The sequence below is a fragment of the Staurois parvus genome, unplaced genomic scaffold, assembly GCF_062004578.1.
Source record: "Staurois parvus isolate SC_StPar_1 unplaced genomic scaffold, SC_StPar_1.0 ptg000155l, whole genome shotgun sequence".
In the NCBI taxonomy this organism is placed as follows: Eukaryota; Metazoa; Chordata; class Amphibia; order Anura; family Ranidae; genus Staurois; species Staurois parvus.
Genome location: NW_028317951.1, coordinates 18,096,704 through 18,385,061, shown reverse-complemented (window position 1 = coordinate 18,385,061; position 288,358 = coordinate 18,096,704).

The window sequence follows — 288,358 nt, the reverse complement described above, 5'->3', positions numbered from 1 at the left end:
TAAGCATCAAGGAAGGCTCTACACGGTCAAAAACCTAGAAGCAGGCATCGAACTCCTGAAAACATGGAACATCCTACTAGTGGACTCCCACCAATCCACATCAACCCGACTGCAACAAATGGATGCAGAATGGTCCTGAACCAAAAATCTCTAACACCATTTACTACCCAACACACTGGGTATCACTTCAAAACCACTAAAGGCTGACAGACGGCCCCTAACCGAACATTTCTAAACTTCAAGTCTTTCGCCAACATGACTCCTTTCTTGAGTCATGTATGTTTCTGTTCCCCCATTATACAGTAGCAACATCTGCTACATATGTTACTTGTATTTTTCACAAGTCTTTTTTAACCTCCTACTCACCTCATACCACCAGTCGCTCACATCTACCCCCTTTCCCTCAAATACCTCTATTACAAGTGGTAATAACCTCCTCAAACCAGCGAACATATCAAGATCACTACTTCTTCTCTATGGAAGCTTTACAACCATGACAAAGAAATATCCATCTTTTACCACAACTTACAAATCATCTCTCCTACTCCATGCAACCCGTATATACCCAGCAATATGATTAGCATATCATCTTTGAACGCCCGAGGCCTTAACTCTCTTTACAAGAGATCTCTACTGCAAAAAGAAGCTCGCTCTTTGCAAACTGATGTTCTATTCCTCCAAGAATCCCACTTTGCCTCCTCCAAAGTTCCCAAATTTAACTTACACCACTTCTCATCGACATATATGGCAACCAACTCCAAGAAAAAGAACGGTGTCATCACCGCCATAAGAGACTCCCTCCAATTCCAATATACTGTATCTCAGAATTAGCAGATCCACAAGGCCGCTACCATATTTTGATATGCAAGATCAACGAAATCCCAAAAACACATTCCATTTGCATGTTAGTCCTTCATGGCCAAGGTCAAAAGAACTCTTATTGCCCAAAATCAGTTTTGAAACTTTGGCATTTGTTAGCAAAACTGTACATATCTTTGTAACAACCTAGTTTATCCAGGTGAATTATACCGTTTTATTTCCAGGACAGATTGGGATTTACATTGGTAGTAAATGTTAATTAATATCTTCTGATTTTGTTTAAATATCAAAGGAAAACCAACCCAAAATAGTAAAAGATATAATTTAAAATAAAAGATATACAATTTTAGCTGTTTAATTAAATGAAAAAAAAAAACAACAACAAAATAAATGTTCCTACTTTAGACAGTCAATGATACCACATACGTGTGTGCTGTTTTTACTTGGTACCTGTAGTAGGGTGAAGAAACAGTGACACTAAATATAATTTTTTTTTCCTACCTAAAACACACCGAACCCTACATGCTAGATCAAGCACTGATCTATTTTATCTTTATTTATTATTTTTATTATTATTATTATTTAAAACAGACTTTTCTTTCTATTTATACAGACTTCTCTTCTAGTGAGGGGAAAACATACAATGTATCCTTTCCTCCTCAAAGAAAAAAAACAGTATAGTGATCACAGGATTAGGAGCCTGTCCTCCTGAGGACTGGTTCCTATATGTTAGTATACAACTGGGAGTTGTCGGTCTCAGTGATGTGTGATCAAGCTCCTTTCCAGCACAATCACAGTTAGGCATATATGCAGGGCCCAAGAATAAAGCCCATTTCATATACAGTATATGTGAGGCAGTCTTAAGAAGTTAAACATTTCTTCAGTCTCTGGGCAAACTCTGGTAGGTCACTCATTTCCTCCCCCAAGAGTCCAGATCCTTCGGAATTCTGTGGCTACATAGATACACCTTACTTTCCAACAGTCCGGGATTTGGTGGGGCAGTCCCACCTTTTAGTCAGGTGCCCAGGCAATGCTTTGTCTATGGCTGTGTCCTGAGATTCCAGCAGCAGAGACAGCTGCACTTTCACTCATCTTGCTGCAATTTAGTAAATGGACATTTGTGCACTGCCTGGCTTAGCTGACAATCAGATCTGCAGAGGGCCCCGCTAGGAGGGGTGCTTATAGCTCTCCCCTGTCCTCTTAGTATGTTATATTGTCCCTTGGGTATCTTCAATATCTTCTTGATCCACCAGCTGGAGTTGGTGGGCAGGGCCAGGGTGTGGCTGCCTCCTCCACTCGATCCATCTATGGGCAGGCTGGTTGCACTGAAGTTGATCTACCAATTAACTTCAGGACAACCAGCCTGTTGGCTTATTTGTAAGCACTTCAGCTGGCTATAGCCAGCAGTAGTGATCATTGTATTCTGATGACAGGGAAACCTCCTGCTGTCAGAATACAATAGGGCATTGGGAGGAATTTAGTCAGTGTTGATGGGGGAATTGATCAATTTTCTTTCCTTCAACCCATGGTTAAAGGAAAGGAAATTGCATTATGTATGGCCAGCCTAACCCTTTAAAGATATCATGGCTTGGGGGAAGACGTGTAGGCATGGGTGAAGACGTGCAGGCATGCTCCCAAGCCAGGCTGTGTGTGGCCATTGACACTCACAGTTTGGCTCAGCCCTGCTCTCTCCTGCAATTTCCTCTGGATTTGACTGACAGCAGCAGAAGCCAATGGTTCCCACTGCTATCAGCCAAGCCTGTAAGAGAGTGAGAGAAGAGAGAAGACCTGCAGATTGGCACAGCACTGGATTGATAAAGGACTCAGGTAAGTATTAAGAGAGGAAGGGGGAGAAACAGGCACTGAAAGATTTTTTATCATAATGCATAGAATTGAGATAGGACTCAGGTAGGAATAAGGGGGGGGGGGGTGACAGGGCAATACAATTACTGGGAATTTTTTACCTTAACAAGTCTTAAATAAGGTCTGTGCCATGTGAAAAACAAATAAGAACAAAAACAAAACACACACCAAAAACTGTACCCCAATCTGCAGCTGCAGTCACTAAAAGCACATGCAGTGCTCAAAATATATAAACATAAGATGTGACTGCGCTATAATGCTACTAAAATCCTACTGTATAGGCATGTGCAAATCCATAAATTCATAAAGATAAAAATAAAAAAAAATGACTGCAGATGAATTTATTTTGATCTTTATGAATTTATGGATTTGCACACGTCTATACAGCAGGATTTTAGTAGAGTTATAGCACAGTCACATCTTGTTTTTAGATTTTTACCTTGATACAGAGAATGCATTAGGTAAAAAATGTTGAACCTTTAGAACCATTTAATGCTCATTGGATAACCTATCTTTTTGATGTTTCAGTACAGTATTTAAAGATATAAAATCTAACTATTTTTGAGTCTTAATAAAAAATATCTAAAAGGCATATAAAATCTTCAACACTTTGCATGTGTATTCAAAATACATTTTTTAGTAATACATTTTTCTCCTTCTTGTATGGAAAACCTCTAATTATATACTGTATACAGCCACCTTCTGACATTATAGGCAACACATTGATGCATAGTCAGACTGCAATAAAGAAGGTAACAATATCCTGAATAATACACAGATATGAGGTCTAATGACTGGCCTGTAGAGGGTTGGATTTCATTAGGATTCAGTAGGATTCATTACAAAATGATTTGTAGGTTGCAGTTACAAGCAGCTCATGCTGCTTTTCTAGCAAATATGAGAGCTATCTATGGTAGTAATGGACTGTGCTGTATACTTTAGCAGAAAACAGAAGTATAGATGTTTCTTTTGTTTGCTAATTGAATACATTTAAGTGCAAACTTTATAGAAAAAGTGTGTCTATGCCTTATGAACAGAAGTCCCAAATACTAATATACCCAGATGCGTAAATGTAATATCAGAAGACAATTCACTTTTTTTAAATCTACAGTAGGGGTGAGGTTTGCATTTTCATCTATCATGGATTATCAGGAAACCCTGTGAATTCCAGTTCCACAGACCTGGTGAACTAATGTGGGAATTTGCTAAACTGAATTTTTTGTAACCATAAAGCACAGTCTGGACTTTGAGCTCAGGTCAGCTGGCTTAAAAAGATCAGTAAGGGGGATTTCGATATGTTAACCCCTCACTATAAAAGGGGAAGTCACAGCAATCATATTGACAATGTGCTTTAGATGTGATAGGGGAGAGCATATGAAATGACAGCGATAAACAGGGTGAGATTACTGTAGGGCTTGAAGGCACTGGCAGGTTACTAACTGTAAACCCTTACTGAATGTCCTGTAGGTAGCTAAATTATGTATATCTTGGAGCATTAGGGGTGAGAGTGGGTTAATTTTTTATTCTTTGTTATATATCAAAGCTGATGATGTCCTGCAGTCTCTTTACAGCCTGTCTCTGTCCAAAAAGACTACAGTGATAACAAGATGCATGAGTTTTTTTCACAAGGCATATTTTCTAATTGCTGCTGGCTGCAATGTTTTTTTAACAGGCTTTTTTGTTTTAAAGCAGACCTTCCATGAAAATGCATGGTCTACTTTATTACATGACCTCCAAAGTCAAATTACCTGCAAAGGTGATTTACAAATTAAGCTGTTGATAAAAAAAGAAAGACTACCTACCTCTGTCCCAGCTTCTGAAGCTTCCAGGAAGTATGCCTGATGAAGGGGTCAAGTGCTGCTCCAAAATGATGCACTTTTTTCACTGCAATGTGATAATTTTTTATTAAAACTTTCAGACAGTACTATATGATCCATGGTGTGCTGGTAAATATGTACTGTGACCTTTGACATTTCCAGTCCCCATCTGGTTGTGGCTGCAGCACTCGCTACCTGTGAGCCCATTCCAAGAATGTGTGCAAAAGGAAAATTTATGTAGTGCGACCCTGAAGGAGATGCTGGTGATGATGATCCTCTGTTCTGCTGTTCTGCCACGACTCTCTAAAATGCTCAGTCCCCACTGACACACTTGGTCATATACTAAAGCCATTTACACCTGTGGATTTAAAGTTAACATGCTACCACTCTCTAAGAATGCACATAAATAAGGCCACAAACAGTGTGGTAGTACATCAATTGAATGTATTAGGGCAATTTAATGTAGAAAGATTTAAATGAAGAAACAGATAATTACATCAAGATAAAGGAACTATGATAGGAAAATGAGCAATGAATCAACAACTTGCCCTTAGAGAAATTGTAGAAATATTTACTTGAATCCTAAGTGGGTAATTAAAGTCTCTAAATAATATCAACCAGTGCAGTGGAATAGAAAGGGTCCTGGTGTTCATCTTGTGTGTATAGCCTCAATAAAAAGTGGGAGTAAAGTTTCCTTGTGTGAGGTACCCCTAGAGGTGGTATAAAGTATCTGGCACCTAGTAATTAACATAGGTTAGTTTTTGATGGGGCACTTCTTTAGGTGGTGCACTGTCCCGTTACAATAGTTAGCAGCTGACAGGGTTTGAGGTGCTACTTGGAAATAGTCTGCATTTAAGCTAAAACAGTATGGTGGGTGTTTAGGACATGTAGTTCAGCTTGCCACTTCCTGGCAGACGGATAACCAGGTCCCAATGGTTGGGTGCAGGTCCGTCTCCTCTCCCTGATGTGGTGGAACAGGCACAGAAACAGGTCCTCTTAGCTCCTTTCTAATGGCTCCAGTCCCTTAGATGTAAGGCACGGACCTTGACAGCAGGTCTATCCTCATCACTCTCTTCCCTGGACTGCCCCAATTGCTCTCAGTTTGCCCTGGAAAGTAGCAAAACACATCTCCAGGAGCAGGAATCTTGGGGCCTGAAGACCAGTAGCCCTGTAGCCCTCATTGACAAGTGTGGTTTTGCTCCCCTTTAAGAACTACAGTTCCCATTATCCATGGTGCCTGCACATTGAATCCTTACTGATTCTCCCACTGCCCTTTGGTTAGATTCAATCTGACTGTAGGAGGGAGGGAGGGGCAAGCAGGAAAATAAGCAAAGCCTGCACCTAAATCTTTGATCCACTCTCAGAAAGGGATTGAAAGGAAAGAGTTGACAGCTGCACTCACAGCCCAATCAGTGACTGCTCACAGCGGGGGGAGGGGGGATTTTCCAGACATAAGACACATCCCTCTCTGCTTCTCTCCCTTTTCACAGCACAGCTGTTGAGTCAACAACACACAGAGCTCCTAGATGTGAGAGGGGGCATTGGGGTAAGAGAAGATCACAGAGCTGGATCATGCAGTTGCAGAATCCCTGTTCTGCAAGCGGTTCAGCAGTACACTGGCGGGGAGGGGGTTGATGAAGCAGGCAGGCACATAGTTGGTAGCACTCAGCCACATTTACGTGACCTCTGTTATGCACAGCCCAACCACCACATCAATACCAAGAAATACAGAAAAAATAAATCTAAAAAATTCTAAATGCATGGATGATAACAGCATGGATGTGCTTGAATTGGTGTCTGCATTTTGCTCATAAACATAGTATTGCTACTAAGTGATGGGAATATTTGCATAATCTGTGTAATTTTATAATGGGTAATAGCCTGCTAAAAATATAGCAAATAAAAAAATAAGAAAGCATATACAATTGCTACACAAGTCATGTTGTAATTTAATGTTATTAAAAATTACTTTTATTTCAGTTAGAATATATGTCATGATTGTGTGATTGGCTAACTGATTTTCCCAGAGGTCTGTACAAATATTAGGTATCCTCTGATATAGAAATTTTAGTTTGGTGAGATACTTCCTAAGCGTTAAATGCTTCCAAAGAAATGTAGACCCAGCAGTTTTTCTCATTAGAACACTGAAAGTGCACCAGCTGATTACAATGAATCAGTCCCTCCCATTCAGAATTACTTTAAAAAAGCGAATAGGAATCTGCTACAAACCTTTTTAAAATCCCAGAAAATGTACATTGATCACTGAGAGATTTTTTTCTTAACAAAGGTGGAGCCATTCTTTAAAGAGCCGCCTTGTGCAAGCACAGTGGGGAGCTAGTTGTGAGACCTTAGGAAGACACAACCAGCTCCCATATTCAGTATGTCAGCACCAGAAAGTCGAAGCCCAGTGAAGAAATGGCTTTGGGGAGGACAATGCTGGACTCTATGTTCTGGTAAGTGTCTGTTTCTTAAAAGCCAACAGTCCTTAAGAACGGTAACATTTCTTTTTAAAAGGTATATAAAAGAAGACAATGACACCTAGTTTGTATCCTCTGAAGGAGTTGGGATTTGTCACAGAGGTTTATTATGGACATTAATATGTGCGCATTTTTTTAGGATATTGTAAGTGCTAGAATGCATTGATTTTATGAATTGTTGGCAGTCTGTACTGTTATTTGCACTTGCCACCTTGCAGAGACTGAAATAGCGTAATGAGGGTTTGGAGTTAGAACTAATATTTGCAGTTACATAGTTAGTCTGGCTGAAAAAAGACAAAAGTCCATCCAGTTCAGCCATAGAAAAAAAAAAAAGTTATAATCCTATACCCACAGTTGATCCAGAGGAAGGCAAAAAGAACCCAGCAAAGCATGATCCAATTTGCACCTTCTGGGAAAACATTTCTTCAGTTGCCCCAGAATTCTAAATTGTTAATACACCACTAGCAATTGCTGTCAAACAACTAGCACAGGGCACCCAGAGAATGTGCCCCATATAACCTGATGGTTGCAGTAGGTACAGGCACTGAAATGTCTGCCAGTGACCAGTTTACAGCTCTTTTTGTCTCACTGATTATCAGTGCAATAGAGCTGAGGTGTAAGGACACTGCATGCTGGTATGTTGCAGCTGGTGTGGTCAGATACATGAAACTACACAAAGAGAGCTGGACTCAAAACTACATGAACAAAGCTTAATAAAGGCAATTTATTAAGCACAAAAAAATGGCAAGCGAAAAACAAGCTGGCTAGATTATATACAAGTGCAAGCTGCCTAACTAGCAAATTAACTAAGCACCGTATAAAGCAGCAGGAGGAATTGGGTAAAGCAATGTCCTGCAGAGTACCAAAAACTGTAAGATGGATCAAAAATTGGGCCAGTATTGGGATCAGGAACATGAGAGGCAGGCACAGGCAGCAGGATCATAAAAATGGGGGCGAGGTACAAGGAAAACAGGTGTGAACAACAAGATCAGAAAAATTGGTACAAGGAGTAAAAGAGAGTAGTACAGTGTAGGAGTAGGAGTAAAACAGAGTATATACTGTACACACAGATAAATAGCACTATGAGACTCTTTAGGTGGAGCTAAATACCCTCCTCAGGGAGAAACCTGTTAGTGTACACTAAAACTACACACTTCAGGTACAGGGTCCACAGTTCCACCAGCAGGTGCTCTAGTTTCTAACAATTCCCCTCCTTTAAGGAGCAGCCTCAGGTTGCAGCAACAAACTCCAGCTCACAAAGTTCATATTTCTTCCTGGCACTCCAGTATAGCAAAATCTATAAAATGGACAGTTCTTCAAATGTGATTCATAAAAGGTGAGTTAATAGTCCATGTCCTTATGACAGTAGACAAGACCATATTTTCATAATACCAGAAGTTGCTTGGAAATTCTGATCTTTGAACATTTTCACCAAGAGGGCTCCCTTCCTTTTGGGTCAATAACAGGTTAGGTGCCCACCACAGGCTTTGGTGATAAACAAATGACCTTACTCCTGGGGTCTGGCAACAAACAAGGTGTCCCACTGCTGGAGTCTGGCAACCTGAAAATGACCCATCACTGGGGTCTGGTGACAAACTAGGTGTCCCAACACTGGGTTTTGGTGACAAGCTAGGTGCCCCACCACTGGGGTTTAGAACCAAACAAACTGCCACACCATTGGGTCTGGCAACAAACTTTGCGCCATTGTGCCAAGATCTGTTCAATAAACTAGATGTCCTGCTGCCTGAGTCTGATGACAGGCTAGGTGTCCCATCAATGTAGACTAGCTACAGGGGTAGTGTAACTAATGTGAAATGAAACAGAAGGAAGTGGAATATGGCGCTGATATGTAGTTTGGAGTAGAGTGTACTGAATTGCAGCTGTGATCGTTATGGGTAATGGCAAATCTTGGAAAGGCTGATATCTGTTAGCGCACTTTGGCTACATTCACTGGAGTGTGCAAAATCATTATTCTCTGTGGGCAGCCCAAGGTGCCGAGGACTGTTACAATCCAGCAATGCCTCCGATACACAGTATTTTAGTAAACGAAATGCCATTCATTTAGAACTTATTTAGGACTTTTTGTTCTTCACAAATTGCTAATATGAACATTATATACTCCATTTTGTTGCATATTCCACTTATGTTCCGAACAAATTACAAGAACATTTTATTAGTGTTAAATGCTGCTATTTTTCCAGTTTCTTGATTTTCAATGAACAATATAAGTTTCTTTGTTTAAAGATCAACCACCCAGACTGGAAACGTCTCCATCCTAATCTTGGTCCACTTTACTGTTCGAACAACTTGTTACTCTGGCGGAAACTATAGCTGTTAAATTATCATATGAAAGCATATTTTCATTTTACTTGATTAAAACTTGCACTGTCCTCATATTTTCATTTACATATTCATATCTTTTCCCCAACATTTCACTGTAGGGAGTTATTCATTAGATTTTTTAATGTGTTTTCATTGATTAGGCAAAATTGTTAACACGAAGCTGTGCATTCATCCTTAAAATGTTAATTTCAGTATGGGGCTGTCACAGTGTTTGGAAGGAATTGTAATTTACATACTATACATAAAGCAATAAGCCCAACTTATTGCCAAGAAAATGGGTGTGAACCTACCTAAATATTATGGTTATGGGTGCTTTTGTTAGCCACAGTTCTTTTGAAAATGTACAAAAGGAAATAACAATTATTGAACATAGTTTATATTTAAAAACTGGGATTTGTTGATTGTACCTCAAATCACATTGTTTTGACAAGTAGTTCAATGCTGTAAATAAGGAGCAGCAGTTTCAAAAGGATTTAACCTGACTGCTTGTCAACTTATCTGCCGAGGCTCAAAAAAAAAGATTTCAATTAGGTTCCATGAAACTCAAAGCGGATGATGTGTGATTATGTAAATTAATCTGCCATGAGACAGATATTTCATTTAATATCCAACAAAATATTTTACAGGTTAACAGTTTGTTCAGTTGGCAGACACTTAAGATGGAATAAACTGCAATGGCATGTTAAGCATTGGGAAAAAATGGTAAAGGAATATTTTATAGACCGTGTGGTTATACTGTACTTATGTAAAAACTGGCTTCATCACATGTTTATGTGACTACTTGTTCCTGATGTAATGATCTAATAACTAACTTTCAGAATGTTTTTGGGAAAATGTAAAATCCAAGCAAAGCACATTTCAAAAGATTGCAGCTATACATAATGGGCATTTTTGTTTTTTTTTTAAATAAAGCAAAAAACAGTGCATCAACCTATAGTAGCCAATCTGTATTTGTTATTTAATGAAATTGCCATATCTTTGGTCCAATTTTTCTTTTTCACCAAGATAGCTTGATTAGACTTTTTCTGCACTTCATAAAAATTAAAGATGAAAATTATCAACCTATAGAGGACTGAATTCAAAGACACCCCGAAAATCAAAGTGAAAAAATGATGCACCAGGCTAGTCCATTTTGCTGAAATTTTATTGCAGCAGCACAAAATGGAACTCAGTAGTTTGTTTGGCCCTCCACGTGTTTGTATGCAGGCCTGACAATGTCGGGGGAGGCTCCTAATGAGACAACAGATGGTGTCCTGAGGTATTTCCTCCTAGATCAGGACCAGGGCATCACTGAGCTCCTGGACAGTCTGAGATGCAATCTGGTGGCGTTGGATGGACCGAAACATGATATCCCAGAGGTGTTCTATTGGATATATGTCAGGCAAGCGTGGGGGACATTCAATGGTATCAATTCCTTCATCGTCCAGGAACTACCTGCATACTCTAGCCACATGAGGCCGGGCATTGTCGTGCACCAGGAAGAATTCAGGACCCACTGCACCAGTGTAGGGTCTGACAATGGATCCAAGGATTTCATCCCAATACCTAATAGCAGTCAGGGTGCCATTGTCTAGCCTTTAGAGGTCTGTGCGTCCCTCCATGGATATGCCTCCCCAAGCCTTCACTGGCACACCAAAACGGTCATGCTGAATGATGTTACAGGCAGCATAACGTTCTCCATGGCTTCTCCAGACCCTTTCACATCTGTCACATGTGCTCAGGGTGAACCTGCTCCCATCTGTGAAAAGCACAGGGCTCCAGTGGCAGACCTGCCAATTCTGGTGTTCATTGGCAAATGCCATTCAAGCTCTGCTGTGTGGGGCAGTGAGCACAGGGCCCACTAGAGGATGTTGGGCCCTCAGGCCACCCTCATGAAGTCTGTTTCTGATTGTTTGGTCAGAGACTTTCACACCAGTGGCCTACTGGAGGTCATTTTGTATGGCTCTGGCAGTACTCATCCTGTTCCTCCTTGCACAAAGGAGTAGATACTGGTCCTGCTGACGGGTTAAGGACTTTCTACGGAACTGTCCAGCTCTCCTTGAGTAACTGTCTGTCTCCTGGAATCTCCTCCATACTCTTGAGACTGTGCTGGGAGACACAGCAAACCTTCTGGCAATGGCAAGTATTGATGTGCCATCCTGGAGGAGTTGGACTGCTTGTGAGACCTCTGTAGGGTTCAGGTATTGCCTCATGCTACCAGCAGTGACACTGACCCTAGCCAAATGCAAAACTAGTAAAACACAGTCAGAAAAGATAAGTATGGAAAGAAATATCAGTGGCTTCCACCTGTAAAACCATTCCTGTTTCGGGGTTCATCTCATTATTGCCCCCAATGCACCTGTTGTTAATTTCATTAACACCAAAGCAACTGAAACTTATTAACAACCCCCTCTGCTACTAAACTGACCAGATCAATTTCTTAGGAGTTTAATTGACTTGATGCTATACTCTGATTAAAAAGTGTTCCTTTAATTTTTTTTGAGCAGTGTACATGCTGAAGACATGATTCCATACTCACAGACAAAGCATGTATAAAAAGCTTTGCATAATAGAGATGGCCACAACAGCGGGCAGGGTGTTCCAACTGTCAGTGCGGTCAAGAGGCTGACGTGTTTTGGGGACAAGTCCCTTTCCTCAGAGCTACTGACTCAGTAGCCCTGAGGAAAGGGACTCGTTCCCGAAACGCGTCAACCTCCTGACCGCACTGACAGTTGGAACACCCTGCCCGCTGTTGTGGCCATCTCCATTATGCAAAAGCTTTTTATACATGCTTCGTCTGTGAGTATGTTTTTGTCTTTTATATCTTTGAATAAATCTTGGATAATGCACTAGGTGTGTCTACTCTTTTTCCAGTGGTTGATTCCCCCGTCTGAGAAGGGCTGCACCCCTGAAGCATTATATTTAGGCCACCTCTTTGGCCTCCCTTTGGCAATTCATTTCCTGGAGCGCTGGAGAGTACACACGATATCCAGACATGATTCCATGTCCCCAGTTATTTATCTTTCACTGATCCAACTAGCTCGAAATCATATTTGCTCCAAGGAGTTACTACGCTTTAGTATAGAGCTTACTATAAACTATATATGATTCTACTGCTTTACTAAGCTTAACTAGGCTGATTAAGGTAATGTGTAGACCATGTAAATAGTAATGAGTCTAACGTACCTGGGTTCAGTTTGGGGCAGCTTCGGTGAACATGCCTGAACATGAGTGTGGAGAAGCACAGTGGTGGTTGGCAGCAAAAACACATTCAATCTTGACTGGCACACATTTACATTATTGTATCATTTTGCTAGAATTTATTTCTTCTTTGAAAGTTTTCAGAGGACTTTGCTTTTCACAGTTGTTATATGATAATTTGGCTTGAATTCAGTTTTTTGATTGTTAATTAGAAATTTTGCACCCAATATTCCTATCATATGGCTGAAGGCAATGGTCTGTAAGTAATTTATTTTGTTTAGTGATACACACATTTATAAATGCATATTTCAGAAGACTGTTAACTGTGTTTAGGAACAGGAGCTGTTCAATGTCGTGTTTTTTTTCTTAAGTTTTATAATTAAACTTTGCATAACGTAATAAAGAGAAAGCAAATCTGAGGCAACACAGGCAAAAGCCCAGGTGGCAAAATAAATGACAAAACAGGACTAAGACAACAGACACATCAGTTTGAGAAAATAGGATCTTCTCTTTTCTGTGAAGTGTTTTAAATAAAATGAATATGACCTTCTACTTTCACGGAAGGTATTGACTTGACATTTAAGTCTTTAGCCACCAATAAACAGTTTGAAAATTAATCCTATAGTGCAGTGGTGTAAACATATTGCCAAGCTTTGTGCATAATTTTCCTCCTAAAACTAAAAATGGGTCCAGGTTTAGAATCTTCTGTATAGAAACACAGAAGTACTCCCCCTTTAAAAACCATAAGGTATGCAATATCTAGATTACTAGTTTGTAACAAAATAATTTCTGCAATAAAAAAAAAAGCATGTTTGCTTGCACATGATTGAATGAAGGAAGTCAGCAGAACTTGACCTCATTCACTAAGTTTTGGGGAAAATCCTCTTGCAAAAGACAACGTCCCTTGCAAACTGAACAATTTGCCTTTAGCAAATCAGCCTCACTGTCTTTCTGTCATTCTGCCCCCCCCCCCCTCCCACTCCCTTGCTTTTTTCAGTAATTCCTAAATGTCAAACTAAAAGGGGAGTTGTGGAGGCTGCTGCCAAAAAAAATTACTGACTGACTCCGTGCTTATAAACATTGTTCAGAGGTAAGATAGTGAGATGCAAATTAACATTGTTATTTTGTATCTACTCCATTTCATTCATCTGCAGATGAAGGGGGTGAACTTCAGTCTGAATATGATGTCAGTTAGAGCAACCTGGCAAAAAATAAATAAATAAATACATTTTGCCCCATTTAACTCCTTAACCGCCTCCTGCTCGCCATATAAGGAAATGAAGGGAGTGCGGTGGTTCTCTCATTCTGGGAGGATGTAATATGATGTCCTTCCACTCTAACTGTGTGTGCGCACCCCCGGGGGCCAGCAGCGCAGTGATCGGTGGTGCGCTGTCTCCCTGGGACACAGCGGATCACCGGCCAGCGGAATGAGCCAATGACTTCGGCTCTGTCATGTGATCAGCTGTGTCCAATCACAGTTGATCTCATGTATATAAGGAAATGTCGGTTATCAGCATTTCTTTCCTCACGAGCTGTCACGCTGACAGCTCGTGAGGAGAAGAGAGCCAGTAATTGGCTTTCCTCAGAGGGAACATCTACACTGATCATTGGGGCACTGATGATCAGTGCCCTGATGATCAGTGTAGCCCCATCAGTGCCACCTGTCAGTGTCCATTAATGCCAACTGTCATTGCCCATCAGTGCACATCAATGCCGCATATCAGTACCTACCAGTCCACATCAATGTCACATATCAGTGCCCATCTGAGCTACCTTTCAGTGCCAACTGTCAGTGCCAGTCAGTGCCAACTATCAGTGCCAGTCAGTGCCGCCTATGAGTTCTGCCAATCAGTGCCACCTATCAGTGCCAGTCAGTGCCACCTATCAGTGCCAGTCAGTGCCGCCTGTCAGTGTCCCTCAGTGTCACCTATCATTTTCTGTTAGTGCTGCCTATCAGTGCCCGTCAGTGCCACCAAACAGTTCCAGTCAGTGCCACCTAACAGTGACAGTCAGTGCTGCTCATCAGTGCCACCTATCAGTGCCATATATGAGTACTGCATTTCAGTGCCCATTAGTGATGTCTGTGAATGCCCACCAGTGATGCCTGTCAATGCCCATCAGTGCTACCTACCAGTGCCTCCTCATCAGTGCCGCCTATCAGTGCCCATCAGTGCAGCTTATCAGTGCCCATCACTGTAAACTCATTAGCGCACATCAGTGAAGGAGAAAAATTACTAATTTACAAAATTTTATAACAGAAACTAAGAAAAACTTTTTTTTTCAAAATTTCAAGTTGTTTTTGGTTTTTTTATCAAGAAATAGGAAACCCAGTAGTGATTAAATACCACCAAAAGAAAGCTCTATCTGTCTCAAAAAAATGATAAAAATGTCATATGGGTACAGTGTTGCATGACCGCGCAACTGTCATTCAAAGTGCGACAGCACTGAAAGCTGTAAATTGGCCTGGGCAGGAAGGGGGTGAAGGTGTCCAGTAGGCAAGTGGTTAATAACCCTTAGTTCACCATATCTGGGCAAAGTTAACTTCTTTGTCTCTCCCCTTTTCCTCATAACTAATATTTTCCCTTCTGATTTTTTTTTTCTGATTTTCTAACTATTAATATTTAAAAGTTTATTATTTTTGCACAGATAAACTTAAAATAAAAGTGCAAACCCCTGCTACTTAAATTTTAAAGCAGGGCTGTGATACATAAAACATTGTCCAATGTCAGAAACCACTATGAAAATAATAATACAAAAAGGTCCAGAAAGTCCAAATGCTGTGATAAGAGACAATGAAACATTCGCCAAATATTCTTGCAACCACCATATGTGAAGGGCCCTTATGACTAAGTCGATGACGAAACGCTTCAAGGTGGAGTGAGGTCAAGACGTTTTCCAGGAACCGGAAGTTACCTGGTGGCCATTTTGGATTAGGGAAAGATCGTGCAGGTGCACCTGGACGTTTTCCCTGGATGACCGTGAGATTCCTTTACTCCCTTAAATGCGATTTTAAAGGCTTTTACAATGTGAGCAGTTCTAAATAAAGTCCATGTTGTGAATTATATTGGCGGTATTACACTATGTCCTATATGTTTTTTTGGAGACACTGTGAGCAGAGTGTCTGAGGAGTCCAGAGAGTGTGGTGGCTACAGGATACAGCAGAGGAAAGATCCCTAAGCGGTCTAGCCTGTGGAGTTTCTGGATTGTTATAAAGCATACTATATTGGGATGGTTGGTAAGGGTACCCTTACTGCAAATAGAAGTGCACACTATTTGAATCTGTGTTTTTTTTGATGTGGCACTAAAAGAGTGTTATATACACTGATTTATTTTTTCACTGATCACGTTTGGTTCACGTTTTTCACTATTTTCACCCATATTCACTGTAGGAAGTATATGAACGTTTTTATATATATTTTTTTATAAAAGATAATGCACTATATGAATTTTCTTTTTTTTGAGGTGGACATTTTATGAATATTGTTGGAAGAATTGATTGGATATTTTAGTGGACTTGAAAAAGAATTGTAGTGGACTTTATATTTGTAGTGGATTGATATATTTTTGTAAAAAGTTGGGGAACAAGGTGATTGTAGGATTATTGTTTTTTTGGAGAATTTGTAAATACACTGTCACTTACTGTATATAATTTGGTACACTTTCAGGGGAAGGTGTTGATTGTGTTATAGGGTATTTATAGTATTACAGAGGTGGTTAATTTATGTAAAAAGGAAAACAGAACAGCTCCAATAGTGTGATAAAGTTAAAATAAAATGCCATTCACAAGCAAATAAAATATAAAGCTCATCTCATAACCGCATGCCATCAAACTAGTAATATCATCTGCTTCCAGTTCAGCACTTCCCATTCTGGCTCTGATGTTACACCCCATCGTGTTTAGTCCTTAGCACTTTGTCATGGGGATCTAGGGATTAATAGTGTTCACTGTGTTTATCAATAAACTTCTATATATATATATATATATATATATATATATATATATATATATATGAGTAAAAACATTCCAAGGGTTAACAGTAAGATCACTTTCAATGCAACATTCTCTTATATAGACTTCTGCTCTCACCACTCAGCAGTTCCAGGATAGCAGAGTGATGATGTAATTGACACATGGATCTTGCTTCTAACTCTTGTGAGTCCTTTTAATTCTATATATTTTTATTAATAAACACATTGAGCACTATTAGTCTTTTCTCTTTCATGTATGTTATACCATATTTGAGTATCATTCAAGAGCGCACAAGGAAGATCCAAGAGAGTGAGCCTGGGCATGTTGATCAGTCCCACTGGGAGGTTAAAAGCACTGTATGACCCCATATGTTATCAGAGGTCAGAAGTAGAGGTGAGCATATTGAAATGAGATGGAGTGCATGTTTTCACTTGCTGGCATACTGATTAAGAAGTTGTTTGTTTTTATGTCACTGGTGGTTTAATGCACTATGGAATGTTGTACTACACTTTTCTAATTTATGGGGCATTTTTGACTGATTAATGTATATCTGTTTCTGTCCCCTACACTCCACCAAAACCGCCCTACTCAAACTCACCAACGACCTGCTAACCGCCAAAGCCAATGGCCACTACTCAGTGCTACTACTCCTCGACCTCTCTGAGGCTTTCGACACGGTCGACCACTCCCTCCTCCTCAAAAAACTACACTCTTTTGGCCTCAGAGACTCCGCTCTCTCCTGGCTCTCTTCCTATCTATCACAACGCTCCTTCAGTGTTACTTTTAATGCTGCCACCTCCCCCTCACTCCCCCTCTCTGTTGGGGTCGCCCAAGGTTCTGTCCCCGGTCCTCTTCTCTTCTCCATCTACACCTCCTCCCTTGGCCAACTGATACACTCCCACGGCTTCAACTACCATCTTTATGCCAATGACACTCAAATCTCTCTACCCCTCGCCTCATCCCCTCAGTCTCCGCCCAAATCACTAGCCTTCTGAACGACATATCAGACTGGATGTCACTCCACTTCCTCAAATTAAACCTTGCCAAAACCGAGCTCTTAGTTCCCCTCCCCCAGACCTCTCCATCACGATTTACAACGCCACCATCAGCCCCACCCCGCAAGCCAGAGTAGGTGTCATTCTAGTCTCCAATCTGTCTTTCCAGCCCCAGATCCAATCGCTGACAAATTCATGCAGACTCCACCTCCACAACATCTCCAAAATACGCATGTTCCTAACCCCAGAAACTACAAAGAAACTCATTCACTCCCTTATCATATCACAAATTGACTACTGTAAATCCCTCCTCGCCGGCCTACCCCAACACAGGCTATCCCCGCTTCAGTCTATCCTGAATTCTGCGGCCAGACTCATCCACCTTACCAACCGCTCCGTATCCACCTCCCCCCTCTGCCAATCCCTCCACTGGCTTCCGATTGCCCAACGCATAACATTCAAAATACTAACATTGACGTACAAAGCTGTTCATAACACTGCCCCTAACTAGATCACCGACCTAATATCCATCTACCACCCAAAACGCACTCTCCACTGCTCACAAGACCTCCAACTCTCTAGTTCCCTGGTCTCCTCCTCCCGTGCCCGTCTCCAGGACTTCTCCAGGGCTTCCCCAATCCATCAGATTGTCACCTACCCTCCTCACTTTTAGGCGCACCCTGAAAACCTATCTCTTCAGAGAAGCCTACCCCGCCCTCACCTAAATGCCGATCTCCTCCGCTCTTCCCACCACTCCATCCCCCACAGCTATCTCCTCCTGTACCACTCTCCCCTCCCTCCTATTGGTGCTATATAAATACTGTATAATAATAATAATTAAGCATTGTTTGGTAGGGCTACACTATATTGATTGTATACATAGCTAGCAGTAGTAGTAGTAGTACTATAATAAGAGAAAAAATTATAATGAAAGGTGTAGATTTAAAAATATTGACAACCATTCAATGTAAAAAGGTCATCACTGCTTGCATGCAATTCTTCGGTATATTTAGCTTGCTTATTTTGCTTCTATTGCTCTTCCTGCATATGTCAGAGTTTTGTGAGTTCTGCTGTTTTTATTTGTTTGTTTTTAAATGAAGGATGGCCTCTAGAGAAATGTATCTATCTGAGTCAAGTTGTGTGACGAATCAAGCTGCAACTTCTGACAAAGCAAACACAAATACAGATGGCAATAGGAAAACGATGCCAGGAATACCCAGGGAAGAGTGAGGCAACAAAAAAGAAGTATAAAAATAATAACATAGCTGATTGCTATGGACAAACTGTGGAAACTTTGGAAGATGAAACTTAGCAAAGAACTAACTAACTTTGCAGGTAAAAAATTTTCAAAACTGGAAAGCATTTCACCAGCAATCAGCAGATTGCTGGTGCCATGCAGGACTCCTGAAGACTGTCAGTGTATCTGTGTGCCCTTACATCCCATATGGGCAAGCAGATACAGTCTGACAGAAAGGTTCAATGAACTACCACAGCACTCAACAGCACCGTGGTAGTTCATTGAGAACTACAGGCCGACAGCCACAAAGGCTGTTGGGACATGTAGTTCATCAATTCACTGAACTCTTAGAATGAATGACGTAGCACGGCCACACTGTTTTCACAAACTGACAATTAGTACAGGGAGCTTCTCTCCATATTGCTGTCACAGGGGGGGATCGAGCAGCTGCTTCAAACAGGAGGAACATGTTACATGTTTCCAAAGGTGAACTTATCCTTTAACCTCCCTGACGGTATTCCCGAGTGTAGCTCGGGGTTTACTTTCAGTACCAGGAGTGGTAACCATGTCGGCATCCATCTTCTGGGTTCCGTTCCCTGCGAGCGTCAGAACGTACGGGATGTACGGGGGGGTGGAACCGGCGGAAATTTCAAAAATTTAAAAATTTTACATTCACTCAGTACACTAAAATCTGATAGTATTACATTACTGTATCAAACCATTTCACATACATTTTGTCCCTAGTGCTTTGTCCAGTGCCCTGTCTGCATTTTTACTGTTCTTTCTGCCTGGAAACATCCATGGCATCCAAAAAGCGTCCCTTTAGTTCAAAAGCGGTTTCAACCAGCTAGAGAATAGCGATAGTAAATTTGAACCACTTGCAGAATTGAGTGATGATTCGTGGGGAAATTCGTCATCAGACACTGAAAACGATTCTGCGACTAAGCTCAGTGAAATGCGAACTTGGCGCTATATTTCAAATTTCAGTGTTTTTGGTTTGATTATATTATTGAATTAAATTTATTATCCTATTATTATTTTTATGATTATTTATTATATTATAATTTATGATTTCGTGTTTCAGATTTTATCATACCCGGGATGTTTACTAGACTCTTGTTTCGACAGATTTCAGTGAGTTATTCCTAAGAATTACAGACCTACAATAAAAAAACAACATATTTCCATTGAAAACAATGTACCACTTTGAGCACAGAAATACTGACATAATCAGGCCGCTAGGGAGGTTAATACTAAAGACAATGTAAATTCAAGTGATAGAATGAAAGGCAAGCAAGGCCATCCTGGAGATAGTTTAAAAAGCATCAGTGATACAGAAAAAGAGGTAGTATATGCTGATGAACAAGATAATGCCTGTGAGTTTACCCAGCACCTGTTGTCTCCTGACGTACAGTCATCATGTCGAGAATAAAAAAGACTTTTCCTTGAGTGCTGTTAATTCCAGTTTTCTATCTGCAACTGACAAATGTCTTCAAGCAGTTTTAGATGAAGGCAGCAATTGCTGCAGACAGGAAAACTGTGAGGTGGCAGTGTCATGCTTTTCAACAGTGGCTGAGCTATCAGATTTAACATTCACTTTTGGAAATGCAGAAATGATCTCTAGGAATATGCCCCCTACTCATCATCTCCTTTATTCCACACAGTAGCATGCCAGTGACTGATTCTTTGGTTTTGAATTGATGCAAGCTGGTAGAAACACTACCAGTTCATTAAATCTGTCAACTGGTTTGGTGACAGGGAGAGAGAGGGAGATGGCCTTATCAGTCTGTTGCTTCTTTGAAACTGTCCTATTAAAACAGTATTAAACCCCAAAACAAAAATGTAATATATTGATGCTTATCAATCATTATGTATGGTGGCTGCATCAGTTTTCTTTTCTTAGGCTTTTTCCCGTAGTGATCTGGCCAGTAACCCACTCCCACTCTGGATGCAGAAGCACAGGAGGCACCTTTGGACAGTGACATTGTCAGTCTGAGGGGAGGGAAGTGTTAGATGTATTAGCAGATTTAAATTCACTAACAAATTGAAACCAAACTCTAGCTCACAGTTTATAAGCATTTACAGCAAACATTTTTTTTTTCCTTTTAGGATAAAATGTTTACATAAATAAATGAAAGCTAGTCATTGTAGGCACCCTTGCTAGTGGTTTGCCTCATCTCTGTAAACTGAAACATTCTTCTAGAGAGCTTGTTCTTTTGAAAAACAACAAAATTACTGGTCAGATTAGAAAATAGAAAAAAATGAATTCCGTCATCACATCTAAAAATTGGTAAGCTGCAATATATTAAATGTTTGCTTTGGATTTAATACCATTTTAATGTTGAGACAGGGACAAGACCTAGTTGTATTACCTATCTATAGCAAACAAAAGTCAGGTCTTCAGGTTGGCTGTGATGTCTAGCAGGACTGTGCAAATCTCAGATGTTAATATAAACCCTTTGGCAACTAAAGCAGCTCTTAAAGTGTTTCTAAAGGCTCAAGGTTTTTTAACTTCATGCATTCTATGCATGAAGGTAAAAAACCTTCTCTGTGCAGCATCCCGCCCAATACTCACCTAAGCCTCCTTCTTAATCCAGCGATGTGCACTGGAGTCTCTGCTATCCCAGGACTCCCTCTCCTCATTGGCTGAGACAGAAGTAGGAGCTATTGGCTCCCAATACTGTCAATCACCACCAGTGAGCAAATGAGAAGAGAGAGGGGCCAAGCCGAGGGCCGAACCGAGGCTCTGTGTGTGAATGGACACATAGAGCAGCAGGTGCCCCCATAGCAAGCTGCTTGCTGTGGGGGCACCCGACAGGAGACAGGGGCCAGGAGCACCAGCAGGGGACCGAGAAGAGGAGGATCTAGGCTGCTCTATGCAAAATCACTGCACACAGCAGGTAAGTATAACATGTTTGTTATTTTTTCTTAAAAAAATATAAGCATTTAGAATCACTTTAAATATGTAGGCAGCTAAACTTATATATGTATTTCAGATTAATATTTAACTGTGTTCCTGGTATTCAGCAACATGTCAAATGGCTTGCTAACATACCAGAATGAACATTTTAAAGCACCTGCATTGCACCTTGAAATATATACAGTACTTAATGTACACTTTGTGTCTCACCTTGTGCAATAGACCATACCAATATTATGAGTTGAATGAATACAGTACGGTGCCCGCTCCCTAGCATAAAATAAATAAATCTTGGTTACCCAAAAACAACACATATACCTAATCTGAATAGATATATTAAAAAATAGTGACATTCAAAAAAACTCAGTGAAAATCAAAGAAATTTAGTGAAAATAAAAAAAAACAACATAGTATGTGTGTACTGTTGTCTACTATTAATATATATTAATGTAAATAGGTGTAGTTGCCCCTTTAAGAGAAAACCAGTACGCCTCCAAATGAATATATTCAATAACAAGTATGGTGCTTACAGTATACCATATATGCCCTTTACATGTGCAAACATATCCTTTAATAAAGTAGAAAAAGCTGATTAAATATATTGAAAAATATAGTAAAATACATTGTGCCAGAGTCCAACACCAGTCTGATAGGATTCCTCTTTTCTGTGCCACAATTGTTCATCAAGTGCTTCACGTCTTGTGCCACCCCAATGCACTCACCACAAAGCCATGACCTTCTTAATTAAAAGAGAGGGCAAAAAGTGCTTGGTATCCCAGATGCTCTGATACTTCTCACTCTCAGTTTTCTCCAATCAATAAATCTTCACAAAGCCCAATCACTTTCCATCAATATGAACCATGGGTCATAAAAGAAAGTTTCTCATGTTGTAGTATTTATTAAAAATCTCCAATAAAAACATAAATAAAAGTAATGCACTTACAGATAAAGGTGCCCAATACCTCAGTACCAATACATTAGGCGTGTATGCACCGCCGTTCCACTTCATGGAGCTCGGCGTGCGTTCCAATCAACAGAAACAGAAGTGACGTCAGTATTATACTGGATATGACAACCATGTAGACAGCCTCAGGCCTGGGGCCAGGGCGGGGATTGGAACGCACGTTGAGCTCCAGGGAGTGGAAAAAAAATGTAAAAACATAAAAGGATGCAGACAATTTACTTTTTTTTAGACCTAAATGGACTCAGAGGTAGTCTGCATGCCCATAGATTACCATGGAGCTTCATTCAGATCACATGAAAAACTGATCAGTGGAACTGATCAGACTGTCCCTGTAAAAGGGGACTTAGAGAAATACTAAGTTGCATGTGACAGAGATGCAGTAGATTTTCAATACATGGACCAGAAAGGTACAGTAACTATATTCACACTTCTGTTACAGGTGGGCTGACCCTGTGTTGATAGAGTCATTTTAAACTATACCTGTCATTTTGTAAAGACAGCTGGAAAAGGGACAATATTGTCTTGAACGTCATATATCAGTTCTCTCAGAGGTGTAGCTTGAAGCTTGTGGGCCCGATGCAAAAGTTAACCTGGGGCCCCCCACTAGCTTCCACCATACACCAAGATGCTCCCACCACGCCCCAAGATATAATAGCTGTATGGTGGCTGTCTCGGTCTTCTCTATCTATTGCTGTCGTCTGCATGTGCACACCAGGTGGGGGCAGGCAGGTCAGCTGTCGGGTGAAAGCAGTAGGTTTGTATGTAAAAGAGGAAACTCAGCAGGCTCTATGACTTCCAGATCCACATACAAGTCCACCGCTTTGACCCAGCAGCTCACAGTGTGGCCTGCCTGCCCCCCACCTTGTGTGCATGTGCAGGGATTAGCAGGAGCAGTAGGGGGGGTACTGTACTGGGCTGGGTGGTGGGCTGATCAGAGATCACACCTTTTTTTTAAACACCTTTCTTTTATATGTTATTAAACAGCACCCAGTTACCTCTCTCATGGCCAGGTTGCAGTGATATGGAGATGCAGGATATTAGGTAAATGTAACACCCCGTTCCTGGTAATGACACATGCTCTCCTGCCTCCTCTTGGTATTGACAGATGACCCCTCCTTCAAGAGCCCCCCACTTCATCTTATCATAGATAACCCCCTCCTCCTGTAAAGACAGGTGACTCCCCCTCCTGGTAATGACACATGTCCCCGCACCAGGTACTGACAGATAACCCCTTCCCCACACCAGCTAATGTCAGATGACCCCCCTTCCCCCAGCAGGTAATGGCAGATACCCCCTCCCCCACCAGGTAATGACAGATAACCCCCTTCCCCACCAGGTAATGACAGATGACCCACACCTTCAGGTGCCCTCCTCCTAGTAATGATACATCGCCCTCCAGGGAATTACTGAGTTCCACGCCCTACCATCCAGGTAATATCACATTATCCCCCACCCACTCTATGCTGACAATGGCAGATTCCTCATCCAGTTCACTCTGTGCTCATCCTGCTCAAACTGTCTCAGTAAAATATGCAACCTCTGGAGCCCGTGGTCCCTCGGAGGCTCCTCCAGAGCTGTTATGGGATTTTGTGAGAACTTTTGTGTGAGTGTCAGCAGGAGTTGTAGGGAGGGGTGGGGTGGTGTGAGTCTGTTCTCTGCACGGATCTGACCGATATTTTTTTAACTCCCCAATAATAGCAGTACCAGCTCCTGGACAGTGCTCTCCTCCTTCTCCCTCGCTCAGCCCAGGGACAGCTCAGTGTCCATCCCCACCTGGTTGTTAGCACTGACACTTTACCGTCCAGCAGGGATGGCCTCACCCCATCCTTCCTCCACCACTCTCTGGCTCAGGACTTGAAAATGGAGCCAAAAGTGCAGAGCTTCTGCTTTGCTCTGGATTCTGCTTTGCCCATCCTAGTGACAGGGAGACAACACGGGCCCCCCTAAAACATGAGCAGGGTCACAATTGTAACCCCTGAGACCCCTGATGCTACACCCATGAGTCCTCTTGTTGCTTGAATAAAGTATCAGCTTTTACAGTATCCAGCAGGAATGCAGATCAACTTTATCTTTGCTTGTATCATAGATAAGAACCATGATTTGAGTTACAGTATCATGTAGGTGAGTCTTTCCTGTTTAAGATCAGGAGGAGCCTGCACATACTTTTAATAATCTCCACAGGTGCCCTCAAAAATAATTACATTGCAATGCTCATTAGTGCATCAACTTACCCATTCTCTTGTCCAACCAAGCAGGAAATTTCATTGCTTGGTGGATCAGATTCAGAGGTTGGCATGAAAATTGCTTTGATGCAAGGAAGCCTTGTTACTATGAGCATGAGTGTTGTGTAGGGCTTCAGAGAGAAAATTTTTGCCTGTGATTTTGCCATGGCTTCCTTTTGTCTGGTTTCTGCCATTGTTGGCAAATGGTTCTGAGGAATCACCTGGCTGCTATATAAAGGATGCTAGATGGAAGTGGTTGTAAAGTGTGTGACCTATGGTGTGATGTAATACCTAGTTATCCATCTAAGGCTAAGCTCTGAGTGGTTGAATTTTAGAACCAGGTTTGAAAAGTTTACACTGTAAAGTGAATATGTTTCAAATGCAGTCTGGTCTTTTAGAGTAACGGTCAGAGATGCAGGGTGACCCTGTCTTACCTGTCCACCATGGTTTTCCCTATATAGGGTCCAGGCTTTACATGCCATGCTGGAAATGTGTCTGGAGGGGTCTTCCAGGTCTGGGTTCCATAGGGATGGACAATAGCCCAGATCTGTATGGCACCTGGCAGCTAATTACATGCATTGTACAAAGTGATGAGGTCTCAGTGCCTATAATAACACTGCAGGCCATCCCAACATCGTGGGCTCTGGTTACAGTTCTCAAGGTTTTACCCAAGATTGCACCAAACCAAATGCATGGTTTCTAATATTGTATTGGAAGACAGTTAATACTTGATTGAAGACTCAAAAAATAAAATATTAAATGAGTTAAGGTAAGAGTGATATCTTTGTAAGGAAGAAGAGGTACAATATCAAAAAACTGAGGACTCATGGTATAGAGTAGGGGTTAATGGAGATGCCAAGGTGGTGTGTGGAGTCTATAACCTAGGATCTACGAATATTCAGTCTGTTTCCTGTTCTATACAATCACAGAAAATAAACACATTTTCATTTTTTTTTATCTCTCTCAGCAAACGCTGTAGGGTTGTCTGCTTTTCAAAAAAGGGTAATCTTGGGGGTGTTTATATTGTCTTGAGCCTCAAGAAATATGAGTAAGGACATAAGGACTTATGACTTTCAATTATATATCATAGTTTGTATACTCTGTAACTTTAAACCAGACTTTTTTGTAGTTTTTGCATAGGTACATAGTTAGTCTTGTTGAAAAAAGACACGCTTGCTTTACATACTTCAAGCAGTTCCAATTGGATTACCTCTAACCTTCTTTCGCTCATGAAAGAAGTTATGCACAACATTTTTATGGTGTCATAAACTCCCAAGAATAAGCTATGAACAACAAGCCCTGCCCAAACAGAAGGGCGGAATTAGACTACCTGACATCTCACCTGGATATTCAAGGGGCAGACCACCGTATCATAACGGAGGTAACATGGGCCCCAGACCCCCACCACACTATAACAATGCCAACTTTTCTGGAGGAACATCATACCACCAGAATGAGTATAGTGAACAAAGAAATAATCAACCCACATCGAATAATTTTTTAGGGGGAAATCAGGCACGCAAAAGAAGTGCCGTGGAAGGGGGAAAAGGGGAGGCAAAAGGGTCAACAAACCCCAAAAAACGCAAGATGTAGGTATTTTTAATTTAAGCAACATATCCCTGTCTGACCAGGAATTGAAACTCTTAAATAAGGGCCTAAAATTTGCCCCAAGGAAATCCCTAAACAAATTCCAAACATATATTGATGTTAGGAAGTACATTAGACCATTGGCATTGAAAAAGTACTTACACAATAAGAAGACCCCACTGACTGCAAATAATATCAGTTGTGGCAATTCTAACTTAAGAAATGCATCATTATTTAACCCTCCTCCCCAAAACAATTCCTATATCAATGCTTTTAGGGATACAGTGTTCAAGGATCTTGAAAAAATGAAAATTAAACCAATAAATAAACAAGATCCCATTAAAAAGGCTGTTGAATCGCTATTGGAGAAAAAGGAGTTGGTAATACGTCCAGCGGACAAAGGGGGTGGAGTGGTAGTGCTAAACAAATCAGACTATACGAAGGAGGTATATAACATTTTGGGTGATAAAGAAACATATACATCTTTATCAAATAATCCACTCAGAGGATTTAAAAAAGAGCTTATATCCATTATTAATAAAGGATATACAGACGGGATTATAAGTAAGAAAGAAAAACTTTATCTCTGTCCGTCAGCACCTAGACTCCCAGTCATGTATATATTACCAAAAATTCATAAGGACCCCTGTAATCCCCCAGGTAGGCCTATAATTAGTGGCATTGGGTCTTTATGTTCACGAGTAGGCGAGTATATTGACCATTTTTTACAGCCTCTTGTTGTAAAGACCCCTGCCTACCTAAAGGACACAAAGCAAGTACTCCAGGACATTAGTAATATTACCACAAATGAGTGTACTTTTCTTGTCACAGCGGATGTGGCATCTCTGTACACGAATATAAAACATTCAGATGGGATGGAGGCTGTTGAATTTTTCTTAAATAATTTTAATCATACGTCAGATTCACAGAGGGATTTCATTTTAACTTTACTAGACTTCGCAATGACGAGGAATTATTTCTGGTTTGGCCATAAATTTTATCTGCAAACAAAGGGCGTAGCTATGGGGGCAAAATTTGCCCCCAGCCTGGCGAACCTCTTTATGGCCAGGTGGGAGGAGGATGTCATCTATGCGAGAGAGTGGCCGGAACTCTCTTTTTATCGTAGATATATAGATGACATCCTCCTCATTTGGAACGGTGAAGAACAAGCATTATTAAACTTTTTCACCACTTTGAATTTTAATTCTTCAAACATTACGCTCATGTTTGAATACGGTCATGTTAGTGTCAATTTCCTAGATTTGGTATTAATGAATCACAATGGTAAAATAGAGACGGAAACTTACTTTAAACCAACAGACAGAAATGGTTACATTTCAACAGACAGCTGCCACCACCCTGTTTGGTTACGCAATATTCCAAAGGGGCAGTTTTCCAGAATCAAACGCAACTGTACCAATGTAGATGCATACTATAAGCAAGCAGTAATCATCAAAGAGAAGTTTGTTGAAAAAGGGTATGATGAATCCACCCTGAACCATACCATTGACATCATAGGTAAATCTGACAGAGATTTGTTGTTGAATAACATTTCTACACAAAAACAAAAGCGGATATGCCCTTTCATTACTAACTATTCCACACAATACAAAAAGATAGCCAGTATTATTAATAATAACTGGAAGATTTTGATGACTGATCCAATTCTGAGTACTATATTACCAGAGAAACCGGAAATTATTTTCCAGAAAGCGACATCACTCAAGAATAAAATTGCCCCCAATATAGTAGATCCTCCTAAAAGCATATCTATGATCACTAACCTAAAAGGTTTTTACCCATGCAAAAAATGTGCCATCTGCCGATGTAGTAAATATACGAATAAAAGTAATCATTTTTTATCTACAACAAGAGGTAAACATCATATTATTGAGGATTTTATTACTATTTAGTACGAGCAGATTCGTAGTGTATTTGCTCCAATGCCCTTGCAACCTTCAATATGTTGGACGCACTACTAGACGCCTCAGGGACAGATTAAAGGAGCATGTCAATAACATAAAAAAGGGGTATAGGGAACATTCTTTGTCGCATCATTACAAGGTCCATCATAACAAAGATCCATTGTCTCTCAGATTTATGGGCATAGGCATTATCAATGCCCACTGGCGAGGAACAAATAAAAAACGAGCAGTGTCACAGCTCGAATCGAGATGGATCTACGAACTAGGCTCCCTACACCCCAGAGGATTGAACATAGACTTTGATCTAAATTGCTTTCTGGATAATAGCTAGGATGAATAGGGCACATAGTTAGTTTTTATTCTTCTTTTTTTTTTCCATATACATACAGTATGTATTAAGATTCATATATTTTAATCAGGACTAATGATTATCTAACTTATATGACACCACTGTATCTAATTAGTTACATTTGGTGTTAATATTGTGTATTCCTCGTCATTGCTTCTAATTGGCTCATTGTTCTACTATTTATTGTTTATCATATGATTTTTGTGGTTTTAATCTGGATTGTGTATTTGTATTTTTATCTGATGTATTTTTATTTGATGCATTTTAACCTGTTGTAATTTTATGTTGATGTTTTATCTCCTGACCTTGTATTTCAGTTTTATGCGCATAATTTTTATCTGACCATGTATCTGTATTATATTTATATTTATATGTATAACATTAATTGTGCTATTTCTATTTCTATTTTTATTTATGCCTATTATTTTTAAGGGGAAGAAATCAGATGTGGACTTATTTATAAATTTACATATTGATATATTTATCTAATTACACATAATATATATTGGTATTTATGTGTAAATAGGGTGGGCTTTGCACATTATTTGTGCCCATAGGGGATTATTAATAAATACCTTATGATCTACATGGTTCTATAAAGGCTCCCATCTCTAATGATAGATATTTTGTATGGAGTCTCTCTTCCCACTATAATGCATAGTTCGTGATAAAGAACTGTGTTTTCAGAGGTTTTTGTATTACTGCCGATAAAATGGCCGCACCGCATCAGGGAGACTGTTTTCCAACTAAGGGATCACATATAGGATCCACGGCAACATGGCGCCGACGATCCGCGCATGCGCCGTGGGTCGACAAGATGGCGCCGACGATCTGCGCATGTGCCGATAGCCAGCAAGATGGCGGGCGCTTCAAATCGTTTTTTTCACTGCAGAATATAAATAGCACTAACATAGGTGCCCAGGCTGTAAGCCCTTATCCCTATGACTATGTGCAACGCACGAAATGCATCAGAGGGGCAACAGCAACTGGACATCTAGCCACAGCATACCCTGAATACATGGTCAGTAACTTTTGGAACTTTTTGAAAATCTGTTTTTACCATTGCACCCATTATCCTTGAATAAAAAGGTACCTTAAGCAATATCACACTATGTGGTCTTTCATTGGGCACTCTGTGTGAGTGTCATCATTCACAGTGCCCATTTGGAGGATAGATGACCCTGATGGTGATACCTGGTAGCGGTTTCTGGTGACCTTTTCTGTGGAGCTGGGATGGTGATTCGTATGGTAACCTGACCCGAGATCTGATGACCTTTCTATAACCTGATGACGCAGGATTTATTATTGTACATTTTAAACGCACATCTGGTGAGTGCGTTTTTTATCCATTCGTTTGGCTTGCACCTGTTGTCACTCCCGGATCAGGACATCCACACACTTTGGAATTGTGATCTCTGTTTGATCCACACGATTATTTTGAACTAAATATATCACGATTAATCACCTTAAGGTGATACCACCTATCCACATTTATTTGAAATTGCATGGCAGTATGTTTACTAATATGTATTATCATTTAGCGCTGCACCAACTTATTTGAATACATACATACTACCTGACATCTGTAACTACTATTGGGCATGCCATTTGGTGAGAAAAGTAGGCTGGACAGTACCTCACCGAGAAAAGGATTGGATCCAGGTAGAAGCTTTATTGTCTGGGATACCCCTGCCTGCCATTCCATGGTTGCTGAGCCATCATACTCCCACTGTCCAACGGGAGCACCCACTTATTGGGCCTACACTTGCTTGCTTTCATGCAGCTTTTTACATTTTGAGGTCCTACCATTTCTTTAGGACTGGAACATTCTTTGAACATGAAAGCCTTGCTTTACAATGGCTCGATATCTGCCTAACACCTTGGATCTATCTGCAGCTCCATAATTTCATACGCAGCTCAGCACATATGACGGCGATGGCACGACCACTGACTCACTTCCCCGACTTCGGGGAAGGCATGCAAAGCCTGGACCATGGATTTAAAATTTCTTGATGACTGGAATAGCATCTCTTGCAATGTTCACAAAGGATCTGTAAATGTTTAGATCCAGGAAAACAACTACAAACTCTTCTCATGGTGGTACCTGGTGCCCGCTCTGATACAAAAGTTTAACCCAAACATACTCAACTCTTGCTGACACTGTCACCAAGCACCGGCACTCTATTACACATTTGGTAGGAATGCCCAATGCTTCAATCTGTCTTGTCCGAGATACTGTACACATGATTATCTTCCAAGTGACGAACTACACTCTAGACTATTGACTAGCGCAATACCTGCTCCATCATACATTGCTTCCATCTAAAGCATATTTAAAGTCTCTAGTGATGCAAATGGCAAACACGTTCAAGATGTGTATACTGGTTCATTAGGGCTCTACCCATGCTCCTTCCATCCAAGAATGGTTCGCTCATGGGAACAAATATGTGGAGATGGAGGAGCTTATCCGTATAGCAAAAGACTCTCCCTCCAACTACATGGGCTCCATTTCCGAGAAACAAAACTTACCGTGGGTTGATGGGAGACCTCTCCTCACCACCTTTGCCAGCTGGCACAAACAAAACCTGACTGACTTTCCCCCACCACATCCCATGCTGACTAACCAGCTCATATCCTATCCCTTATCACTCCGTCCACAGCCCATTCCTTGTTATTCATACTTACTGAAGAGCAACTTGCCCGACCCGAGCCATTCTCCGAAAGGAGAAGTCCATAACACGAGGAATTCCCAGAGGTCCTATATCCCTTTCCCTCCCCTTACGTCGTTCCCCTCCCCCCCTCCTTTTTTCCATCTTTTTCTTAACACCCTCCCTTATTTCTTATGAAATATCAGAATATGACTCATGGAACAGATCACACAATTAGGAGGATCCTATCGGTCATAGTGGCCTTTTTATAATTCACCTCTATACTGTCACTGAGCCCTCCGCCAACTGAACAGACACACCCTTCCCCATCAGGTACATGAGATTCTGCCATCCAAATTACACGTACCCACTCTATCTTACATGTCCATTAGACCGCCTGCCTACCATACTTGTATCATTCAAGATACATAAGCTCAACTTCATGTAATGCATTGTTTGTCTAACTGAACGTTTTGTAAGATAATTGTCTTTTATTGATATGGCTCTGTAGCATTGCATGCTATTATTAAGTTTATGATCTACCAGAAAACCGAGGTCCTTCTCCACCATTGATTCCCCCAGCTGTACTCCCCCTAATATGTAAGATGCATTCATATTTTTAGCCCCCAAGTGTATAACTTTATATTTATCAACATTAAACCTCATTTGCCACACAGTTACTCAAATAAATAGTGCATTGAGGTCTGCTTGTAAGTTGGAAACCCTATATCATTTACAGTATAAATATATTAAAAAGTATGGGTCCCAACACTGAACCTTGGGGTACACCACTAACAACCCCAGACCATTCAGAGTATGAATCATGAACCACTTCTCTGTAAATACGGTCTTTTAGCCAGTTTTCTATAATTTACAAATTGATTTTTCCAAGCCTATAGACTCTACCTTACACATAAGACATGTGTGGGGAGCGCTGTTGCAAAATCCAAATATAATACGTCCACAGCCACTCCTTTGTCTAAGGTTTTGCTAACCTCCTCTTAAAAAGAAATCTGATTTGTTTGACAACTTCTGTCTTGCATAAATCCATGCTGTCAGTTGCTTAAAATATTTTCTTCTAGCAAGAACTCATCTATCATCTTTTATTCAACTCTCCAGTATCTTCCTGACTATAGAAGTTAAACTAACAGCTATGTAGTTATTTGGTAAAGACTTTGATCCCTTTTTAAATATAGGCACCACATTGGCCTTACGCTAGTCCACCAAAGCTTCCAACTCACCTATTTTGCTTGGCAGACTTCTGGCATTGGTGAAAAAACATTTTAATTCATTTTGCTCTTGTGTTTTGCATATCTGTTTTTAGTAGTACAAATAGTACTATAATTTCCAATGTTTGTTTGTAACATGGGAACCTTCTTATCAGCTGCCATAGCCTTCCCCCTATCTATCCATATTCCACCATACATTATTGTCTGACCCTAATTGACCTGTCTTCACCATTGAATTCTATTTCATCCTCCCCTTTGATCCTAGTTTAAATACTCCTCCAACCTTCCCATAAGCCTATCGTCAAGCACAACAGACCCCCTTCTATTTAGGTGCAAACCATCTTTACCATATAGTTTGCATCCCAATGAAAAGTCAGCCCAGTGCTTTAGAAACCCAAATCCTTCCCTCTTACACCAAGTCTTTAGCCATGTATTCAGTTCTCTAATCTCCCCGTCTTAATTGTGATGCACATGGCACAGGCAATGTTTCAGAGATTATCACCTTGGAGGTCCTTCAGTTCAATTTGCAGACTAGTTCTTTAAATTGATTCTTAAGGAGCCTCCTACTTCCATGTATTCTGTCATTGGTTCCAACATGGACCAAGACAGATGGGTCATGCCAGACCCTAACAGTAATTAATCAACCTGGTCCACCACATGCCGAAGCCTGGCACCAGGGAGACGTCAAACCATTTAGTTGAGGCAATCCTGGCGACAAATTATTCTATCAGTCCTTCTGAGTATAGAATCACCTATTACCACCAACTGTTTAGGACTCCTTGCACTACCCTCACCACCCATACTAGATGGGCTGCTAGGGGTAGCAGTGACATCCAGGGCTGCCACCTCTGTGTTTGCCACCTCCACATCTTCATTCAACTTGGCAAATTTGTGCTCAAACACAGGACTGACTTTCCTTTTCTGTGAGCCCCTACCACTCTCCGTAGCTACAGTAACCCACCTTCCTACCTGATAATCCTGACTTACCCCTCCACATAAACCCCATTAACCACCTGCTCAGTGAGCAGAGGGCCTTTTCAAGGTCTGATACTTGCTCCTCCAGATCTCTAATGTGAGTTTCTAGAATGGCAACCTGCTCACATCTATCACAGTGCTATGCATCCTGGAGCTGGATCATAGACCTGGCACCAAATAAATGAAAAATAATACATTTTCATTTAAATTTATGAAGAAAGATTGTTTATTTGATATGTTTCAATAACAGAAAATAGAAAAATATTTTTTTTGCTAAATTGTCAGTGTTTTTTCATTTATATAGTTAGGCATTTTTAAAAAAAAAAACCAGGGGTAATTAAATACCACCTAAAGAAAATGCTATCTGTCTCAAAAAGTGATCCAAAATTTATTTGGCTATGGTGTTGCATGGCCAAGTAATTGTCAAAGTATCACAGTGCTGAAAACTACAAAATGCCCTGGCAAGTGATTAAGCATTTTGAGAGTGGAGAAGAAACCTTTACATTTGCTATAGAACTTAACAAATAAACAACAGCATGATAACAAATAAAATGTACCATGTTGGTAAATTATTTGCTAGCAACAATTGTTATTTACCTGCACTTGTTAATACTGTAAGAGAAAACTAATTGCACTTATGTATTTACAACATTTATATATACTGTTTTCAAATACACTTTGCCAGTGGTTCCTGGGAGTTATAACATATAAGCATGAAATAGGCTATTGCATGTCCTGTAATCTGAAAACAGTTGAAAAGCTTAGTTACTTAATTCACAGTCACATCTTGTAAGTGTTTGCAAGATACTTTCAAGCAATGTTCTTTAACATAGAAATACCATCAACAATGATGTAGACATGTATGTACTATTAAGTTGAAGATCAAGGCTTAAATTACAAGAGAAGTATGGCCAAAACTTGTTTGGTCGTACTTATCTTCTGGGGTCACAGGAGAGTATCAGATCGATGCTGCATCAGGTAGGTATGTTCAGGTGTGTTTATTTTTTTTTCAATCCAACATTTCTCCTTAAAGGTCAAGGTTTTTATAGACATGACTTATTATATTAATAATATATATTAACTATATAACTCTATATATTAACTATATAACTATATTAAGTGCATTGACTTATTATCTGGAAGGAATTATGGAATTATACAGTAACTGTTTTTAATGAGCTGTTTTGTTTATTAGAATACATTGAAAAAACGTACTAATATTAAATGTAGAAGGTTATGAGGTGGGTGTTTTTGGTGCTGGAGAACTTGATACAGGGGATCTGGAGATCAACGCAGTTTGTATTTCCACTATATAAATAGTGCTTATAAGCCATATGTAGGCCATATAGAGTCCAGGGGCCCTGGCTTATATTTTGCACTGGGGCACAGGAATTTCAAGTTACTATTGTTATTATTATTATACAGGATACAGGGCAGATAGTACAATTACAATACAATTCAATACAGTAGGAATCACAGGGCCCTGCTCGCTAGAGTTTACAAACTACAAAGGATACTACTAAATATGGGGTACGCATTTTGGCATGAAAGGGCATAAATGTGTGGGCCTCTGTATTTTGTGTATAATCAAACTTTTAGAATCAAACTTTTAGAATTAAAAATCAAAAAATATACTTACATCATAAATTATCTACATTTGACAGCATAGAACCTTGCTCTGATTTCAGAATGGCAAATGCTTTGATAATTTTTAACAGACCTATAGAATGTACAGTGTAAGTACTGGGCTTAGTTCTTTGTGCACTGAACAATATATTGCGTTTATTCTGCTATAATCTGGTTGTTAAGAAAAAAACTAGGAGGTGTTTTGAAGAGAAGTGCAGAGAAAGATCCTGACCTTTTGGCCCCCTCCAATGCAATAAATCACCCTGGCCAGTGTAGCATTAAATAAAAAAAGAACAATTTGCTCTTTATTTCTGTGGGGTTCTGCAACTGAATGTGAGAATATATAAAAATTATATCTAAAATGGTTAATTGCTATTTAATTCTTTTTGAAAGATTTGGATTAAAAAAGGCACATGTTATTCTACAGTTTTATTATAGCCCTTAAATATTTACTTCTTACTGCATATCCAATTGCATATTGACTCAAAGCAAAAATAGGGCAGGCATTGGGGCTGATTTAGTGAAACAAAATAAAAAAAAATAATGAGAGCAGGGATACATCATTCAGCTTATGTCATCTGCTATGATGTGCTAGGAGAAAATGCAACATAAGTATAGGTATTTATCAACCTCTAGTAAAAGCAGCAATATATTGATATTCTGTTGGAGGGGTCATGAGGAGCTTCTAGTAGCCCAGCCAATGACTGACTAATGGCTGAGGGCTATTGGGACTTGGGTCTGGTAGACCATGGCTGCATAGAAAGGAAGGCTCCTCCAGCATACTCTCACAGACTACAACTCTGAAGAGCCTTTAACCACCAACTAGACTGTGGCTAGGCTATTAAGTTGAAGAAAGCATTGGCGGGTTTCTTGGTTGAAGATAAGGGACAGTAACAGTTAGGGATGATCCAATCATTTGGACTAAACTTTGACTGTCTTCTTATATAGCTGTCATTTGACTAGATGTACTGTCTAGATCAGTCATGTATGGCTGGCCATAATTTTTTTTCTATGAGTTGGCTGATGGTGGGCATCATGATTAATGATGGGGGTTTTAGCCTCTGGTCCAAACAGTGCCTACACTGCAGCCCAAGCCCCCCCCCCTATATACTCATATTGGGCAAAATAGCAATTAGTGACTGATGACATCATACCCAATGTGGGCTCCTTACACTGTGCATGTACCAGCTTTCACCCAATCACAGCAAAGTGCCATGCATGTAGCACTTCCACTCTGAGGTGCCGACGAGCTCGGCCCCACCACATCCCAGAGATGCAGAGATCACATCCTATCACATCCCCCGGACTAAGCCACGTGTCCCTGTGGCACAACGCGTTGGGGAGGGGCTTTGATGTCACCACAGCAACCTGACGGCGAGTATAAGTCTATGTGAGCGAGTGTGAACAACCACGCAGGAGACCTGTCACAAACGCATTTAGCGGTCTCACTGATTTTAACTCAGCGCTTTTTATACTGAATACTTGTGAGTGCATAAGAAGTAGTTGTGAATAAAATTGTTCTTTTAAAAAACGATAAGGCACCATGTACCTTTTTCTTTCCCACTATATTAACAATGAATAATACAAGGAGATGGAGCACTTTTTATTGCCATGAGAAAAAGCTAACCCACCGACCCACAATCATCTATAATCAACCATCAGGAGTATCCAAGGGAGTCTCTAAAGATATCCATCAAGGATAAACATCACAAAGCTGTGTTAGCCCAGCAGTGGGCTTAATGGAAGGTGAGCTCATATAAGTATCTATATTCCAGCAAGAATCCATCTGCAATCTTGTTTGACTAATCAACTTTAATCGAATTTATATAGACTTTTAGACTTTTTTTGGACACTGTTCATTTCTTATTTAAATGATCAATATTATGATATTTTTTTCACGTTTTTTGTCTTTTTCACATTCTATTATTCATTTATTTTGAAGTTGTAATAAGTTGATTTGGAAGGTTCATTATTTCTGGAAGTATTCATATCTCACATTTAGGGCGCGGCAATAAGCAATCAATTTATTGTACTATACTACAAAACACATTTATATGAGGATGTGAATAGATGCCTGCTGACCTATATATTTATTTATTATACCTCAGTGGCTCGCAAGTAATTATAATATATATCATAAGTTGTCTATGGTAATCAGGGTAACAGTCAGAGGTTCTGTATGTCAATCTTGGTTGGCATGTGTGGTATTCCAAGATATACGTCAGTCCCAGCAGTATCTGGGCTGTATTATTCGGTCATCATTTTATAATAAAGTGTATTGCCTGTCAGTTGAAGAAAAACTTCTTGCTGTCTTGCTTTTCATTTCGCTTGCATGGAAAGTTTGGACTTTCAGCACAAGTAGCCTGAAACCATTGCTGAGCTCGTTCTCTTTTTGCTTGATGTATTGCTAAATCTATTTAAAGTTGAATTCTGGGTATGCTCTTTATTGCAAACTTACATTGATCCAGCTTGTACCAATGTAAAAATCAAATCTCAAACTTGAGAGACCACTATAGAAGGTGAAAATCACTGTAGCAGTTGACACTACTACAGTGATTGCTGCTATCTTCCCTTCTGCATAGTGACCATGGGGGTTCCTCCCTTGTCATCAATGTCATTTACAGAATGCCTTGCATTTTTCAAGTTTTTTTTTCAAGAATACAAGGTATTCTGTGATTGGACAAGGTGGCAATTGTGCCAACACTACTTCACTTCTCCACCTCGCCCAATCAGGCACAGGGCATGAAAGTACTAGGGTGACCACTACAGTGATTATCACCTTCCACAACTATCCCTCGGGTGTGAAATATGCATGCATACATTGGTCCAAGCTGGTCCAATATAAGCATATGATAAAGTATAGAGTACTTTAACCACTTCAAGTCTGGAAACTTTCACCCCCTTCCTGCCCAGGCCAATTTTCAGCTTTCAGCGCTATCACACTTTGAATGACAATTGCACAGTCATACAACACTCTACCCATATGAATTTTTTAGCATTTTTTAGAGAGATAAAACTTTATTTTGGTGGTATTTATTCACCACTGGGATTTAAATTTTTTGCTATAAATATATAATAAGTTCAAACATTTTGAAAAAAAAGTGTTTTTCTTATAAAATTTAGCAAATTTGCAAATAATCTTTCTTCATAGATCCTGGCCAAAATGTATTCATCTATCTTTTTAGTAAAAAAAAAAATAACCCAAATTAGTTTATAACCAAAAATTATAATTTTTCAAAAAATGTTTTGACATTTTTATTTTATTTTTTTATATTATTATTTATGGGTTTTTTTTTTAACATACTATCACCCTAGCAGTAGAGTGTCAGTACAGTGACACTGCACTACTTGTGGGAGGGTGATGAAGATTTTTTTTTTTTACACTGATTGCTTTTACACCCATAAAGGCTGTAAAAGCAATCATTTCTCCTTCTCTCTGGCTGCATTCTTGCAGCCATTGAGAAATACTGTGAGAGCTGTGATTGGTCACAGCTTGTCACATGGCACAAGGCTGTTGTGAGTAGCCTTGTACGATGTGACCTCTGTGATCATTCACAGATTTCACCAGTAGTAAGCAATTATGTCAGAAGTGACATCTTGTTTACTGCTGTGCATGTGATCACTGATTGGCCAATCACACAGAGGCCCCGTGCAGTGATCAGTGTTCAGCTCCCAGGGAGCGCGCACAGGCAGGGAAGCAGGGAGGGCGTTTATAAATGGCCACCAGCTCCTGCACTGCTCCCGTCTGGCTGTTTATATACATGGGCCAGATGGGAAGTGGTTAAAAAGTATCCAGTATGTAAACCCTTACTATGTAAAACAACCCATTCAGTTAAATAAAGAAATGCAAGACAATAAAATTGTTTATATATAGTATACACAATTATTTAAAAACATTTTTTCCTTTTTAATAAGTGATCACATGATCTCTGTTCTCAAATGCTTAAGGGTCTTATACAGGTGAGGGTGGAGACTCTAGGGGGCATGTCAGCAGGAGGCCAAGACACAGCAGTACATTGATCATCCCAATGATTAGCTGTGTGGGGAAGGTGTTTGCAGTGTGAGGGGAGGGGGGTTAGCATAAGTCTTTGACTCTAGTACAGGCAGGCTGTGCTCCCAAGTATAATTCAATGAAGAAAAATGACCACAGTGGGATGGGTGTGCTTCCATGCCTCCATACCAGTTTGAACATATATTTACAGCTTTAAATCTCCGGTACAGGCTTGAGAGAAATTGCTGTGAGAAGCTTCTTGAAGTAACTTTGATATATCATGCCTAAAGATGGTGTGTTTTGGGAATAGCCCATCTGCATTGAAAACTGATAATCAAGATGTTCCCAGATCACAGATTGCTAACAAAGGTCTGGTGCACAACAATTCCTGTAACATTTGAACCCGAAGAGATAGAACATGATCTCTGTAGACATCTCAAGGCATCTTTTTCAGCCTGTATGTAATACAACAGTCTTTGATTTAGTTGATATATGGGTGGTTTTAATATAAAGACCAATCTAAGTATGCAATAAAGATCACACCTGAACTTCACCTTTAAATGAATTTAGCAATACATCAAGCAAAATGAGAAAGTTTTCAGGTCCCTCAAGCTGAAAGTGCAAACTTTCCATCCAACCAAAATAAAAAGCAAGACTGCAAGCAGTTTTTTTGTTAGACTGACAGGCAACAAACTTCGTTATAAAATGTTGTAAGTAGCAGAATGAATGAAAAATCCTAGCAGGTCAGGAATAAAAGTAGTTTTAAAACCAAAACCAAAAATTGAGTATATTGCAGCCTTCCAATCATTATATATGTGGTGGTTGCCAGGGCTGCTGTTAGAAACCATGGGGCCCTATACAGCCAACCTGACAGGGCCCACCCCCCCAAAAATAAACACAGTTTACTATTCTTCAGTTATGAATGAACACAGTGAGCGATCAGTACCGATCACTCATTGTGTTCATTCAGAAAAGAAAGGGACTGGTAAATGTAAAATATTTACTGGACTCTTCTCCCGCTCTCCATCATTAAGGATCCTATTGTTTGGTTGCAGCTGCTGGTGGGAAGGAGAGGAGGGAAACCGGCAGCACTGCAGGGGTGGAGGCACACAGGGGGGCCTGGGCAGCAGGGGGAAAAATAATGTGTGCAGGAGGGTGATGGGTGTGCCAAGGGGGGGGGCGGCATTGGCAATTACTGGAATCAATCCCCTGTATGATTCTCTCGGCAGCAGCTGAAAGTCAACTGGGAGGGAGAGGAAAAGAATCCAGCTTTCAGCTGCTGCAGAGAGAGCCATACAGGGGATTGGTTACAGTAATTGCCCCCTGCCATTCCGCTCCCCCTCCTTGCCTACATTCGATTAACCTAGCTGTCTGGGCCCCCTTCTGGCCTGGGCCCCATACAGGAGGACTGGAGTTACCCCCTTATCCACAGCCCTGGTGGTTGCATCCGGTTTCTTCCTTTAGGCCCCTTTCACACATGCGAACCCTTTGTCCGTTTTTCATCTATCCGTTGATGGATGAAAAATGGACATCAATCCATCTCTATGGAAAAACGGATGTAAAAATTGATGTTGACTGAAAAAAACTGATGAGAAAAAAAACGTGACTGAACTGATGAAATGAACGGTCTGCATGTGTGAAAGGGGCCTTAGGCTTTTTCCCCCCTCTGTTTTCTCTTGGTGATCTGGCCAGTAACACACCTCCTGTATTATATTGCCTTCACTCTGGATGAAGGAGTACAAGGGGCACCTTTGGACAGCAGCATTGATAATCTGGAGGGAGGGGAGTGACAGATGTACTAGCAGATTTAGATACACTGACATATTTTTTATTGTGACCTGTGTTGCACTACATGTGATTTTTACCATAAGGTTATTTTGCAGCCATTTTGTCCACACCACTCATTGTATGTGTCTCTTGAGATCAAGCACCAAAAAATGAAAACACTGGCAAAATCACATGGCCACAGCAAAAGGAGGCATGTTAAATCATGAAAAGGAGGTCAATGTGAGAAAAAGTTGTACGTACTGTATAATATACATAGAGAATGCTATGGATGTTAAAGTTATACCTGTATGTATATTAACAACTATAGTTCCGTATAACTGTGTCGTCTTGCTTTCTGACCTGTTCTCTGGACCTGTGCTAGAATGCCCAGTGTATTTCATTTGTGCTCTCCCTCTTATATTAAAATGTACATGACATACATAATAGCTGTAATGTTACCCTTGTATTTTGTAATACTGAACCTTAGCCATTTAACATCTTAAACTGGCCTGAAGCAAGGATCTGGTGAAATATAGTGGTGGGAATTACAATATAAAGGGGCACAGTTGGTGGCCTTCCTCCTTTTAGCTATGCATTGAAGATTCTGCACCATATGTCCAGTGCTACTTTCAGTATCTGATAATTAATTAGAATTTTCACAGCTGGTGACTATTCTTAGTGAATGTGTACTTTATTATCATAAAGGTCAAGTTTCATGCCTCCCTGTGTGTCTGGTGACTGTCAGTTTCTTAAATGTGTACTGGTTGCAGATTCCAATTCAATCTCCCCTCATTAAATACATACAAATTGGGGTAGCCAGTCAGAAAACTATGAAACATGTTACAATGTAAAAAGAATGAATAGTATACTTACCTGAATCTGAAATGAGGCCATGACCTCTTAAGAAAACAAAATGGCAGTTTGCTAGTGCAAAATCTGCCTAAAGATGGTTTAGAATTAATCCTATGCGGAGTAATTATCACTACATTGGTGAATGCATATTTATTTGATCTCATGGATCGTGGAAAAGGTTGACCTCTTACCCTACTCTGTAAGCTCTTCTTAGAAGCCTGTTGATTTCAGTAATAAAATGATATGTACTAGAGTGGCCTGGTCTTTTTTCTGTTTTTCTCTCTTGCAATCCTCATACTGCTCACTCTGGTAAGTGAAACAGCATAAGTGTTTATGCAGGAGATTGTGACGTAACCCAAAGGAAAAGTCTCTTCATGTTAATAGAAGACGGAGACCTCTAACACTGAGAGCAAGCTCTTCAACACACTGCCATATTTATAGTGCTTTGCATTTGTGGTTGTAGACAGCAACACCTATCCAATATAGCCTTTTTTTTTTTCAAATATTTTTATTGCAAATTTTTAGAGCTACAAATACTGTATAAATTCACATCACAGTCAAAGATAATATCGATGTACTGGTAATAAAACATTGTCACAAAGTGTCACTAGCAGGGAGTGAAAGGCTCTAACCACGGAACAGGCTCTAGGCCATATAGTTGTGCTTAACTGGTTAGAAATGTTGTCTTGCAGCACAGGGGTTTCCTATATGAGTCAAGCTAAAGACACTATCTGCATGCAGTTTGCATCTTTTCCCTGTGCTTGCGTGTGTTTTTCTAGGTACTCTTTTTTTCCTCCCACACGCCAAAGACATGCTTGTAGGTTAATTGACTAGTTAACAAATTGCCACTGGTATGTATGAGTGTGTATATACACTCACCAGCCACTTTATTAGATAAACCTGTTTAATTGCTTGGTAACACAAATTACTAATCAGCCAATCACACGGCAGCAACTCAATACATTTAGGCATCTAGACATGGTGAAGACAACTTGCTGCAGGTCAAACTGATCAGAATTGGGAAGAAAGGGGATTTAAGTGACTTTAAACATGGCATGGTTGTTGATGGTTGTTGATGCCAGATGGGCTGGTCTGAGTATTTCAAAAACTACTGATTTACTGGGATTTTCATGCACAGCCACATACAGGGCTTATATATACATATGAGATGAGGGACCCCAGAGTATAAACTAGTTGAGGACAGGGACTGATTCAAATCTGATTGTTTTTGGTTTCCTAGGCTTTAGTGCATCCTTCTCCAGGTAAGGTTTGAATATTGCTGCTATAAACAGTAAGCTCTATATTGAAAGATGAGATTCGGGATTGTCCTTGGTTAGCAGTATCAATATTCATCCTCCTCTGGAAATTGATGCCCTTCTTTTTCTTGTTGCTATAATTGGTGTTACCAGTAATGTGCTGATACTTGAGCCTTTGAAGTATTAGAGACATGCAAATACAATTCTATCCATTGAATTACAGGTGGATGAAGTCTTGTTTTAATTTGGCCTCCTATTTCAAGTGCAACAAATTATACATACAAATTATGAATGGCTTTAAAAATCAAAAGGCATTGAGAGAGGGACAGGTCATGTTTGTGGGTTATATTTTAGTGTGTTTTTGGTCAAAATATTTTAAAGTTATGCTTTATTTTGTAGTTTTCTAATAAAATGTACATGATTTACATTCTGAAAGTGAACTGTTTAGGCTAAAAGACTTTTTGTCATTTTGACATAAAGTATTACCGCTGACTCCTCTGGGTTGTTCATATGATTATGTAGAAGGGACTTTGAGAATTTCTTTTATATATACATTGTATGAATATATAGATACTGCAGGCCACAATCTTTAGCAGCCTTCTTGTTAAGGAACCCTTACGAGTAGGCAAGTTTTGAGAGTGCATTGGCAGAGATTTCTGCACCATGGCCTTTCCGGATAACTTTTTGACCTCAACTGAACTGATAACTGTAGGCAGCAGCTCACTAATAGTACTTGGTTTCACTGTGTTAGCTGGGGTTTCCCCAAAGTCCACTGCTGTTAACCACTTCAAGTCCAGACACGTTTACCCCCTTCCTGTCCAGGCCAATTTTCTGCTTTCAACACTGTCACACTTTGAATGACAATTGCGTGGTCATGCAACACTGTACCCATATGATTTTTTTAGCATTTTTTTGAGACAGATAAAACTTTTTTTTAGTGGTATTTATTCACCACTTGGTTTTCTATTTTTTGATAACTGAAAATTTTTTAAAAAAAACGTTTTTCTTAGTTTCTGTTATAAAATTTTGCAAATGAGTAATTTTTCTCCTCAACTGATGTGCGGTAATGAGGCTGCAGTGATAGGCACTGATAGGTGGCACTGATGGGCATTTTTTGCTATATAAATAAAAAAGTCCAAAAAATTTTGAAAAAAAATATTTTTCTTATAAAATGCTGCAAATTAATAATTTTTCTTCATAAATATTGGCCAAAATGTATTCATCTATCTTTTTAGTAAAAAATAAATAGCCCAAATTAGTTTATAACCAAAAATTATAATTAAAAAAACAATTTTTGTACATTTTATTTTGTTTTTTATATCATTTTTTATGGGTTTTTTTTTAACATACTGTCACCCTAGCAGTACAGTGTCACCATAGTGACATTGTACTACTTGTGGGGAGCGATGAAGATTTTTTTTTTTTTTTACACTGATTGCTTTTACACCCATAAAGGCTGTTATAACTATAATTTCTCCTTCTATCTGACTGCATTCTTGCAGCCATTGAGAAATACTGTGAGAGCTGTGATTGGTCACAGCTTATCACATGGTACAAGGCTGTTGTGAATAGGCTTGTACCATGTGGCCTTTGTGATCATTCACAGATTTCACTAGTAATAAGCAATTATGTCAGAAGTGACATCTTGCTTACTACTATTCTTGTGATCACTGATTCGCCAATCAGTGATCACATGAGCGGGACCTCACACAGAGGTCCTGTACAGCGAGCAGTGTTCCGCTGTGTCTGGAGGACAGGGAGCTCCCAGGAAGCTCGCACAGGCTGAAAATACGGGCGCCGTTTATGAACGGCAACCTGCTCCTGCACTGCTCCTGTCCGGCCGTTTATGTACATGGGTCGGATGGGAAGTGGTTAATCCGATAATGTGCATGTAAAAGTAACATCCTCCCTACTAGCCTGCAGCAACTATTGCGATACAGACTCCAAATTCTCTTCATTAGATACAGTACATCAGATAAAGAATCTAGCTCAGAGTACCCCAACTCTAGAGGCATAAACCTTTATATCTGCCTCACTGGTTCTTTTCCACTACTGTCTGCCTCTCTGCCCTGGATGTCCCACCAGCTCCTGCCATTGCTCTTCCAGGGGTAATACCAATCTCCAGTTCTGTCTCCGTAGCAGGCCTTGGCTGCAGATGTGGGAAGCGGATTCTCTTCTGGACAGGGACAGGGGCAGTCTACAGTAGCGGTGGTAGTGTCTGAAGACTGCACTTTTTTAGTGGCAGCAGTGACATCTCTAGATGGGATACTCATAATGACAGGTGCTAAAATAACTGCAGGAGCGATGGCCTCCTCTGTAACAGTATCTGTGGCTCAATAAACTCGGTATGCACAGGGCAACACAGAGGGGTGTTTAACTTCAAACAGATTCTCTCTCCAGTGCAGGCGATGACCAACCAGGCAGAGGTGTACAGCCAGTCCTTCACACTTGTGACATAGCAGTCCCAGCGCCTCATGATACCCAGCTGTGTACAGCACAATGCGACCCATAGGCAGTGGTTTACCCTTTGGGTCTGGCATGGATTTAGAGGGAAACCCCATGCCAAAATTAAAAAAGCAGTGTGGGGTCCCTCTCAAAATCTATACCAGACCCTTGGGTCTGATATAAATGTTAAGGGGAACCCCACACTAAATTTTTTTAAAGAATGGCATCAGTCCCACACAAAATCAATTCCAAACCCTTATCTAAGCAAGCAGCCCAGAAGGCAAGGAAAGGGGGGTGATGAGCGAGCACCCCACCCCTTCTGAACCATACCATGCCACATGCCCTCAAAATGGGGGGTGCTTTGGAGAGGGTGGGGCTCCCCCCCAAAGCATCTTGTACCTATGTTGAAGGGAACAAGGGTCTCTTCCCCACAACCCTGGGCAGGAGGCTTAATGGAATCTGGAAATCCCCTGCCTCATGTTTACCTGTCATTTGGCGAGTGACGTGTCCCGAGGAGAGATGCTTACCTAATGACAGGTAAACACGGGGGCTGGGTCACCTGTCATGCAGTGAGTGAGAGGACATGGGATTGGTCATGTTCATCATACAGGGTTTTTTTGTTTTGATTTTACGTGTTAATCGGTATTCATTGTGATTGACATTGGATCTATTTCAGGGGACATGGTTTTTTTTGGGGGGAGGAGGGGTTAAAAAAGGACTTGTCCCTAACTGTGGGGTTTTTTTTCTTTTGATTTTACCTGTGGATTTTTTTTTACTTTGGGAGCCTGGGATCTGGGAGTCTGGTATCGATTTTGGGGGACCTCACATCATTTTTTTAAATTATGGCATGGGGTTACCTTTAGAATCCATAAAAATGAAACAGAAAAAAGCCACCTGTAACAGCACAAGTAGTTTGTATCATAATACCATCTCCGACTCACTTATCATAGAAGTGTGGATTCATAAACCGAAAAATGCATAATAGACAATATGGTAGTGTGACAAGAGCAACACCACCCAAAGAAAAGAGGTTATTTAAAGATCCACGCGGAGTAATATAGGTTCAATAGTTACAGAGAATTCTGTATTTGATCACATAGATCATGGGGAGGTTAAGCAAAAGTACGGTGAACATATCAGACAGGTAAAATCATTTAAAAGCACTTGGCGTCCTCATATCTGGGTGATTTTGGCACATAGGGAACCATATAAGGCAATGGGATATTGTTTAGCTCTATGATCCTAGATTTCCATACAATTCAAACTTGTATTTAGATTCGTCATATATTCTTCAGACGTATTCTTGATATAAGCCAGGATATGTAGAATAGCTTCCTGATTCCTTTAGAATCCATAACCTGCATATCTTTTGTTTACATTCTGCTGACAGTGGGGAATGCAGCAGCTACTCATTCCTTAACAACTGGCTCTACACAATTAATCTGCATGATCCAAATGAATCTGAATGAACCCCAAAATTTCATTATAACGCTTTCGGATTCGTTCAGATTCATTACTATGTCCATTTAGAAATTCAGAGACATCAGAATCTCCAAAAATGAAAAACAAATCTGAACAAACCGAATTGCACATGTCTAGTCACTGATCAGAAACTGTAATCAGCTACAAGTAGAAAGTACCAATTAAGTTTAAACCAATAAATCGAGATCTGGATCTCTGATCCAGAGAAGTGTAAATGGGTTCTCAGGCCTAAGACAGCAAACATAATATGATTTTTGGTTATTCTGTCAACATAGAAATGTGGTAATTGCTATTGAGGATTTGTGTTTGAAGATGCAGGCTCTGATTTCATCATCCTGATCCTGATCTCACTACCAAGTAAATTACAGGCCTGGAACAAGTAAGCAACCAGTAATATCTGAATTTCAACTCTGCAGATATTTTCCAGCTATGTAACTCTTGATATATTGTATCCAGGATCAAGATGACAACCTGAGATTGCACATTTTTATAAAAAAGTAAGCAAGTCAGCTTTCACATTTTTTGTCCTCAGTGATACCTGAAAATCTGGCAGCTTATGCTATAAATGTGTACATAATCTAACTATGCTTGTAAACCAGGTAGAGGACATGAAGGAAATGTAATGGAGCAAGCTGCCATTGGAAAAAAAAATGTTGCAACAAAGGTGATTGAGTGAACTGGAGGATGTAATAGAGAAGTATGATGAGCATATCATGTTTAAATCAAGAAACATAAGCAACTGGTGAACTCAGAATTTGTCAATGCTTTTCAGTATATACAGGTTATGCATATTCATCCAATATAAATTGCTAATATTAATTAAATAATTACAATTCCTGAATTGCATTTTTGTTGCAAATCAGAGAGATATGCATGCCAATATTCAGAGGAATAAAACATCTGCAGGTTACTGATTTTCCTGATTAAGTTATCACTAGGAATGACAGTTGAGAAGTTCAGAATTCTGATGAGAGCAAGAAGAATAATGGTACGAAAGAGGAAGCTGAATGCTACATGTTGTCTAAGTCAACAGTGAAGGTAAGCATGCTGATAAAGAAAACCACTTGCATTGTTACTTTGTAACTCTGTCACGATTAAAGGCCTCAAGATAAATATCTTGGAGGAACGTATATACCTTTATGCAGATGATACCCTACATAATATGGAAGACACTACTCTCCCCCTTACCCATATTTTAACTCTATTGGAGAATGTTTTTGGAGAGTTTTTTGGCCTTCAAGGTCAATTGGAGGAAGTCCCTGTTGTTCCCCTTAGATCCAGATAGATTGCTAACATACACCTTAGTTCATGCCTGAAAGTGGTAAATCAATTTAAATATCTTGGTATTATTGTTCAAACTCACACTTTTAGATATGTAGAAAACAAACAATCTCCTACCACTTATTGAACTTTGTAGAGACAAACTTAAACTATGGATGACTCTGCCCCTGCATCTGTTCCTCCTTTACATGGAACAATAAAACCCCTAGAATTTCCCTCACAGCTCTTCAATTACCAGTTAGACAAGCGGAATCAGCTTCCCCATCTTCTATTTATGTTATCTTGCAGCTCAACTCGTTCCAATACATGATCAGCTAAAGCCTAGTACACACGATCTGAAAATCGTATAAAAAATACCGCTTTCGAAGTGATCGTACAATGATCTGATTGTTAGTACACAGCTTTCATCTGAAATTATTCGAAGGGACAAGCATTAACATTTTTCTCATACGATAACAGATCATCTGATTAATTTAATCAGTACAGTTTTTGTATGAAAATAAAATACAAATAAAATACAATAGATTACATCACTTCCAAATTTTGTATTCTGTACTAGGATAATTTTTGTAATTTTAGTAACCTCTTCATTTGCGATATGGAGACTAGCATGAAAAAAAAACGTGGAAAATCGCTACGATGATGGAGACAACCTTTATGTTCTTATTTGAACCTATGCATCATTGCTTATATAGGTAAACCATCTCATATGCCTCCATTATAAAATCCTCTCTTAAAATTCTCCGGTGTGTTAAAGTGGTTGTAAACCCTTTCATATACCCAGTGAAGTGAATAGCCTCAGATGATAGACAGAGGTGAAACAAACCCTCTTACATACATTTTACCTATTGATTTGCAGTCTTCTCTTTTGTACGTCCCTTTAAATGTGCTGATTTTAGGTCAAATACTTCTGCATTTCTTAATATCACAGAGGAGGGGGCAGGGAGCTACACTTAGAGCTGATTGGAGGAAAGGGACACCCCCTCCAAACAACCAACAGGATCTATGTTCTGAATAGACAAACTGTCTACTGAGTTCTCTCCCCCCCCCCCTTTCCCTCAGGAACACTTCACAGCAGTGACATATGCTGATAACAGAGGAAGGAAGCACCAGAGAGAAAGAACACTTAGAGCTATGGAGAGAAACAAGTAAACACTACAGATAGCTGTGCTCTATTCAGATTTCATGACTGAAGTTTTCAACCACTTTAACTCATTAGTATATCCTATCAACTATGCCTCTTCCATTAACAATCCTAAATGGGGTACTCCCGAAGTTTCTCAGGGTGCCTAGTACTGGGTTTTGGGCCTCTGGGGTCTAACATTTCTACACCAGTTGTTCCATGATGCCAAGATGAAGGATTTTGTTATAATACAAGAGGATTTTGGGGTTCTTTCAAAATCTTTTTTTCTTACCTTTAGCTGTACCATTCGGTTAACGTTCAATTTTACTCTCTTGCGGTCACCTTCACCAAACACCACTGGAAAAACTTCTATTACCCCATAGCATCCAAAGATAGGCTTATACAGCTTAAGTTGTACCATAAAACCTTTTATACACCCTAGTGCTTATATAAATGTAATCTTAGACAGACTTCTCTCTGTTTTTGACTCTGTGGTGGACTTCTACCTGTGGCTATGTCCTTGAATACAATAATTTTGGTCACTGGTATGTGGATTTCTTGAAATTGTCCTAGGTCTCCCAAATGTCCAATATCCTACGATTTGCCTGTAAGGTTTGATGGAGGATCTCCAGGTGGGTTCTTATACAAAAAAGGCTACGCATATTATATTTCCATGCAAAGAAGATCATTCCGGTTATCTGGAAGAACTGGCCCTCCCACTATACCAATTTACCTATACTATGAGGGCTTTCCAAACTTATTTGATAAAATATGGGGTCTCTGGACTAATACACTCTGTACCATTTGATCCTCCTGTGTTCCCTGTAGACCACAGTTTTATTCTGTATATTCCATTTTGATGCCATTTGACTATGTACTCTGTGAGATGGTTTCACTAAGTAATGACTATTCAATATGTATTACGCAGAACACAGACTCTGTAGATAGTTAATAGGGCTTTATTGTAAGTGTGTATTTTCTTGCTTGAAACAATGAAAACAATAAAAATCTTTTAAAAAATCATCTTTAAAAAAGCATGCTGATAAAGCTGGCCACAGACTTTAGGAGGTGTTTGGATATCTGTGTACATCTAACTGTCTTTAGTATTATAGTGTAAAGATTTCTGCAGAGCAATCCACAAACTTCTCAGCTCTGGTGAACTGACAAGTTTACCATGTAGAAGAAACCTGGGAAAAGTAGAAAGCAGTAGAATGGAAGCTCGCTCCAGGAGTATTTCAATTTCTCTTTTCCTTTTTAGTTTCCAAATGTATCATAGGTCCTCTTTAAAGACTGTCTGTATTTCTCTATGTAGGTCAATGTTTTTAATGCAAGATGAAATTGTAATTATTAAAGTTATAATTAAATATAGACTATGGCTATACCAGATAAGTTGGCTTGTAACAGTAATGATGTATAGTGTACTTTCAACTCACCAAATTTAATGCAATATCTTTATTATGTAATAACAAATGAAAACTTGTCTTTTAAATTAAACGTTTAGGAATAAATCTAAGCTATAACAGGAGTGGTGTGTTTATTAAAATTGCATATCAGCAGCAGTGAAACATATTGATTTCGCCTCAAAGTAAACGTATTAATAAAATGTTTCCAATGCCACCTTCTTGTGTGTCTATTTCCACTTGTCAACTGGAGTCATTAATGGAGTAGATCAGATATCAAAGTCATTTTTAAAGGTGTTTTGATCAATATCTTGACATAATGAACTGAAATGTAGGCCCTTCAACACTAAGCCTTTAGTAAGAAACTATTGATATTGCTTTTGAGTGTCATTAATAAACTCTGAGCACAGTACTAACAGCATATATGAAAGATTTTTTTGGAAACTACTGATATTTTTTCTTTGATGGTTTCATAAGCATAAACAAATTTGGATCCAGTTGAAACAGGCTAGAATGTGTTACCTATCCTTTTTCTGCAGTAAATTCATTTTAAAAGGCACATCTACCAAATCCGAATAACATAAAAATGGTTCTAAAGGCAGAAGGTTATTTTACCTTAGTACAAGGGTCCTCAAACTTTTTAAACAGGGGGCCAGTTCACTGTCCTTCAGACCGTTGGAGGGCCGGACTATAGTTTAAAAAAAAAAACTATGAACAAATGCAGACACAGTAGAGGAGATGACCAGAGACTGCGGACATACAATGGCGGCGGGAATACTGGGCCGGCAGCTCCATAAGACGCACAGACATTTCCCCCCAAGTGTGTCCTATGGAGCGAAATATACGGCAAATGCAGGACACCTTGTTGGGTCAGATCTATGTACAATGTAAAGAGAGAGGGGGGGGGTAAGGAGGGGAGAGAGAGAGAGGGGAGGGCGAGAGAGAGAGAGGAGGGGGAGAGAGAGAGAGAGAGAGAGAGAGAGAGAGGAAGGGGGATAGAGAGAGAGGAGGAGGGAGAGAGAGGGGGGAGAGGGGGAGGGAGGGAGAGAGGGGGGGAGAGAAAGAGGAGGGGGAGAGAGAGGAGGGGGAGTGAGAGAGGAGGGGGGGAGAGGAGGGGGGGAGAGAGAGAGAGGAGAGGGAGGGAGGGAGACGTGGAGAGAGATAGAGGAGGGGGGAGAGAGAGAGGGAGGGGGGAGAGAGAGGAGGGGGGAGGGAGAAAGGAGAGGGGGGAAAGAGAGAGGTAGGAGATCGATCATCTATTGTACTTATCTAGAGTCAGTGGCCATGATACCCGACATGCAGCGATGGAGTCTCCTCTCTTGCTCCCCCTCTTCATGGTCAGCTCTACGCTCCGCCCTCCGGCCGTGACGGTTGCATGCACTGATCAGAATAGGTGGCTGGCTGGCTGCAGAGAGGCCAGACGAGTTCATAAGCTGAGCCCACCTTCCCCTGTTCTACAATTGCTGATCCCGCCTTCTTACCTCCCACCCAAGCCCTGCAGAGCTCTCCCGACCTGCCAAACCCTAGTCTCTTGCCTCGCGGCAGATACGCCCCTGCCCGGCGAGCCGGATAAATGTCCTTGGCGGGCCGCATGTGACCGGCGGGCCGTAGTTTGAGGACCCCTGCCTTAGTGTATTCTCTGCATGAAGGTTGGCTCTTGCTGCTGTCAATCACAGCCTGTGAAGAAGAGAGAGGGAGTGGGGCCAAACTGCACTGTGTGTGTCAATAGACGGCTCAGGATCAAGCATGCAAGAGTACCCCCATAGCAAGCGGGAGGTGCCAGAAACACCATTGAGGGACCCAGGAAGAGGAGGATCATGGCTGCTCCATGCAAAACCATTGCACAGAGCAGGTAAATATACCATATTTTAATATCTTTACAACCCTTACAGCCTGAAGATGTAGAAAGGGCTAGTAGGGAGCTCACCTACCCAAGAACATGCATTTCTCTGCCTCCACCTATCTGCAATACATTTTTGTGTGGGCTGGTGCTGTAGTACGTGTGCAAACCTGAAGGCTACAAAGTGTTGCTCCATCAGAATTGCAGGTGCCACAGTGGACTAAGTCATCCCTTAGCATTCCCTCCAGCTGTCCATATTTAGGAGGCTGGAGTCTCTTATTGGAGGCTAAAATCCCACAAGATTTGATTAGCCTTCCTTGACACAGAAGTGCTTAAATAGAGCCAGCTGCGTCATTTAGATGTGTTCAAAATTTTGAAGTAGAAGAGGGACAGGACCTACACTTGCCAAGAAGAAATAGGCATAGAGGAAAAAAGTGCAGGTTTCCCTTATAGGGTAGCATGACAGGAGGCTCTATTCTTCTCAGCCAGCCAACTGAAAACTTATTTTCACCACTAGCCAGAGATTTCACAGTGTCCTGGAAACTCAGTGGTGTAGCGTTTGCAGTACCATCTCTCAAACATAGTACTCCTCAAGCAATGTACTACCTGAAAATGGTTGTAAAGGTAATGTTTCTTTTTCATAACAAACATATCTATATTTACCTGCTTTGTGCAATAGAATGGACCGAAACCTCCTCTTCTCGGGTCCCCCCGGCGCTCCTGGCTCTTCCTCTCTGTCCAGTTCCCCTATAGGAAGTCAATTGCCATGAGGGCACCTGTGCATGCTCCCTCCTGAGCCCCAGTGCTGCATCCATTGATACAGACAGCAGGATTTGGCCCCACTCTTTGCTCCCTTATCCCTGGCTTTGATTTACAGCAGTGGGAGCCAGTGAGGAAGTGAGGAGAGAGAAGAGCAGCAGATGTGCACAGCAGTGGATCAAATGAGGGCTCAGGTAAAAGGGGGGCTCAGGTAAAAGGGGGGCTGATGATTAAACATTTTTTACCTTAATGCCAGGAATGCATTAAGATAAAAAAAATGGTTAGTCTTTATAACCAATTTAAGCTGACCATACATAGATAGAAAATTGAATAACAATCAAGTCAGTAGACCAATGGATAAGGATTTTAATTTTAGTATGGTTAATGTACTCACTGTGACAGCCGATTTCCACTTCAAAATCACAAATGAGAGAATGAACATGTTCAGAATTTTTATAAAACAAACAATTTTTTAATTGTTTGTAGATCAACTGTTTGAAAAAAGTAACTGAAATGCACAGTAGGGGTGGTAGTAGAAATTGTTTCGAAAAATAATTAGGTTTAATATTGAAACAATCAAAAAAATGTTGACGGTCAAAGAAAAAAATCCAATTCATTTTTTTTAAACTTGTGTTTGTGTTTCTACTCAACTATTGCCAGCTTCAGCCTATTACAATATTGTTTTGACTGAAATATCCCTTATTGTCTGCTACTGCCTTTCAGCAAATATATACCTGATCATACACTGTGCCATTGAAGCAATCAATCACATCCTTGTTTTAAGCTTAGTTTTGTTCAAGAATCATAATTGTGGAGCCTGCTTTTGGTATCTATTCACACGTTCCACCCACAAATGAGTTTTTTATTAAGCGTTATTGAACAATTATCAACCATCCCAAGCTTAATTCTTGGTAACAATGCATTAAACCAGAGCATTTCATGGTTTTGCACAGAGAAGCCCCGACCCACTACTACTCCCCGCCTCTATTGGGCTACTCGAGCAGACTCACTCCCTAGCCATGCTCCTGTAAATGGGCATTGTCCATTCACACACAGAGCCCGACTTGACCTCACCTCTGCTCATTGGCTCACTGCCTGTGATTGACAGTAGCAGGAGCCAATGGCTCCCGCTGCTGCGTAAGCCACTGAGTAGAGAGAGAGAGGCCCAAGAGAGACCTGGCTCTCATACACATGGCTGGATTGAGATGGGACCCAGGTAAGTATGAGGGGGGAGCTGCTCCCAGAAGGATTTTTATCTTTCTACATAGAAAGTAGGAAGGTTAAAAGCCTTCTTCTATTAGAACAGCGGTTCTCAACCTGTGGGTCGCGACCCCTTTGGGGGTCGAACGACCCTTTTACAGGGGTCGCCTAAGACCATCGGAAAACACATTTCCGATGGTCTTAGGAACCAAGACACCGCTCCTCTATCTGTCTCCAGGTGGGTCTGCCCACATGCAGATACACCCACATTTCCCTGGACCGTGATGTGTGGGCGGGATGACATGCCGGCCCTGGTCATCTGGCCACACCCCCAGGATCACTCAACAGCCCCGCCTCCTTGCTGGTGATTGGCCGCCGAAACTGTAGCTCAGGAGAGGCACACAGGCAGCCAATCACTGGGGAGGAGGTGGAGCTTGGCGAGGAGGAGCCGAGCGGCAGCACAAAGATCAAAGAAGATTTAGTGAGGGAGCTGAGTGAAGGAGAGTGGCCGGAGAAGGTAGACAGCTGACCGGTAAGTGTCTGTACTGTGCAGATGGTGCTGCTGCAGCCAGGTATGCTGGCTGTAGATGGGAGAGGGAGCAAGCATAGGCTGGAGCAGGGGTCAGCAAGGTAAGTATCATTGGTGTCAGTGGGAAGAATAGTGCCCCATCATTGGTGTCACTAATACCGATGATGTGGCACTATTCCTCCCACTGATACCAATGATGAGGCACTATTCCTCCCACTGACACCAGTGATGGGGCACTATTCCTCCCATTGACACCAACGATGGGGCACTATTCCTCCCACTGATACCAATGATGGGACACTATTCCTCCCACTGATACCAACGATGGGACACTCTTCCTCCCACTGATACCAATGATGGGACACTATTCCTCCCACTGATACCAACAATGGGGCACTATTCCTCCTACTGATACCAATGATGGGACACTATTCCTCCCACTGACACCAATGATGGGACACTATTCCTCCCACTGATACCAACGATGGGACACTATTGCTCCCACTGACATCAGTGATGTGGCACTACTCCTCCCACAGACACCAATGATGTGGCACTACTCCTCCCACTGACACCAATGATGTGGCACTACACCTCCCACTGACACCAATGATGTGGCACTACTCATCCCACTGCAAAATTACAGTTATGAAGTAGCAACAAAAATAATTTTATGGTTGGGGGTCACCACAACATGAGGAACTGTATTAAAGGGTCGTGGCATTAGGAAGGTTGAGAACCACTGTTTTAGAACCACTTTAACCTTCATTCCTTTCATTTCTATCAACTGAATTCTTTGTTTTGTGCAGGTTAACCTTTAAAATTAAGTTGTCAGTTGTAAAATTTACAATTGTAATGACTTCATCAAGTACACTATGCTGATTTAACTTTGCAAGCACATGCAGAATCATTGGCTTAGTTTAAGTCTGATGAGGAAAAATAAAATAAAATTAGAACAGCAAGCCAATGCATGTTTAAAAAAACAAACATATTTGAGGTTATACATTTTCCTGTGAAATAGCGATTTCATCAAAACACATCACAATGCTCAAAATGTGCCTTTTGTGTTATGTTATGCATTTTCTAAATAACAAGAGCCATCATTTTGTGTGGATGACAAAGCATATTTCACAAAAGATATGATTATGGAAAATAAGCACAGAAGCAATTTATGTATCTCACTTTGAAAGTTACAGTATATTTTGGAAATGTGTTTGCAATGCCTTGTTTACAGTATGACTGCTGTACAAATAGGCCTTGTCTACACTACTGGGCAGGGGGTGGTAAAAGAGGTTGTTGAGCCAGTTTTTATGCTTTTCAACTGCCCAACCACAAGTTAACATGGCCAGTGACCTTTATAAAAAAACAACTCTCTGGATGGCTGCACTCCTTTATTTTACAAAAAAGTCCATTAAAAAGGCCAACCAGACAGTGGTAAGGGCTCAGCAGAGGATGAGTAAGCACTATAAAGTGTGAAATGCGTCAACAGTCTCTTTTCCTTTACCAATACTTGGACTGCCTTGTTTTTTGGACTTTTTTGTACATTAAAGTTGATAAAAAAAGTGCCATCACCTAGAGAGTTTTTAGATACATGTCTCACAGCTCAGGATTGGGTTCGCACAATGTCTGTGCTGTAGGCAGATCCACGTTTACCAACCTGAAGCCGCGTTTTTGTTTTCATGGCCAGTGACCTTGTTAATATACAGTATGCCCCTGTCATGCATGGCAAAATTTATACCACAGTTCTCATTCGGCATTACTGACACCAAACGCCACCTATTAAAATGAATTGACCCATGATGCAACCATGTGTAATGCACACCATTGTGGCATGGTGGAATAGGAATGGTAAAACAGACAGTGAGGAGGCTACATATTGCATAGTGCTTAATAAAAGAAATAACATATATAATAACAACTGCTTGCTGCAGTCCTGCCTTATTTATACCACCTGCTAGTGGTCATCAGAGGACCACAAAAACCGGTCCATAACTACCTCTGCCACAGTGGCCTTGAAAACCCGGACTGGACTCCACCTTAATGTCCTAGATATGACCACATGCAAGGTGACACAGTATCCACCGATCATCTTGCCTTTCATAATGTCACAATATCTATATGAGAATTATAATAAGAATAGCACCAAAAATATATATATCACAAAATAAACCAACTATATGTGTAGCTGCAAACCTAACCCAAAAAAAGTACATAAATAAGATAAACATAGGAATGTGCTTATAAAGTTCTCATGATATCTAACAGTGTGAAATAAATCAAAATGTCCATCACATCAAAAGTAACAAATAAAAAACTATAAAAAAAATATAAAAATGTGTCCAATTACTTTGTGTTAATAAAGTCCAAAGAAAATTTTTGTGATAATCATAAATAAACATATGAAAATTCTGTGTTCAACAATTCCACCGTGACTGAATCCACCACCAAAGAAAATGAATAAACTCACCAGAGCTATATGCTGATCAAATTATAAACCAGCATAAGCGCTTTTTGCTCTGGGAGCAATGTTCTGTAGAAAATTCGTAATCATTATTCAAATGGTCTGGGAGCAATACTCTGCAGGAGGGCACTCAGCAAAACATGGGATCTCTCTTTGGTCACCGCCTCTTCACATAGTAATAGCAGTACATGAGTTATGGTGGCAGCAAAAGCTTCTGCAGGATCCATGCATAGTCAAAATGTTTGCCAGGTTGCTGCAACAGTTGCTCCTGTCTTATGCAAAGTTACAAGTAGTGCATGATTGGTGAAAGGGTCATTCCAGGGGCGGACTGACCATTTGTAAACTCGGGCACTGTCCGAGGGCCCGGGGTCAGTAGGGGGCCCCATGAGATGCCCCTGGTACCTTTTTCATAGGCTTTTTTGAGTTTAGGCAAGGACACAGGGGCCCCATGATCCCCTATTGCCCGGGGGCCTCATGAGTTGTCAGTCCACCCCTGGGTCATTCTCTTTTCCGGGGCTGAGCTGCACTAGAAGAAAAACACCAGCACTGCACTCCACTCCGCCCGTTCTGCCGTTACTTCTCCTCCAGCACCCACCTGTGGACACTCTGGAGCCTGAGCTCTTGCCCTGGACCCCACTGCTCAATCAGATGTGTTTCCTGTTTGAGCACTGCTTCTCTGCTATCACAATCATTGTCTCATGTCCTATGATTGAAAATATGAATACAAATCTATTGGAAAAAAGATTCTGACCTTTCCCGTATTTGCTAAAAATGGGTATTTGTGCTCCTTTCTCTTTGTTCCAGTTGGACAGAGATCCTTTAACTTCCTGTCCTGTGAATCCCTGTCAAGATGACAGAAAGTAAAAGAACATATAGTATCATAATGAAAACCTTAAAATAGTCAAAAATAGTAATAAAATAGTAAAACGTATGCTATCAGTAGCTTTTGGCTGTGGTTGAGTTTCAACATTGTCAGAATCTTCCATCATGTTACAATAAACCTAATACTCTTCACACAGCATTCAGTAAAATGGAGGCACACATAAGTGCAAATCACACTAAAAAATTAAATTGTATGGAAAATCTTACAATAATTGTCATTTGCTCCCTTTTGGTCTGTTAAAAATGTTTTATATCCGTTACATCTGTTCAGCAAGTGAAAATAAAAAATAGCTGTTCCTTCAGCCAGAAATATTGTGAGCTGATAACTTCCTATGCTTCTAGACTGTTATCAGTTAGCTTTGTTCCCTGCTATCTCTGTGGACTACAAAAACCCCTTCTCCTATGGAGAAGAGAGAGAGGTGTTATGCAGTCCTAATACACTCCCTTTCCTACAGTGACAAAGCTGTTAGGTACAGTTGTCACCCTAGGACAGGAAGCATGTTAATGGCAGAATTACCAAGTTGAAATAAAGTATAAAAAAGTGTGAAAAATAGAAAATGAATGTAGCCACCACATCTAAGGATTGGTAAACTGCAATACTATAAATTTTTGTTCTTGGATTTAGTGACACTTTAATCTCTTTAAACCAACAGAAGTCCCCCTTTTTGCCCTTCTTTTACCCGGACTACTAGACTTTTATTATAGTAATATGCAAAGCTTTAAAGCTGAACTTCAACCTCTGACGTGTACGCATTCCCACTTCTGGTCGGATCCCCGTGGCAGATCCACCCTAAGCTCTCTTTCACCCCTCCATGCCTACAACCTTCCGGGACACGTCACAGGTTCCAGAAGGCTGTGGGACCATTCACAAAGGGCAGCTTGCGCATGCACAGTTGGCAGCCGGGGACCTGAAGACTGGCACAGAAACGGTTCAGGTGAGGATGGCATTGGATCCCTGGACAAGTGAGTTTCTTTTTATTAAAGTCAGCAGCTACAGTATTCTTTCAAACAGGGCAAAGAACCACTTTAAAAAGACTTAATCAGACATTTGTGGTGCTTTAATGACATTTTTTCTGCTGTTGCAGTCAGTAAAGGTAGCTATATAGTAGCAGTTATAGATAAGGACAAATTGATCTTGCAGCATTTAGAAAATATGTTTTCTCTTCCTTGGCATATTCACTAAGTTACTTTGGTATTCAGTAATGTATTGCAGAGACTGACCTGACTTTGCAAGCTCTTATTAAATTGTTTGGTGTGTTTACTAATGAACTATATACACTTTGAGGTTTGTAGACTTTGAAACTTTAAGCATTCCAAAAAATACCATGTTTCTTGCTATATAACAGATATACAAACTGTGTCCTTAGAAAGGTAGCTCTAATTTTCTTTAAACATATATGTGAACTGGATCAACTTAAAATGTTAGTAAAGGCTAACTAAAACTATTCTATAAAACGTTCCACTCCCCTCCTCCTACCTATCCTGTATAAAAATGATCTATGTACTTTTTTAATTCAGTCTGGTCATGTGATTCAGGAGCTCTAGTTCCCTGTATAAGGGAACGCTCAACAATGGCTGTGAATTCCCGAAGCCATGACAACACTCATAAGCTACCATAACCTATCCGTTGTCAGTTCTCCCTCATCTCCCCTGCAGCAGCCACTCAGTGACGCACTGCTGGATCACGTGACTGGACTGGATTAAAAAATGGAAAGTGCACAGATTTTTTTTATACAAGGTATGCTGGATAGGTAGGAGGAGGGGGACGTAAATGTTTTTAACAATAGTTATAGTAAGACTTGTTTCCAAATTTAAAATAAACAATGGGTGTGTTTACGCGTGTTTTAATAAATTCTATGCACAATTTGTAATTAAAAATTGTGTGTATACGGGTGCTGACATATGGGCTTATTAAATATGTAGACATTTTTTGTTTAGTAGAATTGCACAAAAGCTGCACCATAATATTCTATTGTCTCTGATCAGGTGTATCAGGTGGGGCCTAAAAATATTACTTCTTGTCGGACAGTAGGGATGAGGCAAATATTCTTAGATTTAGTTCAGGAAGGTTTGGATAAATCTATAAAGAGTTTGAACACTAAATCTGAACCCCATTGAAGTCAATGGGAGCCAAATCTGTCAAATGAACCTTGTCCATTCTTTAAAGATAAGTTCACCTTTCATAACATGTTACATATTACACCCATATTCAGGGTGTAACATGTAATGATTGGATGATTGGACCACCCCCTGCACCCCCCCCCCCCCGATGCCCATTGTGATAGCTAGCAGGGGATCTTCTCCTGCCCGCTAGCTGTCACAATTTAAAAACAAAATGTGGGACTCCACCGCCCGGCCACGTCATTCAATCACAGTATTCTGTGAATGGGAAAACTGCAAGTCCCGGCAGCTTTTGCAGCTGTTGGCTTGTAGTTTTCAATGAACTAACAAGGCGCTCCATAGCTCCATGGTAGCTCATTGAGCCTTCCTGTCAGTAAGTATCTGTTTGCCTGTATGTAATGTACGAGCAAGCAGATAAACTGACAGGTCAGGGGGAGACCGGCATGGCACCGGTGATCTGCTGATGCTTTCGAGGCTCCACAAACAATAATTAATAAATGCACATTTTTACCTGCAAAAAAATGTGCATTTATTATTTTGTGTTAAAAGGTGAACTTATCCTTTAAAGCTAATCACCAGAGGAGACGTTTAGACAGCGCTGGCAGTGTGCACTTGTAATAGTGAAGAAAATGGTTCATTTGAGCAGCTTAGTCCAAACTAACTATTTAAAGTAAATGAAACCTGGACCTAACCTGGTTAGGTTTTAACCACTTCCCGTCCAGCACATGTACATAAACGGTTGGACAGGGGCAGTGCAGGAGTGGGTGGCCGTTTATAAATGTCCTCCCGCTTCCCTGCCTGTGTGCGCTCCCTGGGAGGACACAGCGGACCACTGATCACTGTACGGCACTTCTGTGTGAGGTCCCAATCGTGATCATTGATTGGACTGCCCGCAGACTCCCACAACCTCAGCCCAGCTTTGTGGAGAAGAGGCCCTTGTCCCCTTCAACATGGGGGCAAGGTGCTTTGGGGGAGGAGCCCCCCCAAAGCACCATACCATGATTGTGCCCTGGTATGGTTCCGGAGAGGTAGAGATCGCTCGATCCCCCCTTTCCTGACCTGCAGGACTGCATGCTCAGATAAGGGTCATGGATTTTGGGGGGGGATCCCACGCCATTTTTAAAAAAAATTTGGCAAGAGGGTTCCTCTCAAAATCCATACCAGACCCAAAGGGCTTGGTATGGATGGAGGGGGGACCCCACGCCGTTTTTTAATTATTGTTTTAATTGCTGCCAATTCTTTCTTTTACATTCAGCTGTCAGTGGGGAACCCCGCTGACAGCTGAAACATTAACGTATGGTTTTCTGTACTAAAATACCACACGACTTGATAAAATACCCATGCAGTATTTTAGTAGCTTTTTTTGCAAATTCAAAAAATTTTTTTTTTTTAATTGCTATGTGGTATCCTACCACATACTCGGATGCGGTAAGATACCGCTTAGTGAATTGTGCCCATTGTCTAATAAACTCAATTCAGAAACCAGAATTTTTCCTCCCCCAACACCATATCACTAATCACTGGTTCCAAGTGGCAAGGCCTATATCAGCAGCATCCTGTGGAGTAATATGAACACAAATTTCCCAGTTTGTGCTTTAAAAAAAACAATCTCTGTCTCCCTTCATTTATTAATATTATTTCCAAAGTGATTCAGACATAAAATTATAGTTTTTATCACAGTAGAAGCTTTGGTGTAGTTAAAGTGTTAGTAAACCCAAGACCCTGAATTCACTATATCTGGTCTTCCACAGTACACAGAACATGGAAATGCAATTATTTTAGTAAATATAAACTGCTGATGTGAATACCTTTTCTCATCAGCAGTTAGAGCAGTCTTGTGACTTCTATCAGTGTTCAGCTGAGCACTGGTTACAGATCGTAGGAGGAGTTTTCATTCTGCTCTGACTGTCCTATGAGGCAGAATAACCCCTGACCCTCTGTCTGGACAGTGCTGATTGGCCCTGTGCTGATTACATGCACCCTCCCAAAGAAAAAAAACTCCTAGAGCTCTGTACTATCAGCAGATGGATTGGGGACTGTGGAAGAAGGGGAGGATCAGAGAAGACAAGATCGAACAACCATTTTACACCATGCTGAGAATTAACCCATTAGGTTCCACAGTGAGTGTAACAAAAATGCTTTACTGCATATGGAGACTGATTTTACTGTTGAGGGTTTGGAAACACTTTAAAGTAAACCTAACATTTTTTTCATTAAATGCATGTAATGTGAGCATAACGCAGATATTTATTACTGATCACAGAGATCAGAGCACTCCCAACAGACAATGTCTTCATCTGCTTTCTTTTCCACAAGGACCTCACCATCTTGATTCAGACTTCATCCAACATCAGTATCAGCTTCCTGAACTGATATGCTGGCTCAGTGATGATGCAATCATGTAAATCCTGGTGCTAGTACAGTTTTTAGCTGTGGTAATTTTTTACAGGTATTTATTTAGTGCTGACAATTTATGCAGCATTTTACATGTTGTACATTCACATCAGTCCCTGCTCTTAAGGGGATTTACATCCTGTATTTATGCATGTAACTTAACATACTTAAGTATACAGACCAGGTAAATTTTAGACAGAATCCAGTTTACTTACCAGAATGTCTTTGGAGTGTAGGAGGAAACCAGAGAACCTGGAGGAGTTTCCTGGTTGAGATTTGAACCAAGAGCCCCAGTGCAGCTAGGAAGATGTGCTAACCACAGCTCTGCTCATAGGTCAGCCACTGCTGTAGCCTCTCACCAACGCTACAGCTTGTAATCACCAGCTGTATTAGAACAATGACAACATTTAGCTTAGACAAAATAATTGACTAAAGCTTAATGACTTCCTTTTAACCACTTTCCAAACGTGCTATAGCCGAATGACTACTACAGCGTGGTTGTCAAGTCCTGGGAGGGCGTCATATGACGTCTTCCCAGAACATGCCCTCTCAAGCACCCCCAGTGGTGCGCACCTGGTGATTTCCATGATTGCTCTGTCCTACGGACACAGCTGATCACATGATGTGGTAAAAGGCCAATCACAGCCGCCTTTTACCATGTGATCAGCTGTGTCCAATGACACAGCAGATCACTGGTAAATGCAGTTGCCGGTTATCGGGTGTACTTTCCTCATGTTGTCACAGCGTAAGGAAACTACTGCCGATAACCGGTAATTATCAGAGGATGGATTGGCACTGACGATCAATGCACTGATGATCAGTGCCTAGCAGTGTCACCCACCAGTGCCGTCCACTTGTGCCCAGCAGTGTCAGCCACAAGTGCCCAGCAGTGCCACCAAACTATGCCCATCAGTGCCCAGCAGTGCCACATACCTGTGCCCATCAGTGCCTAGTAATGCCACCCAGCAGTGCCCCCCATCGGTGCCAAGCAGTGTTGCTAGTCAGTGCCCATCAGTGCAGCCAGTCAGTGCCATCAGTCAGTGCCACCCATCACTGCCCATCAATGCTGCCCATCAGTTCCACCTATCAGTGCCCATCAGTACCGCCCATCAATGCCCATCATTGTTGCATATCAGTACAACATCATCAGTGCCGCCTCATCAGTGCCAGCTCATCAGTGCTGCCTATCAGTGCCCATCAGTGCTGCCTATCTGTGCATATCAGTGCTGCCTATCAGTGCAGCCTCATCAACGCATATCAGTGAAGGAGAAAAATTACCTGTTTGCAAAATTTTATAATAGAAACAAAGAAAAACTTTTTTAAAAATGTTTTGCTCTTTTTGCTTATAGCACAAAAAAAAAATAAAACTCCCAACAGCGAGTAAATATCACCAAAACAAAGTTCTATTTGTGTGAAACAAATGATAAAAATTTCATATGGGTACAGTGTTGCATGACCGTGCAATTGTCATTCAAAATGTGACAGCGCTGAAAGCTGAAAATTTGTCCTGGGCAGGTAGGGGGTATAAGTGTCCAATAGGCAAGTGGTTAATGATAAAAAGTCAGCTTTGTTTAAAATGCTATTATTGTTGTATATTGTGACATATATGGTATCTACAGTAATCATGCAAGTTTCAACTAAGTTACTGAAAGGCCTCCTTTATAGTTGACCTCCAACTTTCTAAGACTGCCCACCCATGGTCTGGAGAATACTTCACATTGTGTAATAAAAAACATGTATTGAGCTTTGTTATAATGTAAAGAACATTAGTTCTATCCATTAGAACATTAGTTATGTTACGAAGGTTCCCTATAAGAAAGGCCTTATTGTGACTCTGCAGACAACACCTCAAGTGTAGCCAAGTTTGATGATACATAACTTGTTGCCTGATTCTTGGGAATAAGGCAGCCTGACCTTGCTCTCAACCATGCCTACTGCTAAGAAATGTTAATGGGAATCTAAAATTACAAGCACTTAGTAAAACAAGTAGGCTAGTATAGCTGTATTTAGGCTAAAGAAAATTTTCAAAATGAAATGGCAATGTTTTTGCTAACAGCATACTTTAAATTACTCTTGGTCAGGAAATCTATTAAAAATTTTTGCTTTTATTCAATTTGAATTAGATTTGTAAATAAACCATTACACACACATTCCAGTGACCCATTTCTGTGGACCAATTCTTTGTATTCCTCCTACAGAAAATCTGAGTTCCTTCTTTTATCACTTCTCTGCACAGTCATAGCACGGGTCGTTTTGTGTGTCTAACTGTTGTACCAAGCTATGAAATCATTGGGGTTATTTATAACATCACTCCATTTATTAATTCCAGGAATATTTGTAACCACTTGCCCTCCAGAGGATTTACCCCCCTTCCTGACCAGGCCATTTTTTGCGATACGGCTCTGCGTTACTTTAACTGACAACGCTGTACCCAAATTAAATTTATGATCTTTTTTCCCACAAACAGAGCTTTATTTCAGTGGTATTTTATCGCCTGTGCGTTTTTGTATTTTTTGCGTTAAAAAACAAAAAATGACAATTTTGAGAAAAAAAACTATTTTTGACTTTTTTGCTATTAAACATATCCAGTAAAAAAATGTAAAACTCAGATTTCATCATAAATTTAGGCCAAAATGTATTCTGCCACATGTCGTTGTTAAAAAAAATCCCAATACCTGTAAATTAATTGGTTTACATGAAAGTTATAGCATTTACAAATGGCAATATATATACTGGAATTTTTTTTTTACTGGTAATGGCGGTGATCAGTGGCTGGCATTTTGACACTGGGAGAAACTGACTTGGTGTCACTGACATCCCCAGTGACACCAATACAGTGATCAGTGCTAATAAAAAGCATTGACACTGTACTAATGGCACTGGGCAGAAAGGGGTTAACATGTGGGGCGATCAATGGGTTAACTGTGTGCTGTGTGCTTTTATACTATGGGGGCTGTGCGTGCTTTACACTGTAAGCACACTGCTTTGTATGGCTCTGCTATGCAGAGCCATACAAAGCAGTGTGCAGGAGCTGACAGGGGAGAGATCTGTGTTGTTTATATACAGGTCTCTCCCCCAGTCAGAGATACTCGTTGATCACCGGGTGACGGCAAGGAATCACCAGTCGGGACTCGGTTATTGACAGTCGAGCCCGAAACCCGGCCTACCCGGATCTGCAAAATCACATATATATACGTGATTGTGTGCACCCGTGCTGCCCTCTAGCAGTATTTCTGCGGTTAAAGAAATGTGAAAAATCTTTACAATATAGTTGGTAAATTCATCAACACATCTGTTTTTCAGTACAGAGTTCCCCCCTACTAACTGTCTGTCATTTATATATTATTGCCATGGGTGGGCATTGGTTCTACATACTCTAGCTGTAGTGGAAGTAACATCATACATGCCAGGGACAATCAGACAAATAATTATACATTCAAATGCACTTAGGGGGTTGATTTACTAAAGGCAAATTGGCTGTTCACTATGCAAGGGAAGTTGAATTTTGCAAGGGAATGTGCCCCAGAGCATAGTGAATGTGGTGAAGTTTCACTTTGCCAAGAATACCCAATCATGTGCAAGGAAAATAAAAAAGAAACTGAATTTTTGCTTGGACTTGATTGGATGATGGCAGTCTTCAAATATTTACCTCATTCACTAAGCTAAGGGGCAAATTCCCTTGCAAAGTGCTTCCTATTTCCCTGTAGTAAATCAACCCTGTAGTAATCAAGTACATTTTATATTTTTAAGTTGTAGCAAGCTCTGGCTTATGTTTAGTAATTCTTTACCCCTATATCCTTCTAATAAATATTGCATCTCCTGCCAAATAGATTGTGCAACTGTTCTGCTCTGATGCTTTGGTGCTTTTCCATTTTTCAAGGCTTGACTTTTCTTATCCCCTTTTTGCTGTAGTTACCATTACCATTAACTATTCAAATTATGCAGCAAGAAACAATCCACCTACCGCTACTTTGTTATGCTTTTTCAGCATTGGTGGATAATTCTACTCCTTGTCTCTCCTTTCTATTAGCTTCCTTCTCTCCCTGTATCCACAGGTTTGAATTACTAAAGGAAGAGAATATGTTCAAATAATCACTGTACAGCCCTTGTGTGGCTGTAGCATCTGTAATGCATGCATGTTGCTTTAGGGCCCATTCACACCACAGTGCTGTACACTGCAACACGCATGCTATCATATGCTGAAGGGTGTTGTGTTGCATTGCATTAGACAGGCCTTTCTAAATGAATTCACACAAAAAAACAGCAGGATTTATCACAGTGCAGTACAACACTGGACACTGTTTATTGTACTGTGCTGGGCTGCATTGCTTGCAATTTGCATTGTCATGTATTGCAGTAACACACACTTTATTACAAAAGCAGTGATGTAAATGGACTTAATTTCTCTACACTTTAGAGGTCCCCACATATTACCATGGAAAAAGGGGCGGACTGACCATTTGGAAACTCGGGCACTGCCCGAGGGCCTGGGGTCAGTAGGGGGCCCCACGAGATGCCCCTGATACCTTTTTCATAGGCTTTTTTGAGTTTGGGCAAGGACACAGGGGCCCCATGATCCCCTATTGCCCGGGGGCCCCATGAGTTGTCAGTCCGTCCCTGCATGGAATGACATCTACCCCCAACTCTCCAAAATTACTCCTACCCATATACTGACAACACACAACACCAGAAAAGTCAGATGCTGGAACTTGGTGGATGTACAACTAATATGACAAGTCTAGGGCTGACAAATGTCACATCCCAGTCCCTAAATTGACAGTCAGATACATTTTCTATGCCTCTAGAATAATGGCAATCCTCACCCACTCCAGATTGTAAACCTTGCCCCTGCAGAATATGCAGAAACAAATAGCATGTATACAGTTTATATACATTATATTCTAGTTTTTGTATATTTATTCCATATGACATATAATGTGTAACTAATTCCATGACCATGCATTCAATATATCTAGTCTCCCACAGCTCACAGAACATGGAAATGCAATTATTTTAGTAAATATAAACTGCTAAATACCTTTTCTCATCAGCAGTTAGAGCAGTGTTGTGATTTCTATCAATGCCCAGTAGAGCACTGGTTAAAGCTTGTAGGAGGAGTTTTCATTCTGCTCCAACTGTCCTATGAGGCAGCATAATCCCTGACCTTCTGTCTGGACAGTGCTGATTGACCCTGTGCTGATCACATGCACCCTCCCAAAGGAAAAAAACAACTTTCTAACAATATTCACTAAACTGAGAATGTGCCGAGTGACTCCTAGAGCTCTGTACTATCAGCAAATGGATTGGGGACTGTGGAAGAAGGGGAGGATCAGAGAAGACAGGATCCAACAACCATTTTGCACAATGCTGAGTATTATCCCCTTAGGTTCCACAGTGAGTATAACTAGCATGCTTTACTGCATATAAAGATGGATTTTACTGTTGAAGATTTAGTAACACTTTAAGGTAAGCCTACCATTTAAATGCATGTAACATGTGAGCATAATGCAGATAATTATTACTGATCACAAACTGCTAAATACCTTTTCTCATCAGCAGTTAGAGCAGTCTTGGGACTTCTATCAGTGTCCAGCAGAGCACTGGTTAAAGCTTGTAGGAGGAGTTTTCATTCTCCCTTGATTGTCCTATCAAGCAGGACAGGACCGCCGACCATCTGTCTGGACAGTGCTGATTGGCCCTGTGCTGGCCACATGCACTCACAAGAAAAAAAACAACTCTCTAGTAATACACACTGAACTGAGCATGTGCAGCTTGCCCCCAAAGCTCTGTATTATCAGAAGATGGATTGGGGGCAATAAAAGAAGAGGATGATCAGAGAAGACAGGATCAAACATCCTTTCTACACAATGTGGAGAATTAGCCCCTTAGGTTCCACAGTGAGTATAACAAGCATGGCTTACTGCATATACAGACTGATTTTACTGTTGTGGGTTTAGTAACACTTTAAGACCAAAAATGGTACAGCATTTGTACAAAATCACATACATACTTTTTTTTCTCTACTTTTTTACCATCCCATGAACAGGCACACGTTTGTTACAATCAAGTAAAATAAAAGATGTAATATTAATGAAAATGTCCACAGTATCCCTGTTTCGTTTAGTATTCTAAAATTCACTGCACACATATTATTAAAAATATATGTATTTTTTGCTGTAATTAGTCTAAAGCTTGAGCATGAAGCATAATCAATAGAACCGGTCTTTAAAAAAGATAAATAAATTACTCTGATTGCCTGGGCTAAAAATAGCTTGCAGCCATCAGTTACCCATAGCATGTGAAATGTTTGCTTCCCAATCTGTTTGATGTCTGCCTCGCCTTATAATGGCTGAGATAATCATGAAGTAAAATTTAAATGTTAATTTTCTGCATTTATTTGCATTTGCTGAACCATTTTTTTTCCTGTAATTTCATGTAAATGTTAAACACACTGAATAAACATTAAGGTTGCTCATGATGAATCTGGTAGCTGAGATCATGATATAAAGATTTATATATGCAAAACACATACAATACACATATTATAGCATTATTTATTAAAGGACCACATATGCTTGTTCTAATAAACTTCAGCTTTTGAAAAGGACAAACATTTAGACAAAACATTTACTTGTTGAATATATAAAGGTCACAAAACACAAACAGGCTCATATGTTGTCATAATGTCCAGTGTGCAAAGTATAGCAACAAATCAGAATTCAGTGCCTCATTTAGTAACCTGACATCTGATTGATTAATTTGAGTTAATTATTATAATAATTTTTTACATTACATTACCAAATAAACATAAAATTAAACAGGTGTCTAGCACATTCAGTTCCTCACAATTTAATTACACAGGTCAACATGCATTTTGGTGCCTCGAATGTTAGATCCATTCCTGATTATATATTTGAACCTCTGATTCCAAAAATGACACCATTATTTCCCTATGAGCTATAGTTTTTGAGATGCAGCAAAAAAGCCATATACCACTCTTCACTCTGGTCACCTGTCAAAAATCAGGATATATGTAGTGTTTTATTTAATCTACTTGTAGCATGAAAGAAATACATAAAAAGAAGCCATAACCTCTACAGTGCTCAATATGCAAAAATTAAACAATATGAGTGGCAACATACAGGGTTGCTGATAAGGCAGTACAACCAGCTCTCCTCTACTGGGCCAAGGCCCCATCAGTTCAAAATGGGGGCCTGGGCACATGCCGAGCAGGAGGACTGGCTGTACTGCCTTACTGCCAACTCTTGTGGCTCCCCTTGCAGCGCTGTTGGCTTCTCCTCCATTTTCTCCCTCTGGCTGCACTGCAGGGGAATGGTATCTATGCCCCCACCTCCCTGCGGTGCTGCTGGCTTCCTTCCTTTCCTCTCCTGCTAGCAGCTGCTGAGAGCATCCAGAGGGGTTTGTTTCAGGATGCATAGTGGGGGTCAATAAATATGCCATCCATCCTTTCCCGAATGAACACAGTGAGTGATCATAACCAAACACCCCTGTGTCCATTCAGCACTGAAGCATAGCAAACTGTGTTTTTTATGTTTTTGTTTGTGAATGAACAGGAAGCCTCAGAGCGCATCCCATTCATTCTTTCATTTTCCGAATGTCACATGTCATTCATTGACTGAATCTATGTCTTCAGACACTTTCTCTGTCTCAAATGTGGGACATTAGAGGTCTGTTTAGACCCATGATATTTCACCAAAGGCCCTCTAGAACAGTTAAAAAAAATGTAAAAAAAATAAATAAAGTTCGAAAGAAAAGTAAAAAATGTAAATTCTAAAAATAATTTGAAAAAAAAGGAAGGACTCGTTCAAATGTGCTTTGCCTTGTGAAAAGCAGTCATCATTTGCATCGCACTTCAGAGAGCATTTTACAGCCATAATGTCTTCTTTAACGCCTGCTTCAACACTGCACTAAAACAACAGCTACTACAACACAAAAACTGCATGCAGAGCAGTATTCATCTGAATGGGTGTTGATAGATAGGGGTACAATTTCAGCCTTGGCTGTGAAGCATAGCATCATGTCCGTGGCATTTTAGCAGAAAAATAATTTAATTTTTTTGGGGGAGGGGCCCTGTCAGGGAGGCTGCGCAGGGCCCTGTGATTTCTAACAGCAGCTATGGCAATACACACACCTCCTATACCATCATTTCTATAACACAGTTATACTGCTTAGTACTGCTTAGACCTAAAGAAGGGGACATTCCCCGAAAGCTTGTCCTCAAAATTGTATGTTAGTGCAAATAAAAGAAGTTTCACGGACAGTACTCAATTGTTCCTTTAACACAGTTAATAACATACACTTTAGAATCCACTGTTTCCGATGTAAAATGACAGTTGGAAGTATGTAAACATTCTCACTATATATACTAACTTGTATGCAAAAACACAAACTAGGTAACAGAAGAACAAGTTGATCAGCAAGATCTTTTAAAAAATTGACTAAAAAGTATATGAATTCGACCATATCTAAGAAACTAGAGCTGATACAATCTAGTCATTGGAATTTTATGAATTAGCACCCCAAATAACCCCAAGAACAGGTCTAAAAAGCAAAGCACCAAGAATTTGTTGGACTGTGTTATATATTTTCATTAATTCATTGATGAATTCATATTGTGAAACAATTTGTTTTTTGTCATATTTGATACTGTTTTGTGATTCAAATGCTCCCTAATGTTTAATGACTACCATGCACTGGAAAATATTATTATTAATACTTAAATGGTCTCTTATGATCCCTATTGACATGCACTACTTGCTTCAATCTTATATTTTAAAGGCTAACTCCAGGATCAGCCCTTTCCTAACTCCAGGCTCCCCAATCTTCCCTTCTTCCCCTGGAGGCAATATCTAATGCTTTTTAAATATATTTACATATTCCAGATGTTTTTAGGCTGGTGGTTCATAACAAATTAAGTCCTTCTCACCTCTTCTATTGATGATTGATGGTCTTTGATGTTGAAGAACCATGACACCTTTCACTCACAGGATCGTGATTGATGGTCTTTGATGTTGAAGATCCATGACAACTTTCACTCACAGGATCTTCCCAGTCTTCCAAGTTGAATGACACTGTGAGTCTTTAACTCAGAAGGCTCAGGATATACTGTGGTGGAAAGGTACAAAAGGTGAATACTTCAGCCTAAGTGTTTGTTTGATTTTTATATATACCGTATATATAGTATATATGTACTCTATATTGCCAAAAGTGTTGGAACACCCCTCCAAATCATTGGATTCAGGTGTTCTAATCACCTCCATGGCCACAGGTGTATAAAATCAAGCACTTAGGCATGCATACTGCTTCTACAGACATTTGTGAAAGAATGGGTCACTCTCAGGAGCTCAGTGAATTCAAGCGTGGTACCATGATAGGTTGCCACTTTTGCAATAAGTCATCCTTGAAATTTCCTTGCTACTGTCAACTGTTAGTGGTTATATAACAAAGTGGAAGCAACTGGGAATAATAGCAACTCAGGCACAAAGTAGTAGGCCATGTAAAATGACAGAGCGAAGTCAGGGCATGTTGAAGCGCAAAGTGTGCAGAAGTCGCCAACTGCCTGCAGAGTCAATAGCCAAAGGCCTCCAAACTTCATGTGGCCTTCAGATTAGCACAACAGTGCATAGAGAGCTTCATGGAATGGGTTTCCATGGCCAAACAGCTGCATCCAAGCCTTACATCATCAAGTGCAATGAAAAGCAGTGGTGTAAAGCACGCCTCCACTGGACTCTAGAGCAGTGGAGACGTGTTCTCTGGAGTGATGAATCACCCTTTTCTGTCTGGAAATCCACTGGATGTGTCTGGTTTGGTAGTTGCCAAGAGAACAGTACTTGCCTGACTGCATTATGCCAAGTGTAACGTTAGGTGGAGGTGGGATTATGGTGAGGGGTTGTATTTCAGGGGTTGGGCTTGGCCCCTTAGTTTCATTGAAGAGAACTCTTAAGGCGTCAGCATACCAAGACATTTTGGGCAATTACATGCTCCCAACTTTATGGGAACAGTTTGGGGATGGCCCCTTCCTGTTCCAACATGATCCATAAAGACATAGATGAGTGAGTTTGAGGTGGAGGAACTTGACTGGCCTGCACAGAGTGACCTCAACCCCGATAGAACACCTTCGGGAGACTGCAAGCCCGGCCATCAGTGCCTGACCTAACAAATGCGCTTCTGGAAGAATGGTCAAACACTCTCATAGACACACTCCAAAACCTTGTGGACAGCCATCCAAGAAGAGTTGAAGCTGTTATAGCTGCAAAGGGTGGGCCAACTTAATATTGAACCCTACGGACTAAGATTGGGATGCCATTAATGTTCATTTGCGTGTAAAAGCAAGCATCCCAATACGTTTGGCAATATAGTATATATATATAATTTGTTTTTTGTTTTACTTTAACACACTGGCCAAGGGACCATTTCATGTTATTATGGTTTTGCCAGGAGTTTTACAGATGTGCTCAGTCTTTTTAAGGGCATCACCATAAAAAGTTAGGATTAGCGGACTATGGATAGATACGGTTAATATTCACATTTTATGAGTTTCCATGTCACAAGCCCCCCTGTATGCTTCTTTAAAATTGTCAGTGCAACTATTTACAGAGTTTTCTGCTCTGAGAAATTCAGGTTGACAATTGATGATTCTGGGTTAAATAGGTGAGTTGTATTTACGTATCCCTCCCTGTTACTTCTCGCTAATACCCACTTATTGCATTTGCTATCTATCTATCTATCTATCTATCTATCTACAGTCAGGTCCATAAATATTGGGACATCTACACAATTCTAACATTTCTGGCTCTATACACCACCACAATGGATCTGAAATGAAACAAACAAGATGTGCTTTAACTGCAGACTGTCAGCTTTAATGTGAGGGTATTTACATCCAAATCAAGTGAACAGTGTAGGAATTACAACAGTTTGCATATGTGCCTCCCACTTGTTAAGAGACCAAAAGTAATGGGACAGAATAATAATCATAAATCAAACTTTCACTTTTTAATACCTGGTTGCAAATCCTTTGCAGTCAATTACAGCCTGAAGTCTGGAATGGTTAGACATCACCAGACGCTGGGTTTCATCCCTGGTGATGCTCTGCCAGGCCTCTACTGCAACTGTCTTCAGTTCCTGCTTGTTCTTGGGGCATTTTCCCTTCAGTTTTGTCTTCAGCAAGTGAAATGCATGCTCAATCGGATTCAGGTCAGGTGATTGACTTGGCCATTGCATAACATTCCACTTCTGTCCCTTAAAAAACTCTTTGGTTGCTTTTGCAGTATGCTTTGGGTCATTGTCCATCTGCACTGTGAAGCGGCATCCAATGAGTTCTGAAGCATTTGGCTGAATATGAGCAGATAATATTGCCTGAAACACTTCAGAATTCATCCTGCTGCTTTTGTCAGCAGTCACATCATCAATAAATACAAGAGAACCAGTTCCATTGGCAGCCATACATGCCCATGCCATGACACTACCACCACCTTGCTTCACTGATGAGGTGGTATGCTTAGGATCATGAGCAGTTCCTTTCCTTCTCCATACTCTTCTCTTCCCACCACTCTGGTACAAGTTGATCTTGGTCTCATCTGTCCATAGGATGTTGTTCCAGAACTGTGAAGGCTTTTTTAGATGTCGTTTGGCAAACTCTAATCTGGCCTTCCTGTTTTTGAGGCTCACCAATGGTTTACATCTTGTGGTGAACCCTCTGTATTCACTCTGGTGAAGTCTTCTCTTGATTGTTGACTTTGACACACATACACCTACCTCCTGGAGAGTGTTTTTGATCTGGCCAACTGTTGTGAAGGGTGTTTTCTTCACTAGGGAAAGAATTCTTCAGTCATCCACCACAGTTGTTTTCCGTGGTCTTTTGGGTCTTTTGGTGTTGCTGAGCTCACCGGTGCGTTCCTTCTTTTTAAGAATGTTCCAAACAGTTGTTTTGGCCACGCCTAATGTTTTTGCTATCTCTCTGATGGGGTTGTTTTGTTTTTTCAGCCTAATGATGGCTTGCTTCACTGATAGTGACAGCTCTTTGGATCTCATCTTCAGAGTTGACAGCAACAGATTCCAAATGCAAATAGCACACTTGAAATGAACTCTGGACCTTTTATCTGCTCATTGTAATTGGGATAATGAAGGAATAACACACACCTGGCCATGGAACAGCTGAGAAGCCAATTGTCCCATTACTTTTGGTCCCTTAACAAGTGGGAGGCACATATGCAAACAGTTGTAATTCCTACACCGTTCACCTGATTTGGATGTAAATACCCTCAAATTAAAGCTGACAGTCTGCAGTTAACGCACATCTTGTTCGTTTCATTTCAAATCCATTGTGGTGGTGTACAGAGCCGAAAATGTTAGAATTGTGTCAATGTCCCAATATTTATGGACCTGACTGTATCTATCTATCTATTTATCTATCTATCTATCTATCTATCTATCTATCTATCTATCTATCTATCGTAATCCAACTAATTTATCTTTGTCTGTCTCTGATGATTTCCAGGTAATTGCTTTGTCAGGCTTGTTTTTATTTAAATTCTTGAACTTGATTGGCAGGCAATTATCTATGCATCTTATTGGTACATTCTGCATCTGTTTTTGCTATCAACCAAATGCAGTAATTAGTTGAACCAACTACCAATAACATGCAGAGATGTCTTTCTTTATCTGCAGAGAGAAATTGCTAAGAGATATCTTACGCTTTGATTTTTTTTATTTATTCATTTATCTACATCTTATGGGTTTAGGAAAAAAGTTGATATAGGGCAGAGGTCAGTTACAAAAAGCTTAGTGATGTTTCAACTGCCACTGGACTCTGGTGCCTGTAGGTGCCCATATTCTGGCAGTCCAGGCTGACCAGCACCATTCTTATCTATGGGCAACACCAAATGAAGTTTGAGTTTGCTTTGCACATATTATGTGAAGGAGTGTGTAACAAACTAGCTCATCAGAGCTGGAAGCGGAGTTCTTCTTTTTCTTGTTCCTTTCTGTTATTTGAGGTATTCCTCAATCATTCCTCACATCCCCCCTTTCCAGTCCTGACAGGCAAATGTTATCTCCTGATGGATGGTGTAGGTCAACCAGGTTAAGACATCCCTGGTGGCGCCAGCAGTCTGGGAAAACTGTCACCTTTCTCACCTACGTTCTGATAAGGCCAGCCTTTTTCAGAGAGCTGGGAAGCATTGACCCAAAACAGTGTAAGCCCACACATCATCAAACTGACCAGAGTAATTGCAGATTCCTCAGGTAAACTGTGTTTCATATCATGGGGTATGAAGCTGGTAGTTTAATTCAGAGTTTCCCAATGACCACTCCCAAAACTATAGTCAGAGCCCCCCTCCCTTTGAAAGGGATTTTAGGAGAGACAGGCAGACAAGCCTGTGAGCGAGAGTGTAAGAGATCTCGCAGCTAACATCGTAACAAAAGGAGATCAAGAATTCACCCTGCTCTGCAGCTGGAATCTGCAAACCCAGGCATAAGGGCAAATAACTTAACCCTGTAATCTTCTTCCTAATTATCTCTTTTCTGTGTCTTTATATACATATATATATATTTTTGTGACATCTCTTTGTAAATATTGTATTGCACCTGTTTTGACTCTTTTAGTAATAAATCTTTCTTTCTGAAAGTGTTAAACTGTTTCTAAGCGCTTACTTGCAATTCACGAATCCCTGCCTTTGAAGAGACGCTACTTTTTGGTATATCTCTGTATAACAGGTCTGCGGGCTGTGCTATATAGATCAATATTTCAATCATTATAGTGTATATTTGATAACGGGAGTTTCCCAGTCATCGACAAAAGTGGTGGTGGCAGTAGAGGGTTAGTTGCGTAATTAACCCAACCCAGTAACAAGCACATTTAGGCTGCAGGCATCTATTGTAGTCCATTAGCTGGGCAATCGCTGTGCTGGGTGCAGCTGAGTGTGGCCTTGTTACGCGCGTCACACCGCGGTTTTAGATCGGCCTGTCCTTCGGTCACGAGTTTGGTGAGAAGGTCTGGGGTCTGACGCCGTGGGCGTGACGTATTACTGTTAGTCGCGGTCGTGTGATTGTCGCATGTTGGTGGCGGCGATCGTTGGATCCGTGACAGAGTGGTTGTATAACAGCAGTGTGGCAGTGAGGCTCATGTCCTACTGAAGAAGCTTGTGAGAGGAGCATAACATGTAAAGGAGCCACAGTGGTGAGAAAGATCGTTATGAAGATGTGGATGTATTTACCATAAATTGTGTAATCTTATGCTGTGAACATAGCACTTTGGGTGCTTTCTTAATGTAGGTATTTTGTTTCAAATTTTAATGAAATAAATAGGAGTATACGTAGAGCACTATTTTGGTTCCATGTTGTATTTGCATGTACATTTATCAGTGAGTGGAATAGGGCTGGTGGAGTACTGCAGTTGGAGGATAAAAGCCAGGAGGAGAACTGATACCTAATAGCCCATTGTGGGGCCAAAGGCATGTTATGACCTTAATATGACATTGGGGTCAATAAAAGAAGGTGAGCGTGTAGTATGAACACAGGATGAAGCATGCAATACTTGGATGGAAGTAGAAAATTCTAGGATCGCTGCACAGTGGTGGAGGATTTTACTCATGGACATCTGAGATATTCATTTGAGGATTGGACAGTTTTGTTTGTTTATTATTATTTTTTTTTTTATTGCGCTACATCTAAACATTTGATACATTTGCACATATTGCTACTGGAGAAGGAAAAATACTTGTCAGATAAAAATACTGATGATTAGGAAAGTTCCCTATTAGCTTTTCAGAACCACAAAACAGTATTGACACATCTTTTAGCAGGAATGTAAGACACCGTCATTTTCCCCCTCTCCCATATAAAAATCCAGCACACGGGAGCAGGCTACCGTTTCATGTGTTGTTTGGTCAGTGAAAGAGTGAAACAGGATAGAGTAGCTTTTGCTAGGTAGGATAGCTCTAGCTAGTTAGTATTGCTCTTGTTATGTAAGTAGTTCAGGAGTATATATTGCACAAAGAAGACCTTTTTATCAGCTGTTATTTTCATGAAGGCAAATATTAAAGCTTATATGAGTTATTAATGATTTAATTTACATCTATTTTTAACAAACTATGCTTGATTTCTTTGAATTTCAGATTTTCATTGCTAGGGTATATTCTCTTGTGTGCCCTGACTGTATTCATTGACCTGTAGATCAAAACTTTAAACAAAACCTTAAACATTTAAAGGCCCCACACCTGTCTGCAGCAATGAATTGATAGCTAGCAAAACCTTTTTTACTATTATTTGGGTTATTTTCCATTATTCTTTATAGCTTTCATTATAGTTTTAAGCTTGGTTAGATCACATCAGGCAACTGTTGCTGACAGCACATCCAAAAGCTGAATTTTTTCACAGCATATCATTGTGTCCTTGAGAAACAAAACAATATGTACCGACAACCCTGCACACCCTGATCCCAGATGCACTGCAACCACTGACATATCCACATACACACATTTTTAAAAAAATTATCACAGCTATAGCCCTTTGCATGGTTTGGCCAACAGGAGAAGAGTACATAAACATAACCAGGTAGGATAGGTTAACATGTGGAAATACAAACAAGACAAATGTTTTGCTTCACTAGATGTTCAAGACACTTAAGAAAAAAATGATCAGCAGCAGGGTAGTGGATTGAAGAGGAAAGGGAGCTCAGATAAAAACCATTTACAACTTGCAGGGGAGCTTACAATGATCAGCTTTTATTTATTCAGGTAAAAAACTTTATCCCAAAAGAAAAACAAAACTGTTGTAACTGCTTGAGTAACTGCAGTGTGAGCTGGAGTTTGGCTTCAATTTGTTTTTGTATCAAAATCTGCTAGTCCATCTAACACTCCCCTCCCACCAGACTAACAATGCTGATATCCAAAGTTGTCCCTGTGCTCCTTCATCCAGAGTGGTGGAGGCATTCTAATACAGGAGATGTGTTACTGGCTAGATCACCAGAGGAAAACAGAGGGGGGAAAAAAACTAAAAAAAATACAAACTAATGCAGCCACCAAATCTAATGATTGGTAACCTGCAATATATTATGTTTTTGGTTTTGGGTTTTTATATTTATAAATCTGAGATTGGCCAACTATTTAGTGAAGGTGGATCTTCCTGGAACCTGTATTTTACATTGTCAATGATTATTTCACTATCTGTTAATGTTAGGGGAAAGTCACATACGCTACTTTATAAATATGTCCCTTATCATACCCAACAGCTGCAACTTGAAAGCAGTCCTGCAGGGAGTTCTATCACTTGATACACTTTTGAATACCAAGTGACTCCTTAGACTCTGCATCTTGGATCTTGGGCAAACTGGCAGCTACATTTTCAAAACAAGCACAGACCTAAATGTAGAGATCCAAGCCAGTGAGAACAAGTCCACATGGTGAGACAGAAGGTACAGCGATTTTTTTTTTAAATATAGCTTTAGACCTTTTTGTATTTCAGGCTAATTCTTTTTTACATAGGGAAAGAGAAGGAAGACGGGTGCCTGGTGGAAATGGCATCAGTGGCAGCGACAATAAGAATAGTGGGGAAAAGTTTTTGGTCTTTTCATAGTTAAATGGATATGAAAAAAGTCTTGAGTTTATCAGTAAATTCCGCTGTGGGTGTTTGGTAGTGTCTTTGATCCAGGGCTGATTCAATTTGATAAAAGTCAGCTTTTTCATCACAAATCTTCCAACCACACTGAAGTCCCTCTCTGACATGACACCTGTATCAGGGCAGGTGGTTTCCTTGAGCACATATTGGGCCACTTCTAGCCTCAAAACTCATTAGTCCATTTTTTATTTACAGCCTTGCTGTCCTTGCCCATGGTTGCTTGACCAGAGCAGGAATGGTCTTATGATGAAAAAAAATAAGATATTAAACCACATTAAAAAATGAGGTAAATAAGGTTGAACAAAAATAAGGCACATAAAATAGTCACAACATGTTAATGTGGGGCCATCCAGGCCATGAACTGAAGGAAATGGGCTTTTTTCACCAGCTGCTACAGAAGCAGTTGAAGGGAAACATCTTTGCAAAAAATATTGATTGGGACAAGTGGGGGCCTGCAGGAAGACATCGGAATCTGAAAGCCCAAATGAAAATAAGGGGGTTCTTATATAAATATCAAACCTCACCAATGTAAATGAATAAAGGGTGCATATGCTTGACAACCCAGGTATGATGATCCTGTTCTCAATGAACTCTCAGCAGGAATGACAGTTTGCTGACTGTCCAGGCACTGAAAGTTAATAAATCTCCCAGTGATGGTGTCTGATATCAATGACCAAATATAGCCGCGGAATAGGGTGCATCAGCAATGCTGGCTTCTGGCCAATTGCTTTTACTACTTTTTTTTTTTTACTATTTACTATTTTTTTTGCCCCTCAAGCCACCCAGAAAAGTATTTTCTAATTGATATAACAATTAAATAGACTGAAGTGCTGTTGTTGCCTGTAATTCAGCCAAAACTATGCTACCAAAGAACACTACAACCAGGAATGTCCCTTAAAACTATGCTGGTTCAGATATACAATGTACAGCTTTGGGACATACCTCAAACAGTGGGAGAGGTGTCTCTATCCTATATCATACTTACAGTAGATGTTGCCGATATGTCTGGTTTTCCTCCATTGGAATTATATACCATGAAGTCTGATCATGCCGCAATTAATGTTCAGTTTAGGGATGAACAGTTATCATACCTGCTGGCTTCATCACAAATAAGAACTGGTTTAGTTAATTTATGATCATATGTTTCACATAGCTGTGATATTTGGTACACAGTGTTATCGGGACTTCCTATAATTTTAGTACCTCCAAATATCTATAATCCACTGTATAGTGGGTAAGAATTTAACACTAACCCTTATCTATATTGTTCCCTGAGTTGTCTGTCTACCTCCAAGTGGCCCCTATGTGTTTTGTGTATAATGTATGTATGTGTTAGTGGTTTACAACGCTGTGTGAGAGCTGGAGATGGTTGTGCACTATTAATATCCATTATATTGGCTATATTATAGTAATGCCCAAGATTTTAAATGTATGTATATAATAAATATTTATTCAATTTTTAGCCTGGTTACATGCCATTTAGTTCTTATTAGTAACGTCTTCTCTTGGGGGGGGATTCTTTCCCCCCTCCTACACACATTTTTGCATTATCGTATGGTTCCCTAGAAAGTACTGCTGCATATTGTGCCCTTCCAGTATATCAGTTTTCTCCACAAAAGTATGCTGATGGAGAAGATGCTCATCTACAGATATACCAGGGAAACCATCAGTGTCAAAATCTATGAAACATAAAAAATTACTCATCCATCATTTTATGAGAAATTGTCAGGGTGTTCTGAATCAAAAAGTAAAAAGATAAAAAATAGGGAACTATTTATACAACATATTCCAAGAACGTTTGATCCTAAGAGAAAATATCCTAAACGTTAGATCAGAAGAGAAAAACCTTTGGAACATTTGATCTAAAGAGAATATGCCCTAAGAACATTGATCCAAGGAGTAAATACCCTAAGAACATTTAATCAGAAGAGAAAATATTCAAAGAGATTTCAATCTAAAGAGAAATTACCCTATAAACATGTATTTTTGCCCCATTCACACAACAACCTGCTGCCAGGCTCATTCACGTTATTAACCATTCAGTGTCTGCCTCCCCTCTCTGTCAATCCCTGCACTGGCTGACACATTAAATTAAATTAAATTAAAAATACTAACAACTTACAAAGCCATCCACAACTTGGCCCCCAACTACATCACTAACCTAGGCTCAAAATACCAACCAAATTGCTGTCTTAGTTCCTCCCAAGTCCTCCTGCTCTCTAGTTCCCTTGTCATCTCCTCCCTTGCTTGCCTCCAGGACTTCTCCTGAGCCTCTCCCATCCTATGGAATTCTCTACCCTAATCTGTCAGGCTTTCATCTACTCTTCAGAGAAGCCTATCCTGCCTAACAACAGTACTTTTATTTTCTCCATCAGCTCATCCCCATAGGTATTACCTTTTGTATCACTTGACACTCTACTTTTAGATTCTAAGCTCTAAAGAGCAGGGCCCTCTGATTTCTTCTGTATTGAATTGTATTGTAACTGTACAGTGTGCCCTCATTTTGTAAAGTGCTGCAAAAACTGTTGGCGCTATGTAAATCCTGTATTATAATAAAACAGCTATAGCTCTGTGTGAAAAATCCCTAAAACTAATGAGCAAATGTTGGTTAATTCACACAGAACGAATGTACATGCAGTTTCGCTGGATGAATAACTATGCCAAATTCATTATAAATAGATCCCATACAGAATCAAATTATCCATAGTTATGGCACTCAAGGACTTTGTGTTCCTCACAGTATCTTTTTTATGGTAGTAATATTCATTGGGATTGAAGTACAGTGGTGGCAGGCTTTGTAAGTGCAAGATACAATTAAAATTTTATGTGATTAGGCCAGAAGGTCACCCATTACAATTATAATGAAACGTGACTTTTCAGGTTCTACAGAATCAGTTTGATTAGTTTGTCTTTGACTTTGGACTGGGAGCCAGTACTGAATATTGATAAGGTACAATAACATACCACACTGTTTAACTCATTGGTGCTTCTGAAGAAACATATGAATAATACATATATATTTTATATTTTTATTGCTGGCCTAAAACACCCACCTAGTTTTCATTTAATAGAAAATAATACAGTATGTGAAGTTTAAAGGAAACTGGAATAAAATCTGTTATCTGCTTTCTGTTTCTTTTTTTTCTTCAGGAAGCTACCAAAGTGTGTACTTAAATAACTTGGAATGGAATATGTCCTGTTTTGAAATTTGAGAAACCCAAACTTAGCAGTATATAGGTTAAATCCTGATACTGAATTCTGACCATTTGAGGAGCTGGCGGCGAGAAAGTCCTTTATAATGCAATTTAGAAGGGTGGCATGAAAAAACACCAACCATTTAAATTACTTTCTTGGAAGATGCTGTATGTGGTGCTAAAAAAACAGTATGATGTTCATGGTCAGGTTCAGCGACAACATATTCTAGCATTGCATATGTTGGATATGCAATTTACTTACATAACAGCTCAAAGGACTAACATTCCTTTTTAATACTACCTTTTTGTGTTTGTCAGCAATAACTATAGTTGCTGTTTAGTTTAGCAATCTTTGTGTCATTTGTTTTTTTTTTTTTTTTCTGTTATTTCGTGCATATACATATTTTTTTATTGTCTTAAACAATGGGCTGGAGTTTGATGTTTCAGGCTTTATTTTTTGGGGAAAATATATACTTTCTTTTCTCTTGCTAGGACCTTTTTAAATCAGAAATGTACAGCATACACGTGTTGCTGATAAAAGTAGAGTTGCCCTTTGTTTGCAGTAGGTATGCACTGCATACTTACACAGCACCAAAACACTACACCTTTATTGCAATAGCTACCATTGAATTGAGACAATCTCCTTTATTACAAAAAATGTCAGGCCTGCCTAAAGAGATAGAGGTTTTGCACATGGAAATAGTAAGGAAAAGCGGGTTCTGCAGCCAGAACAAAGTGGTGGTCAAATCGCACCATCTAAAGCTAGGGCCAGGATGGGCATGTTTGCCTTTTCTTTCTTAGAGTGGCTGTGTTATACAGTCACAGCATGTGCAGGAGGTAATTGAGTAGCTGACAAAGCCTTCCAGGCACATTGCAGCCAGCTGCCTGCAACTAGCTTGCTGATGTGCTATCTTCTTACTCCTCCTCCTCATATTCTACTAATTCCACCATAGCCCTTCAAAATTGGCCATGAGAAGTGGAATGATTTGATCACATTTCCAGAAAATAGCTGCAGGAAAATGATCTTGGTCATGTGCAAGAATTCTTCCTTTCAAATATTTAGGATAACGAAGATAGTGTAGCTGCTAAATAGAGGGGGCATCAGGAAGGGTATAGCAAGTTGCAGTGATGCTCCAGCAGCTGGAGCTTCCTGCCAAGTGGACTTCTGTGTTGAGCAGGGGGTGGATGATGAGGTGGTAGACCATCCATGGGTGCTAGAGATTGGAGAGTAAGACAAATCTGAGAGAAAGGCAGAACAGTGAGGGAAGATTTTGTCCAGGGCCAGATGCTGCAGAGGACTGGAGGGAGAAGCCATGCTAATCCATCTGGCTGCACTTTCCTACAAAGCTCTCCATTGTGGGCCTTTTAAACATATCTGCTGCTTAAAGCATTGTTGTTGTCCACAGCTTGTGCCTGCAGTGTGTCAGTCGCAATAAACTACCAGCCATTTGGCTATTAAATGCATGAGCTTAGTGTGAGCAGCATCTAATCCAGCAGCAAAAACCCTCACGCCTCCTCCTCTTTCCTCGCTTTCCATATTCAGTCCCCCAAATCCATAACAATCTCCTGCCGTATCTATAGCAAAATCTGCAATTTTTTAAATAACATTAGGTTACAATATGGCTTATATCGAAATTATGCTATATATTTTTTTTACTATTATTTTTCCAAAAAAGTGAAGTTGCTGTTGAAGGTCTCGTTGCTTCAGTTTAGATCTGCTTTGAGTAAAACATTTTGTAAGGGGCACCTGGAACATCTAGTTTAATAAGCAGATTAGGTAACTTGATGGTATCTTCAAAGTCTGAGTATATTTATAAAGCGGTGAGTGTGACATTCACCAAACATTCACTGCAGGTGTATCATGCTGGTGCATGTGTTTTAAACTGCAGTGACTGATTCACTTGCTTAGTAAATATTACATTCATTGCCTTATAGATATGTCCCTAAGCTTCTGATAATGTAATGCGTAGTTTAGTAGTTTAAGTTGCAATAGTTATTTCAGGTGGCCTTGAGGTAACCCCAAAAATGTTATGCTAAGGTTATCTCTTCCAGCAGATTTGGAAACCCATGGCTTCCACTAGAATAAACTTGAATATCTTTCCTACGAGACAGGTTTGAGGTGATCTGCTCAGTTTGCTGCCTCAGAGTACAATTAATAGAAGGATTAATTTTTTAAATTATCTGGTAATTTTAAAATATCTTTAAAATATTTAATGCTGCAGCAACCAACAAAATCTGCAACATTAAAACATGCTGTCTGTCTTTTTCTCTAGATAAAAAGGTAACTAGATTAAAAAAATTAAGGAAAAAATCTAAAAGATGTAAGAGAACTATCCTTGTTGTAGTTTACAGGCAAATTTGAATGCAAAAATCTATAAATGTTTCTCTAGAGCACTGTATTTTTATTTTACATTAAATAAAAATGAGAATAATATTTGTAATATCCCGGCTGAGCCATTCTCAGACTGTGTGCATTTCATTTTTCTATTTGACAATTGTTTGGAATCCTTTTCACTGCATCACATCCTTTGTTATCTAAATCCTGCACTGTGTGGGAGTATGTTTTGTGCTATACTGATGTTCCATTTACTAGGTGAGTTAGTATGTCATTTTGTCTCTGACAATTGCAGCTGTCCACAAAAATAATCTTCTAGTCATCCACAAAACCAATGTGACAGAAGCAATTGTTGTTTTGTTGGAATTTGATATACAACAAGGTATCTTTGCCACATGTTACTAAAGCCTCTGTGTTTGTAAAATACTTGTAGAATGTACTGGTGAACTAATATTTTTCCACTCCTAAGATTATACTATGCTAATGGACTTATTATAATAGAGAACAAAAGAAAATGCTCCACAGTATAAAATTCAGCCCATCATTATCATTTTAATCTCAGTTTAATCACATTTACTTGTCTTTTCTAATTGATTTATTTTATGATATCTGTAGTTAAGGCATATTTTCTTTTAAATGAAACCTTGGCATTTTCTTTTCTTGATGGAATAAAGAATTCAGTAAATCAGTCATACAAAGTTGTTTTAATTAGAATAGCAAAAGAACATGACCTCAGTTTCATTAAATTAGAAAACAGTGCAGTGGGTTAGTGGTCGATGCACTTGCCTTACACCACTAGAGTTTGTGTTCAGATCTCAGTAGAGAAGCTATTTGTGTGGAGTTTGTATGTTCTTCTTTGTGCTTGTAGGTTTTCTGCTAGTTTTCCTGTTTTGTCCAACAAACCAAAAAACAGAGTAGTCTAGTGGACTCCAGGGGAAGACTGGGATGGGGAGTATTTGCCCTCTGAACCAGTATTGATAAGGTATGTTCGGCTTGTGGGAAATGGAGATACCTTCTAATTTATATAGTGATCAGAGAAGGACCTGCAGTCAGTGACACATGATGTGATTGATATAGCTAACCGATCCGCAAGCTACCCATATCTGTCAGAAAAAAGTTTTCCAGCACCAATTTCCTTTGCAGTTCTCAAAGCCACCTTCCAGTTAAACAGCAAGCACTTGGTACATTTTGTAAACATACCAAAATATTTACCATATGTTATATAGCACATGATTTAGGTTCCATGCACACCAGCGTTTTTTTAAGTTCCTAGAACCTATTATCAACATATTTTTTCTGCTCCTAGAAGCTAAATAGTGTTATTCTATGTGTCCATGTACACTATTTTAGGCTATTAGCATTTTTGAGCTTCAGCATCTAGGAGCAGAAAAAAAAATAGTTTTTGTAGAGTTTTTTGGAGCGTTCTTCCAGCAGAAAAAAATCTAAATGCTCCTAAACGCTGCTAAATATGACTAAAACTCTTCTAATAACTTTTTATATAGCTTTTTTTTCCCTCTACATGTACTGTAAAAACACCCATTAAACGCCAACGCTCTTATATGCTCCTAAATGCTACTAAAACACTACTAAAAATTGCTGTTACCAGTGTTTTTATCCAGCGTTTTCCCGAGCATTTTTTTAGCTTAACAAATCACTGGTGTGCATGGAGCCTTACTTATAGCACACGGCTGTCTGTTCAATAAAACTTTCTGTCACCCATAATAAAACATAAATAGTAATATTACTTACAAAACAGCATTTTTGCCAGAGTGCACTCTAACAAAACAGGGTAAACAGTATATGACATCAGTAGTAAAGTATCAGCCAGTGAATGAAACCACAGTATGAGGGAAGGTCCAAGTATTCATCACACCAATAAGTGTGTTGGTCACAGATGGGGGTTTATTTACTGAAGCTGAAGAGTGCAAAATCAGGCTCACTGCATAGAAACCAATCAGCTTCCAGGTTTTATTGCCAAAGTTTCATTGAACAAGCTGAGGTTAGAAGCTGATTGGTTTCTATTGAGAGGTGAGCTTGATTATGCACTCTCCAGCTTAAGTAAATAAACCCCAAGATTGTTCAGCAGAGGTAGCTCTTCTAAATGGGAAGATCTGAAGTGTAGGCAGCAGTACAGGTAATTGTTATTTAAAGTATTCTTTTACAGAATAAAAAAAAACCCACAAAAAAATAACAATAAAAAGACATGACCTCATGAGTGTTATCACAAGTGTTATATTATGGTAGCAGCCCATCAATGGTACTATTGCAGGCTGATGAATAAGAGCCATCTTCCCTTCTTCCATTTATTGCTTATATTTTGTCTTCTTTCTAGTGGGCTTTCTGTCCATAGTCTAACTTACATGTACTTCTTTTCTAGTGTGTGTAACTATTTGAACTATAGTTCTCTGCCATTAGGCGATTATGCAAGCAGACAGGGTTCAGTATAACTTTTTGTTCCACAAAAGCTGGTAATCACTGAAGTGGTATGGGAGTGACTATAGATGTTTATTTGTTAATAGTTCAGTGAAACATTATAAGTACAGGTGAGTCCCCACAAACTTTATATGTGGCTCACGCTATTGGACAGTTGGGCGACCCAGCTGCAAGCTGATGTTAGAGGTGCCGAATTCCTGAGCTCTACCAAGCAGTTGTGCCTGGATTTCCCATAAGTCTGATTTAGGACTCACACTTTTACATTACAAATATGCAAAGGTCATTGTAAAACCACATTAGTTGAAATGTACAGCTTTAGGTGACCCCCAGCTAGTAACAGTACCAGTACTGAACCACCAATGTCAAATTTACATTTGTTGTCTGCCATCCTATTCTCCATTGCTTAAGAAACTTCCTCACTGAATAAGAATTGCTAGGGTGTCACCCTTTCTCCATTACACCCTTGCGCACAAATCCATGACAGATTTAATAGATCATATATCCTAATATATACCATTGTAATTTTGGTGACATATGTTAAGCAGTTTACCTCCAAGTGCAAGTCAAATTAAATAAGATTTTCCAGGTGTGATTAAAAATATTAGTCAGAAGTTACACTGAATTTTTTTTGCAGAAATTATGTCTCTCATCTGATTGTGAAATAGTAACATAATATATGTAATACTTATGTTATCATATTTGTGCAAATGCCCTGCTTTTAGGCTATTTAAAGACATAGTTCATCCCCATAAACGTTCAAAATGTACGTGTTTTTTAAAGCTAAACTTATTACAAAATAGAGTAAATTAATCTTTGTGGTCCTGCACTTTATTAAGATCTGAAAGTGAATGTCAAACCCCCCCACCCCTTTCCAAAAAGGAGCATGTTCTTCTTGAATGGCCAATCAAATGATCCAATAATGAGAATTGATTATTTGCCAAAAGCAGTCATTCAAGCATTTAATTTAATTAACTGTAGACATCTCACTAATATTTTAATAAATTACTAATTTAAATGAACCAGCTGATGATTTGCTGGTTTCTAATGGAAATGTAATTCTTATTACCGTGCACCTAACAAGCATCCCCAGATGATCCATTATTTGTGAAACAATACACCACATTTTTATTTGCCTTTGTTTTATACAGGAGTCATAAACCTGCAATATTGCTAATGTTTCTAAAACAAAACCACCACATTTTAATTATCCTTGTATAACATAGGAGTAGCAATGCTGTATTTTGAATAATTTACAATATATAAGTTCCATCTTATCATATGCCCCTCTGTATTGTAGCATCATATATAAAACCTTATTGATGTATTAACCACTACAATACAATTCTTATTTTCTCTACCAATTACTTACATAAAACTATGGTAACATACTGTGCTATCATCAAATTGACAGTATTTACTTCCCCCACAACTTACAGTAAAGTTTTAGTGTATTTGGGTGGAGGGCTTACTGCTTCATGGGAGTAAATTAAACATGATTTGTTTTCTGCTACTGCCTCAGAATTTATGGAGCCATATTCTGCTATCTAAATGGTGCTTGAAAGGAAATATGTCATGAGAAAAATATAGAAACTGCCATTACCAACCATCTGAAGAAAATGATAGATGCCCAGCTGTCATGTTGACCCTTTGGCTTCACTTCAAAACATTCTAAGCTTCTTATTTGGAACACATAAGCAGCAAAGTAGCAAGCAGTAGAGTGAAGTCAGATCTCCTACTCTGTATTTGGTGGACACCCATGCCTCAGAAATGTGGAAGGGGAAACCTTTGCCTACCCCATTAGAGATCCTGGGCTTTTAAACAGGTCATTAGGGGTGAAATTAATTGGGATGACACTAGATACACTGTAGTAATATTTAGAAATTGTATATTGTTTTTAATCCTTTTCCATACTTTAATGTCCTGATAAATGGTGGAGAGGAAATTGGCAGCCTACTTGCCCCCATGTGTAAGTTACACACAATCAACCATCCCAATACCTCCCTCTTCAGAACTAGGGGTGATGAAAAGGCCAATGCTTTTCAATGTCTGGAATTAGCGCTTAAGAAAGGATACACCTTTTTTGAGGGGTAACCCCCTCTAAAAAAAACTATTCCTTGCTTAAGTTCATGCAAACTTTTCTCAAATCCATGACTGGACTCTTATGCCAGAGAATCTGAACAGGAGTACATGTGCCTTCCCTAACAGGATCCTTGAATGGACCTATGCATGCTTGCACACCTTGTTAAATGAATTTGCCATTTCTTTATAATTATGGAGGCTTTGGAAATTTTAGTTAGGTCCACAGTATACAGAGGACCCTTGACGTAGGACTGTGGCTTATGCATGTATGTGCAAATGTGTGCAAACAAAACCCTCTGTTTTTAATGCAAACTGTTAGACAGGGTCAAATTGGCTGTTTTGCAGGCTGGCTGGTAAGTGTTGCTGGGAAATCCTTTGTTTGTTTGCGATGTGTATTGCCCTTCCATGTGCACCTTACTGCCAAGGCTGGTTGTAGGTTGGGACGGTTGTCATTTTGTGTAGTTGGCTAATTTGGACGCAGGGATGCACTGGATGCCTTTGCTATCATTTTGGTATAGCTGGGGGTCATGTTTGTCTCTGTACCTTTAAGGAGGGATGGGCTCCTCCAGGCAGACCTGCCCTTAACCTATCCTTTGATACATGTGCTAGACAGGGCCAAATTGTTTTTTTCGCAGGATGGCTGGTAAGTGTTGCTCGGAAATGCTTTGTTTTTTTGCGATGTGCATTGCCCTTCCAAACGGCTGCAGCGCTGATCAGTGTATTCTGATGGCAGAGGAGTTCTGCATTTACATCAGTTGTGTAGATGGAGAATCAGGACAGCTTTTTAATTCAAAATACTGGCTGAAAGAAAAAACAATTATCCATCTATGGCTAACTTTAGGCTCAACTTTAGTATTAAGTGATTACAATTATATACTGTAGCTCCCTGTTGGATTATTGGGACCCAGATATGTTTCTTCTGCTTTCCTCTACAATAACCCTTGTTTCAGGTTTGCCGTTCTATATAAATGAATATGCTAACTGTTTAACTAACAAGAGTTTGGCGAGCTCTTAAAATATAAGTTCACTTGTAAAAAAATGCAGTTTTTTTTTAGATTAAAAAAATGTTTTTTTTTCTTAGAAACCTGCAGAGCATTGACCCACAATAAGCAGATTGTGAGTGTAATGTCAGGCTCCTGTAAATACTCCTGTACAGGCAGACAATTACAGAAGTGCAGCAAGAGTAATGAACTACAAGGGTACTCATCAGCGCCCTTGCAGTTCATAAACAACCATAAGCCGTGGTTCATTCATGCACAGCCATGCTGTTTTTAATTTGTGACAATAGGTGCAGGGAGAGGGTCACCTGCCCGCTGTCACAGGGGGGATCGGGGAGAGGTGTAGAGTAACATGTTATATATTACACCCTAAATATGGGTTACATATAAGCATGTTACGCATATAAGCAAAGGTACACTTTCGTCAAATTTCACTGCTAAAGGTTGCTTTGAAAACTTTAACAAACTTGGATGTGTCAAAAAGCGTGCTGTACACTTTTGCAAACACCATAGAGTAAGGGAGGAGGGACGAGAAGGTCTTAGCAACTAGTTAGTCTCCAACTGCCATTTTTCCAGGACAGCATTAAAACTTGAATGCCAAAATATGTAGTTTTTTTATGGGAAGTACATCATTTTTTGTACTTTTTTTCCGTCTAGTTGCTTTTTAGGAATGGGATGAATGTATCAAGTTCATTTCACAGGATGTTCAATGAATATATCATGCATTTGGAGGGGGGAAGTCATGCTGCCCTCTCTCATAACCCATACCAGGCCACATGCCTTCAACATGGGTCCTACTCCTTCACAACATAAAAATGACAATAGTAAATAAAATTTGAAAAGTCCAATGTTAAAAAAACGATAAAACCCCCCTCAAAAAATATTCAGTGCTGTGAATCCATTGCCAATCAATTCATCCAGCAATGCAGATACTTATCAATCATGATGAACAATGCATACTGATACCTGGAAGAAAAAATTTGCTGATCCAGCTGACCCATCCTCCTGGCTGCTAATGACAACTCTCTGAGCAGTCATGTGGAATGTAAGAAAAAGGGTGGTGATGCTGGTCTACATGACCGACCAAATACAATCATGGCCATATATGGTCTAGGTCCATATTAGTCAGTGATGCCAGCCACCAACCCTGCCCTTTGTTTACTTGGCCAAGGATTCCAAGGCAGAAAACAATGAGCAGCTAGGTGATGTTACTGGTTGCTAAAGATGTTGCAAGTGTAAGTACCTGCCACTTCCTTAGCAACCATTAACAAGAAGGAAGCTGTCATATATAGTATGAATAGAAATATCATTACTATATACAGTGCTTAGCACAAATGAGTGCACTCCTTTTGAAAAGTAAGATTTTAATCAATTTCCAGAATTTTGACAAAACTGAGTTTTATAGAGCATTTGTTTACCTCATTACATGAAAGTAAGGTTAATAATATAACTTAGATGAAAAAAAATCTTCAGTATTACTCAAATTAGTTGATGCAAAAATGAAAACAACCCACAACAAAAACTACTACATCTAGTATTTTGTATGACCTCCATGATTTGTAAGGACAGCACCAAGTTTTCTAGGCATTGAATGAACAAATTGGTGACATATTGCAACATCTGTCTTTTTCCATTCTTCAATAACGACCTCTTTTAGAGCCTGGATGCTGGATAGAGAGTGATACTCAACTTGCCTCTTCAGAATTCCCCATAGGTGTTTGATTGGGTTTAGATCAGGAGACATACTTGGCCAATGAATTACTTTCACCCTGTTCTTCTTCAGAAATGCAAGAGTGGCCTTAGATGTGTGTTTTGGATCATTGTCATGTTGGAAAAGTGCATTACGACCAAGGGCATGAAGTCTTTCATCTTCTATTTCAATATAGAGCAGTACATTCATGATTCCATCAATGAAGTGGAGCTCCCCGACACCAACAGTACTCATGCAGCCCCACAGAAGGATACTGCCGCCACCATGTTTCATTGTAGGCCCCATGCATTTTTCTTTGTATTTCTCACCTTTGCGACGCCATACAGTTTTGAAGTCATCAGGTCCAAAAACATTTATCTTGGTCTCATCACTCCAGAGTACAGAGTCCCAGTAGTCTTCTTCTTTTTCAGCATGGGCCCTGGAAAATTCTAGGTGAGCTTTTTTGTGCATGGGCTTTAGGAGAGGCTTCATTCGTGGATGACATCAATGCATGCCATTCCTCTGCAGTGTACGCCGTATTGTGTCATGGAAAACAATCACCCCAGTTTAGCTTTCTACTTCTTTAGCTAACTGCAGTGAACTTGCATGGCGATTTTCTTCAGCCCTTCTCATCAAAAGACGCTCCTGTTGAGGTGTTAACGTCCGTGGATGGCTTGATGTCTCTATAAGATGCATGCAATTCCATATTTGTTAAATTTTTGTATCACTTTTGCTGCAGTATTCTGACTGATAAGTAAAGCTTTGCTGATCTTCTTGTAGCCTTCACCTTTCTTGTGTAAAGACATGATTTTCTTTCTCAGGCCTTGTGACATATCTCTTCCTTGTGGTGCCATTGAAATGGGAAGGGGTTTTCTTTGTTAAGTAACGCCCTTTTATAATCAACTGTCTGCTGGACACCAGTATAATCAATATACTCACCTGTAGTTGAATTCTTGTTAATTAGGATTTTGTTATCTAAAATGTAGCTTTGCTCCTAAGACTTTCATTGCGGTGTATTCATTTTTGCAACATGATCTTGAATGAACGTGTTAGGAAAAATAATTTTTTTGTCTGTGCAAATTAACAAATCTTGTTTGCAAACAATGGCCCACATTTGTGGGAGTATTTTTTAGTATAGTGTCCCATAAAAAAAGTCAGTTCTGAAACATTTATGCTGAGCACTGTATAATGTTCAGCTCCTGCAGAATGCGTAGAAGTTTAGGCATTTTGACAAAGGTCTGAATAAAGTTCTGTTCGAACATATGTGTTGATGGAACTCTGAGGTCATTCCTAGTTGTTTTAACATGATAAATTTAAACAAAATGGGATGTAGTAACAATGCTGCCAAAGCTCTTTCTCTTCAATATATGGTTCATTTAATGCAATAATTTTAAATTAGTATATAGAAACTATGATATTTCTTTAGCTGTTAAGGAAATAAATAGGTTACTTAGTCTTTTCCTGTACTATATCAAATTAGTCTACACATTCACATTGGTTTTTCTAAAGTTTTTATATGTAAATCTCACAATTCACTGAACCAAAATTTAAAGTTTATGTAAAAAAATAAAATTATTCTACTTGATCTGTTAAATACTGTATATCATTGAAAGTGTTTTGTTATATTTAAAAATATATAAATACTCTATATATTTCCATCCTGCCCGAAACTTGGTGAGCTAATAATTTCTAGAGATCTCTGCCTCTGCTGAGTGCTATCAGTCAGCATTGTTCCTTCTCTCTGAGAACTACAGAACACTTACTCCAAGCAAGATAGGAGGTGAAGAGGAGTTCTCCTTGGGTGACATTTCTGCTCCTCCATAGACATAGCAAAGTGAGTGAGTGTGTCACCCTAGGACAAGAAGTGAGTTACTGGCAGAATTAGCTGGTGACAATAAAGATAAAAACCTGAAAAGCTTACCTGTCTAAAGAATTGTAAGCTGCAATATTTTCAATTTATTTTCTTGGTTTTAGATACACTTTATATTAATTCATGCAGAGAGTTATAGAACAGTCAAACAAATATCTTAAAGATACCTTACTCACTAGAATGATACCAACTCTAGATAAACTTTAGTTTATCTAGCTTTCCTGGGCATTTGATTCTGTATCTCATAAACATTTAATAAGGTCTGTTGGAGTTGATGTCGTTATATGTACATGGAAAAGATACTGTGTACATGAATGCAGAGAGTAGCGGTAAATGACCCATTCTCTGAATGTTCTGGAGTGTGCCCCTGGGTGTTGTTTTCTGGCCAACGCTGTTCAGTTTGTTTATTAGTGATATAGAGGTTGGAATTTAGGCAGTAACAAACTTAATATAGCTGGGCCCACTGCACGTCAATGGCATAATGTTCTAGTATGCACCACACACTAATGCCTAAAGGCAGACGTATTTTTAAAACAAATCCCTCCATCAGCACACTGTTACAGCTGCAGGAGTAAACTTGAAGACCTGAGTCGTTCTTCATCCTTAAAAAATGTACCCCACCAATGTCATATAATAAATACATTTACAGCTGCCGGTGCACAATAAGGCAGATCATTGCTGCAGAAACCTTTCCAGGCATGCAACAGATTGAATTCTGAACTCATCCCAACATTATACCCCAACTAACTGCAGCCAAGAACATTGGTCTCAAGCTGGGTTGAACATTCCCTCCTTCATTACCATCACCTTCCTAAAGGGAGAACAAAAGGTGGTATAGGAAATGTACTTCACAGGTTAAATATTCATCTAGTTGTTCATCTAATGTTTCATCTATTCATCTAATGCTGACATCGTTGGCTTGGGTTTGCCTCCTTTCCACATGCATTATTGTTCCATGTCTTCATGCCTTTAATGAAGTGGCAGATGCAAAGAAGAAAGGAGTGAGTGCAAAAAATAGCAATAACCAATTTATAACACAAAAAAAACAATATATCTGCTCTGAATTTTTTGAGGTTTAAAAATGTGTTATTAAAATGCATTTAAACTTTAAGCTATCACTAAAAATAAACTTTGTGTAAATCCAAATCAGCAGGACATAACTTAGCTAGTTGGCCAAATATGCATCTTTTATACACTTCCAAGATACACAACCTCTGACCCACCGTTTTAACAATGTGTTCAATTACTAGAAACACAATTGGTCTTAGTCTTTGTAAGATAGTGATTAGGCATAGTTTTAGCAAGTTGTAAAATTGTAAAAGAGCCCTTTCTGACATGTCCACAAGGGTTTTGATGCCCACGTATTGTTTTCAGAGAGCTTGCAGAAAAGATAATAGGGCAAACATTGAATTATTTTTGGGAGAAGATGTCAGCAAAGAGAAATGGAAATGTCAGAGTGTAGGTTGAAATATTACTAACGGTTGAAAAGAAATGATAAAATGATCTCCAAAAGGCTTTTATGGTGAGTACAGAAGTAAAAAGTAAATTGAAATCTTTTCTGCTTTTATATTACTCAAAATGTCTGACAGATAAAATATTAGTTTGATATTTATGATGTGGAACCAAGCTCAAAAATAATAGGACAACGTGACCAAAATGGCTTAGGTCTGTAAATTAAAGCAAAACAAAAACTTTGAGGAACACCTGCTCTTAGGGTGTGTTCTATGTTTTCACCATATGCATAATGATTACTAAGGTTACCTTTTTTGGTGCCCACAAATAAATGAGATTGTTTTTATTCCTTATCTTACGTTTATACCTTCAAGAATAAAACAGCTTCTTCGCAGGTCCTGTAATAAATATGCCTTATTTATACTGCAGGTAAAGTTGCCACCTTTTCTGCACAGAAAGGTGTTAATTTCTACAATCATCATAGCTGAACTTCACAAAAACAGCTAATTGTGTGGCTTAAATACACATACTGGTACTGTTTAACCTGTCAAAGATTCCGAATTTCTTTTCAGTCTGTAAGGGTTAAAGTCTGATTTAGTATAGGAGAAAGTTATAAAAATACTTATTTATTTCTTGCTTCCATGGGCTTCTTTCTTGATAATCTAATGTCCACTAGGTGAGTCTAGTGTAAGGTAAATTTATTTTTGGCTCATGGTAGTGAGTGAACCTGAATTACTGGGGGTTCAGTGTGAGGTCAGGCTGGATGATTCAGCAGGTGGGGACTCTATCACCTCCATATTTTTCTAGAGGTCCATGGAAGCTTCCAGAAGTCAGTAGGCAGAAGGGTGCAAACCAAAATTTGCATATTCATGAGAGTCTGACTGATCCCAGACTAAGAGGCCCTGATAGTGCGGTAGATTAACTCATAAATATGAGAGAGCCATGCTACCAGGGGAGTAGGGTGAAAGATGGGATGCTGAGAGATGTTGCCGTGTGGCCTGGGAAGGAGCCCCAGAGGAGGGGTGTTCTGCTTCCTGGCTGTAGACTTGAAGCTGAGGAAAAGCTGAAAGAGGAAGCTCCACTGTCCTGTCATCCATCAGGGAAGGACAGCCTGTAAAGCTTGGAGAGGAACTAGTCCAGCTAGAAGGTCTGATAGCAGTTCTATCCACAACTGCAGGACAAGGACAGTGAGAGTACATCTACACCCCCAGGTCCTAGAAGGGAGAGGTCTGCTGGATGCAAGTTCTGGCAAGTCTTCAGGGGACAGTTCATAGCTTACCCAATCCCTTGTCCTGGGATCAGATACCGTAGCCAAGTAGGCTGTTATTGTGTGCACCAAGGGGACCAAGAGCACCTACACATTGTCACATTACTAGAAATCCACACAGGGGACACCAAGCTCCTAGAAGGGGATTATTTACTAAGGACTGTAATGGTTCCCGGATGAGACGCAGTCAAGTGTCTGTCATTTTTTTACTAAGTGTGCCAGAGCAGGAAACGTCCTCATAATTCTGTTTCTTCAATCAATTTGGGCATCCCATAAGCCCTTCACCCTCCAAGTTTAATCCCTTAATAAAAAAACTCAAGTCCATGGACTGTTTACTGACTCTGAATGTGGAAATGTGGCAAATGTGTGTTGTTGCTAAGAGGGACCCAAAAACAATCCAGTGGCCCTTGCAAGGGTAGTGCTACAATAAGCAACTGTCCCATCAAGCTGCCCTACTGATGACATCATCAGTTACATGTAAATAAAGAAAAATGACTGCCAACATTCCGGGAGGAAAGCATAGGAGATGCGACTGTTGGGAGAGGAAGAACTAAGGTAAGTATTTTTGACTAATCCTTTCCCACTAAACTAACCTTTACATGAAAGGGGTTACACATTCATGTTTATGTTACTTGATAACTGAAGTTTAGCTTTAAATAGAATAGTTTTGAACTACATCTCAGGAATATAAAACAGCTAGGAGCAGCATCTGAACAGATAAAACCAGGTGTGCAATCAATCTCTATTGTCTTATCGGTATCTAAGATTATCCTAAGAGAATCCACTTATTCTAAGAAAATAGCTACGAATCATTTTATTGTATTGCATGCAGTGCTTATTTTAGTGAAACTGCTAAGGGCATAGGTGTATTTAGAGTGGAGGAATTAATGTTTGTAATAGAAAACTGAAGGAGAAATTACTATAATAAACCTACTGTTAATCAAAGAAGATATGGAAAAATAAAGCTGCTGCTAACTATATGCAATATACTCAGAACAGAACACAGAACCTTCATCTGCCTTTAATGTATAAGTTGTAAGTCAATGACATGATAACGATGAGGTATATTTTAAGGAGCAATTAACCTTATTTAATAAAAATTGTTGAGTTTTTTTATGACATGTGCAATCAGTTTATAAATTAGGAACTGGCATAATTCATTTAAAGAGACACTGTCACCATGCCATATTTATATAAAGTGTCTCCACAAGTTCCCCCAGCCTCCTGTACTAACCTTACCAGAGCTTCTTCACAGCTGGCAACAATACCAGCATTTCAGGTATGGAGGAGCATGTGACCACCTCCCCTGTAACTGGGTCACCGACACCAACACCAACTGTCATTTCAGTGCTGACTGCAGAATAGCAAAGAGTTGGGAGGGTTTGCTGGTAAGATGAGTATAAGGTTTAGTCGGGGGAAATACATTGTCACTTTACATTGCATGGGCAAGGAGACAGTATATAAATTGTTCCTTTAACTAGTTTGTTAAGGCCAAGCTAGTCCAAATCAACTATATTCTGCACTGTCAAGTATGTCCACTGGGTATGATATATAAATTGTATGTAGCCCCAGCCAATCAGGGGAAGCTTTTTACTAATTCAGAGAATGCAAAGCTGCCTATGGATGGTTGAGTGGCAAGTTTTTTTTCCAGGTTCTTGTCTCAATGCTGGAACGGGCAGTTCTTGTCTCAATGCTACAACATGAAAATGTGTACTGTGTGAAGCTAAGGCTACATTTACTTTTATCGCTTATCAGTGTAGAAACTAGTTAGTTTGGGCCAGCTTGCTCCGCATGAACTAATTAAAGGGACTGTAAATCTAAAGATCAGCTTATCAGCTTCAATCATAAAAAAAAAATCCTCATGTCTGGAACTTTAAAGATGCCTAATCACACAATACATATGCAGTGCTGATAAAATTCATCAGTTTATAGTTTATTATATTCATAAAAGCATTAAACACATGGTGTACTTTACCCAACATACTGTAGCTTCTTTTTCTTTTTTTTTGTTCCAAAAATAATTTTATTAGGAAAGTTAAGGCAGATCAATACACATGCAAACACAGATAACAGTCTGAACACAGACACAATATGTAGCATCCCGTTTCGTTGGCGGGCAATGGGTTCAAATTATAGTACAAATCGAGGTTAGGTATATCTTTGTATCAAAGGTATATAGCAGATTAGCAAATACATAGAGTGTATTAGATAACTCGTTATAGGTATATGAATTACTAACCTATCTACTTGTATGCCCTTATGTTGAGGGAATGGGAAATGTTGGGAAAGAATAGAACAGGATGATGTGTTTGTTATGAGTTGTGTGCCCAGTTCAGGAGCATGTGATCCACGAGAAAGTAGGCATACCTGTATGAAAGATTAAGTGCTATAGTCTGTTGGTGATATATGATTGATGAAAACGTATAAAAGGTGTGAGATAAAAAGAAGTCGGAGAGGTGAATAGATAAAGGAGGAAATGTAGAGTGAAGTAGTAGGGGGGAATATGGGGAAGAGAAGAAGAGAAAAAAAAAACAAAGGTGGGGGGAGGGGTGGGGAAGAATGGGTAAGGCGTAGAGAGGGTAATAGAATGGGTAGCTGTAGGTAAAATAAATCACAACATTTTGTACAAGCCAGAAAGAAAGCCATATAGCTTAATATTCAACACGTGCATGATCTTTCAATGGGGCAAGAACCCAAAAGGCAGGCCGCGATGCCTAGTCTCAATCCAACCAAATGCACCACAAATGCATCACTGCTGGACAGAACGTCCCCCGAGACAACATGGTGTCTATACATTTAAACAGGGGGTGTGGGTTGTTCATGCAATAATAGGTGATAGGCAGTGGTGGTTTTGAAATGACTCCAACAAGCCCATGTCTTCCTGAATCTCTCAGGATGGTCTTTAGCTACAGAAATAAGTTCCTCCATTTCCTCAATTTTATTGATCCTTGCAACCATTCGCGAATAGTGGGAACATGTGTTGAGCGCCAGTGGACTGGGATGCATTGTTTTGCCGTGTTTACCATGTGCATGGCGAGTGATTTACAGTACGTCTTAAATCGAAGTGTGGAATGGTGGAGCAAGAATTGTGCGGGGGAGAGGTCTAGGGAGTACGTAGTTACTTGCATGATTATGGGTTGGATTTTTCCCCAGAAAGGCTGCAACAATGGGCAATCCCACCAGATATGCAGGAGTGTACCCACCGCCTGGTGACATCTCTGTTAGGGTCAAATTGTGAAGTAAGGACGGCACTCTGTACCATCTGTAATATATTTTAAAATTGTTTTCTTGTGTTGAGACACATATGGACCCTTTGTGAATATGTGCATAGATGTGATCCCAGTCTTCTGGCGATAGTTGTAGTTGTAAGTCAGAGCACCAGGCCTCGCAAGCTTTCCTAGAAGGGAGGTCGATGGTATTTTCGAGGCACGTGTAGAGCTTAGATATAAAATGTCTCTGGGGAGAGTCTGTGGAGCAGAGTTTTCAAATGAGGTAAGTGGTCTAGTATAGTCTTTTAGGTGTGAGGAGCTATGTACAAAGTGGTGGAGTTGTCTGTATATTCACGGCGTTAGGGATGGCCATTTGTTCAAAAGGTGGTCTCTGAGTAAGAATATCCCACTCTTGAAGAGTTGATGCAGATTCAAATTGTCTGGGGGGTTAGACCCAGCGAGAAAGGCATGGGACATACCAGGGGGGAAGTCTGGATTCATTTTGATAGGAGTGAGTGGACCGGGGGTCGAAGAAAAATATGTTTTCTGACTTATTAGATGATAACACGATAGAGTAGGGCCTATAAGAAGATGTTCCCTGAACTCAGGCGGGATGTGGGGGTTTTTCAGCCAAGGGGAAGAGGCGAGCGGGATCTCTGAAAAAGCAGCTTCCAAATTAACCCAAGCCTTATGGTTGTCATTCGTAGACCAATCTACTATTCTTGCCATGTGACAGGCTCTGTAGTAGCGGGTGATATCAGGCAGTCCAATACCTCCGCCCGTCTTAGGCATGGTCAGTTGTTCAAAACCGATTCTGGGACATTTATTAAACCATAGAAACAAGGTACATAATGTTTTGTAGGACTTAAAGAAGGAATTGGGCAGTTTGATTGGAATCGTTTGTATCAGGTATAATAGTCTGGGAAGCATGTTCCTCTTAATAATAGCTGCTCTGCCAAACCAAGAGAAAAATGGTTTATCCCATGTCTGTAGATCTTTGGTGATGCTACGTAAAATGGGTAAGAAGTTTTTGGCATAGAGTTCTGTAAGTTGAGTCGGTAATTGAATTCCTAAGTATGTGATGGCCTCGGACTGCCAAGCGAAAGGAAAGTTCGTTTTCACCTGTCTGACCGTATCTTGGGTTAGGGAAACATTGAGGGCCTGGGATTTATTGAAGTTAATTTTTAAATTGGCCAAATAGTGGAATAATTTGAAATTGTGTAGTAAGTAACGTGATATGTGGGTCTGTCAGGAGAAGTAAGATGTCGTCAGCAAAGGCGGTTATTTTGTAGACTTTGCCATTGATTAAGATGCCTTTGATGTTATCATTCTGTCTAATGCAGTTTAAGAAAGGTTCCAAGGTAAGAATAAATAGGAGGGGAGATAATGGACATCCCTGTCTAGTCCCATTGCTGATCGAGAAGGCGTCTGTCAGAACGGCCTCCATGTAGTCCAATGCCAATCTGTCCAAGGCCTTCTCGGCGTCTAGGGAGAGGAAGAAGCCAGATTTTTTCTTCTGTATCAACCAATGATGTACATTGATCACCCTGATCGTATTGCATCTTGCCTCCCTACCGGGTACAAACCCTGTACAAATCTTACCTGGTCAGTGGAAATAACGGGGTCTATGATGTGTAGTAAACGATTGGCTAGTATTTTGGTGAAAATCTTTAGGTCAACGTTCAGGAGGGAGATTGGACGATAGTTAGCTGGCGATGTCTGGTCCTTGTTTTCTTTCGGTATAAGCGTGATGTGAGCTTCAGAAAGATGGTGCATGGATTGTCCTGGGGTATCTAGGGAATTGAAGGCCTTTAGGAATGGGTGTGCGAGGATGTCTAGGAAGGATTTGTAATATGTGGTTAGAAGTCCGTCTGGGCCTGGGCTTTTACCTGGTTTTAATTGTGCGATAGCCTGCTGTAGTTCTGTCAGAGTCAAAGCTCCATCTAGTTCTTTTGCTTGTGATTGGGAGATAGGTTTAGGGAGGTATTGGGAGAGAAAAGACTGGGTAATGGCCTTACGTGGCCTAATATCTCCTGTCAGTTTTGGGGCTAAGGGTAGGTTGTAGAGGGAAGAATAATATTGCTTAAATTCGGCTGCGATATCCACAGAGGTTTTAAGTACGTGACCTTGTTTGGAATTGAGTTGATGAATGGTGTGAGACACTTTTTTAGATTGCAAGGCCCTTGCTAAAAATTTGCAACTCTTATTTCCATGTTCATAAAAGATTTTTTGAGATAAAGTAAAATTACGCTTGGTTTTCTTTTCCACTATTCCTCGGAGTTGTCTGCGTGCCTAATCAAGTTCGGTTGCAGAGTTTACAGCTATGGAGTGTTTATGTGAGCATTCAAGTGTACGTACTTTGTGAAGTATAGAAGCAAAAGATGCCTGAGCCATATGTTTTCGAAAAGCAGTGATGGAAAGAAGGAGCCCACGTATCACACATTTGTGTGCTTCCCATTGAATGAGGGGAGTGGATTCTGGGGATGCATTTTCTTTAAAATAATTAGTCCGAGATTCAGGAATTTGGAGGGTATTGGGTGAATCCGTAAGGAGAAAGGGATCTAGTCTCCATGTTTTAGATGTAGGTGGGGTATCAGGAAGATGTATAGACATCATGATGGGGTGATGGTCAAAAAGGATGATTGGTTCAATAGAGGCAGACTTTAATGTGTGTAAGTCTTTTTGTGAAAGAAAGAGATAGTCAATTCTGGAATGACGCTTGTAAGGTGCAGAGAAAAAAGTGTAGTCTTTGTCAGAGGGGTGTAGTGTACGCCATGTATCATGAAGAAGAAGGTCGTACAGCTCAATTTTAATCTGTTTAAGTGCTCGGAAGGGTTTTGACGAAGAGTCAGTCGAAGTGTCTTCCAATGGATTCAGTGCTACATTAAACTCACCCCAAGAATCAGGATACCCGATTGAAATGTTGCAAGTGTTTTGGAAATTTTACGAAAGAAGCTCACTTGCACCGTATTGGGGCTGTAAATGCTGTCTAAAGTAAGCAGTTTGTTGTAGAGGGTGCCTTTAAGGAAGAGAAACCTTCCCTCCAGGTCCTCGAGAGAGTCAGTAATTGTAAGCAGGAGTGTTTTGGAGATCAAAATGGACACACCTTTTGCTTTCACCTGTGTATTAACTGAATGGTAGACTGTTGGTTAATTAGCATTGGAAAATTTAGGGATATGATCAGCACGAAAGTGTGTTTCTTGGATAAAGAGCACATCTTATCGCAAGCTTTTCATGTAAGTCAAGAGTTGTGAGTGTTTTTCAGGTATATTTAGATCTCTTGCATTAAGAGATGCCACAGAAAGGGTATAGTGGGCTTGTACAGATGTGTGTCTAGTAGACATTGTCTTGGATGGCCGAAAAGGTACTACTCAAGATTGAAAATGTGCAGTAGATGAATGTGAAAGGGAGCAAGAGAGAACAAAACAAAAAGGGGGGTGGGGGGAAACCCAAATAGCCCCCCCCAGAAAACAGAGAGAATGAAAAGTAGGAAGTAGGAGTGAAAAAAGATAGAGAAGAAGAATCAAGAAATCAGAGAAAAGTGTCAAGAGCCTACAATAAAAAACCCATACAAATGTGGTGTTATGTGGTCATAAAACTTCTCGTACGAAACAGAATCCGGAGACAATGTAGTCCAGCTACGCCATCCTGTATTGAGAGTCGTATGTGTTGGTAAGGTGCTTAATGTATTGTGGTTGGATGTGAAGTACAAGTCGGAGACAGGTCGGACCCAGAGGCGACCGGTTTTTGGGGGTCGCGGGAGAGTCCCAGGAAGACCGTCTAGGACCTACTAGGTGTATCGGGGACTAAAAGTGTGTATAAAATAATAGGGTTCAAAAGAAGGTAGCAGTGACACACGGAGAAATGTGGATTTCAGCAAATTTCTGTAGGGAGAGGTATTCAATATGTATTAAGGGAGCATGGGTAGGAGATGTTATATGTAGAGATGTATTGGTTATAATAGTGTAAGTAATTGCGTGTAAGTCTAGAGATGCTCACCAATAAGTATGGAGGTATGGTATTCTAAAGGACGGTTCCTATGTGTCTAGTTGTATGTAAGACTGTCTTGGGAAGGCGTCAAGGGGAATTTGTATAGCAGGATGTGGCATATTCATACATGTACAATAGTATCACACGATAAACAGTATACACTAATAGTAATATTCGGTCTGTAGTTGCCCATGAGCCATAAAATGCAATCACAGAAGACCATGCGAAAAGGTCTCCTTGTACTGTGTCAGTTCAGACTGAAGATATCAATCTTATGTGCAACCTTGCCATGAAACATTAATTACATAACACAGTAAGAGAAAGATTTAGGGATGCAGGCCAGGAGCATACCATCTGGTTAAACTGCAGCCCTGAAACCCTGATGGAAGAGGAATAATGGCCCCAACCGAGGCGTTACACGCAGTGCAGCAGGCCACTAGAATGGGTGCAGGACACCCCCAGAGAAGGTTAGGTTGTGATAAACCGCTTGCGTGGCCTCATGATTCTATGGCCTTCTGAGAGCGCGGTCCAAAATAACCTATGTACACATATCAGAAACTTGCACAACCATAAAATGAAACAGTAGAATGCATAACAGTTAAAGAAATCTCATGTCGTAGACATATCTCTTGGAACCTGGGTTTTAAGGGTAATCACACCATACACTGGAAAGAATGTGAAGGCCGCCAAAATATATGGGGGAAGGGAAACAATGTATGGAGGAGAGTGGGGAGAAAGGAAAAGTGTATGAGTGCATTGCATATAGTATATTGGGTGTTCGTGAATAGATCTGGGGATGATCGCAAACCTGTAAGAAAGTATATTATTCAGGAAGAGATTCCTATGAGCTCATATGTAGTTAAGACGCTCAGGATGAGACACTATGGGTAGGATATACAGTACATTCAAAATCGGCATAAACATATAATGAACATATAGTATAGATGAGAGATAGAACAATCAAATGCGATACACATACCCCAGTATCTTATCCAGTGTCCAACAGAAGATTGTCAATGGGAGGTGGAATGGAACCAGGGTTTAGGTGAGAATCACACGATACACCAGGTCAGGTGTGTAAGTGGCCTTAGGATGGGGGAAGGGTGACTTACGGGTGGGTGGGGGAGGGGAAAAGGGGAAGTGTCATTCGTGACATGCCTTGCGGTGAGCTGGGAAGGCTGGTAGACTGTCCCCAATGATGAGCCTTCGTCGTACAGGAGAGGACGAGGTGCGGTGGGATGGCCTGCGACATCTTGTTCCTCCATGGTGTCCAGCGGATTGGGCCTCCATTGGGCTTTCATCTGTCTGAGATGGGAGGTGGGATTCACCGTACCAGTTGGGCAGGTCCACTATTGGGATATCTAGGACTTCGCAGAATGGTGTGATATATTCTGGGAATAGCAGGATAGCTGACCGTTCCATGTGCGTTGCAGAGAGGCCAAACAGGAATCTCCAGCGATATGCTATACTCCTGGAACATAATAGATCCAATAGAGGGTGTAGAACCCTTTTGCGTTGAAGGGTGAGATGAGAGAGATCTTGAAATAATTAGATTTCTGCTCCATTATATAGCACATGGTTCCGAGCTCACGCTCTGTGTAATATTTCTTCCTTGAGTCGGAAGTCGACTAAGCAGCAAACTATATCTCTAGGGGGATCAGTGTCCCTACCTCTCAGGCGTAGAGCCCTATGGAGGCGTTTGATCTCAATCAGAGACTCTTGTGGTCTTTCCAAAAGATCATTAAAAATGGGTAGGATCATTTGGGTGAGTTGGCCTGATTCAATTGTTTCAGGGACACCACATACCCGTAAATTATGGCGTCTTCCCCTGTTGTCCAGGTCCTCGATATGACGATCAAGCTCTTGAAGGTGCATAGTGTGTGTATCTACCAGTTTGCTCGTATCCTGGATGGCAAGGTCTTGCGAGATAACTTTATGCTACTACTTCAAGCCTTTGGGCCACTGCCTGCATATCGATATGTAACTCTGCAATAGCTGCAGAGAGGGTCTCTTTAACCTCCCTGGCGGTATTCCCAAGTGTAGCTCGGGGTAACATTTCAGTACCAAAAGCGGTAACCCCGAGCTACACTCGGGAATACCATGCGGCGCTGCTCCGGCATGTGTTCTTCACTTACCTTACCCTGCGCTCCCACGATGTGTCCCCTGCAGCGTCCCCGGCCATCTCCTCCGGCCGATGCCAGCATCCGGCTTCTGTGTCCTGTCCCTGTGACGTCGGGACGTAAGGGCGCCGCCGCCGCCGGCGGCGGGAAATTTAAAAATTTTAAAAAATGTCTTTTTTTTTTTTTTTCATTTTACACAGTAAAACATTGCTGTTTCAACCTATTTTACATACATATTGTCCCTAGTGCTTTGTCCTGCGCCCTGCCTGCATTTTGTCTGTTCTTTCTGCCTGGAAACTGAGAAATGTCCATGGCGTCCAAAAAGTGTCCCTTTAGGTCAAAAGCGGTTTAGATCAGCTAGAGAACAGCGATAGTAAATCAGAACCACTTACAGAATTGAGTGATAATGATTCGTGGGGCAAATTCATCATCAGAAACTGAAAACGATTTTGCGACTGAGCTCAGCAATGTGCGAACTTGGCGCTCTATTTCACATTTCAGTGTTTTTGGTTTGATTATATTATTGAATTAAATTTTTTATTATTTTTATGATTATTTATTAAATTATAATTTATGATTTTGTGTTTCAAATTTTATCATACCCGGGATGTTTACTAGACTCTTGTTCGGACAGATTTCAGTGAGTTTTTCCTAAAAATTACAGCCTACAATAAAAAAAATACATATTTCCATGCAAAAAAATGGTACCGCTTTCAGCACCAAAAATCTGAAATAATCATACCACCAGGGAGGTTAATATATGCTGCTACTGCTTTAAAATCCCCTATAGTGAGAGGGGAGGTTGCAGAGTGGCAGGTTGAAGGTGCTGCGGCTGGGCTCCTGCTCCGCGAGCGGGACTTTCCCTGAAGCGTGTGGGAGGAGGCAGTAGGGGGGGAGGCCTCAATGTGCTGTGGGGTCTGGGATCAGAATAAGTCTGGAATGCTGCGGCTGGCAGGTCCGTTCGTCTGGCGGGGAGACCGTGATTGTGGGGCAGCGGGTCTCCTATCTGTTTTCCCCTTTGCAGCGGTGTCTCTCCCTGCTGTGGTCACGTGCTTCCACCTCCGTGTGTCAGAGCTCCGTGAACTAAGCTGCCATCTTCTCCGGGTGCAAATCGCACCCCCCAGTAATTATAGACTTGTAGGATACGGTCTCAATAAAGGCCAGGGGCCCAAATGTATGCCTTAGACTGGGGGAGCCGACAGGCACAGGAGCTGTGGCGATAGAAGCTCCCTGGGGGACTGGCTCTAGAGCCCTATAAGGGGGGGCACTGGAGGCACTGCTGTATCCCCCCAGTGGCTGTTTGTGTGCCTCAATAGGCCTTCCAGCCTAGCAGGGGCTGTTTTGTAGCTCCCTATAAGGGAGGGTCCTCGAGGCCTTTATGGTAGGCCGCAGTCCCCTGGGTTCGGGCGGGGGGGGGACCCGATGGTCCGGGTGTGGGGGCCCGATGGACTGGGTGGGGGGGGCCCAATGGCCGTAGACTCTTTCCCACCACAGACCGTACTCACTGGTATTCCGGCTGTGCGTGAGTCCGGTGTCCGCCGAGGCCTCACTAGGCCGCAACAGGCCGCGCTGGTCCGCTGCCGCAGAGAGGGGTCAAAGGCACGCGACCAGGGGCGGACTGACCATTTGGAAACTCGGGCATTGCCCGAGGGCCCGGGGTCAGTAGGGGGCCCCATGAGATGCCCCTGGTGCCTTTTTCATAGGCTTTTTTGAGTTTGGGCAAGGTCACAGTGGCCCCATGATCCCCTATTGCCCGGGGGCCCCATGAGTTGTCAGTCCACCCCTGCACGCGACACCCCTACGCCAAGTACAGGCAAAGACGGTGAGACCTCTGGAGGGCTCTGTTAATCCCCTGCCACCAGGATGGCAGCAGATTAGGTGGTGGGTTTACAGAGCCCCGGGAAGTGTAGCCGCTCCGCTTTTTCTATCTATACAAACATATAATACATAGATATTTTACAAATATGTTTCACAGCATATAATTATTCTTCCCACCCTACTCTGTATCATTTGATTTCTTTTTTTTTTGCTGGAACTCAATAATATGAGGCTCAGAATGGTTCTGGTAGTGGGTAGTTGATTTTATCACAACGTGTTTTGCAGGGCCCAGATACCCCACCTAGGCTAGGTTCACATCTATGCGGATTGCGGTTGATGCATTTTCTGGGTGCATTTAGTGTTTTAGTCATACCCATTTTTTATGCATGATGCATTTTGCGTTTTGTGTGACTTTAATTGGACAGACAGACAGCCGCCAGTGCCTTATAGAATAAGTTCACCTTTCATAACATGTTACACCCATATTCAGAGTGTAACATATAACATGTTATGAAAGGACCAGCCCCCGTTCCCCAGCTTTGACAGCTAGCAGGGGATCTTCTTCCCTTGCTATCTGTCAAATTCTTTCTTTAAATGTGGCCGCATCCACCCACCCAGCTGCATCACCCATTCACAGTCCTCTGTGAATGAGAAAACTACGGGTCACAACTGCCTATAGCAGATGTCAGCTTGTAGTTTTCAATGAACCACTGTGACTGCTTTGGAAATTCATTGATTCTTCTTGTCAAAGTGTATCGGCTTGCTTATATGGGATGTATGGGCCTGCAGATATACTGACAGATAGTCCAACTCTTATTCAGCGTCTCTGTGTCAAAGAAAACCCAATAGTGCAAATATCTTATATTTGAAAATTTTTCTTTCTTTCACAAGTGATAAACTCTTCTTCCACTTCATACCCTCACAAAATTAACTTCATATAGTGCATTATCCAAAATGTATGATATCCAAAACAAAAAAAATGCACTTACAAAATTGGTGTAAACATGTGTAAAACACTCCACTCCACCATGTGTCCATGTCTAACCTTCTGTCATCCTTACTCTTACCCTCTTAAAAATTTAGAAGAGCGTCCACAAAATCCACCTTTTTTCGTGGTTGAACTCCTAAATCCGTCCACTTTTGTATGGAAAATGTACCTCGGACGGAATTATATATAGTGCCATATCTTCAAAATAGCATACGTGCTCTCCTCACATCAAAAGCATTTATATTCCCAGTGCTGGTGAACACACAGACCACCACCTCATATCTCATGCACCTTACCAAATGATAAAGTCCACTTGCACAAAGGGGGGGGGAGGGCTCCTCTCACTCCACAGCGTGTCCGATTCACAATGGCATCATAACATGTGACAAAATATACTCAAAATAGTGTAGTAGGCAATGAATAGGGATATTGCCCTTTAACCACTTGCCGTCTGGCCGCTGTATATAAACGGCAGTCCAGGGGCGGGTTGCCGTTCATAAACGGCGCCCGCCTTTTTGGACTGTGCGTGCTCCCTGGGATTTTTTCATTGCCGGCAATTAATTGTTTATTATGAGCTGTCAGCGGGGAGCCCCAGTCATTGACTCACTGGTTGTTAAGGACACGGTGACCACCCACGCCTTAACAACCATGTTGTTTACTGGTTGTTAAGGACACAAGCTGCCACTCCTTTACAGCGAGCTTTAAGTCACACAAAATGCAAAATGCAACATGCACAAAAAAGGCATAAAAAATGCAATGCTTGCATTTTTGGTGTGGTTTCATTGAAGTCTATTACATGCAAAATGCAATCTGCTGCAGGGAAAAAAAGTCCCTGACCTGTTCAAAAATTCCACATCAGCTCAAAATGCAGAGATATGAACTAGATCCATAGGAAATCATGTTAAATGAACTATTGTGCATTTCTGCAAACCAGGAGATGAGCTGAAATTTGCATAAGTGTGAACCTAGCCTTATTCAGGTTCTGTGCAACTATACAAGGAAATCAATGTCCATTCAAAGAATAATAATTTAAATACCAATGAATACCCTTGTAAGGCAATATACATTTGTTGCACTAGCTCCAAAATTGGGATCAGGAGCCAACCAACACCAAGCCCCCCCCCCCCCCCCCGGGAGGAGGACCAATTAATTATTCGTGAAAAAAGGAGGAAGTAAAATAACAAAATTGGAATGAAATAAAGATCAGAATTATGATAAAGCAAAAAAAGGTGGTAACTCCATAATAATACAAACCAAACAAGAGGCCTCAGTTGTATCCCCAAGAAAGGAGAGTAAGGAGGGAATATCAAAACCTTAATACAATAGCCCTCCTCTATTAAGTAATAAATGAACAGGTGCATCATCCTCCTCCTGAAGTCTTTAAGTATTACTATAAATGTTATTTTTCCCTAATTCAGATATGTCTGTATTTACCTTTGTTACTTGTGTCTCAAAAAAAACTAACCATCAGCTGTCATCCTCAGTTATATTTCAGACTAGAGATGAGATTCAGATCCTGAGCTAAAGTAGAATTTGGTGCAAATTTTGCTTGTCTGGCATGTGGAAAATTAAATGGGGTGTTTGGCAACTGCTGAGCTGAACCTCCGGCCATAACAGGAAATTAAACATTTAGCAGCAGTATTAGGAGCCGTACTAAAAATCAGTGGCTTCCTAGCAACCAGTGATATATAGCAGCAGCCCATTCATTCCAGCAAGGAATTCCTGACAGCTGTAAACAAAGAGGCTGGGATAATGGCTGACATCACTAGCCAAATATGTCAATTGTCATAGTTGGCAAAAGGGCATGGCCATATTTTGTCAATGACATTTACAGTGCCATCAGCCTCCATCCCCACCACTTTGGTTAAATATACAGCTGACAGCCAGGAATCTGTTATTCAGCCAGAAGTAGCAATTAGAGTGGATGTGTCAGCATGTTTTTTTTTGACAGGTTGGCAGGCATTGTCTATCATGATTAGAAAACATCTGCACTGCTAGATGACTAGATTGATGATGATTTACATCATGGAACTTTTTTATACTAAAATACTTTTTTAAAAAGGTGTACCAATAACCAACCCATCGGGCCAGGGTTGTGGTGAAGAGGCCCTTGTGCTCGTCAGCATGTGAAAAGGTACTTTGCCAAGGGCATCCACTCTGGCAAGATACCGTCCCCTTTGCTGAGGGCATGTGACCTGGTATGATTTATGATGGTTGGGGCTGCACCCTTGTTTAACCCTTTCCTGTCCAGCCAGACTGCATACTTGAATGAGGGTTTTTTTGTGTGTGTGTTGGTGTTTCTCCTTTAAGATCCATAACAGACCCTCATAAAGGATAAGGGATTCATATGAATTTTAAGGGGACCCCACATTTGCTTTGACAGTCTTGTTTTATGTACAGCAAAAGTGAAATGCTAGCAAGAAAAAAATTAAACATTTGCCAGAAATGTAAGTTTCACTGCTGGTTTCTTTTCAGTAATAAAAAAACAGCTTGGGAACTTCCCCAAAAATCCCCCAAAATATATATCAGACCCTCAAGGGAAATAAAGTTGACAAGTATTGTCATTCACATTCACATTGTACAGGTGTGCCACTTTACCCAGTGCAGTGCCTTACCCCCATGCCATTTGCTTGACAATTAGCCATTAAAATGCCCAGAACTATTTTTAAAGAGTTAACTCCCTTTGACTTATATGGGATTTTAATTAATGTTCAGAATGTCAACACAGTTCAGTACCCCTTCCATGAAACAAACCCAGGTATCCTCAGCTCATCTCTACTTGAAACCTACATCAGTGTTCCTGCTGATGTTATTCAGTCCTCCTCTAAGTCTTCCTTAGGCATGAATCTGACATCTCACTCTAATGTCTCAAGAAGGTTTGAAGGAAATCTGAAGGAATTTTATAGGCATAATGACTAATGTTTGGGGAAAATTGAGTTCAGCTGAACTGAGCAAAAGTAACCACAGTTTGCTGCCAGTAAGAACTGATTTTTCTGAATAGACTGTTGGGGACAAGTGTGGGACCAAGTAATATGGGGTTAGGTTTGCACTGGGAAATACTTCAAGTTTAGAAAATGAGTCACATGATCATGTGACCAAAGCCTAGGCTTTCAGCTTTGTGAGCTGCACTAAGTCTTTGGTCACATCGAATCCGACTTTGAAATCGTGTGACTTCACTTGAATTCGCATAATGTCAAAGTCAAATGTCAGTCCGACTCCAGCTGCGACTTGGAAGACATGTGTGTGACTTCATGCACAAATGTCTATGCAAGTCGCACCTGAACTTGCAAAAAGTAGTGTATGAAGTACTTTCAAAGTTGGTGAGACTAACACGTAGTCAGAATCGCACTGATATGACTGCTTCCATTGCGAACAATAGGGTGTGACTTGTCATGTAATTTGATACTATCAAATTGCATGACAAGTCTCACCAGTGTGACTGGGGACTAAGGGAAACTGGAGACGTAGTTTCACCAGGTGAAGTATTTTTTAAAATCCTTTTACTTCTTCATTATGCATCTCAATGAGAGTTTAACCTCCCTAGCGGTTTGATTATGTCCATATTTCTGTGCTCAAAGCAGTACATTTTTTTTGCATGGAAATATGTTTTTTTTTTATTTTAGGCCTGTAATTTTTAGGAATAACTCACTAAAATCTGTTCAAACAAGAGTCTAGTAAACATTCCGGGTATGTTACAATTTTAAACACGAAATTATAAATTATAATTTAATAAATAATCATAAAAAATAATAATATAATAATAATAAATTTAATTCAATAATATAATCAAACCAAAAACACTGAAATTTGAAATATAGCGCCAAGTTCGCACATCACTCAGCAAAGTCACAAAATCGTTTTCAGTGTCGGATGATGAATTTCCCCTCACGAATCATTATCACTCAATTCTGCAAGTGGTTCTGATCTACCATCGCTGTTCTCTAGCTGGTCTAAAACCGCTTTTGACCTAGAGGGACGCTTTTTGGATGCCATGGACATTTCTCAGTTTCCAGGCAGAAAGAACAGTAAAAATGCAGGCAGGGCACAGGACAAAGCACTAGGGGCAAAATGTATGTGAAATGGTTTGATACAGTAATGTTTTACTATGTGATTTTAGTGTATTTAGTGAATGTCACTTTTTTTCATTTTCAAATTTCCCGCCGTTCCGTCCCCGTACGTCCCGACGCTCGCAGGGGACGGAACCCAGATGACAGATGCCAGCATTCGCCGGAGGACATTGCCGGGGACACTGCAGGAGGGACATCGTGGGAGTGCAGGACAAGGTAAGTGAAGAACAGATCCCTGAGCAGCGCCGTATGGTAAGCCCAAGTGTAGCTCGGGATTACCGCTTTTGGTACTGAAACTTTACCCCGAGCTACACTTGGGAATACCGCCAGGGGGGTTAAAGAATAGGTTCACCTTTCTTAGCATGCTACACACATATTCAGGATCTTCTCCTCCGCTCTAGCTGTCCAAATTTGTAAATAAATGGGGCCGTGCATGGCTCCACCTGCCACAGTGTTCAGTGAATGAGAACACTACAATTTCCGACAGCCTTTGCTACTGGTGGCTTGTGGTTGTCAATGAACTACCATGGCATTGTGAAACGCTGTGGTAATTAATTGAGTCTTCCTATCAGTAAGTATCTGCTTGTCCATATGGAATGTACAGTGACAGGTCAGAGGGAGACCTGCATGGCATCTACTGATCGCTGGTGCAATGTTTTAAAGGCTCCAGAAACAAAAAATAATAAATGCACAGTTTTTTACCTGCAAAAAAATGTGCATTTTTTTTTTGTTAAAAGGTGAATGTATCCTTTAATTCCACTTAATAATGCAACAACAACAGAAAATGCTACCTAGTTCTATATAAACTAAATGTTGTAATGTTCCCGGAGTAATTTAGAAAATGAAAACAAATCTGCCAATAGAATCACTTTTGCTAGTTAAACACAACATTTATTTATACAGGTCTATACATCAGACCTTAGAGATGATGATTTGTGGAGGAAGGATGTGCAGCAAGTTCTGTAAGCTTCGATTTTTAGCTGGAGGGGAGGTGTGCATGGATCAAAAAAACAAACTGCAGACTTGGAGAACTATCATTTGCTTGTTAGCAAGAAATTTAACTCTTTGTGGAGAACTTCATTTGCAATACAGGTATTTCAAGGAAGACAGTTGTCAACAACGAGTTAAAGCTCTTGCTGACAATTGATTGAAATCCCAGGTGCCCCTGTCTCACTCTTCAAGGGAAAACCACTACAGAGCATGGAGAGATGGCTATACATAAAAAGAAGTTATTTTGCCAGCAGGCAGTGACTATTATCATTGCTTGAAAGGAAGTTTTTTTTTTTTACAAAAGTTCTTTCTTAGCTGTGATAATGAAAACATTTTTCTAAAATAATAAGGTACTGGTAATTATTTGCATTCAGAAGAAACTTCCTGGCCATAGTTCTCTAGCTTCCTAGCAAAGCTGTATTCAATATCTCAATGGTTTCATTTTTGGTGAAAACTCCAACAAGTGACTAGCTGATTAAATGAGTTTAAGTACATAGGTTCCAGACAAATGAAAGGTTTGGCACTTACCTATAGTCACAAAGATAATGGAAGAATTGTTGTATAGACAAGCTTTGTGTGGGATACAATATAGAGCAGAAACTGTAGTAGCCATAGTAACAAATAATAAGCAAACACGCTTGTCTCATTCTGCACTTTGTCATCTATTCTACGGTTATTTAATTTATTTATTATATTAAAGCGGAACTAAACCTATTGATTTAACTATTTCTCAAAATAGTTACATTCATGGCATGCTGTGAATGCTAACTGTCACATTTGTTTGTGTTTGTAACCGAACTGTCAAGCTATCAAATGGTTGATGTCATAACTGATCACATGTGCAGCATCATGGCAAATGCAGATAAAACCAGGACCAAGATTGTAGTTTCCTTGGCTGTAAAGGAAAGAAGGGTTTAGTTTCTCTTTAAGTTATCTTGCTTTCTTAATTCAAGTTCAAAAGTAAGATATATATATATAATTTTATGATCTTGACAATTTTATAATATATTGAAACACACTCATTTATGGCAACTAAAAGGAAAGTATATAAAGTTGTCCCATAATCTACAATTAAAATTTACTATGCTACCACCATAATGTACCTGTTACTAGCACCTTCACAATTGTTTGCTGGACACCTGAGAAAAACCTGGTTCTTCTCACTATGCTGCAATTGTAAACCCTCTTCCTTGCCTTACCCACCCATATGGAAGAAAAATATATGTGAAATAATTCTTCCCAAATATATTGACATATACTTGAAATGCTACAATTCTGACCATATTCAATATGGTTTCAAAATATATTTCAATAAATTTATATGTTAAAAAAAACTAAAGAATATATTTAAAAAAAATATATTTAAAATAATATATATTGTTTTAAATATATTCTTCAGATTTTGAGAACTGGATAAGAGAACAGGTGCCTTCTGTATGAGAACAAAGGAAGTCCAATTGGCTGCACTCCAAACAATCCACTTTATTGAACCAGGATAAAAGCAATACAGACAGTGGAGGACTGGCAGGTAAAGCATTTCACGCAAAAGACAGCGCTTATTCATTGCATTTACATTACATTCATTTCATTGTAGTTATGAATAAGTGCTGTCTTTAGCAAGAAATGCATTTACCTGACAATTCCCCCACTGTATTTCCACTGTCTGTATTGGTTTTATCCTAGTTCAATAAAGTCGATTGTTTGGAGTCCACTTGGTCTTCCTTTGTTCTCATCTATGCAGCACTCAAGCTGGGCTATCACCTACAGGAGAAGTTGTGCTTGGAGATTGAGAGTCTCTCTACCTTGAGCAGCTGCAAACATATAGGTGCCTTCTGTAGTTGGAGGCTTACAGGTCCCTGAAGGAGAAACAAGTGTGTTTTCACTTGTTGCAACATATAGGTCACAAAGAGAAGGTGAGAGCATTTCTGGTGTTTGAGTGCAAGTGGTGCTGAAGAGTGAATAAAGGAACACTGACAGTACTGTTTTTCTAGCATAGTATCCCCAAGAAGGCATATTTAACTGGGCAGAATTTAACCTGTTGGTGCCGAGCACACCAAATATGTGGCCTCTCGGTGGCTGGGCCTTGGCGCCACATATTTGTGTGCCCAATGTGCAAGGATGTGCTGACAGAGCACGCCCTGTGCACTTCCGGCATATTTACTGGCCCCTTACCGAAAGGTCCCACTCGCTACTTATAGTTGGGAGCCTTCCAATCATGTGACCACTGTGACAGCCAATCACATGACCCCGCCCTGCCTTCCGGTGTCACAAACCCCTTAAAGGGCCAGGAGGCACTGGTGCCAAGGGGTTAATCAGGATGCTAATGAATTTGCAAATGTTTCAGTCTCAATAGACTGGGTTTATAAGTTTGCATTCAGAAAATGTTACTACACAATATATGAGACTTTTGTTTACCTTTTTATCACTTGGTGTTCACCATAGTTGATTAGGGCTGCTAGAAATGACAGTGATTAATACTGTGTACATATCTACATTTGAAACAAGATAAAAGAAAAGATGTCAAAAGAAAGGAAATGTATTGAAAGCAATGGGAAGAGAAAAGGAGCTTGTTCTTGTCCTGTAGAAGGAGATTTACTAGAGAATGTTACAACTAAAATAGCTTTTCAAAAGCCTAAAGCTAACCATACATGCATAGATTTCTCATTCAGCCTATGTGCTGACTAAAGGAACTTTATATTCATCTATCCACGCTAAACAGTGTGTTTGCAGTACTCTCCCCTGTCAGCTATTATATTTGGACAGTCATAGCACCCATGGCTGTCTAAATATATAAACAGTGACTGCCCCCCCCCCATTATTTAAAAAACTAAAAGAGGATTTACGAGTTTGGCAGGATCCATTCAGTTAAGATTACTCTACTGCCACGCATCTTATATCATTTCCATTCATTACCGATTGCCATAATTTCTTTGGAATCAGCTAAATTTCAAGCCAAACTTATTCACTTTATCTGGAATGGTAAGGGGCAGAGGCTATCGAAACTGGTTCTTTTTTGCACATAAAACGGCTGGGGGGTTGGGTCATCCTAATCTGCTGCACTATTATCAAGCTGCCCAAGTGGCTCAAGTTTCAGCGGCATATTCCTGTACTGCAGCACCAGTCTGGATACCCATGGAATGAATGGCTGCTAATTTGGTTCCCCTAGACTTTCCAAAATGGAATGCCGATTCTAGCCCCCACCCAATTAAAGTCTTTGAATGTGTGGGATAGAGTGCAAAATAATCCAAATTTCATCTCCCCCTTTAAACCTTTAGCCCATCTTTTAATAATCCTGCTGTTTCCCTGGGTCTGAACCCTGAAGCCTTCCGGAGGTGGCTTAATAAGGGTCTCTACCGAATAGGCCACTTTCTCACTTCCAGGGGCCCTTTTACTCTATAACATTGCCGGTCTTGATTAAAAATGCCCTCTTCTGAGACAGTCCACTTTTTCAAATCGCACACTTTTGCGCTCTCTAGGCCCTGTAGTTATAAACGATCCCACAGTCAATGCTTATGAATCTTGATGCACATGCGAGGCAGGCTATAGGGGAGGGATATCGATAATTTACAAGCTGCTGTTTCCCTCCACTGATAAGCTCACCTATATGAGGGCTTGGGACTTGGATCTTGCTTGAGAAAGATATAGAGCATTGGCACTCGACTTTCCACCTAGCCTATAAAGGAATTATTGACATTTCCCTTGTGGAAGCAAATATAAAGGCCCTTGCTCGTCTTTTGAAGTTGTATCGGACTTCCTTGCCCCCTTTGTTTTTTGAAATTGTCAGTTACTGGGTAACGATGTATCATGTCTGGTGGAAGTGTCAGGAACTGTGGGGCTTCTGAAATAGAGTTTTGCTCTGATACGTAAGGTCACTGGGACCTCATTCACTCAGTTGCCCCACATTGCACAATTGAATGACCTGGTGGAGAACCTACCTCATCCAACAAGGAGGCTGATCTTTTTTATGTTTCTAGTGGCCAAGCTCAGAATAGCTTGTTCGTGGTCTTTATGTCAATGTATATGCTTAAGGTCTCCTGGATAATGTTGAATGAACAACTTACTAGTGTGATCACTGATACTATCAAGCAATTTGAGGGAACATGGGAACCTTAGGCAAAATATGTTCATGTGGATCTGTAATGTTTCCTCTCTTGCCTTCAGACAGGAGCCACACCTCTTTTCCTCCTCCGGGTTTCCAAACCTCCCTTTCCTTTCTTCTCTCTTTTTTTCCCCCTTCTTTTGTCTTCTTTCTCTTCATCTCTTGTTCTTCTTGGACTATACTAGTTAGTTACAAGGGACCGAGCTAGGCTATATATAGGGAGCTCAGCCTGGGCTCTGTTGCCAGGACCACAGCTAGCCCTGCCAAGTACTTCTCCTCATGTAGGAGGTCCCTGACATGTTAATGTACCATTTGTTTGATCTGAATGTCCACATCAGTTTGCCAATGTTGTTGCTTTTTCTGTATGCCTTGTACCATGTGATAAGCTGTGACCAATCACAGCTCACAGTAGTTCTCAATGGCTGCAAGAATGCAAGAATGGCTGTAAAAGCAATCAGTGTAAAAAAAAAAAATCTTCATCACCCCCCACAAGTAGTACAGTGTCACCATGGTGACATTGTACTGCTAGGGTGACAGTATGTAAAAAAACAAAAAACAAATAATAATATAAAAAAATAAAAACAAAATGTTTAAAAATTATAATTTTTGGTTATAAACTAATTTGGGTTATTTTTTTTTTACTAAAAAGATAACAGAATAAATTTTCTCCAAGATTTATGATGAAATATTAGTTATTTGCAAAATTTTATAAGAAAAACACTTTTTTTCAAACTTTTTGGACCTTTTCATTTACATAGCAAAAAAAATTAAAAATCCCAGTGGTGAATAAATACCACCAAAATAAAGCTTTATCTGTTTCAAAAAAATGCTAAAAAATTCATATGCGTACAGTGTTGCATGAACGCGCAATTGTCAAATTGTGATAGCACTGAAAGCTGAAAATTGGCCTGGACAGGAAGGGGGTAAAAGAGTCCGGACGGGAAGTGGTTAGTTGAAATAATTACAGTGCCATCATCCACACACAGAAATATAAGGGACAATGTTTAGTATCACTTTAACCCTGACTGAGAAAAAATAATTTTAATTTTATATTTTTTAGCTCATGAAGTAATTGGATTTTTAAAATCTCAACCAAAATAGGAAATGAGTATGGTCTACTCTCTAATCCTAAACTGCACTGTCCTATTCAGAAACCTAATTTAAAAAAAACAGAATTTCAAAATTGCATCAAGCAACCCAGAATAAAGTAAATAGGTATTTACACCACATGTAATATATTTAAACTGCAAAATATTACATCTTGTTTTATATAGGCCCACCAAAGTGATCTTTGTCTTGGGTCCACATGTAAAGCCTATGTTTTGTCAGAGATCAAAAAAACTAATTTAGCACAAGGGGACATTATTTACAGTCAGTAAGATGTGTTCCTTGTGCTGCTGTCTCCTCTATTAGCTGAAATCTTTGTCTCTATCTCCATCCACACCCCATCCCCACTGCCATAATCTTCAGGCGCTGGTGAATAGAGCATTTCAAGAGTGCCCAGCTAGAGTGTCCATCACAGCTCCTTTGGTTCTATTAACCCCTGCCACACAGAAAGATTACAGCAGCGGGACAAGGTTGGGGGGGTCAAGGGAGGAATATTTCAGCTAATAGAGGAGACAGCAGCACAAAGGACACATCCTACTGACTTTAAGTAATGTCCCTTGGCCTGATTTATTTTTTTATTTCTGACTAAACTTTAAGGCCTTAAGGAACCCTAAAAATATTTCCCACGAGACAAAATATCAATCAGGTGAGTACATTTACCACATATTTAGCCAATTCCTTAATGTTTTCTACAGTTATGAAGCTGCATAGTAGTGGTGTGGTTATCTGCTTATGAGGAGCTAACTCAATTTGCATAAAACCTTGGATTTACTGCAAAATTCTGTGAGTATGCCTCGAGTCCCTTGTATATGGGTAATTGAAATGTAATCTCTTCATTGCACAGTTAAATGTTTATATGATAATATCATGCCTCTTTACAGATATATGCTACATTCAGTTTATAATTGTGTGCTGGTTTATGTATGTAGGTCATACACATCTATTTACTTAAAAGTAAATGGAAAGAAATCACTTAAGGATATAGATAATTCAAATAAACATGTTTTGCTGAACATGTTAAATCCCAATCTTGTAGATGTCACAGCAAGACTTGGTTGGCAATCTGCAACATAAAAGGATCATGTTTACGTGCTGTACTAATAAATATACACGATCAAAACAACTCATATAATGTTGCATCAATTAAGCTAGTCAAAATTGTGATTTAGAGGTAACCTTTTACAGATACTTAATTAAATGACATAATGAAGACTTCAGTTCTCCAGTGGGGCTTTGCATTTCATAAACGAATCCTTGTGTCAAACATCCTGAAATCATAACTGTCAAAAGTTGATTTAAAAGCAAGCTGGGAAATAAGTCATTTGAAAAGAAAATAGCTTCTTCAGCTTTTAGAAGAACACAACATATTTAAAGGGATACTGACACCTGTAAAAATGTATATGATGATCTGTCACCATCCTGTGTGAAAAAAAAGTATGCCTGTAACTATCCATGTATCGCTGTCTTTGTCTATCAAAGTGCTAAATCTATTTGTTGTAAAGTATACTGAACCCTCTGGTGCTGAAAGTTAAAACACAGATACAGTGTAGTGAGATTAAGGGGACAATTCACAAAGCGGTATCTTACCACATCCTAGTATGCTGTAAGATACTGCACAATGTTTTTCCAAAAGTTTGTTGACATTCACTAAAAAATGCTACTAAGATACGGCATAAGTTATTTTATGGTGTCATGCGGTATTTTAGTAGTAAAAACATGGGGTAATGTAATGAGTCATCAGCTATCAGTGGGTTCCCTGCTGACAGCTGAATGTAAAAAAAGAATTGCTGGAAATTAAAAATTTAGAAAAAAACGGTGTGGGCCCTTTAGGTCTGGTATGGATTTTGAGGGGAAACTCCACACCAAAATAAAAAAAATGACGGGGTATCCCCCCAATATCAATACCAGACCCTTGTCTGAGCATGCAGCCTGGCGATTGCCCCCCTCCTGAACCATACCAGGCCACATACTCTCAACATGTTAGGGTGCTTTGAAGAAGGGGGCTCTGCCATCCAAAAGGGCTTCTTCCCCACAACCCTGGCCAGTGGTTGTTGGAGTACATAGGCAGGGGGCATATTGGAATCTGGAAACCTCTTTTAACAAGGGAGCTCCCAGATCCTGGCCCTGCCCTATGTGAATGAGTATGGTACATGGTAAAAGTGTAGTTTAAAAAAACAAAGGAGGCAGTTTTTTGACAAGTCCATTATTGAAAAACCAAAAATCAAAAAAGTTGCCCATATAGATCCATCATCAATCACGATGTCCGCCACCAAAAAAAAAGAGGCACTGCTCCCGACTATACGAGGCCTGAAGAAGGAGCCTACTAAGCATGCTCCGAAATGCATTACCGCCCTCTTCACCTCCTACATCCGACACTGCTCTCCAAGCCTCATTTGGATACACAGACACATCCTAGGCTTTACTTCCTGATCCTATTGACAGAGTTTGCTGCTGGATGGTTGGATGTCTCATCTGGATCTTTTTATACCACACAATGAGTCTTTTTAACTATTTATCTTGTAAGAGCAATTTATCTATTGTTCACTAATAAATTGTCAATACTGCACTTAGAGGCGCATTCCTCTCTTTTTCATGCATATTGGAATCTGGAAGGCCCTTTTAACAAGGAAGCTCCCAGATTCTGGCCCTCCCCTATGTGAATGAGTACGATGTACATGGTACCCATACTCATTCACCTAAAAAAGTATAGTGTAAAAAAACAAAGGAGGCAGTTTTTGACAAGTCCTTTATTGTAAAAACAAAAATCAAAAAAGTTCCCCGGTGTAGATCCATCATCAACCACGATGTCCGCCACCTAAAAAAAAGACACTGTACTACTTTTGGGGGTGATGAAGATTTTTTTTTCTTTTTTTACACTGATTGCTTTTACACCCCTAATGGCTATAAAAGCAATAATTTCTCCTCTCTGGCTGCATTCCTGCAGCCATTGAGAAATACTGTGCAAGCTGTGATTGGTCACAGCTTGTCACATGGTACAAGGCTTCTGTGAATAGCCTTGTACCATGTGACCTCGTTGATCATTCACCGATTTCACAAGTAGTAAGCAATGATGTCAGGAAGTGGCATCTTGTTTACTACTATTCATGTGATCCCTGATTGGCCAATCAGGGATCACATGAATCGGGACCTCACACAGAGGTCCCGTACAGCGATCTGTGTTACTCCGGACACAGCGGTAACCAATCACTGTGCTGCGCACTCCCAGGTAGTGCGCACAGGCAATGGATGTGGGGGGACGTTTAGAAACATCCACCTGCATCAGCAGTGCTCCTGTCCGGCCGTTTATCGACATGGGCTGGACGGTAAGATGTTGATTACCGCATGCATTTAATTATTTATTTCCTTCTGTGAACTGACTTTTACGTCTTTGTATGCAGTATTTACCACATACTAGCAATAGTGAATTGACATTTTCAACGATATGTGGTCACGTGACTGACATAATGCGATAACCATAGTGAATTGTCCCCTAAGACGTATAAGTACTTCCATGAGGAAGTAGCACACAAATATAGTATGTACATACTCCAAAAGCCTTTCTGCAAATGTATGTGTATTTACATATACAGTCAAAGGTAAAATTATAAATTGAGTACTGCACCGCAAAATAACTCTGGGTCCTTTGGTCCTTCAGGAACTCTTCCACTAATTTTTATTCTATTCCCCATAAATATCTAAAACTGCTACATACTAATTGAGTGTATATTAATCATAATAATGCACACTACCATTAAACACTTCAATACCGGGCACTTTTACCCCCTTCCTGCCCAGGCCAATTTTCAGTGAGCAACAACTTCCATGCAATGCTGTACCCAAACTAAATTTTTATCATTTTGTTCACACAACTATATCTTTCTTTTGGTGGTATTTAATAACCACTGGGGTTTTTCTTTTTTGCTAAATTAATGAAAGAATAATAGTTCTTGCACAAAAAGTAAAAAATAAATAAAAACAACCACACCATGGAGATGGTCCTTTATTAGGAAAAAAATAGCCGCTCTATGTAAATACAATGTCAATCATTATCCAATGATGTAGATCAATGCCAATCACAATGATCCACCACCTGACGATGTTAATCCATTGACCTGCCCGCTGCTAGTCCTGTCACAAAATGACAGATCCCTGGCTGGCAGCTATACATCAACAAAGTGGCTGGGGATGCTGAATAACATTATTAACTAAATATACTTATGATATTATCTGGTCAATGGCATCACCCAAGATCCTTAACCGGGTTACAAACATGAGCCAGTCAGGGATGTATCATTGTGTAGCGATAGTGCTACCTCCACAAAAAGACAGACTTCCTGCTGATGTTTGTTTGCAAACATCAGCCATGAATAATGTGTCCTGTTTGTGAGCTGTGAACAGGGTTCATGCCAATCCCATGTGAGCTGTGAACAGGATTCATACCAATCCCATGTATAAATCAAGGCTCAAACTTGTTCCTAATGTCTAATTACTCTTTGTACTGGCCTAACTACTCCGCCCTTCCCTTCCCCTCCCTGCATAACCTTTTAAGTAGCTTCCAGAGGAGGAGAAAAGGGGAATATTATAGAGTTTCAATTTTGTCAAAGCTTTGAATCTGCTGGAGCTTCTAACATCTCATCTAACATATTGGCACTCAGCATCCATCTCAGGGTTTTTGAATGTCAACACAAAGGAGAATTTTACAGGTAATTAACATCCATAAAATAGGTTTACATGCACCAGCAGGTATAATCTTACAGATTTAAAAATCTTAAGATTTTTGTTAATGGTCTAGCTACAGGGTCTCTTTAAAGCATGGATATGTAAGTAAGGTGGACACTTTATCTAGGATTACTCACAAGCCAAAGTAGACATATGGGCTGTTATGAGTATAAAAATCATTTGCATGCTAATCAATATTATAATTTCCATTTCAGTTTTACAATTAATGAGGAAGAGCTATGTGGGTATAGGATTATAACCAGGGGCGGACTGACCATTTGGGAACTCAAGCACTGCCTGAGGGCCCGGGGTCAGAAGGGGGCCCCATGAGATGCCCCTGGTACCTTTTCATAGGCTTTATTGGGTGTGGTTTGAGTGTGGGCAAGGACACAGGGGCCCCATGATCCCCTATTGCCCAGGGGCCCCATGAGTTGTCAGTCCGCCCCTGATTATAACTTTTTTTTTTTTTTTTTTTTTAATGGTTGAACTGGATGGACTTGTCTTTTTTCAGCCAGACGAACTATGTAACTAGAGCAATAGGTGTTATACACTGGCATTGCATATGTTACAAAGCTATGGATAAGTGAGTGTGTTGACAGACTATGGGCTTGTGGCAATGGCATCTATTGACGTTTTGACCATTTTAGATGCCTATCAGAATTGACAAGTGCATTTGACCTCTTTACAACTTGCAATTGACCTACTCCAAGCTTGTTTTGCATTCCCATAGATTTCTGTCAAAACACATATGAAAGGAAAAAAAAGCCTGTTGACTCTGACCCCTACTGTATTAATTTGAGGCACTTACAGTACATAAGTGATTTTAAACACCATCACCAATCTGCTGTTCCTGCCAACAGTGCCACTTAAATTTGTAGATTTATTCGCTTCCCTTGTGATTTGTATTTTTTCTATCCATACCCGAACTAAAAGAAACTTAGCAGCTATAAAAAGATAGCGGGGTTGATTTACTAAAGGCAAATAGGCTGGACACTGCAAGTGCAGTTGCTCTAGATCTGAGGGGAACATGCAAAGAAAATTAAAAAAGAGTATTTTTGCTTGCACATGATTGGATGAAAGAAATCAGCAGAGCTTCGCCTCGTTTCAGAGCTTCCCCTCGGATCTAAAGCAACTGCACTTGCACTGCACTTTCAGTGCACAAACAGATGCACTTGCAGTGCACAATATATTTACCTTTAGTAAATCAACCCTAATGTCTAATTCAAGTGGAGATCTTTACCACATATGCTCCTGTTTGAGCCTATGCTTCTGTAAAAGCTGTAGGGAGAGGACGTGTAGCAGCAAATGTGAATTATGGGTGGCATTAAACTGTGAGACTAAAAACTTTAGAGGTTAAAAAAACAGAGGAAGAATGTGCCTGTCATGTATGTCAACTATTGGTTAATGCCAATGTTATAAAAATGTGCAATGTATACTCCACTGAAGTGGGAGCTATCCTATTCTAAGTCATCACTAGTCATTTTTTTTTCTCTCTTTTGCTGGTAAACGATTTCTATTAGTTTGACCTTTTAACAGTCACATAATCTCTGTTGAAGAATATACGTCAATGACCAGCTTTGAGCTTTTACCATTTGCTGATCATTACACAGCACTGCAGCTCACATCTCTGCACCACACATTTGCTCAAATCAAAAAGGTTTTAAGAGACTGCTGGACTTTCTAGTATTCCCTTGATCAACAGGTTAGTATGGTGCGGTTTCCCTGAATAGAAGTCTGTCTGACATTTTTTCATTCAAGGCACCCTTTACAATAATGCACTTGAAACACCTCATTCTAAGATGTAAAAAAACGAAACTAATAGTTTTACAGAACGCAGCAACATCCACACACGTAGAACACCCAACTTTAGAGGTGGTTTATTCTTCAAAAGCAAATACACCTTTGCACACTGGTACTGACTAACATTCCAGTGCTTCTCTTTCCCTCAGTCTCTCTCCCTCACTCAGCTAATGAGAGGCAGGGGGAAGCAAACAAGGAGGCTATGCATTCACCCGACATCCTTCTTATCAACCAATGACGTCATTGGTTATTAGGATGCTGTTTGCTGGAAGGTTATAATGGTGCACAATGAAAACCTGTGGCTTTATGTAAGTAAAAGGCAGACTTCATCCACGTGCTGGCTTGTATACAAATTTTTTTTAAGTTTTATGCCTTTTGCCAAAGCACCCCTGAAGAAACCTGAAGGCCCTCCAGGGTGCCTGGGCACCCTGGTTGAAAAAGGCTGATCTAGACTATGTTTGTTTGGTCTTTATTCCTGCTGCACTATTTCTGCTCGGTCGACCTGTCTGGAACCTAAACTCTGTTTAAGATCAGCTTGTGTGCCTAACCTGAAATTATCCTGCTTATTAAGCAATGGACTGCTATTTGCTCTGATCATTGATTTGAGAACCACTCCAGCATCTTTATGGCACAATGGGGCTGTTTTACTAAAGGCAAATAGGTTACTTACTTTTCAATGGAAGTTGCACCTTATGGGGGAATGTTTCAGAGCTTAGTGAATGTGATAAAGTTTCATTGCAAAAAATGCCCCGTTACATGCAAAAAAAATTTAAATAAAGCCCACCATTTTTGCTTGCACATGATTGGATGATGCAAATCAGTAGAACTTTTTTTAAATGTTTGGAAAATTCTTTTGCAAAGTGTAACTTGCCTTGCAAAATGAACAGTCTATTTGCCTTTATTAAATCAACCCCAGTGGTTCCACCGACAGAGCTAAATAAAACTTAAAACCTAGACAAATATATTAAACACCAATATATTTTATGTATATTTCTATATTTACACATTACAAATCCCTTCAGAAACACACTTTACCACATATCAATATACATATAATTTGGAAAAGAGGGTAGCCTCCTAATCCTTCATAATTAACCACTTCACGCCGCTTCCTGGCCCTTTAAGAGTTTCAGAAGCCAGGGGGCGGGAGGGGTTTTAGGGTCACGTGACTGCTGTGATTCTCCACCACGGTGGTCACATGATCGGAAAAGGTCCCGATTGAAAGGGGAGATCGGAACATTTCTGTGAGTCACGGACATAAGTGCTGGGAGCGCACAGAGCGCGCTCTATCCACACATATGTATTTTCTAATTGCATGCAAATATGCAGCCTCTCGGCGTCAAGACCCAGACTCCGAGAGGCCGCATATTTGTGTGCGCTCGGCATCAAGGGGTTAAAGTGATTCTAAAGGCCTAAGGTTTTTACCTTGATACATTAGAATATAACTGGATACTAACTTTTTTAGGCAAAGTTGATCCAGGAAACATCCAATTTCCTCTCGGGAGATCAGGAAGGATTTTTTTTCCCCGGCAGGAGCAAATTGGATCATGCTTTGCTGGGTTTTTTGTCTTCCTCTGGATCAACTGTCGGTATATGACTATCACTTTTTCTTTTTTAATGGTTGAACTGGATGGACTTTTGTCTTTAGCCAGACTCACTATGTAACGTTCTCTGCATTAAGGTTAAAAAAAACTTATGTGCCACAAGATCCCCCTCCCATATACTTGAATGAGCCCGATCTCAATTATTATTTTTATTATTACAGGTACTTATATAGAGCCATCAATTTACGCAGCGCTTTACATATATATTGTATATTCACATCAGTCCCTAACCCTCAAGGGGTGTACAATCTAAGGTACAATTCAGCACGGTGCCCAAGAGCAATGACTCTGTCTACTCTCTCCCTCCTCAAAGGGCAGATTGACAGCAGCTGGAGCCATTGGCTCCTGCTTCTGTCAATTGAATCCTGTTATGAAGGATTGGGGGCAGGACTAAGCCATGCTGGGGGTCAAACCAGCACAAGTGCCCTTATAGGAAGAGTATTCCTATGGAGACATCTGCCAAAGAGCAGGAGCCATGGCAAGGGACCTCAGAAGAGGAGGATCGGGGCTGATTTGTGCAAAACTATTGCACAGAGCAGGTATGTAGGACATTGTTATCATAAAAAAAGAAGGTTTACAATCACTTTAAAGCTCTGTCCATTTACAAGGGCCTGCTTAGTGTAGTAGTTGTATTGGTTGGCAGTGTTTAGTATCCTGTAAATCATTGCAGTATTTGAAAAGAAATATTAATGAATTTTGGCAGCTGTCACAGATCCTTTCATGATTAGAGATGTAACTGTTTGTTAAAGAATGTAGAAAGCTGTAACTATATTTTTGATTGTCATCCAAAATGGTGTGAACACTTTGAAGGAAAACTCCAGTAGTTTTGGGTCAATTACATTTTTTTTGTCAGCCTGAAGTTTTGTAAACTGCATTATACCTTCTTATTACTTGTATAAAACAAAATTTTACAAATAAATACATAACAGCAGGTGTTTCAATGATATTCAGTTTGCAGAGTATGCTGCTGGGTTCTATAATAAGAAAGCCTTGTGCAGCTTGCATGCTTGGAAGCACCCTGTTTAGCTCAGCGAGGAGGAGGGATGGTGCTGACCTGATTTTCCCTGCTCGTCACCAAGGAGTACTGTCTACACTTACTATCACTGGCTTTACATTTCTACTTGAAAGAGTTGCCTTTTATAGAACAATGCTATACATCACAAAAATTACAAGTGTTTTTATGGTCAATAGACACTTGAATATGTCAGGCAGACACGTCAAAGCAGAAACTGATGTGATTAAGAAGTCGGATAATGATTGTCAAGAAGACTCCACTATTCAGCATAGCAAAAGGCATGGAAGCAAGTGTGTGTTCTGGGAGGTAGATCTTCACAAAAGGTGGTAGCTGGATGAGTGTTTCTGTACATACAAGCAGGACCCCCAATAAAGGGGTACCATGGGGACAATTACAGGAACAATGCCCTGTGTGTCTTTCCCTGCAACAGCTGAAAACTGGTTTCTCCCCCTCTCCATCCCTCCAGCTTTCAGCTGCTGCAGGGAAAAACACACCCTCCCCTCAAAACCCATACCTCTCCCTGTCCCACATGCATTTGATTTCCCCTGCTGTGTGCCCCCCTCCCCTCCCTGCAGTGCTTCCAGCTTCACTCTCCTGCTGGCTGCTGTGGGCACGCAGGGGGATGTTCAGGATGGAGAGTATGGGAAGGGTCCTCTAAGTATGTAATTTACAGGCCCCTTCCTTTAGTGAATGAACACAGTGAGTGATCGGTATTGATCTCTCATGTGTCCATTCATAACTGAAGCACAGTAAACTTTGTTACTATGCTTCAGTTTATGAATGAACAGGAGCCTCTGTCTCATGTTTATTCATCTTCAGTGAAGCCGAAGCTGCAAAGAAAGGAACTAAAAAATCTATATTTGGAATTCCTTTCCCTGTCTCAAAGGTGAGATGTCAGGGGTCAGTATAGACCCCTGATATATCACCCAAGCCCCCCAACAGTGTTGTAAAAAAAATAACTGAAAAAATGTCAAAACTAATAAATTGTAAGAAATATGTTTTAAAAATTGTAAAAAATATTTTTTTTAAATGTGTAAAAATCATTTTAAATATTACATACTCACACGAGTTCTCTGGTCCATATAATGTGAATGAGCATTTTTTTCTGCAGCTGGAGCCATCTGTTACTCTATGAGGATACAGCAGCTGTACGAACGCAGGTCCTAATATTATAACTGTGCTGGTGTGGGTATGTTTCCCCAAAATACATACTGTCAGTGTTTGGAGGCCATACACCTGCACCCACACACCTGTCAGCTTAAGATCTGTGGCATGCACTCAGTAATAGCCACATTTTAAAAAAAATTAAAACGCTGATTCACACTGTACAGACCATAGCCCCAAGACCTTATTTAAACACAGAACTTTATTTATCAACTCAATACAGTTTTATCCTATAGATTTAGCAGGACTTTTGTAAGTTATGGTATGTGTGTGTCCTCTAATAATGCTTTTAGTGTACTTTTAGTGAAAATAATGTTTTGATATTGTCGGGTGGGGGGCTGTCATGTAGGCTGTATGGGGCCCCATGATTGGAACAGCAGACCTGCATACAAGCATTCTCATGAACATTGCACGTGTGTATGTGCATACATGCTCATCTTGTGCTGATGTTGGCCCAATTGAGCTTTTTAAGCTGAGTCATGCTGGTTTCCTTTTACCTAACCAGTTACACTGCCACATTTATTATAGTACAGTTTCTTACTTGATTCCAGATTTCGCTTCTGCTGACCTGACCCTGGACCTCTGTCCATTAATTGCATTGGCGTTGATTTACTATTGGCAAATAGGCTGTTTCATTTGCAAGGGAATTCTCCCCGGAGCTCAGTGAATGAGATGAAGCTCTGCTTGACTTCCATCTTCCACTCATGTGCAAGGATAAATGCACATAATTGAGTATTCTTTGCAAACTGAAACTTCAGCACATTCACTAAGCACTGGGACAAATTGCCATGCAAAGTGCAACTTCCTTTGCAAACTGAGCAGCCTATTTGCCTTTAGTAAATCAGTTGTGTTCCAGTTACGCATCTGTCTCTACTCTGGTACTTTGCTGCTTGCCCATTAATGACCTTAGCCTGATCCTGACCATGCACCTTCCTCAAGCCTGGTACCTCACTGATCACCTGCTGATAACCTTGGCTTGATATTGACTACACAAGCTGCTGCCTGAACTATTCAGTAGATACTTTGCTTTCCTTTTTTCTCTCCAGGACCACTTGGAAAGGAGGTTCAACAGAGGTGTCATCTCTGTTTCCACCAGGAATGCTGGTTAAAAATCAGTACAACTCTGGAAACACATTAAAGCAGAGTTCCACTCAAAAGTGGAAGCTCCGCTTATTTGCCTCTTCCCTCCCTCCACTGAAATATTTGGCACCTTTTGTGGGGGAGCGGGTACCTGGTTTTGACAGGTACCCACTCCCACGTCCAGCTCAGTTCACCGTGGCAAAGTGAACCGGAAGTGCGGCCCCTTCCTTCCTCCCACAGTCTCCTGAGAACTTTTCAGAAGATTGCTGGACCAATCAGGAGGTGCAGAGCGACTTGGGCATGTGCAGTGGGCACCAGTCTGTGAAGCCGCAAGCTGTCACAGCCTGGTGCCCACATCTGAGATGCCAGCACTGTGGAGGAGAGAAGGGGAGAAGGGACAGTGTGGGTGAGCACATCGCTGGACTCTGGGACAGGTAAGTGTGTGTTCATTAAAAGTCAACAGATACAGTTTTTGTAGCTGCTGACTTTTAATAAAAACAAAAATGGCTGGAGCTCCACTTTAAGATCAGTGCAATGGATATGTCCCATAAACCTATATAGGCGGTTTATTTATTTGTTTCTATTTTATTACAGGTACTTATATAGTGCTGTCAATTTACACAGTGCTTTACATATATGTATATATATATATATATATATATATATATATATAGTGCAATCACATCAGTCCCTAACCTTCAAGGGGCATACAATCTAAGGTCCTTACCTTACATTCATACATATAGTACTAGGGCCAATGTTAGACAGGATCCAATTAACTTACCAGCATGTCTTTGGAGTGTGGGAGAAAACCAGAGTACCCAGAGAAAACCTACACAGGCACAGGGAGAACATGCAAATTCCAGGCAAGTGGTGCCATGGTTTGGATTCGAACCAGCGACCCTAATACTGCCAGGTGGAAGTGCTAGCCATTGTGTTGCCATTGCTTGTATTGTACTTTTATGGTTAAAATATCTACAGTATCTATCTATCTATCTATCTATCTATCTATCTATCTGTCTGTCTATCTATCTGTCTGTCTGTCTGTCTGTCTGTCTGTCTGTCTGTCTGTCTGCCTGCCTGCCTGCCTGCCTGCCTGTCTATCTATCTACCCAAATGGAAGAAAAATCTATTTGAAATATATATATTAAATATATTAACCACTTGCCTACAGGGCACTTATACCCCCTTCTTGCCCAGGCCAATTTTCAGCTTTCAGCGCTGTCGCACTTTGAATGACAATTGCGCGGTCATGCAACACTGTACCCATATGACATTTTTATCATTTTTTTGAGACAGATAGAGCTTCCTTTTGGTGGTATTTAATCACTTCTGGGTTTTTTATTTTTTGCTAAACAAACCAAAAACAACTGAAAATTTTGGGGAAAAAAAAGTTTTCCTAGTTTCTGTTATAACATTTTGTGAATAAGTGATTTTTCTCCTTCACTTATGTGCGCTAATGAGGCTGCAGTGATGGGCACTGATAGGCTGTACTGATGAGCACTGATAGGCAGCACTGATGGACACTGATGAGGAGGCACTGGTATGTGGCACTGATGGGCATTGACAGGCATCACTGATGGGCACTGAAAGGTAGCACTCATATATGGCACTGATAGGTGGCACTGATAGGTGGCACTAATAGGCAGCACTGACTGGCACTGATAGTCAGCACTGACTGGCACTGTTAGGTGGCACTGACTGGCACTGTTAGGCAGCACTGATGGACACTGATAGGTGGCACTGATGCGCACTGATAGGCAGCACTGACTGGCACTGATAGGTGGCACTGACTGGCACTGAAAGGCAGCTCAGATGGGAACTGATATGTGGCATTGATGTGCACTGGTAGGCACGGATATGTGGCATTGATGTGGCACTGATGGGCACTGGCAGGTGGCATTGATGAACACTGACAGCTGGCATTGATGAACACTGACAGGTGGCACTGATGGGGCTGCACTGATCATCAAGGCACACTGATCATCAGTGCCCTGATGATCAGTGTACTTGTCCCCTCTGAGGAATGATGATTACCGGCTCTCCTCTCCTCACCAGCTGTCAGCGTGACAGCTCGTGAGGAGAGAAATGCCGATAACTGGCATTTCCTTATTTACATGCAATCAGCAGTGTTGAATCATGAGAGAGTCAACGTCTTCGGCTCTTTCCATTTATCGGTGATCCGCTGTGTCCAAGGTATACAGCGCACCACCGATCGCCATGCTGCGCACTCCTGGAGCCGCGCACGCGTGGTTAGAATGGGCGGACGTCACATGACATCCTCCCAGAACGAGAGAACCGCCTTGCGCCTGTCATTTCCTTATATGGCGGGATATATTTCAATATATATATATATCTATATATATAGATATATATATATATATATAGATATAGATATATATATACTGTATGTTGAAATGTGTTTTTATTACAAAATATATGAAAAATATTTTTAAAAATACATTTCAAATGTACTGTATGTCTTTAACAATAAAAATCTACATTAAAAAAATCTGAAGAATATATTTTAAAAATATATATTTTTTAAAATAGAGTTTTTTAAAATACATTCTTCAGATTTTTTTTAACTTATAAAAAAAGCCATTTTAACATATAGTTTTACATATATTTGTAAATGCATTCCAAAAATGTAGATTTGTAGTTTATATATTTTCAAATAGAAATGCATTTCAACATATAGTATATATATATATATATATATATTTTTTTTTTTTTTTATTGAAATATATTTTGAAATATATTGAATATGGCCAAAATTGTAGCATTTCAAATATATGTCAATATATCTGGGAAGAATATTTTTAAAATATATTTCAAATATATTTTTCTTATATGTGGGTATCTATCTATCTATCTATCTATCTATCTATCTATCTATCTATCTATCTATCTATCTATGCAAATGATTTAAAACACATACTGTCCCTTTAAAAATCATATTGTACACACAAGAAACAGAAATAAATGGCACTTTTTGATGGGTGAGAAATGCAACACTAAGGAAATGATTGATCCAGCACAATTGCAATGCTCATCTGCAGAACAGCCAATACCTTGGCAAAAAATCAATTCTGCTATTATAAGCTGTTGACTGCAGTTTCAAACAACAGACATCTCTAAATCTCCTTCCTCTAAACATAGTAGATTGCTGCATATTACAGCATTAAGAGAAGGAAAAAATAGATAACCAAACTCAACATAAGGAAGAATACAAAATGATTAGGCAGAACAAAGGACCAAGCACATACAAAGATGTTCATTCTTGACAATTGACTAAAGCAGTGTTTCCCAACCTTTTTCCAGTTGTGGTGCTCTTGAAAAGTATTTTTAATTTTGGAGCACCCCAGTCTAAAGCTTGGTTCACATTACCGCGTATCGTGAAATGTGCAAAAATCATGTGGGTTCCTGACACGCAGACAAACGCAGTGTTCTTTAGTAAACATGCAGCGGTGTCATTAATTCCTAATAATACCCCCATGCATTGGCAAATGTGGTGAGTTTTCAGCATAATTTAATTAAAAAAAGGGTCAGGGAATTATTTTCCTGTGCTTCTGTGGGGCAGCCTATTGAAATGAGTGTGCTGCCCTATACCCAGCACGCAGCTGCACAGATGTGAACCAGGGGTTTGTTCACATGTGAGGTTGGAGAGTGGTAAAACCACACTCTTGATATGCATTTTTACCATCCCCAACTGCCCCCCCTTTGTAGAAGCAGCAGCTGGGAGTGTACACATGCTGTCGCTGCAACTGGAAGTATACCCCCAGGTGAATGAGGCTGCACTGCACTGCCTGCAATTGTGTGTATTGCATACGGTTGCAGAGTGATGATGCTGCATTTAGGGGTTAAAACAGGGTGTGAGGAGACAATATATTGTCTCTTTACTGCCTGTCAAATACCTCTGAAAAGCGATCTGAGCATGGAACACTTTTCAGAGGAGTGTCAGTCCTTGCTGGTATTATATACTAGTCATAAAATATCAGTTCTGATCCTACAGGAACAGGGGGTCAGGATTAAAAGTAACGTACATGCATGTGCATATACTGTAAACACGTATGTACATACATACACTCCTGTATGCACATAATGTATAAACACCCACATATATATAAACAGATACATACAGTATACACACACATATAAATACACACATACAGTACATACCAGGGGCGGACTGACAACTCATGGGGCCCCCAGGCAATAGGGGATCATGGGGCCCCTGTGTCCTTGCCCAAACTCAAAAAAGCCTATGAAAAAGGTACCAGGGGCATCTCATGGGGTCCCCTACTGACCCCGGGCCCTTAGGCAGTGCCCGAGTTTCCAAATGGTCAGTCCTCCCCTGATACATACACATACACACACACACATACACATATAGATAGTCTTTTAAAAATCTGTACCTTTCTTCGAACTAGTATCTGTACTGTACCTTTCTTCGAACTGCTAGGAATTGCACTGTAAGGGGAGGCAGAGAGCAGAGCACAAACTCGCAAGACAGCTCTCCCTTGTATTCCCTTTCCTATGTGTAATTACAGTCTGACCGAGCTCTCCCAGTGCCTATTTACAGTTTGGCTGGGGATCAGGGAGCTCAGCCTCATGTGACAGCCATGACACCCCAGGAGACCTCTGGCTGCACCCCAGGCTGCTGCAGCAACCCGGTTGAAAAGGGCTGGACCATAGATACAAAAGAAACAATTTGTTTAGCATGTGGTGTATTTTCAAATTTATTTCTGTGTAAATCATACTTTACTCCTACACAGCAAAGATCTTTAGGACCAACAGTTAGCCTATCAACACATTAGGAACCTGTAACATGCTTGGAACATTACAAATTATGCTATGAATTCCAATTATTTAACAGACAATAGTCTCTATAATATTGGTCTGGTAAAATAAATGCCTGCAAGTACCAAAATGCTATCCTCTGTGGATAGAGAGGCTAATGAGTTGGTTACCATAATATGGATTGTTAGTTTAGCGCTGCACTTTTTCGTTTCATATGTTATATTGAAGGTGTTGTTTGGTTACCTTTTGTGTTCTAGCTGCTACTATACATTCTTGATAGCGCTCATATACTTATTCTTTTATTTATTGTTAGTAACCAGTTTAGTCAGTTTTACAAAACCTAAAGTCTTACTAAACCCAGGACCCTGCATTCACTCTGTCTGGTCTCCCGCAGTACACAGAACATGGAAATGCAATTATTTGAGTAAATATAAACTGCCAGATACCTTTTCTCATCAGCAGTGAGAGCAGTGACTTCAGCAGAGCACTGGTTACAGCTTGTAAGAGGAGTTTTCTTTCTGCTCTAGGAGGATGTAAAACCTCTGTCTGGACAGTGCTGATTGGCCCTGTGCTGATCACATGCACCTTCCCAAGAAAGAAAAAAAACCTCTCTAGCAATACACACCAAACCGAGCATGTGTATGTGACTATGGATTCAGTCTGTATCAGGTGGACATTTCAACAAGAGGAGAGGCAGAGAAGTCAGGAACAAACAGCCTTTTTACACAATGCAGCGGTTTAACTCCTTAGGTTCCAGAGTGAGTATAACAAGCATGCTTTACTGCATATACAGACTGATTTTACTGTTGTGGGTTTAGTAACACATTAGGCATGTGTAATAATTTAAATTGGAACTCAATTTAAAACTCTTTGGATAGCAGGGAAACAGGGATGGAATTTCCATTTTTACTTCTGACCAGGGGCGGGCTGACAACTCATGGGGATCATGGGGCCCCTGTGTCCTTGCCCAAACTCAAAAAAGCCTATGAAAAAGGTACCAGGGGCATCTCATGAGGCCCCCTACTGACCCCGGGCCCTCAGGCAGTGCCCGAGTTTCCAAATTGTCAGTCCACCCCTGCTTCTGACTGTGTCTTCATTGGAGAGAGGTTTTCTCCTTTTATGATTCAAAGATGATGGACACAGATATAGAAAAAAATGCTTTTTTTCTGCAGTGGAGGAAAACTGGAACCTCTGTCAGGTTTTTATGGAGGTATGTGTCCTTGTTGAAGAAATCCTTTTTTTTCTGGGACAGCAAAACTTGCATCAGAGAGAAATCACATACATAACAACCTAAACAATGCACAGTAATAATACAATGTTTTCTGTGTTAATTAGTTCATTACTACCTATTCAAGTGTAATACGTTATCTGGCTTCCTCCTATGTTGGCCTTGTTAGTGCAATAAACAGACTTTATAAGCAATTATAATAACAATACACCAGAGATTATATGAACTCTTCAAAACAGAATACACTACAAGAGATGGAAGAGTTCATAGCTGCAATTTTTTTCATGTGTCATATGACTTAGAAAAATAAATGTCAAAAATGCTGAATTTTGTATGTGTGTTTGCTTTTTATGTTGCAATAGCAAGCCATAGTTTATCAACTCATTGGGGTTGATTTACTAAAACTGGAGTGTGTGAAATCCAATGCAGCCCTGCATAGAAAACAATCAATGTTACGGTTTTATTGTCAAAGCTTAATTGAAAGAGCTGAATTTAAAATCTGATTGGCTACCATACACAGCTGCACTAGATTCTGAGCGTTTTTTTTAAATATCTGTCTTTTTTTTTTGTTTGTATAATAAAAAATAATAAAAACCACCAAAAAAAAAATTATATAAATTTAATTGGGTACAGTGTTGCATGACTATTTGCCAGTTAAAATAGCACAGTGCTGAATGGCACAAAATGCCCTGGTCATGAAGACGGTAAGGCTGGTCATACATTGTACAATTCTCTTGTACAGTTTTCGTTTAGATTTACCAAAAAGCATATAATATGAGGTCAAACCTAAACAACACTTTCAATGGTATCCAATTAGGCAGGCCGTTGCACTAATCAGTTGAAGGTAAATCTAAAGGAAATTGTACAGAAATTGTACAGAAAATTGTAAGAAAATTGTATAACCTATGGCCAGCCTAAAGGTGGGAATACACGATTGGAAAATCGACCGATCGGTCATCCGACGACCGAGAGGCGTTCGTTTATCGAAATCGTGGCCCACATTAACCAATCTAAAAAAATTGTTCATGGGGCAATACGTAGTGTTGATGTCTTCCGTACAAGTGGAAGTGATGCAGTGTGTGTGTGAGCTTGTAGCCATGCCCTTCTGGCCAGAACGAGCGATATACACAACAAATAACAGCAATGAGTATAATATAGTTTATTACACTTATTATTTTTATTTTATTTTATATATTTCAGGTACTTATATAGCGCTGTCAATTTACACAGCACTTTTTACACATATATATTGTACATTCACACCACTCCCTAACCCTCAAGGGGTGTACAATCTAAGGTCCCTAACTCACATTCATACATACACATGCTACGGCCAATTTAGACAGGATCCAATTCACTTACCAGCATGTCTTTGGAGTGTGAGAGGAAACCGGAGTACCCGGAGGAAACCCACGCAGGCACAGGGAGAACATGCAAACTCCAGGCAGGTGGTGCCATAGTTGGGATTTGAACCAACGACCCTAGTACTGCCAGACGGAAGTGCTAACCAGCTATTACATTACCTATATACATAAATAGTGATACATAAAATCTAATATGCAGAATTCTGGTTTCATTATCTCATTAGGCCAATCTACTTTTATCGTTTGGATTTTTCATTCATGTTTACGAAGATTCCTTGGACATAAACATCCGGGTCATCTTCTGTTTCTGCACGTGTGATAGTGCTTGATAGAGATTTTTTTCGTATGACCTTCATACTACCGCATAGAAAATCGGTCATTCGTATATGAAACAACAACATTTTTCACTGTTATTCAACCGGATTTTTTCGTTCACAACATCGTACAACATCCTGCTCATCAACGAAGAGAAAATCGTTTGATCAGTGGCTCCACTAAATTTTTAGTACGATTTTCTTATCGTGTGTATGGGGCATTAGGCTGGCCATACACTATATAATTTTCTGTCCAATTTCTGCCCAATTTCCTGTAGATTTACCTTCAACTATATAGTGCAAGGACCTGTCTATTTGGATACAACTAAAAATGTTGTATAGGTTTGACCTCATATTATATGGTTTTTTGTAAATCTAAAGCAAAATCCTCAAGAAAATTGTATAATGTATGGCCAGCCTTATGCCCCGTACACACGATAAGAAAATCATCCGAAAAAATTTAGCGCAACCACAGATCGAAAGATTTTCTCTTTGTTGATGAGCAGGATGTTTTAACCAATATTGTGAATGAAAAAATCCAGTTGAACAACTGAAAAATGTTGTCGTTCTGCATACGAACGACCGATTTTCTATGCAGTGTGTCATGTTTCACATGACTGTCATATGCCTTTAAGTGTTCTCTATATTTTGTCTCTGTTCCTTCTTTTCCTTTGGTTCAGTTAATGCTGTATAGATAGCCCACCCCCTTCCCAATAATGCATTGCAGCTTCTAGCCTCATGTCATGAAGCAGGTCACATTATGATCTTTTGAGCTATCAGATGTTCATTGTTGTAAGATTCTCTCAGTTTATGGAATAAACTTCACAAGATCTACAAGATGTCTTCTGGATTGAGTCACTGACTGTGTCTGAGATTAGAGTTATCGCTATCTCATCGCAACTGTAAGTTACAGAGATCACACTTTCAATGCTTAGATTGGAGAGACAGAACACGGTGGCATGACGGTCGTACAAAAAAAAAATCTATCAAGCGCTATCACGCATGATTTCACAAGGTTGCTCTCCGTCCAGAGGAGGTGCGGCCTGGTCAGGCTTAGTTCCTGGAGTCACTACGTCTGCTCCAAACCTTTGGACTGCAGAGAGGTGCAGATCGGGTTTTCATTGTGGAGGATAACCCTTCAGATTCACTTCCACTTAGAAGAAAGACGGAAGATCTTCATAGTTTGGGACAGATCGTATCAGGCCTGAATTCCTTATTTGGTGCTAACTGTTCCCAGTAAAGTCTACAGCAAAGCTGGAATATCCACAAGAGATGAGCTGTATTAAGGAGGAGGACAGGGGTGCTGCTGCCCATGGATGAGCCAGAGGGGGAGTCCAGACCAGGTTGTGCATGCCCTTAAGAGGATCTGGCTGACCTATTGAGATATTTGTGTTCTCAAATGCGTGATGTTATTGCGCATCTTGCGCAATTATTTTATTACCTGACACATCACCATATGATTGGAGATAGGAATTGGATCACTATACCCTGAGATCTCTATATTGGATCTTCACTTTTCCTTTTGGATTTTGTCACTTTATCAGCACTATTAGCCACCTTGAGTGGCATTATGTTTGTTATTATTTATATCATTCACATTGTCACTTTATGGACTCATAAATGTCATTATCTATGGTCACTTTACAAGCACCATTGTCACTTTACAGTTAACTTTGGAATAGTGATATAATTAATTATTTATTGATTTCTGCTGGTTTATGATTGACTTTGCGGTCTGTTGGATTTATTGCACTTTATTTTGTTATTTTGATCTCAGCGCTGCACCTACACTATACATTACTGATTTTGGAAGGTTTTTTGGTAGCTTTTTGGTGTCACAGCAGCTTGCCTGTAGCGCTCACTTTATCTTTTGTGCTCTTATATTATACTCATTGCTGTTGATTGTTGTGTATATCGCTCGTTCTGGCTGGGAGGGCGTGGCTACAAGGTCACATGCACACTGCATCACTTCCACTTATACGGAATATGTCAACACTACGTATTGCCCGATATTAAATGAATGGAAATCCTCCTGCGCTGCTTTATCCACTCTAACAAATATAATTGCTGCCAACACCCAATCCTCTCCTTACAATGGACAGATAGGTAGACTTGTGTTAATGGTGTGGCGCTATAACCAATTTGTCCAGAGTAGAAATAACATTACTGCAAATCAAGTAAATGACATATATAGATACCTAGTGCAGTATAGGTCAAGCATAAATAATTGCTGATACAATCATGCCACTCAGTGATTCCCTATAAAGGAATATACAACACTATCTAGGTGATAACTATGCATAACTATGCACTATCTAGGTGATAACTAAGTGCAAAAAATGTCCACAACATTCAGTGTTTAAAACCATAAAGCTGAAGTGATATTAATGTCCATGCGCCATCTTGGTACACCAGAAAATCTATACTGTACTATAGTACTGTAGTGTACTATAGATTCTCTGGTGTACCAAGATGGTGCCAGACCGGAAGTGCATCACCACGCCACTATGTCTCATCTACGCATTACACCACGCCTCTCGTAGCTTCGTCAGGATCCTGACTAGAATCTATAGTACACTCATGTGAGGTGATACCAAACGGCTTGTTATTTTCTGCTGGAATATCAGTGTTTATTTGGCGTTTTTTCTCACAATAAATGTGTCATACAGTTTTACACTATGGAGGTTTTTTTGTGTTCTCATTCCATGACCTCTATAACCTCATGAGTATATAATATATACACATTGGTACAATTACGTGGAGGATAAGTGGAAGGGGGAGGAGTGAGCATTGGAGTCTGTGGAATAACCTCTAGCCTGGAGAGAGTGTGTAGGATCCTGAGGTGATCCGCAAGGCTTTTTGGCCCCTGTGGGTCACAGGGGGAAGGTGAGCAGGTATGCTAGCCATATAGGATTCTCACCTGTCACCTGCACTGGCAAGAGAAGCACATTTTTTAATTTTGTGTCAAAACACTGAATTTTGTGGACATTAATATCACTTCAGTGTTATGGTTTCAAACACTGAATGTTGTGGACATTTTTTGCACTTATATGCATAGTTATCACCTAGATAGTGTTGTATATCCCTTTATAGGGAATCACTGAGTGGGATGATTGTATCACCAATTATTTATGCTTGACCTATACTGCACTAGGTATCTATATATGTCGTTTACTTGATTTGCAGTAATGTTATTTCTACTCTGGACAAATTGGTTATAGCACCACACCATTGACACAACAAGACTACGTATTGCTCGATAAACAATTTTTTTAGACTGGTTAATGTGGGCCACGATTTTGACCAATGAACGAACACCTATCGGTCGTCAGATGACCAATCAGTCGATTTTCTAATCGTGCATTCCCACCTTTAGACCTTCTGGAGGTCAAGTGGTTCATTTCAATGCCATTTCACAAAGATTACAACACAGGTTAGCACCCATTAAAATTACAATCTCGCAGGTGGTGATAATGGGGAGTTATGAAGGAACTTAAGAAACCCTCCCTAGACCCCACCAGCCTGAACAACCTTAGCCCCATCTCCCTGCTGCCATTTACCTCTAAACTCCTAGAACGTTTAGTCTACAATTGTCTGAGCTCCCACCTCACTGACAACAATCTTCTCGACCCCCTACAGTCTGGCTTTCTCCCCCTACACTCCACCAAAACTGCCCTACTAAAGCTCTCTAATGACCTACGAACTGCAAAGTCCAATGGCCACTATTCAATACTCCTACTACTCAACCTCCCCGCGGCTTTTGACGATCCCCTCCTCCTCTAAATACTACACTCTTTCGGCCTCAGCGACTCTCTCCTGGTTCTCCTCCTATCTATCGCAGTGCTCCTTCAGTGTTACCTATAACGCTGCCGCCTCCTCCTCACTCCCTCTCTCTGAGGGGTCCCCCAAGGATCTGTCCTTGGACCCCTTCTCTTCTCCATCTACACCTCCTCCCTTGGTCACTTGATAAACTCCCACAGCTTCAACTACCATCTCTATGCTGATGACACGCAAATCTATCTGTCTACCCCTCACCTCACCCCTTCAGTTTCCACCCGCATCGCTAGCCTACTAAGCAACATATCGGCTTGGATGTCACTCCACTTCCTCAAACTTAACCTCTCCAAAATTGAGCTCCTAGTATTCCCCCCTGCCCGCGCCACCCCCACTGACTTCACCATAAATATCGCTAACACCATCCTCAGTCCATCCCCTCACGCCACGGTACTAGGTGTAATCCTGGACTCCCATCTGTCCTTCCAGCCCCAGATCCAATCCCTGACAAAATCATGTAGACTTCGCCTCCGCAACATCTCCAAGATACGACCGTTCCTAACCCCAGAAACCACTTGTCATATCACACCTTGACTACTGTAACTCCCTCCTCATTGGCCTACCTCATCGTAGACTATCCCCCCTCCAGTCTATCATGAACAGTGCTGCCAGACTCATCCACCTCACTAACCATTCCGTATCCGCCACCCCTCTCTGCCAATCCCTCCACTGGCTCCCATTTGCCCAACGGATAAAATTCTAAACTCTAACAATGACATACAAAGCCATCCACAACACTGCCCCAACTTACATAACCGATTGTTAGGGATCTGGGTATGACCAGAAATGTGTGGACTGACACAGGGAAGTAGCAGGCTTCAGGAACACAGGCGTAGTCAGGGCTGGAGAGGTGAAATGGTCAGGCAGGCTGTAAGGTACTGTCAGGTGCCGCCTGGCAGTGTTTCTAGCAGCCCACAGCACAGATTTCCTCAGGGCGCGGGGTCTAAGTCCCAGCCTGCTATTCACCAGGGCCCCTGATGGTGGGGATGGACTTGGTGCAGACTGGAACCAGGTCGCGACCCCTGAGTGCATCCGGCTGTGGTAGAGAGTACTGGCAGGGGAGTGTAGGAACAGAGTCTGATGGGAAGAGGCAGGCAGACTTACTAAAGGTGATCCGTGCTGGATGGATGGATCGTCGGGTGAAGTAAGCGTAGTCAGACAGGCCGGGTCGGTATCGTGTGGGCAGCGTGGTACAGGAGGAGCAAGCAGAGAATGGTCGGGGTCACAAGCCAGGTTCAGCAGGTAGCAGGCAGCGTGGTACCGAGGATCAGGCAAAAGAACGGTCAGGCGAGCCAGGGGTTCAACAGGAAAAGTCAGCAGAGGTCAGGATCAGGCAGGGTCGGCAACAAATCAGATCGTCAGCAGAACAGGAACACAGGATACCAGGTACAGGGGCTCATGGGAAACATACACCAAGGCCCAGATCACAGGCCTGGTCATTCCTTATATGCACCTCCTGCAATCAGCCTCAGGTGTTTTGGCTGATTGCAGGAATGAGCCTCTGGTTGCTGAGAGCAACCACTGGTCAGCCCTGGTACTGCAACCCACAAGGCAGGTGAGTCCCACCACTATTGGCGAGTCCATTTCTGACACCGATCTTATCTCTAAATATCACCCAAACTGTACACTCCGCTCCTCGCAAGACCTCTTACTCTCTAGCTCCCTCATCTCCTCCTCCCATGCTCGTCTCCAAGACTTCTCCAGGGCGTCACCCATCCTCTGGAACCCCAATCTATCAGATTATCACCTACTCTACTTGCCTTTCGGTGATCACTGAAAACCTTTCCCTTCAGGGAAGCCTATCCCACCCTCTGCTAATTCTGGAATCCTCTACTCTTCCAACCTCCATCCCCCACAGTGACTACCTACTGTACCATTCACCCCGCCCTCCTAGATTGTAAACTCCAAGGAGCAGGGCCCTCAAATCCCTCGTGTATCGAACTGTATTGTTACTGTATTGTCTCCCACTATAATGTAAAGCGCTGAGCAAACCGTTGGCGCTATATAAATCCCGTATAATAATAATAATGAAGGACAGAAGGAAAGAGAGCCATTTGAGGTAGTGATAAAATAATCCTTCACAAGATAAATTAATTATTGAGAAAATAAGTCTTCATGTGACAAAATAAAGATTACACAATTTGGTGACATTTATGTGTGTGAATATAACACTTTTAGGCTTTTAGGAGGATTATCATAGGAAAAAATAAGCAGGGGTATTGTAATAACTCACCTTAGTGAATCAAGTCTTATGAATCATAAATCCCACTGTTATAATCTGGGTTTATATATTTACTTTAGAACTTATTTAGATGGCCATTCCAGTCAAATGCAGCCTTCTCCATTTGAAAGCAGCGCAAATCAAACACATGCATTTGAATGCCTAACACTGGGCAAGAAATGTCTGCTTTTGATTTGCTTTGCCTGTAATTCAAATGCATCTCTATAGAACAAGCTATATTAAAGTAATGCAACACAAAGCAGGTCAAACGCAAACCTCTGAACTGTCATCTACACGTCCATTAACCTGTGTTTGATGTACGGTATACTTCACAGGCACATCAAATGCAGAAAACAATGCCCATCTTTAAGAGCCCTTACTTCACTCAGTTCAGTACAAGGAGTGGAAGTAAATACCCAGTAGATATGGGTATGGAAGAACATATGACAGTATTGGGCTAATTAAATCTGTGACATTCAGAGCCCCTGCAGCTAAATGGAGTTGCGAGTGAGCAAAAGGAAGGTAAACCACTGGAAATGGCCAAATTACAATGACTCTGTTGCTTTGCTCTGTGTGGGCCAATCATTGGTTAGCTTTAAGTATATGTGACATGTAAATGTGCACTTTACCTGGCTGTTTCTGTTTAATCAGATCTGATTTACTGGAAGCCTATTTTAAGAAAGCATATCTAACTGGCATTTTGTAAAGTGTTATCTCTGTAAATAACCCTCTGCTACATTATATATTTTGCCGTTTTTTTATTGTTGATTGTGATGATACAACAGTATCTTTGAAAGTAGACTGAAGAAATAATAAACATTACAGTTAATAATTTAGTTATGTATTAAAGTGGTATTAAACCCAAAATTAAACATTTAATATATTGCAGCTTACCAATTTTTAGATGTGATGCTGCATTGGTTTCCTTTTTTAGGCTTTCTTTCTTCTATTTTCATCTGGTGATCTGGCCAGAAAGTCTTTTGTTTTTAAAAAGCACAATGTATCAGTTTACATGGATGAAACAAACCATTTAACACTCACGGGGGTGGTTAAAATTTATCAGCTTTAATTTATTCATGTAAAAACTTTATCCCAAAAGAAAAAAAAACGTTTGCTGTAACTGATTATATAGGATGAGCTGGAATTTGGCTTCAATTTGTTAGTGTATTTAAATTTGCTAATACATTTAACACTCCCCTCCCCCAGACTGACAATGCTGCTGTCTGCTGTGCCTCCTGTGCTCATTCATCTAGAGTTGTCTCTCACTAATACTGGAGGTGTGCTGCTGGCCAAATCACCAGGTGAAAACAGAGGGAAAAAGCCAAAGAAAAGAAAACCGATGCAGCCACCACATGTATTTACTGGTAAGCTGCAATATATTACATTTTTGGTTTGTGGGTTTATTACCGCTTTAAATATAATTCAGTATATATGAAAACACCTATAAGATAACTGTGTGAAATATAAATTTACAATATTTTCCAATAATTCCTTGTGGACCAGAAATCAGACTGAGGTTGGGAGGTTGTACACAGACTGTGCTGCATTACAGAGTTTTACCAGTAAAACAAATTAAAGTATTTAAATGGTAGATTTAGCAGTTTTCCACTTTAGATGACACTGTAAAAACATCACATTATCTGTAAGAACACCTCACTTGTGTTATATTTTATTGTTCTAGCAGCTTGTTAGAAAAAAATGTGCTAGTCAATAAACAGAATGTAGTAACACAGTATGAGCTATACAAGAAGTACATTACAAGCAGAATAACATTTATTTCCTTCTCAAAGGCATTGCATATTAAGCCGCCATGTTGAATTTATTAACATAGCATAATAATAATAATAATAATTACATTCTATTAACCACATCCCCGCCGCCCTATAGCAGATATACTGCTACATGGTGGCAGGGGTGCACAAAATCACGTATAGATACATGATTGTGCATTTCCGAGCTGCCATTCGTGGCTGTGGCTCTCAATCACCAGGTACCGGCCGGTACCCAGAGATTACCGAGGATCTCCGACGAGGAGGAGGGCTGCTTTGTTTACTAACAGTCCTCCTCCCTGTCGGCTCGGGCACACTGCTCTGGATGGCTGTGCACAGCACAAAAAGAAAGCTCAATTTGTGAGAAAAAAGGACATACATTTCATTTAGGTGCAGCATTGCATGACTGCGCAATTGTCAGTTAAAGTAACTCAGCACTGTATCACAAAAAATGGCCTGGTCAGGAAGGGGGGGTAAATCCTCAGGACGGCAAGTGGTTAAGTATTTTAAGTAAGTATGTAGGACTGACTTGTCTTTATAGAACATATAAAAGGAATGCAGAATTTTAAGTTCCCCTTTTGCTAAAAAATAATAAATGCACATTTTTTTGCAGGTAAAAAAATGTGCATTTATTATTTTTTTATTGCAGGAGCCTGTAAACCATTGCACCAGTGATCAGAAGATCCTTTAAATACACCAATAAAAAGCACATTACAGCCGCTAGAGGGAGCTGATGATCATAGAGGATAATCATATTATAAACAAAAAGACAGACATTCAACATGAAAACAAAAAGGGCGCAATCGCCTGGCGCGTTACCTTAAAACAATGTATTAAGAAATGAGAGACAAAAGGTTATACTCACAAACCAACTGAGCAATTCACATGTAATTGCATCAGCACACAATGTGAACCACTCTCCACCTCCATCTGGAGACCAGACGGTGTTGACTGCTGAAGCATTTTGGGGACCCTGTCCCCTTCCTCAGAGCAAAGGCCTTTGCAATTACACTCCACTAGCTCACTTGGTTTGTGAGTATAACCTTTGTCTCTCATTTTTTAATAAATTGTTTTAACCAGTTCTTGACCGCGCTATGGGAGGGCATCCATGGGTGTCCCTGGGGCATGCATTCGGAAGTGTCTATGACTGCTGTGTCCCTTGGACACAGCGCATCACAGGTTGAGGTAAAGGGCCAATAACAGCAGCCCTTTACCATGTGATCGCAGCATCTAATGACACATGATCACTAAAGTAAACATTGGGGGTCAGGTTGTCGTGAGGTTGACAGTTCTCCTTCCCTCATACAGAGACAAGTGTGAGGGAAGGAGACATCTGTGCCATTCACAGTGTGTCACTGCCTGCATTACAGTGTCACACAGTGCCCAAATATTGTCACACATTGCCCAGTGTCACACAGTGCCCAAACAGTGTCACACAGTGCCCAAACAGTGTCACACAGTGCCAATCTCTGCTGCCTCATCAGTGCTGTTTATCAGTGCCACCTATCAGTGCTGCCTCATAAGTGGAGCCTTATCAAATCCCATCAGTGCCACCTAATCAGTGCACATCAGGGCAGGACTCTGCCTCATTAGTGCCCATTAGTGCTGCTCATCAGTGCTGCCTCTTCAGTATAGCCTCATCAGCGTTCATCAGAGCACATCAGTGTAGCTGAGCAGTGCTGCCCCATCTGTGCAGCCCCAATTGTGCAGCCTCATCAGTGCATATTAGCACCCAGCAGTGCAGCCTTATAAGAACCCTTCAGTGCAGCTTCATTGGCACCCTTCAGTCCAGCTGTATCAGCACCCATCAGTGCAGTCGCATCAGCACCCATCTGTGCAGCCGCATCAGTGCCCATCTGTGCAGCCTCATCACCAACCATCACATCAGTGAAGCTGAGCAGTGCCGCCCTTTCTGTGCTGCCTCATCTGCACAGGGCATTGGTGCACATCAGTGCAGCCTCGTCAACACCCATCAGTACAAACTCATCAGCGCATATCAGTGCCCATTCTTTGCAGCGTGATCAGCACCCATCAGTGCAGTCTTATCAGCACCCATCTGTGCAGCCCCAACAGTGCAGCCTCATCAGTGCCCATAAGTGCAAACCCATCAGCTCCCATCAGTGCATCCGCATCAGCACCCATCTGTACAGTCGCATCAGCAATCATCTGTGCAGTCGCATCAGCACCCATCTGCACAGCCACATCTGTCCCAGTGTCCCCATCACAGCAGTGTGTCACCACAGCCCACAGTCACCAGTATGGCTTAAAAAATATTTACCTGTGAGCAGGCATACCAAATTCTAAGTCTGACCGATGAGAGCAGTGGGGAGCTCTCTGTGTCAGATTCTGATTGTGATTACAAACCAGTGCTAAGTATTGGGACTGTAACAGAATCAGAAGAGGAGGAAAGTGTGCCCACCAAATGAAGATGTTCTGGCAAGGAGCATGCTACCATCAGTAGTGCAGTGGCATCCACTAGTAGCGCATGATCATGTGATTCCTTCACTTTAGTGATAACACACAGTGCCCCCCACAAAATGACCCTACATATGATGAGCTGTATAAAATTTGGCCCCTTCTTAATTTTTTTTTTCAGGAAAATTTGCACAATTATATATCCCAGACAAAAACATATGTGTGGATGAATCACTTGTCCACCAGTGGGAACCAGTTATGCCCCTTTTTATGCCCCTAGAACGCCTGATAGTGCTACTTGGATGTTGGACCCCTCTATGTGGCCAGGCTGTGGAAAGTCTCACACATGTGGTGTAGCTGTACTCAGCAGGAGTAGCAGAATGTATTTTGGGGTGTAATTCATGGTATCTACATCCTGTGTGTTAGAAATATCTTATACACTGACAACTTTCTGTGAAAAAAATATGTCGTCATTTTTTTCCACATTTTCCATAAACATTTGAAAAAAATGACATGTTCAAAATACTTATTATGCCTCCAAGAATATACGTTGGAATGTTGCTTTCCAAAATAGGTTCATTTTGTGGGTAATTCCAATGCCCTGGTGCTTCAGGCCTTCAAAAATATGATAGGTAGGTAGGAAATGAGATGTGTAATTTATGTCCCTTTTATTCCCCTAGAATGCCTGATAGTGCTACTTGGATGTTGGGCCCCTCTATGTGGCCAGGCTGTGGAAAAGTCTCACACATGTGGTTTCGCTATACTCAGGAGGAGTAGCAGAATTTATTTTGGGGTGTAATTCTTGGTATCTACATCCTGGAAATATCATATACATTGACAACTTTTTCATTTTGTGGGTAATTGTTTGCTTTCCAAAATTGGTTCATTTTGTGGGTAATTCCAATGTCCTGGTGCTTGAGGCCCTCAAAACTGTGATAGGTAGTCAGAAAATTAGATGTGTTATTTATGCTCCTTTTATGAATGCCAAAATGCCAGAAAGTGCTACTTGGAGGTTGGATCTCTCTATGTGGCCATACTCAGGAGGAGTGACAGAATGTTTTATGGGGTGCAATTGCAAGTATGCCTATGCTGTGTGTGAGAAATATGACAACTGTGTGCTAAAAAAAAATTGTTGGAAAAATTGTTGGAAAAAATTAAAAGTTTGAAAAACTCACTATGTCTCATACTAAATACCTTGGACTGTCTACTTTCCAAAAATGGGTAATTTGGGGGGTATTTGTACTGACCTGGTATGTTAGGACCTCAAGAAATAAGACAGGCCATCAGTACATCAGGTGTGATCAATTTTCAGTGATTGGTACCATAGCTTGTAGACTCTAACTTTCACACAGACTACATAATATGTACTGATTTTGGTTATTTTTTACCAAAGAAATGTAATAGCATAAATGTTGGCCTAAATTTATGTAGAAAAATGTATTAATTGCAAAATTTTAAAAAAAAATGGTATTTTTTTGAGTATATCTCAAAAAATAAAAAACTCAGTGGTGATTAAATACCACCAAAAGAAAGCTCTTAAGACGCACTTCCCCTCCCCCCCCAAAAAAAAAATGGGGGAAAATGTCTGTGAGTCTCATGGAGCGAATATGGAGCAGCTGGTCCTGTATTCCCGCTGCCGGCATGCTAGAATACGTCCTAGAATAAGTTTTGTATGCTGCAGCTTTAGTAAATAAGCCCCTATGTGTTTTTTTTATCATTTTATAATTCATAGAATCAAGTATATTGTCTGAATCTGTGAAGAATCATTCGATTAGACTGCTATGTGTATAGAAACCATAAGGCATTTTATTTTCAGCCATGTTACTATAATTTTCAAATTTCGTTGAACTCAGCTGCAAATAACACCCACAGCCTGCTGTAAATTTGAATTTCCCATCACTTTCTGTTTCAGCAAGACAAATGGAAAGGGTGTATAACTCCAACGGGAACACAAGTAACAATAAAAACCTGACAGGGAACAAACACTTCCACACTCAATTAAAAAAAAAAAAATTAAAGCTTCAAAAACATTCCACCTAAACATTTTGAATTACTACCAAACTACCTGCACAAACAATAGTGCAGCTTTCACGAAAGCCACAGGTCTCATAGTTGCAGGACTACATATATAGTGAGAGCTTTATTTTCCAGCCTGAATGAAAGTGTAATGACAGCGATACATGAAGAGCCATACACCTCATGAGGCTTAACTAATTTTTACCTTGCAGATTTTTTAAAAATGCCTGATTTCTTCTTTAAATTGACCAATAAATGAATACCACTAATGTTTTTATAAGATATAGAAAGCTGTACTGAAAATGATCACATTGTGTTCTTATGACCAGGATTATCAAAGGGCAAAATCAAGAAAAAGAAGCAAAAGCAGTTTGTTCTATAAGCAAAAGACGTGCATATTTTTAAAGTGAGAATTGAATGTGGCAATCATTTTCTTCTTTCTTTCACATTCCGTATTGCATAGAGCATAGAGTGGCAGGAGAATACCCTTTCATGTTTTTACAATAGCATATATAATTACAGAATCATCTATTTTATCTCTCCAAGGAGTATTACTTTAAATCCATCACATTTCCGAAACCATATTCATCAAGTGATCGTGTTTAGATCACTTGGAAGATATTCCAAGACTGCAAGGTAGGGTTGAGATCTTATAATTCCATATTTTCCTTTAATAATCACTTTTAAGTAAGTTACATGAAGTACTGCAGAAATAATTTCCTTATCTCTTAAGTCAGATAGTGATTAATAAACGTAATCTCCTCAATAATATACTGCAACATGAAATGCTTTATCGGCAACTAAAATTTAATCCCTACAGCATAAATGCAGTATCATTATACGGACACTTTATCCTGATCAGGTCTTGTTTCAATAAGACATGTAAGATACTATACACTGTAAGACTGGTCTACCTGACCTGGCTTGGGCAGCTCAGAATCTAGACTTTCATTTATATGTGGATAAATATGACAAATTAAAATATTCTGCATCCAAGAATTGCAACAGAGAATAGAAGTGTTTTTGTGTTGTATTTATGTACATCCAGTCTTGAGATTTACACAGCCCTGGCAGACAGCGAAGCCAGCCTGGTGACCTGACATTTCTGCAGTAATAACCATCCCTTTTCCCAACCTGTACTTTGACAGTGAGGAGCATCAAGAGACTAATAAGGCCATCCTCTTCTGGTATGCTTCTTTTCATCACACAAGCACAAGACACCTAATTGTCTCCTTCCCCAAGTCTGAGCTTTGCTGTGTGAGAGGCAACAGAGGCTTATTCCAAGATAAATTCAGGTACTTATACTAGTCAATAATTATATTTAGAGGGTTCTACATCCCCCAAGAGCAAAATGAAAACTTCTCCTACAAGCTGTAACCAGTGCTGGGCTGGACACTGACAGAAGTCACAAGACTGCTCTAACTGCTAATGAGAAAAGGTATTTAGCAGTTTATATTTACTAAAATAATTGCACTTTCATGTTCTGTGTACTGTGGGAGACCAGATCTAGTGAATTCAGGGTCCTGGGTTTAGAAACACTTTAAAGCAGAACTTCTTCACCCTCTCAGTCAACACTGACTATTTGTAATCCTTATGCTGATACCACTAGTAAATAGATAGGAAAGTATATAATATTTACTGCTTTTAAACTTTGTGTTTAACATTTCTTCAGTTACTTCCTCATTTCCATACCTAGGCAAATGATGCCATACATCCCAAGATTCTTCAAGAGAGGAGGAGGGGTTTTCTCAGCTAAGCACACCCTCCTACCTGCATATCTGAGCTAAATGCCACATGAATTTTCTGCCCCTACTCAAGATGCTAGGGGGTGTTTTCCACATGATTTATTTCAACAAAATAAAGCAAGGTGATGGATGAGTGTGGTTTGAATATTAAAAATTAAGTAAACAGCATTTTTTATGGTGCATTGAAGTTCCTTTTTACCTTCCAGTGGTTGTGCAGGAGCCTATCAGCTTCATATTTAAGTTTAGTTTTCATTGACTATGTTCAGTGAATTGCAGAAACATAGAAAGAAAAAAGAAATGGTAGTTACATTTTATATACACAATGAATGTGGGTATAATTTTTTTAAATGAAATCTTGCTGCTCATAAAGTCCTTAAAACCAATGTCATGTACATAAAAACAACACAGACTTGACATTACATCTGTGGACATCTGACCCCTGTCATATATTGGCACTGCAGTTGTGCCTTATGTGAAGCAAAGAGAAATTGGAGGTTAGAAGTACTGCACTATCACCTGTCACATGGAAAATAAGAAGGAAAGAAGAATTTTATGGGGAGCCTTGAGTAATCTAATATAGAGCATGGGCCTGTGTCAGGCTATACATAAATACATAAAAAAATCTATTTTAAAGATTATCATAATGATTCAATTATTTGCATTACATTTATTAGGCTTGTATATGTTTATTTACAAAATTTGAAAGACTATACATTTCTATATGTGTAGGGCAAGCAGTTCTATCGCTATAAACACAGTATTGTTCTGGACGTTAATATTGAAATTTTATAGATAGAAACGCCTATCCTCATATTGATTAGTGGTTCCAAATTAATAATAACTGCTGCAGTAGGGAATAGACACAAAAATATACCCTCAGCATCTTTCCAAATCACTGTTCTGTTTATTCAGCATATTTGAAGTTTTTTATACACATGATTACGTAGGTATCCCATTAATATTACAATTGTACTTTTATGGTAACAAGGGGCGTTAGAAAGGCAGGTTAATTTGTAATCAGGACTTGAAGGAATGCTAACGTAATGAAAACATTATTAGTGCCGTGTGCACAATGAGTGCAGTGTACAATACATAGGCAAAGCATACAAAATAGAATATAATTTTATACAGAATGTATACATTTCCTTTACAATCTCTCCTCTTTTGATCAATATTTTACATTTTGATCACAGACCACACCTACTATCACCTTTAACCTGGAACCTCCTTACATTTAGGCAGAACTAGTCCTGGCCTAGGAGGCAAACTCCACTGGGGAGAATCTAATAGCTAAGAGCAGCTACTGTATATCATTACAAAATGACCTTTTATTGTGACTCAAACTTACATAAAAAACAAATGATTAATAAGAAATATTTATGGGGTAATTGGCTGTACACTCAGATCCTGTGGCCAGAATGGCCTTGTAGCTTAATTGTGGACATGCTGACTTACCAGCATAGTTAAACACAGACAATTCTACATAAAATGGAAAATACATAAAAGACAATATGACTTCTACATGGCTGAACTACTTTTTAAATAACATTTTATATATATATATATATATATATATATATATATATACAGTCAGGTCCATAAATATTGGGACATGGACACAATTCTAACATTTTTGGCTCTATACACCACCACAATGGATCTGAAATGAAACAAACAAGATGTGCTTTAACTGCAGACTGCCAGCTTTAATTTGAGGGTGTTTACATCCAAATCAGGTGAACGGTGTAGGAATTACAACAGTTTGCATATGTGCCTCCCACTTGTTAAGAGACCAAAAGTAATGGGACAGAATAATAATCATAAATCAAACTTTCACTTTTTAATACTTGGTTGAAAATCCTTTGCAGTCAATTACAGCCTGAAGTCTGGAACGCATAGACATCACCAGACGTTGGGTTTCATCCCTGGTGATGCTCTGCCAGGCCTCTACTGCAACTGGCTTCAGTTCCTGCTTGTTCTTGGGGCATTTTACCTTCAGTTTTGTCTTCAGCAAGTGAAATGCATGCTCAATCGGATTCAGGTCAGGTGATTGACTTGGCCATTGCATAACATTCCACTTCTTTCCCTTAAAAAACTCTTTGGTTGCTTTTGCAGTATGCTTTGGGTCATTGTCCATCTGCACTGTGAAGCGGCGTCCAATGAGTTGTGAAGCATTTGGCTGAATATGAGCAGATAATATTGCCCGAAACACTTCAGAATTCATCCTGCTGCTTTTGTCAGCAGTCACATCATCAATAAATACAAGAGAACCAGTTCCATTGGCAGCCATACATGCCCACGCCATGACACTACCACCACCATGCTTCACTGATGAGGTGGTATGCTTAGGATCATGCGCAGTTCCTTTCCTTCTCCATACTCTTCTCTTCCCATCACTCTGGTACAAGTTGATCTTGGTCTCATCTGTCCATAGGATGTTGTTCCAGAACTGTGAAGGCTTTTTTAGATGTCGTTTGGCAAACTCTAATCTGGCCTTCCTGTTTTTGAGGTTCACCAATGGTTTACATCTTGTGGTGAACCCTCTGTATTCACTCTGGTGAAGTCTTCTCTTGATTGTTGACTTTGACACACATACACCTACCTCCCTGGAGAGTGTTCTTGATCTGGCCAACTGTTGTGAAGAGTGTTTTCTTCACCAGGGAAAGAATTCTTCGGTCATCCACCACAGTTGTTTTCTGTGGTTTTCCGGGTCTTTTGGTGTTGCTGAGCTCACCGGTGCGTTCCTTCTTTTTAAGAATGTTCCAAACAGTTGTTTTGGCCACGCCTAATGTTTTTGCTATCTCTCTGATGGGTTTGTTTTGTTTTTTCAGCCTAATGATGGCTTGCTTCACTGATAGTGGCAGCTCTTTGAATCTCATCTTGAGAGTTGACAGCAACAGATTCCAAATGCAAATAGCACACTTGAAATGAACTCTGGACCTTTTATCTGCTCATTGTAATTGGGATAATGAGGGAATAACACACACCTGGCCATGGAACAGCTGAGAAGCCAATTGTCCCATTACTTTTGGTCCCTTAACAACTGGGAGGCACATATGCAAACTTTTGTAAATCCTACACCGTTCACATGATTTGGATGTAAATACCCTCAAATTAAAGCTGACAGTCTGCAGTTAAAGCACATCTTGTTTGTTTCATTTCAAATCCATTGTGGTGGTGTATAGAGCCAAAAATGTTAGAATTGTGTCCATGTCCCAATATTTATGGACCTGACTGTATATATATTACTAATATATTTATTACAGCATTTGAATAAATAGTACCCCAGACTGTGATTCCAAGAGGAAGCCAGATTAAGCACAAAGATACTTTCATTTAGTCATTTTTGCAGTGTCTGGTGTGGAGCCATGTGACTTTTCCTTCAAGTTTTGTAACTGTACATGAAGCTGTATTGTGTCTCCAACCATTTCATATATATATATATGTATATATATATATATACAGTCATGGCCGAAATTGTTGGCACCCTTGATATTTCTCCAGGAAATCATGTATTTCTCACGAAACGTATTGCATTAACACATGTTTTGCTATACACATGTTTATTCCCTTTGTGTGTATTGGGACAAAACAAAAAAAGGGAGGAAAGAAAGCAAATTCGACATAATGTCACACAAACCTCCAAAAATGGGCTGGACAAAAGTATTGGCACCCTTTCACAACTGCGGATAAATAAGAATGTTACAAGCATGTGATGCTCCTGTAAACTCACCTGGGGCAAGTAACAGGTGTGGGCAATATAGAAATCACACCTGAAAGCAGATAAAAAGGAGAGACGTTCACTTAACCTTTGCATTGTGTGTCTGTCTGTGCCACACTAAGCATGGACAACAGAAAGAGGAGACGAGAACTGTCTGAGGACCTGAGAACCAAAATTGTGGCAAAATATCAACAATCTCAAGGTTACAAGTCCATCTCCAGAGAACTAGATTTGCCTTTGTCCACAGTGCGCAACATTATCAAGAAGTTTGCAACCCATGGCACTGTAGCTAATCTCCCTGGTCGTGGACGGATGAGGAAAATTGATGAAAGATTGCAACGCAGAATAGTCCGGATGGTGGATAAGCAGCCCCAAACATGTTCCAAAGACATTCAAGCTGTCCTGCAGGCTCAGGGAGCATCAGTGTCAGCGCGAACTATCCGTCGACATTTAAATGAAATGAAACGCTATGGCAGGAGACCCAGGAGGACCCCACTGCTGACACAGAGACATAAAAAAGCAAGACTACAGTTTGCCAAAATGTACTTGAGTAAGCCAAAAGCCTTCTGGGAAAACGTCTTGTGGACAGATGAGACCAAGATAGAGCTTTTCGGTAAAGCACATCATTCTACTGTTTACCGAAAACGGAATGAGGCCTACAAAGAACAAAACACAGTACCTACGGTAAAATATGGTGGAGGTTCAATGATGTTTTGGGGTTGTTTTGCTGCCTCTGGCACTGGGTGCCTTGACTGTGTGCAAGGCATCATGAAATCTGAGGATTACCAAAGGATTTTGGGTCGCACTGTAGGGCCCAGTGTCAGAAAGCTGGGTTTGCGTCCAAGATCCTGGGTCTTCCAGCAGGACAATGACCCCAAACATACGTCAAAAAGCACTCAGAAATGGATGGCAAAGAAGCGCTGGAGAGTTCTGAAGTGGCCAGCAATGAGCCCAGATCTAAATCCCATTGAACACCTGTGGAGAGATCTTAAAATTGCTGTTGGGAAAAGGTGTCCTTCCAATAAGAGAGACCTGGAGCTGTTTGCAAAGGAAGAGTGGTCCAAAATTCCGGGTGAGAGGTGTCAGAAGCTTATTGATGGTTATAGGAAGCGACTGATTTCAGTTATGTTTTCCAAAGGGTGTGCAACCAAATATTAAGTTAAGGGTGCCAATACTTTTGTCCAGCCCATTTTTGGGGTTTTGTGTGACATTATGTCATATTTGCTTTTCTGCCTCTGTTTTATATTTGTTCCAATACATACAAAGGGAATAAACATGTGTATAGCAAAACATGTGTTAATGCAATACCTTTTTTGTGTGAAATACTTGATTTTCAGGAAAAATATCAAGGGTGCCAACAATTTCGGCCATGACTGTATATATATATATATATATATACTGTAAATGTCTCTTAACAGTCCACAAGTCACCTGGCTTTAGTTTATGAGATCCTTTTCAAACTTTTAGGATCTGGAATTTGGGGAGAAAACACATAAATGAGTTTGTAAAAACCTTGAGAGATCAGCAACATTCTCTCTGAGATCCAAGTGAAAGACTTCAGCTGCTAAGAAAAACATAAGCAAGTGAACAACACACTTCCAAACAAAATCTCATAGGGAGAGAGTCCATGGGAATTAAAAAAATATGAAGACGTTCAGGCCATAGTCTTCTAGTTTCTTGACATTCCCTTAGTTACTCTACTTTTTCCACTACATTGTGGATGGTGAGGGCTGAAAAATAAAACCTCAAACTTCTTGTAAGAACTCTCCTATAAAAGTAGCTCCTCTGTTACTCTTTGTAGCTTCTGGGACTCTGTAAGTACAAACTACTTCTGATGACACTCTACTCTTTACTGTGGCCTTTGCAGCAGCATTTGCTACTGACCAAAATTCTGACTATTTAGAAAAAATGCCCATACAGATCAGTGCATACTCGGAAGATCCTGACTTGGGCATCTGGATATATCCGTTTGTAACCTCTGGAAGGGATGTTCAGTTTTTGGTAACACCTTTGGTAACAGGTAAAACAAGAAGCTGTATGTTCAAAAACAACTGTGGTGAAACCTGGTGCTATCACAGGCTCATTTACTAAGGCAGCCATAATTGCTTCTGACTGATGACACTGTCTCCAGCCTCCTCCAACACAGGCAGTAAGGTGGCTGGGTTCAACGGTATGCTTTTTTCATTGTTATATTTTGTACATAAATGACAATATAGATTTATATTTTATGAACTTTGCATTTGACAAATATTTAGTTGGGCTGTTTGCAAATAACTGCTGCACAAAATGTGTTAAAATTGAATAATTGACCAAAATAATGTCTCTACCTTTGTGTAGTAGAACCTTCCATACAGCTAATGCTCTGGTATAGCTAGGTGAACCCATCATTACTGGATCCAGCTTGCATGAAATATACTGTATCTCAATGGCTTTTTTTTCCTATCATGCTCTTTGTGTAAAAACTCCAGTTTCCTGTTCTAAAAAGATAACTGTTTCCTGGCAATATTATAATGGCTCTTTGCTTGCTGTGTTGTTAGTTTTAGTTAAATAATACAAATACTTAATTTCCATCTTACACATTTTTCCAAAGTCACAACATAATATATGATAACAATACCGTGCGATCATGCAGAGATGTCCGTAAATCCAAAGTTCTCTTGAGCTTACCACCGCACTTACAAGGAAAAAGGACACATCATTTCACAGTCAACACATTCTGCTTTGGATTTCAAAAATAAAAATAAATAAAAACAAATATTACCAACAATCTGTATAGGAAAGAACAGAAAAATCATCAGCCAGATCAAAAAACTATAAAACAGCCTGCTGCAGGTGGCATCTATCCCAACAGGGTATGTGGGCTTGGTGAGGTGGGTCTTTAATTGTATTTATTACTCTCACATCATGGACCACACATCAAGTTACTATAAGACCTTTAGATTTCATTTTTATAGAAAAAGTTCTCATGTATCCTGTCCATCTAGGCTCTAATAAGTATTAGGGCAGCTGCAAAATAACTACCTCATATTAATCTTAAGTACCCCATATCCACCCTATTAGATTGTAAGCTCTTTTGAGCAGGGCCCTCTTAATACTCTTGTTTCTTTTTTTTATTGTATTTTAACTGTACTGTCTCCCTTTATATTGGCGCTATATAAATCCGATATAATAATAAATTATAATCATAATTATAGATTTTCCCAATAACTTAGATTCCATTTCCAACCAAAGGTTGTCTAAACCAATGAAAATATATCTATATCATTATTAAAATTGTTAACATCATATCAGAAATGAATACTTGAGTGATAATCTCAATATTAGATACTAATTCCAGTTACACAGATACATCTCCTTAAATGAGGACGCTTTACCTCATTTCCCTTTTTAAAATGCACCATTTCCACTATCAACGTATATTTAATTTGTGTTATTTTATACATACTATAAGCAATTTTAAATATAACCTTCATTTTACCATGATTACTGTGATCACATTGTTTATCAGATTAATTAACATAATGTTATGAAAACTCGTAGTTATATGTGTCCTTGCCAGTTATCACTGATGTCTTTTCCCAGCACATTATTCTCATGGGAAAGAGGAAAGGAGGGAAGGGGGAAATCTACATAGACCTACAGGACTAAAAACCTCAGCAGACACACATACACAATCGTCTCTATAAAATCGCTTACATTTTTCCCACTTTTTATACAACACATGCATATCATTCTCTCACGTTTTCCAATTACAATTGTACTTTTATGGTAACAAGGGGCGTTACATAGACAGGCTAATTTCTAATCAGGACTCTAATGAATGCAAATGTAATCAAAACATTATTAGTGCAATGTGCACAATGAGTGCAATGTACAATACACAGGCAAAGCATGCAAAATAGAATACAATTTTATACAGAAATTACAAATTTCCTTTACAGTATGTAAAGATTATAAATTGTAAATTACTCCCTTATTTGGTATTAAAGATTGCCTTACACTTTAACTAGGGGTATACTGTAAAGTTAACACTTTTCTGTTTTACTGGAAGATGACACAAAATTAAAAATGAGAATGTTTTTACAAATGAGTTAGCTTGGTAGTATTACATCAAAGAAGAGCACCCTCATATTCATGCATTTATTACTTTTTAGTATAGGGATACTTCAAATATATACTTTTCCCTCTGCCTGGATGTCATATACAGGATAGATTTAATGGTGTGCATGCTGGCATCAGGTTGCAGTTTTTAGAAGTTTCTTTTCTTATATCATATTGTCTTGACAAGCAAACTTAGTCCAAAAAGACTCCTCTGAGTTCCAATATTGATATACTTTATATATATTTTTACTTTATATACAGTATATACTATATTTTTTGAATTTTTTTTTTTGTTGAAGTGATGTAAAAAGGCAAAAAAATTAATTAACCAAAATTAAAAAGCATATAACTTTAGCTTGTTTATTATGTGTGCATACATAATTCAATAAAAAATTTACCACACTTTTTTAACAACTAATGCAGAAAAATAGGAAAAAATACTAACCGGTGCCAGCATCTTTTCCTGCGCAGCTCAGTTTACATTCCAGGGATTGTTATGAACAGGCAGGTAGGTGTAGTTTATTGCACAAGAGATACTGCTTGTCTATTCTGTAGCAAAAAACTTGCCTTTTCACAGTAACAGCAGAACTTTAGCCTTACTTGTTTTACTGCCTCCCGCCCGCCATATAAGAAAATGACAGACGCAAGGTGGTTCTCTCATTCTGGGAGAACATCATATGACCTCCTCCCACTCTAATTGCACGTGCGCGCCCTCAGGGGCGCACAGCGCGATGATCGGTGGTGCACTGTGTCCCTGGGACACAGCGTATCACCGATCAATGGAAAGAGCTGAAGACGTCAGCTCTGTCATGTTATCAGCTGTGTCCAATCACAGCTGAAATAAGGAAATGCCGGTTATCGGCATGTCACTCCTCATGAGCTGTCACGCTGACAGCTCGAGAGAAGAGGAGAGCCAGTAATCGGCATTACTCAGAGGGGACATGTACACTGATCATCAGGGCACTGATGATCAGTGTAGCCCCAGCAGTGCCACCTGTCAGTGCCCATCAATGCCACCTGTCAGTGCCTATCAATGCCACCCGCCAGTGGCCATCAGTGCCACATCAATGCCACATATCAGTGCCTATCAGTGCACATCAATGCCACATATCAGTGCCCATCTGAGCTGCCTTTCAGTGCCACCTATCAGTGCCAGTCAGTTCCACCTATCAGTGCCAGTCAGTGCTGCCTATCAGTGCTGTCAATCAGTGCCACCTATCAGTGCCAGCCAGTGATGCCTATCAGTGCCAGTCAGTGCCGCCTAACAGTGCCAGTCAGTGCCGCCTATCAGTGTCACCTATCAGTAACATATATGAGTGCTGCCTTTCAGTGCCCATTAGTGATGCCTGTCAATGCCCATCAGTGCCACCTACCAGTGCCTCCTCATCAGTGCCAGCTATCAGTGCCCATCAGTACAGCCTATCAATACCCATCACTACAGCCTCATTAGCGCACATCAGTGAAGGAGAAAAATCAATTCTATAACAAATTTCAGTTGTTTTTGGTTTGTTTAGCAAAAAATAAAAAACCCAGAGGTGATTAAATACCACCAAAAGAAATCTCTATATGTCTCAAAAAAATTATAAAAATGTCATATGAGTACAGTGTTGCATGACCGCGCAATTGTTATTCAAAGTGCGATAGCGCTGAAAGCTGAAAATTTGCCTGGGCAAGAAAAGCGGTATAAGTACCCTGTAGGCAAGTGGTTAACAACATCTTGCTTGGTGGCAACTGTCTGATAAGTATTGGCCCATGGTAAGAATTGTTCCATGAGTGGTTAGGAATTCCAAGCATATTTACTGAGACACAGAGGAGATTGCAGTAAGTCATGACACAGTTGTGACTGGTCCATATAGAAACAGTTCTTACCTGAGCCCTGCCTAAGGTTTGTAAATTGCTGTGATGAATTTTAGCATCACTTGACATGCACTGGCCATATAGAAGAGATGTGCATTTCAGTTATTGCAATTAATGTTTATCATCAAAAAGATTTTCCATTATGTTAGAAATGTTTTGTTAGACTGATTTTCCCAGTTTAGTGAAAAAGTGATAGCATCCATTTCCCACCATCAGCTTCTCTCTCCCACATATCTTTTTTTCTACTCTTTTGTTCAAGCTATATAGAAGTGTACCTATATGTACAACAGTGTACCTATATGTACATATAGGTAGATTATTTGTTAAAAGAGGGAAGATTCTCTTTTGGACTAATTTATTTGATTTTAAACTTTCAGGGGTTGAAAGTTTTTTTCCAATTTGGAATTAGTGTAGGTTTAAGGGGTTATTGATCTGATATCACATTCACATTGTATTTATATATAGAAGTGTAATTTTCCCAATAGACTTCAGTAGAGCAGTTCTCTTTCACAGAACAGCATTGAGTATGGGTGGCAGAATAGATATTCAGCTCACTTTTTATAAGTATGGGATTTATGAGGGCATTTTATTACATAGCAGGGTCTCTTTATGGGTAAAGGTTTTTATATTTAAAGAGACTGAAAAGAATTACCAAATGTTTAAGCAAGGGGTCCTAGTTCATCTCCAAAAGGCAAAAATGTAAAAAGATATATGGACATCTAATGACCAAATGAAGGATTATAGGTAGGAAAACTTCACAAGAAGCCAGTTTTGGTTGGAGCTCCCAGTAAGAGGAGGGCAGCATCACCAAGATTTACTCCAATGCCACAAATACGCCTGAATCCCTGTGTTTTCCCTGGTATTGACCCCTTTGAGGCGCTGGAGAGGTTGTTCTTTCAGTTAGGAAAACTTCACACTCTCAAGCAGTTCCAAACTTACATATCAGCATGATATTTTGTAGAAGGTATCATTTGCAAAGTGTTGCAAGACAAGAATTACTTTGGTGAAAAATGGTAAAGGCATTGAGCTTTTGTTGGTGTTTTTAATATAGCACATGATTACACATTGAAAGACCAGGTATATGATGCCTTGTACACAGATTTAACTGCTGGGATAACTCTAGATACATTTAGGATAGCTACAGGAGTAGAGGCTAATGTAATTACAGTTGCAAGAATGCATTCATAGCTTACGCATGTAAAGATTGAATTCAACTGCCAGCATTTTAGCATAATATAGAGGTACTAAGCTGATGTCTAAAAGATGTACAAAGTTTTAAGTGATGATAAAAGGCCAGAATGTTAACCTACTAATTTTAATTAAAGATTGAGAATGGGATTGCTGCACTCATTCTGAGAAGAAAAGCATGTTCAGAGTGACAGCTCATACAGAGGTTTAAAGTGGAAAGTACAAAGGTATCTGAAACAAAAAGAGTGATCTTTTCATGAAAACATGTTTTATTCCATATTATTATAGCTATGGGGCCTCTAAACTCTCAACTGCTATAGACGGCTACAGACCATAAAGGTTGAGGCATAGAAAGGTCTCATTTAGACAGTAGTTACAAAGCTACAGAAAAAAAGGTGGCCTACAGAAATACATATGAACAGGAGCCAGGCGCTGTGTAGTTTTGTGATAAAACTAAACCACCTTATATGGAGGTCTGCCTTTAATAATTCATTTGGTAAAAAATAGATAACCAGTCTGTGGCTTTAAGAGGCCGGGTTCCAAGATGGACGGCCCGTCCACTCAGAGGGAAGCAGTGGAGAGTAGAATGCCTGTCAGTGCAGGGACCACATGTATCCAACGTCTCAGCATCCCGTATGACGTCACCACGATGTGGAGAGACGGAGGGGTGGGGGGAACCCTTGTCGGAGCCACAGCTTTAGAAGGAAGAGGCCGGTTGCCGGGACAACATGTTTCGCGCGCATATACTTTATCAAGTCTGTCAGTTTGTATTACTTTTTCACTTGATTGATTTCAATAGTTTTCAGATCTGGCACTCAAACTTTAGTGATATTAATTGAAACCGTCTTGAACCTAACCCAGATATATTTCAAAGACAGCAAGCTTAAAATATTTTATAGACTTGCTGCACATTAAGCAAACATTTGTTCTTGGCCATGTTAGTAGAAAGTGATGAGGCATATGTTATACTGGAAACAATTCTGTTTATTATATCAAAATCAAGAACCAGAAACATTTCACAGACACAGTGCGCACTATGTCTGTGTATTTACTAGACAGCAATGGAAGACAGGGAGATGTGCAGGTGTTATATGTAACTAAATCAGTGAACTTTTCCAGAGCCACAAGCAAGAAAAACAGAACTGATTTAATGGGCAATAGGTATTCATTTTTAGATAGGATGCTGTGTCACAGGGAGACAGCTTGTTGATTTCAGCTTGAATACAGTGTATGTTTCTGAGACTGAAAAATAGTACATATTTACAGCAGGTTTTTTAAAGGGAAGTATGGCCAAAGCTCTCACTGAGCCTATCCAGGCTGTGGTTAGATCCCATCTTTAAAGTAGGGATCCACCCAGATCCCCCCCCACAGCTCAGTGCTCCAGTGAGAGCTGGAGGGGCAGAGCTGAGATCCGGAGACTGATGGTCATGGTCATAGACCTCTGCTCACTGAAGACCGAAAACTGAGCAATCAGTGGTTTTTGATCATTCAGTTCTTGCTTTTAGAGGCGGCAGGGGACAGATGCAGAATCGGACCAGTGTTTGTGTAGGTTTGTTTTCTTTAATTCCCATACTTCTTTTTTAAGCTTTTTTGATAGTCTGCTATTTCAGAAGAACAGAGCAGACAGATTTTATGTAAAAAAGAAAAATCATGGTCTAATAACCAAAAAATAGTACATTTTTTACAGTCTGCTATTTCAGGGGGAGGGAAAGAGAACTTTACGTCCAAAAACTGTCTATTTCCTAGGTTTAACCTCCCTAGCGGTATGATTATTTCAGAGTTTTGGTGCTGAAAGCTCCAAAAGCGACCAGAGGAGAGGCAACAGCCCAGTGACCCTCAGGGAGATGACAAAGAAGAGGAAAGCTCTTTCGAAATCACAACTAAGTATCTTAAACTCCCCTATCACAATAAATGAAATAAACAGAACAATAGAAAAACTATACAATGGCAAAAGTCTGGGACCAGATGGATTTTCCAGCAAATGCTTTAACATTTTCAAAAATACCCTGAGTCCTCATCTAAACCAACTATGCACTGATGCATTTTCTTCCGACTCATTACCTCCTGAATTGCAGCAAGCATTAATTGTAACAATACCCAAATCAGGTAAAGATCCAGACAACCCACAAAATTTCAGGCCTATTTCTTTATTAACCTCCCTAGCAGTATGATTATTCAGATTTTTGGTGCTGAAAGCGGTACCATTATTTTGCATGGAAATATGTAATTTTTTTATTGTAGGCTGTAATATTTAGGAATAACTCACTGAAATCTGTCCGAACAAGAGTCTATTAAACATACCGGGTAGGATAAAATTTGAAACACAAAATCATAAATTATAATTTAATAAATAATCCTAAAAAATAATAATATAATAATAATACATTTAATTCAATAATATAATCAAACCAAAAACACTGAAATTTGAAATATAGCGCCAAGTTCGCACATCGCTGAGCAAAGTCGCAAAATTGTTTTCAGTGTCTGATGACGAATTTCTCCACGAATCATTATCACTCAATTCTGGAAGTGGTTCTGATTTACTATCGCTGTTCTCTAGCTGATCTAAACCCGCTTTTGACCTAAAGGGACACTTTTTGGACGCCATGGACTTTTCTAAGTTTCCAGGCAGAAAGAACAGTCAAAATGCAGACAGGGGACAGGACAGAGCACTAGGGACAAAATATATGTGAAATGGGTTGAAACAGCAATGTTTTACTATGTAAAATCATTTTGAAAACAATGAAATTTTTTTTAAATTTTCAAATTTCCTGCCGCCGGCGGCGCCCATACGTCCCGACGTCACAGGGACCGGAACACAGGAGCTGGATGCCGGCATCAGGCGGAGGAGATGGCCGGGGACGCTGCAGGGGACACATCACGGAAGCGAAGGACAAGTTAAGTGCTGCAGGGACTCCCTATGCAGCGCCGCATGGTAAGCCTGAGTGTAGCTCGGGGTTACCCTTTTTGGTACAGACATTTTACCCCGAGCTACACTCGGGAATACCGCTAGGGAGGTTAAAGACCAAAAAATTGTACTGCACTGCTTTTAAAGTGATATTAAAGAATATGTAAACCAACTTTTCAAATTCCTGATATGTGCTTGCTGTACCATTTACTTGTATGAAAAAGTATCTTGTTCTCTGTCTATAGCTTCCTTTTTTGTGAAATCCCTGGTGTTCCTGCTAGTCTCTCTGCTCTCCTATTTGAAAGCCTTGCTTGTGCAGCCACCCCCACAACTGCTCCTCATTTTAATGACAGAAGTTGTGTTGTCTATAAGACATTATCCTTCCAACCTCTGGAAAGGTTTTTCATATTTTATTCTCTTTCTGAAGGCAGCATGAGCTCTATGACTTTTCTGTTGAATGTGGCTCAATGAGGGTTGCCAACCAGTAACTGTCCTTCTTGATACCACAAATCCTAGAGAACTTTTCTAGGCTCTAGAGCATGAACAAGCCCATCCGTCACAATTTACCAGAGTCGGAGGAACTCAAGTCCTCAGGATTGCTGAGGAAGATATGTCCTCAGCTACTTTCCCCCACTATGTACAACTCCCAGGGTTTGTGAGGATATAGCAAGCCCTGAGATGTTCTTTTCCCCCTGATACTCTGCCTCAATGCACTGTCTTTAATGCCATGCAGTGTTTACTCCAGTGGGAAACAACAGGAATTGGGATGGTGATGCCCGCATTGTCATAGCTTACCATTCTGGTTGCCTCCTCATGCATTCTGTATCATAATCCATTGATGTGGAGAGAAGAATCTCAGCTTCCCTGAGTCTGCCCTAATGCCATACCCACATAGGTACTCAGTTATGCTATGCTGATGCATGGGAAGCCACTGTAACTTGGCCAAGGTAGAACCATATAATACACAGCACTCTTTAGAGTTATAAAGTGAAATGTATAACATAACCATGCGAACTGAAAATCAATATGCTTATAAACAATCACATAGAAAACAAATAAGTGTCTATATACAATCCAAATGTTTATTACTGGATCCTTATTGTGATAACAAAAAAGTGCTTGTAATCTTGAAGTGCACTATAATTTAACAATCTCCAGTTTGTCACTCCAACCACATGTTTTGACACCACCATCAGTCAGGAGAACTCACCAGATACCCGGGACCCCTTGATTTGAGTGGTTCACTATGTGCTCTATCCCCTAAGCAGCTGGGGTGGGATTGACATTGATTGTTAAGCATGTGTGAGTGAATAATATTGTTTGGCCAACATAAAGTTTCACTGGGTGGACATGTCATATATCAGGTGGTTTGTGGGAAGATCCTGAAAGCAGGGTACATATCCAGAAATTACTGCACCACCAGTTTAAGGACATGTTCCAGGCAAGGCAAGTGTGTGAACTTTCCTTGCAGAAGGGTAGATAGCATATATAGTTACATAGTTAGTCTGGCTGAAAAAAGACAAAAGTCCATCCAGTTCAATCATTAAAAAAAAAAAGGTATAATCCTACACCTACAGTTGATCCAGAGGAAAGCAAAAAAAAAAACCCAGCAAAGCATGATCCAATTTGCTCCTGCAGAGGAAAAAATCCCTTCCTGATCCCCAGAGAGGCAATCAGATATTCCCTGGATCATCTTTACCTATAAATGTTAGTATCCAGTTATATTCTGTGCAGGAATACAGGCCTTTTTTAAAGCAATCCACTGAGCTGGCCAGAACCAACTCTTGAGGGAGTCTATTCCACATTTTCACATTCTTACTGTGAAGAAACCTTTCCATATTTGGAGATTAAATTTCTTTTCCTACAGACATAAAGAGTGCCTCCTTGTCCTCTGTGATGACCTCAGGGTGAATAACTCTACATCGAGTTCACTATATGAACCACTAATGTATTTATACATGGTGATCAAATCCTCCCTTAATCTCCTCTTCTCAAGAGAGAAAATTTTCAGTTCCTCTAATCTTTCCTCATAGCTGAGCTCCTCCATGCCTCTTATCAGTTTGGTTGCCCTTCTCTGTACTTTCTCCAGTTTTTTCCCCAATGTTCTTTTTGTGAATTGGTGTCAAAAACTGAACTGCTTATTCCAGATGAGGTATTACTAATGATTTCTACAGGGGTAAAATGATATCTCTCTCTCTGGAGTCTCTACCTATTTTAATACAAGAGACGGTTTTGCAATGCAGCTTGGCATTGCATGCCATTATAAATCTTGTGATCCACCAGAACTCCTAGATCCTTCTCCACCATTGATTCCCCCAATTGTACCCCCCCCCAGTATGTATGATGCATGCATATTCTTAGCCCCCAAGTGCATAACCTTACATTTGTCAACATTAAACCTAATTTGCCACATAGTTGCCCAATTAAACAGTGCATTGAGGTTGGCTTGTAAGTTGGAGACATCCTGTAAGGATGTTATTCCACTGCACAGCTTGGTGTCATCTGCAAAGACTGAAATAGTATTTATAATCCCAGACCCTATATCATTTATAATTATATTAAAAATTAAGGGTCCCAACACTGAACTTTGGGGTACACAACTGACAACCCTAGACCATTCAGAGTATGAATCATTAACCACTACTCTCTGAATACGATCTTTTAGCCAGTTTTCTATCCAATTACATACAGATTTTTACAAGCCCATAGACTTTACCTTACACATTAGCCGTGTGTGGGGAACTGTGTCAAACGCTTTTGCAAAATCCAAGTATACCACGTCCACCATCAACCCTCTGTTCAAAATTTTGCTCACCTCCTCATAAAAAGAAATCAGATTTGTTTGACAACTTCTGTCTGAATCCATGCTGTCTGTTGCTTAAAATATTTTTTTCCAGCAAGAACTCATCGATGCGGTCTTTTATTAAACTCTCCAGTATCTTCCCATCTATAGAAGTTAAACTAACAGGTCTATAATTACTTGGTAAATATATTTAAATATTGGCACCATATTGGCCTTATGTCAATCCAGTGGTACTATGCCAGTCATTAAAGAGTCCCTAAAAATTAGAAACAATTGCTTTGAAATGACAGAGCTCAATTCTTTAAGGACCTGTAGGTGTATGCCATTCGGTCCAGGTGCTTTATTCACCTTTATTCTGTCTAAATATTTTGGATCATATCTTGCCGTGGGTACTGCGGCTTCCACATGTATATGCAATGAAACCTTCTGTTTTGATGTGAATGTTTAGACAGGGTCAATTTGGTTTGTCTTCAGGCTAGCTGGTAAGAGTACTGGGAAATTTTTGTTTGTGATGTGTATTGCATTTCCATGTGCACCTTACTGTAAAGGCTATTTATGAATTAGAGTGGTTGCCATCTTTTTGTATAGCTTGATGATAATTAAAGGCAGAACTACATAGGCTTGGATCAATGGGTGTCCTGAGTGCACAGGAATAGATCTGGTTAATAAGAAAAGCAGTTACAGGCATTTTATGGTGCTTCACGTTTAACTGTAACACACCTGTGCTGCTTACAAGGTAGTTGTGGAAAGAAAGCCAACACACAATGGTTGATGAAACAGTAAATCCCATTTAATGATATAGCAGTTTACATATTTTTTCAGACCAATGGAAGTGTTATTTTTTTTGCACAAAAGTACAGAAATGAAAATATGATTATTATGATCCTGATGTGTAAGTTACCTGTTAGTTAAATGCCTGTATTATTAGCACAGGAGCAAAGGTTAAATAAAAAAGTATAAAATTACAGTGAATAGAAAACATTATTTATGTGTTGTTTTGTGGGTCATCACATTAAAGTCTTTATGTGTTAAATACAGTCTGTACCAGAGATCGTTTTAATTAAAATTTTAATAAAACACAAATCTTGTTTATTTTATGCTTTTTCTATTAAAGTTGGTCTGTATTTAAAGGTTTGTTTTAGAGCTTTGTTTGTTCTAACAAAAAAGATCATACTGTTAAGAGACCACAAAAACTGAACAAGTAAGGAAATTATAATTGAGTAGGAACCAAGAATGACTGCAGACCAGCTGCCACAACTGCTGTCACTTCGGCAGGATGAATTCAGTCCATTATATCAGCATTATCAGCACAACTGTCCCAGGATGATATGTAACTGTGTGGGGACAGTGCAGCACAGAAATGGCTTCAAAAGTGCTCTATTCATTCTATTCTAAATGACTTACATTATGCTTATATTCATTCTTCTGAGCTTATTTTAAGTGTGAAATTCTGTTCAGAGCATTGATTGGGGTATTCAGTTCCACATTTTCAAAGCGTACTCATTGCTTAATACCAAAATTGTTGTTAAGCATCCAGCTGAATGGAGGCTTGAAGGTATGTGTTTAAGCCCTTTCAATTTTCTTTTGATGAATAATGCATACAATTAAAAGAGCTGAAGCCTGGCTAAGCCCTGAACCTCAAAACAAATGTGTCAAAGTTGTTAAAACATTATTCTGTATATGAAGTAGGAAATATACTCTTATCTTGAAAAATTAATTAAAAGAGAAGATCACATCCCTTATTAGCTCTGAAAAATCCCTCTTGTAATGTTCCACACCCCTATCATTCTGTCAAGTGATGCTTATGTATTAATATATTATGTACATACATTTAGAGCTATACTCTGTATACAGTAAGTAATATGTATATGGCCAGTATTCACTGAACATGTGTTTGTGATTGCATTACAAAAAAAATGGAAAAATCATATGATGGGTTAAAAAAAATAAATCATACAACATTTTTATTAGGACTTCAGCTAACAATTACTTTAATAATCGATTAGTTGGCTGATTAATTAGATAAAAGCCTAAAAAAAAGTGTGGTGGTAAATATAAATAACCAGCTATATGGTTAGGGAACAAAATATCTAATCCACTCTGAGAATAACAGACAGAAGATATAAATACAGTGAGGAACAGAAGTATTTGAACACCCTGCGATTTTGCAAGTTCTCCCACTTAGAAATCATGGAGGGGTCTAAAATTCACATTGTAGGTACATTCCCACTCTGAGAGACAGAATTAAAAAAAAAATCAGGAAATCACATTGTATGATTTTTAAAGAATTTATTTGTTTTGCACTGCTGAACATAAGTATTTGAACACCTGAGAAAATCAGTGTTAATATTTGGTACAGAAGCCTTTGTTGGCAATTACAGAGGTCAAACGTTTCCTGTAGTTCTTGACCAGGTTTGCACACACTGCAACAGGGATTTTGGCCCACTCCTCCACACAGATCTCCTCTAGATCTGTCAGGTTTCGGGGCTGTCGCTGAGCAACACTGAGTTTCAGCTCCCTCCAAAGATGTTCTATTGGATTTAGGTCTGGAGACTGGCTAGGCCACGCCAGAACCTTGATATGCTTCTTACGGAGCCACTCCTTGGTTATCCTGGCTGTGTGCTTTGGGTCGTTGTCATGTTGGAAGACCCAGCCATGACCCATCTTCAATGCTCTGACTGAGGGAAGGAGGTTGTTGCTCAAAATCTCACAATAAATGGCCCCATTCATCCTCTCCTTAATACAGTGCAGTCATCCTGTCCCCTTTGCAGAAAAGCACCCCCAAAGCATGATGTTACCACCCCCATGCTTCACAGTAGGGATGGTGTTCTTGGGATGCAACTCATCCTTCTTTTTCCTCCAAACACGACGAGTGAAGTTTAGACCAAGTTCTACTTTGGTCTCATCTGACCAGATGACTTTCTCCCATGCCTCCTCTGGATCATCCAGATGGTCATTGGCAAACTTCAGACGGGCCTGGACATGTGATGACTTGAGCAGGGGAACCTTCTATGCAATGCATGATTTGAAACCATGAGGGCGTAGTGTTCTACCACAGTAACCTTTGAAACTGTGGTCCCAGCTCTCTTCATGTCATTGACCAGCTCCTCCCTCTAGGCTGATTCCTCACCTTTCTTATCATCAGTGATACCCCACGAGGTGAGATCTTGCATGGAGCCCCAGTCTGAGGGAGACTGACAGTCGTCTTTAGCCTCTTCCATTTTCTAACAATTGCTCCAACAGTTGATCTATTTTCACCAAGCTGCTTGGCAATTGCCCCGTAGCCCTTTCCAGCCTTGTGGAGATCCACAATTTTGTCTCTGGTGTCTTTTGACAGCTCTTTGGTCTTGCCCATGGTAGTAGTTGGCGTCTGACTGACTGTGGGGTGGACAGGTGTCTTTAAAGAGCTCAGACAGGTGCTACTTAGTTAGATTAATGAGTGGAGTAGAGGTGGACTTTTTAAAGGCACAGTAACAGGTCTTTGAGAGCCAAAATTCTTGCTGTTTCTTAGGTGTTCAAATACTTATGTTCAGCAGTGCAAAACAAATAAATTCTTTAAAAATCATACAATGTGATTTTTAAAAAAATTATTTTTTTTTTTTCATACTGTCACCAGTCAGTGTCCCTGATCACCGCCATGCCAGTTATATGATGATGCTGTACTGCACTGGTGACAGTATGTAAAAAAAAATAGTGAAAATAATTTTTTACATTTTTTCATTTTCCCAAAAATTATGACAAAAAAAATACAACTTCAAAAAACTCGCCATGCCTCTTATGAAGTACATCGGACTGTCTACTCTGCAAAAAGGGGTCATTTGGAGGATATCTGTACTATTCTGACATTCTTGGACCTCAAGAAATTAGATTGGCTGTCAGTACTTCAGGATTGATCAATATTCAGATACTGTATATCGTTTAATAGTTTGTGAACTCTATAACTTTCCTACAAACTAAAAAATACATCCTAATTTGGGTTATTTTCACCAAACACATGTAGCAGAAAACATCTTGGCCTAAATTTATGAAGAAAAATTATTTATTTGCAAACTTTTATAACAGAAACAAAGACAAACGTGTTTTTTTTTTTTTCTAAATTTTTGGTCTTTTTTTGTTAATTTAGCCAAAAATAAAAACCCCAGTAGTGATTAAATACCACCAAAAGAAAGCTCTAGTTGTGTGAAGAAAATGATAAAATTCTAATTTGGGTACAGTGTTGTACGACTGCGCAATTGTCATTCAAAATGTGAGAGCGCTGAAACCTAAAAAATGGCCTGGGCAGGAAGAGGGTAAAAGTGCCCTGTATGGAAGAGGTTAAAGTAGTACTAAAGACTGAGACTTTTTTTTTGCATGAATATATTGATTTTAAAGATAATGCACAATACTGGTAAACTTTACTTTAAATTTAAATGTAATGCCTTATACTACCTCCAGTCTATCAGCCTCAAGCTTCTATGAGTTCAGATGCTGATCTTTCCTGTAGAGAGCCCAAAAGGGGAAGTTCCGCTTTAAGCCTTTGTCCCCACCATTATGGATTGGATTGGCACCTTTGGGGAGCAGGGGGGGAGGGGGTACCCGAATTTGACAGGTACCCGCTCCCACTTCCACTGCGATCGGAAGTGGAAGTTGTCCTCTCCCCTCCCTACCCGTAGTCTTCTGGGACACATGAAAGGGCCATTCACAAAGCTCAACGCTTCTCGCACATGTGCAGTGGGCACCTGGCTTTGAAGCCGCGAGTTGTTACAGCTGGGTGCCCACAATGAAGATGCCGGTGCCATGGAGAGAAGACGGCTGGTGAAACCAGCGGTGGTGAGGACACCACTGGACCGAGGGACAAGTGAGTGGCTGTATTTTAAAAGTCAGCAGCTACAGTTTTTGTAGCTGCTGACTTTTTTTTTTCAGGTGGAACTTTAAAGTGATTGTTGTATTTTTTTTTTTATAATACCAAACTTGTCATACTTACCAAAATCATTGCACAGAGCAGCCTGGGTGCTCTTCTGCCTTCAGAGTGCTTCTGTAGCAAGCCACAAAGTACAGCATAGAGTGCCCCTACAACAAGACTTCTGTCTTTAGAATCACTTTAAATCACTTCCTTCTCCTGCCAGGACTACATGTCTCATGAGGCATTGCTCCTCACACAGTCACATTTACAAGTTCTCAGGCACTTACTGACATGCATGAATGGTGTACTGAGCTGTGTGTGTGCTGCACTGTGTATGCTGACATGTATGGATGGTGTACTGAGCTGTATGTGTGCTGCACTGTGTATGCTGACATGTATGGATGGTGTACTGAGCTGTATGTGTGCTGCACTGTGTATACTGACATGTATGGAAGGTGTACTGAGCTGTATGTGGGCTGCTTTGTGTATGATGACATGTATGGAAGGTGTACTGAGCTTTATGTGGGCTGCACTGAGTATGCTGACATGTATAGATGGTGTACTGAGCTGTACTGTATTTTCTGATATGTAAACAATTAATAGATTCTGTATGCAGGCCAACTAATTGATAATGAAAATAATTGACAACTATTTTTATAATCGACTATAATTGATTATGTTGATTAATTAGGGGCCCTAATTTTTATATACCCTTAAGTGCCACAGTATATCTGGCATTTGCCAAAAGAAGTTAGCTGACCTGAAGATCATATTAGGTTGTTTTGTTTTTTTTATGTTAAACCCTGGATATCAGCTTCAAAATATCATATCTGACACATATTGCAAATCCTGGCAGTAAATGTTTTTTTGCAGTTGTGTGTGCATACATTTTTTTATTAAATTATTGTGTCAGCTGAGATAAGTTTAAATCCTGCTCCTTGTATGTAGGGAAATGGTCTGTCTAATATTGGTTGAAACCTAGTGAAAATGACAGTACAAAAGCAAATTATGGTATATTGAAGCAAACTTCAGTAAGCAGCAGCAAAACACTGTGTCAGGAATGGTGAGTGTATGACATTATGAGATCAATAGTCTCCAGTATAGTAATTCACATTACCAGCATTCTCTCAGCACGCTGGATCCTGCAACACCCATTAATGTAGTCATTTATCTGGAATGTAGACTATAAAAGGCTAACACAGACTGTCAAAATATGCCTGAGAGGACAACACAGGAATCACTCTATGTTCTAATCTAGGCACCTTCTACGCACTCCTACTGTATAAGAGCAGAACTTGCTGCTCTAATTTCGTAGTTGCCCGTGGTGTTATGAATAGGAGAGGACTGGGCTAAAGACATTTGGGGTACTACTGGGGCTGGGGGTCCTGATTAGAGATTCACCACCATTCACAGATTGATCTCAATGGGACCTGCATTCAGTGACACACGATCTGCATTATATAGTTGCCTGTTCCCTGCTGAGACCTCCAAGCACAGCATCTGGGAGAAAGAAGTTCTCAGTACCTGGAAGCTGGTGCTATAAGATGTGAAAAGGTATGTTATAATAAAACATGTCATTTCAAACATTCACCTTTCACCATGCCCAATCAATTGCTGTGTCCCCATGTCACAATTTGTGTGGTACATTTCTTAGCCCACATAATTCTGTCCTTGCCATGAAAGGGCTAATTGGTTATGTTTGCCATCCAGGTCAAAGGTTCCCAGTCCTCCCCTGGAAGGAGAACAAGAAGTGGACAATGCCAGGACTTTGGAGGTTGCACACTACAAAAAACCATTGCATGTGTTCTTTATTTCTCATTAGGGATGAGCTCAGTGCAGTCCGAATGTAAGTGGATGAACATGACAGCTTCCAGCTGTGAAGGGTTGCTTATGAAGCAGTGGGCACTTGCACCCACCATATTTTCACAAATCACTAACATAAAAAAGCCCATTTACTTACATGGATGGGAATCCTTGGCCAAAGAAAAAAGGGTGTCAGTCTGGATTTACATCATTGCCTAAATATAGCCACATGGCCATTGTCACGGTATAGGGGCCCTGCCAATTATTAATCCTCTTAATAATCCACCATATCACATGTCCCTCAGCATCTCGCTCTGTATGTCCCCTGTGTCACTCGGCCAAATGGCCTAATTCAATTACTGTGGCTGTCAGGGCTCCCAGGTGTGACCAGAGGTGTGTGACTGACGCAGGGAAACGCAGACTTCAGATATGTGATAAACAATATAATTTATTAACACTAACAATACAAACATAAACGCAGTGCAATACTAAAACATAAAACAGTGCAAACAAACCAAACCAACCACCCACAGATAACAGTACATACAAGCAAGCGTCGTCAGGCAGGCCGGGTCAATATCAATTGGGCAGGTAGGTACAGGGGGAGCAAGCGGAGATGGGTCGGGGTCACAGGCCAGGTTCAGCAGGTAGCAAGCAGTGTAGTACAGAGGGTCAGGCAGAGGGATGGTCAGGGTCACAAGCCAGGGATCAGAACAGGTAGCAAGCAGCGTAGTACAGAGGGCCAGGCAGAGGGATGGTCAGGGTCACAAGCCAGGGATCAGAACAGGTAGCAAGCAGCGTAGTACAGAGGGTCAGGCAGAGGGATGGTCAGACAAGCCAGGGATCAGAGCAGGGTCAGCAGAGAATCAGACAGGAACAGAGAACAGGATACAGGGCCCAAGAGAAACACAACACCAAGGCAGAGTCTGCAAGTCTGGCCATCCCTTAAATACCCCAGCATAATCAGTTCCAGGTGTTAGCTGGCTGCAAAGTTGAGTCTCTGATTGCTGGGAGCACCCGCTGGCCAGCCCTGGTACTGCAGATCAAAAGGCAGGTGAGTCCCACCATTGCTGGCTAGTCCATTCCTGACAGTACCCTCCCCTCAAGGAGCGGCCTCAGGACGCTCCAAACAGTCCTAGCTGGGCAAAATGTTCCACCGCCCGGGTCTGGTAACTGGCGGGATATCAAAGACTGGCACACCGGGCAGGACTCCGGGCAGCGGCACACCGGGCAGGACTCCGGGCAGCGGCACACCGGGCAGGGGCACACCGGGCAGAGGCACATCGGGCAGGACTCCGGGCAGAGGCACATCGGGCAGGACTCCAGGCAGAGGCACATCGGGCTGGACTCCGGGCAGAGGCACATCGGGCTGGACTCCGGGCAGAGGCACATCGGGCTGGACTCCGGGCAGAGGCATATCGGGCTGGACTCCAGGCAGAGGCACATCGGGCAGGACTCCGGGCAGAGGCACATCGGGCTGGACTCCGGGCAGAGGCACATCAGGCTGGACTCAGGGCAGAGGCACATCGGGCTGGACTCCGGGCAGAGGCACATCGGGCTGGACTCCGGGCAGAGGCACATCAGGCTGGACTCCGGGCAGAGGCACATCGGGCAGGACTCCGGGTAGAGGCACATCGGGCAGGACTCCGGGCAGAGGCACATCGGGCTGGACTCCGGGCAGAGGCACATCGGGCAGGACTCCGGGCAGAGGCACATCGGGCAGGACTCCGGGCAGAGGCACATCGGGCAGGACTCCGGGCAGAGGCACATCGGATTACCAGGCGAAGCAGCAGGCAGCGGGCCACCAGGCGGAGCAGCAGGCACCGGGCCCCCGGGCGGGGCAGCAGGCAGCGGGCCCCCGGGCGGAGCAGCAGGCAGCGGGCCCCCGGGCGGAGCAGCAGGCACCGGGCCCCCAGGCGGAGCAGCAGGCACCGGGCCCCCGGGCGGGGCGACAGGCATCGGGCCCCCGGGCGGGGCGACCGGCATCTGGTCCCCAGGCGGGGCGGGCGCCGGGCCCCCAGGCAGAGCGGCGGGCGCCAGGCCCCCAGGAGGGGCGACAGGCGTCGGGCCCCCAGGCGGGGCGACAGGCGTCGGGCCCCCAGGCGGGGCGACAGGCGTCGGGCCCCCATGCGGGGCGACAGGCGTTGGGCCCCCAGGAGGGGCGACAGGCATCGGGCCCCCAGGCGGGGCGACAGGCATCGGGCCCCCAGGCGGGGCGACAGGCATCGGGCCCCCAGGCGGAGCGACAGGTCTCGGGCCCTCAGGCGGAGCGGCGGGCGCCGGACCCCCAGGCGGAGCGACAGGTCTCGGGCCCCCAGGCGGAGCGCCGGGCGCCGGACCCCCAGATGGAGCGACAGATCTCGGGCCCTCAGGCGCAGCGGCGGGCGCCGGACCCCCAGGTGGAGCGACAGGTCTCGGGCCCTCAGGCGGAGCGGCGGGCGCCGGACCCCCAGGTGGAGCGACAGGTCTCGGGCCCTCAGGCGGAGCGGCGGGCGCCGGACCCCCAGGTGGAGCGACAGGTCTCGGGCCCCCAGGTCAGAGCGACAGGTCTCGGGCCCTCAGGCGGAGCGGCGGGCGCCGGACCCCCAGATGGAGCGACAGGTCTCGGGTCCTCAGGCGGAGCGGCGGGCGCCGGACCCCCAGATGGAGCGACAGGTCTCGGACCCCCAGGCAAAGCGACAGGTCTCGGGCCCTCAGGCGGAGCGGCGGGCGCCGGACCCCCAGGTGGAGCGACAGGTCTCGGGCCCTCAGGCGGAGCGGCGGGCGCCGGACCCCCAGGTGGAGCGACAGGTCTCGGGCCCCCAGGCGAAGCGGCGGGCACCGAGTCACCAGGCACGACAGTGGGCTCCGAGTCAACTGGCATGACCGCTGGCACTGGGTCAGACATTGGAATGTCTGGCTGGACAGCGGGCATCGGGTCACCAGGCATCAGGTCATTTGGCTCCACAGCGGGCACCGCGTCATCTGGCAAGGCAGTGGGCTCCGAGTCAAATGGTATGACCGCGGGCACTGGGTCAGACATTGGATCGTCTGACTGGACAGCGGGCATCGGGTCACCAGGCATCAAGTCATTTGGCTCGACAGCGGGCACCGCGTCATCTGGCAAGGCAGTGGGCTCCGAGTCAACAGGCACGACAGTGGGCTCTGAGTCAATTGGCACAACAGCAGGCACCGGGTCATCAGGTATTGGATCGTCTGGCTCGACAGCGGGCATCGGGTCGCCAGGTATGACAGCGGGCACTGGGTCACCAGGCATCAGGTCATTTGGCTCGCCAGCGGGCACCGCGTCATCTGGCAAGGCAGTGGGCACCGAGTCACCAGGTACGACAGCGGGCTCTGAGTCAATTGGCACGACAGCGGGCACCGGGTCATCAGGTACCGGATTGTCTGGCTCGACCGCGGGTATCGGGTCACCAGGTATGACAGCGGGCACCAGGTCATCAGGTACCGGATTGTCTGGCTCGGCAGCGGGCATCAGGTCAACAGGCCTAATAGGATCGTCAGGCTGGATCAGTTCATCATGCTGGGTAGAGGCATCAGGCTGAATGCAGGCATCAGGCTGAGTAGAGGCCTCAGGCTGAGTAGAGGCCTCAGGCTGAGTAGAGGCCTCAGGCTGAGTAGAGGCCTCAGGCTGAGTAGAGGCTTCAGGCTGAGTAGAGGCTTCAGGCTGAGTAGGGGCATCAGGCTGAGTACGGGCATCAGGCCGAGTAGCAGCTTCAGGCCGAGTAGAGGCATCAGGCCGAGTAGAGGCATCAGGCCGAGTAGAGGCTTCAGGCTGAACCACGGAAGGCAGGTTCACGGGTTTGGATACTGGCAGGATGGTACTGGTTGGAAAGAATTTTCGCTTTTTTCTGGTTTTAACTACTGGAGCACTGCAAGTAAACGCAGGTCTGCAAATGAATGGAGCAGCTGGAGACAGAGAAGAGCTGGAGGATGGAACAGAGGAAGGAACAGTCGCTACAGAGGGCTTTTTTACAGGGTTAAAGGCAGGATAGGTGCAGCGAGTGGGAACAGGGTACTGACATGCGGTAGATAGCAGGGCAGGAGGAGCTGTTGGGAATGCAGGAATATAGCTTTGAGGAAATAGGTTAGAAGCAGGACTGGGTCTTTGTAAGCTGACTGAGGCTGGGTGCAACAAGTCTGTTCATGTCTGCAGTAGGGGTTGAACAAAGCTGAGCTTACACAAAGCCTGTCTGACCAAAGACTGCACTGCGTTTATACAATCTCTTAGTGTCTGTGGTGAACATGTGGAATAACGCTCCAGAAAGTAACCCACATCATCCTCTAATAACCACACCAGGGACTCTACCTGGTCGGCACTAAATGGTGGCAAAAATTCATCCCTGCATTCGGGGGAACCAGATGAAACCAACTCAGCACAAACCTCAATCAATGGCTGCACCTCAGAGAACTCTGTGCCCTGATCTACTAGAACATGAGCGAGCCGTATACATTCTAGCAGTTCATCCCGGGGATACTCCTTCAGAGTTTGATAAGCATACTCCCTGTCATCAAACACTAGCAGATATAAATTCGCAACCTCATCCAGATCCATCCTTCCCATCAACAAACCAAGATGGCTTCCCTGTGCAGCCACTTCTGGTCAGGATTGGCCTTGGTGTAATGTCAGGGCTCCCAGGTGTGACCAGAGGTGTGTGACTGACGCAGGGAAACGCAGACTTCAGATATGTGATAAACAATATAATTTATTAACACTAACAATACAAACATAAACGCAGTGCAATACTAAACATAATGCAGTGCAAACAAACCAAACCAACCACCCACAGATAACAGTACATACAAGCAAGCGTCGTCAGGCAGGCCGGGTCAATATCAATTGGGCAGGTAGGTACAGGGGGAGCAAGCGGAGATGGGTCGGGGTCACAGGCCAGGTTCAGCAGGTAGCAAGCAGCGTAGTACAGAGGGTCAGGCAGAGGGATGGTCAGGGTCACAAGCCAGGGATCAGAACAGGTAGCAAGCAGCGTAGTACAGAGGGTCAGGCAGAGGGATGGTCAGGGTCACAAGCCAGGGATCAGAACAGGTAGCAAGCAGCGTAGTACAGAGGGTCAGGCAGAGGGATGGTCAGACAAGCCAGGGATCAGAGCAGGGTCAGCAGAGAATCAGACAGGAACAGAGAACAGGATACAGGGCCCAAGAGAAACACAACACCAAGGCAGAGTCTGCAAGTCTGGCCATCCCTTAAATACCCCAGCATAATCGGTTCCAGGTGTTAGCTGGCTGCAAGGTTGAGTCTCTGATTGCTGGGAGCACCCGCTGGCCAGCCCTGGTACTGCAGATCAAAAGGCAGGTGAGTCCCACCATTGCTGGCTAGTCCATTCCTGACAGTGGCCCCCCTCCATCCCGGCCATCTTGCTGCCAGCTCACTGCACACCTCCCAAATAGCCTTTCATAAATGCTGACACTGGCCCCTCTTATGTCCCCGGGGGTCCGGTGTCATCCTGCCCCTCAGAATGTCCCTGTCACCAGCCTGATTCATCCCTGGGGTCTAGTGTTCCCCCCTCCACCTCTCATCCTGCTGCCGTGGGATGAGAGGTGCAACTTCCACCACCCCTGTCCATGGCCGGAGAGAAGAAGGTGGCGAGGTTCACACCTCTCAGTGGAGGGTTGCGAACCTCCCGCAGGGATGACCCAGGCTCCGGCATCTAGCTGATGCCACCTCAGCCCTTACATCTGCAGCACGGGCACGCAAGGTTCCCGCGCTTGCGGATGTCCCTGGACAAAGGCCGAGAGGTGCGGCCCCTGTCCAGGAGGCGTGCCTCATTGCCGGGCAACAGGGCCTGCCAGCGCTGGCCCCTGTTGCCTAGACGACCAGGAAGCGCCCCGCATCAGTTTAAGAAGCTGATGCCGTGCGCTCCGGTCATCTTTCTGCTGTACAGCCACTCAAGGAGCCCAGCTGCAGCGGGACCTTTGTGACTAGACTCTGCAAGCCTCACGGGGACCCGCACCCAAGCCGGCCAGAGACTGCCTGCCATTGCCAGAGACCCCACAGCATAGGGGAAGATTGCCAGAGACTGCCTGCCATTGCCAGAGACCCCACAGCATAGGGGGAGATTGCCAGAGGTTACCTGCCAGCACCAGAGACCCCCAATCCAGGGGAGGGATTGCCAGAGACCCCCAGCATAGGGGAGAGATTGCCAGAGATTACCTGCCAGCACCAGAGACCCCAATCCAGGGGAGGGATTGCCAGAGACCCCAGCATAGGGGAGAGATTGCCAAAGATCACCTGCCAGTGCCAGAGACCACCCACATGATCCAGGCTCCGCAGGTACCTGTGTTCTGCTTCTACCCCTGGGAGACCAGGCACCCGGTCGGATCCATGAGTACATGCTGTCCCCCTGTGTTACATGAACTGTTGCTGAACTGACCCCCCACCCACCCCCTTTTGTCGGATTACAATTGCTACAAAGACTCTCCCTTGGCTCTCCGTGTTGGACTATAAGTGGGTTGGCCCCTCTTCGCTACCCTTTACTGGCAGATTCACCCTCCCTACCAGTTCCTTTATTGAATGACTGTCATTGTTTGTCTCAATAAAGCTTTGTGTGTTTGCCATCTACTCTGTGTGGTCTGTCCTGCCTACCCTCCGTCACAGCCATATTTGGGAAATTAAATTTTAAAAATGTTTTTGATAATTCGGATTCAGATAACGAATGGATCCGAGTTTCATTCCATTTGTTTGTTTGCATGCACATGATGTCAGTCAATATTTTCCAATCAGTTATAGACAATTCTCTTGATGGGTTGGACTAGCGTCAGAAAATATTGAATCCTTCTGATTCAAATGTGTTGTTTGTTTTACAATATGAGAGTTTACAAACACTTTAATTAGACCAAAAATACCAAGGTAAAGTACATAGCCTTTTGATGTGTAAAATGTAGCTTGTCTGGTCAATCATGTGTGTCAACTAAATAAATAAATAAATACATTTTTTATATATATATATATATATATATATATATATTGCCAAAAGTATTGGGACACCCCTCCAAATCATTGGATTCAGGTTTTTCAATCACCTCCATGACCACAGGTGTGTACAATCAAGCACCTAGGCATGCAGACTGCTTCTAAAACATTTGGGAAAGAATGGGTCACTCTCAGGAGCTCAGTGAACTCAAGCGTGGTACTGTGATAGGTTGAAATTTTCTTGCTACTAAATATTCCACAGTCATCTGTTAGTGGTATTATAACAAAGTGGAAACAACTGGGAACAACAACAACTCAGCCATGAAGTACATTGCAGCTTAATCAAGCTGCCTACATACCCTACAGTGAATGTAGACTATTTGTGGCTTTTGTTTAAAACATTCTACACTCTAATTTTTAATTAATCATAAAAAAACTAAGAATCAAATTTGAATTTGAAATGTCCTTGCTACTAAATATTCCAAGTCAACTGTTAGTGGTATTATAGCAAAGTGGAAGCAACTAGGAACAACAGCAACTCAGCCATGAAGTGGTAGGCCGCGTAAAATGACAGAGCTGATGTGAAGCGCACAGTGCGCAGAAGTCGCCAACTGTCTGCAGAGTCAATAGCTAAAGACCTCCAAACTTTGTGTGGCCTTCAGATTAGCACAACAACAGTGCGTAGAGAGCTTTGTAAAATGGGCTTCCATGGCCGAGCAGCTGCATCCAAGCCTTATGTCACCAGGTGCAATGCAAAGCATTGGATACAGTCGGGTAAAGCAAGCCACCACTGGAATCTAGAGCAGTGGAGATGTGTTATCTGGAGTGAACAATCACGCTTCTCTGTCTGGCAATCTAATGGACATGTCTGGGTTTGGCAGTTGCTAGGAGAATGGTACTTTCCTGACTGCATTGTGCCAAGTGTAAAGTTTGGTGGAGGGGGGATTTACACTGGGCCAGAATCTTTTGCATATATCCTTGAGATGAAACATGTAGGGAGGAGTATCTAAGAGGTCAATCACTTAGTGAGTTCTCCTCCAGTTGTTAACAGCTAACTTGGGAGAGAAGAGGTAGAACTTTTATAGTTTTTTTTTATTTTAGACTCATTTGATGCATTATAGACACTTAATTTATTTGAACTGTAGGGGATTGTGATAGACAGTCCACGTTTTATTAGATGATCAGTAAAATGACAATTTTATAGTCTTGCTACTTTCTGCTTCTTGCTCTTTAAAATTCCTTACTCTCTTAAGTAAACAATCAGATATAGGTTGACAGAACAATGATGATAATTAAGATGGCGACTTCATCCGGAGTCTCACCCTAGGTGACTCATTAGGAGAAAAGTATCTTTTAATGTAAACAACCCCCATAAAAGGGAATGAGTCTTTTTGGGGAAAATGATTGGAAGATATCAACACGGATGAAAGAATATGCAGAAACCCAGTGGACTTTTCACCCAATCAATGTATATGCTTTGCCTGCATCATAAACCCTATAAATGATACTGTTAGTTCCTCAATAAAACTGAATTTTAGGAAGTTGGCAAACTGCAACAGTGTCAGTGTCTTTCTTCCACGTGCACGTAATTCTATATTAATTTGGCTCACTGGTAGATCACGGTAAATGGTCTGTAGGTGACCTAGTCCAAAACAGAACTGTTGTATATTTATTCATACACATTTATTATATTTATATTTATATTAAATAATCTGTTTGTATAACTCACAGTGCTGAGTCATTTTCCCCTTTATTTTTATAGTATGGCATCAGTGTGTGTATCATGATGATGTACCTATAGTTAATGTTTTTTGTGTTATTGATCACAGTGAACTATGAAGAATAATGCTGTGACCATAGGACACTTGGCATGCTTGAGTTTGAAACTTGATATGTTAAATATTAGGAGGTAACCTTATACATACATAGCCTTATCTAATACTGTTTGTGACCTAGTAGGGCAAGAGGAATTTCATTCTTCTATAAAGATTTTTTCTTTGTAATAATAATATTAATAAAAAAGCTTTTCTCAAACAGTCATTGTCAACATAATCTCTGTACCATTTTGATAATAATTACTGTAAAGTCCAAATAATTATATTTTAATCCTAAAGTGTATGTAGAGTTACTTACATACAGTATTTTGTAATTTGTAATGTAAATCATGAAACTCTTTAGTCAAGATCATTCTGCTTTAGTCTTATAAGAGCAAAGATAGTTTAACTCATCCCATCATCTTGTTTTTGAACTGTTATCTCTAGTGCATTGTTGATGCTAGCTTCTGAAGTTCATGACATTATTTTTGATTCTTAGCAAAAGCAAGAGAAATGTACTGATTCCATCATTTTGTATTTCTACAGTCAACTCCAATATTCCTTCTGCAATATTTGGACAGAAAAAAAAAATCACTTGCTTCTGAAGCCCAAGACATTTACATTTGAGTTTGAGAAGTACTTAAGGAATTTCATTCATCTCTTCATTTCCTACTTTATAGAAAGTCAAATCTAACACATCTTAAGAACTATTTCAGAAAGATTCTTTGCCCCTGAAGTGAATGTACCTTCAGCAAAGCTAAAGCCAGCTTAGCAGTATGGCAAGAAAATAACAAAAAATACATATTTCTAAGTAACATATGAGCTTTGAACTGTTAATTATCTCTTCACTACCAAAGTCCCCAAAAACTATTGTAACAATGTCATCTTTTTTTTTTTTTGTTAACAATTGTTTTGGGTTTGGGTTTTCAGTTTTTGTCATTAGTGCAGTTGGTGTGGCAAGGGGCCCCAGCTTCAATTACTGCAATAAAAATGATATATTTAAATTAACTGTGTGTGAAAGTTTTCATTGATTCCGGTCATAGTATAGCTAATATAAGTTAATTAAATTCAACTGCACTTGATCTGTAATGCTGAAGACATTTCACAACTCATCTGAGTGACTTGCTTTGTTCAAATGACTCAGCATTTATAGCCACATGGGGCAACTCAGTCACTTTAGTCCAATCACTGTGGTGTCATAAAATGTGTCACTGGCTGTCCAGACCTGACAAAAGTTGTGGAAGTCTGTAAAACCCTAATTTACATAACACAATCACCATGATTCCCTGAAGTCTAGAACACGTATTAATAGCTCAAATTACTTGATTGAAAGGGTGAACTGTTGTTGAAGAGGCAATACGTACTGTATATGTGGGTAAAAAATGGGGTTAGAGGCCCCCACTCCTGCTTACATATGGTTGTTCCAGTTTGACTTAGACGGTCTAGGCTAGAAATGCTGATGACCTACATTAAAACTGAGGAAGCCATAAAGATGAATGTTAGTCTGATATCATTACTATGACCTCTCCAGACCCTTTGAATTCTGAAACATGTTGGATTTTTACAATATATGAGCCAAAATAAAATTAAATATAGGCTTTATATGTTCTGTTATGGTCACGTTACTCCTCGTACATCCAGTTCTATTAAAATAAAGCAGACATGGATAAGTGGACAGTTTTTGTCTCTTTTGATACTAATGAAGAATGAATAGATCCACCACCACTACCATCACAACCAGCCATGAAAGCAGTATCCTGTAATATACACTCACCGACCACTTTATTAGGTACACCTGTTCAATTGCTTGGTAACACAAATTACTAATCAGCCAATCACGTGGCAGCAACTCAATGCATTTAGGCATCTAGATGTTGTGAAAATAACTTGATGAATTTTAAACCGAGCATCAGAATGGGGAAGAAAGAAGATTCAAGTGACTTTGAATGTGGCATGGTCGTTGGTGTCAGACGGGCTGGAGTATTTAAAATACTGCTGATCTACTGGCATTTTCACGCAAAACCATCTCTAGGGTTTACAGAGAATTGTCTAAAAAAAGAAAATATCCAGTGAGTGGCAGTTTTGTGGATGAAAATGCCTTGTTGATGTCAGAGGAGAATGGGCAGGTTCAAAAAGATAGAAAGGCAACAGTAACTCAAATAAACACTTGTTACAACCAAGGTATGCAGTATACCATCTCTGAATGCACAACATGTCGAACCTTGAAGCAGATGGGCTACAGCAGCAGAAGACCACATTGGGTGCCACTCCTGTCAGTTAAGAACAGGAAACGGAGGCTACAATTCACACAGAGTCACCAAAATTAGACAACTGAAGATTGGAAAAATGTTTCCTAGTATAATTATTAATATACAGTATTTATATAGCGCTAAAAGGTTTGCTCAGCGCTGTACGTTATAGTGGAGGACAGTACATGAGACAATACAGTAACAAAACAGAACACGAGGGATTCAAGGGCCCTGCTCTTTCGAGCTTGCAATCTAGGAGGGAGGCAATAGTGGTACAGGAGGAAGTGGCTGTGGGGGATGGAGTGGTGAGAGGAGTGGAGGAGATCGGCTGTTAGGTGAGGGCGGGGTAGGCTTCCCTGAAGAGATGGGTTTTCAGGGTGCACCTAAAGGTGAGGAGGGTAGGTAATAGTCTGATGGATTGGGGTAGTGAGTTCCAGAGGATGGGGGAAACCCTGGAGAAGTCCTGCAGTCGGGTGTGGGAGGTGGAGACCAGGGAGCTAGAAAGTAGGAGGTCTTGTGAGGAGCGTGGATTACGGGTTGGGTGGTATTTGGGTATCAGGTCAGTGAGGTAGTTTGGGGCAGGATTATGAATGGCTTTGTACGTCAATGTTAGTAGTTTGAATTTAATGCGTCTAATGAGTCTCAATTTCCCTAGAGATGGTTGTGTGTGAAAGTTCCAGTAGATAAGAAGTTTTTGAAATACTCAGACCAGCCCATCTGGCACCAACAACCATGCCATGTTCAAAGTCACTTAAATCCCCTTTGTTCCCCATTCTGATGCTCAATATTAACTTCAGCAAGTTGTCTTCACCACATTTAGATGCCTAAATGCATTGAGCTGTTGCCATGTGATTGGCTGATTAGCAATTTATGTTACCAAGCAATTGAACAGGTGTACCTAATAAACTGGCCAGTGAGTGTATACAAAATTTATATTTTTATAGCTTTGCCTTCTGTATTATGTGCCTACTAGCTGCTGATGGTATTACTTCCATGATGAAGACCCTCAATGAAAAAATATCTAAATAAATAAAACATTTTAGTTTATTCATGGTGAACAGCTTATCTGTGGGTGCTACCCCAACATTACTGTTTTAGTGGGAAAAAAATACTTTTTTTTTGCCAATACCTCTATGAAAGCCAGATACCTCAATACAACAAGATGCAGTTCTGATTGGCAAAAAAATGTGTTAGACCCATGGTGAAACATCAGAAACAAATGACCATAATGAAAGGAATTACACTTTAAATCGCACCATCTCAAAATTCAAATATATATCCATAGCACATACCGTGACCACATAAACCATAGGGAAACTGATTTGTCTATAATCAAAATTCACCAAAGAGTGTACACAGCAATGCTATCTTTTGCTAGTGGTAGATTACAATGACCTTCTCCTTCACATATGCAATATGACAGTTATATGGATGTTCCTACTGAATACACAGTGACAGAGTTCCATACCTATCCACTGCTTATCAGATCAGTGTCACAGCACTTGATGAACTGACATTGGAATGTGTTAAGGGCAAGAGTATGGATGAACATAAGAGTAAAACAGAAAGCATTAATTGTGACAGAGCTTCTATAGCAGAGTCTGCTTTAAAAACAAAAAATAAGAATAAAAACAGTAACGTAACAAGAAACTCAAGAATGCTTTGTGTCCATGAAACAAGGCGATTTAAAAGCAGATTGTAGAATCTGGTATGCTAAAATGCAAAAACTGATTTTTTTTTTTTTTTCGAAAATGAGTGTTTTTCAATCCAAAAGTTGCAGGCATGGTGTGTTGATTCAGGAACTATGAGTCACATGGCAAATGACAGAACTTTCTTCATTCACCTTGAACAAAATGAAACAGAAAAAATATCCACAGCTAATGTGCCAATAATCAATCAGAAGGAATAGGAGATAGTTTTCTTTACTGTCCTATTTCCCAGAGTGTCACCAGAAAGATGCCTGTGAAAAATGTCCTATATGTCCCTGCTCTTGAAAATAATCTTTTGTCAGTAACCTTCCAAAATGTTAGTTGTGCCATCACAAAAGGGGATATCTTACTTGCAAAAGATACCTTACTGGCTAAAAATACAGATGAACTGTATCAGCTGAACAGCAAGATATGCAGATTTGCCAAACATATACTGAGGGGAAGCAATTATGACCACATGCTATCTCCAAAATCGACTACCAGGAAAATCAACCAATAAAACTCCATGTGAACTGTGGAATGGAAAAGCCCCGAATTTGAACTATCTAAAAAATTCTTGAAGCAAACACTACATGCAAATCCAAAAATAAAAACGTGCAAAATGGGATGCTTGTGCAAAGGAAGGTGTACTTGTGGGGTACAGTGAATCTCAAAAGGGATACGGAATTCTACACCAAGACACAAACAAGGTAACCACCAGTAGAAGTGTAATTGTCAATGAAACTTCAGTGTGTTTAAAATTTCATGAACTAACACAAATGCTTCAAACTGAGGGAAATTCCACATCAATGTCACATGAAGATAAGCAGCCAAGTGACACAGAAATAGAAATTAGACAGACAATGCAAATATTGAAGAAGAAACCAGGCCACAAGAGGCTTCATTTTGGAAATCCACCAGAAGCAATAAAGGCATCCTAGACAAATGTCTGTCCTGTGTTGCTTGCCTAGCATTAATACCAAAGTCAGATTCATGGTATGAGATGCAAAGACTTCCAACCCATGAAAAACAAAAGGGGATCAGAACTGAGATCTGAAATGGAACTAAAATAAGGAGTAGTTGTTGACTGGGGGTGTTGGAATACAGTGTTCATGTATTTTGTGAAACAACTAACTATTCAGTAGAGACATATTCTTCAATCAGTAGATGTCAGTGTTTCTAAATTTGTAGCTGCATCTATGATAAACTCTATAAACTCTATGTCTCTGTTTTGTAGGTAAAAAAATGTGCATTTATTAATTTTTTTCCAAGAAGCTTGCAAAGCATTGCATCTATGATCAGCAAATTGCGTGTGCAATCTCAGGCTCCTGCAGACTCTCAGAATAGCTGTCTGCCCATACCTCCTATGGAAGAAACAGTAGAAACAGTATTCCCTGATGGCAGTTAATGCTGTCAGCCAGATAATATGCCCTGCTATGCTGCAAAAAAGGTTCAAGAATGGTTTGTGGAACACAACAAGGATTTTGAGGTGTTGAGTTGGCCTCCAGTTGAGTATCCGTGGGATAGGTTGGAAAAACATGGTTGAAATACAGAGTCTCCTCATCTTGCAACTTACAGGATCTGTTCTGATGCCTTGGTGCCAGATATTATAGCATACCTTCAGGGGTATAGTGACATCCATGCCTCAATGGTTCAGAGCTATTTTAGTTGCTGTTTTTTTGTATATTTGAATGGTGCAGTTCAGATTGCTTGGAATAGGTTACAGCATGTTATTGCTCTTTGCTATTATTATTAATGTCCTTCATTAGCAAATATACACTTCTCTTGTGATTTTTTACTTTCAAGCATCAGGGTTTTTAGGGGAGAGGATAAAAGCAGCAAGTGATTGCTCCCTCCTTCTCATTCTGCAGCCTGCCTGCTCTCAAATCCATTATTCAGGTACAATGTTTTTGCTTTTTTTTTTCATTTTAATTGCATGTAATATTTCTATTGACAAAGACATTTTTAATGATGTGACTAAACAGTGAATTGGGTTGCTATAGCAGCAAAATACAGTTGTGCTCTTGAGAACAGTGGTGCTTTCTCTGCACAGATGTAAGAAACAATATTATTTTTTGCATATAATGTTATATATCTCAAATGCCCATGATACATTTTTTTTTCATATCACTGAAAATAGAAAATCCCCTCCACACATATACATATATATATATATATATATATATATATATATATATACACACACAAATATACTATATATATATATATACATATATATATATATATATATATATATATATATATATATATATATATATATATATATAAACCTGTTGCAATGCCTCAGAAGATCTTGGAGAATACAGGAGCTAACTTTGCAACTTGAACCGTGTCTGCAAGGGCTGAGAAACTGGAGCTAACTTTGTAAATTGACTTGTACTCAGAAAATACGGCAATCACTGATATTTTAACATTTTTTGGTATATTCAGGTTATGTTTGGAATTGATTTGGTTAAGTGGATTGAAATCTGTTTGATCACACAAATAATACACAGTAATGAGGTGTACTGTGGTTTAATAAATTGAGCTTACAGGTCATGCAACTTAGTAAGTTGAAGCTAATATACATGGTTTGACTTACTAAAGGCAAAAAAGCTGTTCACTTTGGGAAGAGAAGTTGCATTTTGCAAGGGAATTTTCCTGAAAGCTTAGTGAATGAGGTGAATTTCTTCTGACTTCCATCATCCAAACATCTGAAAAAAAATGCATTTTTCTTTTATTTTCCTTGCAGGTAATTGGGTATTCTTTGCAAAGTAAAACCACATTCAGTAAACTTTGGTGAAAATTCCCTTGCAAAGTGTACAGCCTATTTGCCTTAAATCAACCCCATAGTATTTATTTTGTTCATTTAGTGCATAGTGTTTGAAAATGCAGGATAACATAAGACACATGCACAGGCAGACAGTCTGCAGGAGTCCTGCATTGCACCTGCGATTTGCTGATCATCGGTGCCATGCTCTCCAGGCTCCTACAAAAAAAATAGTAAATGCACATGTTTTACCTGCAAAAAAAGTTCATTTTTTTTTAAGTGAACTTATCCTTTAACAATTTCAATACCGGGTACTTATACCCCCTTCCTGCCCAGGCCAATTTTCAGCTTTCAGCACTGTCGCTCTTTGAATGACAATTGTGCGGTCATGCAACACTGTACCCATATGAAATTTTTATCATTTTTCTTCACACAAATAGAGCTTTCTTTTGGTCGTATTTAATCACCACTAAGTTTTTTTATTTTTTGCTAAATAAACCAAAAAACACCGGAAACGTTTGAAAAAAACACACTTTTCTTAGTTTCTGTTTTAAAATTTGGCAAAAAATTCGCATTTCTTCATAAATGTAGATCAAAATGTATTCTGCTACATCTCTTTGGTGAAAATAATAATAATAATTGAATTTTTATTTTTTTTCAAATGTTTCTATTTTTTTTTATTTTTTATTAAATTTTTTCTTTTTTTTACTATTTTATTTTTCAGCACACTGTGACCAAAGCAATACAATGTTACCATAGTAACATTGTACTACTCTGGGCAAGTGATCAGGATTTATTTTTTTTTAATACATTATGATTGCTAATAGCAATGTATTTCATTGATATTTTTCAATCATTGTTACTGAATGAAACCGATTCATTCGGCCTTTTGTTGTGATTAGCTGTGATTGGGCAAAGCTGATCACATGATACAGATGGGCTGCGATTGGCTTGACCAGTCACAGCTAACAACATAATTGTATGCAATGGATGGCATGACAGGAAGCCATCCATTGTGTACAATTGACATGTGATCTGCTGTGATTGGTCACAGTGGTCACATGACACTGCCAACAGACAGGAGTAGTAATATGTCATCAGCTGTGTTCCGTGGACACAGCCGGTGACAGATCGCCCTGCTGCGTGGCCTCGCGGGCGCGTGAGTGGCTCGTTTTGACAGGACGTCATATGACGCTCAGTCACAACGCCGAGTGTCCTGGCCACCCGTCAATCTGCTATAGGCCGGGCGGGAAGGTGTTAATGTGGAAATATAAAATTATGACTGTTAATAAAGTTTAAAAGGAATCATAACATCACATCCAAAATCCTAGAATATACACTGGAATAAAATCAGGTTTTAAGTTGCAGGTTTTATTCTCAGTTAAATAAAAAGAAAAAAAAATCTTAGGCAGCAATCCACAAATGGACATTACGGCATCTCATAGTCTTGTCTGCAAAAATAAAGTGAACAATCAGGCAGAGGTATGTGACCTTTAAATTGCAAACCCAACTTACTTGGATGCTTATTGTTCCTGTAGCCACTGCGATTTGCACTCTTTCTTTTAAATGTCCATTTCCTCTGAAAAGGTTATTCTTGAGATGACAAGAACTGGTTAAGTGCAGAGCTGTGTGCTCAGTCTTTCTCTAACCTTACTGACAAAAGCAGAGGTAATATACTTTCCTTCATGAGGCCAACTATTTTTTCATTTCTTATGCAGTACTATAAAATAAAATAATAATATAGAACAATCATAAATAATAAAAAAAAATCACAGTAATGTTTACAGCAGAAAAATAATGGTAGAACTACTACTATTACTACTACTAGGAGGGCTTTTTTTCACTTTCCCTTCCAAGACCCACCTGGGTAGAGAAGCAAAGTGAATCACGTATCGGGTTGACCAAGTGGTGGGTGGGGTCAGGGCTCAGAACTGCATTTCGTACAGAGTTTAGGAGTGCATATCATGCAGGGCTCAGGAGTATGTATTGCATAGGGCACAGGGTTCAGGAGTGTAAACTGAGCAGGGCAAAGGGTTCAGGAGAAAACATCTCACAGGGTGCAGGGTTCAGGAGTGTCTATTGCATATGGTGCAGGGTTCAGGACTGTGTATCATACAGGAAATGCAAAGCTCAGGAGTGCCTATTACGCTACGCTCAGGAGTGCAAATCTCACAGGGTACAGGGTTCAGGAGTGCATATCACACAGATAAAAGGGTGTATAACAAATGGTGCAGGGCTCAGGAGTGCAGGGCTCAGAAATGCTTATTGCACAGGGTTCAAGAATACATATCACATAGGGAGCAGGACTCAGGTTTGTGAACATCCTATCAACCTCTCCTCCTCCCCCAATACAGAACTCTCTCCCCAACCCCCTATTACATAACTCTCCCCCAAATATCCCTCCCAGTACAGAGCTGTCCCTCCACCTGGTTCAGCTGACTTTCTCCTCTGTGTCACATGGGCAGGGAGGGATCTGTGGCTGAGCCACTCAAAGAGTTTTATAGTATATTGAGTATAATAGATTATAATGTCCACATTCTTAAATGGCCACTTCTTGGATCTATGAATGACCCCAAGTTTTACATTTGCTTCAATAATGTACCTAGAGATACTTGTACATGCCTGAAGCAGATTCAAGAAGCCATTAGATATGGCTGAACTCTGGGCAATTCTAACAGGCAAACCTTCAATACTTCTGAGCATTATTGGAGCTTGCCACTAAACTGCACCCATTAACATTCCCACTGATCCATCACTATGATGGACTGCCTCACTGGCCACTAGAAATATACCACAGGAAGGAAGGAAGGAAGGAAGGAAGGAAGGAAGGAAGGAGAGGGAAAGCTTTTTCACTATAAGGAAGTTCCAAAGCTTTGATTGACAAAACAGTCATATTCAAAGGCTTTATGAACCTGCAGCAATGGGCAGGCACTTCTAGATGTCTTTGCTTTTTTCTATTGACAGTGCCTTTAAACTGTAACAATACTCAGCCCCTGCAATGTGACATCTGTGAACTCCCACACCAACATCAACATCTTCTTGCCAGTTTCCTATGGCTTCAAAATGTTTTGCCACCTTGACTGGCCAAGTCAGCATGACCTAACTCCAGCGCGATAACTCATCCAAACACCTGGCAGATTGTACAGTGTAAAACGTTTGTGAGGAAGAAAGTAAGAACCCTCTATTGCAAAGAGACATAGAGGTTGATTTAATAAAGGCAAAGGCAAGGTAGTTTTCCTTTAGTTTAGTGAATGAAGTAAAGCTCTGCTTTCTTCCATTATCCACCCATGTGCAAGCAAAAAATACCAATTTTTTTCTTTGCAAATGATTGGGTATTCTTTGCAAAGTGAATTTTTACCACATTCAAAGATTTAAAAGGAAAATTCCCTTGAAAAGAGTTTTGCCTAAACTTCTGATCTAAGTCTTACCTCCAAAGACAAACCATTCTCAGCCTTAATTTAATTTGCTGTCAAAAAAGTCTTGCTCAAACCAGAAAATAGTCAATTACTGCTGCTTTGCATCTTCCCTCCCTTTTTACCCAGCAGTACCTACCAGTGCATGAGGAGATGATGGGAATTAAGTATTAAACAGGGCAGTGGTGTCCCGAGGCAGGTGCGGGTGGTGCGCGCCTCACCGGGTGACACCAACTGCACGGGGTGACACTGGACCCGCTCCACAAAAAGGTAAGTTGTAAAGCAAGCTGACGATCCCCACAGGATGGATCCGATCCATCCTGCGGGGATTGTCGGCTTTCTTTCCAACTTACCTTTTCGTGGAGCGGGTCCGGTGTCACCCCGTATAGGTTGCATGCTGACGATCCCCGCAGGATGGATGGGATCTGCGGATTGGGGAGCATAATGGATCGGACTCCAATCCATTATGCTCCCCAATCCGCAGATCCGAACCATCCTGCGGGGATCTTCGGCATACAACCTATAAGGGGTGACACTGGACCCGCTCCACGTAACGGTAAGTTGGAAAGAAAGCCGACGATCCCCGCAGGATGGATCGTATCTGCGGATTGAGCATAATGGATCAGAGCCTGATCCATTATGCTCAATCCGCAGATCCGATCCCTTCTGCGGGGATCATCGGAGGGGGTGTCACCAAGTATTACCGCACCGGGTGACACCAACCCTAGGGACGCCTCTGATCAGGATCAGGTGGATGATAGGAATTAAGTATAAAACAGGGTGTCAAGATCAGGTCTGAACTTGCAACCTATGTGGCTCTTCTCGCTGTGCCACATGATACAAGCTTGCTTTGTGTCTCTTTTCTAATGAACCTTGATTCCTTTGCTCCTCCCATGAACTTCCTGATTTAAGTTATGCCAGATTAGTGTGTTCTCTCCATATGATATTTTGCTCCTTGCATACCTGCTGATGTCCTTATCATCGCTATCACTTATTATTGACCCTTGGCTTGTTCATCAACTATGCTTCCGCCTGATCTGGTCCTGCTACTACTTGTTACTGACCTTTGACGTGTTTACTGACTATGCCTCTGCTTGATCCCTACCTAGTACATCTGCTACCACATGTGCTAACCTCCTGGTGGAGCAATCCTGGGGCCAATGACCTGGTACTAGCTTGCAGCAAAACCCATCTCCACCATCAGGAGCTCTGGTGAATACTTACACCCCACTCCTTGTGTGAACACGCATCATCCGCTAGGAGGATCTGCTGGTATAATTCCTGCTGACTATTCATGCTCATGAACCTCTCTACCGCTACAGCCATTGGCCTCTGAGCCAGATCCTAGAACATGACACAGGGATAACAGGCACCTGCACTGTTTAATAACATCTTAAGCAACTATTTAATAAATACATAGTATTTAACCTAAGCCAATAGAAAGATATATAAATCCAGGCAGTTAGGAAAGGAGGGATGATGTTATTGTATCTTGGCAAACCTACTGTGCATGGGCTTAACACATTGGATTTGTAAATGTAAGGTAGATTTTTACACAATTTTCACAGCTGCTATCTAGGAATGACTAGAGTTGTGGAGAGTCGTGACATGAGTCAGAGAGCAAAAAAGAAACTTGCAATAGCATCTATACACAGGGACTGTTAGATGGAAGAGGAATATAAATGCCAAGAGTCTTTCTACAGATCAGAGCAGTTTTAAGGAAATTTGTAGAGCCACCACAGATCCAGTGCCACCTAAAAGTGAATAGGAGTTACCTGTACCTCCAGGATGTGCTGTATTTTTCAGGTATACTCAGACTTGGTGCAATAAACAAGATGCACAATTAAATCATAATCCTTTTAAAGGCAAAGTGATTAAAGTAGGAAAATCATAAGATACAAGATAAATAAAACAAACTCCAACACAAGCAGCCATGGAAAAAAAACTGTATTACAGGTATGCAGCATTTATCATTGAACTTTTGCTTAAAGTTAGAATTATATTTAAATAAATGACAGGGAAAATTAAAGTAATTCATTTTGACTGATATAATTGTTTAATTGCGTATATTGAATAAATGTATGCAGGTTTAATTTATAATTAAATATGCATATGCATTGCTCATTTAGTAAATGTGAGGAGACTTACATGAGTAATGGTTATTTTTGATATTACATTGATTAGCTTGCACACACAACTGTAATTTAGTTATCAATCATTAATAGGAAACCATATTGGAATAGTCATGTTGTTATATAACAAGAGCCTAGGTAAATGTATTTTATCTATACCAGAGACAATAAATCCTTCTGTGGCCCTAAATGTGACATGACCAAGCCAAGGAGTTTACCTGTGATCATCAGCCTGGAGAGGTGCTTTCCTAAGCAAATCTGCATGTAGAATTAAATTGTTACTATTGAAATACACTTAAAGTGATTCTAAAGGCTTATTTTTTTAAGAAAAAATAAACATGTCTATGCTTACCTGCTGTGTGCAGTGCTTTTGCTTCTTGGGTTCCCTGCAGGCTCTCCTGGCCCCTTCCTCCTATCTGGTGCCCCTACAGCATGCAGCTTGCTATGGGGGCACCTGCTGCTCCGTGTGTCCATTCACACACACAGCTGCAGCCCGGCCCTGCTTTCTCTCTTTTCTCATTGGATCACTGGCTGTGATTAACAGCAGTGGGAGAAAAGGAGAAGAGGGAGTCCCGGGATAGCTAAGACTCCAGTGCACATCGCTGGATTGAGAGGGGCTTAGGTGAGTATTAGGGGGGCTGGGGGGAGATGCTGCACAGAGAACGTTTTTTACCTACATGCATAGAATGTAATAAGGGAAAACACCTTGAGCCTTTAAAACTACTTTAACAAGGATCTATTTCTACAGCACATTATTCCAAAAGTACCTTTTTTATTAAGGATAGGTTTGCCATTGGGTTTTTATTTTACATTCATAAGACCTTTATTTTGAGCTAAAGTGGTTTTTATGTTTATTGTTATGTTGATAAGGCTGTTTTTAGGTTCTCAACTTTGTCTCACCTTCAGCACAGCCAGCCAGCTCTTTAAATTTTCCTTTTCCAAGCTGTGTGTGGAAAAATTTAAAGAAAGAAGCTTATTGACTGCTTTGAGCAATTTAGAATCTGTGTAAGACACTTTTTGTTTAAAGAGCAACATCACTCTCTCAATCAATATTGACAATTTTTAATCCTTATGCTGCTAGCATTAGTAAATACATAGGAAAGTATATTATATTCACTGGTTTTTTTTTTTTTTTCTTCTTTTATTTACTTCCTGGTTTCAAGGCCTAGGCAAATTATGACATCATCCCAGTAGTCTTTAAATGTGGGGGAAGGGTATTCTCAGCTAAGCACACCCTCCTGCCTGCATGAGGACAGAGGTTGCAGCCTGAATATTCACGGGCCTTCCCTGGGAGCCTGGCCCAGAAGGTGGGGAAGCAGCCCATAAGTATTCTGAAGCCTGGAAGTCTGGGAGTCCAGGGTCCAGTCGTCTGGAGGGACTTGCTGGGGAGAAAAGAAGGGGAAAAAAGAAGGGAGAAGAGAGAGAAAGAGAGGGAGAGAGAGGGGGGGGGGAGGGAGAGAGAGAGGGGGGGAGAGGGGGGAGGGAGAAAGAGAAAAAAAGTGGTAGGAGAGAGAGAAGGAGAACTTTAGGAACTCATCCAGCTTAGGTCTCAGCTAAGTCTAGTTGCAGAGCCTCAGCCAAGCCAGAAGAAGTCTGTCAGGCCAAGACAGCAGCTATTCTGGATCCTGGGAGATTCTTAAAGGATAACTTCACTTTTGTGGAAATAAAATAGCAAATAAAAAAAATAATAATATGGTATATACACTTCTGAAACAGGCCATATTGTATTTGACTGTTATTAAAATTTACCTTTCTTTTTCAATCTGCCATGCTGTCATTTCCTGTAAAATGCAATGCAATATGGCTACCTGGAGGAGTTGTGTACACAGACGGTGTACAACCCCCCCCCCCCGGAAATGTAATTTGCTGTTTGTGCGATTGACTTACTGATTTTCTCTGAAGTCTGAACAAAGAGAAAAGGCAGATTTTTGGCATCCCCTGCTCCTTGCTGACATACTCTCAAAGGGAAATCACTTCTAAAGGGATGCAGACCCTGCCACTTTCCTGAATAGAGCCATGCAGGTGCAGATTGATAATTATGAAGCCACTCCCATACAGATTCACTCTGCTCATGGACACAGACAAACAATCACCTATTTCTTCACAATAACAAAAGGTAGGAATCTGCAACAAAGTTTGTTAAAATTCTTGCAATGAGCATTGATCACCCAGTGAGGAATGTTTTTTTCTCAATAAAAGTGGAGTTACTCTTTAAGGGACTGATTGAGTAGAATTCAGCCATCACCCCTAAGGGAAGGAGAGGACAGTGAAGTACATTACTTCACGTGTCTGGGATAGAGTGTAGCTCAAGTGCAGTGCAAGACAGCCAGGAGTATGCTGATTCTCCAACCTTGGGACTAGAGAAGCCAGGTGCTATAAACTTCATTACAACTTTTCTAGGAACTGTTATACCTTTTTGCTTTGCACTACTACTCCCAGAGCTGTGCAATACAGCTTACATCTTGGAATTAGAGCAGCCATCCTCAACTGTTTATATAAATTTCTACAGTGTTTCTTTAGTTTGGGGTATCCCATGCACCCCCATTCCCCATCCATATTAATTGTTCCTAAAATAAACACCAAAAACCAAAACTCCCATACTGTTTATCGAGCCAGTTTGCAGCGTGTGAAAATACAGTTTGCTTGGCTATAGGTCCTGTGACACTTTGTAAGCAGTCACAGTATTATATTTTGTTTACTTTTGGGGTATAGGTTTTACTTAAATAAAACTGACTATTGTAAGCACCCCCGTCAATGTTAACAACATTTTTCTCAACCCTCTAATTGCCACTTTAGGTGGTTGACTTAATCTGTTAAAAGTGGAAAAATATAGACTTACTGGCCAGATCACAAGGTGAAAATAAATGAAAAAAAGTCTAAAAATAGAAAACTACTGCAGCCATTACAGCTAAGAATGGATTAGTAAGCTGCAACATACAATATTACACTTTTGTTCTGGGATTTAATACCGGAACAAAACAGGCTTGAGAATGTATTGTGTGCAATTTAGCCTGGTTATCCTAAATGTAACCTTTGCCATTTCTTCCAATTGAATGTACTCTTTGTGACTCATTGTAGGTCAGGCACAGTGTAGGGTATCATATATGACATATAAATATGGGAAGAGGACACGATATGATAGAAGTAACACTATTAGAGCCATTTTACCCAAGCAGCTGTTCAGGAATTGCCCCACACTGATTTAACATAGCTAGGGCCATTTTGAAATTCGTGAAAGCCCTAAGCCAGCTACATTTGCTGTCAAAAGTGATTCTAACAAGAAGTAAGATGGAAGGGAATACTGATGCAATTTACAAATACAGTATTTGCTTTTATTTTAATTTACCTTTTTTTTGCGTGTTGTGTAATTTTTGTGTTAAAAAAATCTCAATTTTAATACCAGATTATTACTAGCAATAAGTCCCAGGAGAGTGAATAATTGTGCAAAGCACTGTATATTCAATGGGTAAACATGCATTAACACGTGTCTGTGAACATTTTAGGCTTTTTGTTGGTGTTTATTTTTTAATTCTGCATTCCACATTTTACTGCTACTATCTTTTTTGCATTGGATCTCTTTTTTGTCTCGCAACAGAATGCCTGATGCATTTTACCAACTATTTTCTACACAATTGTGAGGGTTTTTGTGGACATATTTAGCATTTTTGGGTGTTCAATGATATAAACTCATTTCCAGTATTACACTTTTCTATGATCTGAACTACATGTATGGTATACTCACTGAGGGGCTTTCCAGCTATAATATGTCTGACATAATACAGTCCCTGACACTATGGGGAATTTCATTCCCTTTCTATGGTGGCAGTGAACTTATTACATTGTGTACTTTATGCTTTCAAGTATCCTTTTGTATGCTTTGTAGTTATATCTAAAAGGGTTTGTGTCATATATATATATATATATATATATTTATTTTAATACGTGAGGATTTGATTTGTCTGCTGTATGGCTGCAAGGCTCTGCCTATAATTTAATCATCTCTATTGGGTGGACTACCCTTTTAGGATGCAGTCGATAAGGGCCTCATGATAATAAAACGATGGCAGTACTGTGCGGGTGATAAAATGATTGAAGCTTCACTGTGTCAAAAGTAATTTTGTGTCTGACTGCAGTAAATTCTAACACATCTTTGTCTCTCTATTCACTTGTAAATTCCATGGCTGCTGACTACATCTACTGGCTGACAAGTGGGACAGAGAAGCACATCAGCTCAGTCATCAAACAATATTGGCAGGTAAAAATGGATAGGACAATAGGAGAGGAGGAGCCCTGAAGACCATTAGGTGGAAATGAGGGATTACTGTTTAAAAGACTGCTGAGGAAGACAGGATTCGCCATGCTAATCATTAACAAGCAGTATAGCAATGTCTGGCTGTTACAAAAAACCGCTGCAGCAACATAATGATAAACTGTTCTGTGCTAGTTTTTCCTCTGTAATAAGTATACCTTTATGTGTGCGCAATATCTAACAATGAATATCACAACCTCCAGATTCAAAGAAAACCTTTTGGTAGATCTTAAACATGCATAAATACTGTATTTCTGAACTAGAAGCATTCACCAGAGAGAACAAAGCACAATTCCACAAACAAGACTATATTAACTAATGCCTCTGCGCCAAACCAAAAATCAAACTTTTATAAAAGAATATGCAAATTAACACCATGTGTGTATACATACAACTGTAATAGGATAAAATAAAATGTGAAAAAATATATAATGTGAAATAATAGCTACCTCCCTATGTACAATATGTAAGAAACACATGCAAAGTGCTAATGAACAAACCCCTGAGGGGGCGCTAGTTCCTAACTGCTATCAAGCTGTATCCTGTGTATCAAAAAAGTTAATAAACTAAACATTTACACACAAATCACAAATATATGGATAAGTATAATAGATAACAAAAACAAACAAGACCAGAAGCTGACCACAGGAAACATTTGGAGGCTGACTTTTCTGCCAGCGGGTAATAACTGACTTATAGGGTACGCCAGCTTCTGCACATGCCACCTGTGACCTTTCCTTAAACTTTTTATTCAGAAAAGAAATAATAATTATGGATTTACATTTACAGAAATGTGTTTTCTGTACATGCAGGGTAGCACAGTGGATACATGGTTAGCACTTCCGCCTGGCAGTACTTGGGTTATTGGATTGAATCCCAACCATGGCACCACATGCCTGGAGTTTGCATGTTCTCCCTGTACCTGCGTGGGTTTTCTCCGGGTACTCCAGTTTCCTCCCACACTCCAAAGACATGCTGGTAGGTTAATTGGATCCTGTCTAAATTGTCCCTAGTATGTGTATGTATGAATGTAGGGACCCTGGAATGTTAGGGACCTTAGATTGTACACCCCTTGAGGGTTAGGCACTGCTGTGAATGTACAATATATATGTAAAGAGCTGCCTAAATTGATGGTGCTATATAAGTACCTGAAATAAAAATAAATGCGCTACATTTTTTTTTTACCATAATACATTTTTATTTGGTTTTACAAATATAGTTATATCAAAAAAACAAAAACAGGACAGTGAAAAGCTACACAATATCACAGTACAGGTGCTGCGTTAAAGTTTAACAAAGAGAAAAAAGAAAATATTGAATAATTTTTAACAATCCTACTAATTCCACGAAATAATCATTTCGAAAAAAAAGGTTAAACATAATATCTTAGGTTATAGTTCTGAACCAGAAGGACCAGGGTTTCCAAGCTTTGTCAAATTTGGTAATTCTATCGTTTAGGTAAACTAAAGATTTCTCATAGATGAAGTGGGTCTGGACTAGCTCAATGACTTCTTTTAGACTAGGGGCTAAGGTGTCCTTTTATGACACAGACAATAGCTGAGATTCAGAGGATCGCAGCTATTCTCTGGTCATTCACAGTTTTTAACACTCAGGATAACATGTTCTGCTCTTCACTGGAGATCTGTGTTCTCCCTCCAGTTTCTCCAGCCCAGAGCTGGAGAATCGGAGGGACCGCAAACTAAGCAGAGATAATTTACCTCTGTTTAGTAAACTGATCTTTTACTGTAATCTCGCGAGATTATAGTAAAATCAGCCGTTTTCCAGCGTTTGTAGACCGTTCTCCCTTCGTTTGGAGAACTGATTTACATATGCTTCATAAACGGCATTCACAGGAGAACTGTGTTCTCCGAGAATGCCGGAGAACTGAGCAGCGATCTATTACCGCTGGTTCATAAACGGACACCTTAGTCTATTTTCCAGTGTTTAGTAATGGTAAGTCTTGATGCTAGAAGAATATGTGACACTAAAAGTCGATAATGGATCGAATATGTATCTATATTTATATTCAAAATGGCTAGGAAACGATCTGGATGTTTTATTATCCCAGTAATTTCCAATATCATGTAGAAGACTTTATACCAATAGCTTGTAATATTTTTACATGTCCATAATATATGTAATAGAGTACCAATCTGACCACAGTCTCTCCAGTATTGAGGACTATGTTATTCTGAGAATTTGGCAATTTGGTAAGGAGTTAGATTCCATCTTGTGGACATTTTGTGCGTTAGCTCCCAAAGGTTAACACATCTAGTAGCTGAAAACACATTCCTGAATGGACGTTCCCACTGCTCATTAGAGATTTCAGTCTCTAAGTCTTTTCCCCACTTGATTAAGGGAGTAGTCTTGTTAAATTCTGATTTACATTGTAGAAGGTTATAAAATAGGGTTATACCACCTGATTTCAGCTATAGAACTGAAAAGATACTTTGGGTATATATATTGTATTTACTGGATGTTTCAATAGGCAACAACTGTGGTGTGTATAGGTTGATTTTTCAGAAAGGAGGAGGTTAAATTCTTTCATAAGAAATTTCACATTTTTTATGTAGTTTTTAACACAAATATCTTGTATTGTGCGTATGCCATTATGTTTCCAATTGGAGATATCTATGCTAGGCATTACAACTTCTAAGGCTGTTGTAGGTATAAAAAGAGGACTTGTTCGGAGAGGATCTATAGGCATGGAGTTCAAGGAGCTTAAGGATTTCCAGGCTTCAATTGAGGCTCGTATAGTTGGTGTTGTTTTACTAGTGGGAATCCTTTGCCACAAGCTCGCTAGTAGTATGGCACTTAAATCTGTAGTAGAGGCTAGAGTTTTTTCAATGTCACCCCAGTTTGTATCATTTTCCACTATAAACCAATGTTTGAGCTGGTCTAAATAATGATGCTTTGTGATAGTCCCTAATGTCAACATATCCCATTCCTCCTATTTTTTTGTGTTTGATTAATATATTATGTAAGCATCTAGGTCTCATATTTCCCCAGACATATTTTTTAGCATAGATTGTAGTTTTGTTAGATATGAAGATTTAATAGGGATTGGAATTGATCTAAATATATATAAAATCTGTGGCAATATGAACATTTTAAATGCGGCCAGTCTGCCAGACTAGGATAGTTCATGTTTAACCATTTGATTATGGTGAGTTTGAATTTTTGGAATTAATTTAGAATAATTGAGAGCTCCTAGGTCAGAGGTTTTGTTTGTCAACAATATTCCAAGATAAAGAATGGCTTCATTTTCCCAGCTGTAGGGAAATTTGTTTTGGAGGTGCATTTATAGAAGGTGATCTACACCCAGATTTAGGATATTAGATTTCGATGCATTTATTTTATGGTCTAGATGGATAGAGTAGTGGATGGTTGGTGGACGGCCACCCTGTTCCAACAAGGCTGCGACATCAGCAAGGCGGTGGTGGAGTCATGTTTTGGGCCGGAATCATGGGAACAGAGCTGGTCGGCCCCTTTAGGGTCCCCAAAGGTGTAAAGATGACATCTGCAAAGTATGTGGAGTTTATGACTGACCACTTTCTTCCCTGGTACAGAAGGAAGAACTATGCTTTCCGTAATAAAATCATCTTCATGTATGACAATGCACCATCTCATGCTGCAAAGAATACCTCTGCATCAATGGCTGTTATGGGGATAAAAGGAGAGAAAGTCATGGTGTGGCCTGCATCCTCCCATGACCTCAATCCTATTGAGAACCTTTGGAGCATCCTCAAGCAAAAGATCTATGAGGGTGGGAGGAAGTTTACATCCAAACAGCAGCTCTGGGAGGCTATTCTGACATCTTGCAAACAAATGCAAGCAGAAACTGTCCAAAAACTCACAAGTTCAATGGATACAAGACTTGGGAAGCTGCTATCAAATAAGGGGTCCTATGTTAAAATGTAACGTGACCTGTTAAAATGTTTAAAAAGTTAAAATGTTGTTAAAATTTGATTGAAATAGCTTTTGATTTCAGTAAATATGCTGCAAACACAACAAATGACAATTTTCAGTTCTTTACAACATCTAAAGTGTTTTGAAACTTACTGTGCTTAATAATTTGGAACAGTGCATTGTAAGTTTTTTATGTTTAAAAAAAATACTATTATCATTAGGAGGTTTGTTCAATAAAATTTGAATTGTACTCTTAATAGTTGATAACATGAGAATTATGCTGACTGTTATTTACATCAATTATTTAGGTAAATTAGAAAAATATAATTTGCATAATAATTTGGAACACGGTGTACAGTATATCTGGATTGTTTCTTATAATTTCAGCTAGAGGTTCAATTTATAGGTAAAAAATTAGTGGTGACAATAAGCATCCTTTCTGGTACCATTCGTAATTAAGAATGGTTTGGATAGCATGATACATAGAAGGATTTGAGTAAAGTGCTGAAATAGCTTTAATAATTGTTCCTGAAAATCCAAATTTATGCAGTACTTGGAACATGCATGTCCAGTGTATCCTATCAAAAGCCTTTTCGGCGTCCAGAGCAGGTAATAAGGAGGGGATTTTATGTGAGTTTGCGTAATGAATTATGTTGATTAGTCTCCGGGTTGAGTCAGATATTTGTCTACGTTTAGTAAAGCCTAACTGATCAGACTTGATCAAATCTGGGCGTATATTGGCCAGTCTGCACGCTATAATTTTAGAGTAGATCTTAATATCAGTATTTAATAAAGAAATAGGCCTGAAATTTTGTGGGTTGTCTGGATCTGTACCTGATATGGGGATTGTTACAATTAATGTTTGCAGCATTTCAGAAGGTAATTAGGCGGAAGAAAACGTGTCAGTGTACAGTTGGTTTAGATGAGGACTCAGAGTATTTTTGAAAATTTTATAGTATTCGCTGGAAAATCCATTTGGTCCCAGACTTTTGCCATAGGGTAGTTTTTCTATTCTTCTGTTTATTTCATTTATTGTGATAGGGGAGTTTAAGATACTTAGTTGTGATTTCGAAAGAGTGAGTAAGCGAATTTGTGATAAAAATGCTTGTATGTTTTCAATAGAAGGTTGGACAGTGGATTTGTCTTAATTTAGTTTATAAAGCAAATCTTAGTAACTAGCAAATGAATTTCCTATTTCTTGAGGATTAGTGATTTTATTTTTATCCTTTGAGTTGATAAGTATTGCTAGGTATTTCCCTGCTTTGTTTCCATTAGAGTAGTAGTTGTGTTTTAATCTTTGCATACTTCTATCAAATACGCTCCTTACTAATGGTATATTAGTAAGGAGCATAATTCATTCCTTAGTCTGGAGAGTGTATTCGAGGATTTTGCGTTTCTAGTTTGCGAATAACCTGTAGTAAGTCATTAAGCTGTTTATTTCTTTAATTTTTAGCTTTAGTACACATTTGTAAAATTATACTACGTATAGATGCTTTGTGAGCGCACCAAAAGGTGCCAGAGTTTGATACAGATTGTGAATTTATTTGGATGAACTCCTCAAGATGTTTTTCAAGTATCAAGTTATTGTTGGGGATTTTTATAATGGACGAAGTTACGTGCCAGAGGTTGTGTGGTTTCAATAAGTGGTTATCCGAAATAGTAATTGAAACCAGTGTGTGGTCTGACCATGTTATATTGCCTATGGTTGATGTGGTAACATTTTGCAGTAGCTATTTATCTACCAATATAAGGTCAATCCTCGAATAAGATTGACGTCTAGCCAAAAAAAAAAGGTGTAATCTCTTTCACCTGCATGTTAACACCTCCAAACATCATAGACATCCTCATTTATTAGAAAGGGGTATGGGGTTGGGGTAGTCTTTTTTTGAGATTTTGTTGAGTCTAGGTTTTTGTCAACTATGAGGTTAAAGTCACCGCATAGTATAAGGGAGCCAGAACGATTTTTGGAGATTAGTTTGAAGAGCTTGGTAAAGTATCTTTTTTTGATGAGTATTAGGTGCATATGAATTTACAGTAGTGTAATCTGTATCATCTATAGTACATATAAGAATCAGGTACCGGTCTTCGGGTGTCTGACATATTTTTATGAACAAAGTTTAGTGTATCGCTAATAGCAGTGAGTACTCCTCTTTTTTTCAGAGGTATTGGCAGTATAGACATGTGGAAACTTTTTATGTGAGCATTTAGGAGGGGCTGAATCTATGAAATGAGTCTCTTGAACACAGAGTATATCACAGTTATCTTCAAATACCTGTTTCCACGTTTGTACATTTGGCCAGATGATTCAAGCCATTGACATTAATAGAGATAATTTTTATACCTATTGAATAGATGTATTTACTGATATTAATCGGGGCTTAACCAAGGGGCCCCTAAAGCGCAATACATTTTTATGCGCCTGTCAGTTAAACCATTTAGAATATCAGAAATTACATGATAGTAGGAAAAAAAAGGAAAAAAATAAACAAATACAGATAGCAAATCAGTAAAAATAGGAAAACAAATGACCTTGCCACTGGCAGGCATACTTGCAGGTAATGTGTTCGGTAAGGGTAGTACCCTCTGTGTCTTGCTTAAACATGTGAAATTATATCTAAGCAGGGACCATGAGATAAGATTGCAAATATACAGTCAATGTTTAGTTTGGCGTTTGTGAGCAACCAGGTTCCACTCTGGAGATACTCTAGTGGCGTTAGAATGTTGTGGAGAATGTCCCACTCTCCAAGACATTGCAGACCTTCCTCTATGCTGTTGATTGCGATGATTTAGTCATTTCTGGTGATGTTCAAACCAGTGGGGTGACCCCGGCGATAAATAATTTTGTGGTTTCGTAGAGCTTTTGTTATTGGGAGGAGACTTTTCCTGAGTTGCACAGTGTGCTTAGATAAATCTCTGAAAAGCTGCTAAGAGGAGAATTGTGCAGGCAAATTGTGGAGTTTGCACGCAATTTCCATGATTTTTTTCTTTGACATGAAAAAAATGAATTCTCATCAAGACATCTTGAGGTATTTTGTCTGGCAGATAGGAGGATTTTGGAAGGCGATGTATTCTATCGATGGTCAGATCTGTGTTTGTAGCACCAGGTAGGAGGGCACAAAAGAGCTCTTGGATATATGCTCTCAATTGGTCATGTTGTATCAATTCTGGAATGCCTCTTATTTTAATGTTGCTATGTCATGATCTATCCTCCAGATCTGCAATTTCATTTTTGAGCCATTCCATTTCTTCATCCCTTTCGTTGTGTGCATCTAACTAGGGTGTTAAAGGAAGTGGCATATTCTCCCATTTTTGTTTCAACATGGTCAACTCTGTCTCCAAGATCATTAATCTATGATTTGATTTGTTGGATAGAGTTAATATCTGACTGTATGGATGATCTTAATGAAAGAAGCATCTCCATGATTAATGTATCAGAAATAGGCTGACTAGTAGTAGGAAAGTTAGCCATTGGATCTGAGAAATCACTTGCAGAATGTGAAGTATTAGTGTGAGAATCTGTTACAGCATGAGTGGGTTAATATCTGTCATTCTAGGTTTAGATTTTGCTGGGCTCTCAAAAGAGGAAGTAGAGAAAGCAGGGGAAACAGGATGCAGTAAGATAGAGCTGTTTTTCTGCCTAACAGGTGTCACAGGAGAAGCTGCAGAGACTTGCCTGTGTGCTGAGTGAGAGGAGGAGGGACCTGAGCTGCTGCTGCCATGTTGGGGATTGCTGTGATCTGGCCTAGGGGGAAACTGTTAATTTCAAGTTTCCTCTCAGCTTTCCTCTTCTTTGTCATCTCCCTGAGGGTCATTGTTGCCTCTCCTCTGGTCGCTTTTGGAGGGTGAGGTCCGCTGCTGCTGTGTGCTGGCACTGTGAGTACAGCAGAGCTGTGTGGTTATGCAGCCTTTCAGCCTCTGCTCTGGCCACGCACCCCCCCCCCCCCCCCGCTACATTTTATTTTTTTAAGGCCTCATGCACACATAGCATTTTTGCAGCCACTTTTAGCTTCCATACACCCCTCCATGGTATCTTATGTATCCATGCACACATAAACTTTTAGAATCTTTTATTGACAGGAGCATTTACAGGCAGGAAGAAAATCCTAGGGCATCCAGGAGCAGCAGCATTTTGGCAGAAAAAACGCTTGATGCAAGTAAATGCATCTAAACATGCCTAAATACATGTTAAAGTGTTATTAAACCTTCTGTTTGTTTTTTTTTTAAATAACAAACACGCCTATATGTACCTGTTCAGTGCAATGCTGTCCATCAGATGAAACAACATTTGATTGACAGCAGAGGGAGCCATTGGCTATTAATCTGTCCAATGAGGAGAGAGACAGCGACTAGAGCTGCTTGCACTTGTGCACATCGCAGGATCAGATTGGGTTCAAGTAAGAAGAAGGGGGGGGGACCTGTAGCACAGAAAGCTTTTCACCATAATGCACAGAATGCATTAAGGTGAAAAACCATAAAGTGATAAAGTCTTGGTTTTTTTTCTTAAAAATAACAACCATGTCTATACTTACCTGCTCTGTGCAGTGGTTTTGCAGAAAGCAGCCCGGATCCTCCTCTTCTCCAGTCCCCTTCTGGCGCTACTGCCTCCTCCCTTCTGTTGGGTGTCCCTATAACAAACAGTTTGCTACAGGGGCACCAGAGCAGGAGCGTTCCCGAGCAGCGGCTCTGCATGTCCACTGAGACATGGAGCCGCAGCTCAGCCCCGCCCCCTCCTCTCCTAATTGGCTCACTGGCTGTGATTGACAGCAGCGGGTACCAATGGCTCCCAGTACTACCTCAGCCAATCAGGAGTGAGAGTCGCCGGAGAACCAAGGCTCTCGCTGGATCAAGTGGGGAGTCAGGTAAGTGTTAGAGGGGCTTCGGGGGCTGCTACACACAGACGGTTTTTTACCTTTATGCATAGAATGCATGAAGGCAAAAAACCTTGAGACTTTAGAACCACTTTAAGGCTTTAGAATCACTTTAATACTAGGTGCATTTAGCGCTTGAGTGTTAATTGATTTCAGTGACCAGAATAAGTTATCATTCTGGCGAATGAAATGAATTATCGCCCAACCACTTGGCGCCTGTAAACGTGCCTAAATGCTTGTAAAAGTGTTAGACACTTTTACAAGTGTCTGGCATTTTTTCTGTCAAAACACTGCTACTAAGAGGAGGAGAGTTTTTAAAACGTCCTGCGTGCATGAGGCCTAAAAAGAAAAATAAGAAAACGTAACTTTACCAGGGGTGTCCAAACAATTGAACATAGCATAATATGTGAGGGTGTGCCTATAAATATGTGTATGTGCACACGTGAATAAGCACGTTAATTTTACAGAACAATCCTATCTACCTACATTCAAACCTGTTTCTGAAACTATGTCGTTTTTTTCTGTTATTGTTGATTTTTGGGTCAGTTCAGGGGCATAAGTACAGATCGCAGGGCCCTGTAGCAAATGTTTCATGGGGCCTTTGGTGACCCACATTTTGTCATTTATTGTAACATAAAAAATGTCTAAATCAAGAACAAGTAGCAGGAGGGCTGCCAGCATAGTCAGTACACTATTAGGGAGCACTACTGTGGACAAACAAATTCAAGGAAGAGGGGGCATAACGGCAGAGAATTGACTTTTAACATTCATTTTCCACCTAACCACTGTTTATTCTGTGAAAGAGTCAGTATTTTTCAGCTTCTTTGACCTTAGAGCCTCAATGTAAATCCTCAGCCCTCCCACTCCTTCTACTGACACAGCATGCAAGTGCTGAAAGAGGGAGTCTAGTCATCAGTAAAAAAAAAGAAAAAAACAAGAGAGTTGATATAGCGATATTAAAGGCCATTGCTATATTTGATACTACATTATATCATAATTACTCCTTGGTCCTAATGCAGACTTACTTAAAGTGATACTAAACACACACTGTTTCATTTACATTATCCGTTCTCTTTCTGTGTGTGGATGATGGCACTGTAATTATTTTAATTTAAAAAAAAGTACCTTTTTTTCCTAATTGATATACAGCTGTCACGTGACCCAGCTCTTTTTCAGCCTGTCTGCAGGGAAACATAGGCAGGAAGTGCCTTTGGGATACAGAGTTAAAATATATTATTATCAATAAACTGTTTATATACTTTACATGAGAAATCAAATCTTAATTCAAAACAAATTATAATCAAATTATTTTTGGCAATAACATGGCATGGATGGATTTCTGCCAGACACAGGCTGTGTCATGCCCCTTCAAGCCTGTGTCTTAGAATAACATGGAGGTGAAGCCTCCATCAATCAAGATGTAATATTCCGTGCCCCCCCCCATTGTGTTTAGTTGGTTATTGGGCTTGGAGGAGGGAGGGGGTTGTCATTTACCACTGCATATATGCCCACATGTGTGACTCTATAGTCACATGGGCTGCTCAGACATGATTGGGAGCACGTGCATGTGCAGTAGCTGCCAACACAGCTCTGCAAAGTCCCCTACTGCATTGGGGGCATGCACAGAAGGGGGAGCTAACAACTATCTTGTGAGTTTATAGCTGAAGCAACACTATGGAATTTTTACAGCCCAAGCAAGACTGTGTTTGGCATGTAAGGTTAATTTCAGTGCTGACTGGGATGAACAGAAGCTCTTATGGCAATAAAGCTACACTACTGAGACGGTTAAACAAAATTTTCTTACTGCACATCCTACAAATTGGATCTGTGACTAGTGGCAAAGATTCTGAAGTCTCTTTAAGTCAGATATGCTCTCCCTGACTGTAAATGTCACAGGGGGTATAGCAACTTTTTGTGCTGTCCTCACATACTGAGTTTCTTGCAAAAATTGCCAAAACAGCCCCCCTAATAAGGTCCCCTTTTATTCTAGCTCCCATAATAGCTGTGTTGGCAGCTCTGACTTTTGTCACTCAACTAGGCCGGTTTGCATCTATGTTTCTGAAGTAGTGAGATATACGTTTTTAATGTGTCAATATTTGCTTTCTATGCATTTGGATGAACGGCTGTATTAAAGTTAAGCAGAGAAAATAAAGGTCTATGTGTTGGGAGGAAGGATTTGGTGAAGTAAGGATTTGCTCTGGAAGTTGAGATTTCAGCAATGGGGAGAAGTTTGTGCTGGAAGGAAGGGGTAATTTTTTTATTTTTTTTTAATTGGGGAGAATTTCAACTTGTAGTGGGAATATGTGCTTTGAGGGGTGAGCTTGAAGATTAGTGCTTGATTTATGGATTTATATGGAGTGGGAAAGTATATATTTGATAAGAGGGGAAGAAGAGGGAGAGCATTGCTGGCAGGGGAATTTAAATGCTTTGAGCCCTGCACTCTGTATGTACCCCTAACCCCTGCAGGATATGCATTATGTACTTCTGATCCCTGTACTCTGTGAATTGCACACTCCTGACCCCTGCACTCTGTGCATGACCTATCATTGACCTCCACACTCTCGGTGTGTTATACACTCCTGATCCCTTCATTTTTTGCTTTATGTACTCCTGACCCTCGCACTCTGTGCATTACATACTCCTGGCCCCTGCACACTGTGCCTTATGTACTCCATATCCATGAGCTATGTGCATTACATACTTCTGACCCCTGCACTTTGTGCCCTACACACTCCTGAACCCCGTACTCTGTGTATCACATACTCCTGACACCTGCACTCTGTGAGTTAAACATCCCTGATCCCTACACCCTGTGCATTACATACCCCTGACTTTTTAATTCTTTGCATTACATACCCTTGACTCCTGCACTTTGTGCATTACATGCTATACACTATATAATACAAGTAGTTGCAGGTTTTATTTGGCCATGACCTGTTAATCTCTTTCCACTGTTGCCACAAATTGGCCATTGCTTGCAGTGGCACTATGTGCACCATATTATTACTCTCCTTGTATCAATAAATACCAGCGCAAACCCACATAATAAATTGCATCACCCAACCTATCAAGATAACGCCCTGTGGGTGGGGCGAAACGCGTTGACGCACTTCCGGTTGCCTGTTCCGGCGTCTGACGTCATTTCCGGTGAGTGGAACGCACGCCGAGCGGTGCGTTCCAAGGGGCCATATTTGAATAGTGAATGAGTCTGCATCTGAGGTCTGCCATCCTGCTGTATACTAGGCTGTGGGGTCTTTTATGCAAGAGTCGCTGTACATGGAAAGAGGATCGTTTTTAAAGAAAGATCGTTGTTGTTTCAAATAAAATGTGGGTTATATCCTGCTAAAATGTGAGTGGTCTGGAGAGATTTTTTTTGATGAGAAATCACTACGGTATTACGCTATGGTTTTTTCTTCTTCCTGATTTTCCTTGGGGGATTCGGTGAGAGGAGTAACCAGAAGAGGTACCCAGATCTGAAAGGAGGTATTATTTGGAGGTCCTATATAAAGTAAAGGGGGTCCAGGAGCCCTTAATATTCCTGAAAGGCGTGTGACTCACTAATATCTGGTGAGTGCGGTTAATGTTGGTTTTTGCACTGGTGGATGGTGAAGGGATCAAAAGCACGGAAGAATCCAATGAAAATTACAGTATAATTACAATTTTTGTCACGGGACTGTTATTTTGGGATTTTTTTGTCACTGGACTTATTAATTCAATAATTATTTACTTACTTATTTATTTATGTATTTATTTATATATATTTTTTTTTATTATTTCATTAGCATATAAGTGGTCACGTTTTTTTAGTTTGTCTAATAGGTTGGGTGATGCAATTTATTATGTGGGTTTGCGCTGGTATTTATTGATATAAGTTTTTTTGGTTTTTGCACCTGTGTACAGCAGCATCTCACGGGGAATTGTGTGTCTAATAAGAGAATCCTGGGCGCTGAGGTTTTTTCTTTTTGATTACTCTCCTTGTGACTGTCAAAGGTGCTCCAGGTCTTTGACAATCCTAGCAGTGACCCTACCTGGTGTTTTCCTTTTAATAATTCAGTGTAAGTGGAGTTTCAAACATTTTTTTCAGAATTATTTTACTGAATAGAAAATTTGCTTGTTCTCCATTCTCCGTGTACTGAAGAGTACTGAAAATAAATGTAATTTTAATTATCAATTAATTGGCTGAGCAGAAATTAGTGTAAATGATAAGTGGCAAATAAATTGCAACATTACATAAAATTTTTTGGATGCGTGTATGTTTTTTTTTTTGTTGCTTTGTTTTTTGTTTTTTTGGGTTTTTTTGCAATTTTCTTTTACAGCAATGTCACTGAGGCTGAAATAGAGTTCCATATTGTGCCCTGACAGATGTCATTACAAATGATAGAAAACATTTGAGATCTCATGCACATGTCACAATGTGTGAGAGTTTATGAAGGTTCTTTACTGACACCGTTCATAGAGCAGACAACACAATCAATCTGATATCAGAAAAGTGTGCACTTTACACTGATAGTATTATTTCCCATTATGTACTGGAGTCAGGATACAGAAAATATTTGCCAGACAATTTCCGCTAAGGATGACTTGTTTAATTTTAGTGGCAGAGGTGTAAGTGGACATAATTTTCTTACACAAGTAACTTGAACTATAGTACCCAGACATACACTACTTCATTTTTACAGCTTGAAAATGTGACAGGAGCAAGGAAAACATTTTCCCATGTGTCTTTCTCTTCCACCAGAGTGTTAGGTAAGAGCGAAAACAGATGTAATATGAAGATAGTAAAGAAAACTGGCGAAATGCCTGAACTACTAGCATTTGTCTTGAAATTACCCTGCTGTAATCCCCTGTACATAAATACTAAGGCTGCATAGGTAGGGGCCAATGAGGCTCTACTTAAGAGCACACGTACATGCACTGAACATGCTGATAGCAAGAAACAGCGAAGTGAACAGTGGGATGACCTTATTAGTGTGCTGCTGCCTCTTCATTGTCCAATCAGAAAGTTGTTGCACTAATTTAACCCATTGTTTTTGGCCAATCTGCTGCTGCTGCAATGAAATTAAGGACAGGGATGTGCTGTTTGAAACACAAGATTGGCTAGACAAAATTGCAAATCTGTTGCCAGGTAAAATGTTACCCATATAAATATTTTAAGTGTATATTCAGCTGCTTCTTTTGCTTTAACCCCCATTGTAATCCTTTCTAAATAAAAAAGAATCAAGTTATTACCGATACCATTCTATAAAAGTATCATAACTTATATTAAATAGTTACATTAAAGAACACACTTGGCATGAACCTTCACATATTGACTGGGCTGTAAAGAACAGTTTTGGGAAGCCTTTACTTTTAAATAATAGGAAAACTACTGCAAAGATTACAGCTTTTTTACCTAATCTACTGAAAACTGAAACACATATGACAGCTTCAGCTATCGATACTTGTTCTTATTTTGTGAAGTTGGGATGGAAAGGCCATTCGTAGAATGAGGAATTACAGTAATTTTTTAATACATTAAATAAATGAATGTCTTTGTCCCCATTGCAGAGTTTTGAAATTTACTTATATTGTGATCATGGAGACAGGAAATGAGAAGGATTTCACATGTAAAGAGCACCCTAACAAACATTTTTTTGAGGTAGTAGAAGGGGTATCACATTCATTTAATTTTGTGCTGTCTCTCAGTTATTTAAATTCTTCTTCTATCCTGAGTGGTTATTGACACAGGTAACAAGAGGAATTTTTCTAATGGGGAGCAACACAAAAAACAGCAGAGAGGTTCTAAACCTTCCCAACTTCATCAAATACTAAAACAATGACATTGTAACCTAAATATGGCCTAAACATGAACTCTTCTGATTTCTCCATTAGGACTGATTATACCCTGAGAAAACTGCATTTACAAGCAGGCCCAGATCTAGGTGCTGGAGTGAGCTGTGAACACCCAGGTTTCTAAGAGTGCATCCACTGATCCACAAGAGGCACTCTGATCAGGACAATTGATGAAAGGGGGCACTCTGATGGGGACAGTTGATGTAAGGGGGCACTCTGATGGGGACGACTGATGTAAGGGGGGCTCTGATGGGGACAATTGATGAAAGGGAACACTCTGATGGAGACAGATGATGTAAGGGTGCACTTTGATGGGAACAACTGATGTAAGAGGGACTCTGATTAGGACAAAGTATATAAGGGAAGCTCTGATGTGGTCAGCTGATGTAAGCAGGTACTTTAATGCAAACAGTTGATACAAGGGGGCATGCTGATGCACTCTGATGAGGATCACTGATGTAAGGAGAACTATGATAGGCACACAAGTTCTATTTATCCTAATCTAATGACAGCCTAATATATACTAGTGTTCCCTGTTCACTCCTGCACCACCTCTGAACTATCTGTCAGATGTTATTTCCAGGTTGTGACTTTTACAGATGTGAACAGGGAATACTGGCTCCATGTTTCTCTATCACATTGTTGACATTATGCTCCTTGACTTTTTATACTGCACTCCCAGATCAGATAAGCTAGATCTGGCGCCATTTACAACAGTCATACACTTTATGATGCAGGATATGTCAGCAGAGATCTGATAAAATGGAAATGATACTGAATTTTCTGAGATTTAAAGGTACCATCTGTTCTGATCTTTTTGTATCACTTATATTTCTTCATATCATTTATATTTTCTTCATAAACGGTCATAAATATTCAAATTCAATTGGACTGCACGTAAGGATGATACAAAGGGCACTGGCTGCTACCACAGGATTTGGTTACAAATGGTCAGTAGAATGTTTTGACAATGATTAGGATATGGTGGTGGTTAATTTCGATTAAATACAATGAAATGTAATAAAAATTACAGTCAAATGGCTGAAAATAGGGTGCTTTAGACAGATGTTAAAGCCTTGTGAATTGAGCCTATTGTTTCTTTTAAAATGCTATCAAACCCATGAACATTCAAACTGAACATTACAGCCTAAAGCCCCATACACATGGGCTAAATATTGGCCAATATCGGCCTTTTCAACAGAAACTGGCTGCATTCTTCCCGTGTGTACACCAGCCTGTCTGGCAGAAGCCAGGCAAACAGACAGTTTCTGTCAAACGAGCATGTTGGAAAACCAGCATCTGATTGGCATTCAACCAGCTTGCAGCCAATGGCTGCGAGCGCTGACTGGTGTGTTCTGGCGGGGGGAAGTCCCCCTGTCAAAACACAAAATCTTAGTGGGGAGATCACTTTACTAACATCAGATAGTACAGCAATCTCCTCCCAAGCTCTTTTTTTTTCATTCAACCCTCTGGGTTGAACAAAAAAAAAACTGATAATGTGTACCCAGCATAACTTGCAAGCTTGAAGAATGAAGCACTTGACAAATCTGAACACAATTGGGACAGTGCTACCTGTGCTACAATCTTAAGATGGCTTTGAAACCCTGTGTTCTGGCTGAAACCTCACACAGTACACAATCCACGAAAAGAAGCTAGCACAACGGTAAGTGTCAGCAAAGCGGTTATGCTTTATTATGCAAGAAGAAATACAACCATACAAGTTGCCTACATGTTTCAGATGTTCAGGCCTTAATCATAGCCATGATTAAGGCCTGAATAGCCAAAATGCAATGGCATCTTTTATGGCTGTATTTCACCAAGCATAATAAAGGATAACAATTTTGCTGATACTTATCATTGTGCAGGCTTCTCCTCTTGTACTTGAGGAATCTTCCAGTATATTTTCACCTAAGGGGTGGATGCACTGCCTTTAGGGCTGTCCTAATGCATGGGCACCCCTGATCACTGCCCAGGAGCCTCAGGTGCATGAGGGCCACATGATCACTTTGAGTTACATCATAATTGTCAACTGTCCCAGATTTGCTGGGACAGTCATGCTTTTAACTAAGCTGTCCTGGCTGTGTCCTGGACAGCATCCCAGAACTTCTACTGTGCCCTCCTGATCCCAGTATTGTGCCCTTCTGATCAGCCACCCACCTCTTGTACTGTGTTCTTTGTGTTGATTAACCTTTGATTTATGGCATGTTTTCTGATTGTTTAAAATTAATTTCATTAAAAGTAGAATAAAAAATATATGTTTAATTCTATCAACTATTTATACTTTAATTCTTGAGTGTAGGTGTGTAAATTGTGGCAGGCTGGTAGGGGCACTAGTACATTACTTTGCCCAGGGGACCATGATGCAATTAAGATGCTATTAAGACCCTGCCTTATAGGGTCTCAAACCAGCCACTTGTGTACACTGTGCTTCATTACTCAGTTTTTCAAAATGTCATACATATATTGTATCCTAAATCCAGTCTGTATACATTGTTCCCTATACATAAGGCCGGATGAAAGTCTTGACTCCTAAAGCACGTTAGCTTTCTTGTATAGTCTTTCAGCTAATGTTACAATGGAATGAATTTGTATCTAGACTATTATCTAGTGGTGTGGTGCTTCAATCTAAGATCCATTCATTTACATTACAAACCAAAAAACGGTTTAGATCATCTGGGATATAGAAGCCACCAGCCTGGAATCCATATAGCCTGTATAAATACCGGCATAATACTATTGGATAGTAATAACAATCCATTCCTCTTAAATGATGCCAATAGGTAGCATTAAAGACAATTCCACCTTTAAGACCTTGTTATAGATTACGCCTATATTTAATGTTCAAAATGAACCCTTCCTACCCCTAAAATGCCTCCTCCATCTGACATTGTGTGGGGGTTCCTTTTCCTGGCACCATCTGTCAGTTTTGAAATTGCCATGACTATGCATGGATCCACACTCATAGTCCATTGTCACTTCCTCTAGCTCTCTAACTGAATGTCTGCACCTCGTACAGATATAGAGCTAGAGGAAGAATCTGCAGGAGCCTGCCATTGCACCCACAATCAACTGATCACGGGTGCAATGCTTTGAAAAGCTCAACTGCAAAAAAAATAAATGCACATTTTTTTTCTGCAAATTTATGTGCATTTATTATTTTTATTAAAAGATGGACTTTAATTGTATCTACAGAGCTTGGTTAAATCTATTGGCATATTTTCATTGCTGTATGTGTCCCTGCTGGAGATATTAATTCACTGGACAAGGTTGAGATTGTGATGTCACTTCTCCTGCGCTCCACCTCATCTGAGAAAAAGCTTTGCATTCATTCATCATACTGAGCAAGCAACCTCCTGTGTGCACAATGCAACAGGGTGGCCACTCAGCTTGGGGCCCAGAAGGTGGTAGGGATCACTGTAGTAGCGATGCCTATTACAGTGACTTCCAATTTCCACAGGGATTCCACAGATATAGCACATACATACTTACATTGGTCCAAACTAGACCAATGTAACTATACAAAAATTGCCATACCAAACATAAGCATTAAAGTGGTTCTAAAGTCTCAAGGTTTTTTACTTGCATGCATTCTATGCATGCAGGTAAAAAACCTTCTGTGTGTAGCAGTCCCCCCAACACTTACCTGAGCCCCCTCTTGATCCAGCGATGTCCACGAGAGCCTCAGTTTTTGGGAACTCTCACTCATGATTGGCTGAGTCACCAATGGGAGCCATTCCCCCCCCCCTGCTGTCAATAACAGCCAGTGAGCCAATCAGGAGAGGAAGAAGGCGGGCCAAGCCACGGCTCTGTGTGTGAGTGGATCCAGTCTCAAGGTGCACCCAAACAGGAGGGAGGGGCCAGGAGCACAGCAGGGACCCGAGAAGAGGAGAATTGGGGTTGCTCTGTGCAAAACCAATGCATGGAACAGGTAAGTATAATGTTTGTTATTTTTAAGAGTAAAAAAAAAAAGACTTTAGTATCACTTTAACCACTTGCCCTTCCTGAGGATTCCTGACCAGGCCTTTTTTTGCTATACAGCGTACCCAAACGAAATGTATGTCCTTTTTTCCACACAAATAGAGCTTTCTTTTGATGGTATTTGATCACCTGTGCGTTTTTTATTTTTTACGCTATAAACAAAAAAAGACCAAACATTTTGAAATGAACGCTATTTTTTACTTTCGGCTATAAAAAATATATAGCAAACTCAAAGTTAGTCATACAATTAGGCCAAAATTTATTCTGCTACACATCTTTGGTAAAAAAAAATAAGTGTATATTGATTACTTTGTGTGAAAGTTATAGCGTCTACAAACTATGGTATAGATACTGCAATTTATGCCATTTTTTGCTATACAGCGCTGCGTTAGTTTAACTGACAATTGTGCAGTCAAGCAATACTGTATATAATTTAAATTTATGTACTTTTTTCAAACAAATAGAGCTTTCTTTTGGTGGTATTTGATCACCTGTGCACTTTTTATTTTTCAAGCTAAAACCGAAAATTTTGAAAAAAAGGATATTTTCTCATTTCTGTCATAAAAAATATCCAAAAAACTAAAATGTCATCATAAATTTAGGCCAAAATGTATTCTGCTACATGTTTAGTAAAAAAATACCAATAAGTGTATATTGATTTCTTTCTGTGAAAGTTATAACGTCTACAAACTATGGTTACAGATAATGGAATTTACACAGCTTTTACTTTCTGACTGCCTATCACATTTCTTGAGGTGCTAAAATACCAGGACAGTACAAACACCCCCAAATGACTCCTTTTCAGAACGTAGACACCCTAAGCTATCTGCTGAGAGGCAAATTGAGTCCATGGGAGATTTTTTTTTCCCACAAGCCTTTGGAAAATGACAAAAACATTTTTGTTTCCACAAAGTTGTCATTTAAATGATATATTGCTCACACATGCCATGGGTATATGTGGAATTACACCCCAAAATACATTCTGCTACTTCTACCAAGTATGGAGATACCCACATGTGTGATACTTTTTGGGAGCCTAGCTACATACAGGAGCCTGAAATCCAATGACCACTTTGAAATCCTGACGGTGCATAACGCCCTCATTTCACTTCCATACTACCTATCACAGTTTCAGAGGCCCTGTAATGCCAGGATAGCACCAAACCAACCCCAATTGACCCCTTTCTGGAAAGGAGACACCCCAAGGAATTTAAAAAGAGGCATGGTGAGTATTTTGCATTTTCTTTTTGTTTTCTTTCTTAATTTTCCAAACACTTGTGGCAACAATCAAGATCAGCAAAATACTCACCATGCTTCTTATCAAATTCCTTGGGGTGTCTACTTTCCAAAAAAGGGTCATTTGGGGGGTTTGGTGCTATCCTGGCATTTCAGGGCCTCTGAAAGTGTGATAGGTAGTCAGGAAGTGTAATGAGGAAATAAAGCCCTTTAAAAGCCTGAAGGTGCTTATTGGATTTTGGGGTCCTGTACTTGGCTAGATTGCCAAAAAGTCTCTGATATGTGGTATCCCCATACTCGGGAAAAGTAGTAGAATGTATTTTGGGGGGTAATTCCACATATAACCATGGCATGTTTGAGCAATAAATCATTTAAGTGACAATTTTGTGTAAAAAAAAAAATGTTTTTGTCATTTTCTAAAAACTTGTGGTAAAAAAAAAATTCTTCTATTAACTCAACATGTCTCACAGCACATAGTTTGGGGTGTCTACCTTCCAAAAAGGGATTATCTTGGGGGGTGGGGGCATTTTATGCCCAGCATTAGAAGTTTATGCCACGCATCACTCACTCTTCTAACCACCTAAAGACCAAGCCTTTTCTGACACTTTTTGTTAACATGAAAAAAATCTTTATTTTTTGCTAGGAAATTACTTTGAACCCCCAAAAATTATATATTTTTTTAAAGTAGACACCCTAGTGAATAAAATAGTGGGTGCTGCAATTTTTTATGTAACATAGTAATCGTGCAGCGATTTTTCAAACGCAAATTTAAAAAAAAAAAAAAAACTTTTTTTACTTTTAATGCACAAAAACACAATATATTGGCCAATTATTTCATAAAATATAAAATATGATGGCATACCGAGTAAATAGATACCAAACATGCCATACCATAGGCAACGCTTTGAAAGCCTTTACAAGATAATATTTTAGATTTACAGAGGAGGTCTAGTGCTAGAATTACTGCTCTTGATCTGAAGTTTGTGGTGATACCTCACATGTATGTTTCAACCGCTGTTTACATACTAGCACAGGGTCAACAACCATGAACGCAGGGGGGGGGGCGCTGCGCAAGGAGGTGCAAGGATGTTTTTTTTTTTTACTTTGATTTTTACACTGTCCCTTTCAATTTTTTTTATTATCACTTTTAGTGCTGTCACAGGGATATCCCCTATAACTTTAATGGGCAATATCATGTTCGTAGCTTCCGATTTCTTAGACTATAGAGATGATTAGCACCATTGTGGTCTCTGGCAGAAACACCGGCTGTATTTTCAGGTTCCCCCGATGGCACGGGACTGCCCGAGAAGGTCTTGGAAGGCAGCAGGGGAAAGGGGCATCTTCTCCCGCTGCTTGTAAAAGCAATCCTGCAGCTCATTAGCCACTAGGATTGCTTTTACATGAAAGCCGACCGCCGGCTGAAAAAGACTATACCAGGATGATGCCTGCACCTGGTATAACCACTCAAAGTCCAGTAATATACCAGTATGTTGCTGGCCCTTGTTGGGCGCTATGTTCTTTTTATCATGCAGCCTGTGGGCTGAATGAAAAAAAGAGAAGAAATCTCTGCCAGAAAATCTGTGTGGTATGCCCACCATTAGAATATACTGCCCTGCATCCACCCACTTCTAATGGTGTGCAAAAAATATTATAAAATATATATGCTGAAGCATACGGGCCACCCACCGATTGGCCACCCCAGGCCCCCATGCTTCGGCATAAATGCTCTTTATTTAACTGCGGATGAAAACTCTCATCCAACAGCGCTGCGCACACCGACTTGTGTATATTCTGAGAGCAAGTTCCTGTTGCTGTCAGAATAAACAGGTCGGTGCTGCAGCTGAATGACATTCCTGCAAAGGAAACAGCAATGGTTCACAATAAAACAGTAACAATAAAACAGTAAAATTGTGCTGTTCTGAGAGCCTCCCCACTGTAGCTATGTGACGTTATTATGTTTGTAACCATGCAGATTTTACCATTGATGTGCTCCTTCTTTTTATTTTGTTCTCTTTCAACGTGTTCTATGTATATGTATATATGTGAAAATCAATAAAAATTGTTAATACAAATAAAAAAGAAAGTAAAATCGTAACAGTAGAACAGTAACAACAACAAAAAAAAACTGTAACTATTTTTGTTTATTAAAATTTTGGGGTTTTTTTTGGACTTTTATTTATCTTTTTTTTTTTTAAACTTTAACTTTTCAAAACAGATTGTAGGGTCTCTCAAAATGGGATAGCCAGTTTCCTGACTACCTAACATCTTTCGAGACCCTGTAGAAATATGTGCCCTGAACTGTGCCATGCTTTACCCTTTACTAACACTCCACTACTGTATGGTATCGATGGAAGCAGTCCTTGAGGCAGAGGCCAGGTTGGCCAGGACAGACACAACATCTTTGGGGTGACCTTTGGGTTGGGGTACCAGAGAGGACATCCAGAAAATGCCTCTCATGCAGCTGTCTAACTACATCTATGTTTGAGGATTGGGCCACAGCACCTTCTGGATACAAAAGGGCTGTGATGATCTCTTCCTGGAATTTTAGGAAGGATCCACTTCGTCCAGTTGCTTTGTAAATTACAAAAGCGTTATATATAGCCAATTGAAATAAATAAATAGACACCTTTTTGTACCAGTGTCAAGCTTTCCGGGAAACTAGGTAGGGATTCTTCATTTGGTCGTTGAAGTCCACCCCTCCCATGGTAAGTTTAAAGTCGTGGACACAGAGGGGTTTCTAAACAACACCAGACACCGTGTTAATTTGGACTGTCGTGTCTGCGTGAATAGAAGACAGGACGAAAACATCCTGTTTGTCCTTCCACTTCACTGCGAGCAATTCATCATTCTTCAAGCAGGCTTTCTCCCCCTTTCTAAGTCGGGTATTTACAAGCCATTGGGGAAAGCCCCAGTGATTAGGTTGCACTGTGCCGCATGAGCCAATTCCAAGATTGTACAACTGTCGAAATAGTGGTACGCTTGTATACAAATTGTCCATGTATACGTGGTACCCCTTACAGCACAAACGCGACACCAAGTTCCAAACTATCTTGCCACTGCTCCCCATGTAGTCTGGGCAGTCGGGGGCTCTACTTCGCTGTCTCTTCCCTCATAAACCCTAAATTTGTACGTATAGCCTGTGGCCCTCTCACAGAGCTAATACAATTTGACCCCATATCTGGCACGCTTGCTGGGGATGTACAGTTTGAATGCAAAGCAACCAGTAAAGTGAATGAGGGACTCATCCACACAGATGTGTTGCTTGGGTGTATACACAATTGCAAATTTCTCAGTGAGGTGGTTTATTAGGGGCCAAATTTTTTAGAGCCTGTCATGTTCAGGGTCAATCTGAGGATGACAGAGTGTGTTACCACTGAAATTCATGAAGCGCATTATCGTCTCATATCTATGCCTGGTCATAGCAGCAGAGAACACGGGCGTATGATGAATCGGGTCTGTGGACCAATACGACTGCAACTCATTCTTTTTGTAATGCCTATGTTGAGGGTTAGGCCCAAAAAAGTTTTACATTTAGAAACTGTAATGAGTTTCCATGTGATTGGTCTGGCAAGGTTTGAATTTGGGTTTGCGGATATATATTGTTGAGCATATAAATTGCTTTGGCCCACAATCAAATTGTACAAATCTTCTGTGAAAAACAGCTCCATAAAATCAAGGGGAGTAGTTAAATTTGCTGTTTCCATCTGAATTCCGGGTTGGGCAGTGAATGGGGGAAGTACGGGTGCTGCAGAATCTGTGAGCTGCCAATCAGGATTTGCAAGCACATCCGGAAGGACACTAGGGGCTCTACGGGCCTGTGTGCAAATTCTTAGTGGCTGTGGGACACTACTTGTGCTTGCCATCGCACCAGCTTGTACTGCACTTATGGAACTCACCACATCACCAAGTGATACTGCCGGGCTGGTATAAAAAAAGACCAGGATATACTAGACTGCTGGTGCTTGCCAGTTCACCATAAGGTAGTGCGGCACTAGTACTGGCACTCTGCTGCATATGGGACAAGTCACGCAATCCTAGCACTTCAGCTTCATGGGGTCGGGTATTCCTGATCTTAACAGGGACCTCTTCTCCATCTTCCGAGCTACCTGTCAAGGTGCCGCTGCTGTCTACAAATTCATTTTCTGAGGCCGATTATGTCAGGGAGTCTTCCCCTTCGCTCTCACCTGACATGCTCATAATCCTGTAGGCCCCTTCATTAGTGTACCTTTCGTTGGACATTTTGGACTCCAAATGTACAGGTACCTAGTACAACTCATGGGAAAAAGAGCACCTGGCTGTCAGGGACTGCTTGAACCGCTACAAAAAAATTTACCGGCAAGTGCTAACAGAGATCAGGCCTGATTCTGTGAACATTGCGGTTTGGTGTGTAATGTATTACAGGTGACAGTGATCAGAAATTATACTGACACTGCACTTTTTGTTAGGGGTGGGAGGGGTGGAGGGGCTAAACGCTAGTGCAGGCAGCGAACGGGGATGATCCTGCTAAGACTGCATTTTTGGGGACACTAATATTAAGGGGACACTGGTATCCTGATCAATATATTGATCCGTACAAACGCTATACTAGATCAGCAACCTAGAGTGTGAGTGCGATAGTGTGCGGGCAATCTAACGCTAGCTGACCCTAGCTGGGAGGGACGCTAACTGATCCTGATGCTATCTGACATTGCTAGTGGCACTAATACATTGATCAGTGAAAAATACTGTACACTGACACTGTACTAATGGTACTGGCAGGGTGGCAGGGGGCAATCAAAGGGTTAAATGTGGCAATCAAGGGGTATAAAATGCCTCTAACGTGTGTGGGTGCAGTGTGCTGCTTTTACTCATGTGTAATGTCTTTCTTCTATCTCTAGAACAAAATGGTTCCAGGGAGAGAAGAACCAGCTAGATCCTGTGCCTGTATTTACAAATACAGGCACATCTCTACATCTCCATTCGCTGTAGGAGATCGTCAGAGTCCCGGCCAAAATCACTGACCGAGACCTGCTGACATACACCTCCTACAACGAATGACAGTGGGTGTCAGCGTGGGGGCGGCACATGTGCGCTCTAAACCCAGAAGAGCAAAGTGAGGTATGGGTAAGTCACTTTGCCTGCAGCTACCGCTTGTCAGCAGTACATTGCAGGCAGGCGGGTGGGAAGTGGTTAAGCATTCTATAAACACCCCTAATATCACTCTCAGGAAAAACAATATATTTGATCTAGCCAACAGCCTTCCTAAATGAAACATATCCAACAAAGGTATTTGCTGTAATCATGAAAAGCAAAATATTGTCCAGTCCCATCAAAATTGCAACCACCATTTAATTCAGTGTACAATATCTATGTATTACATTACTGCGCAAATTCCTGTAAACTATGGTTATTTGTCTGGCTACCTCAGATACAATGCTTACAGTCTGGCTGATTTACTAAAGAACATAAGAATATTCACACAGAGTGAAGATTTACATCAATCATCAAATCATGTGAAAAGCAAAATCCTGTTTATTTATTTCATCTGCATAATTAGATAATTGAAGTAAAATGTTCTCTTTAGCAAATCAGCCTCAGTATCTCTCACCTGTAGTCATAAATACTTTTGTACAGTACATCCCATTAGTGTACTATCTATGGTTCCACCTGGATGTAGTAAAGTTTTCTTTAATATACAGTATGTGTATAACCAGAGAAACTTACAGCAAATGTCACTGTCTGGGATAAAATCCAATAATAATAGGATCTCTATTTTCAGCTAATTTTAGATTTGCAAATAACTGGGATTTTAAAAAAAAATGACAACACTGCTTATGGTGAAAGTGAAATATAGAGCTGAGAACTAGAATAAACTGCATAAATGATTATGCAGGAAATGTCATTGCAATATAATTGTTCTAATTATAATTCCTAGTAGCTAGGCAGGGTGAGTTGCTACAAACCAAAAATTGCATCAATTTCAATTGCATTACTCTAGGTCACATGGTAAGAGGAGCACAGTAGAAACTAGATGCTTGAAGCATTACTACTATGTGTCATCATGGAATTCAGTTTCAGAATACTTTATTATTCCCAAAGGGAAATTATTAATTTGAATATACTGTAGCAGGCCCAGGGTTTTTATCTTGTTGCACTACATATCTCAGCATTTCTTGCAAGTGACAGAAATCTTTGGCAATAGAAGCACATTACTAACTAAAGAATACAGTCTCATGCTGACTACAGTCCTTATACATAAATTGTTTTGATATTCATCCAATATTTGGGATTTATTTAAATAAAATAAGATAGGTAAAATTAAATTTTTGACTTACACTAAAACTACCACCGAGCAAATTTTTCATAACATTCAATAAATGATCTATAAATGTATCACAAGTTTAAGGGCACCAATATACTGAATCTTGTTATACTGTTTTATTCTATATATAGAAAATGAGCACCAACCAATGACTCAATGAGACAGTCTAATGGGCTCAAAATAGAGATGAGGAATGTGATACAAAAGGACCAAGACCAAGACTTCAGATATAACCTATTCATAGCAGATGTTGGTGAATATTGAATGATCTAATGCATTTTAAATTATAAACAATTTTAAAAATGCATCTTTTTTTTCCGTATACGTTTTACTAACAATGAACTAGTTTTATAGTGAATGAATAAAGAATGTAAAGCAGGTCAAAGGTTAGCCAAGTTACTTTTTTTTACCATCCCTCATTCCTCTTTCTGAGTAACAGATGTGCAAAGGAGTCATACTATTTTTTGGCTTTCTTTACTTAGTATTATAACCTGAAGCTGGTGGGAATATAGAATTATTAGCAAAGTGGTACACAGATAATTTATCTCATGTATCTATATTATTATTATTATACAGGATTTATATAGTGCCAACAGTTTGCTCAGCGCTTTACAATATAATGGGAGACAATACAGCAACAATACAGTTCAATACAAGAGGGATAGGAGGGCCCTGCTCCTCAGAGCTTCCAATCTAGGAGGGAGGGGTTAGTGGTACAAAAGGTAGCAACTGCAGGGGATGGACTGGTAGGAAGAGTAGAAGATTCCATTATTAGCTGATGGCAGGATAGGCCTCACTGAAGAGATAGGTTTTCAGAGATCGCCTAAAAGTGAGCAGAGTAGGCGATAGTCTGATAAATTCGGGTAGAGAATTCCAGAGGATGGGGGAAGCTCTGGAGAAGTCCTGGAGACAAGCATGGGAGGAGACAAGGGAGCTTGAGAGCAGGAGGTCATGCGAGGAGCAGAGAGTACGGTTTGGGTGATATTTGGAGACAAGATCGGTGATGTAATTTGGGGCAGAGTTATAAATGGCTTTATACGTTATTGTTAATGTTTTGAATTTTATCCGTTGGGCAATGGGAAGCCAGTGGAGAGAGTGGCAGAGAGGGGTGGCTGATACAGAACGGTTAGTAAGGTGGATGCGTCTGGCAGCAGCATTCATGATATACCGAAGAGGGGATAGCCTGCGATTAGGTAGGCCAATGAGTTACATTAGTCAAGGCGAGAGATAACCAGGGAGTGAATAAGTTGCTTAGTGGTTTCCGAGGTTAAGAACGGCTGTATCTTGGAGGTGTTGTGGAGGTGAAGTCTACAAGATTTAGACAGCGATTGGATTTGGGGCTGAAAGGACAGATGGGAGTCTAGAATTATACCTAGTACCCTGGCATGAGGGGAGGGACTGATGATTGTGTTATTGATCGTGATGGAGAAGTCAGGGGAGGAGCACGGGCTTGAGGGAATACTAAGAGCTCAGTTTTGGAAAGATTGAGTTTGAGGAAGTGGAATGACATCTATGCCGATATGTCACTTAGTACTACATGCTTACTATATGCTTCCAAAATGTAGATATGAAGTCCCCTCCCTCACAACAGCTTGGAAGAAAGAGGGATTTATCGTAACTGCAGCTTGTATTGGTTCAGAGCAAGAGACAAGCTATGCAAGAGGAATGCAGAGAGAAAAGAGGATTATACACCCTTCTCTCCATCTGCACTTCTCTTTTACTTTGCACTGTTATTGTACTTTTTCACGGAGGGCCAAAGAATACAAAAAATTGTAACAATAGTTCTTCTTTAGGAGGCCAGGGCCACACAGCCTAGGCATCCTTGCAGCAGCTTACTTCTGTACAGGACCATGGATAGACAACCTGGCCAGAAGATAGGAGAAACCTGATTGGTTGCACAGAAGGCCAGGCTTTTTAGCACCACCCACTGGACATACAGTGTGGGCTGCATGGTGAACGGACCTGGAGGAAGGAGCTAAAGCAGCAGTGATATGAATGTGATGCACAGCAAGAGATACAAAGAAAGCCACAAGGCATGTTGTGCAGTTCAGAGAGGACAGAATCTCAGACGGTCTGGAAGGTGGACAGCACTGAAAGTTGATGGCAGGATGGACTGTATAGTGGTCCTGAGCACTTCACCCTGTTGCATGAGCTTTATGATTTGTTGCTGATGACTAGAGATGAGCGAAGTATTCAAAAATTCGATTCGGCTGATTCGGCGAATTCGAGGAATAAATTCGAATCGAGGTGAATATATTCGCTGCGAATTTAACTTATAAAAAGGGTGTTTCTAGGCTTCAGAGAGCCTTTATATTAGTGCAGAACACTGTACCTTTAATTTAAATGCCCTTGGAGTCTGCTGGGGAAGAGAAATAACACTGTCAGTCAGTATGACATGCAGATGAGTGCCGTCGATCTTAGAATCACCGCACACTTCACTCATTTGGGCAGTCACGGGGCCAAAGCCAGAGTGTGGAGCCACATTGTGGCGGTGGAGGCAGCAGCATTGGGAGGCCATACAGCACCCTATGACAAAATGGAACCCACCAGCAGTGTGAGGAGACCTGAAAGTGGCACATGGCAGAGTGTGGCGATGGAGACAGCAGCAATGGGAGGCCGTACAGGGACCCATGACACACTCTGGACCTGGCAGCAGCATGAGGAGGCGGTACAGGGGACCATGACAGATTACGGGCCTGGCAGCAGCATGAGGAGTCGGTACGGGGGCCCATGGCAGATTACGGGCCTGGCAGCAGCAATGGGAGGCCCGTAATCTGCCAGCACCCTATGACAAAATGGAACCCACCAGCAGTGTGAGGAGACCTGAAAGTGGCACATGGCAGAGTGTGGCGATGGAGACAGCAGCAATGGGAGGCCGTACAGGGACCCATGACACACTCTGGACCTGGCAGCAGCATGAGGAGGCGGTACAGGGGCCCATGACAGATTACGGGCCTGGCAGCAGCATGAGGAGTCGGTACAGGGGCCCATGGCAGATTACGGGCCTGGCAGCAGCAATGGGAGGCCCGTAATCTGCCAGCACCCTATGACAAAATGGAACCCACCAGCAGTGTGAAGAGACCAGAAAGTGGCACATGGCAGAGTGTGGCGATGGAGACAGCAGCAATGGGAGGCCGTACAGGGACCCATGACACACTCTGGACCTGGCAGCAGCATGAGGAGGCGGTACAGGGGCCCATGACAGATTACGGGCCTGGCAGCAGCATGAGGAGTCGGTACGGGGGCCCATGGCAGATTACGGGCCTGGCAGCAGCAATGCGAGGCCCGTAATCTGCCAGCACCCTATGACAAAAAAGAACCCACCAGCAGTGTGAGGAGACCTGAAAGTGGCACATGGCAGAGTGTGGCGATGGAGACAGCAGCAATGGGAGGCCGTACAGGGACCCATGACACACTCTGGACCTGGCAGCAGCATGAGGAGGCGGTACAGGGGCCCATGACAGATTACGTGCCTGGCAGCAGCATGAGGAGTCGGTACGGGGGCCCATGGCAGATTACGGGCCTGGCAGCAGCAATGGGAGGCCCGTAATCTGCCAGCACCCTATGACAAAATGGAACCCACCAGCAGTGTGAGGAGACCTGAAAGTGGCACATGGCAGAGTGTGGCGATGGAGACAGCAGCAATGGGAGGCCGTACAGGGACCCATGACACACTCTGGACCTGGCAGCAGCATGAGGAGGCGGTACAGGGGCCCATGACAGATTACGGGCCTGGCAGCAGCATGAGGAGTCGGTACGGGGGCCCATGGCAGATTACGGGCCTGGCAGCAGCAATGGGAGGCCCGTAATCTGCCAGCACCCTATGACAAAATGGAACCCACCAGCAGTGTGAGGAGACCAGAAAGTGGCACATGGCAGAGTGTGGCGATGGAGACAGCAGCAATGGGAGGCCGTACAGGGACCCATGACACACTCTGGACCTGGCAGCAGCATGAGGAGGCGGTACAGGGGCCCATGACAGATTACGGGCCTGGCAGCAGCATGAGGAGTCGGTACGGGGGCCCATGGCAGATTACGGGCCTGGCAGCAGCAATGGGAGACCCGTAATCTGCCAGCACCCTATGACAAAATGGAACCCACCAGCAGTGTGAGGAGACCTGAAAGTGGCACATGGCAGAGTGTGGCGATGGAGACAGCAGCAATGGGAGGCCGTACAGGGACCCATGACACACTCTGGACCTGGCAGCAGCATGAGGAGGCGGTACAGGGGCCCATGACAGATTACGTGCCTGGCAGCAGCATGAGGAGTCGGTACGGGGGCCCATGGCAGATTACGGGCCTGGCAGCAGCAATGGGAGGCCCGTAATCTGCCAGCACCCTATGACAAAATGGAACCCACCAGCAGTGTGAGGAGACCTGAAAGTGGCACATGGCAGAGTGTGGCGATGGAGACAGCAGCAATGGGAGGCCGTACAGGGACCCATGACACACTCTGGACCTGGCAGCAGCAAGAGGAGGCGGTACAGGGGCCCATGGCAGAGTGGCGAAGCGTAAGCAGCTTAAATTGAAGGCCATACAGAGGCCTATGTTAAAAATAATAACATGTTTGGGGCATGATTCATGGCAGATTTAGTCAGTTGTGTCAGGAACTGGTGGTTTGAAATCCAGACTAATCCACGCCTGATTCATTTTCACAAACGTGAGTCTCTCCACACTTTGGGTGGACAGTCGTGTCCTCCGCGGAGTTACAATACCGCCTGCCGCACTAAACACGCGCTCCGATGCCACGCTACTGGCCGGGCATGACAGCCTTTCAAGGGCAAATTCAGCTAGTTGGGGCCAAAGGTCAAATTTCGTTGCCCAGTAGTCAAGGGGATTGTCTACCTCGGTTGGCAGGGTGCTGTCCAAGTAGGCCCAAGCCTGTTGTTTGAGGTCCTGCTCCAGGTCCACCTGATGCTGCTGCTGCTGCGGCTGGTTAGTAGTTTCCTCACTGCGCTGGTGAAGAAAGCTACTCATCATCGACTGCAGACTGAGGCAGCCGCTGCTGGTGGAGCTGCCACTTCTCCTACCACCCCACCCCTCCCCTGCTGCCATGGCAGCGGAACGCGAGCGCACAGGGCCCACAGTGTCTGAGGATGGACGTTGGCGCAGAAAGGCAGAGACCAACTGACTACATAGGTGGTTTTTATAGTACGTTATTTTGGCCTCCCTCTCAGCAGGTGTGAAAAAGGCCACCATTTTTGAACGGTAGCGAGGGTCCAACAAGGTGGACAGCCAAAAGTCATCCCTCTGTCTGATGGTTATTATTCGGCTGTCGCTACGCAAGCAACCGAGCATGCTATGGGCCATTTGTGCCAAGGAATGCGAGAGACTCCCTGCCTCCATCTCCACAGCATACTGCCACGGTGCATCTGGGTCCTCTGTCTCCTCTTCCTCCTCTACCAGATGCTCCTGCTCCTCCACTCCTGTCCGCTGAGTGGAAAAACCACCCATTTCACTCAATAATTCCTGAGCACCAATGTCCTCCTCTACCTCCTCTTCTTCCTGTCCTGCCCCCACAGGGGTCATGTGGCGTTGAGATCTGTGCTCCACGTCTACCGCACCCTGACCAGCCATTGTTAACAGCATTTGTTCCAGGACATGCAACAGAGGAATGACATCGTTCATCCCATAGTCCTGCCGACTCACGAATAGCGTGGCCTCCTCAAAGGGCCTGAGCAAGCGGCAGGTGTCACGCATGAGCTGCCAATGGCTGACATCGAAGTTACACAGGGGAGTACCTTTATCCGCTTGTAACATCAGGAAATCGGTGATGGCCTTTCGCTGTTCGTAAAGGCGGTCTAACATATGTAGGGTTGAATTCCACCTTGTTGCAACGTCGCAGATCAGGCGATGCTGTGGAATTCCGTTCTGCCGCTGCAGCTCAAGGAGGGTGTGCTTTGCGGTGTAGGAATGGCTGAAATGCATGCAAAGTTTACGTGACATTTTAAGGATGTCTTGCAGTGGGATGGTGGATTTTAGGAACCGCTTGACAACCAGATTGAACACGTGAGCCATGCATGGCGCATGGCACAACCTTCCTTGACGCAGAGCAGACACCATGTTCTTTCCATTGTCGGTCAACATGGTTCCGATTTTCAGTTTGCGCGGAGACAGCCATCTGTCGATTTCTCTGTTCATTACACTCAGAAGTTCCTCCCCTGTGTGACTACGTTCGCCAAGGCATACCAGGTGCAGCACAGCGTGACACTGTTGCGCCCTGCACATGTGATATGCCGGTCGGGTAATGGGACTTGGCACGGGGGTGGCGGCTGAGGACACGGCGGAAGAAGAGGTGGTAGAGGCGGACATCTTTGCTGGACCAAGGATGTGCAAACGTGGAGGCAAAAGCGGCGTGACCTGTCCAAGTTGCTGGTGCGGCTGTGCTGGCACCATGTTCACCCAGTGGGCCGTAAATGACATGTACTGTCCCTGACCGTAGTTACAGCTCCACACGTCGGCGCTGCCGTGCACTTTGGCAGAGACCGACATGCTCAAAGACTGGCCCACCATCTCTTCTGCATGTGAATGCAGGGCTGGCACTGCCTTTTTGGTGAAGAAATGCCGGCTTGGCACTCTCCACCGCGGCGCGGCACAAGCCATCATTTCTCGGAAAGGTGCTGAGTCCACCACTTGGAAAGGGAGGGACTGCAGCACCAGCAACTTGGACAGGAGGACGTTCAGCTTCTGCACCGTCGAGTGCGTGCTCGCAAACTGTTGTCTCTTGGAAACGGATTCCAAGAAAGACTGCTGACGGAATCCGTGAAGAGGAGTAGCAGGAGAAGGAGCATCTGAATGAGCGGAAGATGCCAACGAGCGACAACTCCCCTCAGCAGAGGTGTTGGAGCCTTGACTGGCTGATAGAGGGCGATTGACGTCGGGTGACGGAGCAAGTAACGGAGCGGGTGATGGAGCGGGGGCTGGGGCAGGCAGAACCGCCGTATCTTTATCACGGTTTTCCCAGGCCACCGAATGGCGACGCTGCATATGCTGACGCAACGCTGTAGTCCCAACATGGGCCCCCTGGCCACGCTTGACTTTCTGGCCACATAGTCGACATACGGCTACGTTTACTTCCTTGGGTGGCTTGCCACACCGCCGAGTAGGAAACTTTGCCCCCGTTACTCCTCACTGGCTGACTGCTACTTCCTCCGTGCACACCGGCACCACTACTGGCCGTGGTGGTAGGCTGCAGTGGAGCTGGTGCTGTACTCCGTGGCCGTTTGCCTCCACTGACACTGCTGCGACCCTGCTGCCTCCTGGGCAACCCACCGACTGTTTTGCTCGCTGCCAAGCTGCCACCCTCTTCTCCTGATGATGCGGAAGCAATAGCCTGATGACGACGAGGCTGCCAAGTGCGATCAGCCTCATCATCATCAATTAGGGTCTCCGCCTCACTACTAGCCCCCTCAGCTGCGTGTGGGTCAGGAGACAGACCTGTCTCTAGACCGGCTACCGAGCCACTCTCCTCGCCACTACTTCTTCGCCTGGCTGCTGAAGAGGCGGATGTCTCCCCCCGTTCCTGACCGCCCTCTGTTAACTCTTCCTCACTGTACAGTGGGGCTGAGCCCACAGCATGCGATACTTCGCTTGGTGAGGGAACACCAAAGGACAGGGGCAGGTAGAGGACACGTGATTTCAGTGGGCTTGCTCCCGGGCCATGCCAACTAACGGTTGTGTCTGACGTACCCACCGACCGTTGGCTGTAGGTGTCAGAGGTGACCTGGGAAGAGGAAGACGACCGAGCCAACCAATCGATGACAGCAGGGTTGTCGGTGGAGAGACGACCGCTGGATGACACCGGGAGCACTGGCCTCTGGCTGCGACTAGTGCTGCCTCGACCCCTTCCTCTGCTGCCACGTCTGCTCGCTCCTGAAACATTGCCTCCTCTGCCACTCCTCTGCGTGTTGTCTGACATACTCTTTAATTCTATAAGCACCCCAAAAATAACGTAACGATTCTGTGTCCCTCAGTAACAATTCTGTGTCCCTGAGTAACAATTCTGTGTCCCTGAGTAACGATTCTGTGTCCCTGAGTAACGATTCTGTGTCCCTGAGTAACGATTCTGTGTCCCTCAGTAACGATTCTGTGTCCCTGAGTAACGATTCTGTGTCCCTGAGTAACGATTCTGTGTCCCTGAGTAACAATTCTGTGTCCCTGAGTAACAATTCTGTGTCCCTCAGTAACGATTCTGTGTCCCTCAGTAACGATTCTGTGTCCCTCAGTAACAATTCTGTGTCCCTGAGTAACAATTCTGTGTCCCTGAGTAACGATTCTGTGTCCCTGAGTAACGATTCTGTGTCCCTCAGTAACAATTCTGTGTCCCTGAGTAACAATTCTGTGTCCCTGAGTAACAATTCTGTGTCCCTCAGTAACAATTCTGTGTCCCTGAGTAACAATTCTGTGTCCCTGAGTAACAATTCTGTGTCCCTGAGTAACAATTCTGTGTCCCTGAGTAACAATTCTTTGTCCCTGAGTAACAATTCTGTGTCTGTCCCTCAGTAACAATTCTGTGTCCCTCAGTAATATTTCTGTGTCCCTGAGTAACAATTCTGTGTCCCTGAGTAACAATTCTGTGTCTGTCCCTGAGTAACAATTCTGTGTCCCTGAGTAACAATTCTGTGTCTGTCCCTGAGTAACAATTCTGTGTCCCTGAGTAACAATTCTGTGTCCCTGAGTAACAATTCTGTGTCTGTCCCTGAGTAACAATTCTGTGTCCCTGAGTAACAATTCTGTGTCCCTGAGTAACAATTCTGTGTCTGTCCCTGAGTAACAATTCTGTGTCCCTGAGTAACAATTCTGTGTCCCTGAGTAACAATTCTGTGTCCCTGAGTAACAATTCTGTGTCTGTCCCTGAGTAACAATTCTGTGTCCCTCAGTAACAATTCTGTGTCCCTGAGTAACAATTCTGTGTCCCTGAGTAACAATTCTGTGTCTGTCCCTGAGTAACAATTCTGTGTCCCTCAGTAACAATTCTGTGTCCCTGAGTAACAATTCTGTGTCTGTCCCTGAGTAACAATTCTGTGTCCCTGAGTAACAATTCTGTGTCTGTCCCTGAGTAACAATTCTGTGTCTGTCCCTGAGTAACAATCCTGTGTCCCTGAGTAACAATTATGTGTCTGTCCCTGAGTAACAATTCTGTGTCCCTCAGTAACAATTCTGTGTCCCTCAGTAACAATTCTGTGTCCGAGTAACAATTCTGTGTCCCTGAGTAACAATTCTGTGTCTGTCCCTGAGTAACAATTCTGTGTCCCTGAGTAACAATTCTGTGTCCCTGAGTAACAATTCTGTGTCCCTGAGTAACAATTCTGTGTCTGTCCCTGAGTAACAATTCTGTGTCCCTGAGTAACAATTCTGTGTCTGTCCCTGAGTAACAATTCTGTGTCTGTCCCTGAGTAACAATTCTGTGTCCCTGAGTAACAATTCTGTGTCCCTGAGTAACAATTCTGTGTCTGTCCCTGAGTAACAATTCTGTGTCCCTGAGTAACAATTCTGTGTCCCTAAGTAACGATTCTGTGGCTCTAAAGTCTCTGTGGCCCTAACTCTGTCCCTAATACAGAGAGGTCTGTCTCTCTTGAATGACCGGAGGCTAATGGAGAATTCTAAGATGGCCGCAATTTATAGCTCCACCATTACACAGTGCTGGCTGGCTGCTGATTGGCTAATGCGATCACATGTCATGAATGAATGCATTATGGGTCAGCGCGCCTTGTCTGCGTGCCTTCCCAGAGATCCCCGCTCCATCGCCACACATGTCGCCGCCATTTTTGGAAAAATTTGATTTGTGCATCCGAAGTCTGCTAATTTTCGGATTCGGCGCAAATTGAATTTTTCCTAATCTTCGAAACGAATTCCACTTCGCCATGTTCGATTCGCTCATCTCTACTGATGACCACTGCACTCTGTATTCTGGGATATGTGAAATTGTACTAACCAGTGTTTAAAAGCCTCTGTAAATATGAGGAATGCAGTCAAGGAGTATATACATATACAGTATATACAGTATATAGCCAAATATGACTATATGGTGGGCATGGAGGCCAGAAGTTATAACTTGACAAGAGAATTTGGGAGAGTGCACCATAGGTGGCGTGTGAGTTACATGGATATTCGGAGTAGGGAAAGGAGAGATGACCCCTTCTGAGTTCTGAATTTAACATATATACAGATTTTAAGTGAAAACCCAAGGACAACCGCCTCACTTTCTGTGTGAGTGTAAAGCTGCAAGACTCACTGTGAATTGGATAGATAGAAAGAAAAAATAGGGGGATATTTGAAAAACTAGTGCACACAGAATCTATTGCAGCTCTGCATATTAACCAATCAGCTTGTAGGTTTTATTGTCAAAGCTTAAGTTAACAAGCTGAAGGTAGAAGCTGATTGGTTACTATGCACAGCTGATTCTGAGTGCACCTGTTTTAGTGAATCTCCTCCATAATGTTTACATTTTCTGTGTTGCTTGATATATGATTGGGCAACTTTAATATGGTCATAGATCCCTCTCTTGGCAAAGTGGGTTCCTACCCCCCTCCCCTCACACACACACACACCTCACCTTCCCTCACTAGATTTGGCAGACTCCTGGCTGAATTGCTCTTGCACATACTTAGCAACATAAGTATCACATGTCCATTGTGTATTCATGCTTTTCTGCCTAACACTCCGCCATGACATGGATTAACTATATCTGTCAGGGATCCTACCGCGGTAGCCTCTAGCACTCCACAGACCGGACTCCCCCAAGGCGTGGAATCTAAGCTCCAACCTGCTTGTTCACCAGGGCGCCTGATGGTGGGGATGGACTTGCAGCAGGCCGAGACCAGGTCGCGGCCCCTGGGTTCACCCAGCTGTGGTAGAAGCACTGTTGGAGGTGTATAGCAGGTCGCGGCAACCACTGGGGTCCCTGACATTGCCCCCCCCTTACATGCAGCCTCCAGATGCCCACCCGATTTCTCCTTTGGGGCTGGTTACGCAAGAATTCCCGCATTAATCTGGGGGCATGGACATTCTAAGCCGGTTCCCACGAGTTCTCCTCCGGCCCATAGCCTTTCCACTTGATTAGGTATTGTACCTGACCACTCCTCCTCCTACAATCCAAAATTGCCTCCACCTCCAATTCTTCCTCCCCGTTGATGTCTATGGCTTCTGGAGGTCTAGACCTGCGGTCTAAAAAGGGATCTGGAACTGCAGGTTTTAACAACGATACACGGAAGACTGGATGTATCTTGAGGGATTCGGGGAAAGCCAGTTTAAACGCTACTTCATTAATCTTGCGTTCTACTTGGAAGGGTCCCACAAATTTGGGTGCCAAATTTCTGGATGGGCAAATCAGTTTTAGGTTGACTGTTGATAACCAAACCCGATCCCCAGGGTGTATCACCAATTCTCCCTTTCTCCTTCTGTCACAGAACCTTTTACTGTCTTCTTGGGCCTTAGCCATTGTTTCCTGTAATAGCTTGTTATTGGTAGTGAAGAATTCTAAGGTGTCCTGGGCTGCCGGGACTGAGTTCTCAGGAACCAGGTCTGGCAGGAAGGTAGGGTGGAACCCATAATTAGCGAAGAATGGAGATTGGTTGGTGGCGGAATGATTCACATTATTATATGCGAATTCTGCCATGGGTAGAAGTGTCAGCCAGTCATCCTGCAGGAAAGATGTATAGCATCTCAAATATTGCTCAAGTGTCTGATTGGTTCGCTCTGTCTGCCCGTTTGTCTGGGGGTGATATGCTGACGAGAAAGATAACTTAATCTCCAGCCCCTCACATAGCGCTTTCCAGAATCTGGATGTAAATTGCACTCCCCGGTCCAAGACAATCTCTTTTGGCACTCCGTGAAGCCTCACAATCTCTTTAATGAATACTTGGGCTGTTTCAAAGGCAGATGGTGTCTTGGCTAGTGGAAGGAAATGGGCCATTTTAGAAAGGCGATCCACAACCACAAAGATCATGGTGTGGTCTCGTGAGGGTGGCAATTCAACAATAAAATCTAAGGAGATCATACTCCAGGGTCGGTCAGGTACTGGTAAAGGTTTCAATAGGCCCCAGGCCTTGTCTCTGGTGGGTTTATTCCAGTTACAGATGGGGCAAGATCTCATGTATGCTTCACAATCCTTGCCCATGTTTGGCCACCAAAATGTACATCGTGTCAGATCTATGGTTTTATGTATCCCGAAGTGTCCCGCTAGGGGATGTTCATGCCAGTAACCTAACACCAGGGACTGGACCTTCTTGGGTACCAGGATCTGTTCCCCCCTCCAAAAAAGACCCTCCTTGTTCAGCAGGGAGGCTCCAGGCAGATCAAGAACCCAGGTGGAAGCAGCCTGCAATTTAGACAACAGTTCTGATTGCAGCAGTAGAAAACTACCTGCTGGCAAGATGGTGTCTGGCTGGGGCGTCTCTATAGGGTCCTCAAACATCCAAGAAATAGCATCTGGCTTAGTGTTCTTTGACCCAGGACGATACGTTATGTGGAGATTAAATCTTGCGAAAAACAGTGCCCATTTGGCCTGGCGTGGACGGAGGCGTTTGGCTGTTTTCAAGTACTCAAGGTTTTTGTTGTCGGTATAGACCAGAATGGGATGTAGGGCCCCCTCTAACAGATATCGCCATTCCTCCAGAGCAGTCTTAATGGCCAGTAATTCCCGATCCCCAATATCGTAATTCCTTTCTGAAGGGGATAGCTTCCTGGAAAAGAAAGCTACTGGATGCATTAGCTCCTTGGCCCCTACCCTCTGTGACAATACTGCTCCTACAGCCACTACTTATGAGTCTACCTCTAATATATAGGTCAGTGATGATTCAGGGTGGCTCAGGATGGGAGCCGTTGTGAACAGCTTTTTCAATGCCTCAAAAGCTGCCTTTACAGCTGGAGTCCATTGGACACGTACTCCTACCTTGGTGAGCTGGGTAATGGGCGCTACCAGGCCAGAAAAGTTCTTTATGAATTTTCTATAAAAATTGGCAAATCCAATAAATCTCTGAACTCCCGTCTTATCCGTGGGGGCAGGCCTTTCCAGGATGGCCAAGATTTTTTGTGGGTCCATAGCGATCCCCGTGGTGGAGATAATTAGACCAAGAAATGAGATGCTTTCTTGCTCAAAACAGCATTTCTCAGCTTTAGCATAGAGACCATGCTGACGGAGACATTCCAGTACACTCTTAACATGTCCCCGATGTGCTTCCAAAGATGAGGAGAATATCAAGATATCGTCTATGTAGACAATGACAAAAATATCCAGGAAGTCCATGAAGATGTCATTGACAAAGTGCTGGAAGGTAGCTGGTGCATTACATAACCCAAAAGGCATGACTAGACACTCAAAATGCCCGAACCGAGTGCGAAACGCCGTTTTCCACTCGTCCCCCTCACGTATCCGAACCAAGTTATACGCACCCCTGAGATCCAATTTGGAAAAGATGGATGCTGTCTTTAACCTCTGAAATAACTCTGGGACCAAAGTAAGAGGGTAACGGTTCTTGACCGTAATCTTATTGACGTCCCTGTAGTCAACACAGGGTCTCAGGGATCGGTCCTTATTCTCAACAAAAAAAATCCCTGCCCCGGCCGGTGATGTGGAAGGGCGGATAAATCCCTTCCGTAGGCTCTCGTCAATGTATTCTTTTAGTGCCCCTAGTTCCCGTTCAGATAGTGGAAAAATGCGGCCGAAAGGGATCTCAGAGCCTGGGAGTAGATCAATGGGGCAATCATATGCCCGATGTGGGGGAAGAACCTCTGCCCCCCCGTGGACTAAACATATCCAAGAATTAATGGTAGGCCGCAGGCACCATTTGGGCTATCTCGGCATCAGGGCCTACAGCTAATAGGGCCAGTGTATCTAGTGATGGCCTAGGTAAACAATGTTCCTGACAGTATCGTGAGTGGAACTGGACTGACCCGGTCTTCCAGTCAATTTGGGGGTCGTGAGCTCGTAGCCAAGGGAGCCCCAGAATAAATGGAAATAGGGGGGACGCGATGGCGTCCAAACAGGGAAGCTCCTGGTAATATCCCGCCACCGTGGTGTGTATAGGAGGGGTCTCCGGATCTACCGTACCCGATTTTATTCGAGACCCATCCGCCAGGAAAATATTCACCCCGTGTTCTTTGGCGAGTAACGGTATCTGATGCTGGGTAGCAAAACCGAGATCGACAAAGCAACTACAGGCCCCTGAGTCAATAATAGCCATCACCTGTCTGCTTCCTCCGGGGAGCTGAAAAAACACAGGTACAGCCAAGTGAGTGGGGTTGCCTGTGCACACAGTAGATATATTAGAAGAAATAGAGGAGGACTTACAGTATTTCTCCGGACAGGAACGCACCATATGACCCGCTGCTCCGCAGTGCAGACAAGTGTTGTTTGCCTGATGCCTCTGTCGTTCCTCAGTAGAAAGAGCAGGCCGCAACAAGCCGAGTTGCATAGGCTCGGCCCCCTCTGATGGCTCTGGGCTTCGATTGCCGACACTGACCCTTGGCATGACTGGTACTCCTGGCAGCATCCATGAGGTTCTCTGCCCCTGGCTGGACCTCTCCTGTCTTCTTTCCCGCAGTCAGCGATCGATTTGGATGGCCCGATCGATTAGATCTTCCAAGGAGTCCGGAACTCCTATTCTCGCCAACTCGTCCTTCAGCGGTTCCGACAGTCCCAACTGGAACTGGTGGCGTAAGGCTGTGTCGTTCCACTGTGTATCTCCACTCCAGTGCCTGAACTCAGCGGCATAGTCCTCCACTGCCCGGCGTCACTGTTGTAAGGAGTAGAGGGCTGCCTCAGCCGAGGCAGCTCGATGTGGGTCATCGTACAACTGTGCCATTGCCTTAAAGAAGGTGGCTACAGTACTCAAATGTGGATGGTGGGCCTCCATCAGGCGATGAGCCCATCCCTGGGGTTCACCCTGCAACAGGGATATAACAAATCCCACCTTCACCGATTCGGAAGAGAAGGTCCAGGGTTGCAGGTCAAAGTACAGCTGGCAGGAGTTTTGGAAGGCCCTGAACTTCCCTCGGTCCCCATTGAACCGCTCAGGGGTCGGTACTCTTGGCTCTGGTGGAGGGATGGTAAATCCTGCTCCAGTGGAAGACCCCACTGAACCCGTGGCAGGAGGCGTACCCACTGTGCCTGATGCTGTGGGTGCCGGTGCGGCCAAGCTCTGAACTTGTCCCTCCAGGTGCTTGTATCCCTCTTCCAGGGTCTTCACCGCTTGTGTGAGTGCCACCAGATGTTGGCACATCTCTTCCCAGGGTGAAGGTCCCCCTCCAGACTCCGTCATGGCCGTATGGTTCTGTCGGGGATCCTACCGCGGTAGCCTCTAGCATTCCACAGACTGAACTCCCCCAAGGCGCGGAAACTAAGCTCCAACCTGCTTGATCACCAGAGCCCCTGATGGTGGGGATGGACTTGGAGCAGGCCGAGACCAGATCGCGGCCCCTGGGTTCACCCAGCTGTGGTAGAAGCACCGTTGGAGGTGTATAGCAGGTGAGAGTCTGATGTGAGGAGGTAACAAGAGCAGCGTCGGGCAGGCCGGGTTGGTAACAGTGGTGGCAGTGTTTTACAAAATCAGCAGGCAGAGGGATAAACAGGTCACAAGCCGGGTTCGTTAACAGAAGATCAGAACGTGCAGGGTTAAGCAGGAGAATAGTCAGACAAGCCAGGGATCAGAGCAGGAGACAGACAGCAAATCAGGGTCAGGCAGGGTCGGGAACAAAGCAATCTACTAATCAGGAACTTCAGGAAACAGGTAAGACCATACGGTAATTCACATCAGTCTAATCCTGTTTTAAATAGGGTACCCTGCGCCCTGATTGGTGCCAGGCTCGCGCTCACGATCGTGAGTGCGCATGTGCGAGCACCGCTGCAATCGTGGGTGCCCTGGTCCCAATACTCGCACGATAGTGCGGCCAGGCACACCACGCATGTGCAGACCCGCATGTGATCGCGGCAACCACTTTTTTTTTTTGATTGAAAAGATACTTTTATTACAGAAGCATCAAAAACAACATGATACGTGTAATCGGGGTACATCTCACCCTGTACTGCGACGCAGCGCACCACATAGCAATACAGTTCCAAGCATACAATAAATACATTCAGAAATAAATACATTCGCTCAGCGGTATGATGCCTGACGTGATGTGCAGAGGATGAATCCCCAGACCGCTACGTCATGCATGACGCCGCTTACCCCAAAAACCATAGCATCCTGATACACAGTACTAAGTCATGCAATAAACGAAAGCGAAAAAAAAACGATAAACCGAAAATCACAATTTACAATAGGCATCGGGTGTGTGTGGGGGGGAAGGGAAGAAAGGGAGAAACACAGGCCCGAAGCTTTATTGAGAAGACAAAGACACGCAAGGGGGAGTAGGGGGAAGGGGGAAATCTTCAGACGTCCTCTTCCTCCTTAAAGTCCATCAAGGAATAGTCTCTGAGCAGACTGAGGATCAGTCTGCGGCAGTCCTCAATGGACATCCTCTCCCGCTGGTGATGAGGCGCTTTCTGGTGCACCATAAAGCGTCCTTAAAACAACACAGCACCCGCCAGGCGCCGTCAATGTCCTCCAGAGAAAAGGTTCCACAGAACAGTCCATTCAACACCCCAAAGTGAGTGATGGCTGTCTGTGGTACAAAGTCCTTGAGTTCAGGTTCCAGGGCCCCCAACAGGGCCTGAGCAAATGAGCACTCCCAGAAAACGTGGTGAGACGTTTCCTCGTGGATGATGCAGAAGGGGCAGTGTCTGTATCTGCTCAGGTTCCTGGCATGCATAAATGTCCTGAGAGGCAACCCCCCTTGGATTGCCATCCATGCCAGGTCTTTGTGCCTGTTGGTAAGGTGATCGCGGCAACCACTGGGGTAGATGACAATATCATTATGTCTAAATCTTTGCTTCCAAATCTAGGTGATGTCAGCTTTAGTGCCTGTATATTGTCTGATCATTCCCCTTACTGAGTGACCATCCATCTACAAGCTCCACCGTCTGCTCATATGTGGAAACTGAACCCCTTCTGGTTGTCTGCCCTCCCTGACATGGAGAACATATAGCAGGAATGGGTATTCTTTTTCCAGTCCACTGGGGTTCATCCTCTACTGGTGCAGTTTGGGAACCATTCAAACTACATGCTAGACTAATTTTGTGGACCCACAGATATGAAGCGTCCTCTAAACTGGTGATCCAACAAGCTGAAGAACATTTATTAGCTTTAGAACAAAACTTCCAAGCGAACCTCTCTGGGGACATTGTTTCCGTGGTTAAGATGCAGGCCAGATTACTTAATCATTTCCATTTTGAGAAGGCCAGTTAGCAGATTTTCTTCTGCAAACAAAGGGAGTTTTAACATGGGAAGTGAGTTGACAAATTGCTTGCTTACTTAACACATCTAGATCACAAACCACCAGTGGTAGGGACTCTACAAAATACATTTGGCCAAAGAATCATTGACCCTGACCTTGAAGCGGCAGAATTTCAAACCGTTTTCACTAACCTCTACTCCTCTTCTCTACTTACCAGGCATAAGAAGACATGGCTTCCTTCTTACAAACAATTTAATTTCCCTCACTCTCCTCCTGGATATAGATGAAGCTTTGGCACACCTTACACCCTCTGTCAGAAACCCGGATATGACCAGAAATGTGTGGACTGACACAGGGAATCGAAAGCTTCAGGTGTGATGTAAAATATAATTTAATGTGCGCTACCACAGTGTATAACAACATACAGTGCAAACAAACCCAAACAATCAAAACCCTTCACCCAATATATGTATGTACAGCAATCCAGCATAGGGGAAGGCAGGACACAGAACAGGTAGCAGGGGCTCAAGGGAACAATACACCAAGGCACTGATTGCAGGCCTGGTTACTGCTTAAATACACCTCCTGCAATCAGCCTCAGGTGATGGCTTGATTGCAGGAGGTAAGATCCTGGCTGCTGAAAAGCACCCACTGTTAAGAACTGGTACTGCAGCCCATCAGCACCACCAGTGGTGAGTCCTTTCCTGACAGTACCCCCCTTTTAAGGAGCGGCCTCAGGATGCTCCAAACAGTCCTTAGTGTGCAAAATGTTCCACCGCCCGGATCAGGTAACTGGCTGGATATCCCACTGCCGGAGTCAAGCGGCTGGCTGGGTTTCCTGCTGGTAGACTTCTCTTTATGTAGGAGAACACAGGAAGGCAGGTTGCTGGACACAGGATCTCCAGGAGCAGGCTGGGAATCAGGTATCGGCCAGTTTAGCTGGACATCAGGGGCTGGCACAACAGGCTGGGCAGCGAGCAGAGGCACATCAGTCTGGGCAGCGAGCAGAGGCACATCAGGCTGGGCAGAAGGCACCGGGTCATCAGGCTGGGCAGCAGGCACCGGGACATCAGGCTGGATAGCGGGCACCGGGTCATCAGGCTCAATAGTGGGCACTGGGTCATCAGGCTGGATAGCGGACATCCGGTCATCCGGCTGGATAGCGGGCATCGGGTCATCAGACTGGATAGCGGGCACCGGGTCATCAGGCCGGATAGCGGGCACCGGGTCATCAGGCTGGATAGTGGGCACCGGGTCATCAGGCCAGATAGCGGGCAATGGGTCATCAGGCCGAATGGCAGTTATTGGTTCCTCAGGCTGCATAGCGGGCACCGTGTCATCAGGCTGGATAGAGGACACCAGGGCATCAGGCTGGATAGTGGACACTGGGGCATCAGGCTGGATAGCGGGCACCGGGCATCAGGCTGGGCAGCGGGCACCGGGACATCAGGCTGGGCAGCGGGCACCTGGTCATCCAGCTGGATAGCGGGCACCAGGTCATCAGGCTGGAAAGCAGGCATCGGAGCATCAGGCTGGATAGCAGGCATCGGAGCATCAGGCTGGATAGCAGGCATCAGAGCATCAGGCTGGATAGCTAGCAGACAGTCATCAGGCTGGTTATTGGGCAGCGGGTCATCAAGTTGGATAGCGGGCATCGGGGCATCAGGTTGGATAGTGGGCATTGGGGCATCAGGTTGGATAGCGGGCATCGGGGCATCAGGCTGGATAACAGGCATCGGAGCATCAGGCTGGATAGCAGGCATCAAGGCATCAGGCTGGATAATGGACATTGGGGCATCAGGCTGGATAGCAGGCATCGGAGCATCAGGCTGGATAGCAGGTATCGGGGCATCAGGCAGGATAACAGGCATCGGAGTATCAGGCTGGATAACAGAAGGCGGGTTCTCAGACCGCAGGTTGGCCGATTTGGATACTGGCAGGATGGTACTGGTTGGAAAGAATTTTTGCTTCTTCTTGGGTTTAGTTACTGAAGCACTGCAAGTGAATGCAGGGCTGTTAACGGAGGGAGCAGCTGAAGACAGAGAAGAGCTGAAGGATGGAACAGAGAAGGAAGCAGATGCTACAGAGGACTTCTTTACAGGGTTATAGGCAGGATAGGTGCAGCGAGTGGGAACAGGGTACTGACATGTGGTTGATAGCAGGGTATACTGGGCTGTAACTGGGGGTGCTGTGGGGAATGGAGGCAGAGAGCTCTGAGAAAATAAATGATTAAAAGCAGGACTGGGTTCTTGCAAGCTGACTGAGGCTGGGTGTAACAAATCTGACCATGTCTGTAGTACTGGTTGAACAAAGCTCAGCTTACACATAGCCTGTCTGACCAAAGACTGCATTGCGTTTATACAATCCACAAGCACATGTGGTGAACATGCTGAATAATGCTTAAAGAAGCAATCCGGATCATCCTCCAGCAACCATACCAGTGACTCTACTCGATCTGTACTGAATGGCGGAAAAAAGTCATCCCTGCTTTCAAGGGTACTGGACAGAGCCAATTCAGCACAAGCCTGGATCAATGGCTGGACCTCAGAAAACACCATGCCCTAATCTACTAGAGAATGAGCAACCCACATGCACTCTAGCAGCTGATCCCTGGCATACTCCTTCAGTATCTGATAGCAGTATTCCCTGTCTTCTATTGCTAGCAGAGACAATAACACAACCTCCTCAGGATGCATCCTTCACAAACAACAAGCCAAGATGGCTTCCCTGTGCAGCCATTTCTGGTCAGGACTGGCCTTGATGTTATGTCAGAAACCCGGATATGACCAAAAATGTGTGGACTGACACAGGGAATCGTAGGCTTCAGGTGTGATGTAAAATATAATTTAATGTGAGCTACCACAGTGTATAACAACATACAGTGCAAACAAACCCAAACAATCAAAACCCTTCACCCAATATATGTATGTACAGCAATCCAACATAGGGGAAGACAGGACACAGAACAGGTAGCAGGGGCTCAAGGGAACAATACACCAAGGCACTGATTGCAGGCCTGGTTACTGCTTAAATACACCTCCTGCATTCAGCCTCAGGTGATGGCTTGATTGAAGGAAGTGAGATTCTGGCCGCTGAAAAGCACCCGCTGGTAAGAACTGGTACTGCAGTCTATCAGCACCACCAGTGGTGAGTCCTTTCCTGACACCCTCTAAAGCTCCTGGATCGGATGGACTTCCCTTGAAGTTCTACATCCAATTTAGGGAGGTCTTAGTTCCTAATTTGCAATAACGTTTTAAGTATGTTTTTTACTCTAATGTTCTTCCATCCTCCATTAAGAAAGCCATGATAGTGCTTATTAGAGATGAGCGAAGTATTCAAAAATTCGATTCGACTGATTCGGCGAATTCGTGAAAAAATTTTGATTCGATGCGAATATATTCGCTGCGAATTTAACTTATAAAAGGGTGTTTCTAGGCTTCAGAGAGCCTTTATATTAGTGCAGAACACTGTACCTTTAATTTAAATGCCCTTGGAGTCTGCTGGTCTAGAGAAATAATACTGTCAGTGAGTATGACATGCAGATGAGTGCCGTCGATCTTAGAATCACCGCACACTTCACTCATTTGGGCAGTCACGGGGCCAAAACCAGAGTGTGGAGCCACGGTGTGGCGGTGGAGGCAGCAGCAATGGGAGGCCATACAGCACCCTATGACAAAATGGAACCCACCAGCAGTGTGAGGAGACCTGAAAGTGGCACATGGCAGAGTGTGGCGATGGAGACAGCAGCAATGGGAGGCCGTACAGGGACCCATGACACACTCTGGACCTGGCAGCAGCATGAGGAGGCGGTACAGGGGCCCATGACAGATTACGGGCCTGGCAGCAGCATGAGGAGTCGGTACGGGGGCCCATGACACACTCTGGACCTGGCAGCAGCATGAGGAGGCGGTACAGGGGCGCATGACAGATTACGAGCCTGGCAGCAGCAACTTGGACAGGAGGATGTTCAGCTTCTGCACCGTCGGGTGCGTGCTCGCAAACTGTTGTCTCTTGGAAACGGATTCCAAGAAAGACTGCTGACGGAATCCGTGAAGAGGAGTAGCAGGAGAAGGAGCATCTGAACGAGCGGAATATGCCAACAAGCGACAACAGGGGCCCATGACAGATTACGGGCCTGGCAGCAGCATGAGGAGTCGGTACGGGGGCCCATGGCAGATTACGGGCCTGGCAGCAGCAATGGGAGGCCCGTAATCTGCCAGCACCCTATGACAAAAAATGGAGCACACCAGCAGTGTGTGAGGAGACCTGAAAGTGGCACATGGCAGAGTGTGGCGATGGAGACAGCAGCAATGGGAGGCCGTACAGGGACCCATGAGAGACTCTGGACCTGGCAGCAGCAAGAGGAGGCGGTACAGGGGCCCATGGCAGATTAGGGGCCTGGCAGCAGCTATGGGAGGCCCGTAATCTGCCAGCACCCTATGACAAAAAATGGAACACACCAGCAGTGTGAGGAGACCTGAAAGTGGCACATGGCAGACTGTGGCGATGGAGACAGCAGCAATGGGAGGCCGTACAGGGACCCATGAGAGACGGTGGACCTGGCAGCAGCATGAGGAGGCGGTACTGGGGCCCATGGCAGATTAGGGACCTGGCAGCAGCAATGGGAGGCCCGTAATCTGCCAGCACCCTATGACAAAAAATGGAACACACCAGCAGTGTGAGGAGACCTGAAAGAGGCACATGGCAGAGTGTGGCGATGGAGACAGCAGCAATGGGAGGCCGTACAGGGACCCATGAGAGACTGTGGACCTGGCAGCAGCATGAGGAGGCGGTACTGGGGCCCATGGCAGATTACGGGCCTGGCAGCAGCAATGGGAGACCCGTAATCTGCCAGCACCCTATGACAAAAAATGGAACACACCAGCAGTGTGAGGAGACCTGAAAGTGGCACATGGCAGAGTGTGGCGATGGAGACAGCAGCAATGGGAGGCGGTTCAGGGACCCATGAGACACTGTGGACCTGGCAGCAGCATGAGGAGGCGGTACAGGGGCCCATGGCAGATTAAGGCCTGGCAGCAGCAATGGGAGGCCCGTAATCTGCCAGCACCCTATGACAAAATGGAACCCTGGGCTGGGGCAGGCAGAACCGCCGTATCTTTATCACGGTTTTCCCAGGCCAACGAATGGCGACGCTGCATATGCTGACACAACGCTGTAGTCCCAACATGGGCCCCCTGGCCACGCTTGACTTTCTGGCCACATAGTCGACATACGGCTACGTTTACTTCCTCGGGCGGCTTGACGAAAAATTGCCACACCGCCGAGTAGGAAACTTTGCCCCCGCTACTCCTCACTGGCTGACTGCTACTTCCTCCGTGCACACCGGCACCACTACTGGCCGTGGTGGTAGGCTGCAGTGGAGCTGGTGCTCTACTCCGTGGCCGTTTGCCTCCACTGACACTGCTGCGACCCTGCTGCCTCCTGGCAGCAGCAATGGGAGGCTGTACATGGACCCATGACACATTCTGGACCTGGCAGCAGCATGAAGAGGCGGTACAGGGGCCCATGGCAGATTAGGGGCCTGGCAGCAGCAATGGGAGGCCCGTAATCTGCCAGCACCCTATGACAAAAAATTTAACACACCAGCAATGTGAGGAGACCTGAAAGTGGCACATGGCAGAGTGTGGCGATGGAGACAGCAGCAATGGGAGGCCGTACAGGGACCCATGAGAGACTCTGGACCTGGCAGCAGCATGAGGAGGCGGTACAGGGGCCCATGGCAGATTAGGGGCCTGGCAGCAGCAATGGGAGGCCCGTAATCTGCCAGCACCCTATGACAAAAAATGGAACACACCAGCAGTGTGAGGAGACCTGAAAGTGGCACATGGCATGAGACACTGTGGACCTGGCAGCAGCATGAGGAGGCGGTACAGGGGCCCATGGCAGATTAGGGGCCTGGCAGCAGCTATGGGAGGCCCGTAATCTGCCAGCACCCTATGACAAAAAATGGAACACACCAGCAGTGTGTGAGGAGACCTGAAAGTGGCACATGGCAGAGTGTGGCGATGGAGACAGCAGCAATGGGAGGCCATACAGGGACCCATGACACACTCTGGACCTGGCAGCAGCATGAGGAGGTGGTACAGGGGCCCATGGCAGATTACGGGCCTGGCAGAAGCAATGGGAGGCCCGTAATCTGCCAGCACCCTATGACAAAAAATGGAACACACCAGCAGTGTGTGAGGAGACCTGAAAGTGGCACATGGCAGAGTGTGGCGATGGAGACAGCAGCAATGGGAGGCCGTACAGGGACCCATGACACACTCTGGACCTGGCAGCAGCATGAGGAGGCGGTACAAAGGCCCATGGCAGATAACGGGCCTGGCAGCAGCTATGGGAGGCCCGTAATCTGCCAGCACCCTATGACAAAAAATGGAACACACCAGCAGTGTGTGAGGAGACCTGAAAGTGGCACATGGCAGAGTGTGGCGATGGAGACAGCAGCAATGGGGGGCCGTACAGGGACCCATGAGACACTGTGGACTTTGCAGCAGCGTGATGAGGAGGCGGTACAGGGGCCTATGGCAGATTAGGGGCCTGGCAGCAGCAATGGGAGGCCCGTAATCTGCCAGCACCCTATGACAAAAAATGGAACACACCAGCAGTGTGAGGAGACCTGAAAGTGGCACATGGCATGAGACACTGTGGACCTGGCAGCAGCATGAGGAGGCAGTACAGGGGCCCATGGCAGATTACGGGCCTGGCAGCAGCAATGGGAGGCCCGTAATCTTGCAGCACCCTATGACAAAAAATGGAACACACCAGCAGTGTGTGAGGAGACCTGAAAGTGGCACATGGCAGAGTGTGGCGATGGAGACAGCAGCAATGGGAGGCCATACAGGGACCCATGACACACTCTGGACCTGGCAGCAGCATGAGGAGGTGGTACAGGGGCCCATGGCAGATTACGGGCCTGGCAGAAGCAATGGGAGGCCCGTAATCTGCCAGCACCCTATGACAAAAAATGGAACACACCAGCAGTGTGTGAGGAGACCTGAAAGTGGCACATGGCAGAGTGTGGCGATGGAGACAGCAGCAATGGGAGGCCATACAGGGACCCATGACACACTCTGGACCTGGCAGCAGCATGAGGAGGTGGTACAGGGGCCCATGGCAGATTACGGGCCAGGCAGAAGCAATGGGAGGCCCGTAATCTGCCAGCACCCTATGACAAAAAATGGAACACACCAGCAGTGTGTGAGGAGACCTGAAAGTGGCACATGGCAGAGTGTGGCGATGGAGACAGCAGCAATGGGAGGCCGTACAGGGACCCATGAGACACTGTGGACCTGGCAGCAGCGTGATGAGGAGGCGGTACAGGGGCCCATGGCAGATTAGGGGCCTGGCAGCAGCAATGGGAGGCCCGTAATCTGCCAGCACCCTATGACAAAAAATGGAACACACCAGCAGTGTGAGGAGACCTGAAAGTGGCACATGGCATGAGACACTGTGGACCTGGCAGCAGCATGAGGAGGCGGTACAGGGGCCAATGGCAGATTAGGGGCCTGGCAGCAGCTATGGGAGGCCCGTAATCTGCCAGCACCCTATGACAAAAAATGGAACACACCAGCAGTGTGTGAGGAGACCTGAAAGTGGCACATGGCAGAGTGTGGCGATGGAGATAGCAGCAATGGGAGGCCGTACAGGGACCCATGACACATTCTGGACCTGGCAGCAGCATGAGGAGGCGGTACAGGGGCCCATGGCAGATAACGGGCCTGGCAGCAGCTATGGGAGGCCCGTAATCTGCCAGCACCCTATGACAAAAAATGGAACACACCAGCAGTGTGTGAGGAGACCTGAAAGTGGCACATGGCAGAGTGTGGCGATGGAGACAGCAGCAATGGGAGGCCGTACAGGGACCCATGAGACACTGTGGACCTGGCAGCAGCGTGATGAGGAGGCGGTACAGGGGCCCATGGCAGATTAGGGGCCTGGCAGCAGCAATGGGAGGCCCGTAATCTGCCAGCACCCTATGACAAAAAATGGAACACACCAGCAGTGTGAGGAGACCTGAAAGTGGCACATGGCATGAGACACTGTGGACCTGGCAGCAGCATGAGGAGGCGGTACAGGGGCCAATGGCAGATTAGGGGCCTGGCAGCAGCTATGGGAGGCCCGTAATCTGCCAGCACCCTATGACAAAAAATGGAACACACCAGCAGTGTGTGAGGAGACCTGAAAGTGGCACATGGCAGAGTGTGGCGATGGAGATAGCAGCAATGGGAGGCCGTACAGGGACCCATGACACACTCTGGACCTGGCAGCAGCATGAGGAGGCGGTACAGGGGCCCATGGCAGATTACGGGCCTGGCAGAAGCAATGGGAGGCCCGTAATCTGCCAGCACCCTATGACAAAAAAATGGAACACACCAGCAGTGTGTGAGGAGACCTGAAAGTGGCACATGGCAGAGTGTGGCGATGGAGACAGCAGCAATGGGAGGCCGTACAGGGACCCATGAGACACTGTGGACCTGGCAGCAGCGTGATGAGGAGGCGGTACAGGGGCCAATGGCAGATTAGGGGCCTGGCAGCAGCTATGGGAGGCCCGTAATCTGCCAGCACCCTATGACAAAAAATGGAACACACCAGCAGTGTGTGAGGAGACCTGAAAGTGGCACATGGCAGAGTGTGGCGATGGAGACAGCAGCAATGGGAGGCCGTACAGGGACCCATGACACACTCTGGACCTGGCAGCAGCATGAGGAGGCGGTACAGGGGCCCATGGCAGATAACGGGCCTGGCAGCAGCTATGGGAGGCCCGTAATCTGCCAGCACCCTATGACAAAAAATGGAACACACCAGCAGTGTGTGAGGAGACCTGAAAGTGGCACATGGCAGAGTGTGGCGATGGAGACAGCAGCAATGGGAGGCCGTACAGGGACCCATGAGATACTGTGGACTTTGCAGCAGCGTGATGAGGAGGCGGTACAGGGGCCTATGGCAGATTAGGGGCCTGGCAGCAGCAATGGGAGGCCCGTAATCTGCCAGCACCCTATGACAAAAAATGGAACACACCAGCAGTGTGAGGAGACCTGAAAGTGGCACATGGCATGAGACACTGTGGACCTGGCAGCAGCATGAGGAGGCGGTACAGGGGCCCATGGCAGATTAGGGGCCTGGCAGCAGCTATAAGAGGCCCGTAATCAGCCAGCACCCTATGACAAAAAATGGAACACACTAGCAGTGTGTGAGGAGACCTGAAAGTGGCACATGGCAGAGTGTGGCGATGGAGACAGCAGCAATGGGAGGCCGTACAGGGACCCATGACACACTCTGGACCTGGTAGCAGCATGAGGAGGCGGTACAGGGGCCCATGGCAGATTACGGGCCTGGCAGCAGCAATGGGAGGCCCGTAATCTTGCAGCACCCTATGACAAAAAATGGAACACACCAGCAGTGTGTGAGGAGACCTGAAAGTGGCACATGGCAGAGTGTGGCGATGGAGACAGCAGCAATGGGAGGCTGTACAGGGACCCATGAGACACTGTGGACCTGGCAGCAGCGTGATGAGGAGGCGGTACAGGGGCCCATGGCAGATTTGGGGCCTGGCAGCAGCTATGGGAGGCCCGTAATCTGCCAGCACCCTATGACAAAAAATGGAACACACCAGCAGTGTGTGAGGAGACCTGAAAGTGGCACATGGCAGAGTGTGGCGATGGAGACAGCAGCAATGGGAGGCCGTACAGGGACCCATGACACACTCTGGACCTGGCAGCAGCATGAGGAGGCGGTACAGGGGCCCATGGCAGATTACGGGCCTGGCAGAAGCAATGGGAGGCCCGTAATCTGCCAGCACCCTATGACAAAAAAATGGAACACACCAGCAGTGTGTGAGGAGACCTGAAAGTGGCACATGGCAGAGTGTGGCGATGGAGACAGCAGCAATGGGAGGCCGTACAGGGACCCATGAGACACTGTGGACCTGGCAGCAGCGTGATGAGGAGGCGGTACAGGGGCCCATGGCAGATTAGGGGCCTGGCAGCAGCTATGGGAGGCCCGTAATCTGCCAGCACCCTATGACAAAAAATGGAACACACCAGCAGTGTGTGAGGAGACCTGAAAGTGGCACATGGCAGAGTGTGGCGATGGAGACAGCAGCAATGGGAGGCCGTACAGGGACCCATGAGACACTGTGGACTTTGCAGCAGCGTGATGAGGAGGCGGTACAGGGGCCCATGGCAGATTAGGGGCCTGGCAGCAGCAATGGGAGGCCCGTAATCTGCCAGCACCCTATGACAAAAAATGGAACACACCAGCAGTGTGAGGAGACCTGAAAGTGGCACATGGCATGAGACACTGTGGACCTGGCAGCAGCATGAGGAGGCGGTACAGGGGCCCATGGCAGATTAGGGGCCTGGCAGCAGCAATGGGAGGCCCGTAATCTGCCAGCACCCTATGACAAAAAATGGAACACACCAGCAGTGTGAGGAGACCTGAAAGTGGCACATGTTTGGGGCATGATTCATGGCGGATTTAGTCAGTTGTGTCAGGAACTGGTGGTTTGAAATCCAGACTAATCCACGCCTGATTCATTTTCACAAACGTGAGTCTCTCCACACTTTGGGTGGACAGTCGTGTCCTCCGCGGAGTTACAATACCTCCTGCCGCACTAAACACGCGCTCCGATGCCACGCTACTGGCCGGGCATGACAGCCTTTCAAGGGCAAATTCAGCTAGTTGGGGCCAAAGGTCAAGTTTCGTTGCCCAGTAGTCAAGGGGATTGTCTACCTCGGTTGGCAGGGTGCTGTCCAAGTAGGCCTAAGCCTTTTGTTTGAGGTCCTGCTCCAGGTCCACCTGATGCTGCTGCTGCTGCGGCTGGTTAGTAGTTTCCTTACTGCGCTGGTGAAGAAAGCTACTCATCATCGACTGCAGACTGAGGCAGCCGCTGCTGGTGGAGCTGCCACTGCTCCTACCACCCCACCCCTCCCCTGCTGCCATGGCAGCGGAACGCGAGCGCACAGGGCCCACAGTGTCTGAGGATGGACGTTGGCGCAGAAAGGCAGAGACCAGCTGACTACATAGGTGGTTTTTATAGTACGTTATTTTGGCCTCCCTCTCAGCAGGTGTGAAAAAGGCCACCATTTTTGAACGGTAGCGAGGGTCCAACAAGGTGGACAGCCAAAAGTCATCCCTCTGTCTGATGGTTATTATTCGGTTGTCGCTACGCAAGCAACCGAGCATACTATGGGCCATTTGTGCCAAGGAATGCGAGGGACTCCCTGCCTCCATCTCCACAGCATACTGCCACGGTGCGTCTGGGTCCTCTGTCTCCTCCTCCTCCTCCTCTACCAGATGCTCCTGCTCCTCCACTCCTGTCCGCTGAGTGGAAAAACCACCCATTTCACTCAATAATTCCTGAGCACCAATGTCCTCCTCTACCTCCTCCTCTTCTTCCTGTCCTGCCCCCACAGGGGGCATGTGGCGTTGAGATCTGTGCGCCACGTCTACCGCACCCTGACCAGCCATTGTTAACAGCATTTGTTCCAGGACGTGCAACAGAGGAATGATGTCGTTCATCCCATAGTCCTGCCGACTCACGAATAGCGTGGCCTCCTCAAAGGGCCTGAGCAAGCGGCAGGTGTCACGCATGAGCTGCCAATGGCTGACATCGAAGTTACACAGGGGAGTACCTTTATCCGCTTGTAACATAAGGAAATCGGTGATGGCCTTTCGCTGTTCGTAAAGGCGGTCTAACATATGTAGGGTTGAATTCCACCTTGTTGCAACGTCACAGCATGAGAAGTCGGTACGGGGGCCCATGGCAGATTACGGGCCTGGCAGCAGCAATGGGAGGCCCGTAATCTGCCAGCACCCTATGACAAAAAATGTAACACACCAGCAGTGTGAGGAGACCTGAAAGTGGCACATGGCAGAGTGTGGCGATGGAGACAGCAGCAATGGGAGGCCGTACAGGGACCCATGAGAGACTCTGTACCTGGCAGCAGCATGTGGAGGCAGTACAGGGGCCCATGGCAGATTAGGGGCCTGGCAGCAGCTATGGGAGGCCCGTAATCTGCCAGCACCCTATGTCAAAAAATTGAACACACCAGCAGTGTGAGGAGACCTGAAAGTGGCACATGGCAGAGTGTGGCGATGGAGACAGCAGCAATGGGAGGCCGTACAGGGACCCATGAGACACTGTGGACCTGGCAGCAGCATGAGGAGGCGGTACAGGGGCCCATGGCAGATTAGGGGCCTGGCAGCAGCTATGGGAGGCCCGTAATCTGCCAGCACCCTATGTCAAAAAATTGAACACACCAGCAGTGTGTGAGGAGACCTGAAAGTGGCACATGGCAGAGTGTGGCGATGGAGACAGCAGCAATGGGAGGCCGTACAGGGACCCATGAGAGACTCTGGACCTGGCAGCAGCATGAGGAGGCGGTACAGGGGCCTATGGCAGATTAGGGGCCTGGCAGCAGCTATGGGAGGCCCGTAATCTGCCAGCACCCTATGTCAAAAAATTGAACACACCAGCAGTGTGTGAGGAGACCTGAAAGTGGCACATGGCAGAGTGTGGCGATGGAGACAGCAGCAATGGGAGGCCGTACAGGGACCCATGAGACACTGTGGACCTGGCAGCAGCATGAGGAGGCGGTACAGGGGCCCATGGCAGATTAGGGGCCTGGCAGAAGCTATGGGAGGCCTGTAATCTGCCAGCACCCTATGTCAAAAAATTTAACACACCAGCAGTGTGAGGAGACCTGAAAGTGGCACATGGCAGAGTGTGGCGATGGAGACAGCAGCAATGGGAGGCCGTACAGGGACCCATGAGAGACTCTGGACCTGGCAGAAGCATGAGGAGGTGGTACAGGGGCCCATGGCAGATTACGGGCCTGGCAGCAGCTATGGGAGTCCCGTAATCTGCCAGCACCCTATGACAAAAAATTTAACACACCAGCAGTGTGAGGAGACCTGAAAGTGGCACATGGCAGAGTGTGGCGATGGAGACAGCAGCAATGGGAGGCCGTACAGGGACCCATGAGAGACTCTGGACCTGGCAGCAGCATGAGGAGGCGGTACAGGGGCCCATGGCAGATTAGGGGCCTGGCAGCAGCTATGGGAGGCCCGTAATCTGCCAGCACCCTATGACAAAAAATTTAACACACCAGCAGTGTGAGGAGACCTGAAAGTGGCACATGGCAGAGTGTGGCGATGGAGACAGCAGCAATGGGAGGCCGTACAGGGACCCATGAGAGACTCTGGACCTGGCAGCAGCATGAGGAGGCAGTACAGGGGCCCATGGCAGATTAGGGGCCTGGCAGCAGCTATGGGAGGCCCGTAATCTGCCAGCACCCTATGACAAAAAATGGAACACACCAGCAGTGTGAGGAGACCTGAAAGTGGCACATGTTTGGGGCATGATTCATGGCGGATTTAGTCAGTTGTGTCAGGAACTGGTGGTTTGAAATCCAGACTAATCCACGCCTGATTCATTTTCACAAACGTGAGTCTCTCCACACTTTGGGTGGACAGTCGTGTCCTCCGCGGAGTTACAATACCTCCTGCTGCACTAAACACACGCTCCGATGCCACGCTACTGGCCGGGCATGACAGCCTTTCAAGGGCAAATTCAGCTAGTTGGGGCCAAAGGTCAAGTTTCGTTGCCCAGTAGTCAAGGGGATTGTCTACCTCGGTTGGCAGGGTGCTGTCCAAGTAGGCCCAAGCCTGTTGTTTGAGGTCCTGCTCCAGGTCCACCTGATGCTGCTGCTGCTGCGGCTGGGTAGTAGTTTCCTCACTGCGCTGGTGAAGAAAGCTACTCATCATCGACTGCAGACTGAGGCAGCCGCTGCTGGTGGAGCTGCCACTGCTCCTACCACCCCACCCCTCCCCTGCTGCCATGGCAGCGGAACGCGAGCGCACAGGGCCCACAGTGTCTGAGGATGGACGTTGGCGCACAAAGGCAGAGACCAACTGACTACATAGGTGGTTTTTATAGTACGTTATTTTGGCCTCCCTCTCAGCAGGTGTGAAAAAGGCCACCATTTTTGAACGGTAGCGAGGGTCCAACAAAGTGGACAGCCAAAAGTCATCCCTCTGTCTGATGGTTATTATTCGGCTGTCGCTACGCAAGCAAGCGAGCATACTATGGGCCATTTGTGCCAAGGAATGCGAGGGACTCCCTGCCTCCATCTCCACAGCATACTGCCACGGTGCGTCTGGGTCCTCTGTCTCCTCCTCCTCCTCCTCTACCAGATGCTCCTGCTCCTCCACTCCTGTCCGCTGAGTGGAAAAACCACCCATTTCACTCAATAATTCCTGAGCACAAATGTCCTCCTCTACCTCCTCCTCTTCTTCCTGTCCTGCCCCCACAGGGGTCATGTGGCGTTGAGATCTGTGCGCCACGTCTACCGCACCCTGACCAGCCATTGTTAACAGCATTTGTTCCAGGACGTGCAACAGAGGAATGACGTCGTTCATCCCATAGTCCTGCCGACTCACGAATAGCGTGGCCTCCTCAAAGGGCCTGAGCAAGCGGCAGGTGTCACGCATGAGCTGCCAATGGCTGACATCGAAGTTACACAGGGGAGTACCTTTATCCGCTTGTAACATCAGGAAATCGGTGATGGCCTTTCGCTGTTCGTAAAGGCGGTCTAACATGTGTAGGGTTGAATTCCACCTTGTTGCAACGTCGCAGATCAGGCGATGCTGTGGAATTCCGTTCTGCCGCTGCAGCTCAAGGAGGGTGTGCTTTGCGGTGTAGGAATGGCTGAAATGCATGCAAAGTTTACGTGACATTTTAAGGATGTCTTGTAGTGGGATGGTGGATTTTAGGAACCGCTTGACAACCAGATTGAACACGTGAGCCATGCATGGCGCATGGCACAACCTTCCTTGACGCAGAGCAGACACCATGTTCTTTCCGTTGTCGGTCAACATGGTTCCGATTTTCAGTTTGCGCGGAGACAGCCATCTGTCGATTTCTCTGTTCATTACACTGAGAAGTTCCTCCCCTGTGTGACTACGTTTGCCAAGGCATACCAGGTGCAGCACAGCGTGACACCGTTGCGCCCTGCACATGTGATATGCCGGTCAGGTAATGGGACTTGGCACGGGGGTGGCGGCTGAGGACACGGCGGAAGAAGAGGTGGTAGAGGCGGACATCTTTTGTGGACCAAGGACGTGCAAACGTGGAGGCAAAAGTGGCGTGACCTGTCCAAGTTGCTGGTGCGGCTGTGACGGCACCATGTTCACCTAGTGGGCCGTAAATGACATGTACTGTCCCTGACCGTAGTTACAGCTCCACACGTCGGCGCTGCCGTGCACTTTGGCAGAGACCGACATGCTCAAAGACTGGCCCACCATCTCTTCTACATGTGAATGCAGGGCTGGCACTGCCTTTTTGGCGAAGAAATGACGGCTTGGCACTCTCCACCGCGGCGCGGCACAAGCCATCATTTCTCGGAAAGGTGCTGAGTCCACCACTTGGAAAGGGAGGGACTGCAGCACCAGCAACTTGGACAGGAGGACGTTCAGCTTTTGCACCGTCGGGTGCGTGCTCGCAAACTGTTGTCTCTTGGAAACGGATTCCAAGAAAGACTGCGGACGGAATCCGTGAAGAGGAGTAGCAGGAGAAGGAGCATCAGAACGAGCGGAAGATGCCAACAAGCGACAACTACCCTCAGCAGAGGTGTTGGAGCCTTGACTGGCTGATAGAGGGCGATTGACGTCGGGTGACGGAGCAAGTAACGGAGCGGGTGATGGAGCGGGGGCTGGGGCAGGCAGAACCGCCGTATCTTTATCACGGTTTTCCCAGGCCACCAAATGGCGACGCTGCATATGCTGACGCAACGCTGTAGTCCCAACATGGGCCCCCTGGCCACGCTTGACTTTCTGGCCACATAGTCGACATACGGCTACGTTTACTTCCTCGGGCGGCTTGACAAAAAATTGCCACACCGCCGAGTAGGAAACTTTGCCCCCGATACTCCTCACTGGCTGACTGCTGCTTCCTCCGTGCACACCGGCACCACTACTGGCCGTGGTGCTGGCTGCAGTGGAGCTGGTGCTCTACTCCGTGGCCGTTTGCCTCCACTGACACTGCTGCGACCCTGCTGCCTCCTGGGCAACCCACCGACTGTTTTGCTCGCTGCCAAGCTGCCACCCTCTTCTCCTGATGATGCGGAAGCAATAGCCTGATGACGACGAGGCTGCCAAGTGCGATCAGACTCATCATCATCAATTAGGGTCTCCACCTCACTACTAGCCCCCTCGGCTGCGTGTGGGTCAGGAGACAGACCTGTCTCTAGACCGGCTACCGAGCCACTCTCCTCGCCACTACTTCTTCGCCTGGCTGCTGAAAAGGCGGATGTCTCCCCCCGTTCCTGACCGCCCTCTGTTAGCTCTTCCTCACTGTACAGTGGGGCTGAGCCCACAGCATGCGATACTTCGCTTGGTGAGGGAACACCAAAGGACAGGGGCAGGTAGAGGACATGTGATTTCAGTGGGCTTGCTCCCGGGCCATGCCAACTAACGGTTGTGTCTGACGTACCCACCGACCGTTGGCTGTAGGTGTCAGAGGTGACCTGGGAAGAGGAAGACGACCGAGCCAACCAATCGATGACGACAGGGTTGTCGGTGGAGACACGACCGCTGGATGACACCGGGAGCACTGGCCTCTGGCTGCCTCGACCCCTTCCTCTGCTGCCACGTCTGCTCGCTCCTAAAACATTGCCTCCTCTGCCACTCCTCTGCATGTTGTCTGACATACTCTTTAATTAAACGATTCTGTGTCCCTGAGTAACAATTCTGTGTCTGTCCCTGAGTAACAATTCTGTGTCCCTGAGTAACGTTTCTGTGGCCCTCAGTAACAATTCTGTGTCCCTCAGTAACAATTCTGTGTCTGTCCCTGAGTAACAATTCGGTGTCCCTGAGTAACAATTCTGTGTCCCTCAGTAACAATTCTGTGTCCCTCAGTAACAATTCTGTGTCCCTCAGTAACAATTCTGTGTCTGTCCCTGAGTAACAATTCTGTGTCTGTCCCTGAGTAAAAATTCTGTGTCCCTGAGTAACAATTCTGTGGCCCTAAGTAACAGTTCTGTGGCCCTCAGTAACAATTCTGTGTCCCTGAGTAACAATTCTGTGTCCCTGAGTAACAATTCTTTGTCCCTCAGTAACAATTCTGTGTCCCTCAGTAACAATTCTGTGTCTGTCCCTGAGTAACAATTCTGTGTCTGTCCCTGAGTAACAATTCTGTGTCCCTCAGTAACAATTCTGTGTCCCTCAGTAACAATTCTGTGTCCCTCAGTAACAATTCTGTGTCCCTGAGTAACAATTCTGTGTCCCTCAGTAACAATTCTGTGTCCCTCAGTAACAATTCTGTGTCCCTCAGTAACAATTCTGTGTCTGTCCCTGAGTAACAATTCTGTGTCTGTCCCTGAGTAACGTTTCTGTGGCCCTTAGTAACGGTTCTGTGGCCCTCAGTAACAAATCTGTGTCCCTCAGTAACAATTCTGTGTCTGTCGCTGAGTAACAATTCTGTGTCCCTAAGTAACGTTTCTGTGGCCCTAAGTAACGTTTCTGTGGCCCTAAGTAACGATTCTGTGTCCCTAAGTAACGTTTCTGTAGCCCTAAGTAACGTTTCTGTGGCCCTAAATAACGTTTCTGTGGCCCTAAGTAACAGTTCTGTGGCCCTCAGTAACAGTTCTGTGGCCCTCAGTAACAATTCTGTGTCCCTCAGTAACAATTCTGTGTCTATCCCTGAGTAACAATTCTGTGTCCCTAAGTAACATTTCTGTGGCGCTAAGTAACGATTCTGTGGCCCTAAGTAACGATTCTGTGGCCCTAAGTAACGTTTCTGTAGCCCTAAGTAACGTTTCTGTGGCCCTAAGTAACGTTTCTGTGGCCCTAAGTAACGTTTCTGTGGCCCTAAGTAATGTTTCTGTGGCCCTAAGTAACGTTTCTGTGGCCCTAAGTAACAGTTCTGTGGCCCTCAGTAACAGTTCTGTGGCCCTCAGTAACAATTCTGTGTCCCTCAGTAACAATTCTGTGTCTGTCCCTGAGTAACAATTCTGTGTCCCTAAGTAACGTTTCTCTGACCCTAAGTAACGGTTCTGTGACCCTCAGTAACAAATCTGTGTCCCTCAGTAACAATTCTGTGTCTGTCCCTAAGTAACAATTCTGTGGCCCTAAGTAACGTTTCTGTGGCCCTAAGTAACGATTCTGTGGCCCTAAGTAACGTTTCTGTGGCCCTAAGTAACGTTTCTGTAGCCCTAAGTAACGTTTCTGTGGCCCTAAGTAACGGTTCTGTGTCCCTCAGTAACAATTCTGTATCCCTCAGTAACAATTCTGCGTCTGTCCCTGAGTAACGATTCTGTGTCCCTAAGTAATGTTTCTGTGGCCCTAAGTAACGGTTCTGTGGCCCTCAGTAACAATTCTGTGTCCCTCAGTAACAATTCTGTGTCTGTCCCTAAGTAACAATTCTGTGGCCCTAAGTAACGTTTCTGTGGCCCTAAGTAACGTTTCTGTGGCCCTAAGTAACGGTTCTGTGTCCCTCAGTAACAATTCTGTATCCCTCAGTAACAATTCTGTGTCTGTCCCTGAGTAACAATTCTGTGTCCCTAAGTAACGTTTCTGTGGCCCTAAGTAACGGTTCTGTGGCCCTCAGTAACAATTCTATGTCCCTCAGTAACAATTCTGTGTCTGTCCCTAAGTAACAATTCTGTGGCCCTAAGTAACGTTTCTGTGACCCTAAGTAACGATTCTGTGGCCCTAAGTAACGTTTCTGTGGCCCTAAGTAACGTTTCTGTGGCCCTCAGTAACAAATCTGTGTCCCTCAGTAACAATTCTGTGTCTGTCCCTAAGTAACAATTCTGTGGCCTTAAGTAACGTTTCTGTGGCCCTAAGTAACGGTTCTGTGGCCCTCAGTAACAATCTGTGTTCCTCAATAACAATTCTGTGTCTGTCCCTAAGTAACAATTCTGTGGCCCTAAGTAACGTTTCTGTGGCCCTAAGTAACGTTTCTGTGGCCCTAAGTAACGATTCTGTGGCCCTCAGTAACAATTCTGTATCCCTCAGTAACAATTCTGTGTCTGTCCCTGAGTAACAATTCTGTGTCCCTAAGTAACGTTTCTGTGGCCCTAACTAACGATTCTGTGGCCCTAAGTAACGTTTCTGTGGCCCTAAGTAACGTTTCTGTGGCCCTCAGTAACAAATCTGTGTCCCTCAGTAACAATTCTGTGTCTGTCCCTAAGTAACAATTCTGTGGCCCTAAGTAACGTTTCTGTGGCCCTAAGTAACGGTTCTGTGGCCCTCAGTAACAATTCTGTGTCCCTCAATAACAATTCTGTGTCTGTCCCTAAGTAACAATTCTGTGGCCCTAAGTAACATTTCTGTGGCCCTAAGTAACGATTCTGTGGCCCTAAGTAACGTTTCTGTGGCCCTAAGTAACGTTTCTGTGGCCCTCAGTAACAAATCTGTGTCCCTCAGTAACAATTCTGTGTCTGTCCCTAAGTAACAATTCTGTGGCCCTAAGTAACGTTTCTGTGGCCCTAAGTAACGATTCTGTGGCCCTCAGTAACAATTCTGTATCCCTCAGTAACAATTCTGTGTCTGTCCCTGAGTAACAATTCTGTGTCCCTAAGTAACGTTTCTGTGGCCCTAACTAACGATTCTGTGGCCCTAAGTAACGTTTCTGTGGCCCTAAGTAACGTTTCTCTGGCCCTAAGTAACGATTCTGTGGCCCTAACTAACGTTTCTGTGTCCCTAAGTAACGTTTCTCTGTCCCTAACTCTCTCCCTGAATACAGCCAGGTCTGCCTCTGTTGAATGACTGGAGGCAAATGGAGAATTCTAAAATGGCCGCCATTTATAGCTCGACCATTACACTGTGCTGGCTGGCTAGCTGCTGATTGGCTAATGCGATCACATGTCATGAATGAATGCATTATGGGTCAGCGCGCCTTGTCTGCGCGCCTTCCCAGACATCCCCGCTCCGTCGCCGCACATGTCGCTGCCATTTTAGGAAAAATTTCGATTCGCGCATCCGAAGTCTGCTTATTTTCGGATTCGACGCGAATCGAAATTTTCCTAATATTCTAAACGAATTCCACTTCGCCTACTTCGATTCGCTCATCTCTAGTGCTTATAACCAAACCTGGTAAAGATCCCTTATTTCCCAAATCCTAATGCCCCATCTCTCTCTTACAACTAGATGTCAAAATCCTGGCTAAAATCTTGGCTATATGCCTCAATAAAGTGATTCTTACCATAATCCATTCGAATCAAATTGGCTTTATGCCCAATAAAAACACAGTTTCAATCTCTGTCACATTTTTATGAATTTGCAGGCCACACATGATTCTGTCGGCTCCCGAGTAGTGGTTAGTCTTGATGCCCCAAGGCCTTTGACTCAAATGGGAATACCTATGGGAATGCCTACACCAGTATATTTTGACCAAATTTTCATCAAATGGTTTCAACTTCTATATCAGGCCACAGTGGCCTGCATCCAAGTTAATGGTAGGGTCTCCAACCCATTCTCCCTGTCGAGAAGCACTCGATAGGGATGTCCACTATACCCATTACTCTATGCCCTAGCATTAGAAACACTAGCAATCGCCCTTAGGACCCATCCTCACATTAGAGGCCTTCGGCTTGGCAATCTGGTTGAAACAATGATTCTTTACACTGATGACATGTTATTGTATCTGTAAGATGCAGGGTCATCTTTATTGGCGGCATTGAAACTTATTGCATGCTTTGGGACATATTAAGGATTACAAATTAACTGGGATAAATACCAAATCCTTTCTCTGGATCTTGGGGTACCCACAGTTTCTCTCCCCATGGTAAGAGCAAGGCAAATCAAATATCTATGGGTTCAAATTTCTTGGAAGATTATGTACAGTAAAACCCAACCTGAAACCCTTGTATACGATACTTAAATCCAAAACATAAACATGGACCCATCTCACTCATGGGGTTATGGGTTGTTTAAACTTAGTAAAGATGATCTTACTACCAAAATGATTGTATATTTTCTGGCATTCCATTGTATACTTGCCTCTTCGTACCTTTAAATCTTTGGAATCTATTCTAAATACTTTTCTTCTAGGGAAACCCCAGGCTGAAGTTATCTATGCGGACCCTAAAGAACCACATAGATCTGGGTGGCACTGTTTCACCAGATCTAAATCAATACTACCTAGCTGCTCAGTCATCCCACTTTTTCCATCTTGACAAAGGATAGAGATAGTTATATTTCCTTGGTCTGCACATGCACTATCTGGGTGGTGATCCATCCATATCAGGGCCTCCTAAGTGGTATGCACAATCCTAACCGTTTGGGTGGCCACAAGGGTCTGGTTTTTCACCACTGTAAAATAGGGAATTTGCTTTTTGTAAGACAAGAGCTCTGTCACAACATGCTCACACACCTCTCTGGTAATTTCAGTTTACCAGAACTGCTCACCCTTCCAGATTATGAGCTGTGGATTGACATGGGAGTTATATATCTATCCCACACGATTACCTATAGTGGAATGAAATCATTCCAGGATCTCAAAATCTGAATTTTTGCTGCCTAACTCCATGTTCTTTATTATCTCCAGCATCGTTCTGCTTTACAAATCCAATCTGAGGACTCACTTCCATCCCTTGAGTCTCTCCATCTATTAGATGATGACCCCAAAAAGTTGACATCCACTTTTTATAATTTCCTTCCAGCTGGTGGCTGTTGACCTAGCTTAACAACTAAAAACCAAATGGGTAGTAAATGTAGGGGAGCTGGAGGATGATGAATGCGAGGAAAACTTAGACTCTAGTAAATTGGCTTCCCCAAAACTTTCTGACTGCCTTACACACCTATATATTCTACATGAGTTACTCCCACTCAGTTGGTCAGGTATATGCCTCAGTATAACCCTTCCTGTCCTATATGTGGGGATCCTAGTGGTTCTTAATCTCCTAATCTGGTTTTGTCCTGTTATTCAAGGTTATTGGTCTCAGGTGGTTCGATTCCTACATGATCCCATGGGCTCCCCATTAACCCTATACCCAAAATAATGTCTCCTGGGACTTCTCCCCACATTTTGTATGTTTTTCTTCAAGAAACACTTTTTGTTGCCAGAATGCTGATAGCAAGGGTCAGGCTTAGGGCTTCCCCTCCAACGATTTGGCATTGGACTGCCGCCATTAATCTTACCTCACCCTACAAAAAAGTTATATATATACACAGAAGATGATAGAACAATATTTGGGATAGATGGTTAGAGCAACCCTCCACATGCAATATGAATGAATCTGAAGATGCATAATTGATATCCTTTCTGTTTATTTGCATATATAGCATTGCTCCATGATTATGTCAACTATGTAAACAAATATTTCTGTCGTCAGGAATCCATCATGGTATGGAGTTACTTGTATTGCTCCTTTGTATATAATGTATATCTATCTCTTTTAATAAAGAGCTCTTTTTTTTATTAAAAAAAGTGAAAAGAAAGAGAATGGTCTCACTTTTATACAAAGCAAATAAAGATGAGCTTTAGTACTGGACATAAATAAAAAGAAAACAGAACTGGAAGCTGTTTTATATACTATGTAGCCCTTATTAGTTTGATAAAGTTAAGTTGGATCTTACAACAAGCATGTCATTTATTACATGAATGAGCTTGAGCATAAAAATCCTAGGATAAATGTGCTCATTATCGCAAATGTGTATTTTTTTCAGCTGTATACAGTAAATGACCCCTACTGTGTTATATACAGTATGTAGATTATGCATTAGCAGTAACGTCCTAAACCTATTACACTGTGAGTCAAGTAATCGAAATATGTGAAATATGTTGCTTGATGTTTTATTTTGTCATAGCTGGGAGTTTGGTTCTGACACTTTGTATGAGAAATCTGACATTACTCCAGGTAGGCCAGTAAAATATGACCATAGTGACAAATTGAGATGCTTGGAACGCTGGGATAGGCGGAGATGACAGAGTGACAGAATAACCTTTCAAAGGTTTGCAGCGTGTGGAGAGGGGAGTGCTGGGATTAAGACCTTCTCTACCACACAGGTCAGCGGTGCCACAGTCACATGACCTCCTCAAACAGAACTGGGAGAAGCAAAAAAAAAATGTTTTCTTCCTTTCTATAAAAAATAATGGCATGTCTAGTCTTTACCAATGTCTAAACAGACAGGTGATGTTAATCTGCTGAAATTACAGTCTCCTATTAATAATGCATGTTCTAATGAAAAGCATTGTAAAATATATCCTTTTCCTGAACCCTACAAGCTGCTGGTAGAGTGAATAATGAGGAGAAGATGGACCAGATTCTAAATTTGCATTTCATGGCCTAGTTTCATCAAAGGTTGATTCATTTTTAACCCATGCCCATGTGTCATAAAAAACTGAATATTTTATTCCTGGCCTTATTGCTCACATAATGCACATTGCTATGAAAGCATTGTGGTGAATCTATAGGGAATATATAATATATTTTACTTGACTTTCCATGACTAGAAAAAGGCCATTTTTATGCATACTAGCAAAAGTGTGCCAATTCTGGAAGGGAAAGGCGAGAAGGAGAGAAGAATAAAAACAGCTACCCGTAAACAGTGAAGGCGAGCAGAAACAAGGCAGCTAAGCCTAAATAGACAGTGATAGAGAGCAGAGACATGGGATCTGAGAGTGGATAAAAAAGGAAGCCAGAGACAAGATATCTGAAAGTACTGTAGACAATGATGGGGACAGAACTTTGAGTTTTAACAGTGACAATGATGGAGCAGAGCCAAGGGGTATGGGAGTTCACAGTGAAAAAGATCAGAGAAAGGAAAACTAAGCATAGAGATGAAAGAGCAGATACACATGATGTAAAAGTAAACAGTAAAAGAGAACAGAGACATGGAATCTTAGAGTAGACAGTCAAAGAGAACAGAGACATGAGATGTAGGATAAACAGTGAAAGAGCACAGAGACAACCACCAAAAACTTTTTTCGTAATATAAAACAAGGCAAGAACTTTAACGCTGAACTCCAGGAATGCAACCACTTTAATAAATCTTCAGGCACACTATGAGTTAAGTCTAATAAGGCATGCCATCTATTAGACTTATCTCTTTAATTTTCATTTGACAGTTTTATGGATCTCCAGAAGGACAACTATCTCTGTAGTTCCAGAGCTCAGACACTGCACATTCTGGTCTCAGCTCCTTCAGCTGCAGAGTAGCATACAGCTTCTGTGTCTGTCCCTCTCCTCTGCTGCCTATTCACAGAAGTCTTTGTATTTTATGAACTTATTCACAGAATACAAAGGCTTCTATGAATGGGCAGTAGAGGGGTGCGGAGCGCAGAGATGCTGTGTGTGAGAACAGTGTCTCTCTGCTCTCAGAGCCCCTTAGTATGGTGATAGCTATCCTATGGAAACACCATAAATATGTCAGATCTAAATTAGAGAGATAAGTCCATTAAGTTGCTTGCACCTTGTGGGGCCTAACTTATAGTGTGTTAGCACATTTATAAAAGTGGCTGAATTCTTGGAGTTACCTTTTAATAATCTGAGGATGCACAGGGTATAGATTGGACAGTCAGGAATATGCAAAAGAGAGCAATTTGGAGCATATTGTACCCAGGTGCAATGCTGCAGCAATATGGAGGTAGAGACGTTTCCCTTTATTCTTCTCTCCTTCAACTGAGATACTGATATCGTGCTCTGCCATCCTCCTTCACCCAGCAAAGGAAGAGCTAAAGCCAAGCAAGCCCATAGACTGTGCACTGAGAATTGTGGAACTTGCAGTTTGAGATAGCAGCCATATAGTAAAAAATTCCATGCACTCTGTGCTTAATGGAAACAAACAATCTCCCCCAAATTATTAAAAAATAACAATAAGTAATACCAGCAGCTGTATTGCAAACCCTCTCAAAAAATGTGCAACAGACTAATCCTGAGTGAATACAGCGCTATAAAAAAAGATTAAAGGAGAAATACAGTCAAAGCTCTTTTGGCTGTACTTCTCCTGTGGATCACAGAAGTTCAGTTTGTTCTGCACTCCTGTGACCCATTTTCAGCTGACAGCGGACTGAGGCCTACCATCGGCTGATGTCACACAGCCGGTCCAGGCTGGGGAAAGATCCCGACTTCAACACCTGGCTCAGCCTCTCATTGAGCCACTGGGAGCCTAAGCCAGCAGCTCCCTCCCCCTTCACAGCCCAGCACTTCAGTGAGCAAGGAGGGTGGAGCAGAGCAGAGTGGTGACTAACAGTCACCGCTCTCTGCTCAGAGTGACTGTGAAAACTCAGCAATCATCAGTCACGTGATTGCTGAGTTCTCCCGGTGGGGGACAATTGGAGCATCGGAGCAATGCTGCATCTACCTAGGTAAGTATGATTTGGGGAAAAAATTAAATCCCATACTTCTCTTTTAACAACATCTAAATCAATATCAATATGTTAAAATAATCAAAATATTTACAACATGACCGTCTCTGTGATGAACATAAATTACAAAGTGTCCATTTAGTAATTATAAGTCCACATCCTCTTAAACTCTTTCCAACAGACTCTGTGAAAACTTCTTATTTCCACCTTAGAGGTTAAATCACCAAAGTACATCCCATCAGCAGCTCTTGGACAAATGCTCACCAGCCAGAATCGCCCAAAAATAGGGAAATTGGGCTTAAACAGCATGAAACATCATATGGATGGATGGATATGTTACAATATCTCCCACTTTAGCTCCTGCTCCGAATGTCTAACACCTCAGGAGTGCAGTTAGCTAAACATGAGTGTCCAAAAAGTAATAAAAATCACATAGCGTAATCCAGTAAAATCTGCACACTTCATTTATTAAAAGGATGCACACATATAAAACCAGCTTAATTAGACAGCAATCAGACAGCCGTGTGACGATCTTCCCTTGGCAGTTGATACTGTGTACTCCAATGAATAAGCAGCAGCTATCACAGCACAGCCCGCCGTCGATCCTTACTGCTCATCTATGCTGACATTCACAGTATCAGTACAATATAAACTGCCAGGAGAAGGGAAGATCATCACACTGATGTCTGATTGCTGTCTAATTAAGCTGATTTCATGTGGGTGCATACTTTTAATAAAGGGAGTGTGTAGAGTTTACTGGATTATGTTGGATGGATGTACACTATATTGCCAAAAGTATTGGGATGCCTGCTTTTACACGCACATGAACTTTAATGGCATCCCAGTATTAGTCCGTAGGGTTCAATATTGAGTTGGCCCACCCTTTGCAACTATAACAGCTTCAACTCTTCTGGGAAGGCTGTCCACAAGGTTTAGGAGTGTGTCTATGGGAATGTTTGACCATTCTTCCAGAAGCACATTTGTGAGGTCAGGCAATGATGTTGGACGAGAAGGCCTGGCTTGCAGTCTCCGCTCTAATTCATCCTAACAGTGTTCTTTTGGGTTGAAGTCAGGATTATGTGCAGGCCACTCAAGTTCCTCCACCCAAGAACAGGAAGGGGCCATCCCCAAACTGTTCCCACAAAGCTGGAAGTATGAAATTGTCCAAAATGTCCTGGTATGCCAATGCCTTAAGAGTTACCTTCACTGAAACTAAGGGGCCAAGCCCAACCCCTGAAAAAAATTACACTTGGCACAATGTAGTCAGGTAGGTACCATTCTCCTGGCAACCACCAAACCCAGACACGTCCATCAGATTGCCAGACAGAGAAGTGTGATTTGTCACTCCAGAGAACACATCTTCACTGCTCTAGAGTCCAGTGGTGGCGTGCTTTACACCACTGCAACTGAGGCTTTGCATTGTACTTGGTGACGTAGGGCTTGGTTGCAGATGTTCAGCCATGGAAACCCATTCCATGAAGATCTCTATGCACTGTTGTGCTAATCTGAAGGCCTCACAAAGGTTTGAGGTCTTTGACTATTGACTCTGCAGACAGTTGGTGACTTCTGTGCACTGTGCGCTTCAGTATGCGCTGACCCCGCTCTGTAATTTTACGTGGCCTACCACTTTGTGGCTGAGTTTCTGCTGTTCCCAGTTGCTTCCACTTTGTTATAATACCACTAATAGTTGACCGTGGAATATTTAGTAGCAAGGAAATGTCATGGATGGACTTGTTGCACAAGTGGCAAGTACCACACTTGAATTCACTGAGCTCATGAGAGCGACCTATTCTTTCACAAATGTTTGTAGAAGCAGTCTGCATGAATAGGTGCTTGATTTTATACACCTGTGGCCATGGAGGTGATTGGAACACCTGAATGCAATGATTTGAAGGGGTGTCCCAATATAGTATATATATATATATATATATATATATATATTTATTTATTTATTTTTTATTTTTTTTTTCATAAATGACCTCGTTCATAACTGAGCAATGCAGAATCCACAATTTGCCATTTTGCCACTTTTTTAATGTGCATTTTGGTACAGGTTTTTAACACATATTTTGGGGCTTTTTAAACACACATTTTGGTGTGTTTCTTAAAACACATTTTAGTGTATTTTTTATGTGCACTTTGGTGCTTTCTTCTAAGCGCATATTTTCCTCATTTTTTATTGCGCATTTGCTTGGCATGCTTGTGGTGCCGTTATTTGTTAATGGCACCCCAGAAGCAGTTAGCAGATGCACATTTTGCCAAAATGTTCATAAAAACACACCAAAATTCAGTTTAAGACCTTCCCACCAAGCGCTTGTAAATATGCAGCTCCACTGGACTGGACTTTTTCCATGGGGCTGCATATCTGCGTATCCCAGCGCACCCCCAGCACAGAGACCGGGGTCGCACCAAGAGCCCTGGGTCCCATACTAATGATCACGACCCAGAACTCCCGATTCCAGGTCCCCTGATCGCTGTGATAGCCTCTGATTGGCTATCACAGTGATCAGTCACTGTGAAGCCCCTCTACTCATGCTTTCTCTATCTGAATAGAGGAGAGAGAGAGAGAGAGAGAGAGAGAGGGGGGGGGGAGGGAGAGAGAAACAGCATGTAAAAAAAATAATAGTAATAAAAATTGAAATATAAAAAAAACCTAGATCAAGGTTTGATCTAGGTCAGTGCCAGGGGGTTAGTGTTTGGGTGAAGGTCAGGGTCAAAGGTTAGGATCAGTATTTTTTGGGCAGGATTTTCTTTAAGAAGAAAAATAAATAAATTACTATTAGTGTCAGTGTGTTTTAGATAGCATAAAAAAAGCAAAATGCACACTATTGTTTCCGGACTGTACTACAGGTACAAACAACAGCTAACATACACATATGTGGTATTGCTGCAATTGTCAGGAGCAGGAGAATTTATTCTGAATTGTTCTTTGGTGGTAGGATATGGTAGTAGCAAGAAATATACAGCTAAATTTAAACAAATTGGGTTTTTTCCTATTTTGATCTAGTTTTCCTTTGACAATAAAAAAGAATATCAGGATATATCCATATAATTTACCACCAAATGAAACTCAATTTGTCCTGAAAAAAACAAGGTATAATCCACCTGGATGCACAAAGTAGTTTTGATGATCTGAACAGTTTTACTTACACATGTCAAAGTGGCAATATTGTGCTTAGGCTTTAACATTTGTTTTACCCTTAGGCCTGAAGGGGTTTAAAAAGCACCAAAAACAAATGTTATTAGAAGCGCCAAAATGTGCATTACAAACCACACCAAAATGCAGGTTAAAATAACTTGCTCCATATTGCGTGTTAAAGCACCAGAATGTGAATTTAGAAAAACACTAGAATGCACATTAAAAACACATACCAAAATGTGCGTTAAAAAAATGACAAAATGCACTTTAACCCCTTGACGCCGGCGCCTCCCAGCCCTTTAAGGGTTTCAGAAGTTGGGAGGCGGGGTGGGGTTTAGGGTCATGTGACCGCTGTGACGTCGGTCACATGATCGGGAAAGGTCCCGATTGAAAGAGGAGATCAAGACCTTTCCGTGAGTACCGGGTACAGGGTACTCTCAGCACATATGTTTTTTTTTAATAGAACGCAAATGTTCGGCCTCTGGCGTCTATGCCCAGACACCGGGAGGCCACACATTTGAGTTCTGCCGGCGCCAAGCAGTTAATAACAGTGTCAAAATGCTTGTAAAAATACCAAAATGCAATCAACAATTCAAAAGAGCCAAAACACAAATTTAAAGAACTCGCCAAAATGTGCCTTAAAAAAAAATGTTTGTTACAAAAAGCACCAGTGTTCAGTGCTTATAATTTTCATAACTAAACTGCACTGTAATCTCAAATTATCTAATGAGATCACAGACAGCCCTCCCCCTTCTATTCAGATCTCGGACATTCTCAGAGGTAAAACATCTCATCCCTGCTCCCTCTGAAAACAAATGTACTCAGCTTCATAAACTGAACTGAGGTAAATTACCTGTTTTTAATGACGCCAGAAGCTTTTAACCACTTCATGACCAGTCCATGTTTTGCTATTCAGCACTGTGCAATTTCACGATCATGCAACACTAGATCCAAATGAAATTTATATAATTTTTTTAATACAAATAGAGCTTTTTTGGTGGCATTTGATCACTACTGAGTTTTTTATTTTGTGCGATATAAATGAAAAAAAGACTGGAAATTTTGAAAAAAAAAACCAATATTTTCTACTTTTTGTTAGAAAACATATCCGATAAAATCAAATTTCTTCATAAATGTAGGCCAAAATACATTATGCTACGTCTTTAGAAAAAAAAAATCCCAATAAATGTATATTAACTGGTTTGTGTGGAAGTTATAGAGTCTACAAACTAAGGTATATACAGTATATTTGAAAATTACTGATGGCATGGACAGTAAAAATATTCCCCAAATGACCCCTTTTTGTTTTGTTTGTAATTTTATATTCACTTTTTTTTGGAAAATGAAGATGTTAAATAAAACATATTTTATTCACATTTCTTTTACATTCTCTCACCAGTGCAGTATAACATCATCATATGACTGGTGTGGTAGTGAACAGGGATACTGAAACCATTTTTTGGAAAATAAAAAAATTAAATATAACTTTTTTTTTTACTTTTTTTTTTTCATTCCCTCACCAGTGCAGTACAGCATCATCGTATGGCTGGTGTGGTGGAGACTAAGGATACTGAAAAAAAAAAAAAAAATTTTTAAACATTTATTTGCTTTTTTTTTAACATTTTGTTTAACATTCTTTTTAAATTTTGATTGCTGTTACAGTCATAATCACTGTAACAGCAATGTTTTGCACTGTCATGAATGGGTTACATTCATAACAATTATTATTGTGTGTCGTGATTGGCCCACTGCTATCACATGGTAAAGGGTGCTGTTATTGGCCCAAGTACCATGTGATAGCTGTGAGCCAATCACTGCATCACTATAGGAATCACCTCTTTGTTGACATTCTGATCATTTCATCTCATAGCGGTCACATGAACCTTGGGCCACTCAAAGCTCCAGTGGACACAGTGCTCATGGGAACGGCATGCTGCCCACCCCAGGGGGGGGGGGCTCTGTATGCCCCAGGCTGGATGATATACATGTACGTCATCCAGCCTGTCCATGTCGCCCACCCACAGTAAATGTACTGTGGGCAGGAAGCAACTGGTTAATAAATGTACACTCTAATCAGAATTAGCCTGTCGCACATTTTTTTTTGTTTGTTTGTTTAGCAGCCATGTAATGGCTACACTATAATAGTTACACTACGGATCCTTATAAGCACTGTGCAGGAGTGAACAGATGATTTTTAAAAAACTACCCAGAAAAGCACTGAGGGAGTTAGAGAGAGAGCGCCTCTATCTGAATATTCATCTGCCAGCTCTGCACTTCTGCAGTATATATCCAATAATTGGTAGATTAACTTTACCATTGCTCACTACTGCACTTGAGGTGGACTTGCTACTGTTTATGTTGATTTGGACATCAAATGTCATCTTATGCCTAGACCTTACTGTTAAGCACTTTGTATGATAAATTGTGTTATTACCATTGTTAATCCATTTTATATTTGCCTAATTACCAGCCAGACTGGGTGACAATATATTAAGTTTGCCTTTAAAACCTGGCTTGGTGTCTGTTTTCTTTGATAGAGCACTACTATTGGGTACTACGTAGTACTTTCAGTGATTTCCTGTGATATTGTATGTTTGTGCATTCAACCTGGCGTGTCAGAGGGGCTGAGGTTCTTGAGAAGGTTGAGGCAAAGAGCAGAGAACCCATCCTATCCAGCTGCTCCTACAGGGGGAGTGCTACAAAATAAAAATAAATTCAGAGTAGAGTTGGGGTGGGGTGTAACATATTGCAAAGTATGCAGCTTGGGGTGATCAGTACATACTATGTACAGCACAGGTTTGAAGTGGAGAAGTCTGGTATGTATAATGTACAGTGCAATGCACAATGTAGTGAAGTCAGGAGTTTGCAATATATAGCACAGCGTACAGAGTGGTGCAGTCATGAGTATGTAGTGTACTGAACTGCATGCATAGTGGAACAGTCAAGAGTATGTAGCATCCAGTACAGCATACAGAGTGGTGCAGTTAGGTAACATACAGCATAGCATACAAAGTGGTGCAATCAAGATTATGTAATATGCAGTGAACCACATACAGTGTAAAGGCTTCTCTCAAGCATGTCATTGAAAGCATTTGTGTTTTCTAAATTTTACATGCAAAGTTGTATAAGAAGGAGGATCTTCTAACTGCTGAATGCTATTTTTTTGCATTAATACATGTTTGATGAGTGTCCCGCGAGTTGAACCCAAGCACATCCACTCATCAATACATGGGAATTACATTTCTCAACATGGCCTGAATTTACATAAAATGTATAGTCCCCATAGCAATCAGTGATGCTATGCCACCAAGCTGTCTGCACCCTTACAACCAATGGCCCTATGTAGCCTGGCTTCCAGCATCCTAATAACCATTGACACTGTGTAGTGTGGCTGCTTGTGTCCCAGTGTCAGGAATGGACTCGCCAATAGTGGTGGGACTCACCTGCCTTGTGGGTTGCAGTACCAGGACTGGCCAGCGGGTGCTCTCAGCAACCAGAGGCTCACTCCTGCAGTCAGCCAAAACACCTGAGGCTGGTTGCAGGAGGTGCATATAAGGAATGGCCAGACTTGCAATCAGGGCCTTGGTGTATGTTTTCCAAGAGCCCCTGTACCTGCATCCTGTCTGCTTCCTGTCTGATCCTGCTTGATCCCTGACTCTGATTGAACTCCGCCTGTCCTGACCTCTGCTATTCCTGACCACTCTCCAGTCTGCTCCTTTGGTACCTTGTCTGCCTGATTGTTCCTGACCCGGCCCGTCTGACTACGCTCTGCCTGCTCCTTTGTACCTTGCCTGCCCGTTTGCTACCGACCCGGCCTGCCCAACTACGCTTAGTATTGTTCTTTTGTTATCTGTTGGGGGTTTTGGTTTGGTTTGTTTTACACTGCGTTTATGTTTAGTCTTGCACTGCGTTTATGAATTGTTTAGTCTTAAATAAATTATATTGTTTATACTATATCTGAAGCCTGCGTTTCCCTGTGTCAGTCCACACACCTCTGGTCATACCCGGAGCCCTGACACCCAGCAACAGATGATGCTGTACAGGCTGTCTGCCTGTGTTGCAGCAACCAACGATGCCGTGCTGCCTGGGATTTTGCATCTGAGCAATTATTGGCACTGTGTAGCTTGGCTGCCTGCACCCTAGCAATCAATGATGGGCGAATAGGTGGGCAGAAAAAATGGCCACATCAGGTGGCATCCAACCACAACATGACCCTGTGTGCTGTACTTAAGTAAAATAAAACATGCAGGTGAGGGTACTTACATGTTGTCTCTGCAGCATGATCAGGGGGGCTAGCAAATGAAAGTACACCCACTACACATTTCAGTAAAGTTCATGGCCCTGTTCTTTTGTATACAACTTCTGCATAGAAGAAATACAGTCTTAGTTATAGGAGAAAGGTTCATGGTGGCGGCTCAGATCTTGCATGACTTACTGCATTAGGTAAACTACCAGGCTAAATTAGACCTGCTCAGTAACAGGGCTTACTGAGCTTAGACATAGAACTGGGTAAAGCCCAGGGCAGCTTTCCATTTTGGTTCTATTAATAGGGCAGCCCTTCTACCAAGGTAAGGCTCCTGGTGTTGGTTCTTTTGCCAGGACCTCCCTGGCTGGCCACTGCTCTGCACCATTTTGCCCCAAGAGCACACAAAGCAAATTTGTGGGATGGCAGAACTGTGCAAGAAAACTATAGGGCAAACACATGTAATCTGAGGTCATATACCAAAATGGGGGTAACACATTGGGAAGTGCCCCTGCAGCCTGTACCCAGCTAATTATATCACAATTTGCACAGGTGAAAAAAAAACATTTGGCAAAAAAATTGCTAGCTTCTAGTTAGTTTAAATCCCAACTCCAGCACTTTTCTACCCACCTTTCGACCACCACTCTCCTTGGGTCACCCATGTATCCTTTCAAAAAATATATACCTTTACCTTCAGCCCTATCATTTGACATTACAGGTCCTCTTCCTCATCTTTTTCTCAGATGCTGGGTGGGTCCTGATTAGTGTAGAAAATGATATACTACCATTCGCAGCCGAATGTTCTCTCTTTTGTTAAGCTGGAGCTGGGCTTTAATAGATAAGATTGTGATGGTAATTTGTGTGATGGTGGCTTTTTAACAGGTTCAAAATTGCAAAATTGCTAAAATAAATTGCACATGCTTGCTTGAGTGTTGACATTTTATGTAAAAATGTTATTCATTTCTTTAAGAGTTCTCTATATCCAGGGAGCTGCCCTTAGAGTTGTTTAGGATTAGGGGAGAGGGGGTCTTTTTGTATCATGCTTCTTATAGTCACAAAGTACTCAAAGTGGTACTAAGGTCTAAATGTGTTTTCCCTTAGTAAAGTAATTGTAAAGTATTTTTTTCTATTAAAATAATAAGTAGGTTTTCAGTTACCTGCTCACTCTGTTCAATGGTATTGTGCACAGAGGCCCCAAATCTTTTCTTCTGGGGTCCCTTGCTGGTGTTCTGGGCTCCTTCTTTTTTTGTGTCTGCCCCCATTGCAAGAGGCTTGCTATGGGGGACTAATGTGTGGGCCCGCTTCCAAACTGATCGGGGATTAATGTGTGGGCCCGCTCCACAGACACACACAGTGCAGCTCAGCCCAGCTTCCTGCTCCTTCTTCACTGGAGAACGTTTTTTGGGTTTAATATGGATTTAATGGACCTGTCTCCTTATAATATCCTCTGTGAGCTACTGGGCCTCTTCTTTTCCCCTTCACTTCCATTTGTTTGAAACAAACAGTACACTTTGATTGCAGTCATGTGCACTGCCCTATACACACTACATGTCCTATGGTTCTTACACTACAGTTCCCAGGGTTCATAGTTCCTAGTCTTTCTGAGGAGTGGGAAAGAGAGGATAACTATACTCTTAGGCTAGCCATACATTATACAACTTTCTTTTCTTCAACCATGGGTTGAAGGAAAGAAAATTGCTCAGTTCCCCTATCAACACATTGTTGTAGAGGGAGTTCCGCCCACTGTGATCTTGTATTCTGACAGTTGGAGGTTTTGATAGCTAGATAGATTTAAGTGCAGACAGCCTGCCCATAGACTGTGTAAAATGGCAATCTAGGTCAGGTTTTGCAGAAACCAGGCACACTGATGGCACATAGACAGTTTTAGAGTTTGAGGCTCCACCCTCCCAGGAGTCAGAGTGCGTGTTTGCAAGGCAAACAGAGAGGCAACAGAGAGGTGCATGTCTGCAGCAGGACAGAGACATGCCCAAGCCTGAAGGATGTAGCAGCAGGGAGCTGCAGGAAAAGAGACAAGCTGACAGAGGTACAGTGCTTGTGCATGAGTACTTGTCATTGTGTTAGATGGTCAAGACGACCAAGGTAATAAACTTGAGTGCCAGGACTACCAAAGAGAGCAAGGAGGCTGAATACTATTTTGTTCATTTTGATGGTGGAAACCCCTGCGTGGGCAATTAATATTCTTTGTTAAACTTGTCTTTGCTGTTTTTAATAAAAGTGGGCAGAAAATTCCCTGGAAAGACACTTCTGTCATGGAGTAAACTCACTGCCATTGAGTTAAACAACCCCCAACTTGTCACAATGATCGAAATTGGCTGGTTCCCGCTAAACCAACCAAATTTTGAACTGTCTATGGCTGGCTTTATTTACAGTGGGCCCATGGAGAAGGAACATAGCCTCTAACAGGAAGTTGGATAACAGCAGCAAAAAAAGGGAATTTGGAGATTTGGGGGAGGCTGTGAGCAGTAGAAGTTCCTTTTCTGAGTTAATAATACATACTTGAATATAATATACTTTTTTAGTTTAATGTCACTTTAATAGTGATGAAGTGTTAATTGATACTAAAGGTTCACTTAAAAAAAAAACTAACATCTGTTCTGTGCAATTGTCTTCCACAGAGCAGCCCCAATCCTTCTCTACTTGGGTCCTCTGTCAGCGCTCCTGGCCCCTTCCCTTGCTGAACGCCCCCAGAGCAAGCTGCTTGCTCTGGGGGCTCTCATGTATGCTCACTCATGAGCTGCCTCTGTCTGCTCCACCCCCTGCTCTCTTCTCAGTGGTTGTGTCCCAGCTAGAGATATAACATTTCTGGAAATTTTGAAGCCATGTAAAAAAAATAAAACTTTTCTTTCCTGTTTTTTTCCGAAAAAATTTAAATTTTTGGAAAAAAAAAAAAAATCAGTGTGGAGCAGCTTTACAAATTGAAAGTTGTTTTGTTACATTGAAAACGTAAAATGTAGTGTATATAAAAGTATTATGCTTGTGGTGTTATTTAATTGCCACTGGGTGTTTTATTTTTTGCACTATAAACAAAAAAAGAGAAAAAATTTGAAAAAGACGTTTTTTTTCTTTGTTTCTATTATAAAATTTTGCAAACAGGTAATTTTTCTCCATCACTGATGTGTGTTGATGAGGCTGCACTGATAGGCAGCACTGATGGGCACTGATAGGCAGCACTGATGGGCACTGATGAGGTGGCATGGATAGGCAGCACTGATGGGCATTGATAGGAGGCACTGATAGGCAGCATTGATAGGCAGCACTGATGAGCTGGCACTGATGATGATGCACTGATGAGTAGCACTGATGGGGGGCACTGCTGGGCACTGATAGGCAGCACTGATGGGCAGCACTGATAGGTGGCACTGATGGGCACAGGTGGGTGGCACTGATGGGCACATGTAGGTGGCACTGCAGGGCACAGGGAGGTGGCAATGATGGGCACAGGTGGGTGGCACTGTTGGGTGGCACTGCAGGGCACAGGTGGGTGGCACTGATGGGTACAGGTGGGTGGCACTGCTAGGCACTGATCATCGGGGCACTGATCATAACCAGCAATTGCATTTACCCAGTGATCTGCTGTGTCATTGGACATAGCTGATCATGTGGTAAAAGGCCGCCGCGATTGGCCATTTCCCGTATCACGTGATCAGCTGTGTGCATAGGACACAGCAGATCACCGGGTAAATGCAGTTGCTGGTTATCAGCTGCACTTACCTAACGCTGTCACAGCGGTTGGGAACTGGTTAAAATTATAATTTTTAGTTATTGAAAATGCTGATTCAGAAGCATATATTGTTCTTGCAAGAGCCTGATCAATGTTGCCCTGAGTTTCAAGTGTCATTTTAACTATAAATGAAGGGATTGTGTATATTTGTGAGGCAGTAGTTTGCAACACTAACCATGCAGCTGTGAAGAAACATTTCTGAAGGTCCAGAAGAAGCAGAAAGAGCATTTCTGGAATAAGGGGAAAACTTTCACTTTCATTATGGTCCTCATCATTTAATTCCTTAAAGTATTTTTTAATGTCTTTAGGGCACCTCTGGCATGTAAGGATTGGTATGGTCATTCTTGTAGCATTTGCAAATTAATATTTCTTCTCACAGTATTTGCAAATTGCAGCTTTGTTCTCAGCAGAAATTGCACTGTGGAAATGTTTCCAAAACTCTAGATGTTGGGGCCTCATCATTTTACTGAGAAGAGGAACAGAAAACCAATTTACTGATCAGACTATAGGTAAACATTATGCTGTGATTGTGGAGAATGTTAATTTGAATAATTTAAAGATTAAAAAGCTAAACTAATTTGTCAGACAAATGTACCCTCTTACCTGTCAAAGTAAGGCCTGAGAGGAGGACAGAGGCTAAATGGCTGCATAACCACACAGCTCTGCTGTACTCACAGTGCCAGCACACAGCAGCAGACCTGATACTCCAAAAGCGACCAGAGGAGAGGCAACAGCCCAGTGACCCTCAGGGAGATGACAAAGAAGAGGAAAGCTCTTTCGAAATCACAACTAAGTATCTTAAACTCCCTTATCACAATAAATGAAATAAACAGAACAATAGAAAAACTACCCTATGGCAAAAGTCTGGGACCAGATGGATTTTCCAGCAAATACTATAACATTTTCAAAAATACCCTGAGTCCTCATCTAAACCAACTATGCACTGATGCATCTTCCGCCTCATTACCTCCTGAATTGCTGCAAGCATTAATTGTAACAATACCCAAATCAGGTAAAGATCCAGACAACCCACAAAATTTCAGGCCTATTTCTTTATTAAATACTGATATTAAGATCTGTGCTAAAATTATAGAGTGCAGACTGGCCAATATACTCCCAGATATGATCAAGTCTGATCAGTTAGGCTTTTCTAAAGGTAGACAAATATCTGACGCAACCCGGAAACTAATCAATATAATTCATTACGCAGACCCACATAAAATTCCCTCTTTATTACTTGCTCTGGACGCCGAAAAGGCTTTTGATAGGATACACTGGACATACATGTTCCAAGTACTGCATACATTTGGATTATCAGGAACAATTGTTAATGCTATTTCAGCACTTTACTCAAATCCTTCCGCCCAAGTCTAGGTATCTATCCAAACCATTCTTAATTACAAATGGTACCAGACAAAGATACCCATTGTCGCCACAAATTTTTAACCTATCAATTGAACCTCTTGCTGAAACAATCCAGATATACATGGCTTCTATATAGGTAAAAACCACCACAAAATAATGCTCTTTGCAGGTGACATCATTTTAATGCTAACTAATCCCTCTAATTCTTTAGCAGCAGTTCAACAAACTCTCATAAATTTCAGTAATATTTCATATTATAAAATAAATGCATCGAAATCTAATATCCTAAAACTGGGTGCAGATCACAGATTCTAAATATGCACCTCCAAAACAAATTTCCCTACATCTGGGAAAATGAAGCCATTCCTTATCTTGGAATATTGTTGACAAACAAAACCTCTGACCTAGAAATTCTCAATTATTCTAAATTAATTCCAAAAATTCAAACCCATCTTAATCTAATGGCTAAACATGAACTATCCTGGTCTGGCAGACTGGTCGCATTTAAAATGTTCATATTGCCACAGATTTTATATCTATTTAGATCAATTCCAATACCTATTAAATCTTCATATCTAACAAAACTATGATCTATGCTTAAAAAATACATCTAGGGAAATATGAGACCTAGATGCTTACATAATATATTAATCAAACACAAAAAAATAGGAGGAAAGGGATTTGTTGACATTAGGGACTATCACAAAGCATCATTATTAGACCAACTCTATATAAACATTGGTTTATAGTGGAAGATGATACAAAATGGGGTGACATTGAAAAAAACTCTAGTCTCTACTACAGATTTAAGCACCATACTACTAGCGAGCCGTGGCAAAGGATTCCCACTAGTAAAACAACACCAACTATACAAGCCTCAATTGAAGCCTGGAAATCCTTAAGCTCCATGCCTGTAGAGCCTCTCTGAATAAGTCCTCTTCTTATACCTATAACAGCCTTAGAAATCGTAATGCCTAGCATAGATATCTCGCCTTGGAAACATAATGGCATACGCACAATACAAAATATTTGTCCTAAAAATGACATTAAAAAATTTGAATTCCTTATGAAAGAAATTAACCTCCTCCCTTCTGAAAAATCAACCTATACACACAACAGTCGTTGCCTATCGAAAAATCCAGTAAAAACAAAATATATACCCAAAGTATCTTTACAGTTCTATAGCTCCGCTACTCCTAAATCAGGTGGTATAACCCTATTTTATAATATTCTACAATGCAAGTCAAAATTTAATAAGATTACTCCCCTAATCAAGTGGGAAAAAGACTTAGAGACTCTCTAATGAGCAGTGGGAATGTGCATTCAGGAATGTGTTTTTAGCTACTAGATGTGTTAACCTTTGGGAGCTAACGCACAAAATGTCCACAAGATGGTATTTAACTAATACCAAATGGCCAAATTCTCAGAATAACATAGTCCTCAATGCCGAAGAAACTGCGATCAGATTGGTACTCTAACAATGTGTTCAATAGCGTCCAACAAAAAAGTCCCAAAAAGTCTCAATAAATTCTCATATAAACTGGTGATATCTTCATGCTTCCAATCTTTCTCCAAGAAGATTCTTCCTTTTCCTTTCTTTATACCTCTAGAAATTAAACTACACATAGAGCATGGACTGACAGGTGTTGGATCACTCAGCTGTTTCACTGTTTTGTGATCACTGGTGTGGTGTTTTACACTGATTCATATTATATGATGTTTATGTGTTGACAATATTACACTATATATAATTTATAACTCTCAGAGGGTCTTGTTTATTGGGAAGATTTTTTGGAAGAAGGATCTCAATAATCAAAAATTTATACAAAGCGAGCTATTCACCTACTGAGGGTAAAAGTAGGAATTGTGGTCACTGGATGGACGCATGGTTATTTGGAGCATGTTTTTTAACACTTTGATGTGAGCACATTACTATTATTTATTGTGTTATGTTTTGAGGATAATGCACTATGTGTAGTTTAATTTCTTGAGGTATATAGAGAAGAAGAGGAAGAATCTTCTCGGAGAAAGATTGGAAGTTGTTAGGAAGCATGAAGATATCCCCAGTTTATATGGGAATTTATTGAGACTTTTTGGGACTTTTTTGTTGAACGCTATTGAACACATTTTGATTTTGGACTTCCTGAGTGGAAGTATTATCGTGGTGGCCAAGGGTACATTGTTGCTACTGATCATTTGTTATAGGAGGGTGAAGTCTATTCACACAGATTGGTACTCTATTACATATATTATGGACATGTAAAAATATTAGAAACTATTGGTATAAAGTCTTCCACATGATATCGGAAATTACTGGGATATTAAAAGAATCAGATCCTACCCTAGCCATTCTGAATATAAAAATAGATTCATATCCAATCCATTATCGCCTCTTAGTGACACATATTCTTCTAGCATCAAGACTTACCATTACTAGACATTGGAAATAAGACTTAGCCCCTTCTCGTAAAGAAGTCATTGAGCTAGTCCAGACCCACTTCATCTATAAGAAATCTTTAGCTTACCTAAACGATAGAATTACCAAATTTGACAAAGCTTGGAAACCCTGGTCCGACTGGTTCAGAACTGTAACCTAAGATATTATTATGTTTAACCTTTTTTTTGGATACTCTAAAATTATTTTTTCGTGGAACTAGTAGGACTGTTGGGAATTATTCAATATTTCCTTTTTTCTCTTTGTTAAACTTAACAAACGCAGCACCTATACTGTGATATTGTGAAGCTTTTCACTGTCCTGTTTTTGCTTTTTTGATGTTGTAACTATATTTGTAAAACCAAATAAAAATGTATTATGGAAAAAAAAAGAAAACTAAACTGGATTATTTCCCTTGCAATGCCCCTTAGTGACAGAAATGTTTGAGAACTGCATTGAAATGCAAAGTGTTACTTGAATTGTATTCCAGGATTTGCTTGTCGTCAGCTGAGAGGACTAGCAATAATTTAGGAATTTACAAGTCTGAGAAATATTTCATTAAGGTTTTCCTTTTATTTCATTTGAATACCATGTCATATATATACCATTTATCATTTTAAAACAACATATTCCACACTCCTTTTTTTAAATTACATTTTTCCGGGAAAAAAACAAAAACAGCTTTGGAAAAAGCTGTTTTTTTCCAAGGCCTTCCCATCTCTAGTCCCAGCCAACGAGAAGAGAGACCCAGGAGAGCCATTTCTCTCGTGCACAGCACACATGCATAGAATGTATGAAGGTAAAAACCTTCAGCCTTTAAAACCACTTTAACTAGGGCTGTGGGTACAAACCTTGAGAGTTAAAAAGTTCAGAGTTAAAAATCCTGCAGCTACCCAACCACTGTATTTGAATTAGAAATAATTGACATTAGTGTCCTCAAAGGTACCCACATATCAATATATAATTCATTTTTACCAAATTATATAGCATGCAGGTTTTCTATTTTAAACTGTATTTTGGACAAGTATGAGGAATATTTTCTAGTAATTTAGGTGAAGCAACCAGCATTCGTGCTTTCTCTGAACTGGTAGCTGAGTTAATACAGTGCTCAGCACTTGTACTTTTACAAGTTACACTCTGTTCTGGATAGACATGCAGGCATCTCAGGTATCATAAATGCATTTATAACTTATTTTTACAGTACTTTTTTGCAGAAGCTATTCCCTCAACAGCCATACAAGTTTCATCCCAAGTAAATTCCAAAAGGATTTAGTATAAGTCAAATGAAAAAAATCTTAGCACAAAAATTCTATCCAAAAGATAAGAATAAGCCATATAGTAGAAAATGAAGATTGTACAATTATCTAGGGCATGGGTAGCATTGGACTTCTGATGGAGCAAAAATATAAATCTGGCATTGATAAGGCAGCATCAGATTGGTCTGATGGACTACTTAGTACCTGAGGATTGCTGCCCAAAACGATCAGGAAACAAAGAGAAAAAAGGCAACACTATTTCCAAATTGACCCGTATGAGTTTGCATGTTGTACCAATATGTGCAAATTGTTGTGCTATGCCCATATGATCTTGGATTTAGGCACTAGTGTGAACTACTGAACATGAACTAGTGTGCATAACATACATAGATGCCCACTGTTTTACAGATTTAAAAATGTATGGATCATAACTATGGACCGTGGGCTAGAAGAGAAAAAAAAAACACTTATTACTATTGAAGCTACAGAGGAACAAATTGTAGATTTCAAGGAGTTAGAGGACCTTTGCATAGTTAATTATTTTATCAATTAGAAACACTTAACTCTCTAAATCCTTGAAGCCTAATATTAATCTAACCTATCCCTAAAGTAAGCCCTAACACAAATTACCCCTATTCTACTGTATTGTTCCTTTATCATGTGATGCTATCTTTGATCACAAGGATGCAGCATTGAGATTCCAACCCTGTAATCCAAATGGCAAAGTGCATTCAAGGAAGAGAGAGGGGAATGTTTTCTAAAAAAGCATTTACGAGCTCCCTGCTTATGTTTATTCTTCATTATTGTATAATATACAAAGAAAAATAATTTCCTGGCTAGCTATGAGCAGTTGTGGGTCAGTTTATACCTAGAGATGAGCGAAGAAATGAAAAATTCGATTCGACTGATTCGGCGAATTCGTGGACAATATTCGATTCGAGTCGAATAAATTCGCTGTGAATTTAACTTAAAAAAGGGTGTTTCTAGGCTTCAGAGAGACTTAATATTAGTGCAGAACACTGTACCTTTAATTTAAATGCCCTTGGAGTCTGCTGGGGAAGAGAAATAATACTGTCTGTCAGTATGACATGCAGATGAGTGCCGTCGATCTTAGAATCACTGCACACTTCACTCCTTTGGCCAGTCACGGGGCCAAAACCAGTGTTTGGAGCCACAGTGTGGCGGTGGAGGCAGCAGCAATGGGAGGCCATACAGCAACCTATGACAAAATGGAAACCAGCAGGAGCGTGAGGAGACCTGAAAGTGGCACATGGCAGAGTGGGAGCAATGGGAGGCGGTACAGGGACCCAGGTCACACTATGGGCCCAGCAGCAGCGTGACCAGGCGGTACGGGGGCCCATGGCCGATATGGGGCTTGGTGGCACCTATGGAAGGCCTGTAATCTGCCAGCAACCTATGACAAAATGGACAACCGCAGGAGTGTGAGGAGATTTCAAAGTGGCACATGGCAGAGTGGAAGCAATGGAAGGCCGTACAGGGACCCAGGTCACACTGTGGGACCAGCATCAGCGTGAACAGGCGGTACGGGGGCCCATGGCCGATTTGACCTCATTCATCCCATAGTCCTGCCGACTCACGAATAGCGTGGCCTCCTCAAAGGGCCTGAGCAAGCGCAGGTGTCACACATGAGCTGCCAATGGCTGACATCTAAGTTACACAGGGAGTACCTTTATCCGCTTTTAACATCAGGAAATCTGTGATGGCCTTTAGCTGTTCGTAAAGGCGGTCTAACATATGTAGGGTTGAATTCCACCTTGTTGCAACGTCACAGCATGAGGAGTCGGTACGGGGGCCCATGGCAGATTACATGTCTGGCAGCAGCTATGTGAGGCCCGTAATCTGCCTGCACCCTATGTCAAAAAATTTAACACACCAGCAGTGTGAAGAGACCTGAAAGTGGCACATGGCAGCAGAGTGTGGCGATGGAGACAGCAGCAATGGGAGGCCGTACAGGGACCCATGAGAGACTCTAGACTTGGCAGCAGCATGAGGAGGCGGTATATAGGGGCCCATGGCAGATTAGGGGCCTGGCAGCAGCTATGTGAGGCCCGTAATCTGCCTGCACCCTATGTCAAAAAATTTAACACACCAGCAGTGTGAAGAGACCTGAAAGTGGCACATGGCAGCAGAGTGTGGCGATGGAGACAGCAGCAATGGGAGGCCATACAGGGACCCATGACAGACTCTGGACTTGGCAGCAGCATGAGGAGGCGGTATATAGGGGCCCATGGCAGATTAGGGGCCTGGCAGCAGCTATGTGAGGCCCGTAATCTGCCTGCACCCTATGTCAAAAAATTTAACACACCAGCAGTGTGAAGAGACCTGAAAGTGGCACATGGCAGCAGAGTGTGGCGATGGAGACAGCAGCAATGGGAGGCCGTACAGGGACCCATGAGAGACTCTAGACTTGGCAGCAGCATGAGGAGGCGGTATATAGGGGCCCATGGCAGATTAGGGGCCTGGCAGCAGCTATGTGAGGCCCGTAATCTGCCTG